Genomic DNA, 283,102 nt, shown 5'->3' on the forward strand with positions numbered 1-283,102 from the left:
ATGATGAAGAAAGTCGTTTTGAACATATTCTTGGGTATTTCAGAGTTTGTATTTTCCTGGAAAATGATTAAAACAGTTGACAGCTCATCCTACACATGGGGGAATAGACTAATTTTGCATCCAATTAAGTGCTTTCTTGCTCATCATGCAGCTGGAGCGGGTAAAGACAATACATCCTCGCTGTACAACAGCACAACTTTCTAACTTTATTAGCTTACTTGTTGCTAAAGTAGCTAACCGTAACTATTAGCTGCTGTTAGCCAGCAACAGAACCGGGTTCAGCGAACGGGCCCAGTGAACATAACTGATGTTATGATTTTCAGGTCATCTGTGCAGCACTGGTTTCTCACACATTTTTTTTTTCCTTTTTCAGAAAACTGCAATCTAGTTCTGGTTCTGAGATTTGGATGTTGCACTTGGCCATACTGCAGGTTTATTGCAGTTGGGATTAATTGTGCAGCCCTAGCTGTGACTCAGCCCTGTGCTGCCGGTAGCCAAACCCGGCAATAAAACCAGCCCAGTTCTGTAGCCTGTCAAACTGCTGCTACGTTGGTCTCAGAGGCTGTTTCGGTCCTGGTTCAGTCGTGTTCACTGGGAGCTCTTTATGCTCCCTCCTACCACATGGGCTGATTTAGCTGGATGACGTACAGCGCTATTGGCTACTGAAAACACACGATAACCCCCTCTCTAACTGCTCGTTTTAAACACATAAGCAAAATGCTCTCTGCCAGTCCTTCATGGGAACTTTAACTTCCTCATCGTCTCAGAGAAGAGTTTATTTATCCGATAACTTGAGGAGATTTTGAATCTTCTTCTGAAAACTGTACCCTTCCAATGTGTAAGTATTGCTTTGTGAACTTCAGAGCATCTTTGATAAAAAGCTGGACGGTGCACTGATTGAAGTCTTCAGTCAGCTTCTCCCGGATGAACTCAGCATACCTGTCCTGCACCATCTCCTTCCAACACTGCTGAAAAGTGAGTCTTACTTGATCCTGGACGGCGTCAGATTCTTGTGAACTGCAGGTGTAATCCAATGCAAATGCTCGTCCTTTTTCTAAACATTCCTCAAAACTTCCGCTTGTCTCTGAAAGCAGAGTTTGCGCAGCTTCGATCACGGTGTTGACCTCCTCGTCTTCTGGTAAAATACTCTGCATGCTTTTGAAGTAACTCTTCCAGTCCTGGCCGTGCACAATGTTTATCGAAGGGAAACTCTGAGATATGAGGAGGTGTTTAACAGCAGAAAACAGGTTTTCACATAAAGGATTCAGGTCAGGGCTCTTTTCAGCTGCTTTAACGTAGCTCTCATGGTCCTCAGTTTGACTTATACACTCCACTTGGCTGTAGTTAACATCCCTGAACAGATTTTCTTTAGTTCCTTTGAAGCCCCAACATTTCACGTAACCAATATGAGTCTTTACTCCGTACACACTCCACCACTCCTGAGCTTTCTGCACCAGGTTCAGCATGCACGGAGAGGAGTTTCTAGCCAAACACGGGCTGTTCATGGTGAAAACATAGACCTTCCAGTCCTCTGAGACGCCCTCCGACTCCAGAAGCTCCTGGGTTTGTTTAATGATGTTGTCCTCGCTGTGTTCTCCGTTGTTGTAATTAGGATAATAAGGTCCGTACATGACGATCTCCTCCTGGTTCTCAATAACCGCCCATGAATGCTGCTTATCCTCCGCGCCACATTCCTCAGTGATGTCACGATGAAACTGCAGAAATTTCTTGTTGATCGTGTCGTTGAGGAAAACGTCATCGTCGGCTCGTCTGAACCTGAGATGCTGCAGTACTTTGGTCACAGAGTTTTGAGTGTCAGACCAGGACGATATCTGCTCAGGGAGGCTCCGAGTGTCGCTCAGGTGTTTAGCTCCTCCGTTCACGCAGGCTTCAGGTGAGCGGGAGTGACCACGGCTAGTCCTGGAACACAAACATATTTCACCGTAAACCACCAAAGTTTGGATGAATAAAAAAACTGTCTTGTGTTCACAAAAATAAAATTAATGAATATTTCTGACACCTCTAAGACAAACTTAGCAATTTTTTTATCCTAAAGTTACTTACTTAAGTTTTCACAGTTAGCAGGGTACGTATTGTTAACAGCATTTGTTTCGTATGTAGTGTTTTGGAGAATTTTGATAATCACCTCAGTGTCTTAGATCGGTGTTTCCCAAACTTTTATTCTGGGGACCCACTTTTTAAAAATGACCAACCATTGTGACCCAAGTTACAGTAAGTAATGAACTTTTTTGACCATTTTTAGTGCAATTTCTTTTTTATTAACTTTTTTAGTTTCTATTTCTTTTTTGTCTCCCTTAACTATTTCATATTTGTGCATTTACTTTAGTTATAAGGAGTATGTTCCTCGTGTTTTCTTGTATTATGTTTGTTTGTATTGAAATGAGGCATGGAAATAAATTATTTTAGGACGAGTTAACAGGTCATCCCATTGCTGTTATTTCCCCTTATCAGGAAAAGAACATAGGACATTTTAGCCTACTTCATAAAAAAGACAAAATAAGTCCATTTAGGGGGAATTAACAGTCCCTTGTTTTTTCCTCTCATCTGTACAACAATAGACACATGTGAGTCATGACCCGGTCTTTGGGAATGCCTGTCTTTGATAACAGTTAGCTAGCTAGCATCGTCATCTTCGTTCTAACTCTATAAAACAAGGTAATATAAAACTCCAAAATCGTCTTGGTTTGTCTTTCTTGGTTGTCCCATTTCTCAATAATATAAATCACATAAAGCACTTAAAATAACACACAGTAATACAATTAACCTGAGATGGTTGCGACATGAGGAAATGAATCTGTGATACCTGAAATACCCTCTGACCTGAAACAACCTGCTGGCACTTGAATAAACCTATTATTTTCCTATTGCAACACATGAGTTTCACAGCCTTTATGAAAATAAAGCTGCAGTTCAAACATAAGTCAGTACTTACGTCAGTCCGTCTCTGTCCAACCTGTCCACCTGAGGTCTGTCCAGCAGAGTTTTCAGACTCAACAGGCACTTCTTTGTGCACAGCGGAGGCTCGTTCTCGTGTCCATTAAACAGACGACGCTTTCGACTCAACCTGAACAAAAACAGACTGATTAACATGTAGGAGCCAGAAATGCTTCAGTGGACATCTGTGGACAGCATTTTGACGATTCAGCTATTTCAACACAAACGCCAAAGACACATCTTATGACGAAATCTTTCTTTTTGCTCACATGGGAAGGTCCATCCAGACTCCTCAGCCCAGTTCAGGAAACATTCAATTAAAATGTGGCTCTTCTTTTCTTTTGTCTGGTCATTCATGCAGCGTCGCTCAGTTGATTCTAAGACGAACCAAGCGACGGCTGAGCGGTTAAACTCTCAGTGTGTTTATTTAGATATTTTATGACCGTCAACCCTGAGCTCCTCCTCTTGGCAATGCTTTCAGCCATACTGATATTACCTAACCTGCATACTGTTGAGGTACACTGTTGCCTCTAGCAGCCAACAGCACAAAGTGTGTGTCATCAACTGCCATCCTCCAGTTAGGTGAGTTCCCAGAAGCATGCAAAACAGGTGAACCAAAGTCAGCTTTTTGTCTGAAATGCAAGACGGGACAGTTCTGTCTCTCAAAGTGAAAACAGTAGACGATAAATCAAAAGTGTATGAGATGCTTGTGGTTCATTTCGTAGTTCAAAGTGATTAACAGAGTGAAAGACAGAAAGCGCGGGAGGTTGGCTTCGGTTCCCAGCTGAGTGCCCTCGAGCAAAATGTAATAAATCATAAAGACACAATTAGTCTGGGTTCACATCTTTCTATTATGCCTGAACGACAAGTGCGTGTGTAAATGATGGGAAAGCAGGCATTATGAGGGAGAGATACATTAAACTACGGCACAATGTGGTTTAACAAACCATTTTACGAGCTACACATCTGTTTACTTCCTGGTATAGTAACAACATTACCGTTGTTTACAAATTTTTTCTTACAAACTTTTCACAGTTAGCTTGTTATATATTGTTAATAGTTTTTACCATTTGTGTTGTGTTTTGAGCATTTTGATAATCACCTCAGTGTCTTAGATAACCATTAGCTGGCTAGCTAGTTAGCATCGTCGTCTTCATTTAAACTGAAAATAAATTAAATAAAACTCACCAAAAACATCTCTGTTCATCTCTCCACTGCTCCAACAATCACTAAGTCTGGTTTGGGTGAAATAACCCCTTAATTTGCTGTCTTAAATGTAAAAATATTCTGTTTTTTGATGAGTTTTATTTTGTCTCCGTGAATGAAGATGATAATGCTAACTAGCTAGTGGTTATCTAAGACACTGATGAAATTATCAAAATAAAAAACTATTAATAATATGCAACAAGCTAACAAGTAACTAACGCAAAGATGAAAAAACACTCACGTTTTTGAGACATTACAGGAAGATGTGACCGTCCAGACTCATGAAACGCTGAGTATCAGGAAATACATAAAATGTTAAGTAAAAGGGGATCATTAAAGTTAAATATAAAAGACCTATAATGATATAATACTAATAACATGACAACTGATAAAGCAATTGAGAGTCTATGTCTTACCTACAGTAGATGGATACAGTAGATCACATTTCTGCAAATATTTAATTATATCTTTTCATGGGACTGAATCTTTAGAGAGATACTGTATCTGGTGCAATCAGAGACAGAACATGGACGTGCAAAAACACAGATCATGGAATGGAGCAATTGTGGAATTAAAGCTCATTTGAATCATTAAAATAAAACATTACACAAAGATTTAACTTGTGAAATGCATAATCACCTGTTCACCGTGCATCATGCATACAGCTACATTTAAGAAAAGAAAAAGTACAGTAAGTTATAGGTTTGCGTATCATTAAATTATTGTTTTATTTAAAAAAATAAATTCAGAACAGGATTAGAACAGAATATTCTAATTATGACTAAATGTTGTTTGTAGCAGTACTGGTAATGTTTATAACATAAAAGTCACTACATAAACTCAATATCTTATTGCGAACAAATCTATAAAGTAAAAATAAATCATTCACAGTAAGACCAATTAATTATTTCAAGAATAATCAAATTAGGCAAAACTACACTGAGCTGACCCACATTACCTCAGACTGAATATGAGGTCGGGGTCAGCTAAAGGGGCGGCGGGAGCTAATCAAATGCTGCAGAAAATATTGTTTATTTAATTTTTCAAAGCTCACAAACTCAAACAAAAAATAGCACAACAAAAGGACATGGTGTCATGTTCATGTAACATTACCAGTGTGTCTGCTACATTGGTTAGCGAAGCTGCCAACATAGCTTGTTAGCTTGCTAATGCTAGCTGTGTAGCTAATATAGTCTGTATACACACACTGAATTTCCAAATAAATATTTAAACAAGCATTTGTTTCGTGTAAACTGCCTGAGGCATAAAACAATAAACAAGACAGTGACCATCACTTCTGTTGCAGTCTTTTGGACACAACACAGCAAACATCGATCTCCTTCGTGTTTTTCCTGTGGACTCCGAGAAATGTTGTCGAAGCTGATTGCGGTAAACATCCACAGACAGCGGTGCATTTGAACTAAGGCGTGTGAACACATGTGGGGAGACTGTTGTTATAAACAGAGGCAAATGCAGAGTAACACGTTAGACGGGATCTGGGTGTTACTCTGTTTCAACTTTCTGACAGAGTGAGTGGTTTACCTGTGAGTTAAGGTCAAATCTGTTTGAGATCTGAACAGGATGTTAACATTAATTTACATTTTTTTAAATTATTTGCTCATGGCATGTCTCGAGGGATTGCACTGTTGATCTTTTTGTCATTCCTCTTTGGATGAGACTGAAATATCTCTGTACCTTTAAGACTGATTGCAGTTAAATGTTATCATGGCTTTCATGTTTCTTGGAGGATGAATCATATCGACTTTGGTATGCAAAATATAAAAAGGGCAACAGTGTGCTGATGGTCATGATGCATTTAAGGTCTGCTTTAGATGTTTTCTTTTAGGAAAGCAGTTAAAATTGTAATTAATTGTATATTAATTGCTAATGTTAAACATCGTCTGAAAAAATACTGTTTTTTCAGTCATTTGAATCCGTTAATCAGTCTGCAATCTCCAAATCGTATTCTAAATTCAATAAATACCAACCAAATAAAGTTTAAAGCCACCAGATCTATGCCTGAATTATGTGAGATTCCTGAAAATATCTCCAAAATTCTGCAGGGGTATAATCAGCACTACAGGCAAGTAGAAAAATATATATGTTTGATTTTGGGGTGAACTGTGGCTTTAAAACATGACGCGTGTGTGTTCATTTTAGCTCAATCAATCACCATCCAGACTGTTTAGATTCTTTCACTTCTTTATTTCTTCAAATATGTTCTGTACAAATCAAGATTTCACATTACATAGCAATGTTTGTAGCTCTCCTTTGGTTCTGTTAAAGGTTACTCTGTGCTAGCCTTTCTACTCACCAAAGCTGCGTTAAGGACACTTTAGCTAGCAGTCTCAATACGGATTTCTGTCAGATATCAAATGTATCAGAAATTACATTTGTTCTCCTAATATTATTTAAACAGTTCATGTCGAAACTACCTTGGAATTGCATTGATCTTTTCTCCCCCCCCCCCATTGAAAATGACAGAGTCGAAACAGAAAGAAAACAGACATAAAAGAGTTAAAGTAAAGCTCTACTGTGAGACGATGCTGTCATCTCTTGTTCATCTACATCTACATCTGTGTAACAGTTCATTTTAATGTGTTTCTCCTTTATAAACCAGGGAAAAAATTAATTAATTTACTTTCTACCGGACATGAGGAATATCACTAATATTTGACACAAAATTAAACACAAACAAAATAAAGTTAGGTGAGCGTGTTTCTGACAATCTGAAAACGGGCAGTGTCGTGTACCTCAGACATATATGTGTAGATGCAGCGTCGACCGCTTCAGTTTGTTACTGCATTATGTCGACGTCACCGCCATTTTTGTGAGGTCAAGACTGACCTGTGATCAAACACTTTTAAAAGGAGGAGCTGTGGATAAAAAGCACTATAATGTTTATTTCTTAACCAGTCTCAATGACTGGTGTTATATTCAAGGATTTAAGATCTGTGTTGACTAAGACAAAAAAATTAAACCATTTTTTTCTTACTTCATGTAATTTTTATCCACAGCTCCCCTGTTTACATGAACAGGTCAGTCTTGACTTAATGAAAACAGGCATCAGTGTAGCTGGAATGCAGCAACAAGCTGAAGCAGTCAGTCATGTCATAAATTGCGTGCATTTCACCATTTCAGCACACTTTAAGGAGCAGTGTGTAGGATTCAGTAGCACATAATGATGTGATTTTACATCGCAACCAACTGAATTCACTCCAGTGGCTCCCCTGTGGCTTTGACAAAAAATTATATGGAAATGAACGAGCTCATTTACCAAGTGATTCTTACATTCTCCAAAATGTATCGCCTATGCATCAGGTAAAAACGTTGCTGGTGGCCGGTGTTGAGTCTCCTTAGAAGGTCCAAAGAAAACACAGAATTTAATTTAAATGGCTCCAGGCTTATTGCTATCTTTTAGCTTTTTATTATTATTATTATTATTATTATTATTATTATTATTATTATTGTTATTATTATTATTATCGTTGCAGACCCATGACCTAAATCCAACACACTGGTCCTTTGAGGGAGACAATAACTATTAATTTCTGTGTTAAAATATTCAAATGTGCTGATTAATTTCACTCAATTTAAATGATCACATTTTTTTTAAACAAATCAAACTAAACAAAAAAGAAAAAACATGAACATCAAACAACAAAATACCCTGAATTGTTTCAATGTGCCATTTATGCTGGTGAATATAACCACACAACAGCGTGTGTAAATAATTTATCCAGATGCAGGATGGACTACTAGAGATCACTACCAAACACCCTAAAGAGACCAGCCTGCTACCAGAACCCCTCCATAGTCTACACGTGAGCATGGTCCTGTGACGGCCATAAGAAAGAGGGCAAAGTGGCAAGAAGTGCTGCAGATTCCTCCGATCAGACGAAAACTGGACCTCCAGAGCGGGAAAATGGGGTTTTCAAGGAGTCTGTGGGCCCCCAGGGGAGGCGAGAGCGGGTTCACTGTCCCTGCATGTCACCGGTGCCCTGCGCCTGCGCCGCAGTGGTGCTGAGGTACTGCCAGCTGAGGGCGGCGAGCAGCATGGCGGCAGACAGGTACATGGGCGACAGGTGGTGGGTCCTGGAGGGAAGGCTGGACTGCGACAGGGCGGACTTCTCTCGGATTACAGCCAAGATGTGAAGGGTCTTGTCTCGCGATGGGTCAGTGAGGGAGACCTTCTGTAAAATCTGCACAGAGGGAGATCGCTGGTGTTAAAGTGAGCCGACATGTCGGACATATGCGAGACAGCGAACGCACAAACACACCCACCTCCTGGCTGTACTGGGTGATGATGGTCTGCACGGCTCTCATGTTGGTGGCTTCCATCATGAGCGTGACAGCCTGCCCCTTTCGGATCTTCACTACTCCCTGGAACACCATGGGGTTGTTGTAGCATGTTGATAGTGTAGCTATCGCCATCACCTGGTCGAAAGAGGATTGACACGTAGTCAAGTGGAGGAAATGAGGAAACGAATGCCTGTTTTCATCTTACATCTGCTGGTCCAATTCTGGGCCATATCACAGAAAACTTCTAATATTACAGCTTAAGTTAAGAGTGGATGAGTCTAATATAGGTTTGTTGTTGTTACTTACTTACTTACTTCATCCTGTACTTCATACTTCTCTCATCTCGATGAGCGAAACAACTTTGTAAACCTTTTCATCATCAATCATTGAAACACATAAAATGTCGCAAAAACAATGATGAGCACTTAACTTCATGACAGATGAGTTACCCCCGTCTCAACCACAAGTAACGTCGGACACGTTTTTTACTTGCATGTCTCACACGACAGAAACATTAATTTTTTTTAATCAGTGCAGCTGTCTGCAACATCTCAGCGTGTCTTGTGACCAGCGCTTTAATCGTGCCTGAAAAGCTGAACTTGTTGAGGCCTGACGCCGACAAAATTCTGTCCGAAACTGACCTCAACTCGACCCTCATTAGCATATTTCAGCCCAAACTTGATTACAGCCCGACATTTTTCTTAACAAGCTTCCATCTATGTACCAAACAGTTGGAGGTTTCAGTGACAATACATGCAGGGATATGGAATTGGAAATGACTAAATTGGGGAGAAAAATGAAAATAAATAAATAAGTAAATATAGTACAGCTTGAACCCGACTTTAGTCGGTGAAATATGTGAGGAATAAGGCCTGATGTGACTCAACCCAACCCGACCCGAACCCATCGGGCCACATCGGGTTTGGGCGCAGATCTCAAGCTCTACTTGTGTCCCGTTTATGTCTAACAGTCTGATCGGTGTAAATGTGTCTGAAAGTGTTCATTTAGACATCAAATATATATTTTCTTTGACAGTGCGCACGTCGACACGAGGCTGGTGCCCAGTAAAGAGGCACTGAAAATTTATTTTATTTGCATTTTGTAACCTGGGTGGAGCAGAGTGTTGCTCCAGAGCAAAAGAAAAGCTCAGTGTGATCCAGTTTAATCCCATCACTTTACAGAGCGGCTGGGAGGCAAGACACAGGGACTTCTTGGACTTACTCTGTAGTGTTTTCGAATGCAAACTGAACATTTACCGCCATGAGAAAACTTCTGCTCTGATCACCAACACCCTGTCGGCACCTGAATATTTACACATATTGAAGAAAAACTGCATATTTCACACTAAGTTTGGCTGCTGTATCCAGCATCCATTGTGTAAAAGCAATAAAGAGCAGCTAACACTCTTTAGCTAACTAATCTTAATGGCTTTTTCATAAGTAAGATCCTAAACCTAATTCTCAGTCCTCTTAATATTAAACTAAAATCTACTGTTCAAATATCAGGTCATGCAAATCAAATTCAGTCACTACATTGCTGTATTCAGTCTGCACCTGTGGAATGGCACAGAAATTGAAGACGCTCTGGTTGCGCAGGCGGGACAGGTAGGAGATGACATCCGGGACGTGTCGCAGAGCATCAGTGACCAGCAGGTTGAGACAGGAGAGAGCCGACTCCAGCTTCTCAGGCTGAGCCAAGTCCTCCAGACGACCCGCAAACTGACTCCAAGCCTGCACAGGGACACAGAGGACACAACACATCACATATGGTATGTTTTTTTTTAATTCAATATTTAGCTATATGAGCAATGCGTGTAAAAAGGGATCATGTTTGTTTTGCTTTTAGGCTCCCTCTGCTGCCTCCCTCATCAACAGTAACAAAATGGTACTTGCAAAAGATGCATGAATTGGACTGCAGACACAATCTGTGTTAGACTGACATCTGTGACAAAACTCTCCATGTTGCATAATATCTATAAGCAAAATCGACATATTCTGCTGATAAAATTTGAGCAAATATTTAAAGTTGTGTGGTTTCAACACTGAAGTACTCAGGAGAAATTTCTTTAACTATCATACTGTGTAGCTCAGGCTAAAACAAGCACACAGTCACACCACGATCTCACCTCTTGTGGCCAGAAGGCACGTCCCTCTTGCGTGTCCTCTAGATAGTCTCGGATGATGTTAGTCTTCTGGAGGAACAGGCCCATGGAGTTGGCCAGCTCGGTGTCCCGCCCCACCTCGGGGTCCTCCAGCTTGGACGCAGAGAACAGCTGAGACAGACCGATACCGACCAGCCCGGCCACGTAATGGCAATACTGCACACAGGATGAAACAAGGCCGTTTTCAGTTTGATTTATAGGAAGTTTTATGTGATGTGTAGTGAGACTTGAACAAATTAAGCTTCCAGAATGACTGAAAAAGTTAGGATGCTCTGTAAAACAGAATGCAATGATTTGCAAAAACTTTCTGACCTATATTCAATTGAATACAGTACAAAAACAAAACATTTAATATTCCTAACTGTTTTTTTTTTTTGTAAATATACATAATGACATAACGGTAACATTATGGCTGTCAGTTACCAGGTCCCACTCCTTCATGGATCCCACTTTCTTTTCCAGGAATTCAGCCATTCCCACTCCCATACGGTGGCAGATATCTGAGATGACGTCTCTGTACTCCTGAGCCAGGTTTCTGAACTCCAGTGATATCTGGATTGGCACACAGGAAGATTATTATTCATGATTTATAACAGCCTTTAATCTGAGTGACATTTTAGACTTTTCTAACACATAGCAATGACAGCCAACCAGACAATTACAATCTAAACTCTGTATATTGTATAGATATTGTCTGTAAATCTTTCATTTAAAAGGGACTGCATCAGTAAATTAAAAGGATAGTTTAGATTATTTTAAGTGGGATTGTTGTATTACATCAGACAACCTTATATTAAACCGCCGTTATATAAGCCGAATATCATTCTCTTTGTACCAACCAAACTCCACAGGCAAAATCAGTAATTTTGCCTCACAGAACACAGGAGTTGCTGGTGTACCGCTGCTTCAATCTGCTAGTTTGTTTGTGTTGTTGTGTGAATCCTGTGTTTTAAAAGGATAGTTCGGATTCAGCAAAGTCACAACAAACACAACAGAACAACACAAACAAACTAACCAGTCGACGCAGTGGTAGACCAGCGACTCCTGTGTTCTGCAAAGTTAAATTACTAATTTTGTCTATGGAGTTTGGTTGATTTAAAGAGAATGACATTTGACTTATATAACACTGGTTTCCTGGCAGAAAAGGCTGTCTGATGGCAAAGTAAAGTGATGAAAATATTCTAAATATAGCTTACGCTTCAATTGATATTGATTGTTTTTCCTTTTAGTAAGTGGCTAAAATAAGTTTTGCTGCTGACCCTGTCCACAGCTATGGATAAATACCTCATACAACCCCGATTAAATAATTCAAACTTTAAGTAACTCCCTCTAAGCCTGGACAGCGTACACTACCTGCCTCCTGCCCTTCCATGTACCAGCATGCAGTGCTACTGACCGTGGGGAAATCCTCCAGGACCTGCCGGTCTTTCTCCTGGCTCTCGGTGAAGCACCACTCATCCTGGTACAGGTAGGTGTGGAAGTCGTTCAGCATGGGGACCTTCTTGTCCAGGGGGATGCTCATGTCGTCCTCCACGGTGTCCAGCGCCCGCAGCACCAGGTAGAAAATACAAACCGCATGTCTGGATCATAAAGACAGGAGACAGGAGGAGGAGGACGACATGAAAAACTGCCTTGTCACTGAAGACAAAAATAGCAAGTGTGTCGAAGGGGTTGTCACAGATCAGGTTAGTCTTTATGTCCCCTTGACTGGGGATATATTAAGTCCACACACACATTCACTAAAGGTGTGTATTTACAAGCAGCTGTCATCTCTCCACTGACAGTTCTGACATGAACGCTGGTCGTAAATTTGACACTCAGTAGAAGCAGCAGCAGCAGTAACACACTTCCCTGTTTGTAACGTGAGCAGTTTGCTCCTGCAGCAGGTCATCACAGGTTAGCAGGAGAATCTGACCACATCACAGGGATAGTCTGGGTTATTTAACGCAGAGTCGTATGAGGTACTAATCAATAGTCAGTATATGAGCTACAGTAATGGCGGTCGACGGTTAGGAAAAGCAGAACGTACCACCAGCACAGAATCAATGTACTGCTGTGGATAGGATCAACAACAAAATATATTTTTGCTGCTAATCACTCATACTGTGAATTAAATATTACCTGTGCATCTCTTAAATTTGCACTGTTCAATATATTTGTACTATAATTATCCACTGCAGATCATATCATCATTACAGTTCTCGTTTATTGGTGCCTTCTTATCTTTCCAGTTCCTGTTCTACTTCTTCTTTGCTGTTGCTTAAATATTTAAATTTATTACTTTTTCAGTAGTTTTACTTTCTTTGCATTGAGTTGTCTTTGAGCAAAATGCTGCCTAAAGTAAAGAACTCAATGCAGCATCATTTCATCATCGATTAATCAGTTGATTACTTTCTCAATTAATCGCTTAGTTGTTTGGTCCATGAAATGTCAGAAAATGATGTAAAATATTGATCAAAGTCCAAGATGGCGTCCTTAAATAACGTGTTTTGTCCTTGACTTAAAAATATTCAGTTCACTGTCAGAGAGAAGTAAAGGAACCAGAAAATGCTCACATTTAAGAGGCTAAAATCAGAAAATTTGGACTTTCTTCAGTAAAAAATGATTCAAAATGATTAAGTGATTATCAGAATAGCCGCAGATTAATTTAATAGTCGATTAACAGTAGAGTCATCATTGCAGCTCAGTGTTTTATGTTCGTGGTTAGGTTTGTCCAGCTGTTCATTCATGTGTTGTGCGAAATTTATTGACTGATTTAAAAATTATATTTCCACCATGTGAAGCATTTTTTCAGTACAGGCCATAATAATGAATTGGCAACTGTGTGTGCACTGTGCATGCTAGTATATTGTTCATTTTAAAATTGTAATCTTACCAATAATCCAAGGGCTGCACAATATTGTTAAAAAAAATCACACTGTGATTATTTGACTGAATGTAACATTTGCTGGGGTCTCTAGCAAACAAACATGTTTTCTTTCACCTGAAGAACAAAATCTGTAGGTCAGGGCATCTGTGCAGCAGTACAATACTTCAATATAAAGCTGTTTCTAACACATTTTACCTTTTTAAAAAGTTCTGCAGTTGTCCTTACTGTGATTTAGTCATTTGCAATCAACTGTGCAGCCCCAATTTTCACTAAATGTATCTGTAATCTACTGTTATGGAATGTTGTTACCTTTTATTGTATCCAGATTACATAATCCTGTTACATGTAATCCGTTACTCCCCAAGCCTGACTGTTATTTGAGTTATGTGCCAGTTTCTTAAAAAATACCAATAAGTGCGCTGCATTGATTAATCAGTTGATGAGTTTCTTGATTAACTGATTAATAGTTGTTTGTCTATAAGTTTCCAAAAGCCCAAAATTACGCCCTAAAATGTTTTGTTTTGCCCCACAACCCAAAAATATTAAGTTTGCTGTTATAGAGAACTAAAAAACAAGAATATTCACATTCACACACACAACAGTTACTCAGAATGATTAACTGTTTATCAACAGTCGTTGATTAACATTTATTACAACATTTATTATTGATCTGCCAATAAATCATTGCAGCTCTAGTTCCAAATGCAAGGAAGTCTTAACAGCTGATACAGTAATTTATCTTTTGTTCTTCTCACTTTGCACACAGAAAAGTAGCGGTGAAGAAAAGGGAAGTCCCCCTGCCAACGCCCCTGCAAGTTCTGCCCTTCAGGACAGCCAACATGCCCGCAGACAGACACACCCCTCCCTCCTCTTCCTCACCTGGAGCCTTCAGCGGGGCTTCACTCACCTCAGCTCGCCGTCCAGCGCCTGAATCACGGCCGCGAAGCTCCTGCTGGTCTGGTTCAGGTACAGGTAGCAGGTCCGCAGACTCTCGCTCATGGACTCCTGGCAGGACAGACAGAGGAAGGCCGTGTGTCGGTAAAAGCCTGCGGGTCTCAGGGCGCTGGAGGGTCGGGCGGCCTCCTGCAGGCCCCGCTCCCCGAGCCTCCGGCCCGGGTGGAGGCACCGAGGAGCGGAGCCGCAGCCCCGCGGAGCCACGGACAGAGAGCGCTTGAACACGGACAGCGACACCGGACACTTGCAGCAGGCTCCGGCCATGCGAACAAGCTGAGAGCACGACCCGCCGTGCAGCTACGAGCCGAGCCTGAGCATGTCGAGAGCAGGAGCTTAAACACGCAGTCCATGTAGAGGTCGAGCGAGGTGAAAACTTTTAGGGAGGACGTGAAGGAGAGCTAAAACAAGCGCTCCTCTGATCTACAACCACTTGGAGCTGCGAGTGCGCGTGAGCGGGGCGTGTGCAGAGTGTGTGTAGATCTGCTGTTGTGATTACACCGCTCCTCCCACCTTCACCCAAAACAACACCAGCTGAACAGCACGCACTGTTTCCTAATCTGCTGCGGAGGGAAGTGTGGCAGCCCCAAGTGTTAACCAACAACATGCACTAATGTTATTGTCAGAGCAGACAGTGCAACTTTGAGCTGAAAACACAAGATTCCTGCGTGTTTTTGGTTTCCAGTCACCTGTGATTGGATGCATCATTTAAAGCTGCTGTATTTTTATTGGTTTTCAAAGAAAACGAGGAAGAAGAAATCATTTTTTTAATGCACACACATGCACAGACAGCAGGAGTGGAAGTAACTAGTTACAAATACTCAAATTACTGTAAATGAGTAGTTTTTTGGATGCTTCTGTTCTTACAGGTAGATTTTCAAGTCTGTACTTTTACTCGTGCCTAAGTATAAAACTTGGTGTTCCTCATGTTACCTTGTGTAATCTACTCAAACAAAAATAAACAGTCAGTCAGTGATGGAGACAGAAAAGTCACGTTACGCCTCTTGAATGGGTCACTGGTGAGGGACCCAGCCAGATGTGACCATGACTAATGCCTTTGGACAGACCTTTCTTTATGTCTTTGCTGTTGTTTTAAGTAATAAAATGGAGCGATATTAGGCTAACTTGGCTAGTGTTGTACAATTTACAATTTATTTTAGCAGACGCTTTTATCCAAAGTGACGTACATCTGAGGACTGATACAACACAAGCAAGGATCGAGTCAGGAGAGAAAAAAGACAAGTAGGTGCCATGAGGCAAACTTCAAGTCTGATAGGATGTAGGTGTCCCTACAGGAAGTGCAAATGATAATGCCTAAGATGCATTGGATTTCTTTTTTTCTTAAGGATATTTTATGCAGGCAAAGTGCAAAGGTGTTCAGGAAAGAGCAAATTACAAAACATTATTAATATTACAGTTACTAATCCAGGTAATTGAGTAACTTTTTGACCTCTGTCGGCTCTTAGGATGACGTGTACGTGCTGCAGTTCACGTCAGCTGCAGCCAAAACATTAAACGAAGGATGGAGGATGAAGGATGTCATTATTTTGAGTTTGTTTGGCTCCTCCAGAGAGAATCTGTGGTGATGAATCTGATTTGGAGGTCACACTCAGAGAGGACAACTCAGTTTCCATCCCAGTCGACATCTGGACATTTAAAAACAAAATATCTCTGAGTGTTCACTGGATCAGCCATTCAAATTTGGAGAGCGATAAGGCTGCCAACAAGGCACAAAATTAAGTTTCATAACAAGATTCAGGAGCAAAGACCACGTCTCAGATGGATTCATTTCTGTACTGCAAGTACTTAAGCACACCTCAAACATTTCCTCATCCTTTGACTCTGTTTCCACGTCCCTCCCTCCCCAACCCCCTCTTTTTCTTCTTCTCTCTTTGCCTGAATACAGGAACCGGTACCTGGATGGTGCCCGGTTCCATCCAACTCCACCAAACCAATCCTGCCATCCACACCCAAACCCCCCAGATTTTCAAGTCTGTACTTTTACCTGTCCTTAGGTATGCATTACAAGGTGTAATCTACTTACTTACATTTGATATCATAGTTGAGTGCTGAGAACAAGTTGAATTAATATCCAGATTTTTCGTCAGCATTTTAGTAGCCAATCAGGTGATCTGATCACAAACAAGCCAATCGAAACACCAGTACTTTTCCTTGTAACTGAGTAATATTGTAACAATATTTGTACTTGAGTACAGATTTTCAATACTCTCTCCACCACTGCTAACATGCTGATCATGTTTCTTTAGAAACTTAATTTATTGAGTTGATTAAACTGTTCAGTTCATTCACTCAACTCATCATTCCACAAATAAACTCCTGGATGATTTTTTACAGTGTTATAATAATAATAATAATAATAATAATGATAATAATAATAATAATGCTGTAATATGATTAGATTAACTTCTCAGACACAACGTATGGACTGACTTTTTGTCTTGGCCCTTTAACAGAGCTGCCAACCAAAATAAAGACCTAACAAGGACTGGCACCGTGCTGCAGTCTGCATCGGTCATCTCATCTGTCTCCGGGTCACACTGGTGTTAAAACAGTGGGATTACCCGTCAAACATGCGCACAGCATCTCTCCCCGCTGCTGAACCCTCCAAGCTCATTATGTAACGTAAATCCCGAGTCAATGGTCATATCTGCCCGCGGTGGCCTGAGCCAGCGGAGGACAGGGAGCGCAGATCTAATTAGACAAACTATCTGACTGTTTCCATCCGCTCGTTTAGCAGCAAAACTGACCACCATGTAGGTCAATCCTTTACACCGCAGGCTGTGCGCACTAAGCATGAGCAGACCTACTTAGCAACAGGCCGACAGTCTGCGGTTTTCCGTGTCTGATGCGGTGAAAAGGAGGAAATTATGCGCGTATCTGCAGACGCACGCGCGCATGCATGAAACCTTCATGAGGCTGCAGGCTTCGGATTCACATGACAGGTTTATTCTCAGGATGTATGTTCATGAAGCAGATTTACTCACATAATCCAACTTTGGCATGACGGCACTGCAGCCCCCCATTTTAAATTTAAACAGGTTGAAGATCTCCTCCGGGTGGCCCAGTGACTTCAGGATGTCCATGATGCTTCAGGTGTTCCGCTGTTACTCTGATGAACCGGTGATGTGAGAACCCGGAGAGACGTTCTCCATCAAAAGTGATGCCTCGCTTGGGTGCTGCGGCGGCGGCGGCGGAGCAACGTGAAGAGGACACGGCCGTCGTCACATCGACTGACGCCTCCCATTGGCTGGCGAGTCATGGGCTTAGCGCGCAGCGTCCAATGAGCGACCAGAGCGTCTGGCGTGACGCCCCGCCTCAGCGGACCGTCGGTGGAGCGCGGCCTCTGATTGGTCAGGTATTGTTCTAAAGGAGAAACCATACCTGTTCAACTAAAATGACAGAATCCGAATTACCTGTTTGTTAAGATCACCTCACGGACACCACGTGACACTGTGTGTCACATATCACCTCCCAAAGTATGAACACTGATTCATCTGTCTAAACTTTATCTGTTTATATTTTGACACATTCTTATTTCTATTTTTCCCTGTATATTGTTGTATAGCCTTGTAGTATGATGCATATATTTTACATTTTTTTTGCATATTATTTCTGTTCTAAAAAAAGTGAGAATTATGAGATTAAAAGTCGACATTATTATGTAAATTGCACGAGTAATTATCCTTTTTCCCCCTTATTTTTAGTATTATTATATTATCAGTTGCTGATGTTGCTGTCATTTTTGAGAATTCCTTTTGTTTTATTGATTTTTTCCTTCTGTTTTTCATTCTCTACATATGTTAAATAATATTTAATAAATGCATATGCTTATATAATTAGGATTTTATCTTATAATTTCATCTTTTTTTAAAATCTCATAATTATGACTTACCACAGGGATATTGTTTTCTTTCACTGGTGGAAATGGGCTTCCTTACTAGTCTTATAATACCTATATTCTTATATACTTACTGATTGGGAACAATTGTAACACAATCAATTTCTCCACGGGGATCAATAAAGTATTTCCAATTTTGATTTATCTGTTTATCAGTGCCACCTGCCGGATGCTCCTATGGTAGATAAAACATAATAAATCATCTTGCACATATTTCTGAAAGTTTTGTTTACATTAACAATATATTTTCAGAATACATAACAGGCAAAATGCAGAAACGGCAGTTTCTATACATTTTCACATGTAACCCCAATTCCAAAGAAGTTGTAAGGCTGTAAAACATAAAAAACAGAATGTAATGATTTGCAAAAACATTTTGTCCTGTATTCAATTCAATGCATTGAATACAAGGTATTTTATGTTTAAACTGATAAACTTTATTGTGTTTTTTCTGTATGATGCCTGCAACATGTTTCAAAAAAGTTGGTACAGCAGCATGTTTACCGCTGTGATACATCACCTTTCTTTTCACAGCACTCAGTAAGTGTTTGTGAACTGAGGACACTAATTGTTTAAGTTTTTTTTTTTTAAGTTCTTTCTCGTTCTCGCTTGATATACGACTTCAGGTACTGAACAGTCCGCGGTCTGAGGAGTGTTGTATGAAACTGTTTAGTCAGTAGATGGAGACATGACACCTTTTAGGTTACAGCCACGGTTGAGGTTTGTTGACCAGCAGCTCTCAGGACACGACTAACACCTGATCCATGCACTTATAATGGACAAAAGTTGATCTTGGCAATAAAATGCTTCTGTGTATCCCTGAATAAACGGGCCTACCTAAACAAAACATTGCTTCCATAATACTTTTTGTGGGTTCTTTATGAATTGATTGTTTGGTCGATGACAAAGTTATGTGAACATATTCAGACTAAAGCCAAACATATCTAGTTCACCATCATATAACACAAATAAAAGCAGAACTTCACATTTCAGAGGCTGGAACTCAAAATATTCCCTGAAAAATTACCTTTTTTGCTTGTGAAAATAGATTTTTTTTCCTATCAAACTATAATAACCTGATGAAGCAGCTTCAGATGCAGCTGATCAACGGGCCTTTTAACTGCACTTCAGGTGATTCATGGACAGCCTGCTGATTGTAGTGGTTAAATATAATTTTATAGATAATAAAATTATATTATTATATTTTACAGCACATGTTCAAGAGTCATATGTTGTTCTGTGTTCTGTTTTTGTGAGTTATATATCTCTGTATACATACATGCGCGTGCAGGGAGAAATCCAATTTATGAAGCAAACAATGAAAATGAAAGATAAAGGTAATAATGACGGTTAAGTTGTGTATGTTGTCTTTATTGCCAGGTCATAATTTTTAAGATCACCTGTCAACCTTTGGAAAGACATTTTGTTGGTCACATGAGGCGTCTACTGACGATGCATTCATGACCCAAACATGTGATTCCATAACTTGTAAAAAAGGACAATAAGAAGTTAAAAGAGGACTGAAGAGGACGGGTGTTTTGTTCAGTGAGAGGAAAGAAATCGTTCAGAAGAGACATCCATCAACACGACTGCAACACAGGTAAGAACTGAGACTTAGATATGGGAGATTCTTCTTTAATTTCTAATTTATCTCATTTAATTACTTTTTAAACAATATCTCTATATATTTTTGTTGCCATTTCAGTTACAAATAACAATATAGCTCAAGTTTATTTAATAGGGATGGAATCAGAAACACATACTTGCTCCTGGCCTGTAGTGCTATTTATTCTTCTAGATTCTGTTAGTGTGAGTTTCAGAGTTTTGGAGATATCTGCCTTCTATTATATAATGGGACTAAAGGACACTTTTCCTCTGAGGTGCACCTCTAGTGGCCAAAACATGATCAATTTGTCCTTCCAGATGTGAGATGAAGTGCCATGCAGGCTGCCCCCACGCGCTAATAAAATCTTTTGGCCTCTCCATGCCTTTAAATAGCTAAAGGTGGGGAATGTGATTATGGCGATTGTTTATATTGAGCAGCTGGAACTGTGTTGTGTGGCTCTTTTTGTTTCTCATTTATAGAGCCAGGCCTGTGCAGAAACAGATTATTTTCAGTGCACACAAAGAACAGGGAGTTGGAGGACTGTGTGGATATATTCACTGCATTTGACAAAAAGTGGATTAAAATGGTGCTCTGTGTGTTCTTATTCAAGAGTTGTGGTAGTTGTTGCACAATAAAACAATTTTAATCTAAAGCTGAAAATGGAACTTTTTCACTTTAAATGCATGATGATTTTTGCCGCGCTGGTGCCCTTTTTATTTTTTCGCCCCTGGCCTCTCCTTTCCTCCTTCCCTTTCCCCATATTTCTTTGTTTGTTTGTTTTTGTGTGCATGTTGCTGTGCATCTTTTGTATGTAATGCATGTATGTTTGTGTTGAAAAAACAAACAAAACTTCAAATCCTCTTACTTACTGCTGCAGTGTGAGTTTATATAAATTATACAGTCATTGCCTTGTGATACTCATGCTGTTATAAAAACTCTCCCTCCTCAGCAGTAATGCAGTAAAGGTGACTGTCATGTGTATTGCAGGATGCGTTCACTGGCCGTCCTCTGTGTCCTCGTGACAGTCTCTGTCACCTGGGCTCGTCCTCAGCTCCCCATGCTCTCCTCAGAGATGGTCAACTTTATTAACAAGGTCAACACCACCTGGACGGTTAGTTCAATCACCCAATTTGTATTTTTGTGGATTTCCTGGTAACTGTCTCTGCACTTTATGTCCACCTGAGGACACCTGCTGTCACAGATTGTGGTCATAAGTGTTGTGTTGTGGTTCCTGTAATCTACTTTTGCTTCAGGCCGGGCACAACTTCCGTAACGCTGACATCAGCTATGTGAAGGGACTGTGTGGGACTTGGCTGAATGGACCCAAACTACCAGAAGTGTAAGTTTAAAGTTTTAACTGTTTACTTGGACAAAAACAAAAAAGGGCGGTGCAGAAAAAAACATATCAAAAGTGTCCATCAAGCATCCATCACATCCAGACTAAAATAAGCAACGAGAGGAAAAGAGGCAGAGGTCAAAAACTGTATGACTCCACTCTCCTGTTGCCTGACTGACTGACTCAGCTTAACAAATATCACATAAATTACATTTTTATCCATTTTAATGAATTCCAATTACATTTTAAATGATTAACTTGTTATAGTATTGTACATATGAAGTGAAAATACTTTCGATTCCTTCTAAATCAGTTTACTTACTGTATATTACTGTTATTTTTAACCGTAAATTAATTTAAATCATTCATTACTTGAACACTCAAGTGATTTAGCAAAACTATCTTACTTAAAAAAGCATAATAACATCTACAAGAAATAATATCAGCAACAGGATTGAATGTTGACATTGATGATCTTGATCATACTTACAAGATGATCAATAACAGAAAACAGAATGATGATGCTGCGTCTCGTTGATTAATGAACTTGAATGTCCCACATCTTTAGAGGGAGGAACATGTCAGAGTAAAGGACTGACACGACTAATATTTTAACCAACACTTTATGAATTTTTGATGAGAAATGTATTTAAATATCTAAATTTGTCACACAATAATAATAATAATAATAATAATAATAATAATAATAATAATAATAATAATAATAACAATAATATAATAATAACAATAATAATAATAATAATAATAATAATAGTAAATACTACAGTGCAGTGCACTACACACCGTATATGAGTGTGTGTGTGTGTATGGGTTTATGTGTGTGTGTGTGACAGACAGGTGACAGTCAGCAGGTGAATCTTATCTGCAGTGCTCAGTGACGTCCTCTCTTCTTCAGGCTTCACAACACTGCAGACATACAGCTTCCAGACAGCTTCGACCCGCGTCAGCAGTGGTCCAACTGTCCCACAATCCAGCAGATCAGAGACCAGGGGAACTGTGGCTCCTGCTGGGTGAGACACTCCAGCACACATCAAAACAGATGCAGCAGTCAGCTGAGGGGAACCAAAACCTACCTGCCTCATTATTCTAAAACAAGTGTCCCTTTTTTTAAAAAAAAACAAAACATAGGCCTTTGGTGCAGTTGAGGCGATATCCGACAGGTTGTGTATTCAGAGCGGTGGTAAGATCTCTGTGGAGATCTCTGCTGAAGACCTGCTGTCCTGCTGTGATACATGTGGCATTGGGTGAGTATCTGTGCAAATGGATGAGGGCGCCCAAGTCTTTTAAGAGCACATTGAACAACACTTGTTTTTATTTTCCTGCGGATTCAGCTGCTTTGGTGGTTTTCCCTCGGCTGCTTGGGAGTTCTGGACAAAGCAAGGACTCGTGACAGGAGGCCTGTACGCCTCCAACGTCGGTAAGTGTGAACTGAAATGAGTTTATACAGCTGTATTGTTTTGTCATGCACTGGTCAATTTTGAGATTTTGAGCTCTTATTTCAGAATACACATTTAGGTGTTCATTATATTACACAGATTTCTTCTATACGTACACAATATAAGTATATATTTATAGATTAAAGCAGCCATTCCCAAACTTATGAGTGTCACGGCCCAAAATGAAATCCTATAATCTTCTGTGGCCCACCTAAACCTTGATTCACAACTCTGATCAACACAAGAAATTAATCATACCTACGATAAGATCTGCACTGGTGTTAATGTAACACCTGTTAAAGGGATAGTTCCCCCATAAATGAAAATTCTGTCATGATCTGCTCAGCCTCATGCCGACTGAAGGTCAGGTTTAGCTTTTGAGTTCATGAAACACTGCTGGAGTTTCACAGGAATTTCAGATTTCAGAATCTTCCAAACAACGTAAGTGAATGGCGACGAGTTTTCAAACGGAAAAAACAACTGAAGAAACAAAACAAAACATAAAATGTCTCCATACTGCTCATCTGGTGTAAAGATTCAGGCTAAAATTACGTCTATCAAGTCAACTCTGCATGCCGGGGCTTTAGGAGTTTGGGTTACACCAGACAAGCAGCATGGAGGCATTTTATGTTCTTATTCTGTTGTTCTTTTTACACTTGAGGCATTAGGGTGAGTGGGTAATGACTTAATTTTCATTATTGTGTGAACTATCCCTTTAAAGTCTGAAGTGAAACTGCTGGTGTGTTGTTTTACAGGCTGCCGTCCCTACAGCATCGCTCCCTGTGAGCATCATGTAAATGGAACTCGTCCTCCCTGTCAGGGTGAACAGGACACTCCTAAGTGTGTGCAGCAGTGCATTGATGGATACTCGCCATCCTATAAGAAGGACAAACACTTAGGTACAGACAGAACCCTAAAATTGTCTATCCCCCACCCCATGCTTTCTCTGCCATGCCTCGTCTTGTTTCTAACTTTGATGTCATTGTTCTCCTTCTTCAGGCAGACGTTCGTACAGCGTGCCGTCCAAGCAGGAGCAGATCATGACTGAGCTCTACAAGAACGGGCCTGTGGAGGCAGCGTTCTCTGTATATGCAGATTTTCTGCTGTACAAGTCGGGTGAGGCTGGTTTGACTTTGTTGCCACAGTGGCTACAACCCTGAAACTGTATATTAAAGCCATTAACTACGACACACAGGACACAACATATACTTTATTCTGCTGCTGACCTATTTACAAAGCATTTCTTTAGTTTCCAAACCATTTCACTTTATTTTTAGAGCAGAAACTTGAAATTCTTAGCTTACAATAAATATTTTAACTGTATTGCATCAACAAAGATTAATTTGATCTAATATTAGTTTTAATTAGAGTTTAGCAAAACCAGGTTTAAAGTGAGTAAATCCACATTTTAAGCAGGGATCAGTTAAAAACTAACCATTGTTTAATAAATCCAAGGCTAGTAATTTAAACCAAAACGAATCAAATCAGTCGGTCAGATTAAATAATCAACTGGGAGATTAATGCTTACTTAAATCAAAATGAATAAAAAAAAAATTGAGTGCTGTCAGGATCTATGTATGAAAGAGGGAGGAAACTATTAACTTTTTTTTATTAACATTAATTAGTAACAAAATCTTGTATTGTTTGCTAGCTAGCTAAAGATCCCAAAAGTTTATATTGTTTGCTAGGTAGCTAAAAAGCTGACAAAATGTTACCATAGATATTTTATAATAAACCATGATTTAATTGGGTTTAACATTGCATTAACATTACACTGTTTACTATCTAAAAGTTAACAAAACGTCACATTGTTTGCTAGCCAGCTAAAAACTTAACAAAACAATACCATAGGTATTTTGTACAGATATATTGAGGTTATATCATAGATATATTATGCATGGTTTATTCTTTAGAAAATCTGTATGGTTCAACTGTTTAATGTTGTTTGATGTTATTCTGCTGTAGGTGTGTACCAGCATGTGACGGGGGAGATGCTGGGCGGTCATGCCATCAAGCTCCTCGGCTGGGGAGAGGAGAACGGGACGCCCTATTGGCTGGCTGCAAACTCCTGGAACAGTGACTGGGGAGACAAAGGTACGACAAAACCAGAGTTTGGGCCCGTTTCTTGTTGACCTTAAATCATGTTTTCTTTTTGTGTGTATTCTCATTGCAGGTTTCTTCAAGATCAAGCGAGGAAATAATGAGTGTGGTATTGAGTCGGAGGTGGTTGCAGGAACTCCACTCTAGATTAAACAAGTCCTGCCGCAAATGTCAAATCAAGTCAATCAAGAAAGATTAAAATAAAGATTTAAAGTAGAGATTATATGTGAGCAACGGGGAATAAAGTTCACAACATGGTGAAACAATAACTTTTGTGTTTGCTTTGTTATTATTCTAAATAAATCATTACATTGATCTCCAAGTGTTTTTTTTCCCCCCCAGTGAACTATACAGTAGTAGTAATTATCTAAAAGGGTACAAGACTGTATGTGAAACTCCATTCAAATGTTTGTGTGAGTGTAAATTACATTTAATCACATACTTCAAGTACAATGTTATGATTAATCTCATGTAAGTGGAAAAAAACAGAAAACCTCAGTAACTTGGGTTATTAAAGAATTATTTTCTTTCTTGACTTATATTAACTTATACATATCAGCCAATACACAAAATTCATCATAATATATGAAACAATTTCTGGTGTTTTGACTAAAACAGCATGATTTTGTTATGTAGTTATTAATTTAATTGGCTGTGCCACCATAGGGATTCTCCATAGGTCTCAAAATATAAATGATTTAAGAGACAATGGTAAGTCTGTCTATGTATAGAATCTTTAGTGCAGCTATTTGTAGTATGCATAAATAATATTACTTTATCTGATCTTACTGCATTCTTCTAAATTAATTAATAAAGTTAAGGGGAAAAAAGAAAAGAAGAAGAACGGCGCATGCGTGTGTTTGAACTTTCACATTTGTATTCTGTGAAGGAAACCCCGGACCCGCGAAAGATCTCACGAGAGTGATCATTTTAGGCTAAACCACTGTGTCTCCCTAACGCTAACCAAGTGCTAAAACTCAGCAGACCTTAACCGCAGCATCGTCACGTTATAAAACATAATTAATTTGTCCAATGTGAACAAAAGAGAAACGACACCTAAAAAATCTCGCGAGACCTTCGCAAATCAAGGGTTCCCTTCAAGACAGAACCTATTAAATTTGCAGTCTATGAACGTCAGTAAAGGAACGGTAGATTTGCAAACTCTCGTGAGATTTGTATGCGTAGTTCACTTATTGTGACCCTAGGTACAAACTAACTATATTTTATCACGTGGACAACTTTTTGTTGATATATGGGTAGGTCTGAGGGCAGAAAATATTTGGTTTCAGTTAGAGAAAGATCAGGTTTGAGTAAATATGATCACTCTCGCGAGATCTTCCGCCGGTCTGGGGCTCCCTTCGAGACATCACCGTACATCGTGAATGCGGACCGTTGGGAGGACCACAGCATGAGGCGGACTTTGACATTGGACGTCCCCATTCAAACACACGATCTGATAACCAGGAAGTAGCAGCTCTGGCTGGAGAAAACACCGCTGATAAAGGACTGCAGGTGGATACCGGCTTTTCTCCTCCTCGTCGGAGCCGATGGGACGAGTCCAGAGGAGGAGTGGCTGAAAATCACCTTTGACGTTAGCCGGTGGCGATGAAGGCAGGTTGTCGTATGTCTGTCAGTTGCCTGTCCCGTTGTGTCGGTGAACGAGTCCTTTAACGTACATACCGTCAGATGACCAGGTTAGCTCTCTGCCTGTAGCTACATATCTCACAGCCATGTTTTTATTATCACATTTGGAGCTATGGAGAACATATTGGGAGTGTGTTTCCAGACCTTACACGGTGTTCGTCTGCTCCCTTGGGGCCGCAGTGTACTATCTGTGGGGCCGCAAGTGTCAGGTCAGTCACTGCGGTCAAGGCTGGCGGTAACAACGACTGCACTATATCCACGCTTTTATTATTATTTTTTTTTTTTTATTTAGTTTTTTTTTTGTGTGTGTGTGATAAACGGATCAGTATCACGTTATAACGTGACAAATTTGACGTTTAACAAGATGTTTTTCACGTTATGACCACTGGCTGCAAATAATAAATAAATAAATAATACATAAAAATAATATTTTTAATTTACAAACTTTTTTAATATACATAAAGTATACCAGTATACTATTTGTCTTTTTACAACGTGAAAAATTATTGTTATAACAAGATGTTTGTCACATTATGACAATATATTTTCATGTTGTTATGAAATACAAACTTAATACATTATAACAAGAATCTTTTTAATATACTATTTATCTTGTTATAATGCGAAGTACACTGGTAGAAACAGATGTTTGTCACATTATGGTAAGATATTTGCATGTAATTTCAACACAACCTTGTGTTATATGAAAAATGTATTGATGTTTGTCATGTTATCATAAGATATTTTCACGCTATTACAATACAAACTTATGTTATAACAAGAAATTTTCAATATACTTTTTATCTTGGTATAATATGAAACATTTATGGAAAGAATTTTTGTTACATTATGTCAAGACATTTTCATGTAACTGCAACATACAAGCTTATGACACTATAACAAGAAAGTGTTCAGTGCAATATGTATCTTGTTATAACATGTAAATTTCATTTTTATAACAAGATGTTTGTCACATTATGACAAGGCAGCTTCACATTATTACAATATACAAACTTATTGCGTTATAACAAGAAACTTCCAAGCATAACTTACTGATTTTCTTGTTAAAATGTGTAAAGTTTAACAAGATGGTTGTCATGTTATGTCCAAATTCTCTGATTTTAGCTTCTTAAAAGTGATTAATTCCTATTTTCTTTAGTCCTCTAACCCTGTAAACTGAATATCTTTGTGTTGTGAACAAAACAAGATATTTGAAGATGTCAACTTCTGCTTCTGATTTTATGTACCAAACAACTCATTCATTAATAGAGAAAATGGTTAACAGATTAGTGGATAATGGATAACGTGATAACTTTGTTGTGTTGTAATAACGTGAAAAAATCTTGTTATAACGTGATGAAAGTGAGTGAGAAAGTGGTACTGATCCGTTTTTCTTTTTGTGTTCTGGCAGCAAAATGCTTCTGTAATTTTACACTTCAAAGCACCCTTATGAAAATCTATAATAATTTTATGTAATCTGCATGGTTTGTAGAGCCCAACCGATACATGGACCTGATATTAGGCTGATATGGGCCTATCACAGATATATGGATATCGGTTTAAATGTTAACGATATGAAAACGTTTTTTAACAGAATATATCATGTAATGTTCGATACAGTGGGAAACCTTTATGAGGACAAGAGAAGCTCGCAGGCAGGTGTAAATACTGAGAAGCTGCTTCTTGTTTTATAACCTGCCCCTAACTGACTGATAGTCTTAAAATATTCACCAATTGACTGATACTGAACGGTTCTGTTTATTTTGCTTTTTATTTCTTATTTATTTTCTCAGTGTTGCTTTCACCACCTGGTTAGTATATATTAAATTATTTAACATGTTAATTAAATGTGTAATGCTTAAGAAAACAGCCTTCTGCAGCTCAAAAAAAGCACTGTATTGGCCATTGTATTGGTAATCAGTGAATTTTCATGTCTAAAAGTGGTTCTGAAAAATCCCTTATCGGTTGGGCTCTAATGGTTTGTATATCAAACTTCAGCCTCATGTTGCTGTACTTTGTTCTACAAAATTGAGAACATTTTAATATGAATTCATACATTATGTTTAGGCCTGCAACTAATGATTATTTGCTAACACTTTATTATAACCCCATTTAGCATTTATAAGCAACATATGAACAAATCATACAGTAGATGGTTTATAACACTGTGATGAAGTCATAAAGAGATTTAAGGACATTTGTAAGTGTTTACTATGTTTGTCAACAACTGTAACTATCATAAGCATCCATTACTTGTGAATAAATATCCATATGATAGTTATCACAATATTTACAAAGAAAATGACAACTTGACAAAATGTTTTTTTTAAATTAAATAATAAATCTGATGTTATAATTGTTGACATACATTAATAAACACTCAAACCTGTTTAAGTGAGGTTGAAATAAAGTGTTACTGGTTATTTTTTTTTTATTATTTATTGAGTATTTTTTCAATTTAATGATTTTTTTTGGTCAGTCAAAAAAATATGATGCCTCCAAGTAACTTCTTTTGTCTGACCAGCAGTCCTAAAACACCAAAATATATGATGATGATGCTGTAAAACAGAGAAAACCACCAAATCTTTACTTCTGAGCAGCTCGTATTTGCAAATGTTTTGGCATTGTAACGTCTTAAATAACTTTAAAATCGTCAAAAGATTAATTTTGTGTTTGTCGACTCTTCAATGTTTGTATACCCCATAATACTCATGTATGTTTTGTATATGTTATGCTGTAAAAAGGAAAGTTGAGACAACTCAAAATTTCAGGGCAGTAGTAGTTGGTAAAACATTTTTGAAACTCAGGAGTTTGAGTTGAAATTAATTTGTCTTGAAATTTTGAGTTCTCTCAACTTGTTTCATTTTTACAGTGTACAGTCTAGATGTCAGTAGGTAGTTAAGTACCATAACATTACATTTTTTCATACAAAATATTCTTAAATTGTTTTATGTTGTAGAAAATATGGATTGTGTCACGTGGTTGTTTTGTAGAACACTGTACTGATTTCCACGCCACATAAACACACACATACACACCCTGCTTTTGGCGCGTCATACCTCTCTTGCTGTCTGCGGCCCTGATCCCACCTGTCTTGTTCTGCATGCTTCTCTTGTGTGTCAGATGTTAATTTAAGGCACCTTGTGTTTTTCACACCTTGTCATTTTGTCTCTTTTCCTCTCAGACACCAGCCCTGGTTACTAGCAAGGCTTTTGGTGCGTTCCTCCACAAGCACTGTCCTGTGGTGGCCGAGTGCTTCAGTCCCACTCCGTGGTGCTGGGGAGGCCGGCTTCAAACGCTGGTCTGCGCCTTGCTCAAGTCCAGACCCCCCGTCGCTTATCGCAAGTAGGATGAACCACCTGCATGAGTTCCCTTTGTTCTGTTATGTTCCCTTTACTTGCAGACACAGTCATCTTGTTATCTTACTACAGTATCTATATATTTCTTCAAGTAGCATAGCATAAAACTTAAGCAGAGCTCTGTCCAAAATAAATACTAATCTGTTGAGTAAATCCAAGTTTATTGAAGTAAACCAAAATTAAATGGAATTTAATTAAAATGTCATGGGGGAAACTGTTAATTTTCGGTTGCTCTGCTTTCCTAAAATGTTACATTGTTTGCTAGCTAGCTAAACAGTTAACAAAGCATTACACTACTTGCTAGCGAGCTACACAGTTAAAACATTTTATTGTTTGCTAGCTAGCTAAAAAATTAAAGCGTTACATTGTTTTCCAGCTAGCTAAGCAGTTAATAAAATGTTTTATTGTTTGCTAGTGAGCTAAAAAGTTAATAAAGTGCTACACTGTTTCTTAGAGAAAAGAACTTTTATCATTTGAAGATGGTTTAAAAATTTGGTGCACCATAATTTAAAGTTAAACCATCATTTAATTGGGTTTAAAAATGAATCTTTGTTGGTGCAACCCAACCTCAGAATGGTGAATTTTGTCACGTTTGTGTTGTTAAATGTACTAGTAATCCACCCTTCATCCCTCAGTGAGCTGATCCGTACAGACGACGGCGGTCAGATCTCTCTGGACTGGGTGGACAATCACGCCAGCGCAGCCTACCCAGAATCCTCTACCCGTCCTACAGTACTGATCCTCCCAGGCCTCACAGGGAACAGCCAGCAGTCCTATGTGCTACATGCCATTACCCAGGCCACCCGTCATGGCTACAGGTCAGTCGTGCTCCTCACACCCGTCTCTCGTCTTAAATGATGAAATTCTTTATGTGTGTTCTTTATCAGAAGCTCCAGTAGCTGCTGTATCTGTTCTCATAGACATTTTCTTTTCGTAGATGTGTGGTCTTCAACAACAGAGGCGTCGGAGGGGAAGAGTTGTTGGTAAGTACTATGATCATATTACATTTATTAAGCCGATGCTTTTATCCAATGTGACTTACAGTGAGTGCATTCAACCCTGTGATTATAACCCAAAAATGCCAAGAATCATGCAAGTACATCAGCTTTATCAATGAATTATGGTCATGTCACATTTAAATCTGGATTTCGCCTTTGCCTCTGTCATTTCTCGGTTTGCAAAGTAACTTCCATCTTAGACTTTGCACCTTGATCTTTGACTGCAGGGAGCACTATTTTCAGCAGTCTTGGGTGATTATAGCTGTGACAGCCTGGCATCGGGATCTTTCAGTTCATTTTCAGTTTCCAGCAGGTGTTATCAACGGGTGCAGCTGAAGTTGGGGCAGTGCTTAGTCTGTTTTTCAAGCAGAAAAAAATGGCTGCCTGGTTTTAAACTTTCTTAAATTATAACTAAACAGTCACTATTTTTGAAAACATTTCAGGCGAGAAATAGGCAATGCAGCAACTGAATCTTGATTCATATTTAATCAGCACAGCCTGGATTGACAGTTTGAGTTTGAGTTATGCTGACTGGTACATCCTCTGTCAGTGATCATATCAAACCCGATCTATATTAAATAAACAGTTGTGATTTGCTTGACAGGAGCCAGGATGGTTTGAAATCTGTCAGAGCAAATGAAACATGAGGTCACAGATTTGTCACGGTGTTAAAGCTAAGCTAGTAAACCTGAGTGCCAGATGCAGAGAAGCAGGACGCTGAGGTTTCAATAAAAGAGGATTAATTATTGCAAGACTTGAGGAATGAGCTGGAGAAACAGGGTTAGTTGTTATGAACAGATTTACTAGAAGAAGGAACTATTATCTGCATGTGGTATGACTGAGTTTTGATTATTGGATGGTATGCAGCTGGTGAAGCTCTGCTCTGCCTCTTGGCACACCTGTCTCCACTCAAGCAATCACACACACACACACAGAGTGACCACAGACCCACAGGCAGAGGTAGGACACACTGGTCCCCAGGTTAGCAGTGTCTCATTGTAAGAGCTAAAACTGTCTTCGTTTAACAAGCTTGATTATTAAACTGATCCCCTAAGAGTTTAAGTTTCTCTGGTACAGAATCTGTAATATTAAGCTGACTTGTCCGTGGCTGGACAAGTTGAAAACCGGCATATTCCAGTCTCCGCTCAATCGGTACATCCCTCTTGTACACGGAGCAATGCAATAGCATGACAGGCTGTAAACTTTACAGACCAAGTCACGAAATTCCCATATACCACAAAGCTAACTGTGATGGAGGGGGAGAAGGGTGATAGACACGCAGTGCAGGTGATGCGCTGGCAGCCACTTCACTCCACCGCACTGCAGAGCTCACGAGGCAGGTGATGCTTGCTTGCATGTGCTTGTTTTGACAGGTTCAGATTGTTATTCTAAGTGTTATGTGATGTATACAGTAATGTAATAATAATAATAATGAGTGTGAAGCTAGGTTCTAGGAGTGGAGGAGCAGTTCAAACACAAAATGTGGCAACTGAACACTGCATGTTACACTCCTGCTCTGTCTCTCTGCTCTCTTCAGACACCTGTCACCTACTGTGGAGCCAATACCGCAGATCTTGAGCGTGTGGTGAAACATGTCAAAGGCCTTTACCCACACTCCCCTGTGCTCGGTGCTGGTGTGTCTTTCGGAGGGTGAGTTGGTGTACGGTGTGATGGATTCTAACTGCCTGCATTTTTCAGAGAAAATGTTATCAAAAAGGGTCAAATTCATCCTGGCTTTGTTTTCCTTTCCCTGCCCTCCATTTAGTTACCACCTTTTTGTCAAATTCCTCTTTTTTTCCTCTCCTCTTTCACCCTGCGCAGCATGTTATTGTTAAACTATCTGGCCCGTAAGCGCTCAGAGTCGGGGATGGTGGCGGGCTTCACCATCTCTGTCCCCTGGGACGCGCTGAAGTCGTCTGACTCGATGGAAGAACCGCTCAACTGGCTGCTCTTCAACACATACCTCACGCGCGGCCTGCGCCGAGCCGTCACCAGGTCACATGAGTTGCGGTTTCAGGAATTATTCAATTTAGTTCAACAGTTTGGAATCTGAATTGCTGAATCTGTTTGTCACAGGCACAGGAAGGTTCTGGAGAAAGTGGTGGACGTTGACCATGTCTTGAAGGTATGGCTCGATCTTTACATTTTTTTCATAGCTTCTCTTCATCCTTTCCTTTAAGCATGTTGTTGGTATTCAAGGTCAGGCCTTTAAGTGGTTTACTTCATACCACAAGGCTCCATATTAGGTCATTTTATTCTCCTCACATATGCTTCCTTTTGGGTATATTATCATGTACCATAGATAACCAGATGTACCTCCTGCTGAAGCCTAGTGATCCATGTGGTGTTAACTTCCTCTCAAATTGCATTAAGGATGTAAAGGTCTGGATGACCTTACTTACCATCCCTGTGTTTTAACTTTTAAATCTCTTTTTGTGAAGCACTTTGGGCAGCATTTGTTATTTTTAAACAACTCTATAGATTAACTTGACTTGACCCCTGACTCTTTGCTTTCCTTTTTCATTTCCTTTCATCCTTCTCCTCTAGGCGCGGACAATCCGCGAGTTTGACGAACGCTTCACCACTTTGCTGTTTGGTTATGAATCTTGCCTGGACTATTACCGCGATGCCAGCCCAGACAGAAAACTCCCCAATACAGCAGTACCTATACTGTGTCTCAACGCAGCTGATGACCCCTTCTCTCCGCAAAGTGGTGAGCAGACAACAGGAGAAGATGGACATTGTGATATGTTTACGTGAATACTTGAATGGTGTTGCCTGCAATATTTCTCACTGGGCCATATTTATGTTTTGTCCTTCATGAGACCAAACACACAAACCAGGGTGGATCTGGATGTGGATTTTGAAACTGTGTCTCAGTGAGTCTGAAATTCGATCTGAGGGTAGTCACAGATGTAAATGAACCGGGTGTATCTGGATGCAAATGTTGCTTTGTAAAGATAGGCGTAACCAAAACCTTTGTCGCTTAGTCGCAGTGTCATAATCCTAATCTTTGATGTCGTAGTAGAAAAGTTTAAAGAGTATTGTATTATCAGTCAAATTCATTTTTAACTTTATTGTTCATTTTGTCTATTTTTTGGCCAATGAATTACACTCAAAATATGAGTGTAGGGAGGTGGAGAGAGACTCAGTAACCATAACTGTATTTGCACAAAAAGTGCAGTTACATTATTTATACAATATTATAATATGTGTCTTATCAAGACAGTATCATCATTTCTTTTCTAAGATATGACCGTTATAGTCAATACTGGTGTATCTCTACACCATATAGTGAAACTCAAGCTGCTGTCAGCTGGTATAGATGTGAAAACAAGAGTTACATATCTGCAGTTGCGTGAATTCTGGATGACTGACAGATGTTCCATCTAGGCATTAAAACATCTGAAAACGGGGCATGTACAGGCTGAAACGGTGTTGTTTTCTTTTGTCTTTATGCTAAAAAAAAGATGTTTTCTCTCTGTTTTAGCTTGGTGACTGTCACTAAATCTGACTCCTTTTTCCTGCCCACACAGCCTTCCCACTGACCATCGTCCAGAGCCTACCTAACGTCGCTCTGTTGTTGACGGCGCACGGCGGACACATCGCCTTCCTGCAGGGCTTGTTCCCCCGCGGTGAGAGCTACATGGAGCGCCTGTTCGGTCAGTTTGTCCAAGCCGTCTTTGAACACCAAAAGGACATCAACAAAGCCTGTGGCATTAAAGAGGAGAAGACGAGCTGATCGTCTTTTCTACTCTGAAACTGACCTCTTATCAAACTGACTGCAAAGAATATGAAGTCACCTGCAACAGAATCACAGCAAAAATTCACGAAAATGCATGTTTAGCATGCCACAGAATCTTACCACAGAAATGTTGGATTTGCACCGTGAATGTCAAACTGTATTGTACAATCATATGACCTCACTGCGACTGAGCTGATCTACCTCCTCACTGTCTCAGGTTCTCGTTTAATGAGCAATCAAAGAAGGATTTAAAAAAAACAGTATTCAAGATATCTTGCAGCCAACTGACTAATGTTGTATCTACCCCCAAAAATAATATAAAACATAATATTTTTACATGATAATTTTTTTAATTATTTGTCAATAGAATGTAAATAGCTTTTAGTTGCAACACCAATTCCAAAAAAGTTGGATTTTGTGTAAACGGTAAATAAAAACAGAATGCAGTGATTTGCAGAAATAAGCAGGGATGTCCTTGAAAAAGACGTCGTCTATATGGCTGCATATGTTGCTTCGAAACTTTCTCAGTTGAGTATCGTATAAAGACAAGATATTTAAGGTGCAAACTGATTAACTTAATTGTTTTTTTTGTGATTCAGGAATGTTCCTGCATATTTTCAGCGCCCCAACTGTTTTTGGAATTGGGGTTGCGTATTGTTAGTGCTTCTCCCTCACGCCGTCCCAGCTTCACTGAAGAGTGCGTTGAAAACAAAACGCACAAGCAGTCCATGCTAGAAAACAAGTGCTTGGATTTTAGAATTAGAAGAATGTTTAACTAAAAATGACTTGAATGTGAACGTTCGAGCAGTAATATTGTCCTGCAGGTATTGCAATACTTGTTTTCCTTGAAGTGTAACATGCCTTACAGGATTATACTTTGTAGTGTTTCAGCCCTGCATGTATACTTTACACACAGTTTTGCAATGCGTACCAAACTCTAACGTAATCCGTCAACAACAGTTCAGTTGTTAGAGCTGTCAGTCTCAACCTGAAACCATCCAGACCGCAAGAAGATACATATCTGCCATGAAAAAAGACGTATATAATTGTAAGATAGATTTATCATCTGTTTTTGATTTGATTTGAAAGCAAAAAAAAGGAAATCCAGTTCATGGAAAAGTATTATATGCTTGTATATGCTTATGCAGTATGCTTAGTTGCAATTTTAAATTATGCACCACATCAAAGGCCACTGAGCTGACACCATCTGATGACCAGTAAATCTCACTGTGTTTACTTGAGGTATTCGCGACTGCTATCAATAATTTAATAGTGTTTCTGAATTCATGTGTGTTGTAATCTGCCTTTTGTTTGTCACTGAAACATGTGGTTGTTTTGGGAAATGTCGATAAATTGTTTGTCGTGTCTGTATTATATGGAAGCCCTGAGAGGCAAAATTCTGGTGACCCATTTTATAAGTCTGATCTAAATGGTTTTCTCTCGAGTATTTATGATCTAATTTTTTGTCAGGATAATTTCTCATTAGTGTTTGTAATTGTAATACTCATTCCAGCCAAGGAGCACGTTCAGTCTGAGAACGGCGGCACTGTTTTGCTACGTGTCCAGATTGAATTGCACGTTTCCTCAAAATGCTGTAAAACGGTATGTTTTGCAGAATGCAGAATGCGTCTTGGCATTGCTTTGCTGAAAAAAGCAAAAAAGACGCCTAGATGGCAGCATGTGTTGCTCCAAAACCTGTATGTACCTTTCAGTATTAAAGGGATGTGACACTTTCATCTCCTTCAAGTCGCTTCAGTGACGCCTCGCGATGTACATTACATACTGTAGTAACTGCAACCCCAAACAATCAAAAAAATTTACCTTTGTTTCTGTTTAAATAAATGTTTTGCTATGTTTTGTTGGTAGTGAACGTACCCCTGGAATTAACAACAGACACTTGAAAAAATATTATTCAAAAATAACTGATCATGGAAAAACTTTTTTTAATTTCTTCTTAAGTCTTAAACACTGGAGAGAAAACAGATTAAACTAAGAAAATGGCCAACTAGACTTTTTTTTCTCACTTTCACCTCAGGGCTTCTGTAATATTCTGACCACTTTGTTTGGGATGTCGTTACAGGAGGGCATTCATCTTGAATTCAATCATTGATTTTAGGTCTTGTGTGCACTGAATGTCTTATAAAACCAGTCGAGTACATGCTGAAGGTTTTATCATGTGTATCACCAATCGTTCACTGATGATACGAACACACCACTTTATTTTGCCAGTATATTCTTAATTTATGATTAAAGTTATCATTTTTACCAGAACAGTTGTTTGACTCGTTGAGAAACTTTTTCAACTGGGAGTCAACATGAAGGTATAAAGACTGTAACAGCAAATGTTGCTAAATGCTGTTTTATTCAGTTTACTACTTTCACTTGCCTTTGATTGCTGTGTATTTTTTTTTTTTGTTTTTTTCAGTTTCACCTCTGTATAAAATGTAACCACAACTTTGGGCATTATCACCAATTATCTTTTTTTGTTTTTGGTTGTTGAATTATACTTGAATTAAAGAATGACAATAATGAGAAATTTGAGTTTCAGTTGGTGGTTTTACATCATGAATAAGATGAATTCGACTTTAGATTTTAGTCACAATTCAGTTTTATTTTTAAATGCTGTTTTAAGACAACATAGTCTTTAGATGTAAAGATGAATAGATGATTAGTTTTATGGCCTGACAACTTTCCTTTTCAAATTCTTCTTCTGTGTTCATGTCAGTGTGACTAAAGAGTTTGTTTTCTCAAGAACTAAATGAATATTAATTTGACCAGAAAAGTTTGTTTTGAATCATCACAAAATTACCTCAACTTGAATTTTTAAAAATAAATTCAGCTTCAAACACTAACTGTTAACGGAGAAATCTGTAATATATTTGCTGTAATAAATCATGAAATGACCATGATGTGTCTTCAGAGATTAAGGAAACATGTTAAGTTGAAATACTCGCCTCTCTGACAACAGCCCTTTGAAATGTCTATTCTGGCCCAAAATTTGTGTTCTTGTTTGCCCATTTCATGTTATTTAGAGTTCAAATTAAAGCCGAATGTTTGCTGAATGAGTTTATGAATTTATATGAGTCATAAAAAATCATTAATAATCTTTTTAAAAGGAGTAGATGTTAATAACAGTTAAATTGAGAAAAATGTTAATGGAGTCTGGCAGGCAGTGAACTCAAACTCCAGAGTGTGTTCTTTCAGAATAACAGGCTTAACTTTACGTTGACAGACAGCTGACAGTTATAAACAGCTGATCAACTTACAGTGCAAGACTTGTCCTCATTTGTTATTGCCAGTTTATAACGTTGCACTCCTGCAGGGTTCCTGCAGCCTGCCTGAGCTTCCTCGAGTCTGGGGAGGAGGGGGCGGTTAGAAACAACTTGCTTCAACCAAAAATCGCATATTAAGTAGGACTTCAACCTATTTAATATAAAGTCTGTGGCTCCAGCTCTTACTTTTTCAGTTTCACAAAGTAGAAATAATAAAAATCAAATTTATTTATCTTATCAGTAACATAGTTAAAAAAAAAAAACAAACAGATTCTGATCATCATAAAAATGCTGAATATCAGATCCGATAATCATCCAGGCTGATAATTGGTCGACCCCTCGTCAATGGCTGCACAGCCTGTTTGTTTTGATTAACAGATATCACCATGTTGGTCCTAATGGAAAAATGTCATAACACAGGCACGACATGTCACTGAGTTCCCTGCGGTTCCACAGCTGAAACCCGAGCCGATTTATCTCCGAGCGGCCGGGGTCATTAATGTCGCTGATTAACCAGACAGAGTATCAATAATTAACAGCGAACAATAAAAGGCCCACGCCCTCTGTCACAATGCGAACCCTTCAGCCTCATTTAGATTCATGCGGTGACGCCGCGGCCTGGAAAACATCCAGCGGCGTGTGGAAAAATAGGAACCTAATGGAGTAGACACTTTATAACTCCGACCGCAGATATAATCTACTGAGTTGTCCTGGTTGCCCTCAGCCGCGATCATGTCCCTCAGATCCAGCTGTCACTTCTGTGACTCTCAGAGGAAAAACACTCGGCATGATCGCGTTACGAAGAGACCGTCTTCGAAAAGCTGGGTGTTTTTCATCGGTTTACAAAAATATCAAGGAAGAAGAAGGTGGAAGAAAGGATCTGAGAAAATAAATTCAATTTAGGTGGAAAAAATTCACTTGTATAAAAAAAGCAGTACTGTTTCAACTTCTTTACTAAATGAAAAGTGAAAAAGTACAGGCTCTGAAATGTACTCAGAGTATAAAAGCTAAGTTGTCCTCTGAAGGACATTTCTACTGACTGTTTCTCCACTAGAGTCTCCATCTCTGTCTGAATCATCGTTACATCTTTTTGTCTTGTTACGTCTTTTATGTTTTGTTTATCCTGTTATGTATTTCATGTCGTTTTCATTTTTTGCATCGTCTTGATACTCTTTTTCATCTTGTTACATCTATTATGGCATTTTTGACTTGAAAAGTCTCTGTCTTGCAACATCTTTTACATCATTAATGTCAATTTATGTCTCTCGTTTTCATCGTTACATTTTTTACGTTTTTTGTCTCTTATGTCACGTTTGTCTTGTTACATCTCGTTACGACTTTTACATACTTGTCATTTTTGTCGTTACATCTTTTACATCATGTTTGTCTTGTATATCATTTTCATTTGTTATGTCTGTCACAGCATTTTCATCTTGTCATGACTTTTATGTTATTTTTCATCTTGCTATGTCTTTCACCTCATTTTTTGTCTCGTTACGTCTCTTGTGTGTGATGTGCACTGATGAGTACTGCTGAGAATCGTCTTTTCATTGCACTGTTGTCCCATTCAGTTGAAATCAGTCTTGATGTTGGGAAAGCAGCGCCGAATGAGACAAAATAAAAATAATTATTCCCCTCAAATGCATTAAAATTAAGTAATGGGTCTGTTTTGAGAATGTAAGGAGCAGAACAGATATCTGTGTTAAAATGTAGGAGATAATAGTAAAAATAATAAATACAGATACCTGGACAAAGTATTTTACCTCCCACCGCTGTATGTAACTTCCCTTTTCTGTTATCATTTACAGTGACTTTCTCATCGTTTACCACTTTAATGTTCTCTGGTATCTGTCAGCTGGGAATCATAAATCACTGCTAAATGTCACTGAAAGCACAAATCACTGTTACAGTTATGTTTTAAAGTAAAAAATAACACTCTGCACTGGTTAATTTTGACTGAGGACAAATAAGAAGCAATGAAATCCTGCAGCTGAGCATGATTTTTACACCCCAGCTTCTGCTTTCTCTCCAGTCCATCCTCCTCTTCCTCCTCCTCCTCCTCCTCCTCCTCTTCCTCCTCCTGTCTGTATTCCTCTACCTGGTGTGATGGGAGGAGCCTCAGGTTATCGTTAATGATTCAACACCAGAGCCGCTGAGATTGACAGATAGAGAAAGAGCAGGAAAGATTGAGGGTGAGAGATAGCCGGAGAGAAGTAAAAATAGTAAAAGCTGTGGAGCAGACATGGCAGCGTAAGCCGAGAAAGTGTGCAGCGCCAGAAGAAGAAGGAGAAGGAGAAGTAATGCCAGAGAGGCTGCAGACTGCATGCTTGTATCTGCTCAGGTGTGTCCAGTCTGGAGGTCAAGCAGAAACTGAACACACGTCCAACACTTCTGGTGGATCTTAAGACTTCACAGGGTGATTATTTGGCTCCTATGATCCCTGCGGCCTCTGTGGGCTGGACAGACGTTCATCTCGTCTCCTGATCCACACGCAGCCTGCAGGTGAGTGTCCACATGTTCTAGGACGGTGTGACTGTGAGACCTGGGTGTCATGTAAGGAGAGGATTTGCTGTCCAGTCTGCGTTCTAGATGCATGTTCTATCACGTGGTTCAGTGTGTTTAAAGTGCAGATTCTTCACTTTACAGGCTCGTAAAAAGCGAAAGCTTAGAAATAAAGGTGCTAACTAGAACCATAAAGGGTTCTTTGGTTCTGGTAGAGCCTTTTATAAAGGTGTCACTAGGAACCCTTTCAGAGTTCGACCTAGAACCCAACATACATGGTTATACCTAGAACCATCTGTGATAGGTTTCACACAAATCCCCCACAGAAAGGTTCTACAGAGAACCTCCTCTATGATGTTAATGGTTCCACCCAGAACCTTCTCTGTGGGTTCTTTTCAGAACCTTTAAACCTTCTAAGAGTGCTAAAGAGAACGCTTCAATATTAGGGTGTTCTACCAAGAACATTTTTGTATTCCAATGGTTTTATCTAAAATTTTCTGACGGGTTTCAACCAAGAACCCTTTTATATTCCAGTGGTTTTATTTAGAACCCACCTGAGAGGTTCTACTGAGAACCTTTTTCTATTCCCAGGGTTTTATCTAGAATCTTTCCAGGAGGTTCTGCCTAGGAGCATTTTTGTATTCAAAAGGTTTTATCTAGAACCTTTCCAGGGGCTTCAACCTTTTATATTCAAAAGGTTTTATGTAGAACCCACCCGGGGGGTTCTACTGAGTATTCATTAAGATTTTAAGGGTTTTATCTAAACCGTACCCAGGGGTTTCTACAAAGAACTCTTTTAGATTTCACAGGTTTTATCCAGAACCCACCAAGAAAACTGTTTTAGACTGAAAGGGTTTTATCTAGAACCCACTCAGGGGTTCTACAGAGAACCCTTAAATATTCCCAGGGTTTTATCTAGAACCCACCCTGGAGATTCTTCAGAAGCAAATGGCTCTGGGAGGAACTGCTGCCATCAGGAAGAACCTTTTTGGAACCTTTATTTCTAAGAGTGTATGTCCGCAGAGACCCATCTTCCACTTGTATTTTTCATTAGTTGTCTGTGTTTGACGTCCTGAGACAATAAACAATAAGCTAAACAATTTTTCTGATGCGTTTACGAACAGTTCGGACAAATCCTACTGATCCTACCTTTAAGGAAAAAGATGACGATGTGCACCAGAAAACCCTAAAATCCAGTGAAGGAGAGGCTCCTAAACACAGCACCAGAGGAGACACATGTTGTCTCCAGGTTTCTGTTTCACAGCACCTTATGAGAATTCAGCTGTAGTTACACTTGTCCATGAATTATTGATGAGGCAGTATGGAGTGTACAGTCCGCCGCCTGTGTATCAGAGGAACAGTGATCAGTCCAGTCCTCATGTTCCTGCTGTGCAGCTGAAAACCAGACAGACAGAAACATCTCACTTTTCTGTCCTCGAGTCATTTACTGGAAGAGTCTCTGCTCATCTGAGTGTTGCTGCTGATCAATACTCATTGTGTTTATTAATATTTCAACATTTTTTGGAGGTTTATGTTACACTGTAAAAAAATATATATATGTTAATTTAGAGGAATCAATTCATCTTTTATTATTAACACAAAGCAGCTACAAGGAACTTTTGGACAAAAGCGACCGTAATAACCACAAAATAAGACGTCGACAATAAAATTATCTAAAGAAAAATGTCCTGCTTCCTTTTAATTGGCAAACATAATTCATAACTGTAGCTTGTTTCTAATGTTCATCAGTGTGACTGAAGAGTTTATGATTCAACTTAATATCTTGAACATGTTTTGAATTATTTGACTATAAAAGTTTACTTGTTTTGAATCGTTACAAAATTACCTCTCGTTGCCTTTTCAAGTCAGTCAAGTTCAGTCAACTTAAAATTATAAAGCAGCCCAGACACTAACTTTTTAAAGCTACAAAAAATAGTTTATTTTCACGATAAATTTGTAATATAGCTATACGAAAATAAATAGTGTTTTGAAGTAAAACTCCCAGTTAACAGTCAACATATAAACATCAAACAAGCCCAAAAAGTGGTGAGCACCTGAGTGTATCTTCAGTGTCAGTTGTCGTTCAGCAGGAGAAGACATTCAGTTGCATAATTATCCATCTGATCTCGGTTATAATGGTGATATTTCTCTGTTGGTACACGACCTCACTCAAAATATCACTTTTAATGAGGCAGCATATCAAGAGGCTTCTGTAAAACTCTTCTTTCTGTCTCCTATTTCTTCTACTGGAAGAAGAACATCTTTCCAGTCACTTAAACTTAAATATATAAACTGTCCCCAGACAGACAGCAGGACATGTCTCTCAATCATCGACCTGTTCGAGGTTCTTCTAAGCGAGGACAACCAAATGTCTCGCTTGTAACAGGCTCATGTATGGTTTACTTCTCTTTAAATTTGGGATACCCAGGTGAATTCCCAAAATAAAGTCCTTTTGGCTGAGTGGTAAATTTATGTAGTTTAACTGCAGTAACACAAGTGAGAGTTAATTACAAATGATTGATTATATTGTACCAGTTTATGTCTAGTATTAGCAAATTGAGTTTGAGCCTTAATCAAGTATCCTGCCACTCATCTGACGTGATTTCCACCAGTGTTGGGCAGTACTCAGGCTCGGGGAGTAACAGATTACATGTAACAGGATTATGTAATCTGGATACAGAAAAAGTTACTGATAAAAAAAATGTAATCAGATTACAGATACATTTAGTAAAAATGGGGATTATTAGCAGGATTACAATTTTAAAATAAAGAACAACATGCCAATTGCCAATTTCTTATCATGGCCTCTAGTGAAAAAATGCTTCACAGGATGGAAATTTTGCTGTTGTTTGCCTTTAATCAATCAATCAATCAATCAATCAATCAATCAATCAATCATCAATCAAGACATTTGAGGACGTCGTGTTGGGCTTTGATCAACATTTTTCACCATCTTCTGACATTTCATGGACCAAAAAACTAATTAATTGAGAAAATTATCAACAGATTAATCGATGTTGAAAATAATCATTGATTGCAGCCTTAAAAATCTTATATTAGGCCAAACCATACCATTTTATATTGAGGTAATCCAGAAAGGAAAGTTACATTACTTTAAAATTGTCATATTTGGATTATGTGACAGACAGGTACAAACAGGTAATTAGTAACTTATCAGAATACATTTTTAAAGGATCCCTCCCAACCCTGTCAGTAATAATTACTCAGTAATTTATTACTGTAATATTTTTACTTTACAAAGTGGCATGTAAAAGTAATTTAGTAATAAGTAACGTTATTACTTTTTAAAGGAGTAGTGAGTAAAAAGTAAGTTACTGCACTTCCTAAGTAACTTCCCCAAATGATCATGGCAAGGTTATGACAGTGTAATGACAGTCTTATTCACATCCTTTCAAATTAAGTCTTTCATGATTTTGTTTTTTTACTGTTCATCTAATATGATTGAAAATGTACTTGTAATATTTTTTTTTTTGTCTTTTGTAGCCAATGCATCACATAAAATTAGAAATAAATGAATAAAACAGCCAATAGACAACCAGCTACTTTTGTGATCACTGTCTGAACTCCAGTTGCCCCGAGCTGAGTTAAACTAACGATGGTTTCCCTTCATTAAATGTTGACTAGCGGGCACTAAAGGTTATCTTCTCAATCTGCCCCGGTCGCCTCTCTTTATGGCCGCAAGTTCCTAGAAAGCTTACAAATTGTGTTTGTGTGACTGGTTAATAAAACACCTTGAGGCAAATTTGACTTCCAGTTATAGTGCAACATGTAGTGACATATTTTTTTATATCACCTTTATGTTCCCTGTAAAATTTTAATGACCATCGAGTTTTGTCTTGTCATGGAGCGCGGGCTTATTAACTCCTGGCACTGCCGCTGCATCGTGTTAATGTGCCGGACTGGATTATCACACTGTCGTCTCCTTTGATCGTGAGTCAGTGGCGTGATGGAAAAAAAAAATCACATCCAATTTAGGAGAATGAGAATTGTCTTTGCCATCCTTTTTTTGTAACTTGATCATCCTCACCTTCCTTTTTATGAAACAAAACATGTCCACTCCTCCTCACTATCATGGTGCATTGTTTGTTTTAAATAGTATTATTGTGTTTACTTGTTTGTTTGTTGTTTCCTAAAAGCCTGTGGCTTCTAAACCTCTCCTGACGCATTTTTTTCTTTCATGATTGTATTTTATTGTGTGTGCAAAAAATAAAATAAAATAAAGAAATGTTATTTTTTCAAGTAACTTCTGTTCAGACGTGCATCAAAGAAACGAGCCCCTGATAGTGGAACAAAAGCTGTTTTATATCCTCTGCCCTGTCACAGTTTGTTGGTCTATTGCTCAGTGACTTTATGATTCGCTGTCCAATGTTCAGGGTGAGGCCGTGGTGACTGAGGTCACGTGACGAGCTCGGTGATCACTGGCAAACAGCTCGTCCAGCTCAGGCTTTGCTGGGGCGGATGTGTGTGTGTGTGTGTGTGTGTGTGTGTGTTTGGGCTATTGGCCGGGACACCAGTGGCCTTGCGTTTGTAATGATTGCAGTGTTTGGCCTGTCAATAGAGACATAAACGTCTTCTCATGAACAGCAAAATGAAAATGGTGGAGATGCTTCGTTATCAGGGCTTCAGTAAACAAATCACCTGGATGAACAAAGATATTGGACCTGCTGTGTGGTTAAACTATCTCACTCAGCAGCGCTAATGAATCCATGTTAGTTAATCTGTTAGCATGCAGGGCCAATTACACTTTCCACCTTAAAGGGATAGTTCTGTATTTTTTGAAGTGGAGTTGTATGAGGTATTTAACTACCTAAACTAGGTGCAGGATGCAAATTACATGAAACATGATACACAAATAGTCTCATGCAACATGGTTTTATAGTTAATTTTGCTTACATTAAATAGCTAGTTTGGTAACTTTTCAACTGCTTTTCGTGTAGACTGTATCAAGTGGAAAAGGCTGACAGCTTTCTTTCATAATGGCTGTTCTTGAGAGTAGGAAGAAAGTTGTTGGTGCATTGATGCTGATCAATATGCTGGAGAAAAAAATACACCAATGGATCATTTCATCCTCTTTTCAATGAGCTTGATCCAATAAGCTTCCAGTGAGCGCAGTCACACTTTGACTCAAGGACAATAAATAAAGAAATTGTTGCCAACTTCTGACATCAGTATGAAATTGTGGCTTGATCTATGATGCTATTTCAGAACAGTAGTTTATATTAATACTCTAACTAAGCTAGCTAAGCTAGTTAGCCAAGTGCAAACTGCAGTGTAAACAAACTTTGTTTTTACTTTCATGTTTGTTTGTTGACAGCGTTACCAACCTGACAGGAAGTCTATCATAGTTTGATGTCGTCATGTGACACATTATCAGCATTTTGATTTGTTGTTGCGTGAAACTAGTTTCACAAAGTTGAGAGTTTTGCAGCTGTTGCAGTGAGTTTCAGACAAGTTTCTTGTGTGTTGCAAAGGGCTTTACATCATGCAACTCAGGTGAAACTTTCACCATGTTAAGCCCTTGGTATTATAAAGAGCTGATATGGATTCACTTAAATTACACAATAATACTAAGTCAAGGCAGCAGTAAACCAGCAAGCCCTGTGTTTTGTGAGGTAAAATTACTGTTGCACTCAGGGCAGGTCAACTGAAGGTGAGCAAACTGTAAAATAACCAAAAAATGGCTCACACACTGCAGGGATTGAATTTCCATCTATTTAATGCGCTGAAGTTGTGATGTTTTGAGCAACACTGCTGTTCATCAGAGAAAGCCCTGCAGGATGCGAGCCGTTTTTTGTTTATTGTAAAATTACTGTCTTTGTCAAAGGTGTCTGGTGGATTTGGAGACAGCAACATCACAGCTTGTACAGTGATTTACTGGCAAAGTAGACAAAGTAAAACGGTGAAAATATTCTAAATATAGCGTTCACTTAAGTTGATTTTGATGTTTTTAGGTGAGCCTTTTTAGGTAGCTAAAATATGCTGCTGACCCCGTTCACAGCAGTACATTGCTTAGCTTTCTGCTCCAGTAATCCTGCAGCATCTATAAACTGGGGGCGTGGCAACTGACATTTACTGTAGATAATACACTGAAGTACCTCATACAACCCCCCTTAAAAAAGCAAACAAACTATCCCTTTAAACACTAAACTGTACAGCAGACATTGTTAATGTCACACATTATTGTAGGAGCACACTAGCAGAGAGAACAAAGAAATGTGCATGTTCACACAGGCTGTATTAAGGGAGCTAATAATGAAGGTTTTTGTACTATTTTGGCAGGTTTTGTGCCATTATCAGTCATGGGTGCAGTAATAGAGCTTCAGCAAAAGCTGGCAGGGTGTGACAGTATTCAGAAAGCACCCTGTTGACTGTCCATCATTAGTCTGCATTATTCAGCGGGGCTCTTGCTGTGTGCAGGCAGTGCTGTTGAGTTCAGTGCCTCGTGAAAAAGGCACCAGCATAGTTACATACAGCTGAATTATGATGTCTGGGGCTTGAAGTCTCCACACATATCAGCATGTTTAGTTCTGCATTTAATGTCTGTGTTCAGATGCATTATTTAAACTTACTCCTACCTGGTTTCCACTGATTGTTTGTCTGTTTGCTTCCTCCCATATGTCTTTATTTTTTTGGGTAGCCATGGAGAAGCAACTGGAGGAGCTGAGGCAGCAGCTAGAAAAGCAATGTCTGATCAACCAGGAGCTGCAGAGGCAAAACAAAGACCTGGGTGAGTGCAACCACAAATTTATCACCTTAAAGAGTAACTTTTCATTAAACCATGCACAACTTCACAGCTAAGTGTGGTCTATTGCTGTGCTGTGCACATAACATATATAAGTATACACAGTGTTGGGCAAGCTACATGGAAAATGTAGTGAGCTCAGCTACAAGTTATTCGACATTAAATGAAGCTTCACTACACTGGAGACACCCACCAGAGAAATGTAGCAAGCTAAGCTACAATAAAATGACAAAAGTAGCTTAACAACTAACTACATCAAAGCTATTTTTAAAGTAAAAATAAAGTATCTATGTATCTGTCTGTCTGTGTTTAGTAGTATATTTATTAGCCCCCTTCTGTACTAGGAGCCATCTACACAAATATCAAATTATTTATTTAAATCAACCACAACAATTTGGTTTTGTAGAGAAGTTTGTTAAGAAAAAAACTAAACAGCACAAGTAATATTTCTGAGTAACATAACCAAAAGTTATACGTTTCAGCTTCTCCTGTCTTCTCATTTTTCCCACCTCTTCCTGCCTAAATTCTTTTCACACACAGTTTTATTCTTTTGCTGCCAAAGGACATGTTGCTAGCTAGCGCCATGTTAGCTGTTGGTGTTTGGTGACTGAGTTGTGATGATTAGCTTAGCTAGCGATTGTTGTGTTAACTTCGTGAAATACCTGAATGTGTGTCCTTAAATTTGTGTTGGACGTCTTGGATGTTAAGCTTCCTTTTAGTGTTCCACAGTGAACACCGGAACGTGTAACTGTTCTGTGAGGACTCGATAAGTAACATGAACTTGTTAACGTTAAGATTCACGACACATACACATCTCTGCACCCTCCTCTAACACTACCTCCTGCTGCGCGCGCTCTATCTTACCCTGCTGCGACATTTCACCAATAATTAGCAGGAAGACTGCAGAATGTTTGAACAGACAGCGAAATAAATGCAGCTTTTACATCTTTTGCACATATTTGATTGGACTGTTTGTATTTATGACAACGAATTGACTGTACAGGTGTTAGCTGTAAGCTAGCTAGCAGCTCAAGAACTGACCAGAGGTGTGCCTGTGAGTGTTTGTGTTCAGCTCAACTTCTGATCATTTTTTCTGACATTTTCCTCCAGGCTGTCTAATTTTTAGTCCTGTCACTAAAGTAGATGCATAAAGCCCCAGGATGAGTGCAGCAAATGACAAACACAGTGAAAGGAGCCACCTTGCTGAGGAGCTGCAGGTGTGCAGCCTGTCGCCTGCAGCTCTTCATCTGACAGCTCACTGTGGCGGCTCCTTCTTAGTCAATTACTCTCTGACATACTTCAAACTGATTTACTGCCAAACAACACCAAAAATTACCATTGTCTTGCAAACACAAACACAAACACACTGCATTTCTTGTGAATATTGAATAATAAAAGTGAACTTGTTGCCAGTTAAATGCTTTTAAAGTGAAGCTGCAGCAGTAGGAAATGTTCAGTTCGCAACTTTTTCCCCCCCAGGAGCGTCACCACAGACACCCAGCTCGTAATACTGCAAAAATATAAATATTGAAATACTTTCATCAGTGGGTCGTAGACTCAGTCACCATTGTGCAACAGATAGGAACTGAACAGACAATTATTTAAATTAAAATCTGCAAGATTGCATAACAACATGAGTCTGCTGCTACAATGCAGACTTAAAACATTGTACTGGCTGACATTAGCTTATCCTTATTGTATCAGTGTATACTGGCTGATTAATTATGATATAGTTCAGTTTTTATCATTCTACCAGGCAGCTCTGGATATTGTCCCTTTCAATACATATCTTAGTTTTTAAATTTAGGGATCCTTACAGAAATTGAATATCTATCTGCCAATATATCATAACTCTCAAATATCAGTATTGGTATCAGCATAGAAAATCCAGTATTGGTCAGCTATATAAGTGACGTTCTTCATCCATGTGTGTCATGAAGGGAGAACATGAATCATGTATTATTGCAGAAGGTTCCTTGTGATTTTTTCCTACATTAAATGTTTCTCTGCTTCTCTCCTCACAGAACAACGACTGCAGGAGAAAGAAAAACTTCTGCAGGAGCTGCAGAGTCAATACCATGATCTGGGTGAGAGTTCAACATAGGCACTAGAGCCGGGGAGTCACACACACACACACACACACACACACACACACACACACACACACACACACACACACACACACACACATGCACGCTCAAGGTGACCTTTGATTCAGCATTTATCTGAAACATGGCAGCCATTTACAGTAGTTAACCCTCCATCTGTGTTCCTCTGTTTGCCAGAGTTTCCCTCCCAGAGCGGTAATGAGATTGACCCGGAGGTCAGGAAGAGCCGAGCGGCCGTCATTGCCCCCGAACCGATACCCGAGACCCTGGAGATTACACGCACCAGTGTCAAGAAAACTCCCAGGTTGGTAATCGGTGCCACTGACAAGAAAATATCACATTTAAATAAAACTGCACAGGATTTTTTTGCTTTGCTGCTGTGGAAAATCCAATACATGCCTCCCCTGCACCTTAATAATATATGATGGGTTTGCATGTTGCATGGGAGGTGCTTAAGATTTCAGTGACCTTATCAATATGACTTCTTTCCCCTCACGTCATCAGCGAGAAGAATCTGATCGTCAAATCCATCCAGAAGAACGACTTCCTGAGTCGCCTCGACGACGAGCAAACAGCCATGATGGTGGATCTGTTAGTGGTGTCTAACTTCAAACCAGGCGAGGACGTCATTAAAGAGGGCTCTGAGGGAGACAGCATGTACATCGTAGCAGGTGGGGATGCCTGGGTGTCCTCTGATCTGTGTCTTATTTAAGAACAAAAATCAGCATAATATATTATATGTACAAACCTTGTTTCCAAAAACGTTGGGATGTTGTATAAAACATAAATAAAATCAGAGTACAATGATTTGCAAAAACTTTCATTCATTCATTTCATTCATTTGAATACAGTTCAAAGACAAGATATTTAATGTTCAAACTGATTAACTTTATTGATTTTTGTAAATATACACTCATTCTGTATTTGATGCCTGCAACATGTTCCAAAAGTACATCACCTTTTCTTTTCAACACTCAGGAATCAAACTCAGACTGAGTGTATATCTACAAAAAAACAATAAAGTTTATCAGTTTGAATGTTAAACATCTTCTCTTTGTACTGATTTCAAGTGAATACAAGTCAAAAAGTATTTTCAAATCATTGCATTGTGTTTTTACTTATGTTTATTTATGTAGAAAATATGTTGAAAATTCTACAAATTTCTGTATAAAAGGACTTTCTTTACTCGCCACCTTTTAGCGGGTGAGCTGCGTGTCACCCAGGCAGGCCGGGACCTTCGCACCCTGACCACCGGAGATGTTTTTGGGGAGTTGGCCATCCTGTACAACTGCAAACGGACAGCGACAGTTAAAGGTCAGACACTGTAATGGTGCCGTACATACAGATATGATAATGTGATTGTTTAAATTAGGCTGTAGGTATAAATAGATAGAAAGATATAACAGCAGCGTCCCAGATGTTGCTTGTCTCATTTTCTCATCCAGACTTTTTTAGACTTCTGGTTTGGTTTTTGTTTTGTTTTTTTTACAGCAGGTTGTTGCACCACATCAAGTCTGCACTTTCTTACACTAAGCTCCTCCCTGTTGAGCTGTTATTTTAAAATCTTCAATCTCAAGTATCGTCTTTGGTTGTGGCCTTGAAGGAGTCAGTTACGGCCCTGAATGTGAGCTTGTCACTATTGTATTTGTGCGGTTTCATTTTTCTTCAGTTTGAGTCCAGAACGGTCCCTTACACTCTTTTCTACTCATAACGAAAGTGTGTAGCTAAAGTTAACAGTCTTAACCGACATTGCAGCAAAGACAGCGGTGCGTCTGTGGTGCATGGAGCGACAGACCTACAGGACGATCATCACCAACAAGTCCAAGAAGAGACGGGAGCAGCTGATGGGCTTCCTGAAGACGTGAGTGTTAAGGACCCTGTAGCTACGAAGGTGTCAGCGTGGTTCGTCAAAGTTAAAAGAAAAGTTCAACATTTTGGAAACTTTTGTTCCAAAATGTTGAACTGTTTCTCAGTCTGCTGCTCTGGTTTCTGTTTTCTGTACGCTGTCACAGGTCTCGCACTCTGAAGGACCTGAATGACGTCCAGTTGTCCAAAATCATTGACTCGATGGAGGAGGTTTGTACTTAGACGTCCCATTATGAACTTTGAGCGTTAGAAGTGACTGTTGTCGTGTGCAAACATAATAGAAATCCAGTTTTAGTGAGCAAATATACACCCCAATTCCTAAAAAGTTGGGATGTTGTGTAAAAGTGCAATGATTTGCATCCTTCAAAAAGACTGGGAAAGTTGTGAAAAATGCTCAAAAAACACCTGTTTGGAAAATTTGAGGTAAGAATATTTGAAATCTCAAAAGCCTGGAAAGACGACATTTCCTGGACGCTTTATTTTAACTTTATTTTCAAGACAACCATATATGATGCATTTTTGCCAATATATGTAAATCACGGTTGTTGTTCTAAGTGTTTTTTTTTTTCTCCCGTTCCTCAGGTGAAGTACCAGGACAAAGATGTTATAGTTCGAGAAGGAGCAGAAGCACACACGTTCTACATCATCCTCAAAGGAGAGGTAAAATCATATAGTGAGCACAAACTCCTATTTAAATTGTGTGTATAATGCATTAATCCTCTTTTCCTCTCTTTGGTGTTCGTTTCCCCCTACAGGTCCTGGTGTCTAAGAACGTGAACGGGCATCAGAAGCAGATCCGTAGGATGGGAAAAGGGGAGCACTTCGGGGAACAGGCCCTCATACGGTAACCATGGAAACGCAACACATGCCCGAGGACACTGCATTTCATCCACCGCTGTGTGCGCCGTGTCTCTCAGCTGCCGTCATCTTTGACATTATGGTTGTGCAACCTGACGATTATCCTCTAAATGTGAACAGTCATTTGTGGCTAAATTGCTCAGTGCTGTTATATGCAAATTAGCGAACACAGACAATGAAATTCAGGACATTTTGCAAATGTTTAACTCTTAAAATTGTCTGCAGCAAACTGGTTTTGAGTGTCAGTGGTACTGCTCAGAAACCAATAACACAGTCTGTAATCTGCGGTAGAATAACAGACACATTCTTTTGACTACGTCAGGGTGACATTAGCTTTTTATTAAAAATCAAATATCATCCGGCTAGTGTTCTCTGCCACTAAATTATTGAATTTAAGGCAGCAGCTTTGATGCTTTATTGGGTTTTCAGATGCAGATTTGTGCAGCACAGAGATCAGAAAATTAATAAATATATGCAACACTTCTTCACTTCTTTGGAAAAAGTTAATTTTCTGTATCCACATTATATTAATGTGTTGGAACAGCCTGTACATCAACAAATCACTCACCATAATCTGCTGTAGTTTATTCATTTACACTGACCACATAAATCTGTAGTTTTAACATTAGAAATAATTTACAATTTGAAGTGATATTTTCAGTGTAATATAAAAAAAAAAGTGTATCACATACTCAAAAATAAAAGTAAAGTAAAATTCAGTTGACTTTGCTTACAAATTTATCCAAAGTAGTTGATATAAAGACTATTTAAACTAATATATAAAAAATAACTTGATGAAGCAGGACATTATTATCAGTGCAGCCGGTGACATAAACACGTCATTGCTTACAGATACTGATGGAAAGATTTCTCAAATATCTGATAAACTCCCTGTTTCCTCTCTGAGGAGTTGAATGATGGTTATGTGCAGTAATGACACACAGTTTTGACATGTACCACGTTTTTTTTTTTCCCTCTTGCAGGGAGGTGTTGAGAACTGCCACCTGCACTGCCGACGGTCCTGTTACCTGCTTCTCCATTGACAAAGAGTGAGTCTGACATGAAGCTCTGAGTGTAAACGAAGGTGATGTTCCTGTTCTGTCAGCAGCTGTTGTTCCTGCACAGACAGAAACATCCTTAAAGGAACCTGCCCGCAGTCTTTGTTCTGTCCTCGTCTCCTTGTTTCCTCTGTGATGGTTTGTTTGTTTGGTTCTGTTTGAAGAACAGTGTTTCCTTCTCTTCAGGGTATTTGAAGAGACGATTCCCATAGAACACCTGGAGCTGTTTGACGAGTACGTACCATGATTGTTTTTCTCCAGCAGTGAGAATACTGTTAGAAATACAGGGACTAACTAGAACCATAAAGGGTTCTTTGGCTTGTCCTCAAGGGACAACCCTTTTTGGTTCCTGGTAGAGCCTTATATGCTGCCTAGAACCCGACAAGAGTTACACCATCTGTGCAAGGTTTCAGCCAGAACCCCTTATTAGAGGTTCTACAGAGAACCTTTGTGTGGTGTAATAGTTCCACCTAGAACCCTCTCTGGTAGTTCTATCCAGAACCCTGCCATCCTTTAAGGGTGCTAACAAGAACCCACCCAGGGGGTTCTACCAAGAATCCTTTTATATTTCAAGAGTTTTATCTAGAACCCACAGAGGGGGTTCTACGGAGAAAGCTTTTATATTCCAAGAGTTTTATCTAGAACCCACCCGGGGTGTCCTACTGAGAACAATTTTATATTCACAGAGCTTTTTGACTAGAACCCACCAAGGGGTCTCCACCAAGAATCCTTTATATTCAACACCTTTGTCTAGAATCCATTCAGGGTGTTCTACTAAGAACCCTTTTATGTAATGGTACAAAGAAGCCTTAATGAAATATTTCAACAATCCTTGAAGAACTTCCAAAAACGGTTCTTTGGATTAAAGGGGTTCTCAATGGAACCCTTAGTCTTACAAAGAGCCCTTGATGAAACCTTTCTTCAAAATAGAGTTCTTCACAGGCAAATGGTTCTGAGTAGAACCTCAGCCTCCTGTTGAGTTTCATTGACTCTCATTTGTTTTTTTTTGTTTTTTTTTTTCACTCTCAGCTCCAAAGTGCTGCAGGAGGCTCAAGCTCCTCCGAAGTCGAGGTGAGTGTCAGAGGTGGAGAAAATCATATGAGTCACACAGATGAGTTCCTCGACATGAAAGAACCTTGGTTAAGAGTTCTCCGTCTGTCTGTCTGTCCCCGTCAGTCCCGTCAGCTCCACTCTCAGGTTTAAGGACCTGGTTCCTATGTTGTATCAGGAGGGTCGCTTCCAGGGAGATCCCGTCACGCTCGGAGTCGGAGGGTTTGGTCGTGTTGAGCTGGTGAGACGATTTTTCTGTTTCACTACTTTGGTATTTGCTGGAATCTGAAAAAACACATTGAGGTTGCTGTCATTTATTTACCCGCACGTTTTTTTCACACAGTGGTTGACCTCACCCTCATCTGTGCTTTTGAACAACTCCAGGATGCCCCTTTAATACCCAGTCATGGGTTACCAATTTACCTGTTTACCTGTTGAAGGTTTCAAACAGGTGTTTTTGGAGCAGTACACAACTTTCCCAGTCTTTTGTTGCTGCTGTCCCAACTTTTTTGGAAACATGTTGCAGGCATCAAATTCGGAATGAGTGTATATTGTAACACACTTTAATTTGTATCATACTTTATACATGAGTCTCTGCAACATTGAGATTTCTCGACACAGTTTCAAAAAAATGTTGCCGAAAGAACCAAACCAGCTGAAATGTGCCAAATTTTCCAAAAGCAATGAACAACATATGTTTCTGTTTCTGCAATACAAACTATTGTGATCAGTGAGTTTTCATAAATGCCTGACGAATCAAATACAATACAAACATATTTGATCATTTAATCAAAAAGGCCCAACAAGCACTACAATTTAAAAAGCTAGAATTTTATGGCGATTATTCGATGTGTCAGGCTTTACAGGGTTAATTTATCCCCACAGGACAGTTGGTTTTTGCAGCCACACATGGATACAAGATGACAAAATGCAAGAATGAGCTCACTGTGTTGCCTGTATAACTTTTCCATAAAAATAGAGCTGGGTGATGTAAATATGCATGTGAGAATCCCAGTGCAGAGCAGGAATTATGGAACATATCTGCAAATCAACACTCTGCATATTTCTGTGTGATATTGTGAATTTTCTTTGCATATTAACAGTTCAGCGATGATCACTGTTTTGTCGTCATTTCTAGATGACCACAGTGAATCATGGGACGTATTACGCCATGAAGCGAGTCAGCAAGAAGCACATCGTTCTCAAGAGACAGGAGGAGCACATGCTGTTTGAGAAGAAGATCCTCAAAGCCATCCAGTGTGACTTCATCGTCAGGTGTCTGCCATCAATCACACGCGCACACACACACACACACACACACACACACACACACACACACACACACACACACACACACACGATCCTTCTTTAATTTCAACATATAAGTGCAGTTTAATGTAAAGAGAAGGTGGACGCGTTGGTGTTTAATCCTGCTTTTTAATTCTCTGTCTGCAGGCTTCATGCTGCTTTTAAAGACACACGGTACATCTACATGGTGATGGAGTTCTGTGCCGGAGGAGAGATCTGGACCAAACTCAAAGAAGTGTGAGAAAACACAGACAACACTAGTATCTCACTTCTTCGTTTAGACAAAACAGCAAAATCCGTGATGATTTTATCGGTAGGAAACTGTATGGTTTGTGTTCTTGCATGTTGAGATCACCACTGAGAGGGGGAGACTTTGTTCTTTAACTCTTTCCCTGCCAGCGTTTTTTAAAAAGTTGCCAGCCGGCACCTACAGATCAGAACAGATCTGATAGTTTCAGAAACAAAAAACATTTTGTTCGAGCACTTAACACAAATAACCACATGAACCAACACTAAATGTTTTATGTTGTACACATTTATGTGACACAAAATATTAATTTTAAAATGATTTTACTGATTAAACAATGATTTTAGTGTTGATTTTAAGTCTGTGCTCAGAACTGTGTCAATTGCAATGAACTGTTCTTCATAACAACGGTCTGTTACACAGAAATAACAGACCTTAGAATGCTGTAATTGACCAATCAGAAATGAGTATTTAACAAAGCCATGTAATACACAGTGTTTACAGTTGTTATAATCTTTTTATATCAGTGTTTTTGAGCCCAGGAAAACTAGCTGACATCATGGCAATTTGGATCCCAATAAGTGCTAAATTAATAAACCTACAGTAGCTGCCAGTATCTGATGCCCAGAAATATATCTGATACTGTTACCCACGGCGATCTATAGTGACAACAACAAAATAAACCTCAGTTGTTATGAACTGTTGGTGACCTGTGGTTTGTTGCTGCCGCAGCGACAAATCAAAGTGATGGAAGGCCACAGGTTAGTTTGAAAGAGAGCAGAGGAGAGAGGCGTTTGAACCGTTTACGTCTCTGTGATTTTCAGGGGGCGTTTTGACGAGCCCATCGCTGTGTTCTGCACCGCCTGTGTGGTGGAGGCCTACGCCTACCTCCACAAGAAGAACATCATGTACAGAGACCTGAAGCCTGAGAACCTGATGCTGGACATAAAGGGCTACGTCAAACTGGTGAGTGCTTATCTGTGCACGTGTGCCGATTTCTGCACACTATAAGGACAAACCGAATCTTCGGGTGGTTTAACAATAATATTTTATTGTTAAGTCACTTATTCAACCAGCGTGGTCAACTTATAATTTTGTTGAATTTATTCACTATGACTGTTTGCAACTTAAACTTGCTATTGAAATTATTTTAAATTATTATTTTTTTAATTACAACCTTAAGGTCCCCTGATGCATTTGTGATTGTAGACTCAGCATAGTACACTTGTATATTTGTACTACATTAGTACTACACTAGTGTATCTTTTTCAATACAGTTGATTTAACAAAAACACACACAGACACAGCTGCATCAAATCAGCAGAAAATATCATTATTTTGCTTTCAATTTAAAGTAACAAAATGGTTAATTTTATGGAAAAAACAAAAATGTTTTTTTCAGGAAATGCACTTGTCAAAGGTGTGTGAACACGTGTTTCTGTGTGTTTTTCATAAGTGACTCCACATGAAGAGGCTGCACCAAGCTGCTGGTTTGTATGTTAATCCTTCGTGGTGTGTGTGTGTGTGTGTGTGTGTGTGTGTGTGTGTGTGTGTGTTTCTCTGTGCAGGTGGATTTTGGTTTTGCCAAAGAGATGGTACGTGGTGAGAAAACCTACTCATTTGTCGGCACTCCTGAGTACATGGCCCCAGAGATAATCAAGAATCAGGGACATGACTTTGCAGTTGACTTCTGGTCCCTCGGCATCCTGATCTATGAGCTGCTGGTGGGAAGGTAACACTGAAACACCTGAACTCACCTGGAAACAAACATTCCTGCTGTCTGAGAAGGTTCAGATATGACAAACTTATGGAAGCATATTTCTGCCACTGAAAGAAAAAAATATCCTCGTAGTAAGTCATAATTCTGAGATAAAAAAGTCAAAACTATGAGAGTAAAAAGTAACTTTCATGAGATAAAAAGTCAATTATGAGATTAAAAAGTCATAATTATGAGATTAAAAGTCAAATCATGAGATAAAAAGTCAGAATTGTGGGATAAATAATCATGATTCGACTTTTTAGATATAATACTTATGACTTTTGTATCTCTTAATTCTGATTTACCATGGTGATATTTTTTTTTCAGTGGTAGAAATGGGCTTCCATACAAACTTATATTGATAAATAATTTTTTTTTTTTTTAAAGCAAAAGACTGTTTTTTATGTCACTTTAGAATCAAATAGAATTGGTGAAGTGAGACTGAATCGTGAATGAGTCCATGTGAGCCACTAGATGGCAGCAGAGAAACATGAGTGACATCTGCAGAACTCACTCAGCTTCAGAGACATTAAAACAGTCCAAAGATGAAAAACACTCTTCTCTCTGTTTTTTTTTCTCATCAGCCCTCCCTTTTCAAGTTCAGAGCCTCAGAAGATTTACGCCAAAATTCTGGACGGGGTGCTCAAGTATCCGCCTTACCTGAGCGAGGCGGCCAAGTCCATTATCAGTAAACTGTGCAGGTGAACCGACCGTCATCGTGGTTAAAATTTCATATACTGATAACGCTGCTGTATGAATTCAAAATGAGCTCGATGTGTCGCCTCAGTGACTTTCTCATGAAATAGAGTTGGGTCATGTAAATATGCATGTGAGAATCCCAGCATAGAACATGAATTATGGAACATATCTGCAAATCAGTACTCTGAATCATATAATGTCTTTTACGCTTTCTGAATGCAAATCTCTTGAAAAGTGGAATCTCATGAAACATTTGGATGGAAGGGCCTGACTGGTGTGTTTATGTGTTTTTGTTTGCAGACCTCGGCCGGGTCAGAGGTTAGGAAACACCAAGAATGGAATCAAAGATGTCCGGCATCACAGGTAACCATGGCAACATGAGACACCACATAACCCTTGGATGAAAAGGCACATGAAAAGGCTGGGCTGCACCGACAAGGATTCAGTCGTGGTTTAACTTTAATTTATGTCGCACCAAACTTTTAAACTCGAGATTAAAATTAGAGCCATTGTGAACTTTAAATTTGCACTTGAGGAGGTTTAACTTTTAAAATAGCTGCCTTTTTTGTGATGGATTAAGCAAAATAATAAGATGTAATGTTCTACTAACATTTTAGCTAGCTAAGAAACATGTAACTTTTTTAGTTACCTAGCAAACAATATAACAATTGTTTTACTTTGAAGCAAGCTAGAAAAACAATCTAACTTTTTTGTTTGTTTGGTTTTAGACTGCTAGCAAACAATATAACTAACTTGTGTCTTACAATTTCAGCAAGCTGTCAAACTATCATTTAAAAAACTTTTTGTTTGCTAGCAAATTATATAACTTGTTTTTTGTTTGCTGACAAACAATATAACTTTTTACTTTTTAGCTAGCAAACAATATAATTTTTTAAAATACTTTTTAGCTAGCAAGCAAACAATATAACTTTTCATTTGAACTTTTTAGCTAGCTGTCAAACTATGATTTTTTAAAAAAAACAAAAAACTTTAAGCTATCTAGCAAACAATGTAAATTTTTTTGTTTTTAGTTAGCTAGCAAATTCTGTAACTTTTTAGCTAGCTAGCAAACAATACAACATTTTATTTACTTTTTAGCTTGCTAGCACATTGCAACATCCTGTTAAGGAATACAGAGCAGCCAACAGTTAATGGTTTCCCTGTCTTTTATACTTACTAGGTCCTGACAACACTGACAGTTGTATTTGTTTTAATATGGGTAGAAAGCATCTCAGTTATGATTAAACTATATAAGTTTGGTTAAACTTGGATTTTCTAAATGGAGATTAGTTTTGAAATGTGCAGCAGACTTGATAACTCTGATTAGAACTAATCTTAGATTAGATTAATCTTTGTTGGTGTCACACCAGCTGACCCACTAGTCTTCTTGTCTTGACAGTTGTACAAGTTTCACTACAGCAGACTGAGCTTTCCAGCCCGTTGTGAATCATGTTAGATATTTCTCGCTCTGTTTGTGACCCGTGGTCTCCCTCTTCTCTTTCCTTCAGGTGGTTCAGCAATATGAACTGGCACAAGCTGCGTGTGGGTCAGCTCGACGCCCCCACAGTGCGGCTCATACGCAAGGTGAGTCAAAAACCACTCGCTGAGTTTGTTTACTATCATGTGAAAAGTGGCTTTTGCAAGGTTTGAGGAAAAATAGAAGATGAGTAGAAGGCAACAAGCACAACATTTGTTTGCTGTCTTTTGTGGTGCAGGGAATCATTTCAAAGAAAAAAAATCAATTCCTGCACACACAAACCACCTCTGCATTGATTTATTTAAAAATGTCAACGTTTCGGTCATAAGGACCTTTCTCAAGACATCTCAATCATTAAGGCTAGGTTGTACTAACCAGGATTAATTTTTAAACCTGATTAAACACACAGATAAACTTAACTTAGCTAGATAAATTAGCCTCACTGCCAAGCAATCACAAGTGGAATAACTTTTTTTAGTTGGCCAGCAAACAATATAGCGTTTAGTTAACTTTCTAGCTAGCTAGCAAATAATATCATGTTTAATTAACCTTTTAGCTGGCTAGCAAACAATATAACTTTAGTTCACTTTTAGCTAAACAGCAAGCAATAGAGTAGCTGACCTTTCAGCTAACTACCAAACAATATAATGTCTAATTTACTTTTTAGGTAACTAGCAAACAATATAATGCTCTGTTAACCTTTTTGATAGTTAGCAAACAATACAAAGTCTAGTTAACTTTTTGGCTAGAATGTAGTGTTTAGTTAATATTTTAGCTAACTAGCAAACGATATATCATTTAATTAACCTTTTACCTTGCTAGCAAACAATATAATGTTCAGGTAACCTTTAAGCTAGCTAGCAAACAATTAATTTACACTTACTAAGTCCAGACAGCACTCACATGTACTTTTTATTTATTTGAGGGGGCAAGAACAAATTTTTCTGATTATTCTGACGCCACATGAATACAAGAAAAACACAATGCCAGTTTATGATTGATATTTCTTTAGAAATGTATTTAGGACCACAACTTTGACAATTTGAAAAAGATATTTATATAGGCATATAACTCTTCAGATCTCGGCTAACGCGCTCCATCCATCTGTGTTAGTACGTTTTCTCTACATGTTGAATGTCAGGTAAGTTAAACTGTTCCAACTTTGGCCGAGATGTCAAAGAAACTACACTACTCATAGTAAAACACTGAATGGGTTTTCAGGTCCTTTCAGGAACCTTCTGTTTACATCATTTCCAGTTCGATGGGACTGCATATGACTGTATTAAATGTATCCACAATTTTCAATTAGCTGTTATTTTTTTCCTCCCTCAGGGCCCCTGCTACATCAACTTTGATCGTTTCCCTCTTGATCACACCAAAGCGGAGGAGGAGTTCTCTGGTTGGGACCGTGACTTTTGATATTAGAGGATCAAAGGCCGCAAGGGTCGCCCACATCACCCAGATATGGAACAAATCAGACGGAACTCGCTTTAAAGGGATAGTTAGGATTTTTTGAAGTGGGATTGTCCACAGTCAGTGTATTACCTACAGTATAGTTTGGAGAAGCGGCTGGAGAACTGGTGCAATGTCCTTCAGTGGAGCGGGTCAGCAGCAAAATGTATTTTAGTCACTTAAAAAAACAATATTAGTTCAAGTTTTATTGTGAAGAGCCCAGGACTGAAGTTAGGTGCACCTCAGTTCTAAAGAAAACACCTACTTGTAAGTTTTACGACTGGTTTAGTTTTAATAAATTGTCTCTTTTTAAATTTAAGATTTTAGGTGATTGTTCTCCTGTACAGGTAATGGTATGTGAGAGCCAATTTAGTATATTTACTATTTTTTATATATTATAGTAGATGCCCACAGGATATTGAAGCTTTATAAAAATGAAGTAAGGCCTAAAAAGAGGTGGGATTTAAGATTGGAAGCCTGACTGAGTACAACAGCAAACAGTTTCTGACCAGGATTTGATTATAAGAGAAATAAAGGAGAATATAATCAAGAAGCTATTTTCTCATTATAGGATGGCATCGATCCTTTGAACTCACATCTACAGTGATTCTCAAGCACCACAACATCTACTACAAAGCTCATTGCTCGTTTTTCGGTCATTTATAAGGAGGGTAGCTGCTGTTTTTTTGTCGGAAGCCCTAATTTGTTTGTTTGTGTAATCTGGCACGAGCATCCTCTGTCTCAGTGCTGCTTGGCAATTTTAGATAAAGGTCGGACAAGCTGCTACAATAGCTATATTTAGTTATTTTCGGTGCTTTACCTTGCTCAAACCAGTCTGGTACCCAACAACACAGAAAGATGACATTACAGCGTGGTTATGTGACCTGCTACTGTACATTTTTTCTGTTTTGCATCCAACTAACACGGTGACCAAAAATTGTACTGTTCAGAATTCCGACAAGATCACAACCGTTTCAGTCTGACGGCAAAGGGAAACGGTGAAAATATTCTTAAAATACTGTACACGTAAACGTTGATTGATTTTGTTAGGTGGCTAAAATACGGTTTGCTGCTGACCCTGTTGGCCCTGCATGTTGCTTAGCTTCCTACGCCACCTCTCCTGCTGCTTCTCCAAACTGCGGGCGTGGCGAGCCCCATCTACTGTAAGTAATACACTGACTGTTGATAAGCACCTCATACAGCCCCGCTTCAAAAAATCCGAACTATCCCTTTAAGCCAAAACACGGTCACGTGATGGTAGAAGGAGCTTCATAGTGAAAGAAAACATAACCCATATAACAAATGTGATTATTAAATCAGAGCGGAGCTGCAGGGAGTCATCACTTACAGAATATTTATTAAAGTTTCTCTGTTGCCATGGGGACAGTCGTGGTGGTGGCGAAGGGCCAAAAGTAGGAGGAGGTGTTAGGACAAGATGTTAGGACGTTCTGTTTCCACATGCAGCGCAGGGAGTTCTGGTGCCTGATGAGGAAGCGTTAATAACATCATGCTTATGACACTCCTCACTGATTAGAATAAAACACCCGTCTGAGTGCTTGTTAACGGAGAGGAAAAGTGCTGAGTCATGTTGTTCCATCTGCACAAAAGGCCAGCTCGTGACAAACCTGACAAATCAATACTCATGTCTCATCTGTTTATTGTTCTTTTGGATCTACGTTAGTCTTAGAGATGCTTAACTGCTCACAGCAAAACTATGATATTGTTGAAGTTTTTGGGTTTTTTTTTTATTATAAAATGTCACTTTTTTTCTTTGTTTGTGTGTTTTTTTTTTTTTGATAATCTGCCCTCTTTTTTTGTGTGCAGGTTGTTTTCATGCACCTTGATTCAGGTTAAAAAAAGATCATACTGTCGAACATCCTGATGAAAAATTTCTACATGGCTCGAGTTTAGTAAATAAAAGTGCTCTTATATGCTTGACTTATCTGTGTTTCTTTTCCAACCAGTTTACAATTTTGACTGTTTATCTCATAAATAAAATTTTTTAATCTCAATAATAACTTTCTATGTCATGATTTAGATTTTTTTAAATCACATAATTGTGACTTTTTTCTCAGTTTAGACTTTTTATCTCATATTTTAGTATTCTTCATCATAATTTAGACTTTTTACTATCATTTGGACTTTTTTAAAACCCTAACTTAGACTTTTTATGTCATATATAAATATTTTTTTTACGTCTTGTCTCATAATTTAGACTGTTTAAGATCTCATAATCATGACTTACTATGGGGATTTTTTAAAATTTAATTTTAATTTTACTGATGGTGCTTCTGTACACATCTGGTATGCAGTAACAAATACAAGTGTTTGGAGTTTAGATGTGAGATAGTGAACAACACACAAGGGGAAACACTGAGCTCATAAAGATGTTATCAGAGAGAAAAATGGCCCTGGACGGACCGCAGGTTTAATCTGATTGAGGCACGGCTGTCCATCATGGCAGCAGGTCGGAAGGCAGGAGGAAGGAATCCTTTTCCTTCTTCCTGTTAACGCCTCTGACTTGCCTTCTGAGACTATTTTTTCCACATCAGAGAAAAATACCTCACATGGAGGCAATCAGAGGGGAAAGCTTCACGCCCAGATGTTTCCCTCCTGCAGAAAACAGCTTGGAGTCTAGAATTTAATGCAGTGACAGCAGCGGCCCAGAGGATGTACAGTATAGGACAAAATGATCTCTCCGCAGGAGTCTTCCTGCTGTCCTGCACATACAGTCAACATTTGTATGCCGATAACGTTGTTTCACCTGCAGTCTGTGAATGCAGCATGAATGAATCAGAGTAAACATGATTATAGGATTAAGCCAATGTTATTCGCTGTCAGCAGATCCCATGAAAACAATTTGTTAAGACCTAAATCTTCAAATACGGTTTCCTTCTTCTTCTTCTTCTTCTTCTTCTTCTTCTTCTTCTTCTTCTTCTTTTTTTTTTTTTTAAAAAAAGAAAGCAAAGTAATTTGCCAAAACATCTGGGCACTGTAGTTTTTGCAAACATTATAGTGTATTTGTCTGAGACTATTTTCAGATGACTACACATTTGGTGCTTTTTGGGAGTATCTGCAGCACCAGGATGATGTGTGTTTGACTAAAAATAAACTGTTCATTTTAATGAAGGAACACGTTATCAAGTGCAATAGTGTGGCTAATATTTTTTGGACAAATACAGGCCAACATACAACCCCAATGTAGAAAACTTTGCATGCTGTGTAAAACGCAAATAATACAGTACAAAGACGAGATATTTGATGTTCAAACTTCATTGTTTTTTGTGAATTCTGAATTTGATGCCTGCTACATGTTCTAAAAGAGCTGGGACAAGAGCAACAAATGACTGAGAAAGTTGTGTAATGCTCAAAAAACACACGTCACAGGTAAACAGGGTAATTGGGAACAGGTGAGAGTATCATGATTGGGTATTAAAGGGGGATCCAACTCTTTAGGAACAACACAAAACTGCAGGAATTTAAGACTTTCACCCTCTACGATCCATAACATCATTACAAGATTCAGATAATCCAGAGAAATCTTTGCACATAAGAGGCACGTCTGAAAACCAACACTGAATGTCTTTGACTCCCTCAGGCGGCACTGCATTAAAAATCTACTTTATTGCATAAAGGATATTACATGGGTTTAGGCAAACTTTGGAAAACTTTTGTCAGTAAACGCACTTCGTCGCTGCTTCTACAAAATGCAAGTTAACACTAAAGTGGAAGTCAAATATCAACAACACCCAGAAATGCTGCAGACTTCTCTGCTCACTGCTCATCTGAGACGGACTGATGCAAAGCAGAAAAGTGTGCTGCCTTTAACTTAAGCACATAATCGCTCAGTTTTTCCCCGTGGCAGCCAGGAAGTTCTGCCTCTCAGCTCGACTTTACTGTTTGTGTACAAACTGAAAATGCGCATAGAAATTGGATGGAAACGCACCAATTACATCCTCCCACTTCTGAAACCAAACACCTGCTCTTACTGATATCAGATCACACAGTATCATACAGTATTGCACTGAATATTTCACATTTTGCATCATGGACTGTTGTACCGCATGCATCATATTAGCTGTCATCGCTTTTTTCTTTTATTAAATATAATCGTGTAAAAGCCTCCTACTGCAGATCCTTTGCACCAACCTAACAGGGAAAATGTTAAACTGGATTAACACAAGCATTTTTTCCAGAACAACAGCTCAATTGAGGGTTCGATGGCGTCTACTTTCTGTGAACATCTCTGTGGGACGTTTCTGCCGGGCTCGGAGTGAGAGGATCGACTCGGCCATGAGGGGAAGCAGATCATTTGTGTCACAGCATGACTCTGTGCAGTTTCTTCTCCTATTTATTTTATCGTTAGATGTTCTTTCTGCTTGACTTTTCTCTGCTGATCAGTCTCCTCGGGATAATCAGACTCTGTGTTTACACCTGCGTTGATTAACCATCGGTTGCACCTGCGTTCAGTCTCCTCCACCTCTGCTGTTTGCTCTCCGCTTTGTGAGTGGGAGGCTGGATAAATGATAAATGATTAGCTAACCTGCTCAACCCCCGGAGATTTTAGTGCCCACAGTCTCTGTCCTTTGTCTCATTTTTTTAATGAGCGACGACAACACTGACCAGTTGTTCAGAGTCGCCCTCGATTTCTCTGTGTCACAGTCTTCACAACACCTCCTACACCAACTCCCATTCATGTTTCCAGCAAATACCCAGCTCTGAATCACAGAGCTGGTTTGTTTCCCCCTGTGTGGACTGGCATTTTATAACCTGAAACTGCACAAGGCACATTTGTTATACATGTAAAAGCTTCATTGAGGTGTTGCTGTTATTTAAGTAAACAATGACTTTAGAGATACAATATAAAGTGGGTTAAGAAAGGAGTCACTTTCATGCTGTGTTCAGGTTTTCCCCTGAACCGGGCGTAACAAGAAGTTTTTTTTTAAAGTTTTGAGTAACTTAAAATTTTGATACGGACCTGAAGTGCGAGTGACATCACTTCCGTTTTTTGTTTTAAAAATAGTTAAAATTTAACTCAGCCGTTGGATCAAGTTTGATCAGGTCCAGAAGACCAAACTAACAGATGAAATGCAGAGTTTTCCAATGCCAGCCTTGTAAATAAACATACTTACTGAATGCTTATTCAAACAATTGCCTGCAAGGTTATCATTGCTGGCAGTGACAACTATATACACTTATTCCACCTGTCTGTAAACACTTTGCAAGCTAATGTACTGCAAAGGTGCATGTGAATGTATCAGTATATTGCTTGTGACATGTAATAAGTGTGTGTTTATATGAAGAGCACTAACATGTTCGTGCCGAGCCTAAAAGCATATGTTCTTATGTAACCACTTTAATCAGAAGTCTGAATGTGCATTCACGTTCTGTTGGACTCAAGTGTGATAAAATATATATATTTTTCTTGACAGCGATGGTTAAGTGGAAGTCTGTGGGCGCACCATGTTAGATAACTCAAATACAAACAGCTCTACAAATAATCTGCACTCTTTCGTCCCTAACGCCTCTAAAGCCCCTTTTAAAGAGCGCGTAAAATCCACTAACACCCACTGGTATCTGGCTTTTGTCTTCAGTGGGAAATGTCTGCAGTCTCACAGGTATTTATCAGCTCCAGCTCCAGTCGACAGTGATGGAAACATGACACTCAGGTAGACATGTTAATATTCGTCGCTTTTTGGCGGAGACAATGACAATGACACGTCTGTCGGTAAGTTCTGCAACTCTTTTGCTAAGCACAGCAGAGTTTACGCAATGCGCTTGTGTTTAGTTAAGCATCTGAACAGCAGATGAACATTTAATTTCCTATGAATTCTTCAAAATAAACCTTTATTGTGAAATTCAGGAAATGATGCGTTTTCATCAGCAGTAACTAAGTCAAGTCCTATCAGCTGAAAGTGAACATGAAACAGTAAAACAAAGCAGGTACCTGAAAGTAGAAACATTGACACAGGAGAGAAACTAATCTTCAGACCACAGAGATTCAGTTAGAAGCTACAGAAGTACTGAGCGCTGAACTTCACAAACACTTTTAAAAACACCTTTTTCTCTGCTCTCCTGCATACATGAGTCTACATATTCCAGTACATTTGAAAAAAACCCATAAGGCAAACAGGTCTCAACTGTTTTTTGCGTTTAGCTGTCTTTCAAAAAGTCTGCATACACACTAATTTAGGGGCAAAAGCCTAAAAATGCCACTCCTCTTTACAAGCTCACATTAAGTGCTTCTTCACAGGTACAGGAAAGATTACTCAAGAGTTTAAAAAAAAGGACTTGCAAGCTAAAATTTGATGCAATGTCTATGGATGCTATTCCTCACCTCCCTCCTGTGGTTCACCGTGATGCTCATTCCTGTTTACAGAGTTAGGACTCTCCTCTCAACTCATGTGTGAGATTTCCTTTGAGACTTCCTCCTCTCTGTTTTACTCATCAAAGGCCTCTCTCCTGGGTGTTTGAGGTGATGTGGCTGAAAGAATTGGCAGCAAACATTTCACTGACTTTTCCCCCCACCTGTTGCAGTTGGCTTTTGCTGTGATGTCAGATTTTGCATCCTGCTGAAATAGAGACAAAATAGAAAAGTTGGGACAGGAGTATGTTTACCACTGTGATACATCACATTATCTTCTCATAACACTGAGTAAGTGTTTGGTGAAATTCTTTCTTATTCTTGCTCTGCATTGTCCTATTATGGTTTTCATAATGTACCACACCTTTTGCATATGTTGCTTCAAAACCTGTATGTACCTCAGTATTAATGGTTCCTTCACAGATGTGACAGTTACCCATGATGCCGTGGGCACTAACACACCCCCATACCATCACAGATTCTGGCTTTTGAAGTTAGAGCTGGTAACAATCTGGATGGTCCTTTTCCTCTTTAATTTAGAGGACACAATGTCCATGATTTCTGAAAACAAACTAAAATGTGGCCTTGTCAGACCACAGGACCACGTCGCATCAGTCAGCATCGAATTCAGTAAACACATGCACAAAAACAATAAAGTTTATCAGTTTGAACATTAATTGTCTTGTCTTTGTTCTATATTCAACTGAATATAAGTTAAAAAGTATTTGCAAATCATTGCATTCTGTTTTTATTTACGTTTTTACAAAGCCTCCAACTTCACTGGTCTCAGGGGTTTCCTCCAAAGAGAAACACAGCATCACATCTGCTTTGCTGCCTATAATTTGCAGCGCTGCCTGTAGCTGCTTGTGTATGCACAGTATAATTTTTCTAAGCAGGGTCTCAACCCTCAGCGTGCTTTGATTTCCTGCCTGTAATCACTGTGTAACACCAGTTGCGGAACATCTTAATTGAGGAAGCCTCAATCTTGAATTAATTGCAGTCTTGAATGACGCTCTGCAGATCGTCAGTGATTCTGTTTTTTGTGTCTTTTGAATAAGTGGCTCATTAAAGCCCTTAAACACTGGTGAAAATAATAGAGTTGCTCCTCTGTGTATGTTTTCTGAATCAGTGTGTTTGCTGATTGAACTTCTATGTTTCGCTGCGGGTCCTTATCTCTGATGGAAGCTCCTCTCATACACAACAACGAGACAAGTGATGGTTAAAATGTTCCAGATGCTGAAAAATTGGATCATTATACTTTCATCTCCCATCCCTAAGTGCATATAGAAACCAGCAGCTCTGGTTTTGTTGAATCTGCGCAGGTTTAAGCCTTTGTGTTTGCTGTTCGATTATGTGCACAGCGCCAGTGTTTTGTTGTTTGCCGTTGTTTCCCAAGAGGCCGTCTGTAATTTCAAATTTCCCAACAGACCAGTGCTTCCTGCACACCAATCAAAGTTACAGGAGTTTGGTCATGCATGGGTTCTCTGTGTATGTAGATGGATCTAAAGCTGGCCTCAGTGATTGGTTTCTCTTGCGCATGAACACACTTGAATCCCTCTGGAACAGCTGCACTTATAGGAGCTTAAAATATCTCGTTTCTATTCCTCAGCACAAACAAAGTGGTTCACCAACAAAAGACAAAAGGTAGTTTATTATGTCGCAAAGGTGGCAAAAGTACACACATTCTTTACTCAAGAAGAAGTTCATAAGTAGAAGTAAAAAACAACTCTGGCAAAAGAACCCTGTTGGAAACCTTTTTTCTAACTGTGTATATTGAGCCCTGACATGAGTATATGCTGATTATTGGTGGATATCTAACTAATGAGAGAGAAACTGTGAGAGTATATCACACTAAAAATAAAATCCAAGCTAAGTTAAAAGGCACATCACTGGGCTGCTGTCATTAGTATTTAGCGAGGGCACCTTCTCTAACTATATATATATTCATGCTCCACAGGGAACATTGAGGCAGTAAAGGTCAGGATGTCATTCATCCTCTCAGCGTGAGAGGAAATCCTATCTGCAACAGCCTCGACTCGACAGGAAGATGCTGTTATATTCAGGGAAAGGTCAAAGTTTAAATCATTCCCCTCTGGATTAAAGAGTCGGTCTTTGTTGTCAGGTTCACTTTTAAACTGGGTTTTAGACTGGGTTTTGGGAACTGACTGCAAAGGTCAATCATAATAAGGGTCTTTTATATTGTTGAATACAGATTTTCATTTCTTTGAATGGAGCAGTGCTGAAAACACAATTTCCTACGACAACTGACTGGGTTTATTTTCTGGATTGTATGTTTCTTTACAGCAAACAAAAATTAAACCTTGACAGGAATTGACCCTAAGTCGTTTGAGCAGCTGTGGCACCCAGCAGGACCTTGGTTATCATTTTCCATTTGTGTTTCCTGGCCTTAGATTTGTTATGTGTTATAAAGGAAACCAGATTGTGAAGACGGTTAAAAGATGTTGCTGGGGGGCCTGTAAAAGTGACCTATAGTCCCATCTTAAGCTAACTAATGTTAGCAAAACATCTCATAAAAACATCCAAACAAAGCTAATGTTAGCAAAAGGCAACCGAACTAGCTAGCTAATATACATCAATAATTAGCCTGCTACTTAGCTAGCATTTACACTCATTAACTTCAATGTGAATATATGTCACTTTTACAGGTCCTGCAGAAACACCTTTAAACTATCTTCAAAATCATTGAAGTAGATTAACTAGCTAGCCAGCTAGCATTTTGCTAACATCAGTTGTCAGATGTTTTGTTATGCTGTGTTTATCAGATGTTTGGCTAGCATTAGCTAATGTAAATTGTTCCCAGGGTCAATAACTCAACATTTTCAGCAATTTTCTTATTTGCCTTCTTGCCAAGAGTTAGTAGCTCAATACCCCTGTCATGTCTGTGTGTTGAATGTGGAGCTGAGACTAGGAGGTGGTTAGCTTAGCTTAGCATAAACATCAGAAGCAGGGGCAAACAATTAACCTAGTTCTTCCTAAACTTAAAACAAGACTAGGTCAAAACCTAGAATGTGGCTGGAGCATGTCGCTCAATGTGCTCATGAGGTTGCGACTTGAAGACTGTTCGGGGATATAGACACAGAGATGTCATGTCACTAACACGTAGCATCACTGTTCCTCCACACCACACTTCCTCTACACGGTCAAATTCAAACAAAGCCACAGCAATCTTTATATGAAACACAGTCACATAACATCTTACAGCAAAAATACATTTTAAACAGTTTCTAAGTATTGATTACACATTCTCAGTTTGGCTACAATGTCTCATTTACAAATGACAGTCCTAATAAGATGTAGTGTCACCACTGCAATGTCCCCTTTTCTCTGTCTCTCCTGTTACTGGATTTAGTAAAATTATTGGGATTTCTTCTTGCAACCAGTAATACCCTACAAATATAGCATTAATAGAACCAAAATGTAAAGACTGCATCATATCGTATTGCATTGTGACGGCTAAGTTATATAGCAGCGTACTGTTAGGCATTTAAACATTTCTAAGATGCATTATATCATTGAACATGTATCCAGATTCAAATTGGTCTCAGTCAGTGAGCTGCACACCCCTAACAGCCAGTTAAAAATTCCTTGTAATCACTTTAATGCACACACATGAGAGCGCTATTGATCTACTACTCTAACTGTATTCAAGAAAATGTAAAGTGTCTGTCTTATAAGTCCTTAAAGGCTGTATTGTCTAGAGAAGACAGATATTGGTGATCATTGATTGAATTTTAAAGAACATTGAACGCTCTGTCTTTTCATGTATCCACAGTGACACGTCCTGTTAACTTGAGGTTGTCGATACAGTAGCTGAGTGTCACAATGAAGGCAGTTGAGCAGTGTTTCCAAAACCGATAGTCTCTAATTCATTCAGCGGTGTGTTTTGTGGTGACAGCAGCTCGCCGCAGAATTCAAAAGGTGAAAAGAAACTAAATCAAAAGAAATAAAGGAAACAAACGAAAGACATCACGAGAGCAATTATATGCTGAATAATACAGTAGAATTAGACAGTCTTCAAAGGACCTGTCACACGAAGTCATTCCACACACACACACACACTCAACCCACCCACGCACGCTCCCAGCTGCCTCTCGATGTGTGCGGTAACTGCCACTCTCGCCATGTACCTCTCCAGCCTGAGACGGCGGCGGCGGTCGGTGGCTGAGTCACCGCTTTTCTCTGATGTCGCTGCAGACAGAATCACTAATGAACACACCAATCTCCAGGCGGGCTGGCTCTGCGGTCGCCTGTCTGCAGGATTCAAAATGCGTCCTCTTTGCATCGCAGCATATATCAAGCAGCCGTTTGAGTGCTTTGAGTGACTGCATGGCTTCAGCAGTAGCCTGCAGTTATACATAGTATAGTCTGTACTCCCTGCTGTCTGTTCAGACTTATTACAGCAAAACTTTTAAGGGTTTCACAAATTCTACCCAAATCAAAGTTGGTTGCACCGTACACTAATAAGATGTAACAAGCTGTACTTTGTATTCAATTAGATGAAAACTAGATGTTCTTCCTTAGACCATAGTTAGACCCATATTAGACAGTAATTAGGGACACATTAGAACAGAACTGTACTGTAAACTAAACTATATAATTTTCAACAGTTAGACCCTCATTAGACTTTATTTGAACTGTACTATAAACTAAAGTGTGTTATTTTCTGCAGTTAGACCCTGATTAGACTTAAAATAAAGTGCATTGTTTCCCACTGTTAGACCATTATTAGACTTAATTAGAGTGTAATAAGGAACACATTGTAAGAAAACTGTACTGTAAACTAAAGTGTATTAATTCCCATTGTTAGACCCTTATTATACTTTATTAGAACTGCACTATAAATCGAAGTGTATTATTTCTCACAATTAGACTTAATGAGATGATAATTATGGATGCACTGCAAGAGAACTGTACTGTAAACTAAAGTGAAATCACACAGTTGATGTGATTACTATTTTGGCTTTTACTTGGTAGATCTGGTTCACATATTGTTTACAGTACAATTCTGTTGCAATCGGTCCCTAATTACCCTAAAATAAAGTCTAACAAGGATCTAACAGTAGGAAAATACTACACTTTAGTTTACAGTACAGTTGTACAGTGTCCTTAATTACCCTCTAATAAAGTCTAATAAGGGTCTAATAAATAAGGAACATATTATTTAATTTGATACAAAGTGGGGCTTGTTACATCTTGTAAGTGCACTGTAAAATAAAGTGCAGACCAAATTTCCAAATTCATCAAATGAGACATGTTGAAACACTCACAGTCATTTCTGTGCCAACAAAGAGCTCGAATTGTTGCCTTTTTGTGTCTATATAAAGCCAGTCCACCATCGTCTCAGCAATGAATCATACCATTTCCCATTTTAAGGGCACAGAGTCATGGGTCGTGTCCTCTTGGTGTAAATGCAGCATCTGGGGATGTGCTTATGGTCCTGTCTGTGTGGTGACAAGGCAGAGGCAGGAAGGTGACGTGCAATGTCACTCTCTATCTTTAGAGTCGTTAAGTAACCTGTCAGCTCGCATTAAGGAAAACCGTCACAGACCCACATCAGAGTGGGCTTTAGGATGCACATTTTATTTCTTTATTTTAACCGCAAGAAAGTAGTCGGCCAATGTAGAAAACTTGTCCAGTTCAGTAGAACAAAACAGATGAGGCAAATGTGTACAAATTAAGTGAAGGTGTCTGTGCAGCCACTCATGAGTGACAGCCTTCTCGCTCCACGTTGTGCTTGTGAGCCACGAAGAACAGTTTGTAGCTTGTGACTCAGATCAGTTTATCAGCCCTGCTCCATTATCAGTCAGTGTCTGTCTTTTTTTTATGTGATTATGCACTGTGTTCTTTGTTATTGAGCTGCACAGACCAGCCGGCTGCAGGTTGTTTATCTGGGACAAGTGCTGTATAATTCTTGATGAAAAATAACGGTCACGCCACAATGTAGGAATGCAATATGCCAGAACAAAACAGGTTATGAAACATATTATTCAAGTTTGTTTTCTTCAATTTAGTCCAGACTCAGTGTTCAGAATTATTAATTTGATGAGTTATGTGATGAGTGATGCACTGAAATGTCTGAAATCACATATATGCACCACATACCCAAGGTGAGTACTATTGTTCATCATACTTTTGTGTAAATGCTAGCATGTGCAGTATTTTGGATGAACTGCTCTGCACATATCCCTCTTAACCTCTCCAGCACGTAACCATGGTAACCCATTCCATCAATGAAGTGCTTTAAAAAATTTATTACACCTAGCAAAGTGAAACCTTACTCACAGGTTGGGACTTTAAAATGTAAATAAAAGCAGAATGCAATGATTCTCAAATACTTTTCAACTTATTTGCAGTTGCCTACGGTACAAGACTCTCCTCTTTTTCCTTTTCTCTTTTTCTCATTTCTTGGGGCTTGATTGGCTTTAGGATGGTGTTTATTCCATCCTTACTGCTCCAAGATATCTGCCATCAACAACACTTTATCATGGCACCGTCTGCACCTGCCTCGGGGCAATGATGTCCTGCAGCCCGACAAGATGTGCGACATGGTTCTGCTGCAGTGACTCCTCCTGCATACCTCGTCTGTGCCCTCAGCCATAAAGACATGTTAAACGGCTCGAGTCTCCATCCCACCTTGTCCGGGCTCCTCGTGTCCCCAGCTCCACAGCTCTTGCCCTCCTCTCTTCAGCCTCCAGGTTCCTCGCTTCTACCTAAATCATGGTTCTTCCCTCATTGGAGTTTGCCTTTGTCCAATGCTGGAAGTGGGACGTCCCGAGGCCTTTCCTTATAGTGCAAATTATTCTTGTGGTAAAGGTATACACTTGTATGCTATTAGTTTCATGCTAAAGTTTCAAAGATACTGGAAAACTTACCTGCTGTTTTAGCATATTAAAGCATGTTTGCATGAAATTTCAGATGCAGTCATAAGCTTTCACACTGTTAACAAACTTCAACTGACTCCTAGTAACAAGTGTGGCTTAAATATGATATAGATTATTCTTCTGCATCAAGCTATTTTAAAAACCTGCTACATGAATATACCACAGCATTGAAACTAGTAACATCTTCCTTCGTTAACATGATTGTGGCGACTGTAGTTTTGAGTTAATCTCTGATACACAATCCTGCTGTCATAAATGCACCAAATGTGTATTAATCCGCCACTGAAAATAGTCCCTAACAAATACACTATTTACTTTACTCCTGTTTAAGTAACATTTGATACAAAAAAAACAACTACAGTGCCCAGCTGTACAAAGCCCTGTTTAAAAACTGAAACTTGTGAGCCATTTTTAAAGATTTATTTCTTAAGTAGAATCCAGTGGACTCTGGGCTGAGTACCAGTTTTCAAAACCTGAAAAACAAAACAGTGAGCTTTGGTGTTTTTTTGCATATAAAATATTTTATTCTAAACCTTTTGAAAAGTTTGTCATGAGTTGAAGTGACATACCGACATATTAACATACCGGAAACACATGGTTGCCATACTGGTATTAAAATCAAAGCAAAGCCTGCGATTATAGACACACATGATCTATAAACACTGGAAGTAACATTTAAAGTAGCATGCAACACTTGTTGAAGTCATGTTGATTTTTAAAAAATGTGCATGTGTGTACATGACCCTCCCACATGTGCACTGGCAATTTTTTACAGATGGGTTAATTAGTTAATTAATTGAGTGAACAATTTAATTCATTTTGTTTGCGGGGTCTCATTTAAAAACATTTTTCATGCATAAATTTTAGGACGTTGACCAAATTAAAACCAAAGTTGGAGTTTATGTAAAATGGATCATAATGTCACTGATGCACATTTTCATTATTAATAACACTGTTATTTACTAGTATGATAATTATGACATTGATTGGTAGATAATCATGTTTTAATGTCGTTGTGTTTTTGAAATAAATGAGGGCAAGTGGCTTAGAAAAGCCTGTAGTTATTTTCACAGCATACCCACTGAGCTAATTGAACTCCTCTGCATACATAAATCACAATGTTGAATCATGTGCTTACATTCATAATGAGGCATATCTCTGCCGTCACGAATGGATAGATACATTCAACAAAGCTTGGACTGGGCTTTTGATGCAGCCACAGACTTAATTAAAAACTGTCACCCTGGGGAGAGAAGAGGATGTCATGTGAAAATGCTTGTGTGGGCAGAAATGAAATGAGTTCTCTGGAAAAAAAAAATAAAAAAAACTCACTAATGCACACGCGCAGTCGTCCATTCACGCACACAAGCACTTATTGTAAACACCTTACGCAGCCTGACACATTACATAATGCTCCTTCGACAGCGCTCCTTGACTTTCTTCAGTGCTGACAGCTCGCCTCTCACTGGCTGTCAATCACACAGCCGACTGGTAAAAAGCAATGGGACGACTCGTGGAGGGCTCAGATTGTTTCCCCCCCCGGCAAACTCAACAGTAATGTCCTTGTAGTAATCCTCCTTTCAGTGTATTGCAAGTCATCGCAAGTATTTCAATGCTATTGATTGCTTTATAGAAATAAAAGAAGAACATAATGGTATTTTTTAGAACATCAACCGTGTTTGAAAAGAGTCTCCTGTCCTTGTTTTTATCTTGTTTTCTCCATAATCTCATCATGACTCCTGTTTGACTTGATGACACACGACAGCTGATGACCTTACAGTACAGTACACGTCAGTCTCTGCACAAATCGGTGCTCATGCTTTCAAGAAAACCAGGAGATTCAGAGCAGAAAAAGAGAGCAAACTTTTTTTTAATCTACTAAAACTCTCCTTGACCGGGTTGCACCAGCTGTTTGTAAACTCATTACCAAGTTTGAGCATAAAGTTTTGCCTTATTTCATAAAAAACGCATTATTCATACTGGACTAGTACTACCGGGAGACCTCATGTGATTTATCACCACCACTATACATGATTTTCAATTGTAATATTGACATAAAGTTGTCTACTAAAGGAAAAACAACTTATTTAATAATTTACTGCCCAGTGAAAGCATGTTTTAATTTAGGTGCAAATAATTTTTGGCTTTATTGCTGAAGCACGCGACAGAAATACAACAACAATATCATCATCCATAGTGATGTTTCACTGTGGACTTCATGTGCCAATTTTGGTTTTGCCCGACCCTTTTGCGAATATGACAAACTTTGTTGCTGCTCACCTTTTCTGTCATTACTCACTTTAAAGGGGACCTATTATGCTCATTTCCAGCTCTACATTTTAATTCTTGGACTTCACAAGGGTAGCTTTGCATGACAGTTTAAAAACATCCTTATTTATCTTACACTGGCACTTTACGTAGCCCCTTAATTTCTCCGACTGCCAGGCTGTTTTAGGTCCCCCTCCCTACAGAACCCACTTTCTTCTGAAGGAACCACCCACTGTGGAGCGAGGCCTGTCTCAAGGGTCTGCAAACTTTACTCTCTCGCCCTATAACTTATTTTTCGGGGGAGGACAGGCGGGTTCTGTTCTGTACGTATGGGCATTTGCTTGGTGCAAATATTTAGTAACAACTCATCTATGAAAGTTTTTTGCTTTTACCTAATTTAATTTAGCTATCTTCAAATCTAATAATCACTTTTAACTTACAAAGAGCTGGTGCAACCACTTTCTGAGACTTAGTAAAGGAATAAAATAATACAGGATGTTCTGTAACGAAAAACAAATGCAGTCAAGTTTATAACAATCGATAACCCATAAATTATAGATATTTGGTAAAACAAACAAGTAGACTTGTGCTGTAAAGAGCAGTATCAAATGTATTGAGAAGATAACAGCATATGATGCTGGATAAAAGCACTGAATACAGTAAGACACATGATCCGAACCCTTCAACTGAGAGGCCCCAGAACCTAAAATATCATTTCACAGCGTCATCAAATATTTGCAGAAATATCCAGAATTTTTAAAATGTGAAATCAAAATGTATATTCTGTATGCAAAGTGACATATTAACTATTCCTCCAGAGCGTTCCTATTTTCATAATGTTTAATCAACATCAAATCAGCTGCAGAGAAGCATTTATTTAAATCGGTGCTTCTATTTCAGACCTCTAAAATCTTCATAATTTAGTTACTGCAATGATATACAGCAAACAAAAGTTTCTGAAGGCGTACATTCAGAGTTGGTGAGATATAAAGGATCTCATCTTTACCAGCTGAGGAAAAGCAATAAGGTAAAGATGCTGTATGCTTCACAGCTCCAGAGCTTTCATTGCAACAATACCGTACGTGCCTGGGATTTATTCTCCAATTGGGCAAAGACAAGACAGCGAGCTTTACGTTTCAGTTTCATGAAAAAAACATCACGGTGGACTCAATTTCAAGAAACCTGCCGGACAGGATTTACAAGTAACAGAAAGCATTCCTGATCCTTTGATCAGACTGGAGATGTCTCTGATTCCTCTGCCTGTTAAGGAAAACAGGGTCATTACTTTGGTATCGGGGAGAAGATCTGATCAGTGAGCCTGGCACTGTGTGGTTAATGTGACTGTCTCAGCACTTTAAGACCGCTAGTAAATGACTAATTCACACTGGCAGACAGAAATGTGACATTTTCCAAGTTGTTAATCTTGTCTCAAGAAACAGTTTCTCCACTCAGTTGCCATGCAACTGTAAAAACGAGTGAAATAAAAATATCCACGTCCTCTCCTTTCATTCACCTCGTCTTCATACTGTATGTTATCAAGATGCCTCCGACAAACCCAGTTCCAGAAAGGTGGGGACGTTGTGCAACATTAAAATAAAAACAGAATGTATCAATTTGCAGGAACTTTTTGACCTATATTTGAGTGAAAACTGCACAAAGACAAGATCTTTAATGTTCAAAGTGACTGTTTTTTTGGAAATACACACTTATTCTGAATTTGATGCCTGCAACATGTTTCAATACAATCACTGCTGATGTTTTGAAAGTGAAATTATTGTCTTCATAATGCATCACACATTTTCAATGGGAGACAGGTCTGGACTGCAGGCAGGTCAGTCTAGTACCCGAACTCTTTTACTACAAAGCCACGCTGTTGTAACACGTGCAGAATGTGTCTTGGCATTGTCTTGCTGAAATAAGCAGAGACGTCTCTGAAAAAAACTGGATCAAAGGTGGGTATTTCATGCCACGATTGGTGGGGACAATAATCATGTCCCAGCCCGCTGTCGCAGATTTTCAGAGTGACAGAGACACAGAGAGTGTCTCCATAAGAATTGTAAAAGCTATCACTGAGAGTAGAGACAGAGAAATACTGTGCTGCTGCCAGAGGAATGCTGACTAAGATTATAGCATGAAAATAAATGACAAGATAATAGAATTTTGTATATTTCTCACTTTTCTTCTGATGGTCTGAATAACTTGCTAGATTTGTCTTTAGTTGCTTAATTCGTATATTAAATATTCTGGCAGTAAAAAAAAGACTTGTGGCTTGACAAGACTTGTTATATATATATATATAATTAGGACAGATGCTTTGTCAAAATACTGAATCTCATGAATTAACACTGACTAGACAGTGGTTAGATTTTAATTTACTGATCAAAGTTATTGCTAAGGACGAATTCCATAATCCCCAGGTATTGGTAGGGATGTCCTTTCTATCCCCACTGAATTCTACACCACTGATTTGGATAATTTCTCTTCAGGCTGGAGGTCACAATGTCAGTGATTAAAAAAAAAAAAATGAAATGAGGACTCATCAGGCTTCAGCACCCATGGTTTGGGCACCAGAGACATCTGCAGTGTCTGTGGAAGCCTCAAATTCAGAATGAGGGTAAATTTACAAAACCAAAGTTAATCAGTTTGAACATTACATATATTTTCTTTGTGCTGCATTCAATTGAATACAAGTTGTGTTTTACACAATTTCTCAACCTTTTTGGAATTGAGGTTGTATATGTGTGTCTTTATTTCAACTGTGCTCATGTATAACAAGTATGAGTGGACAGACAAAGCGTTTCTTTCATGCATCACCATCCTCACATGTTCAGTGTGGTTTTCAGTAAGGCACCAGTGGATTATTCCTTAGGGTGAAAAGCTGGATGTCAGTCATGGTGGAATAAAAAAAAAATAATTCAACATTCATCTCTATAGTGAGGGCAGACTGACTGGCGAATGCAAGGCATATAAATTCATACTGGAAGAAAAGTGTAAACTGAAAGAAAAAGCCACATTCCTTTGTGTTAGCGCAGGACTGCTGCTAGGAACCAGAGTTCATAGTTGATTATGGAGGGTTTTTTTAAGCAGTGAGGATCCTCTTTATCTGATGCAGATTTCAGGGCCTCTGGAAATTCAACAAGAGATGAGCACAGATGCATCTATTGCTTTCTAAGTTTGAGATGAATGTATTTGTTTGTGGGATAAATGATGAGAACAGGATGTCCAGTGTGTTGCTACCTCAATATGGGCTTTCGTTTCCTTCCCGCTCATGAGAGAAGTTTGTTTGCAACTCACGATATCCTCTGATACAATCATTAGTTCCAGTCTGGAGCAAGCTCCCAGTTTGGCTCAATCACCAGCACAGCTGTCGATCATGTTGGCACGGACGTCATGAACAGAAGTCGAACTCCTTCGCAGAATGAATGAAATCTGTGAGCTCACACACCAAATTTTAAAGGGACACTTCATCCCCAAAATCAAAAATACGTTTCCCCTCTAACCTATGGTGCTATTTATCCATCTAGAATGTTTTTGTATGAGTTGCAGAGTTTTGGAGGTATCAGCACTAGATGTGTCTGACTGTCCTCCAATATAATCGAACTACACGACACAAAAACTCAAAAGCGATGTCTCTTTCCAGAAATCATGACCGAATCATTGCGCAGAAGGAAGCATGCAACAAATCATGGACGAGAAGCTCGTGTTTGTGCCACCACATGATGAAAACACTCATATCCTCCTCAGCTGAGCTGCGTAGGGTCAGGTAATGAAACGTGGTAAATAGTTGCCCTCTGGTGCATCACAGAACTATTAGTGAAGATTACAGCTGCACAAAATCCACATTGCTCTGGCAGCAGTTAGCCTTCCGTTGGCTAGTAGCTAGATTAAACATGGTTAAAATGCCAAAATAAACAGTCCAAAGTGTGGCCATATTTCAACCTGAAATGTGTCCAGCACCAGGCGGGATGTCCAACAGCTATTTGATTGCTTGCACAGGGGAAAAGTACTGGATATGCAGAGAGGTGCACCATACTCGACCGCTTGTGTTTGTCCAGGGTTAAGCGGAGCCCAGGGCTATTCTCGCTGCGCTTCTTCCAGCCCTGGGTTAAATGTCGGTTGGTACAGCAACTGATGTGAACATTTTCGAATGTTTCATAACTACTTCTTTGATCTTTTATCCCCATTTCACACCGGCACCTTTTAGCCTCGTGTTCAGTTAATTTTCCGGGGATGACCATGCAAACTCTGAGCTAACCCTGCTCCAGAGCAAGACCGGCAAGCCTTAGGCTAAGGTCAGGGTTAAGCCACTTTGGAACGTGACAGTGTGAAGCTGTCTTGGCCTGGGGCTAAGTGCAATGTGAAAAGCCCTTATGATGGGGAGGCGATGATGATGATGACTGCAGCTTTTCTTCAGGTTTGCAAATATGATCATATTTCTGTGCTTGAGTTTGAAGCTGTAGTTTGTAGAATACCAACTCAACATTTAATATTTTCGCTTTTATTTAGTATTAAATTATTGTATTTCAGTTTTTTTATTATGTGAATTTTCTTATGTTCATTTAAGTTTTGTATTTGAACTTTAAGTTTGCACCAGGGGCTCTCAGCCCAACCCTAACGCCCTCTTCTGATGTTAAAAACCACCTTCCAAAAACTGATCCATTTCGTGTCACTGTATCAAAGGGAAGGTTAGCTAGCTAGCAAACTTGTCATGTGTCTTGAATGGCTGTATCACTCTTGTATCACTGTCTGCAGCGCCGACTAGATGGCGCTCTGAGGCCCACTAGTGGTCAAGAATGGCTGCTGCAAATTGTTAGCAGTTAAAATATTGTTCAGTTTCAAGTCCAAATTTGCCTTAGAGATGAAAGAAGCCATTTTATAATGTCATCAGCCATCCGTTTGTGCTTCTGTTTGTTGCACGATACCCGACCCTAAAGCTGTAACATTTCATCCATGAGTAGATGCGCACTTCCTTTCACAGGTGAAGTCCAGTAGAAACCTGACGCTGGTGCTTTTTGAGAACCACAAGCTGAGTTGCATCTAGCTCCATTATCTCAAAAACTCTGCAACTCACACCAAAACAGTACAGATGGATAAACAGCACTACAGACCAGGGGAAAATATGTATTTTGGGTTTTAGGATGAATTGTACCTTTAAACACGCTCATGAATGTGCAGCTCCTGATGACTGATCTGTGTGTAAATCACTTTCAAAGTTTTCAATCAATGATTGAAGCACAATCCACTTAATGAATGCGCACTGGTACCTTATTCCAGACGCTCAGTCAATATGTCCAGATGTGTTTCTCTCTGCTCCATAAATCCCATTTTTCATGCTGCTTCTCATTTTATATTTTCTATGATGGCGATCTCCCTCCGGTCAGCGTAGTCCGGGCTGAGACCGTTCAGGTAGAGGCTGCCGTTCTTGGTCAGTGCCCCCGTAACGGGACTGAGGGACAGAGTCAAGTTGGGGTACGTCTCCTTGTCCTCGTACAGGTTGGCTGACAGCGTCCTCTTGCCAGGAGTCATTTCCTGATTGATGGACGCGTTAATACCCAGCTCAGATGACAGCTTGCGCTTGATGGACGCCGCACGCTGGAACTTATCGTAGATGTCGACGCTGAGCCGCCGGCGGGTCTCTTTGAACTCTGCCGACACGTTCGCCGTCCACTCGGCTGCATGAGCACGAAACTCCCCAACCTGGAGAGAGAGAGAGAGAGAGAGTGTGTGAGTATCATTTCCTGTAGTCTGAGCTGATCTACAGACTTTAAGGCTGGCCAAAGTAAAGTAACTGTAAAAAACTTGATTATGACGATAGGATCATCTGCTATATTGCACTTTAAATCACACTTGAATATAACAAATATAATCAATATATTGCATAGCCCTAATCTACATATAGGTGTTGATCTCGTTGTCTAAGATTGATTGTTTCTGTCTTCTGTCTGCGGTAATTTCCTCATTTGATCAAAACTTCTTGTTGAGGAAACAGCACTATTATCACGTGACTATTTCACCCCTTTTTCAGGAAACAAAATCACATAAAATCAAAAGCAAAATCACACATTTAATGGAGGTCAGTCCTGCAGACCATTTGTGGTTGCAATGTTTTTCTGTCTTTGTAGAATAAAGGAAATGGAAATGAGACGGCAGTGCTGGTATTTTTTGTCCGTTTGTAATGATTAATTAATGCCTTATCAATTATACACAAAAGCCCCGTGTCTATTATTGAATGTATTTGTTGGCATCAGACAGAGTAGGTTAATGGAAGTGACCACCTGAATGTGAACGTCTCACTAATAATGAATGGAGTTCACTCTTGTGAACATAAATGCCACGTTGATTAATCTGTTCAGACTATCAGCTCTCGCCTTCAGCGTTCTTCCTCACGTCTTTGCTCCTCAGTTAATGAACTATCATCTGTTATTTGCAGTAAATGTTCATCTGTTCATCGCGTTCTCTCATTTGTGACATAGAGGACAAAGAAAACCCAAAGAGGCTGAAGACATTCAGCATAACAACTAAATGACACAGTCATGACATACAAAGACACATCAATACAATTTAAAAAGCACAGCTAAAGTAAAAATGTTGCAGTAAAATTAATTATTTGTTCCATAATGTGGCTCCAGTGCAAAAAAACACATTGCTGGCTACATTATTCAGTCAAAGCTACTTTACATGAACGCACACTGGCCATGATACTGAGATAAAACGACCAAACTGAGGAGCATATTGCTGAAACAGATGTGATGAGGTATCAATATTTATCGGTTATCTGCCATTTAAAGTGCATTTAAAGTAAATTTTAAACTTTGATACGATACAACGTTAGAAAAAACAGATACTCCTTTAAATACTGCAAGCCAAAAATTTAAGGTAGGGCAGTAAAGGCTGAACTGAACTGATGTCTTGAATCAACATTAAATGCATATTTGCATTTAAAACTACCTTCAGTACTTCGATATTATATTTAAAGGATATATTGTTTTAAAAAAAAGTGTTGAAAAAGTGTAGATACGTCAGTACTTTTGACAACTTTACTGCCATTTAGTTTAGTTATTTAGGAATGATTATTAAAGAACTGTTATACTTTTTGTTGCTTTCTTGCTGAGAGTCAGATAAGAAGATTAACATCACTGTCGTATCTGTTAGCTTAGCTTAAAAAAAAAAGACTGGAAACAGGGGAAACACCCATTAAAACTTTGTGACTAAAGAAAGTTTATATCACGTCAACACTTTTATTCATATACATACACGCTGCTTATTTCGCACTGAGTGCTCTGCCTCTGAGTCATCACAGTCGAACAACCCAGAGGTTTTCCAGTGGTTCATACCAGGCTTGAAATCTAACCCACCACTGGATATGTGCACAGCCATTTATTTGATGATGCCCATCCAGAATCTCAGTAAAGACACAGGTGTCTATAAACCTTATCGAAAGGAAAGAAGCGGAGGGACAAACAGCGAAATCAGCTGAGGCAGTGCAGGCAACACATCAAAGCCATTGTGCGTGCAAGGAATACGATTTCTCTGAGGGACATAAAAGACCAAACTGAGAAGTCGCCACCGCCGTGCAATTCCCGCCCTGATAAGCCACGTCCAATATGCAGAGCATACGGAGAGCCACACTTTAGGTGATCATGAGAGAGGGCTTTGAGCTGCAGCTTGTTTTCTGGGGGACTCATTCTGGCCGAGCACAACCTTAATGGCAACATGCTGTCAAAATTTTATCGAAATCGCAATATGGTCTACTGCAATTTTCAAATCGCAGGATGCACAATATTTGTTAGAGGCTTAATGTGTGTCAAAGTAGCATTTTTAATTAAATATTGTGGTGCTGCAGAGGTGTCTGAGTCAACACATCATTCTCTTGACTTCAGAAAACATCTTTGTTTACTACAGATCCATGAAAAAACCCACACCATACTCATTTTAAAGAGTTTTTCAATGAAAACGAGAATAATAATGTGAAAAACATCCTTTCTACTAATATTGCAAATCATATCATCATTGCAATATCAATCAAATTAATTACAATTCGATGTTTCTTCAATCACCTTCAATTGTTCAGCCCTAACACACACACACAGAGACAGTGATTCCTTACTTTATAGTAAGATGTTTGTGTTGTGATTTCCACTTTGCTGCACACAATCATTGGCAGCTGCTGCAGTTGACAGATGTTATACGGAACAGATGTGACACGGTGTGGACATGTTCACGCTGATTTCTTCACCGCTGACAACTTGACTGCAGGAACCTGAAGCAATAACAAATAAATGTCCTTTGTGCGGGAGCAACGCGTGACCTGGTGGCCCCGGTTTCTGGTGATTATTCTGTATCTGGTCAGCACAGGTCTGTTTGTTTATGATCCTCGAGAGGCAACGAATATTTCATTAATCTCGCCGTCATGATCCATAAGGCTTCTCTCTCTCTGCAGGCCGTTTAATTTTTCATCAGGCTCTGAGGTGCGCTTGTTTTAAAGCCGACCTGTGCGCTTTGACGTTAAAATTTATGAGGTGTGTCTGTATGCGTTGGCACATTAAACACACACTAGAACACACTTGAGTACGTGCTTTCTCTTCTTTCTTCTCACTTTCACTGCCTGATCTTCCTCACCCTCCCCAGCTCCCCTAAACCTCCCACCTCCCACCACAACCTTCTCTCTCAGTAATGTATTTCTGTGTAGAGCTCACAGCCTCCACAGCTGCACTCCTAATTATGCCTGTGCAAGGATTCCTGCTGCAGACTAACATATAGTTCTCCCGCTTTCTTACGTTATATGGAATAAAGAAATAAGACGTGCATGTGGCTGCAGGAGAGTGTGTGTGTGTGTGTGTGTGTGTGGTTGTGTGGTTGTGTAGGTCTCTCCATCCTTTTTACATGCAAATAATGAACCTGCCAGAGCAGCAAGGTATCTTATTACTCAGCAGCAGCACAACAAATATTTAATCCAACTCTTGTACGAGATCGGATTTTCTCCACGGGGCGCAGCCAGGATGGAGATTCATCACTTCAGATTTATGGGTTGAAGAGAGAAGTGGAAACACTGTGAGGTATTACTCTGTCACTATGAAGGGAGACAGATGTGATTGCACCTGTGAACAGTCTTATTTGTGGCTTGTTAGGCTGCTGAAGAGGTGTGTGTAGGCTTCAACATAAAGCTGCAGCTGCAGCAGTGGCAGTGTAAAGTGGTCTAATGCAGTGAGGGTTGCACCAGCATTTGTGCTTTTTTCTTTAACGGTTCTGTGGTTCTCTGAAGGAAACAGTGGCGGAACAGAGGAGCAGAACAGAAGGCACTCAGAAGCGCACATAAACATCACATTGTTCGGTAATTTGTCCTCGTCCTTGTCGGTCCAGAGGCTGTCGTAGGCCTCTGAGAAAGCGATTAATAAATGTAAATTTCTTCAGTCTTACATATTGCCCTTGAAATAAACTTGTTATCTCTGCAGCTCAAGTTGACACATTTTCATAAACATCCATAATGCAAACTGTTGTGCTACTTTAAAGGCGTCGGTTTGCAAAAACAAAGTGCTGTCTGAGAGCGTCTGAAACCACCTATTTGTACCTTTTGAACAGATAATGCACTTTAAGCAGCAGTGTGTCAGGTATACGAAAATGTAAAGGGAAGAATCTGAACTTCTCTCAAGTGTATTTAACTTTCCTTACAGTGCAGAAAATAGGTGCAACTTGTGGCTCCCGATTTGTATAATTCACTGCATCAAGACTTCAAAAATGGGCAAAACACACAGAATTCTTGGAGATGGGGTTGGATTACAAATGTGTATTTGCCCCAAGGCAAATGACACACAGGGGCCCCAGAAGCCTCGGGCTCATGGCTCTGCATTATTACCTAATCTCGACACTGTATCTTGTAGAGAGCCAAAGTCTGTTTTTAACCCTTGAACATGCATTTTAACTGCACGGTTGACCTTTTTTGTGATTAAATTCTTGTCGTTAAAAGTCAGGAAAACCCATATTTGCATATTCTGTAACAAGATATCATTGACTAAAAGCTCAGAATAAAACGGAAGTTAACTGGTGTGAAGCTGCTCTTCAGATATGACTTCAAGTGACACTTAAAGTTTAAGTAAGAAAAAAATCTCCAGACGATGATATTTTTGTTGAATCATGACAATAATGTTTATTTCTGTTACCCAGAAAGAAGTAAATGATCAAGAAAAATAATAAAACCAACACTGAATATGTTTTGTCTTTATTTATTCTTTTCTTTGTGTTATTTTTGGGTTGTTATCCAGCGACTTGCAATCCCATGATGCCTTTGGTTGAGTCTGTGTGGGCCTGTGTGTGGCAGCTCTCACCTCAAATTCACTGTGCAATTGAATAACATGAGATTTTCTCCATTCCCCTTTATAAAAATCTGTATTATTATGGCAGCACCTCAAAATAATGAGTAGAAAAGCAGAAATGTAAGAATAAAAAAGTGTAGATTCTCCTTTTTACATTTTGATAGTTTTATAAAGTTCTGTGACTTTCAAGATTTATCAGTATTTTTATTTATTTAGTTTTGTTATTTGTTTATTTTATCACATTACCTTTATTTTATTTTATTTTTTCTTTTACATTAGTTATTTCACTTTTTACAATGAATTTATTATGTGTGTTATACTAGGACAATTTTCTTTGAAATAAATTGACTGAATATTGAATATTGTTAACATATTCTATTCTCCATAATGTTTTTTATATTAAAAAAAAACTAACTTTTGTGGCACAACTGACAAATTTGCACGGAAGACTAATACTTGTTAGGTCATACCTAGAATTACCCAAACTAGGCAAGTCAAGCGGCTCCTGATTGGATCATCTGAGATAAAGAAAAACACTGAAAAGTTGCTAAACATGAAACCAGGAACACAATGTTAAAGGGTTAACACCTTTTATTACTGTATTTTAGATAAGCTTGTGCTGACTTGGTGAATTTGTAAAACATATGTGGTGTCAAAGGAAGCCAACAGCTAAGTTTTACCCTAAAAACAATAGTTTGTTAACTGCAGTAACTCTGTTTATCTTTAGTGTTACTGCAGATGGGGCAGTGGCCACCACATGCTGGTGTGTGAGACTTTGTGATTCCTGTTGACTAACAGTGATACATTTAGTGACTCATGGTGATGTTTGGGAACAGTGATTTCAGACTGAAATATATTGGACCTTGGGGTACAATTGAGGGTTATCTGGACAGCTGGATCTTTAGAAATAAAGACAAAAACAAATTAAAAGCATGAAAATGGGCTCCAGCAAGTGAACATGAACCTTTCTGAGAGAAACGTCTGAGGTGAAATTGAGTCTTTCCTCAGAGAGACAGTTCCTTATCTCCTACTTGCGTCACCTCTAGCGTGACATAACTCACAGCAGCACATCAGCACGTACCTCCTCTTTAGTTTTCTTGGAGATGACTCGGAACCAGTCTCCGATCATGCTGAGCACAGCGGCAAAGTACGCCAGGCCCACCAGGATGTAGAACCACACCACAGGCTTGTAGTAGTCCAGGTAGTCTGGACTCTCTGACCCGTCTGCAGAAACAAAGGCACAACGAGGAGGTTACACGAGACTGCTAAATTAGCAGGGGTTACATGTGTTGTTCATCAAGCTGAATCATCTCTGGGAGGAATAATAAAAAGCAAGCAGGATTGATTTTAGTGGCCTGATGCAGTCAGTGAAGTCAGTTGAGTAAAACGGGTCTTTGACTTTCATCCTTGTATCATTTAATGAACCTCAGTCTTTCCACTTCAGACGGTTGTCACGTCTTTCTGCTGGACTCTTGCCTTTAATTGACCCTCACTCCTGAACAGGACCATTTTATGAGAATATATAAAATATTAAAAGGGGAAAGAGACTAATAAGTAGGAATAAAATTGCCTTATGTTACATAAAAAATAAAGTCTTCAGGGACTGTTAGATTTTCTTGCAATTCCATTTCTTTGTGCTCTAATATTGATTAATAATAGAGCAGAGCTGTAAAATCTTGATTTGGATCTGACCAAGTAAACATTTGCATATACTGTAAATGCATTAATACACTATATTGTTACACATATTAGAATAGATTTAGATATACTGGAGGTCTATTTAATGGATTTGCAACAGCAAACAGGGTTCTGACTGCTCATCAACAGCTGTTACTTTAGTAGAACAGTTAAATATATACTCAGAATTTCAACTAATATATGCAGCTCATTGAAATGTATTATTATTTTAATGGTATTGGAAAAAAAAACAAATATACCTCAAAGCTGAAATATGAAAATGGCTGAATATAATCAGTGTAACTGTGAAAGGATTCCTGTTTTTACAGTATTGATAGTGAATTCAGCTCATAAATAATCCTACATGAAAGTAAGCTTGTCTTAATAATAAAAAAATCTGTATCAGTATCAGCAGTTCTGGCCCTGAACTACTTGGTATCGGATCAAAAACAAATTTTGTAGGATAGCCAACACCCACTCATCAGGACTGGGACGAAACTATCAAGGGATTGTTGCAAGACGTATAAAGATATTTAGATAAGTGACTCAGGAGTAGATACAGATTTAGGTATGTAAATATATATGTATGTCTCATGTCTCTTACATCAGCTGCATGAACTCAGTCTGCTTTACCTTAAATATAAACTCTTATCCACGTGCAAACATTTGCTTCAGTGTATTTAATGCCGTTCTGTGTCTTTGCATGAGCTCTCAGTAAATCAGCTGGTGTGATGCAGCACAGTCCCCACACTGTGCAGTAAGATAACCCATTACACCCATTACAGCACCAGTTTAGCTAACCTCAGTCCAGGCCGATTAGATCACTGTAACTACGGGCGTCGGCACAGGTGCCTAATATAATCAATAATCATTAGGCCTGCTCCGGGGAAGTTTAATCTAGCTGCTAAGTGTTTGTGATTTTTCACATCTGCCTCTCCCTGTTTGTCTGTCAGGCAGGTCAAATCAAGCTAATACCACCTGCTTATACACACACACACACACACACACACACACACACACACACACACACACACACACACACGTTCACTCTCTCACCTGCTTTCTGTCTCTCACACACATATACTCTGTATTATCTATAATGTGCTGCAGACGATCAACTCTTATGTCTGTACTGCAAATGTGAATCAGCAGGTGATTAGCTTAGCTTAGCATAAAGGCTGAAAACGAGAGGAAACAGCAAGCCAGGCTCTGAAAAAGATTAGAAAATTCAGTACAAAAAAAAAAACAATATGACAAAGGCAAATTTAAATCTGTTCACTTCTGCTTTGTACAGGTTTTGCAAACATGAAATATTACATCAAAGCTACGACAACAAACTTTAATATTTTGTTGATTTTGGAAGCCCCTGTGGACAAAAGTGAACTGTTTCCACTGTAATAACCACAATATACAAAGTAAAAACTTTAATTATCTAAATAAAAATAGAAAACACAAGCTTCTTTCATTTCAGACCCACTGGCAGCCATGAAGCTTCTCACAGAAGGTCTCATTAACGTCTGTGGGTCATATAAAGGCATCAGTAATGATCTGAGATTGTTTCATACTCAGTGAAAAACTTCTTGTAGTAGCTTTAATTAGTGAACCTTAGAGGTTTCTTTCTGCTTCTAGTCTTCATGCTAAGATAACTGGCTGCTGCTTTCAGCAACATATTCACTATACAGACATGAAAATTTCTCATCTAATTGACCTTTCCTAAGTCCCGCCCCTTTTGTGCTCAATTAACAGCTGAGCAAACTTGGTACCTCGGTCAACTTACCCTTTTCCAGTAAAATATATACATGACATATAGGGTCGCATCTTAAGTTAGCTAATGTTAGCAAAATGCTTGCTAACTAACTAGCTAATGATTGATATAGATTAGCTAGCTGGTTAGCAAACTTAAGATGTCATTATGTTGCCTTTGCAGGTCCTTCAGCAAGATCTTTTATCATTCTTCCAAATTTGGTTTTCTTTTCAGCACAGACAAACCTAGCACAAAGCATATCTAAGAAAAGGAAACCAAACTGCCTCAAATACCATTGGAGCACAGATGGAAAAGGGCTGGGATGAAGGACCCTTCACTAAGCTCTGCCCTCATTAGTTACTGTTCCAGATTTAACATTAAACTTTGGAGTAATTGTTGAAACTCTAGAGATCTGATTCCTCACAGAATTAAACAAAAGCAGCCTGTCATTTCCTGCTAATGAGGATTTGCTGGTTAAAATGAGGACTGACTGCTGAAGTGTAGCTGGCTAATATAAGTTAGTGCTAATGCTTGGACTCCTTGAGTCAGCTGAGAGGTCCGTCACCAGCTGACTTTTTAATGTTTCCATCTGACACGTTTGAAAACGAGAACTGAAATAAGTAAAGTTACTTAACGCAATGCACATGATATAAGGTTACCGATAAAAGAATGAAGCTATATATACAAACGCTGGATGCATAGCAGTTATATGACGACAGAAATACACTCATTCATGTTGCAAAAAGAATCACAGGGATTTGATCAGTACAGCAGACCTTGATATGGTCACCCAGCCAAACAAGCCAGACCTTGACTGCCTCCGAGAGAGAGCTGGGATAAGATCTAAGCTGACCCAGGTAGATAAAGAGAAAGTTTAATCCATTCCTCACGCATTTGCTCTTGTGATTTATGCTTTTGAAAGACTGCAAAGAAGATGCCAACCTCCAAACACAAAGTATCACTGTTCTTAGAGGCCCATGCACACTGCTTCAGCATGTTCATGGAGGGTGAACTGTTAGCAAAAAAGGAAATAATCATATTTCTATCAGTGTCAGCTGGGAGATGGATGTGTCGAAATATTTCTACATACAGTCTCATACACCAGAACACGTTGTCTCCCTCAGAGGCTTGCATTTGACCTTTAGTTGATACACAGTCAGCAATTTAGCAACTTTCTCGAATATTCCTGCAGGAAGAACAAGTTATCTCAGAGGCATCATTGTTTCTGGTGTTTCCTCTTAGTTCGTGGCCTGTTCACATGCTACACTTTCCCTGCAATGTCTGACTAGAAACAAACCTTCCATTATTATGTACATTGCATGATCTCTTCTGTTTACATTCATAATTTCAGTCAGCGCCGATCACTAGAGTAGAGGTCACATTTGCCGGCTGTTGAACACCTTCACATAGGAAGCAAAGAAGACCCTGTGGTCTTAGCTAAAGGTCCTGTGGGGTATAAAGGGAGATTTCTGAGAGTTTCTCATCAGTGTGATGTTGTCAAGATCAGCCCTGAGTTTCCTGTTTCTGCATATCTGCATACGTTTCTGCGATCACTATGACTGTTTAATAATATGTGAGTTTTCTGGCAGTGATGATCACAGATTTTTGTTTTAACAGATGGGAGCAGGGATTCAGATGCAGAAGAGAAACTGTCAGAATTCATGTATCACAATGCGAAGCACAGAATGTAATAGCGGGACAATCAGCTGTGAATACACTGATTCTGAACTGGGCGTGAAAATGAAAGACGGCCTGCTAATATGAAGAGAAAATCAAGCGACCTTTTTCACCAGCGACAAAGTCTCCAAAGCCGATCGTGGTGAGGGTGATGACGACAAAGTAGATGGACTCCAGCGTGCTCCAGCCCTCGATGTGCTTGAAGATGACGGCCGGCAGCGCCACGAAGATGAGGCACCCGAACAGGATGAAGAGCAGCGTGGAGAAGACGCGGATCTTCGTCTGGCTGACTTTCCACTTCTGTAAGGAGACAAAAGAATTTTGAGACAAAGAATAGACGATGTCCACAAAGAGAAAACAAACTTTTTAAAGTGAAAAAATGTTTTCTTCCTATAAAACAAAATACGATGTGTACTCAGGTAGTATAAGTCAATGTGGAACATGGGAACTAAGTGTGTGAACTGTGGACTGAATTGGACGGGACGGGAGTCATTTTTCAAGGGTTGGGACGTGACTTTTGGGAATATTTTTGTGGGGGTGGGGTGGAACAGGAGTCACCTGCTCTTTCCATGTCACCCTCCAAGCTAGGACCAAGTTCAACCAATGACATCAACCTGTCCATGGTTGTAAGGTCCACGTTTTTCCCGCGGAATGAGGTTTCTATTGAAGTTTTTGGACGGGATGATTTGGGTCAACCTATTTTTCATGCAAATTACTTTAATAGTATCTATAAATATGCATCCATATTTTAAATTAAATAATTTATTCCCACCTAAATCCTACCAAACTGACTGACTGTGGAAACGTCAAACACACGGCCACATAAGACACACACACAAATCCAATGTATCTATGCTTGCTGCATGCTGGCACCGTTTTATTTGCTGTTGGGTTGGTTGTTCTGCAACCCTGCAGCCATCACTCAATCTTCAACTGAAAAAAGCAGCACAGATTCATTAGCTAGCTAGCAATATTATGGTACGTCACTGTGTATTCAGTTGTTCGCCACCTCCAGCCTTGTTCCGTTATCCCTCAGTACTGTGGTTACCAGCCTGCTGCAGATTGTGCACAAAACATTGTACGGTGGACAGCTTCAGCAGCTAGTTAACGTTAGCCACATGGAGCATAAGGTGAGCAGGGGTATAAAACCATAGTGATAGTTATTGATGATGGACATGTCATCAACAGCAATAAGACAGTAGTTTGATAAAATGTTCGATAGTTCCGAGTAAATGCATTGAGTGCAAACCTCTACGAAAGCATGAAACGCCCGTGAACAGCCTGTCATATTGTTTGCTAACGGAGCGTGCAACAAGTGACGCACGAACAGTCAAATATTTAACAGACAAGCCCCACGAGCGCTCCCTCCCCGGCTTACAACCAGCCTGTCACATCCCGAGGAGCCAAACAGAACTCTGCTCTCTGTTTCATACGGACTTCAATGACGCCAGTGGGAATGAAAGGGGAAACAATGAAATTAAACACCCAGGACAGGGGAGTTATAAAAGTGCAGAGGCTATGAATGCAAACAGCAGTGATTAGTGGTGTAATGTAGTTTGTTAATTGTCCAAGATGAACATTTATTCAGTTTAGTCTGCAGGTTTAAGAGATTTTCCCGCAGCACAGGATCTTTCCTAAAGTGGTTGTGAAGGAAATTAACGCTTGAGAACATTTTGCCTATTTCCCCACTCCCTGATTTCCCCCAGGCTTTTATTTTGTTTGCTCGCTTCACATTGTGATGAGTCACTTCCTCCGACCTCCTTCTCAGAAAACACCGACCGTTTTCTAACATGTCCGACGTCAGACCGCCAAACTCATGTGACATCACCTCATCTGTCAGACGACACACCCACCGAGCTGTGGAGAGGCGGCAAGTGCACTCTGACAAATGAAGGTTCTCAGTAGAACCACAAAAGGTTCTTCAGCTTGTACTCCTGGTAGAACTTCTCCTTATAGTAGTAGTAGTAGTAGTTATGTTTTAATAGAACATATTTGCATTCCATGGGTTTTTATCTAGAATTCACCCAGGAGGTTCTAGCAAGAACATTTTTGATATTCCAAGGGTTTTATCTCGAACTCACCCAGGGGGTTCCACCAAAAATGTCTTTATATTCCAAAGGTTTTATGTATAACCTCCCCAGCGGGTTCTCTCAAGAACATTTTTATTTTCCAAGGGCTTTCTCGAGAACCCACCCAGGAGGTTCTACCAAGAACCATTTTACATTCCACAGGTTTTTATCTAGAAGTCAGCAAGGGGGTTCTACCAAGAACCCTTTTATATTCCACAGGTTTGATCTAGAATCCACCCAGGGGGTTCCACCGAGACACCAAGAATGTTTTTATATTTCAAGGGTTTTAACTGGAACCCACCCATGGGGTTCTACCGAGAACCTTTTTATATTCCAAGGGTTTCATCTAGAACCCACCCATGGGGTTCTCTCAAGGGCGTTTTTAAATTTCAAGGGCTTTATCAAGAACCCAAGCAGGGAGTTCTCTCAAGAACATTTTTTATATTCCAAGGGCTTTATCGAGAACCCATCTAGGGGGTTCTACCAAGAACCCTTTTATATTCCAATGGTTTATCTGGAATCCACCAAGTATGGTTTTGTATTTCAAGGGTTTTATCTAGAACCTACCCAGGGGGTTCCACCAAAAATGTTTTTATTATCCAAGGGTTTTTATCTAGAACTCAAATAGGAGGTTCCACCAAGAACCTTATTATATTACAAGGGTTTTATCTCAAATACACAAAAGGTTCTACTGAGAACCTTTTAACATTACCAGGGTTTTATCTAGAATCCATCCAGGGGATTTATTTTATTTTACATCTTATTAGACAAAGAACCCTTGATGAAAGAGTTCCCCGAGGATGTCAATCTTCGAAGAACTCTTTCTTTTAAAAGGGGTTCTTTGGATGAAAAGGGTTCTTACTGGAACGTCTAGTCTTGTAAAGAACCCTCGACAAACCCGTACATCTTCAGAGGCAAATGGTTCTGAGTGAGAAACTCAGTCCTTCAGGAAGAACCCTTGTAGAACCCTTACTTCTAAGAGTGTGTCTTTCCTCACATGTAAAATGAATGACTTATCAAATATTTGTCATGCGGTCTCAGTAGCAGGTATCACAGTGGATTCATGTCAGTTACAGATGTTCTCAGCTGTAAATATGAGGGTTCTAATTTGACGTGAGAGCTGCAGTCCTTCTCTTTACATCACAGTCGCACTACATTAGAATATATTCTCCATTCTGCTGTTTTCCCTGCTGCCTTATCCACTTGACGTGACTGCTTTCAGCTGGTTCCCGGTGAATCGTGCCCTTTTCCCCTCCAGTTATGTAAGCCCAGAGCGCAGTGCCTCAGAGGGGAGGCATAAAGAGCAGGCAGACATCAGAGTCACTGGAGTCTGTGATGTCTAATGTCCTCGCTGTGCTGAACAAAGTATAGTACAATAATGTACAGTTTAAAGAGACCTTCAGTGAACTACTGTAAATCACGGACTTGTGAAGCTGAGGTGGGTTTTCTGCCTGCATCTTCACGGCACAGCAGCTACTTCAGCAGCTGCTACAGTCCATTAGTTTCCTTTGTTCGAGCCAGCTGACAACCTCTCTCCTCCTCCTCTGGGAGGGAAGCCACCGAGCCAGCAATGAATCAAAGTCATAATTAACCTGTTGCTGCACAGTATTTGGATTGTTGGAAAAAAAAAAAAAAAAGAAGAAGCTATTGTTGGTGCTTTTATGCTGAATATGGAGGCTCTGATACTGAAAGCAGAGAGTTTTAGTGGACTTTTATTACGTCCATGACTGCTCACTGAACATCCCATAAAAATCACCTGTGGTAAAAACATAAAAAGATGTGGGGATTATTTGTCACTGCTGCTGCACAGGTGAAGCGTATCTCAGGTCTACAGGTGTATGTGGATCGGGGTTTATGTAGGTGTGTGACAGAAAAAAATCAGTTTCTTATTGTCAAGGCTCCTGAATCGATTTTTTAATTGCTGAATAGATTTTTGTAACTCCAGGTTAGTCCGTCAGCTCAATGCTAATACATTATGGGAATTATCATTAATGCGCTAACAGAGATTAGCATCATGACACTGCTCAATTAACAGTCAGCAAATAATCTCTATCTGGATTCTTGAAAAAAAAAAACTATAACACTGAATATGGAGGGTCTTATGCTGAAACCCGAGACTGTCCTGGTGGACTTTTATTAGCATTATATTTTTCAGCTCCACATCCAAGAGTGCATGTGCAAATTGCAAAAGTGACACAAAACATCCTATAAAAATGAGCTCTGGCAGAACAATAAATGATTTTGGGAAAGTGAGGCACATATCAGATCTAACAGGTGTATCTAGATCAGGGTTTACATTAAACACCCTCTCAAGTATCATGATCCTTTTTTTTTTAATCATTCCTGAATCAATTTTTATAACTTTATTTTTATAACTCAGTCTCTTCACTTGATGCTAACACGTAATGGGAATTATAAACAGAAATTAGCATTGCAATTGCTAGAATATTATCTTCACATTTTACTTCACACGCTAAAACATGTGTGTTCATACTTTCAGGCAGATCTTCTGCTCTGTGGAAACAAACTAAAAGCTGCTGACTGAAAATTGTTGGCTTCAACACTCCACAGCAACCTAAAAGGGTCAAAACTCAAAACTCCCAATGGGTTTAAAAATACAGCTGCGACTTGGAGAGTCAGGAGAGTGCAGCACAGATATTTTCCATTTTATCTATTGTCCATGTAAAGACAGTATAGCACTTTCCCCTTGAGCTACTGTCGACAGAAAACCCGCGTGACCGTAAAAAGCACCTGCACGCTTTTCGAGATGGTGATGCCTGTCAGTACGAAGCGCAGCGCCCACCATCAGTCTGACCTGCTTCAAACCACCAAGGATCCACCATGGAAAAAGGATTTCACTCTCCAGTCCAATCTACCGCACGTGGCTCCGATCACGGCCCTCTGACGCCCAGACTGACAGGGAACATATTAACAGCCACTTGCCACCTAATTAAATCTTCACACTTATGTAAAGAAAGATGATGTGTAAGTGTGAGCATCTGTGCTGTTTTCTTCACCGTACAGAACACTAATATGGTGTTCTGCTGACTCTCACATCACTGTAACTGTCGCTCATTTCAGCATAAAATCCGTTATGATGCAACTATGTCATATGGTTCCCACACACTGAAATGTGCATTTCTCATATGCCTTTGAAATAAATATGCATCTTTCTCTTAGTTGTACTCAAGGATGTTATATTTTATCTTAAGTCAAACCAAAATCCACAGCAATAACTAATAAAATATAACGTCAAAAATAAAATTATCCCTAAACACAATCTCCTCCTGCGTCCTTTTAACTAGCTAACGTACTACTCACTGCAATTTTGCAAAAATGTAAACACAGGCTTCATCCAACATGGTGGCAGGCACTGAGAGCAACTAGACAGAAATAGCCGATCTTCTCACTGATGGTCTTGTTTGCTTATGAAGGTCATACAGAGGCATCAGTGTTAAACTGTGACTTTTCATAACCAGCTAAAAACTCCTCGTAGTAGCTTTACAACTCATCGTTATTATATGTGGTTCTGCTAAAGTGACAAATAAAAACCCAACAACAGATATTAAATGTTCACTGTGAAAAGATTAAATAAACTCTGCTGCGTTTATCTGTTTTAGGTGTGGAAACTCTCTGTCTCTGTCAGAATTTGTCCTTCTTGTGCACCGAGCAGCTGTCTGATTGCTCTGGTTTTCTAGTTTCCAGGAGAAACTTAATGACTCTCCATCAGCCAGACTGTCCAGTCGATTCCATTTATATTCCCTGCTTCCAACATGACTAATGGTGCATTGTAACTGGTCGAGCTCCGTGTGCATGTGTGTACTGTATATGGACGATGGAGGTAAATGTGTAACTTGCAGTGTGGTAAATAAGCCTCCCATTGTTATTTCAGAGTGATGGATCGATCTGTGTGCGCTGCTGGTTTATTCCACTTCCTCAAACAAAGAAATAAGGTGGCAACAGTCCACTGAGTTCAGCACAGAAGGCAACAAAAACACCACGGCTTCTTGCTTTGTTGAATTTTGAAAACAACTGTAGTATTTAGTGATCCGGGCTGTCAATATTTAAACAAACTGCCTGTTGACATGGCAACCAAAAATCCATCCAGTTCTCCCACACAGAACTGAGCAAAATCTTGCACTTGTTTAGTGTTTCTGGATGTTTATGTTGCAGCTTTAACCTCTCATGGAGCAGTTCTTTATGGTAACAGGTCAGGCCGTATAGTTTTACTGCCACCTTTGCGTTACCTCTATAATTAAGTGGTTAAATGTGACCGTGCTGGTGCTCTACGATAAAATAGCTCATTGCACACAGGTAAACATGCAGGGACATGCGGGTGATTCAGAGACAAAAACGAGCTCGTGCTCACCACAATCATCTTCTCTACTCTGGCGATGCCCTTCCCGAAAATGGTCCCCAACTGGTCGCCAACGCCAGCCAGTAAGAATCCAAACAAAGGGATCCCCAGCAGAGCGTAAATGATACAGAAGATCCGCCCGCCTTCGGTGTGAGGAGAGATGTTCCCAAATCCTGACAGAAAAGAGACACACAGAGATTGATTGATTCATTCAAAATGAAACGAATTGGCTGTAACATGCAGTAGTTTGGTAGTTCAGTCCCTCCAGGAAGTCGCAATGTTGCAATCACAATCATCACAATAATAATTTTGTCCAATCACCACAACTATTCATGCAAATTTGACAAATCACGTTAGCTTTTTGAGGTCTACCATCATAACAGCCCCCCAGTATTTTTTTTTTGTATTTTGTCAAAAGAAAAGAACACAAGGTTTGACATTATCATTGATATCTGAGTTTGAGCCCCAAAATGATTTTGCCTCTTTGTATAATACCCTTGATTCGTGCGCTAGGCGAAATGAAAATGATTGTGCAGAATTTTTAACATTTACATCCACTAATACAGTAATATGAAGCCTACTCAGTTGGCAGGATTTTATTGTGAAAGCCTGTGACGCAACCAAGGATGTTGAAGTCATGTTCTGTTAATTTTTCTTTTACTTATATTTGTTCATGTTTTACAAACGGTTTAACCTGATTGTGCCAGCTTTTCTTTGTTTCCATTGAAAGCTTTTTCACTCTTTACCTTCTCCATTTTTTGTATGTGTTTTTTTGTATGTGTTTTTGCGTGGTGAAGCTACAGTTTTATTTAATTTTACGCATAAATCTCTTGTAGAGGAGAAGTTTGTCAAGGCATGTGCGTGGCAGCTTGCAGCACTGCAGACTGTAACTGTTGAAAAATTATTGGCACAGAGGATTTTATAACTCTGCTCATGATGACACACAAAAGAGATCCTGTGAATGCTCAGCTTCTGTACAATTGATAGTACGTGGGTTGATGTGTTGCTATATTTTCTTGCATTATTTCTCTGAAGGGATGTGTTTTGGTTCATTTATATCGCAAGAATTTTATTGATCTTTATGAAATTCTAGCGCACATATTAAACTTTCTTCTGCTCCTTCTGTTTTGGATTTTTCTCTAGGAAGAAACAGAAAGCACTGGCGAAAGAAAGACTAAGATGTTTGTTTCTCTGCAACTGCAGGGAAGTTCTGTCAGTCAAAGGACTGAAAGAGAGTTCTGGGAAGTGTGGTTCCTGTCTCCAGTTGCACAAGCTATGACAAGCTACATGTTGTTGTATAATTTCTATTTTTTCTCATTAATGCACATCGTACTACTGCAATAAAATGCAATGATTTACAAAAACTTTTCAACCTACATTTAACTGAATTCAGCACAAAGATAAGATATTTAATATTCAGACTGATTAAGTGCATCATCTTTTCTTTAAACACTCAGTCAGTGTTTGGGAACTGAGGACACTCATTGTTCAAGTTTTGAAAGTGAAATTCTTTCAGTCTTGTACCTGAACTCTTTTACTACGAAGCCACGTGAGGAATGTGTCTTGCTGAAATAAGCGGGGACGTCTCTGAAAAAGACGTCGTCTGGATGGCAGCATATGTTGCTCCAAAGCGCTGGTACCAGTCTGGATGCTCCTTTTCCTCTTTTGCCCAGAGGACAGAACGTCCATGATTTCTGAAAACAATCTGAAACGTGGACTTGTCAGACCACAGGACACTTTTCCACTAACTTGCATTTGTAGATGCAGTGACAAACTGTGCTTACTGACAACAGTTTTCCAAAATGTTCCTGAGCCCAGGTACAGTATCCTTTATACAATTATGTGGGTTTTTAATGCAGTGCTGCCTGAAGGGTCAAAGGTCACGGGAATTCAATGTCGGTTTTCTGCCTTTGCAAGAAATTTCTCTGGACTCTCTGAATCTTTTAATTATGTTATGGATTGCAGATGGTGAAATCCATAAATTCCTGCGGTTTTGCATTGAGGAATGTTATTTCCCCACGCAGTTTTTCACCAGGTGATGAACCTCACCCCATTCATGCTTGTGAACAGCTGAGCCTTCTGCAGTTATGATACTGTCACCTGTTACCAATGAAACTGTTAACCTGTTGTAGGTGTTTGTAAGCATTTCACAACCTTCTCAGTCTTTTGCCACTTTTCTCCCAACTTTTTTGAAACATGTTGCAGAGATCAAATTCAGAATGAGCGCATATTTACGAAAAACAGCCAAGTTTATCAGTTTGAACATTAAATATCTTGTCTCTGAAGGGGTTTAAACCAAACCTGGGAAGACAAGAAAACTGCTCACGAACCCTGACTCTGCTTTAACGTCACTGCACACAGAAAACACTGAGTCAGACTAGAGTTAATAATTCACACCCATCATCCTCAAGCAACTAGGATATGAATGAAAAATGAGACAGATCCTAATCTAAGTAAACAAAAACCTCCAAGACCCGTACCTTACATGAACCTGAACGCACGCGTCCAACAACATACGACCTTTGTTATTTAATGTTTCATAAGGAGTCTGCATAATGAACTACTTCCACTTTTCTCCATTAATGGAGTCATCGGTCTCAGGATAGGACCTGCAGGGTGTCTTCTAATGACTTTCCAGCCTCACACTGGAGTAGAGTGACACTAAGTGTGAGGCTAAATTGTCAATCAAGTCTCACTAATTTCATGATTAGTTCAATGGGAGGCCGGATGCCGGATTAGTTTTTAACACCTCTGGGTGCCTCTGCTGCAGAACAAACGAGAGCAACAACAGCAGCTCTCTAATTTGAAGCGGCTGTTGTGGACTGAATTAAACCGATTAATTCTTGTTCATACTCTCAGCTCTTGAAAGCTATCGCAGTATTGGACGTGAAAAGCACGTTTCGCTTAGGAAAGAGTTAGTGTCATTGTTCCGGATTAAATAGGCGGCTTTCAGAGACAGCTGACTGTCTTTGTATTCAAACAGCCAAATTCTTTAATAAAAAAATATTAGACAGCATTAAACCCTTTATCAGACCGTTTTAGACTTTAGAGGGTAATTAGGGACACATTTCATTTTGAAATACAGCTAGGCAAAAAATTACCTTCTAAGAAAAACAGATATGGTGGAGGGTCTAATAAAGGGTCTAATAAAGATCATTTCCAGTTTTCATCTAATATAATACAAAGTACAGCCTGAAACCTCTTATTAGTGCACCACTGGGTGTAAAGTATCTAATTAGGATATAGACAAATCTGAAGATCGCTTCGTGTGATCTGCCATCTTGCAGTGCCACTCTGTTTGCTGGTCGGGTCTAGAAGGGAACCCCAAATTTGTGGGACTTTCGAGATTCTTCATGGTTTTGGTCAAAATGTTCACTCAGGCGAGATCTCACAAGTCTGGGGTTTCCTCCTAGATGCCGTGTCTGCTGTCGCCCGCTGACAGTGACACCACGGATAATTGGGTTGATGACGTTAAACAGCGGCGCTCAGTAGCTGATGAAGGTTCCTTTTAGGACGGTGTATATTTTTACTTTGAGCGTCTCTGCTGAGAGAGAACATTTTACATTAACATACGTCCCCTCTTAGTCTGTGGCTTTAAAATACAAGTTGTGTCCTTCTTGATCACAGGAACCCATTTCCATTTTATTTACAGATTTCACACTGGGTCACACTCAGATGCAGTCCCACTGGTTTAGCACCCAGTTCACATTTGGATTCAGGAAGCTTGTTTCCTCCCTTCCGATGGAATTTGCATTCTGATCTTACTGAGATTTCCTGTAAAACCTGACAAACAACGCTGCTCCAGCAGACAGGATCATGACTCCATGTTGTGAGGTTGTCTGCGCTGCGCTGCGCTGTGAATAAAGATCATCTTGAATCAGCCAAAGACTTTCAACCTGAAAGAATTTTTTTCTTCAATATTAATTCAAGTCAAATTATTGTCAGACATTGGTTGTGATAAGAAACGGATAATGGAGAAGAGGAAAAAAAAAGAAGAAAGAAAAGCAGAACACTAGAAAACTGGGATAGTTTGTAGTGAAATTTAATGAAGCACACAAGGAGTACAGGAACTCAAGCAGACGAGGAAACACAGGAAACAGTTTGTTCTTCAGGCTCGGGGCCCAGACAAAGTCTCTGGGTTTCAGGCTCGGGGACTGGGTCGAGCTGAGCCTGAACGTGGAACCGAGGGGGAGGACGTGAACCCTCAGACCCATACAGTTCTGTAACACAGTAGGCAGGAGTGACAGAGAGGGGCTTGCAGGAGACGAGGTCGACAAGGCGAGGAGTCCGGAACCAGAAGCGCAGGCCGATGATGCAGCAGAGCAGACTGGGGATGAGCAGCAGGGAAGTTGGAACCAGGTGGAGACGTAATGACAGGCGGACTCACCAAACAGCCACAGGGACAGGCAGGCAAAACAAGGAACGCAGAGAGAGATCTCACGGTCAGGAACAGAAGGCTGTGGTGAATATCCGGGAACCAGGAGAGTCAGGCGGGCAGGGTAGGCAAACAGGATAACAATCAAGGAGAAAGGGCTGGAGAGTCTTACAGGGAATACTGAAGAACAGGAGTGAGAGTGCTGGAGAGGCTTTATACTGGGCTGATTGGGGATGAGCTGCAGCTGAGCTTGCAGGTGGGTAGAGTTGGGCTGATGAGGTGGGAGTGGCTGGCAGGTAGAGTGGAGCAGAGGCAGGGAGAGTGGAAAATTACTGGGGCACAGGGGCAGGAGGGAAACTGGGAGAATGGGGAACAGGTCAAGGGAAACTGGGCCTGCAGAACTGTGACAAACAGACCACCTCTGACACATTTAAGTGATGGAGTACTGTGTAATGTATATTAAAAATTATATATGGATCCACATTCTTCATCAGGTATTCAAGATTTTCAGGAACAAATTTCTTTTCTGATAATATTTTTGATGACACGTCGTGGTCCTCTGGTCTTCCTAGACATTGTTATCAAAAGTAACGTTACATAAAAAGTAAGTTTAAAAGTCTAAAATTTTAAACTTCTTATGACGGCTTGCATCCATTCTCGCTCATACTGCAGGGAGACGCCACCGCAGCGACGGCAGCTTGTTAACTTCCGTTGTTTCGGAATCATAATCAGCATATTATTTTCAGTTTTTGTCTAATTTAATACAAAGTAAAGTCTTATCAGTGGACCGTTAAATAATGTGAGACCCATCTTTAAACACAGTTTAAACACTTTAAAATTAAAATGTTAGAAATTGAGAAGAATGTGGATTTATATCTAATTCGCATTGAAAATTAACTTCCACATTTATATGACATATATCTGATGAAAGAGACTGATTAGTTTCATACTTTACCACAACACTGTCTGCATAGATGATACATTTAGTTTCCACTTTTTAATGAGCAAGAGCTTCAAAATTGACAAACCCATTTATTAGAAGAGGCCAAAATAACTTGTTGACAAGATTATGGAATGATCGCACGAAGTAATGGGTCACAATCTGCAGCATCTCTTGGACAATAAAAGCTTAATGACTTCCTTCTAAACTCAATAATTGCTGCTGGGAGAGAAAATGGCATCACCACATTTATAACTGAGTCATTTTATTGACTTCTGCAAAGACGCAGAGTGTTGGTTTTGTTGTTTGTCACGCCGCACAGCGTCTCTGAGCGTCTCTATGCCAAATAAGTTCTGGTTCTCGAGGACGTCATCAACAGAGGCAGAATACACAGCAACCTGTAGAAGTTATGACACGCCCACTTTTCAGGTTCCGAACCAGGTAACTGTTTCACAACTTTAACCAGGTGTTAGAAAGACTTTCTGGCAGCGTCTCATACAGATGCTAAAAGGTAGCCTGTGTTTCTCCCTGTCCTCCCCTCCCCCCATCTGTCTCTCTGCGTGTCTTTGTTGTGGGCGTGGCCACTCCATCACTCTCCTGGGTTCCTGATTACATTCATTCAACTCACCTGCTCCCTGCTGCTCACCTGAGAACCGTCCAGTAATCAACCCTGCAGTATAAAACAGCGACTCTCTCTCTTGCCAGATTGCTGGGTCAACCTTTGTGGATCACTGCCCCCCTGTTTGTCCCCCTGCAATGCTCCCAGCCAGCCAAACCCCTCCAACCTTGCTTTGCCTCCCTGCCATCAGCTCACTCCCCTCAGCCTCCATCCCCTAGACTTTCCCTTACAGCCACTTTAATTATCCTTGCAACGAAACACCCTAATCCTGAGTCTGTGTTCAGCATTTGGGTCCAGCTTGTTGATTGCAACACCTTGTGCATCGGTATGAGAAGCCGAGGGGTGTTGGGATTTGACAACCTGGGTTTTCCACAGACATCGATTCAGCTCTGGTACAAACTCTGCTGCTGGATCAAAATTTGGGACAGGAGCATGTTTGCCACTGTGATACATTGCTTTTTCTTATAACAACACTCAGTGAGTGTTTGGGAACTGAGGTGAAATTCTTTCCCATCCTTGTTAAATATATGACTCTGGGAGCTCAACAGTCTGTGGCCTCTGTTGTCATATTTTGTGAGACAGGTTCTGGACCGCAGGCAGGTCAGTCCAGAACCTGAACTCTTTTACTATGAAGCCACGCTGCTGGAGCTCGTGCAGAATGCGCCTTGACATCGTCTTGCTGAAATAAGCGGGGACGTCTCTGAAAAAGATGTCATCTGGATTGCAGCATGTGTTGCTCCAAAACCTCTTTCAGCAGAACAGGGAGGCTTTTCAACACAGTTTGACACACTGCAGAGTCTTCACAGGACTGTACCTCAAATGAAATGTTAAAATAAAATAAAAGACAGGGGTGTGTTTTTGGATGCAGGACACCTGTGCTCTCCTGTAAAAAGCTTTACAGCTGAGTCCAAGGGGGTTAAAAAGAATAATGATGACTCTTTCTTTTATGTATGAGATCTGTTTTGATCTATACACTCATTATACACTGCGGGAAACAAGAATTTCAGCAAGAGTAAAACAGTCACAGAGACAAAGATGAGGAATCCCACTGGGATGAAATACTGAGATCAAAAGTTAGAGCACCTTTTTCACTCCCAGGAGAGGCGAGAAATGAGGCAACAGATATAAGACTTATTTCACTTCATTTCCTGTGTAAATGTATAAATGAAAAGCAAGTGGGAGGTAGAGATGCTGTGCCTCAATACTGCACATCCAATTAAAGATCCCTGCATCAACAAATCAATCTGTGGATATGAATTCCTCCTCAACCACCTCGAGCTAAATCATGTAAAGCCAGGAGGATATAAGAAAGCGTACGGAGCGTAATGCCTGCGACGCCTGCTGAAATGTTTTCCTCTCTGGACTTTATTGCATCTGACGAAGAATTTACACAAAGTCTGCAGAAAATAGTTTTTCTGAAACAGAATTTATTTGCATAGCAGCAATGGCCACAGAACATTTTGTCCCAATCAGACAAAATTATGATGATTGTCAGCAGAGAGCACAGCAATTATGAGCCATTTAACAAGAATCACAGGTAATTCACACAGAACACCACCTGGGATTCAGGTTTCTGCAGCAAAGTCAAAGCCGTGTGAAAACTGTATGCACAAAAATAGATTTTCTTTTCATTTCTTTTGCACCCTTTTGTAGGTGTTTGAGTTTTCATAAAAAGAAGCAAACAAAACAAATCTATGTACTCAAAACAAAATTAAAGCCGCAGAGCTCCCCTTTGTCTCTTTTCATGAGAAAAGTCAAACATCAGTAAGTCTGCCTTTTGTCAAGAGCGAGCGTGATTTCAGTAAATCACTGAGCGAAAAACAGAAAGTCAACATACTTAATCTGAGGTGAGCTGAGGGGAAAATCCACAATGCAGCTTTTTCTCTCTGCCTGTTAGCCACTGGGAGCCCAAAAACCTACAACAGCCTTCTAACAATCTAATTCAGGGGCTTGTGTACAGAATAGCATAAAAAAAAAAAGACTTAGAAATATGTTTTAATCCAAACTCAAAATATCGACTGGGTTGCACCAAAGATTAATTTAATCTAAGGTTGCCCTAAACAGAGTTTTGCAAAATAAGGTTTAAAATGCGTAAATCCAGATTTAAAATTACACAATGAAAAGCCAATCACAGGTTAGTAGATCCGTGTTTAGTTATTCAAACCAAAATTAAATCAACTTGGAAATGCTTGCATACCCAAATTAAAAACGCCCCACCAAATAAAGAGGAAAAATCCCAACAAGAATTCAACAACAAGAAGTTTTTCATAATAAGGCTTTATTGGCTGGATCTTAAATGTGATCTGCCTACACAGTCGTGAGAAATGGTCTCTAAACAGCAAACTGCTGTTTTGCCAAAAGCAAAAGGTTTTCTATTAATTATAAACATTAAGATTTTTGTGGATGCCTGATGAGACACTCAACTTTCATATCAAATATGCTTTTTTTTTCTTTACTATTTTAGGCCATTTCCAGAGGCTTTTGATCTGAAACACATCAGAAACACACATTTTCTAACTAGAAGGCAAAATTAAGTTATTGCAACGCTGACTTAGGAACGAGCTTTGATGGGATTCTGGAGAGGAAAAGTGCAGCTCAACAGCCCACCAAGCAGACAAGCTGATATGTTAAGGTCTGGTTGGCCAAGCCAGATAGGACTACCCGTGTGTGTGTGTGTGTGTGTGTGTGTGTGTGTGTGTGTGTGTGTGTGTGTGTGTTAGTTAGTTGCTGTGGCTGAATTTCTTTTTGCAGTTTTGATGCCTGGTGCAGTGCAGCAAAAATCTGGAAAACAGGGACTGGAGCGAGGTTTGGTTTAGCAAAAGGTGCAATTTAATGCTGAAATATTCATCAAAACCAAGGCCATTAATCTGAAAAAAACCTCACTATTTTACCAACTAAGGAGAGAAGAGTATTTATTTCACCTGAAGTCACGACATTTACTCATTGGAGAACGAACTATGACAGGATGCAAGAGATGTGAAATGGAGCCCAACAGCCCACTGAGCAGAAGCACCGATCTGTCAAGGTCCACTTGGAGGAGCCAGATGAGCTGTCAGACCGGCACTGCGTGTGTGTGTGTGTGTGTGTGTGTGTGTGTGTGTGTGTGTGTGTGTGTGTGTGTGTGTGTGTGTGTGTGTGTGTGTGTGTGTGTGTGTGTGAGCTGTTCCATTTTCTTGATTAGTGAGCTCTTACAGCTGGAGGTGACAGAGGGAGCTCGGTGATGTAAAAAACATTATGGAAAAGGCAGGCGTGTTACAGTCTGAGGCTGTATAAAAGTGCTACATGATGACAGCTCCTTGATTACACAGCGCAGCGGCTGAGAGCAAATGAATGCGGGCCCTTAAAAATCATATTCTTTTAATGAAGAGTCACGTCCCTTTAAGCTCTATAGGCTACAGTTCCACATCTCTGAAATGGGGGGGGGGGGGGGGAGCGGCTGTATCATTGATTCTATATGCAGTTTGTACCCAGACATCTCAGAAAGTCAAGGAGACGGAGACTCATTAATTTTCTCGCAGGTTGCTGTTAGTATTAGAGTTTACGGTGGAAGGAGGAAGCTCTGCACGGCTCTGATGGCTGATCTAACAGGTGCTCATTTGAGGGCCAGGTGAAAATACCAAAAAAAAGAACAAAATCCAGGACATGTGCACCCTGATGAAGACCTAGAGTCGATACGTTGGTCTGATTGGGCAGCAATACATTTTAACATGTGTGAAGGTGGTCTTGCTCATTGCCGTCACGCCAGTAAAATGCATGCTGGGTACCAACAATTGACCCTTTGCTGAGCCCCACCTCCAACAGCGACTGTCCAATCATAGCTTAGCAACCGTAACTAGAACTGGCAAACTTTTCATTTCCCTACATTTTGACACGGTGTGCAGGAGGCTCTGAAATGAGTGATACTTGGCATTTCATGAGTCTGGATAGTGACATCTTTTCTGTAGTCTCTCAAAAATAGAGCCCACGTGTGATGAATGGATTAAATTTCACCTGCTTGAACATAAGCTGCAAACGTTAGCATGTCCGGCTAACTAACATGAGCTTACTAGCTGCAGTAACTTTACCTCCAGCCAAACTTGTTAGATCCCACTGCGTCTGCGATTGTTCTGTGGGGGTTTGAGGAGGAGGATGTGGGCTGACGCAGAATCAAAGTGGGTCGATGATGATGCATATCTCTCTGGCTCACTGTCTCGGGTCTTAGCCAAGTTAGCTTAGCTCTTATCTGGTCAATTAAGAAACCACCTGGGAAATTTTTTTGGCCTTCTGCTTCCGACTAGATGCACCTTTGGGTTTGAGCTGCGTCAGGTACTTCTATCCTGGTACACATGCTTGCAGGTTGGGTTACTTTGTTTACATGGATTAAAGGAAGAAAACATTTTTCTCGTTTTGTTGCAAGACACATTCAGTTTTTATGTAACTTGGAACACATGCAAAGGCAAGTGCAAACTTGGGGCACAAGTGAGTGTGGGTAACTAAGTGCAGTCTCACTGCAGTGGAGCTCATTCTGTAAAAGGAGCTGATGCAGGTTTTTAGGGTTGAAACATCTATTTCCTTCTGATGCGGTGGAAAAAGAACAACACACTTATTTTCAAGTTGGGTCAGCACCCGTCATGCTGTAAAGACAATTGAGTTGAGCATGCCAGTTCTTTTCTTTGAGGTTTTTTGGGTCAGCAAGAATAATTTTTGTATGCAAGTGAAATTTCATGCCAAAATGTTCATCAATACTGCATTGCATTGTGTGAAAAATGAAGAGAAATAAATGGACTGTGCTAATAAAGCACTTTTCAATACTCAACCAAAAATGTTTCTGCATATTTCTCTCTCCTCTCTCCATTTTGTATGCATTTTTAAAAGAATCTCATACATCTAGTGTGCAGTACAGTCAGAAGCCTCAACAAGGACAAAAGAATGAGGAAACCACTTACCGATAGTGGTGATAACGGTCCCAGCAAAGAAAAAGGATGAACTGATGTCCCAAAGGCTCGTCTGATTGGATATATTTCCTGACGGGTTCACACCTGCTCGGACTGCTGAAACCACTTGCTGGAGAAGAAAGTGAGGAAAAAAAAAACAAGCAACAGTCATTTCTCATGACCAGAGACTGTGAGAATTACGGTGTCTGTTGCTTTGCTGCTTGTAAAAAGTGCCAAAAAGTGTTAGCTTCTGAGGGCCGCAAGGTAGCACGGTACCTCTAGGGTTCTCCAAGTTAAATTTAAGACTTTTAAAGACCTTGTTAATATCATTACTAATGCCAACTTCATATATCAGTAGGAGTATTAAGGTGTGGATTTTAAGCCAACATTATCATACTGATTGGAATAACCTTAAACCACGACTGCTTTTGTCTTATCAAGTCTTAGAAAATGGCCAATTTCTCTGAATGCTCGATTAATCTGATCTCACCAGTTCTTTTAAGACTCACTTTTTTTCTTTTTTTTGGACCAAGTGGCTTCTCAAGATACAGAATCATTACTGAGACAAATGGAAGAGAAAAGCTTTGAGGCCTCGGGGGAACAGCAGGCACTGCCACAGAGCCAACGTTGATGAAGAGCAGAGGACTGGACTAAAGCTTTTATTCCCAGATGTATATGTGTATTTTTCCAAATTGAAAGCAATAAAATTTCTTATCTTATCCTTGTGTGCTGCACCTTAATAAATGTAAGACTTGAACTAGTGGTGAGGTAGCTCTTTTTTTTTAACGATTTCTGCTCAATAAACCTTCGGGAACAGCGCAGTAATGGTACAATAATGATGTACGGCGCTGCTCATACTCCTCATGAAACGGCACCGTCAGCTTTTTCTGAGTCTGCACACAAACACACACACACACACACACACACACACACACACACACACACACACACACACACACACACACACTCGCACTCGCTCGCAGTTTGGGTTGGTGCAATGTCAGGGTCTTGTCTGCTGCGATTCATCATCCTTCATGAAACTGAGAGCTTTCATTAACCTACGACTGTTAAGTGTGATAAGGCAGGAAAGATCAAGTGTGTAAAAGCGGAGCTGGATGAATAATGGATTAGAAACCGAGCACTAATGAAACAACACACCATTTAACTTGATGGGTCCGACGGTGGTGCTGTATGAGGAACTGTGTGTTGTTTATCCACGCAAACCGACAAACACATCAAAGGCAACAAACAACAGCTTAATTCTCTCAACTCCCCAGTTACATTCATACTGGATGATTTTGCGCCTCTTATTTCGCCAAATTTACACACCTTTGCAGGAAATAGTAGTGTGCGCATACCTGCAACTAACCTTCACCTTTATATTTAAACATACACAATACAGACAAAAAAGTTTAGAAAATACAAAATTTCAAGGCAACTCACTTCAATAGATTTCTACGTTTTGAGCCCAACTCAACTCTTAAGTTTGGAAAATGTTTTACCGACTAATCATTTTTTGTTGATGCCGTTTCAGTGGAAGGTCACTGAAATAAAAAAGAAATGTCTTTGGAAAAAAAAGAAAAAACGACTTGCCACAGCCGACGTCCAAAATTTCAGAGTATTCCCTGTGTTTTGAGTGAAAAAGAACAAGACAGTCAAAAGGAAAGACAGATTTGGTTCCACACATGCAGAGCTCACAAATGCATTCACGAACACAATGAACATAACATGCACAAAGGTGAGCACATTGAGAATTCAGTTGTCTATTTTATCCTTAATCATTTCCAAACACAACAAAGGACAGGGTTGACAGATGAAACACTGGATCCCTACATTCACTTTGCCTCTAAAAACACCATTTATCAGCTCACACAATCAGACGGGCTTGGCTCAGACTCTCTTTGTTTCCCTGCCATAGCGGTCGTATTAATTCACTGTTTTGGCACTCAGTTGTATACACACTAACCACGGCCACGGGAAATGATAGGGCGAGATCACGTGAAGCCCACAGTGGCAGCCTTCAAGCCGAGCCAGGAGAGACCGACTCGTCTGAGCTTTTTGACATCCCTCACTTTTTTAATTACTCCCTTTGAGAGCACATCTCTCCTCAACCCTCTGCTGACTGGCCTTTGATCTGTGGGAGTCTGCAGACACGTGTGTGTTGTGTATGTGTGTACATAATTAAGTGAAAGTGAGTGGGGGTGACACCTGTATGGAAGCTGTCTATCAATAAATCATCAGAAGAGAAATGGTTGCTTGAAGGGCCTGAATGAATGGGGCTGCAGTGTGATGGATGAGGGGCAGAGCTGTTTGGTCAGACTGCTGTTAAAGCACAAAGATGTTTGAGGGTTTCTGGCAGGTGTGCTGCAAAGAAAACTGGCTCAATTAGCCTCATAGCATCGGGAAAACATTAAAGCGATGCCTCCTACAGGCAAATTGCCCAGTTTTTTCCCCAGCTTAAAATCTATGAGCCAATAATTAATAGAGTCGATTTTGCAGTTAGTTTCTGAAATCCAAGACTGTGAATTTTGGGAGTTTTTTTTTCTGAGCACAGACTGATTCAGAGGAAAGGTCAGTGACAGAAGGAGTCACACTTGCCTGCAAACAAACATTCAATGTGCTGAAAAGACATTTTTGAGGACAGAGGACCGTTTGCCCCCAACTTCTGGCTTTACTGAGACAGATGCCCGAGAGGGAGTGTGAATCAGAGCTGCCAACTTGCCTGTTTTCTCGCTAAATTCAGCGCCTTTTCAGAAACTCATTCCCAAAAAAAACAAGAGCTACAAATTTAACAACAGACCACCAGGAACAGGTGAGAAATTTATTCAAATGCAAACCCCAGTTCCAAAAGGGTTTGGATGCCATCTAAAAAATAGAAGAAATTAATTTAATGAAAACAGAATACAATGCTTTGATTTCCTAAAAAAAATCCAACTTTTTGAACACAATAATTGATTCCTCCAAGCAGACAGAGGCAATCATGACCATGTCTATTGCTGAGCACTGTTCAATCCTGGAATATATCCACATCAGCTAAGCAGGCGAAGCTGCCTTTGCAGATTATGCCGCTGCCAAGCATTTCAAAATGCATCGCACTAGAACTGTACAGAAATTATGAATGGCATGCTGGCAGAACATTTCCTCGAAGAATTAGTGGATGGTGTTGGCAACCAGAAATACAGGCTGTTCTTTGAAGAATCCACCAACATCAGAAGAGCGCAGGAGAGTATCTGCACATTTTTTAGGGCTGATTGAGTTGCAGGATGGGGTTGCCAAGTCAGCAGCCAGAGCTGTTTTGGCTTCGCTTGAGAAATGTACCCTTAAAACATCAAAATCTCCTGGGCACTGGCACAGATAATACGTCTGTAATGACAGGGGTGTAAAACGGGTTACAAAAAGTTCTGAGTGAGGAGGGTGGCCTCAAAAATCTGGTCATTATTTGCTGTGTTTGTCACTCTTTACAGGTAGCGGTGAGTTCTGCCTCACAGGACACAATCTGACGACTCTCAGTTTAATAGAAAGACTCTTTACCAGGCACCGAAGCACAGCACAATGTTTCCACTACTGTTTGACACTTTCACTGAACCTCTGACAGCTGCCATTTGACAAAACATCTGTATTACTGTTAAACGAACAAAGCATTTCACCCATAAAGTTAGTATATATGCAGATGACATCCTTCTAATACCAGACGTCTTCAGGCTTGTATCCATATTCTCAAAGAAAGATCCATAATTTTTCCACTCTGTGAGGAAGACAGGAATGCTGCATCTTAAAATCCCTCTGATTAACAACAGGTAACATTAAATAACTTGGCATTAATGTTTCCACCAAGCTGTCACCATTAGAAGAGCATTAAAAAAAACACCTTGCTCACTGGAACAACTTGCACATCTCACTAACTGTAAGCAGCATAAAGATGGCCATACTACCCAAAATAAATCATTTTTCCATGACCCCAGTCCAGTCCACATCATACTGGTTGAACACTATAGACTCTATCACACCTAAATTCTACTGGAAACATAAGAAACCAAGAATTAAATGATCCACTCTGCAGAAACTGACAGTCAGTGGAAGCTAGCTAGCAAATCATCTTCAATATTTACCCTTTTGGTTGCAAGAGACTTGACTATTGTGTAATACTTTGATACATCCTAAGCTACAACATATCCTTTGCTCCCTGATGGAGTCATTGAATCATACGTCTCCCTTTAATGTAGGGGAGACAGTGAGCCCTAACAAGAGCTTGGCAGACATGTCCAAAATGACCAGCCTTTGGGATACTGCCTTTTCTCCATCGACAAAATCATCCAACAGGATCATCCACGTGCTTAAGTGGTAAGAAAGGGCTAAAACGACGGTATTTTCGAATAAAAGGTTAAGAAGCACAGGGATACAGCTGGCTTAAACCCATCTGAGGAGTTGGCTACTGTCTCTGCCCCTCCCTCCCACACTCAATTGTTGAAGTAGAGAGGCTATTCAGTTAAATCAGTCTGGCGAAAACCAAACTGTGGAACCGTGTGTCCCTGCAGGCTCTCAGCTCTGTTCAGCTGTATATTAGATCTGGCTGGAAGCTGGCTGAGGATGACTATTCATTTAAACAGTGCCCCTCGAGCACAAGCTCTGTACCTGAACTAACCACCTCACAGGAGTGAAGCAGTGAGGATGTTGATTATTCTGTATATAATACACACACCTTCACATTCCTGTAAACACACATTGTTTCATAAGAGGCTCTGCATAAATAAATAGATATGCATAGCTTTAGATAATAAATAGTTGACTCTCTATAATATACACACACAGTGCAGAATAATTGTTTGCTTCAGCTTCTCTCTCACTCTTTCTGGATCTCAGGAGTTGTGATTTATGTAGTTCAGATATATGATGTCCCTGTAGTTGGCAAGAAAATGCCTTTTTAACCCTTTTAGATCACACCCCCAGTCATATTGTGCACCTATTTAACAATATATGCTAAATAAAATACAGCAAACCAATTGCTTTGTAATTTTATATCAAAATAATAGAAAATCTGTTCATTTTTTCTCCCTGTAAAACAAAATATGACCATTGCTTATGTAAGCTAGAACCGACCAATTTCAACCAATCATATCATGACATCCACCTCTCAATTAATCTTCAGCTTTCAGCGGTGCAGAGCACCAAAGTCAGTTCATTACTGCTAGCTAGCAACAGTATGGTACGTCGGTGTGTTTTCTGGTGCTCATCACCTCAAAACTTGCTCTGCTTCACCAAAATACTGTGGTTACAGGCAGCGGTGAACTGTGACTGTTAGAGGTGGGACTTCAGTTCAGTCAGAAGTTAGTCAGACTCACCAAAAATGCAGCACCTTGTGACATGTTTGTGTTTGATATAAGAGCTGTAATAATCTATATGAATCATTGTGAATTTCTTTTTATCATTCTTATTTATCTGTTTCAGTACCACACATGTAGCATAGATGATGCAGTTTTATTATTTCTACCAACATAGCTCTGTATATCGTGCTGTACTGTTGAAAGTAGCTTTAAAAAAGAAGATTCAAGTGTCTGAAATTACGCTTGTCCCTGAATCTGTTAGAAAACAATTTTCAGTCTCCTAAATAACACGCTCCTTTGCAGATGCTATGCTATGCTGCGATAGTCCGCCATTAAAAAGGCCATGCTATCAAGTTAGCCACCTAGCAACAGAGTCAGTCTCAACTGCCTCTACCTGATCTCTTACATGTTAAAAAAATGCATTGTCAAAAAGAAGAACATATACATGTATCTGTGGTCATAAATACCATTGCACTGCATACTTTAACAAAGGAAAAAAAATATATTACAATGAAAAGGGAAAAAAATCAAACCAAAAAAGTGCCTACGATGAATAAAATGGTATTTCACAAGCTAACGAGTCATATATCATCTAAGTCCTTGATTGTCACACTGTGGTACGTGTACCACTGATGGTACGCCAAGAAATATCAGAAATACTTTTTAAAAATTTAAATGAACTAAATTAGAGACATAAAATACTGTCAGAATACTATAAAATTTCAAATGAAAATGCATAAAAGATGAGACTCCTTGAATAAGGTGAGACTTTCCTCTGTCTTTGTTAGAGAATATTTCAAATATGAGGTTAAATGAACCACAGTGAAACACGCACAAGTGCTAGTGCCGACTTAAAAAGTGCTGGTGAAGTTTCCACAGTGCCGGCTCGCACCAAATGGAACAAAACAGTAAGGTGGTGCTTGGAGAGCTCAATATTTTATGAGGCGGTACATGCTGTAAAACTTTTGAGGAACTTCCTGCATCAGCACACACCCCGAGCCGCCGTGTCCCACAAAATTTATGAAAGGTGCCCAAAACCTTTTGTACAACTTCAATTTATCTCTGAGTGTATATGTAATTTTTTTTTCCAGTGACGTACATTGAAGCTGACGCTTCAAAACTTCAAAACATGAAACATTATTCTGGCTTCAAAACTCCTCTACAGCTGCAACTACAGCAACTTCAGAGGGTCAGAACTCAAACTCAAAATTCAGAATTTAAAGGCATTTTCTGCTGTGCCAAATATTTTATTTGATTTATTATTTTCTTATGGTACTAGAGTGATTAGCAGGAACAGAGTTTACTCCAAAAAGTTTTTTTCTTTTAACTATATATGAAGTATAGAAATGAGGCTGATCCAAAACTCAGAAGGTCGGACTGACGAGTGATTTGCATTGTTTTTGGAAATATCAGTCACGATGAACAGTGTCTAGAAGTGTATGATACAACTTTAGCACTGTCACCTTCTGAGTTTGAATCCTCCAGCCAGCTGGGGGAGTTTGCAGCTGGGGCAGGATCTTTCTGTGCAAAGTTTGCATGATCTCTTAGTGGCCAGAGCGCCCGGTTCTCTCCAGGTACTCCGGCCTCCTCCCACAGTCCAAAGACATGCAGCATAATAAGTTAATTGATAACTCTAAATTGCCCATAGGTGTGAATGTGAACGTGAGTGTTTGTCTGTATGAGTCAGTCCTGAGACGAACTGGTGACTTGTCCAGGGCGCGTCCCGCCTCTCACCCAATGCCAGCTGAGAGGCTCCAGCGCCTCCACAGCCCATCAAGGATATGCGGTCATGGACGATGGATGAATGGATGAATAAATAAATAAATAAATATTTTTTTTTTTTTATTTCGAACATGTAAAAAAGTGCACAATAAAAACAAAACAACAGTTTACATGCTCGAAAAGAAGAAGAAGTACATACTTATACTATATACTTTTATATATGTATTTATACACATTTACTTCTGTCTTATCTCATGTTCATATTTACACATGTACATATACTGTATGCACCTACATATGCCTACAAGTACAGTCTAACGCTTCAAACCTTATATATATTGAACCATTAATTAAATACATTTTCTGCAGAGTGGATGAATTTAAATATTTAAATAAATAAACAAATATTGTGATAGTATTGAATCAGGAGATCTGTGTATCATCTCAGCCCTAATAAGATGTAGGAAAAAAATGTATAAAATTTCATGGCAAAAATCCATTACTCTGCTAGAGAGGAAAAAAAAACGTGTCGCTGTAAACAAAAAGCACTTCTTTATTAATTGCCTCCAACCTAAATTACCTCCACTAAGTCAAATGTTCTCATCGCTGGCAAAAGCAACAGTAACTATGGCGACTGCGTTGCGCCAACCAATGGGCTGCAAAGGGTAAAGAAAAATGATGATAACATCGACAATGTGGAGAATAATGAGCATTATTAATGCAAGATAAATGTCACAACATACTCGGAGCATCATTTGCTCACAAGTATGAGTCTTTCTTTACAAGACGACAGCTTTGTTGTTGTCAGTGTACATGCTGTGTGTTAATGGTAACATAAATAAGAGGGGGTGGTTTGGATCATTCCCTCCTTGTTCGCAGGCTCCACATTCATTAAGTGGACTCCTGACAAGAGATCAGTATCTTGCAGTCAGTGTGGTAAATAATGATTTAATGACAGACAGCATCACCACCAGCTTTGAGCGTTCACTCAGCATGTCAAAGCAAAATAACTGCCATCTGTTACCAGCCTGTCCTAATGGAAAACAGTCTCGTTTACATACAGCAAATGGACACTGAACATTATTCAATAATAAATCCATATCAACTTCGGTCAGTATTTAATATGGAGAGTCTAGAGAGCACTGAATGCCAACGCAGAGGACTGCAAACTATCCCTGCAGTAACAAGGTAAAAAGTTGTCAATTCTACATCGCCTAGGGAAAAAATATGACTTCAGATTTAATTCATTAATATTTAATCGACAGCCTGACTGGCAAACTAAATATTGCTGTTTTATAGTCGCTAGCTCAAGTTCAGAAGATGGGAAAGTTGATTTCAAAATAATTCATGACACTTATTCCAACCCTCAGGGAATATCCAGTTAAGCTACAGTATTCACATTTTATTCTGGATGATGGTGAATATGGTGCACGAACGACACTTAAACTGCTCTCAAGTATGTCATTCACACTGCAGCCCAGAAACGCAACAAGTGAGAAAGTCATTCACACAGTATGTTATTATACCTGCAGAGTTTTATCATAATTACCAGAGCGTGTATTTGAAACAGGAACGCTTAGGTCTTTTTTTAATCATGAGGACCAAACTGGAGGCTGCTGCTCTGCCATAAGGAATAATGCAACATATTCCATGTGAATCTGGTTAGTTTTGTTGGTTATAGTTATACTAATTTTGTTTTAATTATTATGATCACTATTTTATTCTATTTTCAGTTTACTGTTAATCTTTATTACTTGTTTTTGCTCTGTTTTGTGCTGCATTGCCTGCAGTTTCCACCAGGCGTGGCGATCGAATGGGCAGGAAGTCAGACACAGAAAATTTTCCACAAGAAAACTTTCAAAATAAAAGATCTAGTGCAGACTCATGATCATAAAGACAGACAGAACAGAAACTACTGAACCACGCAGCTGGCTCATCCTTGATAGAAGCACAAAGAGCAAGGAAAGAGGCTCTGATCAACAAAATCTGAGCAAGGAAACATAATCAGGTGGCCAAAACGCTCTAATGCCTCTGAAACGCCACAGGTGGGGCTCGCAGCTGTGTGGAAGACGGATCAGAACCGTGATGCAGACGTGCCGTGCTTGGTGGAACCATCCGGTTAGGGTTGGGATGATCATTATCATCATCAGTTTGGTTGATCAAGTAAAACTGATTTGATCTATTATGAAATAAAGATCTGAAATATAAAATAAATTATTTTTATTGATTATTTTGCTCCACATGTTTTCTGATATTCGACTATATGTGTTTAATATACAGTCCTTTAAATAAAGCTTTCCTTGAGGCAACAATAACGATTATTAATAATAATCAACCAATTAATCAATTGGTAATATCACCAGTGACCGATCTACCGCCCTCGTCTAAATCATTTTCAACACTAACTTTTATCAATCGCTTGTAAAGCCCTTTTAATTGGATCTGATTTGTCTGAAAGCTGCTATATAAATTAGGTTTGATTGAATTGATTAAAGTGGATTGGAGAGAGAAGACAATCATGCAGTTACTAATGAAAACCTGCTTTTTTGTGTGTTTTTAATCCTACAGGAAGTGTTTAACAGACGCCATCTCTCTGTTCATTTCCTGTGTTTATTCAAAATGTTCACACTCAGACTTTGATAAGACGTAAATGAAGTCTTAAACTTGAGGTTTTCTCGTTTGTTATGGTGAGATTTTTCTCGCCTTGTTATGACAATAAGGAGACTTTCCATTTTAATGAGACAGTCGTGATAACGAGATGCGGCTCTCGTTATCTGAGATGCTGTTGTCGTTTTGCTCTGTTTACAGGGAAAATCCTGGTTTATCAAAGCTTAAAATTTACAGCTACAGCTTACAATGAAGGTGAATTAATGTGGAAGCAGAGGAAAAACTACATGCAAAGTTGCAAACAAGCTTTAACACAACTATTGGTGCTTTGTTGGTTCAGTATAAATTAGTGAGCTTGGAGGAGGAGGTTTTGGCATGAGGAGGAATTTGCGGCGCTGTAACAGATTCAGGAAAAACGTTCAGCACGGGGGCCAGAATTAGAAGCGGTACGTAAACCAGTGTCCCCCGGGATGTGAAGACCTTTCAGTCCTCACACATTAGAGAAGTAATCATCATCCACAAGTCCAATATGCCAGCTAGATCCCCCGAGAGGAAATGCTTTTCATCAACCCCTCACTCTGATGGTCAGATGCGGTAATCCATGAAGGAAGAGTCATGAAGTCAGAGGATGGCCTTTATTAGAAGAGTCCTCGCTCAGTGCTGATATTTGTAGTGTGTATATATGACGTATTTATAATTCAAAGTTTATGAATGACTCATTTCATTTAGTCTGCTTTATTTTTTTTTACTTAAATACAGTTTGAGATATGAATTTCTCTCCCAGGGATTACCAATGCACAGGCACAGGGACCATAAATCAGAGCTTTTGCATGAAGTGACTGTTATTAATTATTTTTCTGCAGTCCAGTTCTGTTCTATGGCTCATTATTTACGCATTTTTCTTTAACACAACTGTACAGTTCACACTTACAGTAAAAGTAAAAGAAACCTACAGTAAAAGTAAAGCAATTTAAATATGTTTCTTCTTCTATTTTCCTTTGATGGTTTCCTAAAGTATTTCATATAAAAAAAATATATAAGTATAGCTCTGCTGTGTCAGGAAGCTTTGCAAAAAACACTGGTTTTATGCTGTGGCATCACTGTGGATAAGATGTGGTCAGGTTGGTTAGATTTAGCAACGAGAACAACTTGGTTTATAATCGGTAAAAATGGCCAAAATTCATTTTTTAAGAGTACAAGGTGATGTCTTTAGTCTCTTGCTGTCTCCTGTTTTGTCCTCCTGTGTTTGGACCTTGTATCATTTTTCCTGGACTGTTTTTGTGTTTTGCCCTCTTAAGCGTAAGCCTTTGTTCCTTAGTTCACTTTATTAAATACTTTTGAAGTGGTTCTCCCTAGTGGTCTGCATTATGGGTCCTCTATCTTGTTTACTTTGACACTCATGTAACAATGTTGTAATATTGAGGGACATTTAAGAGAAACCATGTGAATGTTAAGCCTGATTTGAAGCCAACTAAATAACAATAGCCAGATACTTGTAGTCTGATCCTTGTTGCCACTGTGTGTGTTTTTGTTGCTGCTGTCTGTCACACTAATTGAATTGGTAGACATGCCTCGAAGGTAACAATGTAGGTACACGTGAAAGAGAAATGGCCGAACGATAGGAACTGATGTGCATGTGACGCTCTGTAACTTTGATTTAGGTAATCTAGACACAATGTGCATTTTTCCTCCTCAATCAATCAGTTGGTTGAAGTGTTGGTAGAATTTCAGGTAACCAAGACTTTCTTCGGTTGATTAAAGCCCTAGATTGCAGGCATGCTTACAAAAATCAGAAGGACTGTCTTTTGGAAACAGGAAAACTAACAGTGGTCTCTCATATTGAAAGATGGAGGTATAACACAGCCTCCAAGGGCCACAGAATAAATGTGCACAAACAAACTAGTTCTTCAGTGGCTCAATAGTCTGAAAAATATCCTCAGGTTAAAGCTCTGTGAGTACTCACAGACACTGTGTCCACAAGTAGCCACAATCCTCTAGACACAATGTTAAACAAAGTAAAGCTGCAGAACAGCCGTGCTTAGATCACAGTATTAATAGAATATCTGTACAGCAATATTTTGTCAGTCATCACCAGATCCTGCAGAAGAGAAAAGATTTAAATTATTGACATGACTATGATGCCTCCACCTACCTTGACCAAGTCCTCCAGCTCAGAAGAGTTGACGCAGGCGTGCATGGCCAAGAAGTCCAGTTTCTCGGCGAGAATGGCCAGCTTTTGGGAACTCTCATGAGGCTGCTCCAGCGCCCTGAACACCGTCGCCCCAATGATGAGGTAAAGCACCACCAAGAAGAAGATGGCGGACACGGTTTTCCACCTCATGACAGTGGTCCGTGTGTCGCACTCATCATCGTCCTCCGGGGTGTTCAGCACCACTGGTTTGGCCGAGAACGACAGGCGAGGTTTGGAGTTGTGGGCGGCAGACTTCGGGTCAAGAAGGTCAGGTGCGGCCACTGCGAGGACGGAAGTGAATGATGTGGATCAATTTCTTTCCATTACAAGAGACGTCCCCTGGGCATCCTCATGTTAGTCTAATCTATCTATCTATCTGGCTGCAACAAATGATTTGTTTCTTTTATAATTATTTTAACTATTTGATTATTTAGTCATTAAATGTTACAAAACAGTGAAAATTAAGTATTAAAATGTTTCATTTTGCTCAACCAACAGTCCAAAGTTGGCTGGGGGAGGAAATGGAAAATACTAAAGCTGTAATATGTCATAACCGCGTGTCCGAAAATGAGTACAGCAGTCCAAATAGTGAGTTGTTGCCACAGAATATATATTAAATAGGTTGAAATCCTACTTAATATACAGCTTGTGGTTGAAGCGAGTCAGTTCCCCCTGCATCCTCCTCCCCAGACTCAAGGAAGGTCAGGCAGGCTGCAGGAACACTGCAGGAGCGCAAGACAAGACTAACTGACAATTACAAGCAACGAAGAGTCCTGCACTGTAAGTTCATCAGCTGTTTTTAACTGTCAGTTGTCTGTCAATATAAAGTTCGGCCTGTTAACGTGAAAACAAAAACACACACTCTGGAGTTTGACTGCCTGCCAGATTCCATTAACATATTGATCAATTTAATCGTTTTAAACATCTATTCCTTCTAAAATATTACAAATGATTTCTTACGACTCAGACAGACACTTACCATTGTGGATCATCAAACAGTTGATATCATTTTGTCTGTACCTCTGCATGTTTTCTGAAAGCTTACAGAAACTGACAAAACGGAGCAGGACCTTGGGTAGTCGAGGGGGCATCGTAGCAGTGTAGCCAATAGTTCAAATGAGACACGACCACAGAACATGACAAAGAGCTTTGTAAGATTAATGCCCACACAGAAAACCACCGTCAATAACACTGCCTCCGCTTTTGCCTCTTTTAAGCAGTACATCATTACAACCTCCTCCTCCATTGCCATGTTTGTTATTGTCAGAAATTTTCTTCTTCTTCGGGGGTTAACTCTGAGTGGCGCCCTCTAGTTTATGTATTTCTTAACATTCACACCAACATAAAGGCGGCATTGGAAGTATGTGGACAGTGATGGTTATATCGCTTAAAACTTATCTATTTTTGTACATTAAGGAAGCATAAATGAGCCTTAAAGTAGCCCTTCCAGAGATAAAGTGCCCCTTGCAGTGGATAAAACATGATAAAGTGCCCTCTAGAGTGCCCTTCCAGTGGACAAAATGTGGTAAAATGCCTTGCCTACTATGCATTTCCAGTGTATAAAATCCAATGCAGCGCTATATTGGATGTCCTACACGTTAGAAAATAAGTTGGCATATATGTGCTTGTAAATAGTTAAACAGTGAATAGCTCTCCGTGTGGTTTCATCAGAGGTGTAGTCAATGAAATAAAATAGAATAAAATAAAATAGTTTTCATCTGAACTAGGGAATGGAACTGTTTTACCATAAATGCATCTTGAACTTAATGTGTCAGATATTCTGTCTCTTCATTGTGAGGCGAGTTTCTCTTGTGGTCCTCTAATTCTTTCATTTCTTCCAGGTAGAAACCAGTAGAACAGCGCCACTCCACATAATGATCTGCAGCAGGTAGAGCACTTTTCATTCAGTGCAACACACCTCCAAACACCTGCCATCCCTTAACACTTACGCTTATATCATGATTTAAACATGTGTTTATCTTAGCTTCCTCTTCTGATGGATCTAATAAGGAGACTCATGATTTCCACCCAGATACAACTCATTTAAACTTCTTCAGAATAGACAATTCAAATGTTAACTTCTTACATTCAGAGTAATAAAAAATATTTTAATATAATTTTGTAGCAGTGGAGCAGGCTTGTATCCGCCTAACAGGAGTCATAATAAAAAATACTCTGCTGGTTTTTCGTTGCTTTTAGTTCCCACAATACAAATAAAAACAACCACTGAATGGAAGCTCATTAAAAATTAAACACTCTTTGTCACAATCCTGTTTCCCAAACTGCTTGATACAGCAGATGCAATTACATAATGACCCCATGAGGTCCAGTATTTTACAGTAAACAACTTATGGTTGAGGAAACCAAGGGAAATAAACCCATTAATATTTTTTTACAGTAGAGAAAATCAACATTTACGTAATTTGTTGTCGGGTTTAATGTGGTTTCTCAGAGAAAATCAAACCCCACATACAAAACAATGAATGTCATTTGTAGTTAAAGCTAAGTTCAAATATGAATATCACTGTGATGCCAACAGGCAGAAAATGATGCCATGTTTCGGCAGAAACTCAGAAACAGAATCACCAGTATCTACATCTGGTAATTTTTCCTCATCATTCTCTGAAGGTGCACAGTTAATATAAGTCATGCGCAATATTTGTATTATTTTCATCACTGAAGTGCCAACTACAGTAGTTGTTAAAGCACTTACTTCTCTACCATCTCGTCTCTCTTTGTTTCCTCATCGACGGATCTTTTTCTCCAAGAAAGCGCAAATAATCCTTTTCCCACTAGTGTCGCAAATTCCTGCCTCCTGCGCTCCCACTGAGGGACGTGGCCGCTGTCCACATGGTTTCTGCTCCCCTCCACTTTACAATCTCAGGAGAAAATACATCCAGGACATCGCGTTCCCACCACAAGACGCGCTAAGACGGCGCGTAAAAGGAACAAATCGCTTCAATGAAATCCATGCAGGTGTGTGGACACATCGTGCCCAGTAAGGATGCAGAGGTTTGGACCGTGCGGGTCAGAGGATGCTCTTCACCGGTGTGAGACGCTGGACGCGCTGCGCTGCTTTGCTCTGGACACTGTGCGCTCCTGCTGCACACAGAGACAGAGAGAGAGCAGCTGGTTGCTGTCCAGCACTTCAGCTTCACACGCTGCAAAATCTTACACAACAATGAATGAACATAATGAAAGGGGCTCCAAACTACAGCTGGACGATATGGTTTATCAATAATATCTGGATATTTTTAGGCGATTCTGACGATATTTGATATATATCTTGATATACAATGGAATATTGTAAGGATGACTATTGGTGCTTTCACAAAATATTAACACACTATGATAATACAATGCCAATTCCACAGTACAATCCCATGCTATACAATATGATGTAATACATTACAATACTAAGATAAGATACAGTACTTGCCACATCATGATATAACTGATATAACTGATACAATAAGATGAGATAAAGATATTATATGATACAAAAGAATAAGATGATAAGATGACGTGATATGATAGGATTCAATAAGATACAATACAGTGTTATGCCATATGATACGATACGATGAGATAAGATAAGAAGTCATGCAATATGACACGATACAATAAGATAAGATATGATATGATATAATATGCCATGCTATATGGTACAATACAATACGATATGATATGAAAAGATATGATTCGATATGCCATGCGGTAAGATACGATATAATGGCATGCCAAATGATACGTATATGATACGAAATATGATACAAAATATGATACAATATATGATACGATAAGATACAACACGATATGATATGCGATATGGACAATACAATAAGATATGATACGATATGATTCAAAAAGATATGATATGATACAATGCCATGCCATACAATATGATTCAATATGATACGATACTAAGCTAAGATACTTATGCTACATCATGATATAACTATTTCCAAAATCAAAGATAATATCTAGTCAGATATTCTTAATGATATGACAAAATACACAAAAATATTTTTGGTTTGAACTCTCAATAGCTGTTGAGCTGTCTTTATACTCACCGGATATATTAATTCATAATGAAATACTGGAATATTACCATTATCACAATATGATTTTTTTTTTTCTATCATGAAAAAACATTAAAACATTTTATTGTGAACAATACAATATGGTACACATCTAGGAGACAAATACTCAATATACACATTTCCTCTAACATAACATACCATGAAGTAAAATTGTGCAAACATTTAATGATCTTACAGCCAAAATCAATTATGACAATTTTTACCAAATCCCTGGATGCCGACGTTGCAATTAGAGTTCAAAAGATTTCACGCAGATTAAAGAGACAGTACGTATATGACACTTTGCACAACAGTACAGAACTCAACAAACAGGTATGAGTAATATCCAGTGCATATCACATTTCATCCTGAGGATTTAGATCTCATTTACCAGCACACTGATTTTGGTTCAGCAACAGGACAGACTGACGTGTAAAAGATATTTCCCTTAAACTGCTGTGTTTAAATGCAGGGACTCGTCTGTTAGAAGACAGAAGTTAAGATTTTTTATGAATAATCAACAGTAAGGTGAATGTATTGACTAAGTGGGTAAAGGTAAATAATAGAACAGGGAGGACAGTCTGGAAAGTTCATACCAGAATGCCACTTTACTGTAATTCATCCTTTAAAATCTGGGAAAGACAACATTTATTTAATGTCATGGTACAACAATCTAGCTAAATCTATTTAGTCTCATAACATGACATCAATATTAAATTGATTTATTGCCCAGCCAAACTCCAAACTCCCTCACGGGGCTGAAGCTCAGTATTAGGATGACTCAGATTTGTTAAATGTGGTTATAAATTATGAAAGACCCCCTCTTCTTTCTAGCACCGTCCAAGAAACTGTCTACCCACTGCCTTCCCCTGGTGGCCTCTGAGCAGGCGTTCAGGATTTAAGTGCCCGGCTCAAGAGCACACTGACAGATGGCACTAAGTAAAGAGTGTTATGCTTCTTCTTTAGGCAATAAAACACAACTAATTTGTTAAATATGCTTTTAGTATGTCAGTAATAAAAAAAAAAAAAAAAAACTTGAAGAACGTGTTTTATTAACTTTCTGTAACAGCCCGGAGGTTGCCCACGATTGCCGTAACGATTAGCTGATTAATCGATTTAAAGAAAAATTAGTTGCCAAATATTTTGATCAGCAATTCTTCAAGCGAAAACTTCAAACATTTCCTGTTTCCAGCTTCTCAAATGTGTGCTGCCTTTTTTGTCATTTATAATAGTAAATAAGGCATCTTTGAAGGTAACACTTCATAATAATGTCATAATAAACAGTAAATTAATAGTTAATTAAACATTTAATGAAGTTTAATTAATCAATTATTAAATTGTAATTAATCAAGTCATTAATTAATTCAATTAATTAAGTTTTTGACATTTTAGAAATTAAATGATTAACGACAATGCTATTATTATTCGATTAGATACTGTTAACAACCAATAAAATATGTAATGTTTACTAATTATTGGTTTGTTTGTTTGTTTTGTTATGCATGCAACATAAATAAAAAATGGGTTACTGTGAACCAGAATGAAACTGTTCTGTCTCAGCTATGATACAAAATACTATTTTATTTTATATTACACAAACTAATGATAAACTCAATTGTATTTATAGTGATTTATAGTATTACAAATACTTAGTTAATAGTTATTTTACTGTTATCAAATATGATACGTTTTGTAAAAAGTTTTTGACATTTTATAGACTAAACGATTTTGATGTAATCGTGAAAATAGTTGGCAAATTAATCAATAACGACAATAATGCTTACCAGCAGCCCTATTGTGCTTTCTTTGTTCAGTTTCTTTCTCAAGGACATTTTCATCCCGTCTTGAAGGAGAAAAGACAGACCTTTTTTTTTCTTTGCTGGACCAATGATTTAATCTGGTGACATCCCAGTCACCAGCGCACGTCCCCCACCCAGCAGCCAGCTTATCGGTGAGTGTGAGCAGTGGCTACATGCCCTGAAGGACAACTGTCAGTGCATTAGTTCAATTCATCTGAATTAGGGGGACAGTCTGAATGGTTTATGTCCCAGATGTAACTTATTATCCACCTTGGCGTGCAGGTGTGATGAATAGAAATCCAAGGCTGGCAGGGATTCTCAGTAATTTGATTGTCAGTTGCAGTTCAGCTCTTTTGTCTGTCCTCATTAGAGTGTGTGTGTCAAAGAAGGGATGTGTGTGTCCACAATATTGATTTGCATGAGCTACTACAGTTAATTGAATTGCACAGAGACTTGTGCAGCTGTGCTGCTTGTCTTTGGTGCTCTGACACACACACACACACACACACACACACACACACACACACACACACACACACACACACACACACACACACACACACTGAAGGATCTCAGTGAAGCTACACAATCTTTGTCTAAGTGAAAATGAAAGATAATCATAAGAATAACTCCTGATCCACACTTATGCTGACATTTCAGTCTTGCTGTGGAAAGTATACTTCATCTGTGAAGGAAAATGGAAGAAAAATATATAGTACTCTGCAGTATGACAGTAATAAAACCATAAAACGATTTCACACACGCTTTCTGCTCCACCTCTTAAAAGGTTCTCAGTGGATTGTGTCCAGATTTCAGTAATTGCTTGTTCCATAATAAATGGCCAGTTGCAATAACCATTTTCTCTTTTCCTGCAATATATTTTCTCTCCCTCTTTTCCTGTTCTGCTCGTCTCTTCTGCTCTTCTACTCCAAATGAATCAGTGCAGCGTCCGACCTGCACTCACATGTTCAAAGAATGGCAGTCTGAGTCCTGCACACAGAGAAGCCATGTTTTCATCTTTGTTCGTCCTCAGCTGGTGTTGCGGGTGTTAACCGTGATGGTGCTGCTATCGTCTGTTTGAAGGTTGGAGCTCATTAGTCACAGGGTTTCCTCCATCACTCAAGAGATGGTCAGTCCTGCTTGAAATATATGATATACGTTTGGGGTTTTTGTGTCACTGTGTGATGCAATTGTTACATAACGATGAATTGATGAATGTCTGTGGTTTTAGTTTCAAGTCTTTGTTTTACTTGTTTCCAAATTCTCTTTATTCTTTTTTTTTTCTTTTGTAATACAGGGAAACACAACAACTTCCAAAAAGAAGACAATGCATGTAATCATGTCCCTGACCCACAAATTCTCTTGATTCTTATTAGAAACACAAGGAGCAGTGACGTGTGTTGAATCTTAATTTCTGAAATCCATTCCAGCTTCTCTTTCACATCCAGTCATGTCACTGTGTGCTCAAGAAGTCAAGTAGATACTTAAATTTGTCCTAGATTAACTTTAATTTCACCCAAAGAGCCAAAGACTTTGATGATTAAAGGTTTAAGTGCCTGGATTCTCTTATGTTGTCATGGTGACAGTTCTGCTATAATTGTAGCAATGGATGCTGTGGCTACATATACTGTGTTGTTTGCAGTCCTGCAAAGCCTTTGGTGTTAGATTGATTATTTTACAATCAATATATCACATCATGATGGATTCTCTGGAGGCAGCATCTAATAAGCAGGAGATAGTAACACTGCAAACCCACGATTGTTAATGTTAATTCACACTGTCGAAGGGATAGTTCAGGGGTTTTTTTTGAAGTGGGGTTGTTTGAAGTCAGTATATTTCCCACAGTACAGTTTGTAGAAGCAGCTTGAGTCTAAGCAATGAACTGTTGTGGACAGGATCATCAGCAAAACGTATTGTAGCGACTTAAAAAAAAAATCATTATCAGTTTAACGGAGAAATGCTAAGCTGAAAATCTTGCCACTCTGACGACAACAACAATACAGCCACTGTCCTCGTTTTAAATTTCTATTCCAGTTTGCAGAAATCATTAATAATCTCTTAGAAGGAGAGGATGTTTGTAACAGTTAAACTGAGCAAAATGTTAATGGAGTCTGGCAGGTAGTCACTTAACTCAAACTGTGTGTTTTTTCAGAGCAGTGAGATTTTGTTTTCAGGATAATGGACTTTACATTGACGGACAACTGACAGTTATAAACAGTCAAGCTGATCAGATTACAGTTGAGGACTCGTTGTTGCTCAAATTACAATGTTTGCGCTCGTCTTGTGCTCCTGTACAGTTTAGCTTCGTTGAGTCTGGGGTATTCTAATTATAACGTGCATTCAAAGGAGCAAATTGTAGCAATATAATATATAGTCTATGGTTGAATTGAGTTGTTTCCCTCCGCCCCAGACTCAAGGAAGCTCAGGCGGGCTGCAGGAGCACATGACGAAATGACTAAGTTGATCAGCTGTTTATAACTGTCAGTTGTCTGTCAGTTTAAAGCTAAACCTTATACTTAAAATAAAGCCCGCTGCTCTGAAAATACACACTCTGGAGTTCGAGTTCAGTGTCTGTCTCACTGGCTGCCAAACCCCATTAAAACATATTTCTTAATTTAACTGTTATAAACATCTGCTCCTTCAAAAAGATTATTGATGATTTTTTTACCACTCATGAACAGACACTTACAGAGTGAGTATTTTAACTCGGGGTGGGCGGAGCGATCCCAAAATATTGATAATTCCAATATTACATCTTGTTTTTGAAGTTCCGGCATCAATAGGACCAATCCCAAAATAGGGAGCAAAACGCGTGGTAGGAAGGATGTTCGCTATAACTTTGTTCAAACAGAACAAAACATCATGAGAAAAGAGGAGGAGGAGGGAATGCCTCAGCATCCAGACCCCCAACACAGAGAAAGACTTGATTGACAGTCTTTTTCAGAGAGGCTCAGGCAGGAACATCCTGGGACAGAGTAGTTAAATGAATTGCTGCTGATCCTGTTCACAGCAGTGCATGACTCTGCTGCTTCTCTAAACTGCTATCTACTTTAGGTAATAGACTGACTACGGATAACTCACACAACTCCGCTTCAAAAACTCTGAACTATCCCTTTAAAGGTTATTTTGCACTAGATAATTGTGTATCTTCCTTCACAGGGCAGTGTGTTATTGCAGTGGAGTGCAGTGAGCCTCAGTGCCAACAGCCAGATGGAGAGCAAGAAAAAAAATTGTCTCTGAGCATCGGATAAAAATACTGAAACCAGAAGCAGGATGTGATTTCGTACAAATCATTTCATACTGTGGTCAACAAGTGTCGTGAGCCGCTGCCGATCTGCTGAGGTTTTATTTCTGCTCCACGTCCTCTAGGTCAGTGGTCAGGTCGGCCTGAGACGAGTGGGATTCATTAGCGCTCGTGAAAGGTGGGTACTGTTCTGCTGTTGAGATAAAAAGGAATTCCCACCATCAGCGCTGTCATGTTCTGCCTGCAGAACCACAGCACTTCAGCAGAGTCTGCACCGTGGGAATCTGACAGTCTGTAAAGCTTTCTGACTTTGTCAGCGCAGCTTGAGGGCTGTTCTGTAACTTTTGCTTCAATTTTTGGCCTCACTTTATTTAACGGTTTAACAGCATTAAACTTTGATAAGACGTAACAAGCTGCACTTTATTTTAAATTAGATAAAAACTAGTAATATGTTCTTTATTAGGCCGTATATGAGACCCTTATTAGACTTTATTAGAGGGTGACATTACAACAGAACTGTACTGTAAACCAAAATTACCCTCTAAGTCTAATAAGGGTCTAACAAAGGGAAATAATAAGTTTACAGTACAGTTATGTTGTAATGTAGCCCTAAATACCCTCTCATAAAGTCTAATAAGGGTCTGCTGAAGTAGTGTTCCCCAACCCTGGTCCTCAGGGCCCACTGTCCTGCATGTTTTAGATGTTTCCCTGCTCCAACACACCTGATTCACATGATCAGCTCGTCATCAAGCCTCTGCAGAAGCCTGATCATTTGAATCAGGTGTGTTGGAGCAGGGAAACATCTAAAACATACAGGACAGTGGGCCCTGAGGACCAGGGTTGGGGAACACTGTGCTAAAGGGTCTAATAAAAAACATAAGCCTATTTCCAGTTTTTGTTAAATTAGATGCAAAATACAGCTTGTTATATCTTATTATTGTGCTGTAAAATAAGTCGCAAACTAGTTTTTTTTCCCATTTTTGTCACTATTAGTATTGGAATATCAAGGGTTTTTTTTATACTAACTGAATAAAAACGGATAAAAATGCATAAATATGAAATGTTCTCTTTGTAATTTGTACTTCTTTTATTATGATTTCATGGTTGGTCATTTACAACAGTTTCCATTTATTCTTCTTCTTCGTCTCGCTCTTCTGATCACTTTCAAGCTGTGATAGAATTTGCAGTCAGGCAACACAATTATATATCTCGTCAAAATCATAAGTGGAAAAAAAAATCAATTTAAAAGCTTCCGTTTCCATTAAAGAAGCTATTACAGCCAAAGTCGTATACGGTATATAATTACATGGGAAGCTTATCTCTAAATTGCCTGCCAGCTAAAGTTTGTTTGCTGTCTGTTACACTGTGATCACACACAACGGAGCAGAGCGAACTGTGCAAACACTTAAATGACCTGATCGTCCATTGACTTTGAAAGCATCTCATCTATGGATATGTGCAAAATTAAATTAGAGTTACTCAACCTGACCGCTCCGAAGAAATGAGGAGAAAACTTTATCTGAAGGAGTGTGCGTAAGACATGAACATGAAAGAGACTTTATGAATGTTTATGACTGTTGTCATTAAGTGCCGTGTGATCAGTTATGTCAGTTTTATTGCAAACTTGACATTGTTTGAGATGTATTTCTTACGACGACTTGACATTAAATAAGACAGTGATGTCTTTGTGTTATGAAAACTTAACATTAATCAAGTTAATAATGTCTTTGTTATGACAGCTTGACATTATCAAACAAAAAAAAACTGTTTAGCTTTATGTTTTATCATTACATTAAATTGTACTGGCACTGACACTGGCAGTCATAAGACCATCGTAAGTGTGTCATTAATATTTCCCTTGACCTCAAGTAAAGTCATACAGTTTGGAAGATGTTATTAAGTTTTATTACACTGTTAAATGCTTTTTGAACAGTGTCACAAAAAAAATTTGAACTTCAGCTAAAGTGGTACCATCTGGACTTGTCATAAAGATGCCATTAAATGTTATAAGGCCAGTTTGATGACAGAAAACAGTACCAAGGTGATTTAGCTGACAGAGTCACTCGATGAACAGATAGCGGTTAGCTTCTTTACTTGTTGTTAAAGTTTTTTCGGTTTGATCATGTCAGGTTGTCATAACAAAGACACTGACAGGGTATGCTGTCTTGGTTAATGTCAAGTTGTCATAACAAACACATTACTGGCTTGATTAATGTCAATTTCTCATAACAAACACATCTGAAACAACGTCATTTTTGCACCAAAAGTGATATAATTGAATGAATGATACTCAATGGCAACAGTCAAACATTCTTAAAGACTCATTTATATTCATGGAAGGTGTTATGACATGGTTATGACAGTGTAATGACAGCCTTATGCACAACCACTGACCAGCACCGTCTCAGAGCTTTGTTACTGATTCAGAGGACACAGTTTCACTGATGTGTCTTTAGCTCTCTGTGAAGGTTCAGGACGTGCGCTTGGATAGTTTCATGAGTTCCAGTTAGCTAATTTTGTACAGAAAGCAGCTTAACGAATGTGTTTGTCTCTTTGCCATCTCATTAATAGTCTCCTCATGAAGCATAAACTCCTGCTTCAGCATCTCTCATCCTAATTTGCTTTCCTCAAACAGGAGAGCACCTAGCAGGAACATATGGCTCTTGTTACATGACAGTAATCTTATTATCGGTGACATCGTTGCATTAATGGACCCTATTACCATAGTAATCTCCCCTAATGTCACAGCAAAATGCCAGACACTGGTGTGGTGAGCTGTTTTACAGTTCACCTGTGATCCATTGGACAAAATGTGCTTGTAAAGCGGTTTCTTACAGGAATCTGACACTAATTAGAATTAAATTTTTAAAACTCTGTCGTTTAAACTCTCTGTGAATATATTATTTCTAAATTGTTTTCAAAAACTCTCCAGTTGAAATGTTTTGCATAATATTTTGGTGGATAATTAGGAGGTGCTGTGCTCATTGTTCCATTCCCCTTTGGTGGATATTTTTCACAGCGGGCAGTGATATGAAAAAGACAAATATATGCTGGATCATTTGAACAGATTGTTGAATCTGTTTATAAATGCATTTATTCTCAATCTGGTCCCCGACATGATTATAAATGCAAACCAACACAGAAATGGTGCACCGTTCCTGGTCAAACCTTGACAGCGACAGCTGGAAAAAGCCCAGAAAACAGATTATGGGCAACATCAGCAAACAAAAAACGCTGAAAGTTTAATGAGTTTATTAATGATTCAACATATATCTTTTATATTCTTGCCTGCAAGCTTGCATTGTAAAGATTCACGGGGTTCAAGGGATGACAAATGAAATACATCTCTACAACAAATCCTGCTGAATCCACCTGAATCATTTCTACTGAAGCTGCAGTTTCCTCATCCTGCAGAGAGAATTATCAGCAGCATTTTCAGCGGCACGGGTCCTCAATGAATGTAACATGATTGCTTTTAGATTGAACTATCAGCTGCACCCAAAATGACTTATAGTATATGATTATAATGTACAACCACACACAGATATTGACTTATTATACGATCTCATTAAAGTAAAGTGAATCTGCTCTGAATAAGTGTTGAAAAAAATGCTATAGAGACAAACCTATTGAATGTTAGGACAGTGAGATATATAACATAAGAAAGCCTTTCTAAAACATCTGGAAATGAAGAAGTTTTATTTTAGAACTTTAAAGGGATAGTTCAAGAGTCGTCAGTGTATTATCTATAGTAGATAGCAGTCATTGCGCCAACATTTTGGAAAGCGTGGATAGGAGGCAAGCAAATATTGCTCTCTTGAGTCCATTTGCAAGAACAGTAATTTTACCTTGTAGAAAATGGTTATTGTTTTATTGTTAGTTTGTAATTGTGTGTAATTGTGTTTGGTGAATCTGCAGGCAGTGGTAGACCGGAAACTCCCATTTTCAGAGGTAAAATTACACTGTAAAAAATAAATAAATAAAATAAAGTTGAGAGAATTTTCAAGCAACTGCCTTCATTAGACTTTGGAGTTTTTAAACAAACTCAAACTCCTCACGGAGCAATATGTTGCAATTGCGTCTGCTTAAATTAGTATAGTAGTTCAAATGATGAGTTGGAGCCATAGATTGAATATTAAATCGGTTTAAATCATATTTAATACTCGATCTGTGGTTGAAGCTACCTGTCTCCTCCTCCCCCAGACTCTGCAGGCTGCAGGAACACTGCAGGAGCGCAAGCGAGTCCTACACTGTAAGTTAATCAGTCAAATCTGCTGGGCTGAAATTCCAGGCGAATGCCCAAAGTTTCAAGGACACTGAATTCATACTTACATCCAAAACACATCTGTGTGAAATACCGCAGCATAAAAAGCTCCATTCACTTAAGAAAGACGCCAAAATCTCCTCTAAAGCCTCACAACAAGTGAGTGAGAACTTTTTCAGAGTTTTACTTTTTAACTGTCAGTGAGGCCGATGTTTTGACCCTGAATAATCTGAACAAGAATCATCACCCTCCAGGATTTGGTGAATCCAGTTCAGTTAACCGAGTGATTCCTGTTGTCATAAAGCTCATTAACTCTGACTGAACAGAAATCACACCACCTCAAACACAGTTACTGCTCATCTGGAAACTATAACTGATGTCGAGCTCAGGTTTCTTTTCTCCCTCATTAAGCTGCAGCGTAACACGGCGTTGCACGTTCGCTGTCAGGTCTGCACGTTCCAGTGGCTCGTTCTCACAAAGAATAAGCCCGGTTCCACAGTAGACGCGAGTCTTTCATCTCTTCCTTGTCAACAAAGGCCTGTGAAGAAAATCCATCATCGTGAACGACTGAGAATACAGTGTGAGCGTGAAACACCTGCAGACACGCACACATGCGCGCCTGTTGAATTAACACACAGAATATGTGAACTCACCCCGGTGCCTACGGTTCTTTGGAGTACAAAAGGCTGGAGAGGAGGGGAGGGAAAACGGTTTGAACTCCACGAGCGGTTTGTGCCGCACCAATAATTACTCAGCAGTCTTCAATAGATATTCATCAGACAGCTGTGGGCAGCTTTTACACATGATGGACCATCAACACAGATAAGTGATTTAAAGTGGCTCAGGTCAACAGTCAGTTCACTCACTTATTAAAAAACACCGCTTTTGCCTTCACTCTCAGAAATAAGGGTTCCAAAAGGGTTCTTCCTGGAGGGCTGAGGTTCTACCCAGAACCACTTGCTTCTGAAGAACCCTGTTTTTTAAAAAAAGGTGGGGATTCTGAGTGAAACCCTTCACGGATGGTTCGAGATTTAACATGTATATCAAGTAACAACACACCCAGGGAGTTCTACTGAGAACCTTTTTATATTCCATGAGTTTTATCTGAAACACGCTCAGAAGGTTCTACAGTTTTATATTCCAAAGGTTTATCTACAACACTCAGGGGTCTTAAGAGAACCTTTTTTTATTTCCCAAGGGTTTTATCTAGAACACACTCAGGGAGTTCTATGGAGAACCTTTTCATATTCCATAGGTTTTATCTATAATACTCATGGGATTCTATGGAGAACCTTTTTTTAAATTTCAAGGGTTTTATGTAGAACACACTCAGGGAGTTCTATGGAGAACCTCTTCATATTCCATAGGTTTTATCTATAATACTCATGGGATTCTATGGAGAACCTTTTTTAAATTTCAAGGGTTTTATCTCGAACACACTCAGGGTTCTACAGAGAACATTTTTTTTCCAATCCAAGGGTTTTATCTAGAACACACTCAAAACCCTTTTATATTGTGGTACAAAGAACCCTTGACGACAGAGTTCCTCAAGGATTTCAACAATCCTTGAAGATAAAGGGTTCTTTGTAGAACCCCCTCAGTGTGCTCTAGATAAAACCCTTTGAACATTAAAAGGTTGTTGGTAGAACCCCTTGAGTGTAACCCCACTCAGGGGGTCACACTGAAAACCTTTTCATGCTTTTTATTGAGAACCAATCCAGGGGGTTCTATTATTGTACACAGAACCCTTGACGACAGAGTTCTTCGAGGATTTTAACAATCCTTGGTCCAATAATATCCAAGATTAGACTCGTTGATCACTCACAGACACACAGAGAAATGATCACATGATCCCCTGTCGGGGAGAACTGAAGGCTTTAAAGTAGAACGGCAGAGAAAAGCCGAGGAGTTTCTGCTTGAAAAGAAAACTGTAAGTGTCAGACTCGCCACATTGTGTTTCAGTGTCCAAAGTGTAACACTTTCTTTTATTTCCAGTCACTTCCACAGGATAAAATTTGAAATCCACTCCCACACACACACACAGGACTGTTGTATAACTGGTGAAAATAGTCTGAGGAGGTCAACACGCCAGCAACACTTGTAGTATCAAGAACAGCTTTGTTGTGGAAGCAGTGCATCATTGTGAAACACGGTACAAAGAACATTGTAAGGCAACTATGCCGTTTTTTTTTCCCCAATAAACATTCAGAATTACTCTCTAAATCACCACCCAGAAGTGTGTGATGGTGTCGGCAGCACAGAGCCATACAAATAAAAGGTTTAGAGATTAATGCAAGTGCAAAAAATTAGACTGATCGGTCCAGTAGTACACAAGATCAGCTGCAGGTCTGTTAGCTGTGCATGCGTCAAGATCACATGATTCCATTTAGGATTAACCCTGGTGGAGAGAAGGCCTGTGATGCAAGTCACATAATGTCATGTAACTCAGAACTTTAGATCGGTCATTCCCAAACTTAAGAGTGCCAACGCCCATCAGGAGAAAAAGTCATTGAACACATCACAGCACCTGGAGCACTTTGGAAAACTTCGCGCTGTTAAAACTGCACAAGACCAAACAACTGTCATCATCACAAACAATACATTTATTAATCAGATCATCCACAATAATCATTCAAAATCAGTGCGAGGCGGTGCATAAAAACAGCTGTTTAAGGTTTGCCGTTCGTCGTCCCGTCTCTCAGTGATGGCCCCTTCACAAGGTGTTGGCCTTGAGGGGAATTGAAAACTGAAAAACAAAACCCTCTGATCTTAAGCGAAAAAAAGCCCACCTACCTGGTGCTAGAGAGGAGAGCTGCACGGGTGTCGTAGCTGAGTCTGTAATCGCTTGAACAAGAGATTTATATTGTTTGGAACATGTTGGGAGGCTTTCTTGGCCTTGACCATCGTGTTTCCTCCTCACTCCTTTTGTTACATCAGAATTCAGGCTTTGATGTAGAGAAAAGCGCATTTTCCGTCCCCCGTTATTCTTCTTCTCCCGCTGAGATGGCAGTGTCACCTACAGTATCCCCTAACGCGCTGTCAGACAGGTGCACCTCAGCAGCGGGGGGTTAATTAAGATTAATGTGAGGGCGTCCGGGGGTCGAGCTGACACGCTCACTTTTACTGCGCAAGCTGGTGAGAGGAGATAACCGCCGGGGTGAGAGTCCATGCAGAATAAAGTGATATATCACAGTGTAATTCAGTACAGCAAAATATGGTTGTTAAGCTGTAATACTGATGTCGTTCTCGCCGCGTCTCTCAAGTGTAACAGATCAGAAGCTCTCATTTCATCTGCTGAAAAGGACGCACGAGGGCCATAAACTACAGATTTAAACATTGTATTGTTTCTGCACAACTTGTCCATCCATCATCCTCATTCCTGAGCGGTCGTTAGGAATGACTTTCAGATTGTACTTTCCTTTAGTGGTTTGATGTGTTAGCACGGCTGCGTGCCGTCAGGGTGCAATAAACACGACAAGTGTAGTTTGTTCTCCTGTTCGCAGTGGAAACTCAAAACATGACACAAACGTCCTTCTCTCAAGAGCAAGATGCAGGAACATTTTTGGATTCTTGTCCTAAACTTCTCTTACTTTTTTTTTTGTATGAAGAGCTCATGTGAACACGCCACGTCAGATTCAACAAATGCTCATAACGTCAGATAACTGTGTAAATGATCCGCCTGTGCGTATTTGAATGCATGTGCGTAAATTAGCATAATTAATGCCCCAGTAATACCAAATATGGCTGAGCATCCTGCCCCATGTGTCAGGAAGTGTTGAAAAAAGAAGAACTTTATGGGTTTGGAGTTTGACATCCTGCTTTCAGAGATTCACAAAGGAAAATCGGTAATTTTAACAGCATCAGCAGTGGAATTTAAAGACCTAAAGCAAAGAAACGGGAAAAACGAGTGCTGTAATGCCATGTGACCGGAGGGTCAGACTGTCACTGAAATAAAGAGGAAGCATCTTGATATGAAAATGACTTCAGAGATAAAAATCGAGTTGCCACAGTAAGGGGCAATCAGTGACTGCAGTGAGAGGAGAGGGTTAAGGGGAAGTTTTCATCACAGAGACAGAGGACAGAATAAGTGAGGATGTTCACCTGGACAGAGACTTCATAAACCTGAATGCGCAAGTGAACTGGGCTCTTATATTTAGCTCCCACCACATCCTTCCCCTGCAGACACCACCACTAAACAACATCAACATCGCGAAACCACAAAAAGATCTTTTGATTTTCAACAAAGATGACGCTGCTGCAGAGACAAAGCGTTCATTGAACAATACTCGTGTTTTTAGAGGTTAGGGGAAGATTTGAGTGTGTGTGACTGGGGTTTTGCACCTTGCATAACAACAATACATGCATACTCTGTGACAACGCTAATGTGATGGTTTAATACAAATAAAGTGTAAACGTGAGAGTGTTTTGTTCCTTGAAAATTATTGTTTCTTTTAATGTTTTGCAGGTAGAACCTTATAATTCCGAGCAGAAATGAATCTGCTTATGAACTGCTCCTAAAAACCCTACCTACAAATCTGGTAGGATTTCTATATCATACAGTGTCATTTTCATGTGTGAAAGAAACTTGTTCCATGTGTCAGTTTTGTTATTTGGACTGTAAAAACTTTGAAACTCAATATCTCACTTAAAAGATGCAGATAGAAACTTATACTTCCAAAGGGACAATATGTCACTTACAAAGCTGCAGAATTCACTTTTTGCGGAAAATTGCATAAATAGTATCTCTACAATAATAACCGTGTTTTTCATTTGCTGATCTATTCATGATGATAAGAGCCGGTATAGATGACTCTGCTCTTTCAGCCTTTTCTCCTTTCTGCAGGATCCAATATTATTATGCGATCGGCGTCACATCCAGTCACCAAGAAAATAAGGATCTTTTCCTCGGGGGTTGTTTGTTTGACAGGGAGGTTTGCAGAACGCAAGCATATGCGTTGGAGTTCACACACACACACACACACACACAGCCACACACACAATGATGGACCAACGCAAGAGCTGAGCTTTTTAAATTACAGCCCTGTGGGTGGTGAAAAAGTACAAACTTTTCATAAAAGTGACACAATGACGTTTTTCTCTGATACTTTCAATTCAGTTCCCCACAGCAGATTGATTCATTAATAAAGAACTTGTCTTTGGAACAGACAGGCGATGGATTTAATAATTGTTCTATTTCTTCCTGATTTGGTGGCGACTCCCCCACTGTCTGTCACTCTTTTTTTGAGGTTGGCCACGCACACACACACACACACACACACACACACACACACACACACACACACACACACACATACTTACACAAGGGATTCTTCTCTTTGCTTTTAGCGCACACCCGCCCGAGCACTTCCTCTGCCTTCACAGGCGAGTGACACGCCGCGGTCAGAGACAATGACAGACTAATCAATACACATCTGAGAGCTGAACTGAGGAAATCCATACGAGTGAATTGAGCTCTCATATTTAACTCCCACCACATCCTTCCCCTGCAGACACCACCACTAAACAACAACAACAACAACATCACAAAACCACAAAAAAGATCTTTTGATTTTCAACAAAGATGACGCTGCTGCAGAGACAAAGCGTTCATTGAACAATACTCGTGTTTTCAGAGGTAGGGGAAGATTTGAGTGTGTGTGACTGGGGTTTTGCACCTTGCATAACAACCTCTTGCCCAAAGACATTATTATGTGGTGTGCTTTGATAAGAAAGCACCCGTGGACGTCCTCCCTCTCCTCCTATCACATTGACTTTGTGGTTACCCATTTCCCCCCACAGCAGCTCCAACAGCTCATTATCTGCTGGATAACACACTCATCTTGGCGCCATATACTATACTTGGAAGGCAGCTTTTGTATGCATGTGTGTGCAGATCATACAAACCTATGATTTATAACACCTCTGCATCTTAAAGGGACAGTCCGCCTCAAAGTCAAATATACATATTTTTCCTTTTACCTGTAGTGCCATTTATCCATCTAGATTGTTTTTGTGTGACTAAAGATGTCTGCCTTCTCTCTAATATAATGGAACTAGATGCCACTCCATTTGTGGTGCACAAAGTGCCAAAAAAATACATTTGAAAAACTCATCAGCAGTGTCTCTTTCCAGAAATCATGACCCAGTTACTCAAAATAATCCACAGACCTTGTTATGAGCAGTTTCGTGAACTATTTTCTTTGTTCTACGGAACTACACCCACCAGTCGTCTCACCATGCTGGCTAGCTCAGTGGTGCTAATGTTATAGCTCAGCTGAGTGTGCAGTGTGCAAGTACGAGGACGAGCAGTAGACTGAGGATGCTTAGCTTTAAGTTGTCAATCTAACAGTAAATGTGCAGGACAGGCTACAGTGAGCCAATTAAAACGCTGCAGCTTCACTTCGGTTAGCCTCAAAGTGAGCTTAGCAGGAAAGGCTAGTGTTAAGGTAATGCTACCTTTACAGTTTTGGATCTGGTTTGATCGCATCCCTTTCAGAAACTTTGCATTCCAGCTGTGAACAGCAGCATCTTTTTGGGGACATGGTAAAATTATCCATTCCATGTCATTGATTATCCATTTTTTGTATGTTAAAATCAGTTGTTTGCATGTTTCTCAGTTGTCAGCTGCCAATCACATGATGCCTTCGGTTCAGTGTTGAGCAGTTAGAGGCTGTGTTCCTGTTTGTGTAGCTCTGAGCTCACTGCACAAACATTTCAAAATACAATTTTGCGGTTTTGACATGAAACAGCTCACATCAAGATGCTGTCTAGTTCCATCATATTCAAGAGAGGGCAGACATCTCACAGCTGATATCTCCAAAACTCTGTAACTCACACCAAAACTGTGTAGGTGGATAAATATCACTACAGGTAAGAGGGAAAATATGTATTTTTGATTTTGGCGTGAATTGTCCCCTGCAATATTACAAGAGTTGTATAACATTTTGTTTGATTTGGATTAAAGCTCAGAACTGAATTAATTCTGTTCCTACATAACCTCTAATGTGAAAATGAGCTGAGAGATTTTTACGTTCTCGTGCTGCAGCACAGACGAGACATTTTTATTGCTGCTTTTTAAACACTCTCTTCACAGACTCATTGTGCGGCACATCAGTTAGATGGATGGTGTGGGTGTCAGATCACAGCGCTCCCTGCCACGTGGTACGTCACAGCAGATATAGCTTACTGTACTCTCACACAAACACAGTGAATGCAAATAGGGAAATGGCTCAGTTCCATGTCGTCCCCTTTTGTTGTGTACTCTGTACAATCTTGCCAGAAAGCAGGCGCCATCTGTGGTAATTATAGCTACTGATAAAGAATGGGAATATAACCAGATGTTAATCCAGCTCCTTCTGTTTACCTGCAGCAGTCAGTGTATTAAATTAGTCAACAAGTATCTCTTCAACACTGTCTGTCCTGCTGCCAGCACTGCCAGCTGCTCATAACAGAAATAAAATGATAAGTCTGGAGTTACTGTATATTGTCTTATTGTAAACAAACATTGTGAAAATACCATAACCTACTAACAAGCAGGCTTGGTCTGGTCACTCTGGTCTCAGAGAAACCAGCTGATTTTACAGTCAGTGCATTACCATGTCCTCCGGGGGGGAATTTCAATTTAAAATGGTTAAAGTTAGGCACACAGACCAACCACTAATGTGGAAAGTCCTGAAAGTATTGAAAGAAAGGGGGTACAAAAATTTACTGTCTGAGAATGTTTCCAGGAATGACCTCTGACTGTACTGTAGTGTGCTAAGATTAAGTTGTGTAAATTTAAGACCCAAAAACAGAACTCGGACAAAAGCTGGGAACAGTTCAATTAATTTTTATTCGGAGGCTGGTGAGAGGACGTTTGGAGAGCTTGGCCAGCAGCAGAGATGGCTGGGCTAACCTGCTGATTCCACTTGGCACGGCATATCTGCAGCACGGTTTTGATCCACCGTCCACTTGGCCGCGTGTCCCAACAGCAGCGATTCAGGAGCATTTTGGCAGCATAGCTCAGAATTTGTTGATTTGGTTCTTTTTTCCTCACTTTATGTGATTCTATCATTTGTATGATCGCAAGTCTGCACATGGTCTTTTATTTAGAAAATTGACCGGATTCTCTGTGTTTTTTCTGTGTCTGACTTCCTGTCTGCTCGATCTCCTCTGCATTCCTGAAATAAAAAAACAATAATACTTCAGTCCACTTCCAAAAGTCTTTGGATAATTCTTCATAAAACACACAGATTGCCGTACTTCTTACCATCACCAGCCCTTTCAAAAATGATTTCTCTTTCAGCCCATCGCCATTTGCGATGTAGTTTTCATCACAATAAAAAGTGGCATCAGTATCCCCGTGTCTATTTTTTCCCCTCAAAGCTCATCGTTCTTTTCAAGTGGATCCCTTTTTGTCCTCTAAACCCTGGAAATTAATTGCAGTCTGTTCTGTCTATACATCTCCGCGCTTATATTGTGTCACAGTAATCTTTCTTGTGCCATTAAACCTCAAATTGTGGACGGTTCAAAGAGAAAACTACAGACACACAGAGATTGAAATCATTATATTCAAGTGATTGAACAGACTTGCAGTAAGAAAATGTCCCGGTGGTTTGAAAACAGAAAAAGAAAACGAGTTCTGCCGCTAAAGTTACTTAAAGGGGACGACAACTGAACCTTCGCCGAGCGCCTCCTTGTTACAGCAACTGTCCAATCATCAATTAGCAACCATAATTAGGCACCATGGGCCTGTGTCATGGAAACACAAGACCACATGTGAGGAATGGATTAAGCTTTGTCTTCATCTGCTCTTAGGATCACAATTCTCCTGCATTTCTCTTAATTTCTGGGAAAATTTCACACCTTTTTTCCTTTACATTACCATACATACCAAACAAAATGCTGTTGCAGTCTACCTAGTCTCTGAAACTCAGTTCTTTTGGTTTCGAAAGCCTCCCTGTTTTTGAAGTGTCAAGGGTGGCATGTATGCCCAGGGGTATGTGGGAGTTTGAGGAGGAGGATGTGGGCTGCAGTGGGCTGTTATATTAAGGACACAGCTGTTAAGTAACTTCACATATTTCAGACCTTTTTTACAGGGTTCTCATTTGAAAATGTGTCATATGGAAACATTAAAAAGTCAGCTGGAGACAGACTTCTCAGCTGACTCAAGGAGTTAAAACCAAAGAGGTTCTATTTAGAACAGGATAGTAGATGCAAAGATGGCATCCAGTCAGCCTGGTGCATGTGCAGAAAGGTTTCTAGTTTCCAGGTTTACTTCCATGATATACGGCCAACTGAATATGTGCAGTAATGTTTTTCCTGTTGGCTCCATTGCGATGCCGTCACACATTTTTAAATCATTTTTCTCAGCTCTAGAAAGCTTTTACAGTTACCAAACATCACAACAGAATCAAACATTCATACTAAAAAGAATCATAATAGATCTTGTTTGCAGGTCGAGGTCTCCCGTGAACAGTTTTATCAACGTCTGATATATAATGGTGGGCTGATCCTCCTGACATGCAGAAGGAAGCAGCTTTGTATGTTGTTTATTTATAAAGCTCTACTGCAAAAACTGCCTCGTTACCTCTGCTCTCTGATTTAAACACAGTATTTACCACGTCAGGTCACAGGACATTTTAACTTTAGCTGCACCACGTGTTTGTGCTCAATTTGGCAAAAGTGGGTTCAATTATGATGCTGCACACAAACGGAAAGAGCTCCAGAAAAATAAGAAGTCACTTCTTTTTATTTAATTTTAAAAGGTTGTATTTATGTGCTTGGAATCACACTTGCTGATTGCTTTTTTCTTAAATGTTAACATGTCTGTAAATGATCTGTCTGTGTTTAAACTGTATGCTTATTTTTGTACAAAAAAATTCCCATCTCAGTGAGACATCCTGAATAAAAGATTACATTTAAAAAATAGGAAAAATGCTTTTCGGGCTAAAGGGAAATTTTTCACAAAGCTGAGCAGCGGTGCTCTATCTAAGTTCTATTATGCACCTGTGGTTTAAGCATTAGCATTAGCATACATTAGCCATCTACAATTATTAAATCTGCTAACGAGAGTCATCATTTTAGCCGACAAAAGAAATGAGAAGTTTGTCTTCTACTCTGTGGAATCAAAGGCCTTGTGTTTCCGAAGGTGCTGCTAATTTTGATGTTAAATTTGTTTCATCACTGTAAACTGCATCTGTGCCTGAATGAAAAGACTGACAGACATAGCAACAGTAACTAAGGAGGGTGGGGCTTGTTGACAGTCCGTTTCAGGCCTGTTTCTCCCTGTCATTATTGACTGGCCTGCTTTTGCCATTTGTTTTTATGGTCTTTTAAATGCAATTTTCTACATGTTTGATTTTATTTCTATGCTCCTGTAAAGCTCTTTAAATTGCTCTGTGTGTGAGCGGCGCTGTATAAATAAACTCGCCTCGTCTGTAGGTGTGGTGTAGAGTTGGATCCTGATGGTATTGCAGGTACTGTGACAAAGCACTTGGCAGCGTTGCGGTCTGTAATACCATGATGCTGCGTTTGGAAGAAAAATGTGAGCTGTTGCTGTTTGGCAATGACGCGCGGTGGCTATATTTCTTTCTGAACGCACAAATAGGATTGTAAGAGGTGAAAAATCACAGCTAAGGCTGGAGTCGCACAACAAATCCCTTTTTTTCTTCGTTTTATGGGTTACATAACATTCATATGGTTTTTTTTTTCATGCGTTTTTAAAATGTGATGGTGATTTAAAGAACACGACGGGAGGTTAAGTGTTTGAACCCTGACTGACCAGTATCTGCTCCTTGATGCTCGTGACACAGCAAAGAAGAGCAAAAAGGCAGTAACTGCAGCTTGTGTTTCTGGGCAAATGAATTGCAAAGCCCCATCTCGCTTCTATCACACACACACACACACACAAACACACACACCGGTAATAGTTATTGTAGATGAGCTCTCCACAGTGCATCCGGTATGCACTTTTCAAAAGCTATTTCCTCCTCTTTGACTCTGAGTATTATCCACCTACCCAAGAAGAAGGGAAGAATATTGGCCTTGAGCCTTTTCTAAAACAAGCCCTCAGTGGAGCTGTCACACTGTTATATGGTGAGGCACAGACAGGCTGGTTAACAAAGGATCTCAAAAAAGGTGCTGGATCTGAAACTCTGTAACCGCTTAAAAACGCCAATTATTATTTTTCAGTCAGTCTGACAAATTCGAACTCCCCCTGTTCTGTCCAACTAACAGTCATTAAACCAAACATAACTCGTTTACTATCACATGGCGCATACAAATCCAGAAATTTCACATTTGAGAGGTTGGAAGAGGCTTTATTCATTGAAAAAAACAGTTTATCACTTGTCAGAATTGATTGGGTGATTGAGTGAGTGGATGAACCCGCTGTCTATCATTTCTAACACGGTCTGACTTCAACCAATCGGATCAAACTCTTGTCAAAAGCTTGATGCTTTTGCATGCATTGCTTGTTTGAGACGAGTGGCCTCAATGGACGCTTCTTGCTGTCATCACACCTAAAACCACGCTCGTTTGTATACAGCTGTGTGTTTTCTTTTGGATGTTTTGCAGATGAACACTTTGTGGTTTAGTTAGGCAGATTTTATCACCAAATTGTGGCTGACCTCACCTTCCAGACAGCCACAGCTAGTTTCTTCTCCTTTCTCTGGAGATAATTGAACTGAACTGAACTGTCTTGGTTAGCTTAGCATTTTTCCTCATGTTAGCCTACACTCAGCTGCTGGCTGCGCTTTAAACTCCTTACCAACATGATATTTTTGTACGCCACAACAGTGTGAAATTCATTCAAGGTTGTCCGAAACCTTAGTATGAAACAAATTTTCATGCGTACTATTAATAGGGAAATAATCCAGTATGCAGCACAGCGGTGGTAACGACAACAACAACATAACAGGAAGAAATTCATGTGTGCTTCCTCAGTGACAACAACAGCGTTGCCATGGTGACAGACCGACAGGCTGCAGGTTGTAGAGACAGGTTGGAGAGGGGAGAGGAAGGGATTTTATTTTGGGTGGTTGTATTTTTATTATATTCAGGTAAAACAGAGGCATCAATGCCGCATTGGTTAAAATGTGAACCATATCCAACTCTACCACTAGAGACTGACGCACGCACACACACACACACACACACACACACACACACACACACACACACACACACACACACACACACACACATTATCATTTAAATCACATATGAATATAGTTGTGCTCACTGAATCCACAAGAGCCTCAGCTTTCCAGTCAGACCAAATGTATGCAATGCCACTTCTATTTATGGGCTTCAGTATACAGAAATAGTCAAATTTATCATTTTCAGAATACAGAATGACCAGGATCTTCTTGGTGATTCAACAAGGTGCTGAAATCCAAAACGCAGTAAAAGTTTGTTAAAAAAAAAAAAGCATTTTCCACGTATGTGCAGATCAGATTTGCCTCTTGTATGTAGAAGATTTTCTTCCTGAAGCTACACTTTCTGTCTGCCTGCTGCACTTGAAAGACCAAACATATATTTTTCCGAACGAACGCTGTCTGCAGCGAAGATGGGCAGCTCGCTGTGAAACCTAAGTGTTGCGGGCTGTTCAGTCTGTTCAAGTGTAGCTTTCAACCTGAGGAGCAGCTATAGTAACCAGATGGCCACAGGCGTTTCAGGGCCAGATTAACTTAGTAACTCTCAGAAGTGTTTCTTCTTCTTCTTCTCTGTGCCTTAAGTGTTGCGAGATGAGGTGTTGGACAAGATATTTTCACGCTGTGAGACTTGGATCTTATTTACAGCTCTGCGACTAATGTAGCCGTCTCGCCCAATCGCCTGAGTCAGTTTCCAGGGAGGGCTGTGGTTTGGACGGTAATTGCAAATGTTTCTCACGCCCGACACCGTAGGTATCTCATGCTCCATTAGCCGAGCCAGGGCATGATGGGAGATCGAACAACAATGAGGAACAATGTTATCAGGGAACTATCAGGCGCCTGGCTCACTGGCAAATTGGACCATTACTTTAATTCTCACCTGCTGTTACCAACAAGCAGTCATTAAATACAAGGTATCTCCAGTCCATTCTGTGCATATGAGTCCATCATTATTTTCCAATTTATTTTTAAATAGATTTTTTTAAAATCTAGTTGGACCTGAAAGGTATTTTGATTTATTGTGTTTCACATTGCACAGACCGCACGGTGTTGAAAGATGTGACATTGCAGCTGAGCTTTTTTCCAAAGAGAGGATTCACAGATGCCAAGGTGAAGCATCTCTTCTCCGCCCACTTAAATGCTAACACCAGTGATTTTCTATATTTACCAGCTGTGAACGGTGTGTGTCTGTGGATGTGACAAGGGCTGGGAGCTGGTACTTAATACCCCCACAGCTCTGCACGCCCAGCTTCCCACGCTCTGTACCCCAGTTCTCCCAGTGCTTTTCCGTTCACCCCGCCTCTGCTCCGCTCTGCCCGCCGGCCACTCCCACCTCATCAGCCCAACTCCACTCACCTGTGCAGTCTAGCATGTAAGTGTCTCCTGCCTGGATCGTTCCTCAGTGTATCCACGCAAGACTCTCCAGCACTCGCTCTCAGACTGTTTCCCCGTCGCCCACCCTGCCTGTTTCTGACTCACCTGCCTTGTCTGTTTCCCGGAAAATCGACAGTCTTCTGTCCCTGATCACGAGATCCGCCTCAGTGTTCCTGTTTTCTGTCTGCCTGTCACCGTGGCTGTTCGGCGTTGTCTTCCAACTACGTTACAGGGTGCAGCTGAGATTAGGCTTGGGTGGTATAAAGGTATTACGATTTATCAGACTATGATTTTCATTTTGCTGCCAAAAATACAGATACTCCTCTTTCTATTGAACTGATATAGAAATGCTGTATTGAGGTGATTTGTTGTATTGCGCAGCACACGACACCAGAGGTCAGTCTCTCTACTGGTGGAAAAGGAAACGCAGCTGAGAAACATGGCATCTGGGGGTTAAAGTTACAGGACTAACTAGTAAAAAAGAAAACTGCCTGATTTCACTGCAGCTTTTCTAAAGAATTGTGATGCATGTTATGATGTTTTGGGCCTTTTTAGCATTTAAATTGCAGAAGTTACTACACTGAGGTTTTTTTTCATAATTCATTAAAACCTTAAAATCAGGCAATTTGCTCAAGGGAGAATAAAACCTTAGCAAAAAACATTAAAACGTGAACTCACCAAAAAAGCTCAGGTTTATAAAAAAAAATCTAATAAAGTCGATTTTATTTGCAAATGAAGAAGTTTGCCTTGGGGGGATTACACACAGAAACAAAATCATTTTGTAGCTCAAATTCAAAACAGCAACCACAAAATTAGAAAATATAAAAGTGCACAGAGCCTTGATAAATGTCAATAACAATGACAAACCCTGAGTTCTTTGTTCATAATAAAACGTTGATTAGGTTTATTGATACATATATCTATGACATTTGGGGAACTGCTGTCTTTGGTAGACCTCTAGGATAATTGGTCAATTATTTTTAAAACATTTTCTGATTGACAAGACAGCTGAGGATGTGACAGGCAGGAGTCAAACCCACGGCCACTGCAGAGGACTTACAATCTCCATACATGGGACGCACGCACCAACTGAGCTACCCAGCCGTCCCGATAATTGGTCAAATTTGCAGATATGTTCCAAAATTCAAGGCAGAATTCATGGGGATTGGTTTCCATGAAGCGACGAGGGAATGAAGGGACTGATTAATGAAGCAAATTGATGCACCAATGACCTGTCATCATTACCATCAACATGGCATGTAGTGTATTTTGAGTCAATCCTACGTACTTCTAAATTCTTACATGAGCACAAAGTGTTTATTTACCCGCTTCTGAAAACTGTCTCCAACACAAACGCTATTTACTCTTGTTTTAGTAACCACGGTGCCCAGCTCTTTTACAAAATTGAGAAGCTTTTGAAAAATATAATCTTTAGCGTTTTCAACACTGCAATTTGTCAGGCGCTGACAGCCTATAATCAGACAAACTGCTTTGTTAAGGAAATACATCAAAATGAGAGGACGGAGTCAAAATGTAAAATGTTGCTCAATAAAATTAAGTGCACTTTAAAAAGAGGATGTGGGAATCTGAGATTACAACACATGCTGTGGTGCATTTTCACACACGCTGTATGAAAAAAAATCATGCTGCAGCAGCAATAAAACATGCAACATTTCACTTTGTGTGTTACATAATCCTCTCCCTGTACGCACAGTGTTGTCACTACAGTCGCTGCAGTGTAGAACAAAGAAAACCATTCACACTGACAGTAAAGACAAAGATATTGATATGAAGAAGCTTCCAAAACCAGATTTAGATCTCTTATAATTCTTTTATCTGTTGCCTGGGTGTTTGTCATGCCGACAAACACGTGACGGCAGGTTTCAGTCTGCAGAGAGATGAGAGACTCGCCCTGAGTGGAGGCTCCCGTATTTGTTACCACGAATGACCCCTGAATTTGGAGAAATTAAATTACCCTTCTCATCTGGCTGAAATATAATCCTTGATTTAATTCAAGAATGCAATTTTCATTATCTTTGTCTCATGCCTGTAAGCAGTGGCACAGGTCTCGGGCTCTCAGACGAGGAGGGAGACTCGCAGTCTCATAAAATTCGGTGAGAGGGAAATGAGCACGAACTCTGAAACTGACTGACAGTACAAATTAGGTGAATCCTTGTCTCCTCAGTGACCTTCGATCTCTCACATTCTGACTGCAGGCAAGACATCCAATACTGCTGCTGGTGTGGCATCTTTATTGTCAAGTTTTTCAACATGCAACAGCAAAGCAGATTCACTATGGGCTCCACCCCCCCTCCACCCCCCAAATTATGTCTGTGTGTGTTACTGTGTGATTTCTGTTTAACGTAACTTGCCACGGATCGAGGCAGCAGTAGATCAGCAACTCTCATTTCCTGTGAGGAAAAATTACTGTTTGTCTTGGTGGCTGTGAAGAGAGCATACACGCTGGCTTCAGTTCTCCGTTAGAAAGCCGTCTGATGGCAAAGTAAAGCTGTGAAAATATTCTAAATATAGCGTACACTTAAACCAATATTGATTTCTGAGAGGTAAAATTACTGTTTGTCTCAAAGGAGTCTGAAGCGTTGTGCCGGCTTCAGTTCTCATTTCTTGATTTGGCTCATAGAGCAGCACCCATTTGGCAACTGATGTGGATTTTCTATGATTGGTTCATAGAAAATAAAGCAGAATTTTTGGATGAAATGTGCGCACAAGCACAGCCAATTCAGACCCAACACAGGAAAGTGAAGAAAATCTTAAATGGCAATCTTTCAAATTTTATTTAAAACTCATTAAACTTTGTAGATGCTTATGATTAAGTACATGAGACCCTAAATTACACAGAAGGCTGCTGTAGATTTGAGTTTCAGGAGGCTTTAAAACTTCCAGCCATTATTTACTTACATACTGTGCTATTATTTCAATTACGAGTGTATTATGAGATGAGGACAGGAGGGGAGAAATCAGACGCTATTTCATCCCCACTTCCAAAGTCACATAGGTCTTGCAGGAGCCCATGTGTGCATTCAGAGCAGAAATGCTCTGTTGTTAGGATGGTTTTCTGCTCCTGGATACGGTTCTGTGTCATGTCACATGTATGCGCCCTGTTGATGTGCACAGGGTTGAACACTAATTTAACGCCACAGAAAAGCTCCATTTCTCACCCTTCATCAGTCTTTTGTTTCTTTTTGGGTGCAGCCAGTGCAGCTTCTCCTTCCTCTGTACAGAGAGAACAAACAAAAACAGCATTCGATTTCTGATTTGGATGTTGATTGCCATGGGAACGGCAGAAGCCTCAAAGCTTTGAGGCATGGTCAACCTGAGCATCCGTAAAACGTTATGGTTTTATGCAGAAATCATTTATTTCCTTTGAAATTTCAGACCGTCAGAGGAGCACGACACTGATTCTGTCTGCCCTGTTACATGTTGACTCCTCATCGACATTTTTTGTAATTCCATAAAGCTGTGACGAGAAAAAAAAGCCATAACAAGAGAAAAACAACTTAAAAGATCAAACAAGACAAAAACAATGTATTAAAAAAATACATTGTAAGATGAAAAAGACGTCAAAAAACAAAAAGATGTAACAAAATAAAAAGACGTGTCAAGACAAAGACAATGTAATAAAAAAAAACAACTAAAATGAAAAAGATGTCACCAGACAAAACAACGCAAACAAGCTGAAAATGATGCAAGAAGCTGAAACAGACAGAAAGGGAAACAGCTGATGGAAATGTCCTTCAGAGGGACACTTTGTAGTTTTATAGTTTGAGTACATTTCAGAGCCTGTACTTTTTCACCTTTACTGCAGTAAGGAAGATTAATCAGTACTCAGCACTTTTACTCAAGTATTTGTACTTGTACTCGAGTAAAGAATGTGTGTACTATTGACACCTCTGCCATCTGTTTTATTGCAGGTCCATTTTGTTTTAGCTGTTAACTGTTAAGCAAATGTGAAGAATATATTTCTTTCTGATGCACACCCACAGTCTTTTTTTTCTGGCTATGCTGGTGGTGCAACAACAAATTCCTACTAAAGTAACAATAAAGTCATGAAAATCAACCTCCCCTTTGCACCGAGACAGGAAAAATCCTAGAGCCAACCGTGGCTGATACAACTGTATAATGTACGATGAGTCATTTATAGGATTCCCAGCTTTTAGGCAGTAATTACTCCCTTGTTGCTAGGAATGGGGATACCCAGAAAAACTGTTTAATAATAGTTAGAGGCAGCAGAATGCTCTAATTACAGATGGTGCAGAATGGCTACACACACACACACACACACACACACATACACACACACACACATTCCTCTTGTCATTGTCATTATGCAAATGTAATTGAAAGAGAAAACATGCCACTGTAATTAGCACACAAAGTGGGCAGAACAAGCCATAAGTTAAAGGCCAGAGTGGGAGGATGGAGTTATGGTTTGATGTACAGTCAGACCGATTATTAAAATTCATCACTCGCTGTCGGTCACTAAAGCAAACCTGGTTTCCATGCCTCATCTGCAGCCTGATGCAAACATCCATTCCGGGTCTCTCTGTGTTTCATGCCTTTATTTGTCTTTTAACCCCTTCTCCTCTCCGCGGATGACCATGCATTGTTGCCATGGTTACCAGGTTATGTCAGGCCAAATTTAATTTGTTGCTGGGCCTTGCATTTAAAAACCCACAGCACGTGTTGCTCACTGAAACATATCTCTATATATTTAGTAAATTTTCAGCCTGAGTGTGATTATGAATCACTTTCCTGTTTTTTGTTGATGGCTGATACTGTCTGTTTGCAGTGCATGGGTCACAAGGCGTCTTATATACAATATAATGGTAATAATAATAAAAATAAAAATAATAATATGAAGGATTTAACAGAACTAAACTGAATTGGAGTGAACAACTGGTTTATCATATGATGTTGCATTTGCAGCCTTTAGCAAAGAGGGGACAAAAATGGACAAAGCTCACACAGGTCCCATTGAAACCATTTCTGTGCATGCTGCATTACAAATACAGTGTGTCCCCAGGGATCCAGGGATTACTGAACTGTCCCTATTAATTATGCTTAAAAAATATAAGCACTTGTGTTTTTAAGTTTTGAAAGACTGCATGCTCCCCCTCATTGTGCTTCACATTGGTTTGGTCCATGGCCTAACTATAGCCATATGTCTCTTTTAACTGACAGAATATTCAATATATGAATTAGGCAGGTTATTCTGATCATTAAGACAAAGGTAAGAAATATACACAGAATTATTATATTGTGATCTTAGTCAGCATTCCTCTGGCAGCAGCACAGCCTCTGTCCATCTCCCATCATGCTATGCACCATTGTGTCTTTGTTTTTCTGACACTTTTCAACAGGCAACAGAGGAGGGAGCAGACTACACAGAAGGAAAACAAGGCTGTTTACCTACTTATTCCACAAATTTGTGACAGTTCCATCACCTTGGATTTGATGTTGCTGTGTGCCTCTTTGCAAGTGAAACAAAATTTGAGCATCTGGATTGAGATGCATCCACAGAAATCTGATCAGGATGTCACCTCAAACCAACTCCAAATATGGCTTTAGATCCAATATTCAGAAATCACATTTCATGTTGTTTTTTTTTTACTGTCCAGACCTTCTAAAACTGAGCTTGATACAACCTGCATGTGTACACCAAAACACAGATTTGGCCACAAGGCCCGAGATATACAAACCCCTATAGAGACCCACCATGTAAACCCCCAATTGCACACTGGTAAATCTCTGTCAGGTCATAAAATATGCCGCCTGGGAGATGCAGTGTTCTCACCTGAATGCAATATCATGCTAATTAGCAGGGCGCTCAGTGTAGGAGGCAGCAGTAAATCCACTCTCTGCTAATACAGCTGCTGTAATTCAGCGTGAAAAACACTGAAGCGCATTCAGTGTGTGATTAAGTGTGTGAATTTTCACAATACATACAATGACTTGACACTTGATTACATAAAACTCTTCAGGTGTGAGTCACTGTCACAGCTCAAGAACATAACAAAAAGTGGACGCAACACATCAAGTGTGGCTAAACGATTTCATTCAAGTAACCAATCAGATGCACAAAACAAGGTAAGTGAGGTCACTGTGATGTAAGAGAGAGAATGAATGAATAAATCAAAAGATCTTAATGTGGAATATTGGAGGCAGACTCAACTGTTAAACTCTAAACAGAGAATATAATGTGAATTGGCTGAATATCTCCACTCTGTCAGACTAATCCTCACTAAATAAGCTCAGCGACCACCACCTGCCCACAGAAAGGATGACAAAGACAGACGTGGCGCCCAGAGAGGAGCGTGTATGTGGTCACTGCTCAACAGGACGAACAGACACAAAGATGCATGTCCTCCTCCATTGTGAGAAATTCTCTCTGCTATGGAGAAATAACAAAGATTAAAGCCGCCTTTCAAATGTTAACCCCTGAAGAGAAACTGTCTGTTCTCCTGGGTGGAGGGACAACAGCTCCTCAGGCAGTTTAATATGTATCTGCCTGCAACAGTATGAGGGACTCGCAACCAGTATGAGCTAAACTGTAACATACTGCATTATATTGTATAATATAGAATCTGCATGCATGTAAATGACACCCGTATAATTAATATGTATAAATGTAATATGTTGTGGATTTTCTCTAAACTGCTAGAGCAAAGACATTTTTGTTCCTGCCAATAAAGTTATTTGAATCAGAGTAACAGTGAGGAACAGAGCATACAGATCAGGATGTGTTTGACAACAAATGTCTGTTTCATGATCCACAAACAAAAAGACATTTTTCAAATGGGTATGACGAGTTGTGAATAACTGGCAATCACAAATATATTTTCCAGGCCACAAACATATCCATAGCCACAACCCATCTTGAATAACCTAAAGGGGGAGCTCTGTTCTGCAACTACAGACTCCCAGTTTTGATTTTGGTGAATCTGGATTATATTTCATGGAGAAAACACTTTCTGGTCTTCCCTGTGATGTCCTCCGGCTGCTCTGCCACAACTTCCGCTGATTTACACCACAAGGTTTTCTGATTGCCAGATTAGTTTTACATGTTTTTAACAGCTACTTTAGCCATTAGTTAGCTGTTAGCTCTGAGATCGGTCTGATTATGTGAGACTACAGCACCCTGAGCACCATCTGATCATTGATAATGGTGATATGAGGCACTGAATTTGATTATTTTACTGTTCATCAGGCCACAAATGGGACAAGAATGGGACAAAGAAGGTTGGAAAAATGATATAGAGGCAACCAGAGTGTGTCTGGTGACTGATTACTGTACACAAGCACACAGTATTATAACTTTATTCACTGATTTTGGTGAAACAGAATCATATTTTACAGAGAAAATATTTTCTGGTTTTCTCTCCTTTGTCCTCCGGCTGCTCTGCCACAACTTTCTGTGATTTCAGCAACCTTCAGAAACTTACTGAGAGGTGAGCAACCACAGAGGGAAAACCAGAAACTATGAAACTCATTCACAACATAAAAAGCACTTTCTGTGAGACAAACTGAACACAAGCATAATCCTGAGCAGACCGTATAAAGTAATCTGTACGTGCCAACATCTGCTGGCATTGAAAGTACTAAAACATAACATACGTTGCATTCAAAGCAGTCTGAAACCTGAGAGTTATGCTCACAGGGATTACTTCTACATACCTTTACCTCAGTATGTGACACGTTTGTCCCCACTATTGATTACACACTGAAGTCAGGAGAAGAGCTGGTTAAAGACCACACAATGGTCTGAAGTTTAGTTTATGTAAAGTTGTAAAATATAAAAATTCAGAGCAGATTCATTAATGGATGACTTTCAGGTTGAAGTGACGCATTCAGCAGCAGATTAAATCTATTCTCTGAGTCTCCTATTCTTTCATTCTGCCCCTTTTCTTGCCTCTCTTCTTTTCCCCGCCATCAGTGAATCTGTGCGTGCGTTGCCTGGGCAGGCAGCGACAGAGTCGGTATAGATAATGCAATTGACGGAAAGCCACAGTCCCGTTTTACGTCATCAGCAGGGAGAGAGGAGGGACACAAAGAGGCTCCACATTCATAAAACATTCATTTAACACTTCATTCTTGCTGGAGAGCAGCCACATGCTGCGAATAAGGATGTCAGATACAGTATGTGTTACTGTGTGCGGGTTGGAACATTTGGAGTTTTTTGAAATAGTCGTGCAAAGCGAAACATTTTGAGTTGAGCTGAGTTCAAGCATGTGAGCATCCTTTTACAACAGGTCGCTAATGTGTTATGACTCTCCAGTTTGACCACTGCTGTTAAAGCCCAAGCGCTTACATAACCTTCATAATTACATAATTTTATTATCTGTCTTTCCGATTCAGGATGTTTTTTGAGGTCTTTTCTTGTTGCCAGGTCTGTGAGTCTGTGAGTGTCCCCATTCTACAGCTGGCCAGAGGGTATGTGGACACAAGGACGTGAACTGAGGACAAAAACAACAGTTTTTATTCAATGAGTGATCTTCACCTAATTTTAGATTAGAACTGGAAAAACAGGAGTAAAAAAAATAGCCTTTTTCAAGGAAGAAGAGGACAACTTATTCAGGTCTCATTTGTACTGTATTTTTAGCTACACCAGCGCTGTGCTAATGTCCTGAGCGTATCTGCCAACCCTCCCAGTTTTCCCAGGAGGCTCAAGTTTTTCATTGCCCTCTCCTTATTTCCTCCCAGGATCAAAATTCTCTCTTAATTATCCTGATTTCTGATCAATTGCCACAGCTTTTTTCCCTTTCATTATTATGTATCTTCACAGTCTGATACTTCAACAGTCTTATGACAAATGGTGGCTTTCTCCTCTCATCATGTTTTATTCATGGCATCATCAATTTGTATCTCGTCAGCTGTTCCATTTGCCATGATGCCATTTGCATCAACCTCACCTGCACTTTGTGTTAAGTGCAAATTAACAAAAAATAGTATTCTAAAATGCAAAAGTAAGATGGTGAAAACGGTAAACATTATACATGTAAAACATCAGCATGTCAGCTTGTTAACGTTACAGTTTGGCTCAAAGCCCCACTGAGCCTACAATCTCACAGAACTGCGTGGCTCTTAGTCTTGTTTTCTGTGAGCCGCTTTCTGTCTTTGTGTCAAATTATCTTTCTTCTCCTGTTGCTTTTGATTTGCACCTCTTCCAGAGGACTCCCAAGAAACAACAAAACAACTTATTGAGAGTATTTTTTTTTTTGTAACAGCTTCGACTGCTGAACCAAACAAGATGTGTCAGCTTCTGAAATAATGTTCTTTTGTTTTTAAAGCTCAGGTACACTGAAATGCAAAGGCTGCAAGGCTTTTTAGTGGATGAATATATCAAAAACCTGGCGTTTGGTAACTTTTATGAAGAAAATATAGATTATAGGTGAGTATTTTCTAAATTCCACACCACTGCCCTTCTGATTTTAATGACTCTCCATCTTAAACCGCCATGCAGACCTTGATTTCAGATAACAGTTTAAAAGAAACTTACTCTGGGTTTCAGAAGGTATTGGAAAATATCTAAAAACTCTGTAATAAAGTAACAGCAATTATCTAAAGGTGAATTCTATCGACAGTTTCTTTTATCAGAGGGATTTCAAGACAGTTTACCCTGAGGACGTGTTTCTTACTCCTGTTATATGTTGGACTGACCTGTCTCTCGTATAAATAGATTCATGGAGGCATTATGTCTGTACTGAATTTGACCCATTCTTCTGTACTCAGTGTCCTCCATCACTCTGTGAGTTGAAAAGAGTCTGTATTCTATAATAAGGCATCATGATAATATTAGTGTGAGTGCACCTGTACATGGACACATGACTGTGTTGACTTAAAGCCAGCGTTGTCTGTCTGCTAAGTTTGTCAAACCTGTCTTTTCTCACCTAACGTGGTCCCGCTGGTGTGAAGCACACAGACACACACACCGACACTTTATCTCCCCCTGGTTTGTCGGTTCAGAATGAGCAGAGCTGCATGTGTGAAATGCTGTTTCTGTCCTGTGAAGCGAAGGTCGAGCCGGTTTTGTCCTCTGGAGACACAAACGGCACAACTAGAGGAGATGGAGCAGGAAGGAGCTCTGCTCAGGTTTAACATGTATCTGTCTGCTTGATGTAAAATACAGCAGCTTTATGACTTTTGTAAGGTTTCTTCCAGTCGAGCAGTTGTCTTTTGCTTTTGTTTTTTGTCAGTGTATGCATTACAGTAACCGGATAAAATATTGAACCTTGCAAAAATGCAAAGGGAGAACAGTTCAAAAGTTTCAGCTCTTGTTTAGCTGCATCATTGTAAGCAGAGCAATGCAACAGTCTCTAAATCAACACAAAACTAACTGATGGAAGCAGAGAAGAGTGATAAACAGAGTTCTGTCAGCCACTTTGCCAGTGCTTTCTTTTTTGCTTGTCTTGTTTTTTTTTTTGCCAGTGACAGGCTCAGAAATTTTATTTTAAGTGTCTGGCACCATAATGGAAAGCATCGCCACAGTGAAAGAACATTTTTTTAAAGAGTGGGGTAAGTTTTATTTATGCAGAAACAGCTGGCTTGTCACTTTTAGAAGACTCCCTTTGAAAAACAACCATTTTCGCATCATCATCATCATCATCATCATAGTCAGCTTCATTCAGACTCAACAGAAACAAAGTAAAACTCACCAAAAACGTCTTGGTTTGTCTTTTCCACTTTTACAACAATCGCAGACTCTGGTTTGGTTGAAATAAATCTGTAATTCACAACGCAAAAGAGTGCAGAGGAGGCGACGCCGGACAGCGGCTGCAGCACTGCAGCAGCCCAGGGAGAGAAGCTGTGCTAATTTTATAACTAAACTACAGGAGGATGTTCCCTTTTACTTTGTCTGACTGTGTGAAAAACTGATGTTCACATCATAGAAGATGAAAAAAGACATTAAATAATCAATTAATATTATTATAATCAATCAGATGACTATGTGCAGTCTGGTAAAAGGTAAAGCTTTATCACCCAACTTTGTAGTTTCTTTGACGAGCATTTTAGTGTCTTTTAACTCATTGTTTTGGTTTTCAGGAACACAACTTCACTCTTCTGATTCACCCTCACTGTCATTGCTATTGTTTCCAGCAGCAGCAGCCTCTTATTTCACGTAATTCTCTAAAAACTGACTGTATTCTACCTGCCCAGCAACAAATGACACTCAGCAGAGACAAATGGTGGACATAGTGGAGTATTTAGCCCCTAAAGAGCTGGATATTTCCCTCAGGAGTTGGTGCAGACAGAGCAAAAAGAGAGTTAATATCGGACCAGGTAGGAAGAGTCATGACTCGAAATGAACACTAATGTGTAGAGCTGCAACACTTAGTCAGTTATTAATTCATTAAATGAATCACCAAGATTTTTCATAAGCAATTAAAAATCAGTTTGAGTAATTTTTAAGCTTCTTAAATGTGAATATTTTCTGGTTTCTTTATTTGTTTGTGACTGTAAACTGAATACCTTTAGGTTTGGGCAAAACAAGACATTTGAGGACGTCATCTTGAACTTTTGGAAACACTGACCGAACGTTTTTCACCATTTTTCTGACATTTTATAGGCCAGTTAATTGACAATGAAAATAATCATTAGATGCAGCCCTGCTAATGTTGCTCCACAGGATGTGCAATCAAGTTCGCCATATTAACTTCTTAAGGTATTTTAGAGTTTGTTAAAATTCTTACAAGAGTGGCATGTCCTCTAATAAAATAAGTTGGTCACTGATAGATTAGTCATGTAATAACTTCATATTTTTTATATTTGCATTTGTGGTATTTTCTTTACTTTTAGAAAATGTTCATGTAAAAGATTTTCAAAGTCTTTTGATCGTGATGTTTTGAAGACATATTCGGCAAAACATTGTTTTGTAGATACTTGAACTGAATGTAAAAATAACCTCTGTTAATATCAAAGACATGAGTTAACACACTCCTCCACGCTGCAGTGTGGAAGAGTAGGTTAAGTCTGCCTTCAGGCAAAGAAATGAGACAGAGGCAGCGGTGTGTTTGATGAATCTGCCAACACGCCAGTGACATGGTAAATGAGGGTAGGTGATGTTTCTGAAGTGGACTGTAATTAGTGCTTTCTGCAGAGGAAGGTGAAGCCCTCGGGTTTTTCTTATGAATCATTTAGAAAGACTTTGGAGTAGAATATGTTGAACAGGACATAATGTATTGTTATGTTTAAATTACCTCTATTATCTGTAAAATAAAAATGGCATTCAGATGGATGTTTCATTTACAGTGTAATATAATGGGATGGGATATAAATAGTGTGCCAGTTTTAAGTTGCTATAGACCCATATGGCATTTAAAAACACTAGATGTAGCACTAGAAAATGCAAATGGATGCAGTGGCCACACACCCTCTTTCATGTTCTCAGCAAAGTGTCAGCATGCAGCCCCTGAACACAGAACGTTTCACCACATTCACATGCTCACAGCCAGAACTTTGCCATGTGCACCCAGACCACATCGCAAAAGAAAAGCTAACTGCTTTTAGCTTGTTTACGTTCATGCCATTAGTGTTCAAGGGGCTAATTTGCAGTTTTCATCGTGTAGTTCTTTACCCAGGACTTTGAAAACGTAGATAGCAAACACTGTGATACTGCAGCCCATGGCAGGACTTATACTGCAGTATCCATTAGAAGTCTAGAATCTTCATCAAAACAGTGTAAATGGGTTTTAAGAGTTTTATTAAGGATGGTCGGTGAATGACATTCTTTCATTCATATGCCATTTGGAGATACTAGATTGGCATTTAATGTAGAGAATTTTAATTTCGTCTGGTTGACTAGTCTAAAAGTAAGTAAACATTCAGAAAACAGATAACACTGAACACAATTTATGAATTGCTAATGCTATTGCCTGCAAACATACTGTGTGTATTAAAAGCTGTTTGATGCTGTTAATCACAGGCTGCAATTATAAAAGTGCATTTTAAATGGCGCTGAAATGTGTGGGACTTTGTGTTGTGCATTATGAACTGTGCACACTATTAGATGAAACCTGACAGCAACTCACTAAATATGTTGTGTTTTTAGACTGAGCAAGATGACACACTCTGTGGGATATTGACAGTTAGCTGCTACACAGTGTGGCTAACATTAGCAGTGCAGCAGCCTGATTTCCTTGCAGGCTGATTAAATAGTTTAACCGACTAGTATTTCTGGTGCAGACTAGTGAAGGTGGTGACGTTCAACTGGATAGTCGACTAATCACGCACATCCATAATTTGAAGGTAGAAACAGTAGGATTTGTCCGAGATGTTCGTAAACGCACCTGAAAGATAGTTGATTGTTAAGTCTCCTCGTCCCCTTATGGGAATCCTAATAAACTAAATTAAACTTGGGTTGGTAAAGTGACCCGAGCGCAGCAAAATAATGACAGGCAGAGGGCTGCAGGGTCCCTGCAGACACAGACACCACCACATGCTTATAGTGCATCATTTTGTTTGGGAAAAAAAGGTTGCATATTGTGCCTTTAAATCAGTTATAAAAATAGGAGATCATGACTCTCTTGCCTGAAATTTTAGACTCTCAACTCTCCTGCAACCAAATAATGCCAGGAGCAAGTTAACATGTAAAATGCATCACCACAGACAGACTCATGCATTTGCTCCATGTGACCGTGTTCGGTCTCAGATGTTTCTGCCTTTTACTTACTTTAGTTCAAGTCTAACACGCCCCTGTGGTGCGTTCAGTTAATAAACCTGTCATGATATATGACACCAAGGGGATTACAGTGATGAATAGAACAGATTAAATCTCCTTAAATTGATTACAGCTGAAAAGCTCAAAGCTAAAACTTGAGATCTGAGGGTGTTTGTGTGTGTGAGTGTGCACAGTATGAAGGAGACTGAAATCTGATGGACATGATTGCATCATGATGAGTAAGTGCCTGGTGTGACGGCACGCGTGCCAGATAAATATCCGTCCTGAGAACGGTGCAAGACAGGCGATGCATACTGATTGGTATTGACTGACTGATACTCAGAGCCTCTCGTTGCTTTCAACGCATCACAAACAGATTACATGATTTATAATCTGTGTTGAAGGGGAGCTGTAGCAGAATGACCCTATTGGAAAGCAATGGGTTAAGTATACAGGTCACAGTGATGCTCTCTCTTTGAAACAATTCAACTGTAATAAGTTTTTTTTTTTTATTTCATCATTAAGCAGATATGAGGTGTCTGGCACTGAACAGAGACTAAAAGCTAATGTGTCTAACAAAATGTCACGATGTTAAGTAGTTCTGAATCACATTTGTTCCTGGTTGACTGAAGCACTTTCTGTCTGTGTTGCTAATGAGAAACTCATCATGTTGTTTTCTTTCAAGAAAATGTCAGCCTGTCACTGCTCTGAATGGCGACTTCATTTTTCACTGGCGTCAGTGTGAAGTAAACCAGCAGTTTATTTCTGGAACTGCCCCGAAGAGTTCATTAAATGAAAGAAAAGTTCATACTTATATGCTGCGAAATGTATGAGTGTCTCATCAGAAATCACTTGGAGTGATACTGATAATTTATTACGATGTCAGGTGTCATAGTTGATGCACTGTTGATGCACACGCAAACTGAACTTTATAAAAGTACACAAGACTATTTTTTTCCTCAGAACCAGTTTGCACAGTTCTGTCCAGGATTTTTTTAATCTGTGTTGAAATGAAGCACTTGTTCTCTAACATTTTGTTCTGTACACTAGCTAACTAACTAACTAATCTGCTTTGATCGTTAGCTGTCTAGTTACATTGACAAAATCAATAAAGTGCTGGCTAACTAGCTAGCTAATCTACATCAATCATTAGCTAGCTAATTGGCTAGTGTTTTGCTATCATTAGCTATCAGATTTAACTAAGTAGCTAACAATTGATGCATATTAGTTAGCTTGTTAGCTAGACATTTGTTAGCATTATTTAACTGCAGATGTGATTGTCATTGTTATAAGTGCCCAAGCAACATCGTTTAACCATTTTCAGATTTTGGTTGTTTATGGGAAATGCTATTGTTTAATGGAGCTACTTACTACTTCACTACTTGTATTTTGTTCTGTTGCAAAATGCAAGCGAACTAACTAGCTAATCTACATCAGTCATTACTGATAGCTACATCTGATAGCTTATGTTAACAAAACGCAGCTGAGCTACATTAATCAAGGTAGTAAGCTAACATCCTGCTAACATAAGCCATCAAATTTAACTAGGTAGCTAACAACTGATGTATATTAGTTAGCTAGTGATTTGCTGAAATTATATTTAACTAGGTAGCTAATGATTGAGATTAGTTGGCTTGTTACCTAGCATATTGAGGTATCAGATTTAACTAGGTAGCTAACAATAGTTGGCTAGTTAATCAGTACTTTACTAACATTAGCTATCAAATTTAACTAGATAGCTAATGATTGATGTAGATTAGTTAGTAAGGGTTTTGCTAACATGAGTTAAATTAAGATATGATTGTGTTGCTTTTACAGGTCCCCAAGCACCATCTTTTAACAATCTTTAATTTTGGTTGTTTATGAGAAAATGATATTAACTATTGTTTAATTGAACAGTGTTTTAAGGATTTTTTTTTATTTATTTATTTTTTTATCTTAGAGCCAATTTGCATAGTTATGTCCAGGAAATCTCTTGGAAAATATAATTTTGAACTTGTGTTGAAAACTTGTGTTTTGTTCTGTAGCAAAATGCTTGCTAATGCAGTGCTAGCTAATCTGCATCAATCACTAGCTAGCTAGTTAGCTTGTATTTCCTGTCCTAGGTGTTCAGTATGGTTGATATCTGGTGACAGTGGAGGCCATGACATCATTATGATTTACACGATTTTCATACTCATCATCCCTCTGTGCTCTATATGGACACATATATGGTTTCATTATATTTCTTCCCTCATTTATTTCAGTATTTCTTATTATTTTCTTCACTTCATTCAGCCAATACAAACCAAGCTGTGTCAGATGAAATGAGAAACATGCTGTGTGTGAGAGCTTAGACAGCTCACTGGGTTTGTATGATTATTCTCTCTCCTTTTGCTCTCAAATACATACATACATATAAATTAGTTTCTTTTCCAGGAACCTGTTGTATTTCTAGTCACGTCAAATTCAAGAGTCTCATAACATGGCCGTTCCATGACAGTGTCGTGCAGCGCCCACTTCACCCACAGTAACAGTTATTTCACCCTGTGTGATGGACATTTGCTTCTTAGTTACACATGATTGGTCTCTAGGTACGACACAGGCTGTCAGCCCCGACAAAAGCTCCTGTATTGTCAGTCAGAGGAAGAGAGCTGGGTAAATCAATTCAAACTTTTGTTGCCTGTGAACACACACACACACACACACACACGTCCTGTTCCCTCCCACCCTCGTCCCCGCTCCTTAAACCATCACCACCTGTCCTGCGTCCTGTCAAACTGTCACGTCATTCAGCCTCATTTTTTAGTTCGTTGACAGCCTGCTGGGAAAAGCCACTTAACATCATGGCGAATGTTTCCCTGCCTTTTTAGGAATGATGAATAATTCCGCAAGATTAATTGTTTTAAAGGCAAAGAATCCAAACACACAGTTTCATTATGTTGTGCCTGATGTGAAGTCATTTCAAAAGGTTGCATCAGAGGTGGACAATAAGGTCAAAATTATTAAATTACTTTTGCAGCAGCTGACAGATGAAACTGCTCCTTTATACTTAGGTCATTGTGTTACTTTTATAAGGATGAATAACACAATATTTCTCTTAAAGATGTTAAGTTGAATTCATGAGCATTAAAATGAACTCTTCTTCAATTCAGTTCATTCACAGGTTTTCCTGCTACAAGCTTACTTAATGTTAGCAAGCTTTATTACATAGCTTTGTTAAATAATCGATTCTGATTGGTTGATTACAGCATTCTAGGTCTGTTATTTCTGTATAACAGATCATTGTTATGAAGAACATAGACTGGAGGAATATATATCACATATGTGCCATTTTTTAAAGTATCCATGTAATAAGTGGGATAATGTACAGTGAGTGTGCCACATAGGACTTTACTTCAGTAGAAAACATCAATGGTGAGGGGGAACAAAAATTGTTCCTGTTTTAATTGTGTGTTGAATTACACATAAGATGTTTATCAATTTAAAAGAGAAAGCAGAAAGCAAAACAGCGAGTAAGACCCCTTGCTTGTGTGACCACATCCTGGCACGAAAACACACAGGCATCATAGCTTCAGCGGCTAATGTTAGCTTTTGGAAGGAGAAAGTTATGACATGCAGTTGTGGGCTGTCAGGGCCACCAGGGCCCTCTCTGCTGGCCCTGTCAAAATCAAAATCATTTATTTTTTTCATAATTACATTAATGTGTGTCTAAATGTGTCTGAATCAAATTACTTTTTCAGTAAGGTACTATAATATAACCAGAACGAATATGGTTATTTTCTTGTGAAGTAGAGCTGGGATTTCCTATATATCCGAATGATGTCTAAACGCATCACAGCTCCGTGCACCAGCACTGGTGGTATCGCTGAAATCCGAAGATGCCATTTGATTACGACTTTGACTGACCGTCTCGTCAGCCAATCAAATTTTGATGTATAGTGACAGAACGCCCCCAAGGGCCCTGCAATGTGTCGGCGCGAGCCCTCGGTGTCGTCACCAACGGAGTTTGCGCTTTTGACGGATTGGGAATAAATCTGAAGTAGGTGCTAATGGAAACATGATGGTCGCCGAATTTACACCTCCTAACGTTTATAAGTGATGGGTGAGTGTAACGTTTTACTCTGTTTAAAAGAGATAAAATTATCGTGGTGTTTTAATTTACACAGCATTGTTTATTATGGCTGTGAGTGATTGGTAGTGCTTTGTTTCGGTGTTCATGACACATGTTGACGCGGCTTGATTCCACTTAAGCTAATGTATAATTAGCTAAGCATTTTAAGTGAACTCACTCTCAACTGCACCTGGCTAATATTCTGGCTGGAATGGCTGTGGTAAAATGCCTGCCATATAGGCTTTATTGTTGTTATTGAACTGAGGACGGTGCACTGATAATACTGTGGGTGTACTTTATCGGTTGAAGTTGCGCGGTCATCTAGTGAACACAGTTACAGTAACCGTGGTAGCAAGTTTGTGTGCCACGTGGTGTGCTGTGCAATCTGGTTGTTAAGTGAACTGATGCTGATGCTGCAGTACACAGAGCTAGCGGAGCGGACACACCCCCAGCGTTTGGTAGCAGAGAAAACTGCTCTTTTTTTTCATGATTTTGGGAGTTTGTCTAATCCAATCCAACTTTATTTGTAAAGCACTTTAAAACAACCACAGTGGACCAAAGTTCTGTACAGAAATAAAATACAAAAATAGATTAAAAGACAAAACAGCAATACAATTTAAAACAATACAAATGGAACAATAAACAAACAAAAATATATTAATAAATATAAATAAAATAAACAATAAAAATATTTTAGATACTAAGCAGTTTATTTAAATCATTGAAATTTTGCTGGGCGGTTAATAACACATGTTTCTGTGGTGTGACAAACTCAGAACATACATTTATTGTTGCTTTACAAGATCTTAAAAGATGCCTAAAAACAGTGATTTGTAATTACACTCCAAACAACTCCATCAGCAGCTATTGATCGGTGAGCAGATGTCTGATGCTTTTTAATTTTATGGGTCTGAATCTGTTGCTGCAGAGAGAACACAGCCCACTATAATGGCAGTTTATCAAGCATGATGTCTATGAAATACTGTTTAGCAAAAAGATTTTTATTCCCAACTTAAAATCAGTGAATGCATTGATCAAACACCTCATGATGAATGAACGTAATATAAGGTCCAAATAATCTTTTTTCCTTGTTTTGACTGAACTGAGCTAAAATTCAGTGAGGATTCGAGGCAGGAATGAATCATTTCCCTTTCGTCCTCCAAACATAATGAACGACAACTTGAAAATATATTAATGAAGTAACTTTTGTCTCTTTAAATGCATTATATGTCTAAACAGCCTCAGTTATGGTACCAAATTACCAAAGATCCTATCAGGTTAACACTTTACTTCATTTATTGTGCTCTATCTGATACTTTAGGCCTCCTTCTCTTTTCTGGCTTCAGTGTGTTCTTTTAGAAGGCAGCAGAAAATCATTTCCCTTCTTGCCTTGTAATTCTGTTGACTTATTTACTGTTTGTTTTGTTTCTCTGGGGCACTTTAGCTTGGAAGCTCATTATTACGGTCAAGGCCAGAAGGTAATTAAGTTGTTAGATGGTGCCACCCTGTGGTCTAAAACACTCAGTTTTTCTCTCGTGCAGACAGCAGACACCATCAGGTACAACAGCAAAACAGAATTTATGAGGGATATTTTACACTCCTGAGAGTTTATATGTGGACTTCAGTTTGTATGCATGAAATTTGCTGTGCACTGTCCAAATGTGTGATGTGCAGAATCTTTTGAAAATGTCAGGCGGATGGCTGCTCTGAAGTTTTTCTCTGCAGGGCATCTTAAAGGACTAAGTACAGTGGGGGAAAGTTTCCTCAGGCAGTGCTGCAAATTGATATAGTGCAGTCACGGTATACACAGCTGGTTTAGGAAATATTTTTATCAGTGTACTGAATAGCATCATACATTATAGTTCCTAACAACACAAGGCTTTCAACAGCACATAGTGTTTTTTTCATTACAAACAAGCAGACCATGCATGCTGAGCCATAGTCGAGGGCACAAAGATGTAAAGAGCGGCTTGGTTGCTGTAATAGGATCAGCACCCCTCACACTCCCACTCACATCAGCCTTCATTACCACCAGCTCTGAGCAGGATTACTGTGCCTGTCGGTGATGCTTATTTACTGTATAGGTGCAGATGTATGTTGGCGTTTTGCTGATGCATATAATGTACATGGATTAAAGTCTCCAGCAGGTCTCTATTCCTTCTTTTCTTTCTTTAAGTTTAAACAAATGGTAACATGGAAAAAGAAATGCCTGTTGCCAATACAACCCCAAATCCAAAAAAGTTTTGACATTGTGTAAAATGTAAATAAAAACAGAATTCAATGATTTGCAAAAACTTTTCAACGTATATTCAGTTGACCACAGTACAAAGACAAGATATTTAATGTTCAAACTGATAAACTTGTTGTATTTAAAATATACATTAATTCTGAACATGATGCCTGCAACATGTTCCAAAAATGTTGGGACAGCAGCATATTTACCACTGAAATGCATCACCTTTTCTTTTAACTCAGTACGTGTTTTTGAACTGAGGACACTTATTGTTGAAGTTTTGAAAGTGAAATTCTTTGTCAGCAGTCCAAGGTCTCTGTTGTTGTATTTCTTGCTTCGTAATGCACCACATGTTTTCAGTGTGAGACAAGTCTGGACTGCAGGCAGGTCCGTCTAGTACTTGAACTCTTTTACTACGAAGCCATGCCATTGTAACACGTGCAGAATGTATCTTGGCATTGTCTTGCTGTGATAAGCAGGGATGTCTCTCAAAAAGCTGTCATCTGGATGGCAACATATCTTGCTTCAAACCCTGCATGTGCCTTTCAGCATTAATGGGAACTTTTTGGATATGACAGTTACTCATGATGCCTTTTGAAGCTTTGGTAACAATCTGGATGGTCCTTTTCCACTTAAGCCTGGAGGACACAACATCCATGATTTCTAAAAACAATCTGAAATGTGGACTTGTCAGACCACAGCACACTTTTCTGCTTTGTGTCAGTCCATCTCAGGTGAACCCAGAGAAGTCTGATGGATGCAACGAAAAGCTGTGTTTACTGACGACGGTTTTCTAGTGTTCCTGAGCCCATGTAGTATCCTTTATACAATTATGTGAGTATTCATTCAGTATTGGTTTTTACTCTTGCCCCTTATGTGCATAGATTTCTGCAGATTCTCTGAATCTTTTAATGATATCATGGATTGTAGCTGGTGAAATCTGTGAATTCCTGCAATTTTGTGTTGAGAAACTTTCTTAAACAAAGTGGTGAACCTCCCCCATCCATGCTTTTGAATGACTGAATCTTTCCAGGATGACCCTTATATTTCCAATCATGACACTATCACCTGTTACCGATTAATTTGTGTACCTGTCAAACGTTCCAACAAGGTGTTTTTTGAGTATTCCACAACTTTCTCAGTCTTGTGTTGCTCCTGTCTCTGAACTTGCAGTTGAATGTGTTGCGGGGATCAATGAGTGTATATTTACAAAAAATTAAAAAATAAAAGTTTATCAGTTTGAACAAAAGAAATTGATCTTTCTAGTAGATAAATAATGCATTTTGCAGCATTTTCCCTTTTCGCTTTGACCAATAATTTTATTATATCGCTTCCTTTTTTGTCTGCTTATCTCCATCCGTCAATCGTGGTGAATCCTCTTACAGGTGGATTATGGGACTAAGATCTCCACGATGAGAGGGAGAGAGAGGGAAAGAGAGAGAGAGAGAGAGAGAGAGAGAGAAAGAGTGACGGAGAGAGGCAGATGACGAACATGAGGCACACTGAGTGACACAGAGAGCCAGAGAGGAGGAGGAGGAGAAGAGAAGGAGGAGAAAATGGATAGAACCCCTCGGCCTGAAATGGGCCGGGAATGGGGTAGAAGGTGGTCTGTAACTGGGGTGAGTACAACACCATTTACACAAGTGCTACACATGCACAGAACACATTTTTGGTCTTTCATAGTAACTCAAAACCAATGTAATTGCTGCATTTTGTCATGTTTTGTGTGCATCTGTGTATGTGTGTTACTGAGTGACTGTTACCTTCTTCCTAATTAACTTAGCTGAAATCAAACCTCAGTTTGCCTTTAACAGCAGGTGCCACGCGTAAGCTTGTGTGTGTGTTTACTGAGTTACCTGAGGACAATTTACAGTAATGTGATAAACTGAAGGGATCACTTAGTTAATCTCACTTTCTTAAGTTTATGTCCTATTAGTTGTACTGAGACAAAGGTGTGTGTGAGAGATGGAGAGAAAGAACATTACTTTGTGTGCTAAAAGGTGACTAAAGAGGAAAGCTTATTTTTTTTTGGGATTGTATGAGGTACTTATTGGTAGTCATTGCATTACACAGTGGTCAGCCCACCCCCAGTTTAGAGAAGCAGTGGGAGTACTGGTGCAGGAAGATCAGCAATGTACAGCTGTGGACAGGGTCAGCAGCAAAACATATTTTAGCCACCTAAAAATGGTTCACCCCTAAAAAAAAAAATAGTTTAAGCGTATAATATAATTAGAATCTTGTCACAGCATTTTCAGACAGGAGACCAAGGTCAGGCTAAGCCAGATATTGCTCTCTCCAAAACTACTAGATTCATACTTACCAACATTGAAACCAAAGAATGTGAGTTTCACAGATTTTGTTTCCTGCATTTTGGTGTACTAACAAACTAAGTAGTACACTGCAACAACATTTTTATGTTGAATACCAGATTTTACAAAATGGCCTTCCCTTTCCTTAAAAACAAACACAAAGAAGAACTCTTTTCTCTAGGAATTGTGTTGTTTGTCAAGTGGAAACTATAGATTTTTGGTCTTATAGGGCTTAGACATATTGTACTGAGTCAGAGACAGGATGTGATAATGAAAAGGAAAAAAAGGTTTGAGAATATGTCATCCTGGGAGAAAATTGGAAAAGAGCACTGAAAAACTGGAGTCTGCTAGGAAAGTTGGGAGGGTCGGCAAATATCAATTCCTTTGGCAAAATTGCAAATTTTTCTTCCCAGAACACAGGAATTGATCAGTTAGTTTGTTTTGTATTATTGAGTGACTTAAAAAAAAAAAAACTTCGCATTCACTGAAGTCACACAGTAACACAAACAAGCTAACGGATCGATGCAGCAGTTGACCAACAACCCCTGTGTTCTGTGATATAAAATTGCTGTTTTTGCCAAAGGAGTCTGACAAAAAAAACAGACAAAAAAGAAATTATATACTTCTAATTTATGGTAGAAGCACAAAATGCAATGAAAGAGGACCAGATCAAAAAAATCTGAGCAAATGAACAATCAGGTGGGCAAAACGCTTTGCTTCTGAAACGCTGCTGGTGGATGATGCAGCCATGTGGAGGATTAAAATCGTGGCACAGACATGGCAAGTCCAGGGAATCAGCAGGTTAGTTACCTACACTGGTACTGCTGCCGCCTCTCCAAATGAGCTGAGGGTGTGTCGACTGCCATCTCCTGTAGGTAATACACTGACTATGGATAATTCTCTCATACAGCTCCACTTCAAAAAAAGTCAGAACGATCCCTTTAATGAATCAGACAATAGGAGCGAAATGCACTCTCTAGCGAAAACACCACTCAGTTTTTCCTGCTTTTCTTCTTGCAGGAAGCGCCCGCAGAGCCTCACATGGTGAAGCACACACTCCTGTGTCCGACCCCCGCTCTCGCTGTCAAGGCAGGAACAGACTAACCACCGGGCGGCAGCGATGTCTCTCCTGTCCTTGACCAACCCTCCAGGCTGGAGCGTGTGCTCTGCGCTCTGCATCCTCATCGTGTTGCTCCCAGAGACCAAAGCAGACAATCTGAACTCCACCAATGGAGGAGGAACCCAGTGTGGGGAGTACAGCAACCAGGTAATTATTGTACACACTGTGAGGACACACCAATCAGGCTGCTGCAGGAGAGACTGGCTTTCTATTCAAGACCACCTACCTAACTGCCAACCTTATTTCAATCAGTCCTCCCCCTGAAAAATCACACTTTGTTTCTGGTGACTTTTAATGAAGGAAAATTACAAAATAATAAGTACAAATCTTTTGGCAAACAGATGCCTGTAGATGACCTATAACTGATGCTTATTAGCTGGAAAAGACAAGGGTACGACAGCATTTAGCCTTACTTGATCCAATTTCAAACACAGAAAATTTATATTTTACATATCTCTTCCTAAGAGTATGTTAGTGAGGATTCTCATAGAAAGAAATGTGCCTCGTTGCTTTAAAACTTTCCGTAAGTATCAGAAGTGATTTTTTCCAGGATGCCTGAAACTTGCTTGATTATTTCTTTCTCTTAGTGCTCTTCCACTTCTCTGTCCGTCCCAGACTCAAAAAACATGAGTCTCCTGGGAAAATCAGGAAGTCTGGACAGTATGAACACCTAAACTGAGACCAGCTCATGACTGAGACCAAGACAGGATGGGACAGAGTTAAAAGATTTGCAAACCTGTTTGCACCTGCAAAGCTGAGATACAGAGCCAATCCTTTACTGCCAATTATCTCTAAATCAAATCCACACCCAATTGAAACCGTGATTTTAACACACACACTTGTCACTCACCTGTGGTCTCAAATGGCAGCGCCTGTGCTCTTGCAACTGTGTTTCCATAGTGACGACGTGCGTCACTTGCAGATGTCAAAAGCTAATAGTCTTTGAGTACCGCAATCCTCCCAAATGTGTGGCTCGGCCTTCGACGGTGTTCTGTCCATAATTTGGTGTCCTCCACTTGTTGCCTTTTTGTCATCTGTTTAAGCTATTCAGTAGCCTACATCGCTGTCTACCATTGTACTTTATGTTACCAAATGAAATTAGTTTTTGTTAGTGTTTGTGTTTGTTCAAACTATGGTGGTTTATGTTGGTTTTTGCTAGGGGTGTCCCGATCCGATCCAAAAAACGAGTATCGGATTTTATCGGACTGCATCTAAAATCTCTGATATAAGCGCTCCAATAAGCAGTCCATTTTCCGCTCCAGCACTTCTATCCATAGGTGGTTGCTGACTATTGTTCTCTGTTTGAGTAACATCACTTGATCAAGCCTTTTCTAACATTCCACACTACAAAATAAGTAATAAAAGTATGCATGATTCGTGCTGATATCGTATCGGATCGATATCGGTATCGGCCAGTACTCAAGGCTGCAATATCGGTATCGTATTGGAAGTGAAAAAGTTTTATCGGGACATCCCTAGTTTTTGCCATTTCCGTTCTGGTTTATACTTTTAACCATTAGTGAAGTGCCTGTTATGGCTGTATTTTACATAATTGTAGTGTTTGTCAGTTAGAGCTGCTTCCCAGCTCTCATTCTTAGCATTTAATTTGTTTGCAAAGTTTTTTGATGAACTTTACTTGAAAAACTAAATTAATATTTGAAGAGTCAGAACTGTTCTTCATTTTAGGTTGGGTTAAACTTTATTGTCCACAATATTGAAACTGTCTCTAGCTTCAACCGGGTACACATGCATAATACAAATAAGACAGTCATACAAAACAGTAAATCGGGAGAGTTTAGAGTTCAGTCATAGGCAATTCAAGTGAGAAAGGGGTGAAGTAAACAGGGTAGTCCTGTGCAATTGACTGTGTATTTAATAATTTAATATTTTAAGTGCATATTTACTATGCATTTAATAATTGAATTATGCTTGGGACAGATTATTTCTTATATATATTTGTGGTTGCTTGAGGCTGTCTAAAGCATCTTCCTGAGAGAAATGTGTGTACAGTAAAAGGGACAGATCTCGTGTTTTGCTGAATGTTTTCTTTTTGACATTCAGTACACGCCTGCAGCTTAGTTTCATCTGTGGTTTCACTGTGATTTTACTGGCTGTATTAAGCTTCCCGGCTAATTATAATGTCTGCATAGATTTTTTAGAAACATTATCTGTGTTATCTGTAAAATTAGGATGTCTGTCTGTATAAGTTCCTGTGTAATTAAAACAACAAACCTTTTCAACAGACCCTAGAATTGTTAGAGGTTTAGGAGGTTAGGTGTTGACAATAATTTTTGTCATAGTAGTGATGTCAGTTAGATCTGGTTCGGTCAGACCTGTAGAATAATAAATCATCCATCTTTGCTCACCACATCTTACCTTCTCTTACCATCAGGTGTGCTTGAGTTACATGTTATTCTTTTTAAAATACAGAAATGTGAAATAACTGGTTATCTTATTGGTCATGAAAGCAAGTCAATTATTGTTTATCATAAAAGCTGAAAAAAAAACAACTATACTGTTCACCCCTGATTTTGACAGGTCTGGAAGTTATGAGTTGTTCATAAAGTTGTTTTTCAAAAAATCTCTTCCATCTAACAGGTGATGGAAAACGGGATGTGCAGGCTGGTGGCCACGCTGCCTCAGCTGGACGAGCAGAGGTGTCCTGATATGTTTCGCTGCACAGACGAGGTTTCCTACTGGCTGCACGAGAACGAGGAGAGGAAACAGCAGATTGCGTCACTGAAGGAGACCATCTCTGAGCTGCAGGAGGAGCTGAGGAACCACCGGCATCGCATCAAAGTCCTCGAGCTGCAGGTGAGACTTAGCAGCCCAGGGTCAGCCACCAGCAACAATCCTGTCAACTGCTTTAGTCGAGCTGGAGCTTGTGACAATGTGACGGCTTCTTTTTGCAGACTAACAGAACTCACTTTTTTGCTCATTTAGAAAGTAAACTTATCCTGTTCTCTTGTGTGTGTGACATTAAATATAACTTTTCAAAGCTAGACTTTTTTGAAACTTCTTTCACTGAATGTCCTCCAACTTTTAGCTGAGAGACAGTTCAGGCGAGACATAAATATTTGATCAAATAAGTCTTGAACATTGTTTGATTTAAAATGCACTTTCACCATTCATTTGAAGAAAGGAGACAACTTTGCTAACATTGTTCTCTTTATACTCTGGCTGGCTGTTAAAACATCATCATTTGCAGCAGAGTTATTAAAATTTTGTACAACCCCTATTCCAAAAAACTGGGACATTATATAAAACAGAAATAAAAACAGAATGCATTGATTTGCAAAAACTTTTCAACCTACATTCAGTTGAATACAGTACAAAGACGAGATACTGAATGTTCAAACTGATTAACTTAATTGCTTTTTCCAAATATACACTCATTCTGAATTTGATGCCTGCAGCATGTTCCAAAATAAGCTGTAACAGCAGCATGTTTACCACTGTGATGCATCACCTTTTCTTTTAACAACACTCAGTCAGTGTTTGGAACCTGAGGGCACTAATTGTCGAAAGTGAAATTCTTTCTCATTCTTGCTTGATATACGACTTCAGGCGCTCAACACTTCAGGGTCTCTGTTGGTGTTGTTGTTGTATTTTGTGCTTCACACATTGTCAATAGGAGACAGGTCTGGACTGCAGGCAGGTCAGTCTAGTACCTGAACTATTTCACTATGAAACCACGCTGTGGTAAATACATGCAGTATATGTCTTGGCATTGTCTTGATGAAATAAGCAGGGACATCTCTGAAAGCGATGTTGTCAGGATTGCAGCATACGTTGCTCCTAAACCTGTATGTACCTCACAGCATTAATGGGGCCTTCACAGATATGACAGTTACCCATGATGCCCTGGGCACTATCATACTCCCATACCATCACAGATGCTGACTTTTGAAGTTAGCTTTGGTAACAGTCTGGATGGTCCTTGTCCTCTTTAGTCCAGAGGACATGACGTCCATGATTTCTGAAGACAATCTGAAATGTGGACTCGTCAGACCACAGCAGACTTTTCCACTTTGTGTCAGTCCATCTCAGATGAGCTGAGGTCCAGTGAAGTCGGCAACATTTCTGGATGTTGTTGATTTATTCTTCGTCTTTTCATGGTAGAGTCTGAACTTGCATTTGTTGATGCAGCGACAAACTGTGTTTTCAAAAGTGTTCCTGAACCCATGTAGTACGCTTTATATAGTTGTGTGGGTTCTTAATGCAGTGTTGCCCGAGGGGTCATAGGTCACAGACATTCAGTGTTGGTTTTCAGCCTTGCCCATGCAGAGATTTCTCTGGATAGTGGATTGCTGATGTTGAATCACAAAATTCCTGCAGTTTTGTGTTGAGAAGCGTTCTTCAACTGTCGAACTATTTTCAGTTTTTCACAAAGTGGTGAACCTCACTTCATCTATGCTTCTGAATGACTGAGCATTTTCAGCCAATCATGATACTGTCACCTGTTACCAATTCACTTATTTATCTGTCGAATGTTACAGACAGGTGTTTTTTGAGCATTAAACAACTTTCTCAGTCTTTTTCTCAGTTTTCCTGTATTTTTTTTATTTATTTACTTATTTATTTTTTAGTTTAGTTAGTACCCAATATTGTTTTTCTGCTTTTCCACACCTTATTGTAGTTTTTAGTTTAGTTTAAGTTAACTACAGTTTCAACTATGATTAAAAACACTCTCCTGTGCATGACACATGACATTAGTTGTGCAGCCTTCAGTTCTGCAGTGTAACGTGGTGCCTGGTCATCAAGCTGGCTTCCCCCCAGCATGTCCTTGACCTTAGTCACTAACAGGATTAGCCTGCTACTCTTCCACGTGTTGCTTCATGCGTCTCAAGCAGAGAGCCTACGCAGACTGCTCTCAGCTGGAGCGTTCAGCGGCCGAAGGTGGATGGTGGAAAAGGGTCGATGTGTTGTTTGTGTACATGAGAAGTGGGCAGAGGGCTGCGGGGTCTGTGGTAATGGGAGTTAGTGTTATCCTCAGTGTTCTGGCTAGGAATAGACCACACATTGACCTGTCTGGATTTATGTTTTAGAAGAGAGGGCTTGTCCTTTTTATCCTGAGAGCACTGGCAGATGTTGCATCTTAGAGAGTGTGCACAGGGAGAGATTTATCTGCAAATGTCTTTTGCTACAGTGGTCGGGAACCAAGGACAGCCTAAGGGTGCCACAAGATTTGTTAGTTTTCATTTTTTGCCGTACATTTTTAATAAAATATCAGCAGAGTGGTTATATTTTACTTGAGTAAAAGAAGCAGTACTGCAGTGTTTTTGTGCTTCAAAAACTTCAATGTAAGATAATTTTACTTTTAAACTAAAGATATACATTCATAACCAACATACATGTTTATTCCTTGTTAGTTTTAAGTTCAGTATTATTTGCTAATTTGTTCAGCAACGTTAACAAAACATATACATACATCACTACATGAACAGTGAAATATTATGGATCAATTCTCAGTTTTTGTCAATCTATTAAAGCCATTTCTCATCATATATCCATCATGTCATTCATAGCTGAAAAAAACTGCAGGTGTATGTGAGTTGTGCTGGTGGGTATGAGAAGTTACCATGAAAAATATCTCTCTATGCGTTGTTTTAAAAAGATTTGGAAACCAGTTTTACACAGTTATTTTTGCTAATGTTATTAAATGAATTGATAAGTACACTGCTTAAATATACAGGTACAATTCATGCTTTTAAATTCTTAAGAAATTGAAACTTATTCAAGATACAGCTTTATTTCAATACTTGCTTGTGTTATTGTGTATTTACATGTGTTCTCAGAGTGAAGAAAGGACCCACTTGAACATCACTTTGGAGCAGCGTTTTCATGAGCTGGAGGTCCACTACGCTGAAGCCACCACCCTGCTTCACCTACAGGGCACTCTGATCCTTGACCTCCAGGTAGCACATAGTTCTTTGCAGTGTTTTGGACATATTCAAAAAATGTGAAACTGGAACATAAACCTCCAAACCTACATATGTAGACTTCAGTTTCTCTGTATTTCCGTTTAGAATCAGCTCCATAATCTGACACTCTTGGTGGATAAAGTAAAAAGAAGCCCCGGCTGCTTGATCAACATCGTCCGTCCCAACCCACTCATGAGCGCTCAAGAGGCTCTGCACCCAGGTACACACACTCGGAAACATGCAGCGCTATAACCTACCAGCAGATGGTGCCAAACTCCCACTGCTCATTCAGTCCACCTCAACCCTGCCAAACGTTTTCCTCCCTCAGAGATTCAGCATGTGAGGAACTGTCCCATAGACTGTGCATCCATCTACTACAACGGAGTGAGGAGATCAGGTCTCTACACGGTGGTGCCTTCACTGGCTGGCATGCCTGTGGAGGTCTACTGTGACATGGACACAGATGGTGAGTCACATACATGCACACAGGGGCAGAAAGTTGGCTCAGCTGTTAATGTATTTCAACTCATCTTGCCAAGTTAAACAACTTTGTTACTGTTTTTTATCATTGAAGCATACATTGAGACATTAAAAACAAATCAACAATGGGAACTTAACGTCAACATAGATATTTAGGTAGAGAAATCCAAAGATGTTCTCTTTGGGAAATGTACAGCAATGCAAACTTGGGAGATAAAAGAGAGATGGTGGGGCTGACATAGCAGTTGCCATTCTTTCCAGTATTCATTGTATAAAAATAATGAAAAGGGGAACCATATGGATTAAACAATTTAGCTAACAAAGCCATTAGCTTGTTAGTGAAGATGACTGTCAGGGTTCCTGCACAATTTCCATCTCAAAATTCTAGACTTTTCCAGACGTCTCAGTAGATTCGGCTTGGGATCCCCAGCTAACCAGGCTTTATATTTGGGACTGTCAAGCCAGCCCTGGCATTTACCCACTGTGGCTGTTGCGTCTCACTGTTCCGTCTAGTCCTGCCCTACTGTGCTGTAATTGGCTACTGCTGTGTGCTGTGATTGGCCTGTGCTTATTGCCTCAACGGCAGGTGCTTGTAAATGACAGAACACTGTTTCTAACACTGTGAAAGGGTCTATTTTAACCATAAACCATGATCTTTTCCTAAACCTACCAAAGTATTTTTCATTCCTAAATCCTAAGTAGTTTTTGCGCCTAAACCTAAACAAACTGCAACTGACAACTGAAAATAAGTCAACTAAGTTTCAAAAACAACCCGACAATTCCAGTGCGTTCGCAGCCGTTCAGAGCACAGTTGGGTGAGACTAGGCAGAAAAGTCTTGGGAAAAGAAAAAAACAAAAACACATTAGTGAACACTACCGTTGGCTACTGTTAGCGACCACCACTGTTAGCAGACACTACTGTTAGCTAGCTTGAAGTTAGCTACTACAGGTGGAATAGTGAAAGTTAACGGTTATCCTAAAGTTATGGGAGTTTATTTCAGATTTTCGGAAGCTGTGAAATAAAATGTTCCTATTTTAATTTGGGATAGGAACATAAACTTAAGACTGTTCATCTGTAATAGCTTATTTCCCTAATTTAGGTCCTTATCCTAATTGCCATGGTTGTCAAACAAACAGGAAGTAGTTTCTTTGATACAGTCGCTGTATTCCTTGGGGGAACAAGTATAACACCTCACTAGAAAAGCCATATTCTTTCCCTTACAGTTCAGTACCTTCTTTTTCTTTGAGGTGGTGGTTGGACTGTGATCCAGCGGCGCGTGGACGGCTCCGTGAGCTTTGATCGCAGCTGGAGGGACTACCGGGAAGGTTTCGGTGACCTGCACTCAGAGTTCTGGCTCGGCAACGAACACATCCATGAGCTGAGCACCCAGGGAGACTACAGCCTCCGCATCCACCTGGAGGACTGGAGCAACAAGCACAAACACGCCCTCTACCAGAGCTTCAGGTCCCTGTCACGCATCAACAGTTGACAAACACATGCGTTGACTTGTTTGTTACTGCAAAACAAACGCAAGCAGCTGTACCTCCTGCATAATTTCCTACTCTTCCTCTGTATGTGTGTGTTCAGTGTGGAGGACGAGGAGCATCAGTACCGTCTCCATGTGTCAGGCTTCAGTGGGACAGTGCAGGACTCTTTCAGCTGGTACCACGATAAGCAGGGCTTCAGCACCCCCGACAGTGGCAACATCTGTGCAGAGATCTCCCACGGCGGTTGGTGGTACAACCAGTGCTTCTACGCCAACCTTAATGGAGTCTACTACAGGGTAAGTGTACATAGATAGCCCTGCAAGTGACCCTTTGTAAGTACCTCAGGTAGCTAATGTTAGCATAGTGCTAGCAAACAAGCTGGCTAACAATTTATGAAGATAAGGTAGCTAATTAGCTAGTGTTTTGTCAACATTATTTGTTAATAGCTAATGATTGATGAGTAGCATTTGGCAGCATTTTCTACAGAGCAAAACGCAAAGTAACTAGCTAGCTACTGATTGAAACTGACTAGCTTGCTAGTTAGTAAGCATTTTGCTAACATGTGCTAACATAAGAAGTTACAATATTTATCACTTTTAAATGTCTCCCAGCAACATCTTTCAAAAACCTTAAAAATTTGATTTTCTTTTTAACTTAGGAGCAAGTTGACTGAGGTTCCTCAGGGAACAAAGCTGTTATTGGAGCAGAGAGCAGAAAGGGGGTGGGACATAAGAAGGGTCCACTTAAACTTAGTGACCACCTTATTAGGCACATATGTGCAGTCTAATGTAAACATGTTGTGCCATAAAGGCTACTTTTATGATGCCTGTAATGTTCAGGTTTTGTTGACGCCGTCATATAGTGGAACAGATAAGCTCTTATATGGAAGGTCATTTGCACTTTATGACAAAAGCATGAAACTTTCTCCAGTGTTTCTATAAACCATGAAGTTTATTTTCAGAGGTGGTGGCAGTTCAGATTTTACCTCTAGGCACAGGGTTTGTCAAATTTATTTTTTTTATTATTTCACTTTTCCTACCGTTTTGTTTAGCTTCTATGCTGCTACTTCTCCCCTATTCTGGGGATAAAACTGTATATTAAATGCTGCTATATCACAGTTGAAAAAGTCTAGTTACTATGCTGGACTGTGACGATATTACATGGTTAATTTTTTTTTCCTTATAAAAGGACTGCTACTCACTGTTGCGTTTTTGTTTTGCAGTTGTACACACATAATTCAAACATTCATTGCCAAAGACGGTTCATGCTAATTTTTTTTTGCACATGCTTAGGTCATGGCTGGCAACATTTTTTTTTATTTGAGAAATACACAGAAGCACTTTTTACATGTTATACAGACAAAACATGCTTTGCACATCAGATTTTTTATTTATAAAGGAACATTTTTTTGATGTCATTTTTCTTTGTTTATTAATGTTGTGATAAGTATCATGAACTTTTGATTGTGGTTAGGGTTATTATACTTTGAGTTTTTGTATTGTTACATCCCTATTATATTTAGAGGTATTTCTAATATTCTGCTCTCCTCATGCAGCTAAATTAGCAGGACAAAAACATAGGGACATCTCTCAGTCAACATAGAACACACACAGAACACTATAAACTCTAAAAGTAGAATTTATGACATAGCTGAGGTATTTAATTGCATTAGATTGTACAGGTGTACCTAATAATGTGACCACTGAGTAAAGTCATAATTGTTTACTACTTCCTGATCCTGCAGGGAGGCCATTACACCCCTAAAGGCCGGGGGCCACTGGGTCCTGACGGGATCGTCTGGTACTCCTGGAAAGACTCGGACTATTACTCCCTACGAAGAGTCAGCATGATGATCCGACCACGCAACTTCCGAACCCGTTTGTCACCATGACAACGGTTAGGACATGAGAACAATACCAGCAATGGGGATCACATGGGCGCCTCACTGGGACACTATGTTGATAAGGACGTCCAGAGGTCCTTTTTTTGACAGAACTCATCAAGACGGAGGCAGAGCAACCTGGAAGTCTCGTCTTTGCAACCGGTACTCTCAATATTCTCAAAACTGTGGACTGTCGTATCCTTGAAAACACAAACTTTATACTGTAGATTTCTTTTTGGGACATGGATATTTTTCACTCAGTCAAGGGAAGTGAGTTCTTCCTTATTTTCTACATCTGTTTTGTACCTTTTAGTTTAGTTTAATGTGGATCCCAGGAAGACTAGCTTTGCTTTAGGGCACGGCTAACATGGATCCTAACGAGTAAATAATAAATACTTTGACATTTGACACTTTGGAAGCCCATTTCTGCCGATGTGGAGAAAAAAAAAAATCCCATAAATCATTCACTCAAAATAATGAGAAGCTTTCTCAAAATAATGACATAGTGTCTCAAAACCTTGAGACAGTATAGCAAAATAATTTTCTCAAGTTTCTCAAAATGACGACATAGATACTATAATTATTTTGAGAAAGTTTCAGATTATTTTGAGATGCTAAGACTGGGATGATCAGAGTTTAGCCAAAGTTGTTTTAAAAGGAGTAACTCTTGGTTATTAAAAATGTTTGGGGGTTTTTCATTATGGAGATGCTTGCTTACCCAAATTAAAATAAATAAATAGATAAATAACACATCTTAGCTCTGATGTGACAGTAAGTATTAAAAAAGTATTAAAGGGGGGGATGTTAACATTCGGCTGTTCTGTATTCCCTAACAAAATTAGCAACAAGACTAATAAAAATTAGCTAGCCAGCTAATAAGCCTAGCTAGTTAAAATGTTAAGTAAACAAAACATTATTTGCTAGCAAGCTGAAATTTTTTTAAAAAAACAAAACATATGTTTGCTTGTTAGCTAAAAAGTGAGTTAGCCTAGTTAGCCCTCATAATAGTTACCTAATAAATCCCTTCAGGGTGATTTAAGTTCTGCACCATCGTGTCAAAGTTTATTTTGCGATAATAACCCTCTAACTGAACATCATCCCTTACATACGGATTCATTATTTTGAGATACTAGTAAGTATTTTGGGAAGACCTCTTATTATTTTCAGACAGTAAGTCAGCAATAGGTCAATATTTTGAAAAGGTTTCTCATCATCATCTTTTTTTTTTTTTCATCACACTGGTGGAAATGAGCTTCCATATAATAAACTATTAGCGACCCAATCAAAACCAGGTAGGTTTGTATGAAGACAGAGTGAAGGGGCTCACAGTTTCTACTAAACACTGATGAGGCACGAGTAACTAATTGAAAGCTCAGCATACGGCATCTGCTTATTGCATATTTATGATTACTCTATTAAGAAATTTTGAATTTCAGCCATGTATAAATTGAACTGATTGTGTAAACTTTTATTGAACTAACAAGAGTTTTAATATTATTACTCAAAAGAGTCAGAGCATAAAAACAATGAATTCTATTAGATATACTAAGCCCAACCCTTTAATAAGTGCTACTGTCTCACGGTGTAGAGTCAGACAGAGAAGATGTGCTATTTGAGGCAACTGTATGGATTATACAATAAACACTATATATACACAACATGTGACGCAAAGGACAGTTTTTCATACAAAGACAGTGGTTCACGTTGTGCAGAGGCATTCAGTTGAAAACTTTTCTCTGACTAGCAGATGGAAATAATAGATAACTCTTATCAGACTGTGTACACGCTTCTGTTTATCTGTGGCATCCAGTAAGTGTTACTTACATTCAAATTACTTCACGCATGAGTCTCCACCAACCTTTAGCCTGGTTACAGGTTTGTGTCAATATAGCAGGTACGTGTTGAGCAGAGTTCACGTCTGAAGGCCAAAAGATTCATGAAAAAAAAACTGGAAAGATTTTACAGGGTTAGTTTGGGATTATTTTATGGCAAAACTGAAATGAGTGGTCGAAGCTCCAGTTAGGCCTGAAACTATAGAGCACCACAAGCATCACAGATACTGTAATAAAGCATTTCATTAATACATAACTAATTGTACTATAAAAATATAACTTTTTTTTTATATAACTTTTTATTCATCTGTAAATAAACAGACTAAATTACAAAGTAATTATGTGATATTTTAATGGACAATAAAAAGTTAATTTACAAAAACGACAAATAAGTACATCACTTAAAAAAAACACATTAAGAATGCATAAATGAATGCAGGAATTTAAAAACCTTTTTGAAAATGCAGTTTAAAAAGAGAAGTAAACAACAGGATTGACTCACTGAATTAAGAACGCAGATTTTAATCAGGCATTTAAAAAGGTTTTCTTTCCCACTTGCATTTCCCAGCTGCTTTAATTTCCCATTAGCTGTTTGCTATTAGCTTAGTCATTTCATCATCTGTCTTCTCTATTTAACCGTTCCACAACACTTTGGGTCTTGCATTGGAAAAAAACCTTCTCTGATTGGTTATAACCTGTCATATCATATGCAGAGTTATGACATGGATGAGGGAAGAGGATGGTGTCGAATTCCACAAAAAAGAGAAAGATCACAGATTAGATTTTTATTTGTATCGAATTCAGAATGAGTGTATATTTACAAAAAGCCAAAGTCAATCACTGAACATTAAATATCTTGTCTTTGAGCTTTTTAGAAAGAAAATAGGTCAAAAGTTTTTGCAAATAATTGCATTCTGGTTTTATTTACATTTTACACAACGTCCTAACTTTTTTGGAGTAAGGTTTCTTTTTAATTGAACAAATTTATTTCAAAATTGAGACTTTTTCATAACCACTGAAAAACTACTTGTTTAATGAAATGCTTTTTTTACAGTTTCCGTGACATTTGCTGTCCTCCGTACTGAACACACTCGAATACACAAACTCAAAAATAACTGACAAACACGAGAAATGAAAGTGCTATCTGGTGTATAAGATCCTCGCCTGGCTGCTTCACGCGGCCTAAACATCCAGCTGCACCTGATGGGGGCAGGAGCTGAATGTGGGGGTAAAAAGGGCTCTTTCACGTCCTTCACAAACACTCTTTGACCCTTTCGCACAGGCTGCCGACTCATTCTCATTCCTGTCCATGTCTATGCGAGAATCTGCTGAAGCGAATAAGGGCTTTACTGTGAGTAAGTCGGGGAGTGTGTGGGGTGTGTTGTACGCCACGCAGAGGACGAGACAAGGTTTCTTTCAAACAAACACACACAGAAACAAATACAACCCCAATGAGTACAAATCATTGTTTAATAAATCAAACAGAATTTCCTCTTTGAGTTACACTGTATTGCAAATACTTCTATACATAAAATAGTATCTCAATGACAAGAAGCACCTGATAGGTCAGACAGAATATATATATCTATATATATGTATATTTTTCATGTATCAAGTGATAAGAAAACAAAGAGTGAACAAGATTAGAGACTGATTGCAAACTGGGCGGTGAAAAGCGAAAGCAAAACTGCATACATGAAACAATCCATGGCTCCATCCCAAACTCTTCTTGTAGTACAGGTTCTTACGTTACGCCTTCATATAAAACACCGAAATCTGGTCAGAAAAAGGACAAATAATCTTCTGAGGGATAAATCGTGTTTGGCACCGCCTGCAGGGAGGAGTATTAATGAAAGTAGGAATCCTCGTTTTGTCTTCTCTCCTCAAATGTAAACTGCAGTGTCACGGTACACAGGCCGGAGGGCGGGGGGGGCTACTTTCCTCAAAGGGACAAGGCACGTGAGCAAGTCAGGAAGGAGGTGGAGCTTCCTGTTAGCCTTTGAGGAAGTGCCGGATGAAAAGGGGGGCTAGGGACTGCCAGCAGTGGACAACGTACAGAGGACACGCGCTCTGCCAAGTCTTCCAAGACTTGGATTCATGAAGGAATGTGCTCCCCTGAAGATGTTAGGACCCTCTCAAATGTTAATAACGATAATTAAAACAGGCCTGATGTCGGCTGAGAAGAAAAAAAAAAAAAAAAGTAAAGCTCTGGTTTGTCAATGCTGGATTGAGAAATCAACCTCCCTGCTGTCTCCTAGTGACAGAGGGGAGGACGGCTTTGGTTTACAGTGTCACTACATCCACCACATCACAGTGCAGACAGCAGTTTTGCAACATGTTTAAATCCTTTCCGTTACCTTTTTTAACATGGAAAAATGAATGAAAAACTGCAGAGTATTATATGGAAGCCCTGAGTGGCAAGTGAGGAAAAAAAAATAATAATCTGGTGATTCGTTTTCCAAGACTGATGTAATTTGTTTTCCCTGCTGGGTTTATAACTTAATAGAGAAAAAAAGGTTTTGCCAGGATAATCTAAGTTCCTTATTTATTTTAATTTGCATCTGTCCAATGTGTGTGCGGAGAGAAAATAGTAGAAAATAGATCCTGACAAGTTTTGTCAGGATCATTTTTCTAAGTTACTTTTTTTCATCTGTGAAAACAGGTGAAAATTAAGCTTTGGAATGTGTGTGTGTTTTCTTAAGAAAATATTTGAAGGAGCGATATGTAGCGAATGCACATGCAAAAATGCAATCCAGGTAGCGAGTTTGAGCCACAGATTCTATATTAAATAGGTTGAAATTTTATTTAATGTACAGTCTATGGTTGAAGATTTGCAGAAGCGCTGCAGGAGTGCAGGACATGCACAGCATCGTAAATTGACAATAACATGCGACAACAAGTCCTTTACTGTAAGCTGATCAGCTGTTTATAACTGTCAGTTGTCCATCAATGTAAAGTTAAGCCTGTTACCATGAAAACAAAAGCACACTGCTCTGAAAATACACTCTGGAGTTTGAGTTTAGTGCCTGACAGACTCCATTAACATTTAAGCTTTAGCTCAGTTTAACCGTTAGGAACATCTACGGCTTCTACAAGATTATTAACGATTTCTTTTGAATCATAAACACCAACTCATTTGGCAAAGATTCAGCATTAGTTTGAACTCTAATAAACATGAAACGGGCAAACAATAACAGTTACTCCGGAACAGAAACTTCAAAGGTGGACAGCGAGGCTGCAGCTTTGATGTCAGAGAAGTGAATATTTCAACGTAACATATTTTCTTGATCTCTGATGACATATCGTGATCATTTTCTGATATATTACAGTAAATATGTTACAGATTTCTTCTTTAAGTGTTTGTTGTAATTCTCACCTCATTTTGGCCACAAGGTAGATATACTGTGTGTTAACAAGTTATACAGGCTACAACAAACTGTCTCTTTTGTTTGCCAATTTTTGGCACCGATTTAAATACATTTCTAGCCAAAAGAAAGACTCGACACTTTTACATGACCTGCTAACGTACAATATATGTACGCTCTTTTTAGAATAGGGCTGCAACTAATGATTATCTTCATGATCAATTATTTTTCTCAGTTAATTAACTGTTCAATCCATAAAATGTCAAAAATATGGTGAAAACTGATCACTGTTTGCGAGAGCCCAACGTCACGTCTTCAAAATAATTCAGAACGATTAATGCTGCACATCAATCGCTTGTGGCAAAAAATGAGTATTACAACAACAAACATTGCAAACACTTGATACTGACAATTATTTCCAACTGGTGAAACTTATTTTTTCCCCACTTGTTTCACACATGAGCAAATTAAGGAATAAAGGAAAATTATCCTGGTTTAGCCTTTTTTTTTTCCACTTGTCTTTAAGTCATAAAAACAGGAGAGAAAACGATTTAGATGATTTTCTTGCCTCACTTGCCTCTCGGGGTAGTATTGCTTTAAAACAGGCAGTAATACGCATGCACAAGCGAGTTTGTACCCGTAGCTGAAAAAGTTTGCATCACGTTAGATAAACTCATGCAATGAAACGATTCGTGGCCACAGACTGTGAGACTGCGATGTTAACTTCCTGTGTCACGAAATGCGGACCTTGGACAGAGGAAAGGCTGTGTGTAAATAGTGCTTCTTGTTCTGCTATCATCGCTGGCACTTAAAAAAACAAAAAACAAAAAAACAAACACACTGGTGTCAAAAGCCTTTCCGGCTGTTGCACGTTTAACTGTTCACAGACGAGAGTAACACCACGAGCTGGAGCTGTTGGCACGAGCCGCGAAGGAAGAGATGAGGTAAGAGCGACAGAAAGAGAGAAGTGAAATTTAAATTAAAGGGAGGGAAAAGAAGGCAGAGTAAGCAAGAATATTTTGGATGTTGAGCTGGTTTAACTCTCCTTGTCTTGTAGTGCGAGACTGAAGGCCGCCGCTTTCACATCGTAGTGAACTGACTGTGCGCTTGTCTCAGTTTCTCAGCAATCTGTCGAGTCAGAGGAAGAAAAAAAACTCATGAATACAAAAGCAGCAGGTGGTCATGTGACGGATTTGCGACTGCTGTCCAGGTAACGGGGCAACAAAAAGGACAGACTCCAATTTACTTTGATATACGGTCGATAAAACTGCCTTTACCGTCTCGTAAAACTTGACTTGTTCCTCCAGGTACAACTGCATGACCCTGTTGTAGTCGTAGATACGGTTGCTATGGAAGTGGTTCATCTCAGCTGCGGGAGACAAAAGTGGCAGGTGAGGGCAAACCGCGTGAATCAGATATCATATTACAACAAACTCCGCTGCTTAACGTGTTTGTGAGCGAGTGTGTTACCTTGTAATGCGTAAGACATGGTGCTGACTCGCTTCGCCATGGTGACTTTGTCCTGAGGGGTAATTTTACTGGTGGCCACCAGCTTGTCGGCCTCCTTCAACTTGTCTATGGCTGCCTGCAAGAATCAAACACAGACAAGAGTCTTCAATGCATCTGCATCCAGATAAGGTGAAGAAATTTAAAAACAATCAAGTGGCATTTTGCATTAGACTTCCTCTCTTCTGGACAATGTTGCACAAACTACTTATGAATCATTTAGTGAGTTCGTGTGTTCAGGTTCTCTAAGTTCTTAGCGACTACTAGCTAGTTTATAATTTACTTCAGGAACGTCTTAGCTCAGCTTTAATGTCTAAATCAGCTTTTAAGAGCTGACCGATGAAAACCAACCAACAATGTTAACAGTAAGTCACTGTAGCATAATTAACTGTAGCATAACGTCCAAATCTAAGAGTTTTAGGGCCCAAACGATATATTAAATTTAAATGTTGGTGGCTTTTTTAAAATTTATTCATGCACATGCAGCAGCTCTGTGAGGATTCTCCGTCATCCAGCTCTTTGTATTCACTAAGGGTTATCGTAAGCTCAATTAAAAACCTAAGCTGTTAAAACATTTGTTTGGATTTACTTTGCTGAAACTTAACATCTAAAAATCATCATGCTCAAACCGCAAAACAAATATTTCACTCCCAGTGGCCCACAACATGACTGAGTTATGCAATACTACAGTTTCTTTTCAATTAAACTTCTTCACACAGAACTTTTAGCAGCAGTTTTGACTGATCAAAACATTCAAATCAGATTTAAATGAATGCCAATCAGCTGTTTTGCTTTCTTAAAATACCTCCACACAGCTGATGTGATGACAGGTCTCACTGCTGTGTTACTGTGACACATCTCTCCTAAAGACATGTCACTTAAAATTTAGTTTAGCATCCCTAATGAGTAATAAGTGTCAGGTCAGATATGTCGACCGTGTCTATTGCCTTTTTTACTTAAGAGGGGTCTAATAGTGTCAGATAGTAGTTAGCTAATATCAGCTCATCGACAGTTGCAGTTTAAGTCACAGCTTCTTTCTCTGTATGAACTAGTTTGTGTGGTGGAACCCTGTTTGATTTAGTGATGCATAAATATCCACAAAAAAAGTTTGCAAAAATGTTTGAACTTAAGAGCAGCTGGAGCGACTGGCTCCTGCTGCAGAGCCAGTTGCCCCTTGAAGAAGCAACTGCCCCAAAAGAAAGACTCCATCTGCATTTTTTCCAGGTTTTTCAAATGGAAACTCCGACTCAGCTGTTAGCAAAAAGCAGTGACGCAGGTTACAGTGCTGATGCTGGTTTATTTCAGTTATTATATGTAACGTCACCATGTAGAAACTTATGTTATTTTATTTTGACACTAAAACATGCACTTCAACCAAAATTTTAATGTTCTGATTTAACCCACCCTTTAAAAGTTTAGTGTGTATAAATGAGACATCACATTAAATTTGTTGTGTTACCTTATGGACTCCGATTGTGTCCGGGAAGCATCCGAGAAGACCTTTATATTCATTGTTGGTCTCCATGACGAAGTGGAGGTCTTTCTTGGGCTGTGACGGGAGCAAACACAGGGACAAAAAAGAGATAAATTTAACCTAAAACTGGAACAAAGATAAATCCAAAAACAGGAAAAACACACTGATATGAAAGCGATACGAAAGAATTCAAGGAAACATTACGTCACAGGACTAATTTCTAATTTTAAACAGCCTGTGTGAAACAAAAAAGGGGAGATTCAAGTTTATAAAGAAGCGGATTATCAGTAAAAGACCATGAATTCTTCAAAAGCTGAGCCTCCAGCAGAGTGAGATACTAAACAAAGAGCTGCTGTAGTGCTACACACAGTAGATACAGTAACAGAGGAGGCACTAATATTTAGCTCATATAGCCACTTATCTGGTGGAACATCTGGATTTATGTATATGAGACTCATTCTGCTCTTATCATTGAATTTATGAAGGGAAAACTGTGTGCAGCCTCCTCAGGTTAATGCAACAGATATAATTCCTGTTTTAGGCTGCTATGGTGAAACTTTCACAGGTTGCAAACCGCATGAAACATAACTTCAATGCAACTTGACAATTGAATGAATCAGTTCAAAAATGAGCCTCGTGCAACACAATATAATCATTAATTTCACTAAAATTAGCTGGCTGGTTTGGTTATTTTTAAATAAGTGTCATTGTATCTGCATTATCTGAGTTTCATTTTGTATAATCTTCTCTGGATTATACCAGTTTGGATGTGTTGTATCACATTTTCTTCTGGCTCATTAGTTTTGCTTCATAACGGCTGTCCTGGAGAACAGGAAGAGAGCTATCGCTGCATTAATGCTTATTGATCTGCTGGAGGAAAAAAAAAAAAACACAACCTGCTACTCGCTACTCCAAAGAGAGAAACCACTATTCACAGTTTGATCCAGTGAGACTCTGTTGAGTGCATTCAACCTCTGATTTACGGAAATTAAACAAATACTTTGCTCTTTGATTCCACCTTCTATCACTAATAATGTTATATTATTATTATACTATTAATATGAAATTGTAAGACTGACAAATAACAGTAAGGATCGCCCGCTTGCCCGTGGCAAGTAAAATGCCACATCAGGCTCGTAAGTCTGGCAACTCACTTGCCTGAGTGGGCAAATGTTAAAAAAGAATTAAACTACTTTGATAAATGATCAATTGTTAAGTAATTTTTTTATGCAGATGGAAGAAAATGCTGTTTTCAGCCTCTGTTCATTATCATATTAAAGTGAATATCTGAGTTTTTAGACTGACTACAATAAACATCTAAAGACATCACCTTTGATTAAAAAAAAAAAACTGGGATGGATAAGACTTTCTGACATTTTGCAGCCTTAGATTAAACACAACAATTAACTTAAGTCTTGTTGTTATTTGATAAATACTCTAATAAATAAATCCTAAAAGCATAATTTGTTTGTTGGCAGTGTCACCAACCTGACATGAAGTCTATGGCGATAATTTCCTTCTAAAAACATTCAAAACACTATCCTCTGTTTTATTATTTTGTTTATTCTGGTGCTAAGCAAGTTGAAATCAGTTCAAACTTTTTGCACTGTGAAATGTCTGATGTCATCAGCGTTTTTGATTGGCAGTTGGATGAAACTAGTTTCACAAAGTTAGGAGTTTTGCAACTGTTGATGCAGAGTTTCAAAACAAGTTTCATGTGTGTCGCAGAGGACTTCACCCCCCCACAACTCAACTGCAAATTCATTTCACCTGAGTTTCAGCCAACTAAAGCTGCGAAAGTTTCACCACGAAAAAGCCAAATCAATAACTCAAAATAACGAGAAACTTTCTCAAAATACTGACTTAGTATCTCAAAATATTGAGTTGCTATGGCAAAAATAATGACAAATCTTCTCAAAGTAATGATATTACAATTATTTTGAGAAAGCTGCTAATTATTTTGAGATACTGAATCAATATTTTGAGTCATTATTTTACTAAAGTTTGACATTATTTTGAGTTATTACACAGCCTTGTTAAAGACTCAGTCATGATCGGTCAATTATTAGCATACTAAGGTCTGTTATCAATCAAATCCTTTGCTTTTTTAAAGAAGTGGCTGTGTAATAAGCAGGATAATGTGCAGTGAGCAGGTCGTTTTTGTGAAATAAACCCATTCAGGGTAAATCCAAGTCCTGCATCACCCTGTCAGGGTTTATTTTATTTATTAATCTGAGATACTGATACTGATGTGAGACTCCTAAGATGATTCCCTGTGCAGACACTGGTTTTCACCATCGCCGTCACAGGCATCACTAAACTAACATGAACAATTCTACAGGAGCACTGAGTAAAAAAGTGTCCGGAGCAGCACGAGCTTACCAGATGACTCCTCCCTCTGGAAGCTGCTGGGACATTAAAAAAAAAGGCCCAAGTTTGATTTTATTACACACCACCACACTGATCAGGCTGCACAGAACAGCTACAATCAAACAGTCGGTCAAAACAAGCTTCAGGAAACTCTAGAAATACGTTTTCCTGCGGCCTCTTCCTCTACAGATACACACTTCATCACAGCAGGACGCTGTGTTAAAGGAGGTCATAAAACGCCACAACTAGGATGTAAACACTGACGGCAAGCAGGAAATGTTCGCAGGCGCTGTGTGAGATATTGAGATGCAAACGATGTGGTTGATAAGCAAGTCTAAAATAAACTCAAAAGACCTTTGAGGAAACGGGAGTCCTTAAAGTGCAGTATATCCTCCTACACTGCTGCCAGGACCTTTAAGACACTGATTTTACTGTAGGCGTCGAATGATTGTCGGCCTGGCAGAGTTTTTAATCTGACATTCAGCATTTTTACAATTTCTGGAATCGTTATTTTTGTAAATCCAAGTGCTGAATAACTACATTTATTTAAAAATGCATTCTGTAGCAGTGCAGTCACGGTAACAAAAGTTTGGTACCAAGTTTAGCATCACGATACTCAATACCAAAATGGTACTTGAGCCTGAAACAATACTGGTTTGATACTTGATACCCAACAGATCAGATCAGACACAGAACGTCCACAGGCAACATTAACCCTGGACATAAAGCATGCTGCTGCAAAACCACAAGACCCACAGGGTGTACAACATATATTTACAACGAGGGCTGTGCTCAGAAAACGTTTTATTTATTGGGTCAAATGTTATTATGCGTTACAGGCCTCCCCTGCAAATCTATAAACTATGATTTTACCATCTGATCATTTATACCAAAACATTACTTGAGCAAACCAAGTAAGTAAGAGAAAGAAGCTGAGAGTCTCGAGTGCTCAGCTCAGCCAGAGGCTGAACTGAACCTAAACACACGCCCTCGGTGACTGCATGTTGCAAAAATTCCCTTCAGTATCTCTGTAAACACGCCGCTATGAAACCACAACAAGTACCGAACGTTGGGAGATCAGCAGGGGTGAAATCATAAGTCCAACGATCCAGTATTTTCATTGCAAAGTGAAAATATCCATCTATAATATCATCTGTGTGATACACCTTTATTTTGAAATTCTCATGGTACGTCTCTGTCACAAATATTCGGAAGGATTGAGTCAAATCAAACTGTTGAATCATAATTTACTTGCTTTTTTGAGTCGACATAAATGTAAATGAATATTTTAAATGAACACAAGTCATTTGTCAGGCCCTGAAATTAATTAAATCGTGGCAGACTTAGTACCTAAACTTTGGTTTGACGTGTAACACCAGCCTGTAGTCACCACATTAAAGCCTTGCTAAAGTCCCGCCCACACAGCACTATCTGATTGGCTATGCATCACAAATAACAGCCTCATAATCCTGAGATCGAGAAAGGAAGGCAGCAGATATTTCCAGTGCTGCTTGAAAAATCAGTCGATGCTTTCAGTGCAGTGTGTTACAGCAGTCACATCACCTACCTGCTCCGCCACCATCTGAGCGATCTCCTCGTACGTCTTTCCTGCCGCCGTCATGGCGTCAGTCAGGGTTGACTCGCCTGCAAGCAGGAAAAGGGTTAAAATGTGTCATCAGTGTGTTTATTGCCTGTATCTGTGCGCCGATTTGTTTCAAAACAGATTTCTACATAATGAATTACTGCATAGTGAACTGCATCTACCGTCAGTATAATGACTACATGTGTTGATTACAGCAATCTCTTCAAGTCACTCGGAATAACATTGGATGTCATATTTGTGTGTCGTACCTTGGTATCCACTGCTGGTGAAGACGGAGGAGAGGTTCTGGAAGGCTTTGCCGATCCTCTGGTACTCTTTTGGCAAAGCTGAGGAGGGAAAGAAAAGAAACGTGAACACATACAGACACACTGTGTGAACGAATTCTTCTTCAGTTGACAAAACACTCAACACAATGAACCGGTCTTTGATGCAAACTGTATTTAACGCACAAAGTGAGGGTGTGGTCCGTGTGTGTTAAAACACTTATTTAGCTTCAGTGTGCTGTGTACGTACGGCCTGTGCATCTCTTCCAGTGCTCGTGGCCCACCGTGAGGATTTCTTTTACCCCGTCGTCCATGGCTTTGGTAAACCTGCTGAACTGCTCACATTTCTGTTCCCTGTCACACAATCAACCATAAACACAGTCAGTTACACCAATAATCTTGATGCTTTTTAAACCACGCTTTTCTAAGCACACAGTTGGGATTGTGTTTGCAGTGGATTAGCGTTAAGATTGATTAAACTCACACTTCCACGGGATCCAGGTCTGCAGCTTCAGGCTCTATCGTGGAGAAGATCATCACTCCAACCGTCTCGTCCTTCTCTGCTTTTCTCTTCCCCATCTTCCAGTCCTGTACCAACAAATCCCTTATTTTAATTGAGCAATGATAAAAATCCCCAAAATTTAAAGGAGCAACAAGGAACTTTCATATTGTGTTGATTTTAGAGGCCGTTGTGGATGAAAGCAGGGACGGGCATTAAAGGACTAGTGTGTAGGATTTAGTGGCATCTATCAGTGAGCTTGCAGACTACAAATGCCTTGCCTCACCCTCCCCTTCCAAACATGCAAGAAAATGGTGGCCAAAACCCAAGAAAATGTGAGGTCATAGGTCATATCTATAGCCAGTGTTTGGTTTGTCCATTCTGGGCTACTGTAGAAACATGGCAGTGGAACACCCTCTGTAGATAAAAATCACTCATTAAAAAGCTGAACTGTATTCAGTTAAATATAGCTTAAAAGGATTTGCAAAACACTGCATTCTGTTTTTATTTGTTTTACACAACATCCCAACTATTTTGGAATATGGGTTGTACATTTTTAAATTAAAAATCATCTTTACTGTATACAGCTGTTGAAGAACAAATCAGAGCTACTTTACATCAAATGGTTAATGTTAATAATAATAAAACCAGGATCTTTCAAACCTTCACTAATACAATCTTAAAACCACAGATCATTCACAAGCTCAAGGTAGAAAACACGGAGGAAGAATATCAAACCTTCTCATCCTTGTAGGTGAGGAATATCTGGAATACTTCACTGCCGGAAACAACCGGGTGCCTGCACATCCTGGTCATCCAGCCCTGCAACCGCTCCATACGCATCTTAATAAACTCTTCCTCAAATCGCCCTGGAGTAGAAGATTAAAATGTCACGTTGTTCGTGCTGTCATCTGCGATACTTAATCTTTTTTTTTCTGCGATACCACTGTCGTTCACAGAGTCGGGCGCTTACCTGTCACCTGTTTGTCTGGTAGAGACGGGATGGGGATGGCTGACCCGAATTTGTCTAGCAGCCTCTCATACAGCCAATCAAAGTGCTTGTATCTGTGATTGACCGGTCGGTTTGTGGTCTGCAAACCAGTAACAAGAAGTTATTGACACCAGAAGTCATGTAAACTGAGGGCAAACAATTTTATCATTATTTACCGGGGTTTATAATCTATACTTATATGCAATATTATATCTATTTTAAAATATTACTTGCAGTTATTTGGTGTTGGCTAGTGTTGAAACTCTAGTTTGGCTCAGTCCTAGATTAAAAAAAAAACAAAAAACTGACAGTTTGAAAATGCTACTCACGCTGGGTGTGATCTGGTACTCGATGTAGCTCTTGAGGCCATACATCTTCGAGCCTTTCTTGGGATCAGCCACCACACAGTCGAGCTGAGTTTCAGGGTAAGACCACACCGGACCAACTTCTCCAATCTGAGCATAAAACACAAGGCTTAGAAACCTGCTACTCCGCCAAAAAAAAAGAGGAAACCACGCTGTGATACAACTCAGTATACTGTAGGGAAATACAACATTCAACTGATCTACCTGGGCTCATGACTCATTCCTAGTTTCGCGTGTTATGATAAAGCATACTGTATTTTGTCTGGAGATAACCTACATAGATTGGTAGCTTCTCTTTCCCCTTAGCGAGCTGCTTGCAGAGGAGGTAAAGCTCTGGACCAGATTTGGAGAACCCGGGGAACCTGTTCAAAGAGAAAGAGAAGTTTAACAAGTGAAGCTCCCGATCACTCTCATCATGTCAACCACAACCACCTCATTATACCGTCATTATCATAATCTTTACGACATGTAATAGCGCTATGGAGCTGATTTTTTTTAATGTAAGGTGACACGCCTTCCTGCCAATGTTTTCATAGCACTCAGGCTGATCTACAGGGAGGAGCGAGGCTGTATTCAGAAGAAATCAGGCGATAATAGTGATAAGCGCAGGATTGTGCAGCGGGGTGGGTGTGTTTACTTGTATAAACGTAACCTCTGTGAAAACAAGAGCTGAAATATTGTGAAAAAAGATCTAATTGCGATTAGTTTTGCTGATGTTGTGATTGCATATGATTGCAATATTAGAGGGAACATCATCATTCTCATTTTCATTGAAAAACATATTAAAGGTCTGACTTTTGCAACGATTCACAGCAAACGATGCAGAACTGCAATGATTTCTTAATTAAACGATTAATGGATTAGTTGTCAACAATTAAATTACTTGGAAACTATTCTGAAAGAAATACAAAATTGCTTCAAATGTGAATATTTTCTGGTTTCTTTACTCCTCTTTGACAGTAAACTGAATATCTTGTGCACAAAACAAGACATTTGAGGACTTTGGGAAACACTGATCAACATTTTCTGACATTTTATGGACCAAACAAATAATAGATTAATAATAAAAATGACTGACAAATTAAACTGAAAATGAAAATAATCATTAGTTGCAGCCCTAGAAAGACATTCTCTGCAGCACAATAATTTTACATTTAAAAAAAAAAGTTTTTTTTATCAAATATTGCACCTCTTGTGATTTGAAAACTGCAGCAGACCAGTGTGATTTTGATAAAATTCAGATTAATTGTTCAGCCCTAGTGAAAATGTTTTATTTCTCTCATTTATTGGTTTTCTCACTGCCACCGCTCCCTCTCTTTATTTTCTCTCTCTCTCTCTCTCTCTCTCTCTCAGACCAAAGACAACATCTTGGTATCATTATTCTACAGCATAAACTGCAGCCAGATGCAGCTGGGTACATGAAATAAACCAATCATTGCTGAATAGCGCCCGCGTCAATGATGGCTGCGTTCCTCCAAAAGTTGACTCTGCTTCGATTTTTTGTTGCAGGCTGCTGCAGGATTTTTTTTGGCTATTTGCTGTGGTTCCAACAAGAGCTGCACGATTCTCACTTAGAAACTCGAGTTAAAAACCCCATCTGACACGGTTGCGGTCTAGACAGGGCTTTAAACAGTCTCTCTTTTCCTCTCTTACTTTAAAACATCAAAGTTATAAAGTTGCTGAACAGAAAAAAATAGAAAGGTGATGCACTGCTTAACTTTACTGAGGTTTGTGTGGTTTGGCATGGCCACCGTTTAGAAATGAGATCACACTTGCCCCATTCAAATGAAGGAGAGGACTGGTGTTTACTCTGCAATGACTGTTTCGGTCTGAATCATTCACATATAGTAAAATGGGCAACATGAGAGCTTCCCGAAAGCAAAGCCGAAACATCTCTGCACACAGCTGAACTCCAATAAAGAGATGAAGAAGACTGCTAACAAGTAAACATGAATGTAAACAACGCAGGTTTCAAACATAGAAATAGTACCTTTTGCAAATGTTCTATGAGGAAGGAAGTGCATTCAACGTGTGTTTTTACAAGTTACTCTGAATGCAAACTCACAGGGCACCTTTCACAATAAGTAATAAACTAATGTGGCAACAGGAAGAGAATGTTACAGCTGACTGAAGCAGAAAAAATAGCTGCACAACCCACCTCAGATCAGCTTAATTTAATTACTAACAATTTATAGTTTAAATCGGCAGCCCCTGGACCCCAATTTCACGAGACTTTTGCTTTCATATGGTTTGTTACAGAGATTGTACCTCTGTAATTTCATTACAGGTGTGGTTCTCTGGCCAGTAATTCTAATTTTATCTCATCTCTGATGCTGTTAAGGCCCTATGTATCCTTAAAGCTTAGGTTCTAATGTCACAAATCTTTTGGTTTGTTGTATAAATATTACTTTTAGCGCATCTTGACTACATTCAGTTTAGTTTTAGATAACATTTAATGTTTGTGTTGGTGATTTCGAATACAGAGGAAACACTTATGTATGAAACCCATGACCAAATAGTCATATGTTCTGTCAGAGTGTTACTTATGAATGAAATAACAGTGAAAATAAAATACTCCGCTCTTTGCTGGGAACCCCCTCAAGGACCCTCGAGGCTCCCTGAATCCACATTAGAGAGCAACTGTTTTAAATCACAATATTTGTGCAGTTTTCTTTTCAGACACAGAGGTGCTGCGTTGCGTCCCGTCCTTGACAAAGATTTTTAGAGCCATCAACACTGTTCTGCTGCTTTATTGTTCTATAAAACCCCACAGGTCAAAGCCTTGTGTCTTGTCGCCTTATGGAGTCTTACTTGATTTTCATTGAAGATGCATGAGCCCCTCCTCTGTTCATTGCTCCACTCTCTCCAGATTCTGACTCGGCGTAACCGCCGGTGGACTTCATGTCGTCCCACTCATCGTCCCACTCATCATCCTCTGCTCCTGAGGCACACATGGTTGTGTTATAAATCGCAGGCACAGGAAGATGTTCTGTTCTTCAACAACCCAACATGTAAATGAACGAGAAGCAAACTGAAGGAGTTGTGTGAGAATCCACAGCTGCTGGGGAAGATTAACTGCTCCATTATATTAATTAAACACCAGCAGGGATGGACATTATCAGTTCTGTTTAAACCAATTCTTAATTGTTTCAATCACAGATAGCTGTTGTGTTGGATAGAGACAACTACATGTTGCAGCATAAGGTTAACTAATATTATCTAAAGATGATAATAATGGAGGAATTACAAAATGTCCAGTGTTTAAGGTTAACAGGGATTTATTGGCAGATTAAGGCAAAAATGCAACAAAAGATTGATGAGTATGTTTTCATCAGTGTGATGCAAGGTGTTTCCAATCTGCAAGCTCGTTGCTTGATGCCACTAAAAACCTACACACTGGTCCTTTAATTTGGGTTTTGTTATTCTTATTTCAGAAGTAGAAAAAAGACAAAGCTTTATTCTGTGATCCTAAACATTAGATTCTGAAGAGATTTTTGCAGAGGCATCCTAACTGATGCAGCTGCACGAGTTTAAGGAAATAAACTACCAGCATTTCTGTAATTTACTGACATGCATCAGCAACAAATATGTAAACATACTGTATACACACCAGTGTCACCCATGCTTGAAACAAATGATTTGCAAACACTGCACTTGTTTTGATGTTAAAAAGGAATTCAAGCGTTGAAACAACATTTCCGTTCCACCGTAGCTCAAGTTTCCAGACAGCATGCACCTTGATGTAAAAAACAATGTGAAACTCTTTCTAATAAACTAATTCTCGATTTCATACCTAAATGCTCCTAAACATAAAACAGAATTTCTATATTTAAATTTTACACAGCTCACAACTTTTTTGGAATTAGGGTTGTAGTTGCTGCCCCATTATTAAACACTACAAACTACAACAGAAGTCTCCAACATGTCAAAGTTTCATATTATGATTCTGACTTAATAAGTATATTGCATGTGTTAGTTGTACACTTTAATCACGTCACACTCCAACATCACAATGAAGTGTAAATGTAGTGTTAATATCAGGATATAAACTGAGTGTCTCACACACATGCTTCTAAGAATGTAAGTCATTTCCTAAAACCTCTCCTCATGAGCACTTATTGCCAGTCCACACACACACACACACACACACACACACACACAAAAAGAGGTGATGTACAGGATACCTGTGTAATCAATAAGGTAAGGGTACGGGTAGATGTCTTTGGCAAGAGGGAAAGAAAGGAAAAGTCTGTTAATTCCTCTCCCTGCCATTCATTCTCCCAGTTCCCTTTCTAAAATAACAACTGGAGAATTTAAAAAACAGGTCAAGTAATTTGTCCTTCTGAGTCATGCGTGAGGCTAACTTTTCCACAGCCTGGCAAAAACAGAATCATGACTTGATGATTGTCCACATGTCCAAATGCTGGAGCATCTGTGCAGAGGGACTGGCCAGAAACTGAGTAGAAGCATATCTAGGAGTTAAAGGCACTCCAGATCTTTTGAAAACAATAATTACTGGATCAAACTACCAGGAGACCCAGATTAGGGGGTTTACTGCAGATTCCTAATGAATTTCACTTCAGCTATCAGGTGAAATTGAAGGACAGAAAACAGTTTTCTCTCCTGAGTATTAAAAATATTCTTTCTAAAGGTGTTTTATGATGCAAACAGCAGCTGAGATGATTTAATACGTTTTGCTGCTGACTCTGTCCACAGTATTACTTTGCTTTGCTTCCTACCCTGGTACTCCTCTCTGCTTCCCCAAAATGAGAGCATGTTGACCGCCATCTGCTGCAGCTAATACACCGACTCTGGATCAGTACTTCATACAGCTCACCTTCAAATAATCCAAACTGTCTCTTAAAGCACATTTTGAAAACCTAATATACATAAATCTTCTGTCTGATGACACTAATCGAAGTTCCAGATAATCTTACTCAAACATTCTGGATGTCTTCCATTTTTCACCCAAACAAAGACCTTTTACCACATGTCTGGAGAACCGGATTGTGGTCAAAAGGCTCACATGTTAATACAGTTGTGTACTAAAACACTGAATGTTCTGGGATGTGCAACCCCCATCCCAACAGATGCCATTATCAATGTACAACACAATTCACAAGCCATATTATCTAAACGTTTTCCTTAATTTAATCATTTGATGAACATTTCCACGGGGCTCAGTAAATCTCAGCTTTGCAGAACAACTCCATCCACAGCAGCCATACCGTGTATTCGTTCCTGTCCACACAGTTACAGCTTAAAAAGCAAACTATCTGCAAACAGTTAGCTCGACTGTTTCGCAAGATAATGATGCCAAGAGCTAAAAAACAGAGCGTGACTTTCCCAAGCCTGCAAACCACATTAAGACATCATGGTGCAGAATCTCTGTAATCTGTTTTTAGCACGACATTTTCTTGATTATGATGTCTGTTACTTCCAAAATCTGAGAGTTAAATCAACTTTAATCATCCTGTTAAACATTATACATGAAATAAACATACTAACTTGAAAGCAGAAGCACTTTGGAGTGACGCACAAGCAGCAAAGTCTTCATTTCCTAATTTAAATCATCCTGAGGCCTGAATAGCAGTACTGAGAAGTGTAAAAACTACCACAAGAATGAAACTTACAATTTAGAAACAGCACATGATCACAGGCATAGGATTTTATTGTACTCACAACTGTTATGGTTTCGACCTCACGGTTGCTAATGTTAACTGCAAAGCCCTTTCTTACCTGGGCCCTGGTAAGCCTGAGGGTGGCCCTGTGACACGGCGCTCCAGGGGTCAGAAGTACCCTTCCCAGTCTGGGTGCCCTCTGGATTGGACGCCCAGTTGTTGTTGGAGCCCCCCGAGGGGTCCGCGTTCCACACCGACCAGGGATCATTACCGTTACTAGCCTGGAGGAGACAAGACAGAGAAAATGAGAAGGAGAGAAACGACAGATCCGGTCTGGAGAGGAGGGGGAGAGTCTGTTTAATGAGCAGCCGACCGGAGTCTTAAAACAACATGCTTTTTCAAACACATGATGCAGACCTGACCTCTAACAGGGAATCTGTCAAGTCAAATCAACTTGACTGTGACAGTGCAGTTTGTAAATGCTGCTGTTTACACGCCGCCGCTTACTGCTAAACAAAAAAGTTACAAAATACTGCAAATCTGGAAAAAAACACATGCTGATAATGATGAATGTGCACAAACAAACACTATCATTCTCAAGTCCACACACAGTAGTTTACAATATACTTTAAGTAGAAGCTGAAATTGCAATTACATGCCATGCTTGCAAGGCATATCACTGTGAAAACTTGCAGAGGCATGCAATAGATGTGTATGTGTTCCTTTTGTAGGTTGCAGTTATCTTAAAGGGATAGTTTGGATTTTTTTTTAAACTATGTTGCATGAGTTGTTTATCTACAGTCAGTGAATTACCTACAGTAGATGACAGCTGACATGCCTCCGGTTTGGAGAAGCAGCAGGAGTTAGGAAGCGAAGCAATGCGCTGCTGTGAACAGTGTATGCTATATTTATAATATTTTCGCCATTTTACCTTGCCTTCAGATGGCCCTTTCTAATGAGAAACCGCCATTACGCAAGACAAATATTTCTCTCTCCAAAGCAACCAGACTCTCTTGGCAAAAACAGTAATTTTACCTCATAGAACTCAGTTGATTTGCTGTTAGTTATTCTGTTTTATTGTGTGACTTTGGTGAACCTGAACTAACCTTTTAAAACACTGTTTTTTCCAAAGGAGTCTGGTTGCTTATAATGAGCGATATAATGACTTCAGTTTCCCGTAGAACAAGGCTGGCAGGTTTCAAGGTAAAGCAGTGAAAATATTCTTACACTTACACTGATACTGATGTTTTTTAGGTGGCAAAAATATGTTTTACTGCTGACTGTATTCAGTTATACACTGACTATGGATATGTACATCATATAACCCCACTTCAAACAATCCAAACTGTCCCTTTAATGTAATCATCAACTAGTGCAGGGTTACGTGACAGACCCCTTAATGCACATATACCATATACATACAGAGAAGTTCTGTTAATAAACCAGTAGTTTCACAATAACTTGCTGCAGTGGCACAACACAGCAGTGCAGAGAGGAACAACACTCAATGTACAACCACAGCTCCAAAAACAGCTGGGACACCGAGAAAAATGTAAATAAAAATATACTGCAATGATTTGCAAAAACCTTTCAACTTACAATCAACTGAATTCAGTACAAGGACAAGATATTTCATATTCAGATTGATTAACTTTATTGTTTTATTGTAAATATACACTCATTTTGGATTTTATGCCTGAAATATGTTCCAAAAAAGTTGGGACAGGGGCAACAAAAGACTGGATTGCTCGAGAAACACCAATTTGATTTTGACAGAGAGGTGAAGTGGAGAGGAAAATTAAATGTTTTCTCTTTGTATTAAAATCAATTGAGTATAGGTTGAAAGTTATTTGCAAATCACTGAATTCTGCTTTTATTTAAATTCTACGTAATGTCCCAGCTTTTTTGGAATTGGGGTTATTCATATATAGACAACATATTACATAACAGTCTGTCAAAATATTGAAATTTATTCAAAGATTATTCTGATGATTATATGGAGGTAATGTTTGTGTTCTGCTCTGATGATTCATCGGTGTGATTGGACGATTGTACGTGAGATACGGAGATCGTTGACTCTGATCTTTAAACTTGGAAAGTTTCACTTTGGTGCTGATTCATACAATCGAGATGAAGGGTGTGGGAGTCGATCGGTGACGTGTGGGCGTGCGTGTGCGCACTGCAGTGCGAGGTGAACGGAGACGGTGAGCTCATGCTGTCTGCAGACAGTAGTAGGAGGGGGAATTTGGGGAGAGGACGGGGCTCGGGGCAGAGAAGGGGTGAGGGTGGTGGAGGGCTTCATTCACTACGCGCCCCCAACCCCCCCTCCCCCAAGTGGCGGTTACCTCATCAGGGGACGAAAGGTAGGGGGAAACTGGGGTGTCAGGGGTTTCCGGCTGGGGACTTAAGCCCCCAGCATCCACCTTGAAGGGAAAAGAAGGTGACATCATCACAAAGCGCCAGCAGTGAAGGTTAACACTCAGCAGGGGATGGGTTAAAGTGATGCTGGATATACAGTGTGTGTGTGTGTGTGTGTGTGTGTGTGTGTGTGTGTGTGTGTGTGTGTGTGTGTGTGTGTGTGTGTGTGTGTGAGAGAGAGAGAGAGAGAGAGAGAGAGAGCATGAGGGACGATGGCTGACACATTTCCTGCCCTGACTCAACCTCTTACTGTGCCCAAATTTCTACTGATCCAGCAGTACACTCACATTCAGAACTTCCTGCCTGCTAACGACAAACATTTCACTGCACTTTATTTCCTCTTGGCACTGCGTTACTCGTGTCAGTTATAAATGACACGACCACGGCGAATATCTTCCACACCAGCTGCTCTCACTTCTGCATCTGTGGGGTTCGCACCCGCCGCGCCAGCATCAGTAAAAAAAAAAACCTGTCAACTCTGTCACTTCTGCTTTCAGCTTTTTCTTCAGCAACACCCCGTCACACGTACTTCAGTGTGGGAGAATGGGAACATGGCAGGTGCACTGTGCCTGGCACAATCATGGGTATTTATTCTTACTTCCTCTGCAAAAATATACAGCCGTAAAGTCATTTCAGAGCTCAACGATAAGGACTGCCCACTTGAAATGCCATGTTGGGAAAGTAAATCTGGAAACTCACTTGTCCGACCGGGCAAGAGGTACAAAAACAAGAATTAAACTATTAAACTATTTTGACTAATGATGGATGATTTATGGTTAAAGTAATTTTAAACCCCAAAATTCTGTTTTCAGCCTCTCAAATATGGAGATTTCCAGCAAGACAAGACATTTTTCATTATTTTCTGACATTTTATAGACATTGCAGCCTGATATTAAAGATGAAGATTAACTTTAGTATTTGTTGTTATTTGATAACTGCTAATAAATAAAACGACCTGTGCAGAAGCTAGTAAAAACTGACTCTGGGCAAGTAGATTTATGACCCACCTGTCCAACCGGGCATGTGGAGCAAAAAACATTTATGTCCGACCCTGAATTTACTACAGACTGAAGGTTACTAAATAGCCAAAAAATCTGAGCATTTGAGCTGCAGGGATGTTGATAGGTTTTCCATGTAGTGCATCCCCAGGAACCACAGGGGTCATTCGAGTGGGTCCTGGGAAATTGAGTGTGTTACCAATAAAATCCGTGGTTAAAAAAAAAAAAAGAAATAGGCAGCGCTGCACAGGGTCATAAAGTATTGTTGGTCATATAAAAATAAAAACTCAGGTGTTCTTTAACGATATAGCCAGTAGCTACATATAAATAAAAATTACTGCCTAATGAAAGTCAAAGATATCGGTTGGCAGTCCAAATCTGCGGCACTCTGATTGTGAATATAAAAAAAACTCAGAGTCTTCATCATGCACTGATGAAGGCTCAGGGCAGAGAGGCACTTAATAAAGGATTTTTACATTCACAATCAGTGTGCCTCAGTTTTTTTCCACACTGTTTCCACTAGTTTTAAACTTGTGTTTGGTGTTTTATGGTTATATTCATGTTAGAGGTGAAACAGAACACAAAATTCACATGAGGATGAAACAGTTACCGGTTTCACAATCAGATCCCCGATGATAAGTATTACTGTTTCAAATTTTAATCATCATTAAAGCCACACTTTGAAGAACTTAGCATGAAATGTGGGTTTGTTTTGCATCAGTGGAAACACTGACATCAGAATGAAATGGTTTCAGTGTGTTTATCAGGACTTTTTCAGCATTATTTAGCAACACTACCACAATAATACTGATAACTGTGCTAATTTTAGCCACTATAATCATGATATGAAATTTACATACCATTTCACCTCTAAATTCATAGTTCGGTATGTAACTCGGTTTCTGTACGTTTTCTTTACAACAAGGAAAACAAAAAAATGTCGAGAACAAAATTAGTGTCACTTATTTTGGAAAAAAAATTAAAACTAACAGTTAAGGTGCTTAAATTCTGGCATATTGTTGATATTGTCAAAACAATAAATAGCACAAATAAATAATAAGTAATGCCTCATTGTGAGACTCTGACCTGCTGATAATTCCCGATCTTGTGCTCGTTTAGCAGACTGATTAACATGCACACTTGAAGGCACATTGTGTTTGAGCATATGCTTGAATCCTGCAGTCTTTAATTTAATTTAGGCTTCAGCTGTTGCTTTTGTCTGAATCTGCGGTGAGAGGCTGTCTGAACATTGTGGGGGGAATGACTCACCTTCCACCTTCTTTTCGTCACTTTATGCTAATCGACACGTTCGGGTGATGCAGGCATAAATGACGTGTTTGAAGTGTTTCCACAGACAAACCCGACATCATTTGAACAGTTTCTGTGTACAGGTAGACAGTAATCTTTGTCCATTTTCACTGCAACTAAACAGGAAACCCTAATGCTCCCATACATTGGAGCAGAGACACTACAGGCTAACTAAGCTAAGCTAACTAGGATGCTACAGGTGATACACAACAACTGGTGTGCTGCCAAAACGTTCTGGGGAAAAACCCGTGTTCTAAAAGCTTTTTTGTTTGTTTATTACCACATATTTGTTGCTCACAACGTAGCATTAACAAGGAAAGTTAGTTTCCTGATCCATTACGTCATAATGTGAGTGGATTACCTGGTTTTGTGCAGGTGCTGAGCTGGGAGCGTAGGCATCAAAGATGGACAGGTCTGCAGACCCAACATTTCCTACACTTGGAGGAGGCACTGTTGTTCCCGCCGCTGGGAACGATGGAAACTGCTTGTTTAGCTACAAATGAATTGATAAAAGACAGAAAACAGTCCCATTAGGAGAACAAATCCAGATATTCCAGCGTGATTTAATGACTTTTAAAGGTGCATTCTTCTGCGGTAATGCGATCATGTCTCCTTGGTATTCCCTGGCTTTGCAAACTCGGTTTTTAACTTTCTCCATTTATCCAAGGTGTGATAACACTGACTATTACTTAAATTTACACATTTAAATCTGCTTTAAAACCTCTTCTATATGAAGATACACCCTTAAACCTTCTGGCTATTTTTGTAGTTCGACACCTGTTTTTGCAGATCTTATTTTTACCAGTAGAGTGCACTGAAACAGAGAGTAGTTTCATGAGAAACGGGCTGCGTCCTGGTGTTTTTTATTAGATATTACGTAAGCTACAAGTGCAATTGTCATCAGTGGGTTTTTATGATTTGGAAACAAAATCAAAACAGTCTGGGGGCAGCTGGAAGGAGGTAACCTAAGGTCAGACAAACACTCACATCCACATGAGCTTGTTTGCCGAGTGAAACAGACGGAGAATATCAACCTTTCTCTTTGTCCACACAGACGCTACATTGTTAGATGTTGCAGTTAAACAGACTTCAAGGACTTTACTTTTAATCAAACTCTCTGTGTCTCTTTCTGAATGTCTTCAGAGTGAATCATATCCTCATGATGAAGTCACAGTTGCTGGATCAAACTGGACACAACACACACACACACACACACACACACACACACACACACACACACACACACACACACACACACACAAACACCCTAATCAGCAAAACCCTGAAGGAGGCACATCCTGTTGTGATTTTAGTTTCAGGCACCACAGTCTGAAGCCACTGCAGAAACATATCCTCCTCTATTACGACAGATACCTCACAGATAGATGCACTAAGAGGGTGAAACCTTAAATATTTGGTTGTACTTTGATATAGATACTAGTGCACAGATATGGTGAACCTTGTCCTCAAAGCGTGACAGCAGACGGTTTAACCCATTTCAAATCCTGTGAGATGTAACCAACACCATACGCTAAGTGAGTGTCTATCTTACCTCGATGTAGTCTTCCGGCACCAGTCCAACATCTCCTCTGGAGTTCTGCGCTTCGATCCAGCCGCCTCCGATATTCTGAGACAGAGCGAGACCCAAAACAGCATGTTAGCGTAACTGACCAGGACTGCAGAGAGTAGCTGTCTGCACCTCTCCGAAGCATTTGATTCAGTCGATCAGGGTGCAAATTCTGCTCGACTGGAACAGATGGACAGTGTATAAAATGGTTCTATGATGATCTCTCAGTAGCCTCCAACAGTTTAGGTCATTAGTTTAGTCGTAAGGAACAAATACAGAAAAACTTTTGACAGTACCGGAGCTATAACCACCGATTTCCATCCAACACCAGTCCCTTACTGTGTTTGAAATCATCATTCACTCACTCATTATTCTCTACGTACCGCTTATCATACAGTGAACTACATGGGGAATGACACTGAAATTTTCTGATCATTGTTCCAATAGATGCTCCGGATATTTGTGTGACGCAAGCAGAAGTGTCCAGCATCACGTAAACAAACCGAGCACTCAGGAGAACCACATTGAAATGCCTGGAGCCCCCAGGCTGAACCTTTATAGAGAGTTCTACCAGGAACCAAATAGGGGTCTCCTATGGGGACAAGCTGAAGAGCTCCCTATGGTTCTAGTTAGCACCCGTATTTCTAAGAGTGCAGTGATGTTCCCTTTGATCCTGTGACTCTGTTGCCAAAACAATACAAATAATGAGAACAATAAAACTGTCTGAAGTGTTTGACAGCCACATGAACTTGTGTTGTGTTACTGTAACTGTGTTTCTCTTAAATTTGTTTTTGTAATTAAGGAAACCAGGTCCCCCATTTTAAATGTCATTTAAGAATTCAGGTTAGAGCGAAAAGCTGACAGCAACCAGGTTACAAAAGTATCTGTAAACACACTGAAAGCTCCCAGGACAAATTCCTCCACAGTCAGTTTATTTAGAGAAGAAAAAAAACATTCTGTTTTCCTTATACAGTAGATCCTGGTTGGCTTAACACCGACTTGATTAGAAAAACTATGTAGGTCAGCACACAGCGAGTGACCTTTGAACTGTGGGCGACTGGCTGCAATGACATCATGTTTGCTCCCTGCCTTTTCTCCCTTTTGTCCGTCCTTCCTTCCTCCGTACGTGTCTGTCACACTCTGCAATTATAGACAACCTGAGATCATGTGAGTTTTAGCCTTTATTGGACTGTTTTCAGTGGCAACGTCAGAGGAGAGTCACATGAACGGTGAAAGTTGAGGAAACAACACACAAAGTTATAATAGTTAAAGGAGCAACATGTAATGAGCAAAATCAGTACAGCAGTCCAAATACTGAGTTGGAGCCATGTATGACTGTATATTAAATCTTATTTACAATTGAAGTGAGTTGTTTCCCCCCTTCACCCCCTCCTCCACAGACTCAAAGAAGCTCGGGCAGGCTGCAGGGATACTCCAAGACCGTAAGACTAGTGCAACATTATAATTTGACAATAACAATCGAAGGCGAGTCCTACACTGTATATTGATCAGCTGTTTATAACTGTCACTGTAAAGTTAAGCCTGTGTTCATGAAAATACATACTCTGGAGTTTGAGTTCAGTGACTGTCTGTCTTCTGCCTGCCAAACTCCATTCACATTTTGCTCAATTTAACTGTTACAAACATCTGCTCCTCCTTACGGATTATTAATGATTTCTTATGAATCAGAAACAGACACCTACTTATTCAGCGTACATTCGGCATTAATTCTAACTGTAATAAACATGAAACCGGCAGGCAATAATACGAGTTACAGGCCGTGATAGATATTTAACTGGGGGACACTGTGGCTGTAGCGTTATGGTCAGCGAAGCTATTAGTGTGACAGCATGTTTCCTTAATCTCTGATGACATATCATAGTCATTTTATGATTTATTACAGTTAATAAATTATAGATTTATCCTTTACTCAATGCTAAAATACCACCACTTAAGCGAGTTGCTTGATTTACTTGCCCTAGGCAAGCGGGCAAGCCTTATTGTTGAGTCCTGACCACAATACCGCAGCCATGAGCTCATTACTGTTATCACTGCAACTTTTATTTTGAAGGGTCAATCTCATGTTGAGAGCCGGGCATCGATATATTAATACACTCAAGTTTGAGCGCAGTCACACACACAAGTTAGGAACACTGAAAGGTTGACAAGTGTGTTTTCAACACGGAAAAATTAATAAATAACAACAGAAGACATTCAGCGTTCGATTTATCATTATGGACTTATTTTACCACGTCTCCAAAAAGACACTGCAGCTCATTCTGGATTACAAAGCTTGTGAAAGGGGCGTAATTGCACCAAAGCCTATGTCGTGAAGGTACAATGCTAGTGTTAGCATTAGCTTAACATTAGCCTTTCCTGCTCAGCTTACTTTTCCATTAGTTGGGAAACAACAGACGAGACTTTTCTTGGTCGTGAGAAGCTGCAGCGTTCATTAACTGACACACTCTGACCTGTACTGTACATTTACTGCCAGACTGACAACTTAATGCAGCGCTGTCAGCCTGCCGCTTACTCTCCCTCACTTGCTGCACACACATTACACACTGCCCTTTTTCTTAAAGAAGCTGAGATACTCTTATGACAGCATGCTTCAAGTAAGTCAAGTAAACGTAATTATTAAGATAGTCGAGGTAAACCACCATCCTGTGGAAATATGTTGCTTTGTCACCGTGGTAAAAATGCAGCAGCAGGTAGATGCATCCTGCATGCAGCGTCTGCACTGGGTAGAGGGGAGACACGGAAAAAAATGAAGGTAAAGGAGCGCTGGTATAGATTTACCTGGTTGGTGATAGTGACTGTCTCGCCTTCTTTCACTGTCAACTCGTTGTTTCCAGGCTCAGCAGTGAAGTCATATAAAACTTGTGCCTGAAGACAATCAAGAAAAAAAGGGTTATATTCATGTGCATGAACACACAGATATAGCAACACACCCAAATAGCACCTTCAGTATTCTACCTCCTGTGAAGTTAAATCAGGGCACAGTGAAACAGGCTCAACTAGTTCTTCTGGGTATATTTTGCTGACTCTTAACTAGGCACCAGTATCAACCCAAAACACTGAACCATTAACATTAGGTTGAGACAGGGGCCTGAGGTTATACTGACCCAGATTTATCAACCAGGCCCAAACAAATACCTGCAACAGTGAGAGGTGAAAACCATTCTGAATATGATTTCACCTTTCACAGTTCCCTTAATGGATGATTTTCAGGCATACCCACTCGTTTTACTCATATTTTCATTAATTTGACTATCCAGACTCAGACAAATTGCCAATTCTTATCCAAAACTAAACAGTTCAGCACGTCATGTGCTATCAGCACAGTGCCTGACTATGTAGCTAACTTGTTCATTAACCAATGAGCTGAATGGAATGCTATTTGCACTTCCCTGAAACAGAGATCTATTTTAGTGTTGGGCCGACACCTCCCAGGAGGTACAGAAGCTGGATGATGTTTTTAACAGGAACTCATCAGTGCTTCTGGCCACGGCCTCCACTCTGCGGGCTCAGTTAGTATTTTTATGTGGTGAAAGCGCTCCGTTTTTGTTTTGACGTCAGCTTCGGCCAAGGATGATCCAGACCGTCCAGGATTGACAAGAGTAGTGTCAGCTGCACAGATGAAGGGCTGCAACTAAGTTATTTTAATCTGTTGGTCATTTTCACAGTTAATTGATCAGTTGTTTGGTCCATAAAAATGTGAAAAATGTTTATCACTGTTTCCTAGAGTTCAAGTTGACATCCTCAAAAGTCTTGTTTTGTCTACAACCCAAAAATATTCAGTCTACTGTCACAGAGGAGTAAAGAATCCAGAAAATATTCAACATTTGAGAAGCTGAAATCAGAGAATTTGGACATTTTTTCTTAACAAAGGACAATGATTAGTTACTTTATCGAAATAATTGCCAATTAATTTAATGGTCGATTAACCGATTCATCGTTGCAGCTCTACACAGATTTTATTTAAATTTAAAGTCACCCTCCAACCACAAAAGGTGTTACTTATTGTTGCTTCACTTGGATGTTTGACAGTTTGTTTGACAGAATTCTCAGATTTCAGCTGCTTAAATGTGAATATTTTTTGGTTTCTTGGTTAGTCCTCCACATCAGTAAAATAAATATCTTTGGGTTGTGTGTAAAACAGTACACATGAGGATGTCATCTTTGGCTTTGGGAGACACTAACTGATATTTTTCAAAATTTTCTGACATTTTAAAACTAACAACTATTAACTGATTAATAAAAAAAAAAAAAAATCAACTGGTTAATCAACTACGAAAATAACCCTTACTTGCAGCCCTAGATATGACAGGCTAATATCAGGCTCTCCTTTTGATACACATTTTGAATTAAACAAATACTGCAACTGCAATTTGAAAAACTGCAGCATTGTGATTTTAATAAAATTTTAATCAACTGTTCAGCCCTAGCTGGAAAAAATACTCAAACAATTAATCTATAATCAAAATAGTTGGTGATTAATTGTGTTTCAATTGATTAATCAACTAATCATTGCAGCTCTAATATCTATACGCTGCTAAAACTATTGATACTGACTATAACTCAAATTCTTATACTAATAATAGGCTAATAAAACTAACAGTATTCGTGGTGATTATACACTGCAGACCATGATGAAGATTAACCACTCTCCCTCTCTCACAGACTGTGCTGAATGAGCAAAAAGCCACCCACACGTCAAAGACTACATTTCCCAGCATTCCACGGGGCTAGAAATGACCCGCACTGGAAAGGTAGTAAAATGTCACAAGACACTTTCTTAATGAGACACATTTTCCATGTTACAGCAAAAACACTCGTGTCTTCGTTTAGTGCACTCAAATCTATTGTACTCGTCCGTCACTCGCCTCTAAAGCAGAGTTTTAAACACGTTTTCGACTCTTAAATATGAAGCTTATCGAGTGAAGTGTTCACTGTAAACCTAATGCGAGAAACTGTAACTCTGTCTGAGCTTCCATAACCCGCATTATTCATAAAACTACGGCTGTCAGGCCAAACCGGTGGAAGTAAAACGACCAGGCTGACGTTAAAACGGCTTCAGAAAAGTTGTCTGACTTACCTTTACCGCCATTGTCGAAGCATTGATCAATCATTACAAAAACAGGCCCTGCGGTTTTCAGGATTTCCAAATCCTCAGCTGGACATTTCCCCCCGCTGCTTCTCAGCTAAAAAAAAAAAAAACGAAGAAAACACGGTAATTCCTCCCGGTGAAGAGCCGCCGAAACACACACTTCAACACAAAACGGTCGGTCACTTAAAAACTCAAAACGCTGGAAAATAAAGACGGTGGGAGCAGACGAGTTCCAGTACGACTCCAAGTTTGAACCGCGTATAGCTGCTGACAGTACGGAGAGGAGGGAGTGACCTGCACCGAGCAGAGCAGACAAACCGGAAAGGTAGTCCCCGTCCGATATGGACCTCCAAGACGAGCACGAATAAAAACATTAAACATTACTTTATTGTACTTACTCCATAATAACAACAGCAACAATAATAATAACAATAAAATGACATTACATCACTTATTTACTTACTGAAATAATGAGTAGATAAATAAAATAAATGACTAAATAAATAAATAACAGAAATCGTACATGTAAGGAAAATATTAGGAACACCCCCAAAAAATATAGTTTTTAAATATAACGAATGTTAAAAACACAAAACGAAACTAAACGGAATTAATGATCGTAATTCAAAAACCACTCAAAGAAATTACAGCTGTGAGAAACATTTTATTTATAAAATATCATACAATTAGAAGCCAACTCACTGAAAGTTATATGGAAGGAACAAAGACCGACAAAAGTGGCAAATGTTAATATTAAAATAACCTTTATTTATAAACCACCAAGAAATTACAGCAGCATCATTACTGTTATTACTATAGTTATTATAAAAAGAAGAAAATGAACGTTAAATTAGAGCTCAGCCCACTTAAAGTAATATTTAAGGATCAAACAAAATGTTTATAATTTTACATTAAAAGAAGACAAAAAAAGTACAGCTATAAAAACAGTTCATAGTGATTTTTAAAGTCAGTGATAGAATGGAACTGTACTTAAGTATGTAAATTCACAGTACTTGTACTTCACTTGAGTATTTCTGTTTTTTTGCATTTTTTATATTTCTACACTAGGCTACATCTCAGATGCAAATATTTTACTTTAACTCCACTACATTTGTCAGACAGCTTTAGTTACTAGTTACTTTTCAGATTACAATTTTTCATACCTTTCCTGGTCAATCAAAACCATGTAACTTCAAATGTGTTGATTTTGACTGTTTGTGATAAATTGATGTGTTCCTACCTTGACACACACGTATGTCTGTATGCAGGTATGTAGTACATGTATGTATGATTTACTTTTAACTTGAATTTTTGATACTTAAGTCCATTTACTCTCAGAAAATTACTTTTGAATAAATTTAAGATTAAATGCTTAAAGATTTACTCAAGTACTCTTTGTATGAGTGACTTTCACTTTCATTAAAGTAGTAAAATAATATTTTTGATAAAATGATGTTTGGGTACTTTTTACAACAGATTATAGTAATAGCATCAGTCAAATTGCAAATATGCCTTATAAAATAATGGCAACCATCTAAATGCTTCCTTTGAAAGATCTTAAAGCCCTACTTCTAGGATTTTTTTTTTTACATTTTATTTGAATGTCTACTTCTGTTTTCTTTATGGTTAGTATGGTGTTTTCAAAAATGCTCCAAGGTTCCAACTACATGAGGCTTAGCTGGTTTTACTCTGAGGCCAAACAATGGTCAAAGTGGTGTGTTATTATAATCTCAAGCCAGCTACTGTAGTGTGTCTACTGTTGTTGACAGCTGGCTCAACAGCTGAAGGGAGTCACCCTGAGTTTATTTATAATGCTGAGGTCGCCCTCTGCTGGCCTCAGTGTGCTATTATATTACAACTGAACTCACTTTTATTGATACAGCACCTTTCATACACACACACACACACACAGAGCCCAAAGTGCTTCACATAGCAAAATTAAAACAACACAGACAGAAAACAAATTAAAAGCAAGACAAAACAAACATTTGCAAGAATAAAAATTACAACAATTTAAAAAAAAAAGATAAATAAAAGTCAGTAGAATGAAGTAAATGAAAAACTAAGGATGAAAATAATGTTTTAAAAATGCATGATGTTTAAAAGACTGATAACAGATGTGGCCAGAGGCCTTATGTTCTTTGAATCATCAGTCATTTGAAGTCATTTGTACCAAGTTTGAAGAAATTTCTTCAAGGCGTTGTTGAGATATTGCATTTAAAAGAGAGGGATAAAAACAGTTGGAGTTGCTCCTCCCATGTTTGTTCACCTTTTTCTTTTTAGTCACGCTTCAGGGCTTCTCAGTATTTAAAGTTACAACGCTATGAACTGTGGGTAATTCCCTCTGGCAAAGTTTGCAGAAGCATGTTTTTATGTTAATTTAAACAATTTTTTTAATAATTAAAGCGCGTTACTATCCATTTATTTTGAAGGGTCTTAAGAGGAAGTTTGTTGTATCGTTACCTTTACACATGCTATAAAAAAAGTGTATAGTGTAAACGTTTTCAGTTCCGGTTCGAGGGATTCACTTCAGCAGGCTAACAGTTTAATCTTTTTAGGGCTTCACTAATTACAATAGATACTTTTTGGCTATTTACGGGCAGTTTAAAATGATTAAACGCGTTACTAATAATTTATTTTGAAGGGTCATAACAGGAAGATCGTTGTATCGTCACCTTTACACCTGCTGTAAAGTAACCGAAATGCTCTAATGTTTTCAACTCTACTTCGAGGGATTCACTTTAGTATGCTAACAGTTTAATCGTTTTAGGGGCTTCTCTAATAACAATAGTTACTTTTAGCTTAATTTAATCGCAGTTTTCTATCATTAAAACGCGTTATTAACCGTTTGTTTTGAAGGCTCATCACAGGAAGTCAGTTGTATCGCTACCTTCACACCTGCTGTAAGGAAAAAGTGACCGCTAACGTTTTCAATTCCACTCTGAGGGATTCACTTTAGTAGGTTAACGTTGCAGCTTCATTTGTTTTAAGGGCATCCATTAGTTAAAAGATGTGCTTTTGGGTTCATTTAAACGCAGTTTTCTATAATTAAAACGCTTTACTTTGAAGGGTCTTAACAGGAAGTTATTTCTGTCGTCACCTTTACACCTCCTGTAAGGAAAAAGTAACCGTTTATACTCAAACTTTTTAAAGTCCTCTTCAAGGGGTTCAGTTTAGCAGGCTAACGTTACAACTTAATGAGGGTTTTAGGGAGAATCGTCCACATTTATCGTTGGTATTTTAATTGTGACGCAAAACACGCGTGGTGACTAAGACGATGGTGATGCCCACAGTAACTGTAGCAACAGTAAACTTCCCTCAACTCAGCTGGATCCAAGACCAAAGGTAAACTAATATTTAATAATAATAAAAAAAAAAGCCAACAAAAACTTCATCTGTCTCTGCTTCTTGAGATTTTAACTTTTCTGATGGGAAACATTAACTTACATGTTTGCCATCAATTTTAAACAGTCAGTTTTCAATAAAAGTTAGTTTTATTCCTCGTCTTTGTCTGTTGTAAGTAAGTGGTTGTAGGCTTAGGCCCGTCTGAACGATTCTGATTCATAAAATGGCTGACAGTAGGATTAAATTTGTAGATTTTTGTAGATTTTTTAAATGAAGTTTAGCGTTCAGTTGAATCTGCAGTGGCCTGTTTGTAATGCTAATGTAGTAGTTAATGATCATTTTCACATTTTTTGGTTATATATATACATGTGTGTTAGCTTTTAATTAGATTTGAATACTTTTACATCTCTGGTAAAGGCTAACATTAAACTTAAACTGTGGGGTCTGTTGCTCTAAGGAAGTAAAAAAAAGCAAACAAAAAAAATCTTCCATTGTAATGGAGGTAGAACTGTCGTTTTCTATAGCTTAGTTAAATATATATACAGTACACAGACAGATTGGCTTATAAATGTCAGACAAATACTGCTTCAGGTCAGAGTGTCATTCTTCTTAGTTAAGTTAAAGCCTTTTGTTCATTCTAATTTCACTGAGGGGTTTTAATGTTTTTTTTAATAATATAGTTGTAATATATTTTGCAGTTGGTGGGATTCAGGTGAAGATAACTTCACTATAAAGGAAAGTCCACAAGCTGAGTGATAATCATCCAATGATGTCTGCTGAAATACCCACGGAGAGAACCTACCAGAGGACATGCATAGACTCAGATCAGTCAGTTCAGTCTCCCGTCTCAGCCACTTCTGGAGTCAGTGAGGCGGAGCACCACGGCGACGGACCCGACCCACTGGCTTCTCAGGATGAACCAACGACGGGCAAGACTCACCCTGACCCGTCCTCTCTCCTGAAACCTGATGATGGACCAGCTGCTGCCATCCTGGATCCTGGAGCTGTAGAGACCGTAACTCAGTCTATGCAACAAGTAAGTATTACTTTCCCGTATTACATAAAGCTCAAATACCAGGGGAGAGTCTTTCCCTTTAGTTAATGATGTGACAGAAATAAAGTAAGGACTTACTCTATACAACACTATTCCATGCATGCGCTTTTAGTTCAGTTCCTCTTCTCACCACCAGATGCCAGTAGAACATCAGATTTCTCCTGTAAAACATCCTAACACAGTCACTGGAACATGATGAGCATGTTCTGCTCCCTTTTATTGGTCAAGTTCTGAAGGTTTGTCTGTTTGCAGGTTCCAGATCATCCATATGAGGTGGTTCAGCAGCAAATTGATGAGATCCACAGGGTTCTGCAGGAGCAGAGTAGACTGCTGACTCTGCTAGGAACAGGTCAGTGTTTGATAGTATATGCTCCTGTTTAGGGCTGTGTCGGAGAAATGATTATTTGCACTAAATGTAATGTGCAGTTTCATATTCCAGGAAACAACAGTGTCTCAGGTACTTTTTTTGCTCGTTAATATATTATGTACAGTGGATGGCAGTCGACACTCCCCCAGTTAGGAGAAGCAGAGAGGAGTAACGGCTCGGAAAATAAGCAATGTGCTGCTGTGGACAAGATCAGCAGCTTGATTTACTTTAGCCGAAAAGGTCTCCTCCAAAAAAATCAGCATCAGTTTAAGTTTATGCTATATTTTGAATATTTTCACAGCTTGATCTTGCCGTCAGACAGCGTTTTAGGCCAAATATCGCTCTGTCTCAGTCAACCAGACCCCATTGACGAAACCAGTAATTTTAGAGTTACTGGTCTACCATTGCCTTTAATTTGTTTGTGTTACTGTGTGTGATTTTGTTGTATTTAAAGGAGAAATCTGTCATACATTCATTGCATCAAATCATAAAATGACCATCAGATATTGAGGAAAACCTCCTTTGTCCTCCTTTGAAATTACAGTTCTGAGTTTGCAGACTGTTTGTTTGTTTATGAGTTGTAAGAAAGTCATTAATAATCTTTTAGAAGGCACAGATGTTTGTAATGGTTAAATTGAGCAAAATGTTAATGGAGTCTGGCAGGCAGAGGACAGACAGTGACTGAATTCCAGAGTGTGTATTATCAGATCAGCGTACTTTTATTTTCAGGATAACAGGCTTAACTCTACACTGACAGTTCTAAACAGCTGATCAACGTACAGCGGAGGACTTGTCGTCACTTGTCATTATCAGATTACAATGTTGAGCTCCTGCAGTGTTCCTCAAGTCTGGGGACGAGGGGGCGAGTCCAGACAACTCACTTTAACCATAGACTGTGGATTAAATAGGATTTCAGCCTATTTAATATACAGTCTATGACTCCAACTTGTTACATGTTGCTCCTTTAATGGTTATTTCAGATTCACTGACGTCACACCGTAATGTAAACAAACTATCAACACGTACCTCATCTAACCTCACTTCAAATACTCTGAACTATCCCTTTAATCATTCTTGACATCTCATCTCCAATTAATTTGATCCTTAACTGCACGGATCAGGGCCCCGTTTCTCAGAGCCTTCGTAGCGCTACGTGCGTCGTAAGTTGTATTTTAAGGTCTCCCGGGCTGTTTCCCAGAATTGGGAAACAGTTTAGTAGATGGCGATCATGAAGATAGTGTTTGGTTTTTTTTTTTCTCTCTCTTCTTCACCTTAATTTTGGCAAATTTCCAGCTCAAGGCTCGTCATTAATGTCGTGCGCTAAATTCCTTAGAACAGCTTCAGTCTGTGGTTGAGACATGAAGTCATTAAAGGCGGCAACAATAACACTGATTCACAGTTGGTGTTTCTGTATGTTTCTGGTTTGTTGGCTGTTGTCATCCACCAGCTTTCCTGTTGCAACACCCACTCAACCTGCCCACAGCGAAGGCTGCACACCTCCAAATGTTCCAAACATTACTGAAAGATAGACTGTCCAAATGAGAGGCTAATATGTGCAGACACTGGGTTAGGACTGGGTATCATCTAAAAAAATGTCCAGAACAGTCCTAACACCAGTGGTTGTTTCAGGAACTGTTACAAAATTATCTCTAACACCTTATCTTACTTTGGGAAAAGATCATGCTTCGAGTTCAAATAAGGATATTACTTAAGTTCACACGTACCTAATGTAACATACTTAAGTTAGGTTTTTAAGGACATAAGGTATTATGATAATTTAGGGATTTTTAATGATTAATCATTAATTGAGTTAAGAATTTAACCAATTTAAAATGTATTAATTGATGACCAGCCTAATCAGAAGTCTAGAAATCGCGGTATTTATGCCCCATTTGACATTGGTTGAATAAATAAACTTGAAGTTGAACTTAAAATGAGAACAAATGGAGACAAAAACAAACAAGAAAAATGGAAATGAGAAAGAAATATGCATTTTGTCTCTGATTAATTGTTACTGATTGATTTGATTTGATCTGTCGATGGTTAGCATTTTCAATGACTGGTTAAGGAAAGTGCACAAAATCTGCAACTAAATCATCAGCTGAAACTTATAATAGCTGTCCAAATAATGTTTAAAGACGAGTTGCATACTAATTATTGACAAAGTTTTACAAATATGTCCTTCACCTCTCTATGTGATGATTTCTTGAAGGTTTACAAATCATTTGTTGACCATTAAGAAAAGCAGTATATAAAAGTATAGGATATAAAATGTTACTTCACTATGACAGACCGCCGTGATAAAGAAGGTGAGTCATAATATCAAAGCCAGCATAGAGACAGACTTGCCCACTTGACAACATCATGCTGAAGATCCATAACAGATTAAAATGTAATTCACACCTCCACACACTTCAAAAGAACAACAAACAAACAAAAAAAAAAAAAAAAAACGGTGGCAGCGCACCAAAACACAGATGAAAATATGTAGGTTAACAGGTGACAGTCTACTTTAACACAGATTAAAACTTGATTTAGAAACGACATAGAGGTATTAGTCAATAAACTGTGTGTTTGTATATGTAAAACTCATTTTGTGTTATTGTAATGTTGTAATGTATTTTGTGAATGACATAAATCATGTCAAGCATGTCCTGCTTGCTGACGTTTAATTAACTGAATGGATTTGTTAACACAATGATACGACAGACGGTGATCTTTTTAAGTGGTAGTGGCAAAATCATCTAAAGTCGGGGGCCCGCCCGTGGAAAGTAAATTATCAGATGCTTGGAGGCGTTGGGCGTGCAGCCAATGCAGCTGTATTACCTGCATATGTGATAGATCTGCCATCACTGGATCTATTACAACCCCGTACTGAGCTCATTTTACTACTCAGCCGTAAGCCACGTGCGAAAGTGCCCATTGAGAGCGAGTATTGAGAGCGAGTATTGAGAGCGGGCGGGCGGGCAGGCGGGCCATGCTCACAGGTGTGTGAATTGACCTGGATATGAAGCGTCCGTAGTTCAAAATAATATGACAGGTTCTAAAGAGATGAGGCGGCCCTCTCTGCTTCCATGTGCTTTGCTCACAAGTGTTTTTAATTGACCTGCATATGATGCGTTCATGGCACAAAATAAGATAACGTCAGTTTCTAAAGAGATGAAACTCATCCCTCTCCATCGTTAATATTGTATGAATTTGATTAACATCATGCGTGAATGTGCTGCTGCAGTTTGCGGTAATGTTAGACAGATTACAAATTATTTCATGTTCAAAGTGTGACTGGAGTTGTTGCCGGCAGAGTGCACAAACACAACCTGAACAACCTGCAGCGCCTTCCTGCTAATAAACCCCGAGGAGGCCGATCGGCGGCGCCAATGTTATACAAGAGGAATACGGAGGTGTTTGTATTTGTCTTTGTCTTTGTTTTTGTTTCGAGTTACGCTACGCCATGAGAAAAAGGAGACAAGTGGTTTCACACACGTTGACCAGGTTTCAGAATGATTGTTGCGTGTCGGTGCAGTGGTGTATCAGTGATCTCCATCTTGTCATTTTTGCTGAAAAAAAAAACAACAACAACAACATTCTTGTCTCGCAGACTCTGATCTGTATCACCTGTGTTCCTGTGTGTTTACAGCAGCAGTAAACAAAGATCTTGAGTCAGAATCTTAATCTTATATACAAATAATTCAGTTTTATTAATCGACATTACAAAATTGTATACAGCTTGAATGAGGAAAGTTTAAAACAGCCTTCCAGGTTTCTGTAGTCCACTTGAGTTTGACATTTAGTAGTGGCAGTGGTTGTTGATGAACTTCATGTTTAACCTCACTTAAACTCCAGAATGTAGACAAGCTAGTTTACTCTGATTATAAAAGAAGCATGAATAATTTAGCTGCACATCGGTTGTTGACAGGGAGCATAAATAACAACCACAGGGAGAAATTAACTCAGAAGCTTCAGGGAACAGATGTGAGATACCGACAGAGATGTGAATGTGAATGAGCTGACAATATGTTGCACTGATGTAAACCCCAATAAGAACAGGTACAACTAGTCTGAGGTACTGATGATGCACACAGAGATAGAGTTTCCTGAATGATGAATGAGAGCTATTCATACACTGTGAGGACAAACGTACAGTACATCAGATTTGAGCAAACTTCTGTACACTGTGTTGAGTTTTCTATAGGACCACTGTACTGCAGAGTACTTTGTAGTTCTTACATCATATCCAGTAAAATGCAGTCAGAAGGAAAATACTCCTTAACATCTGTTTAGAAATCATTTTAATAAATTAAAATGCCTTAATATATTCAGGTAAATAATATAAAAATATACAGCACTCATTGTAGAGAATTGGAACAAAACTTGTCTTTTTAGGTGGTTTTGATTTATACTTTTCAATTATGCTTGGAAAATATATCTTAAAAGATCAAACTCTGGGCTATTAAAGCTTGTAATGGACTTACATCCCAGTGATTTATTTGTTTTGTGTTCAATAGCATTTTTTAAATATAATTTTCTTTGACTTCTTTATGATGGAGCTGACGTCACAGAGGAGTGTGTCCAGACTTTTTAGGGTGGCCCACTGACTCATATTTCTTTCTTTCTTTATATTCAATTGACAAAAATATTAATTTCAAATGCATTATTTTATGTTTTTTTAGAGGTTCTTGTCTTGAGAATGATTTCTGAACTGAACTATTCCAACAGCAAGAGTTTTTGCCACTGGCTCAGTGGGTCAAGAATCTGTTGGCCTGAACAAAATGTCTGCTGGGCCCTTGAGTATTTCTGTTTTCTGTCACTTCTACTCCACTACATCTCAGAAGCAAATATTTTACTTTTTACTAATCACTTTTCAGATTGCAACTTTTCATTCCCTTCCTGGCACCCAAAGCAAATGTCATCTGTCACCATCTGTTATCTGTCGCTAAAAAACAGAAATGACTGATTCAATCGAGTTCCGGTATCAGGTGATGATTTGGACGTTGATTTACTTATCGGATATTAACTAAATAGTTCTACAGAAATATCCGGCAGTCTCCATTTTTTTTTTGTCTGAGTTAGATGTACAGGTGAAGCTTTGAGTTTGGACATAACATAACATGAGACAGTCTGCGACTGAGTGTGCTAGTAACAGCAGGCACAACATGTCCTTAGTTTGGAGATATTTTAGTCTCAAAACACAGAAAAAAGCAACTCAGTATCGGCAGATATCCAAATCCAGGTATCAGAATCGGATCTCCACTGAAAGCTGTCCTGACGGGTTTGTTGTGAGCGCCCAGAAAAGTCTTCCTGACAGTGTATCTGTATGAATCACATCATCCTTTTCAACCCAGTCCCAGTAATTTTTTTTCTCTGCTCTTTTGCGTATCAACTTTTGTCATTTTAGGATCAACCGCCTTTTCATCTATGAAGTAAATCAGTCATATTATACGAGAAATAAAAAAGTGTGTACTTCATTTCAACCATAATGAAATAATTTTATTTATTTTTTTTAAAAATACAACTAAACACAAAATACAATTAATTCGTGTTCTGGACTGATTTGTGCATTTAGATCTGGATCCAAACAGAGCGAGTACGGCTCCACCAGATAAACCCGTTCTGCACTTACATCTGACCAGACAATGGTTTTTCCCACAGATAACAAACTTTGTGGAGGGTGTTTGATGTCAGGTGGTATCACCGTATCTGATGTGTTCATCCTAAAATGTCATTGTACCCACATTTTCACAGAAAGACTCTGTTTTCTACTAATCTGTCAGAGAAGATGAAAACAGCTGCGTGGGTTGATCAGTGGTTACCATATCTGTGTGGCTGAGGCGTAAAGGTAAAAACAAAGCCTGTGCTTCCCTCGGAGATAGTTTTGATTGCAATTTAAGAGGAAAAAAAGAATCATTTCTCTATTATGGGCAAAGAAATGGTTCTAGCTCCAGATGTTGTTGTATTTGTTGTAAGTCCCAAGCTGCTGTCAACACTCAGCAGTCTCTGCTGAAGACACGTGGGGCAGAAGGTGGAGATGTAAGTGTCTTTAAACCCTGAGTTACAGAAGCAGTAAACCAGCGGGTCCAGCAGACAGTCCATGTAAGACAAAACCATGAGGCTGTCGTAGACCTGAACCACTACGTCCTCTGCAGCTTGCCAGTCTTGTAGCCTGACGGCCAGCAGCACGGCTCTGGCTATAGCGCACGGCAGGAAGCAGATGGAGAAGACGACGACGACAGACATGACCACACACACGGCTCTCCTCAGTTTGGTCTTCTCGCCCACCGTCTTCTTTCTCAGTCGGTTGACGATGCGCACCGAGCAGTAGACGAGGATGATGAAGGGGATGATGATTTGTGAGAAGAAGACAATCTTTAAAAAAGAGAGAGAGAGATAAAAGTGAAAGCCTGAGACTGAGAAATTTCTGACTTATTTCAAAACTTGTTGTCTGACAGGCAAATAAATAAATAATGTATGTAAATGTAAATAATTTGCCTTTTTTAATTGGATAAAATGTTTTGTTGCCGACCCCGTCCACAGCAGTACATGGCTTAGCTTCTGTGCTGGTTCTCTTGCTGCATTGTCAAACTTTGGGCATGCTGACTGTTAAACACTGACTATGAATAAGTGCCTCATATAACCTCACTTAACCAAGATGCTGTGATGCCTGGACAAGTTTGTTTATGCTGCCTGTGGCAAGCTATTAGTCAGGGCACTGGGGAAATTAGATGAACCATTAAAGCTAATAAAAGGTGATGACTGTCAACTTTATAGGAAGTCTGTGTGGATATGAGGATGTGTACATAACTGCACTTCTTGTTAAGTGTTAGAAAACATACAGAATATTGTGGAATTGTTTTTGTAATGAAAATGATTTTTGGTTTCCCTCCCATTGGTAAATATTTTGCAACTATTAAACTGATAAAAAAGCTGAATCAAAACAATGAAACCTGAAGAATACCTCTCTGAAGGTGTCCGTCACATCGTGATAGGTAGTCTCAACTTTGCGGCCGTGGCTGTTGCAGCACTCAAACGTCTTCACCATGGTGGGGATGGTGAGGGGCAACAGGAGGAGCCAGATGATGATGGAGATCTGAGGAGATTTCTTCAGGATTTTGACGAAGTTCCTCCTGCCGAGATGGACCACGTTGAAGTAGCGATCGAGGGACAGGGTGATGAGGAAGGCGATACTGGCCCCGCGGTTCAGAAACAGCATGAAGAGCATCAGCTTGCACACCACGTTGTCCTCGCTGCGCCTCAGGTTGTGCTGGTAATGGTAGGCTTTGGCAGGAAGACAAGCCACCAGCAGGAAATCAGCAACCACAATATTGAAGAGGAAGATACTTTTGTTCTTCCAGAATTTGAACCTAAAGAGGAAGCAATCAAGGAAACAGTTACTGGTTTTGCTGTTATAGCATATGTTTCACATCAAGAACATACAGAAGTGCAGAGGACAAACTAATCCTGTCATTACAGTTTATCCTTAACAGACACCAGACTAAAGCTCTCTGCTTAATGTTTAACATACAATGACTCTGACAAATTGATGCATGCATTAGAGTAGAAATATATTTATATTTTATGTTTTTGGTATCTGATAATTGTCTTTTTTTTACTGTATGTTCCAACGGTGGAAATATAGAACTGTGCCAAAGAAATCAGTGACTCTGCAGGCTGGATACAGTGTGTCTGCCAGAGGCTTTTTCAGGACCATCAGAGATACTCTGTCTCTGTCTCTGTCCACAGCACAGATCGTTGCACACTCAACATGTTTATCAGTTTATCTCAAGATAGCTCACGTACTGTAGCTCAGCTTGTTTTTTCACTACGGTTTTTGGTGCACAAGCTCTAAAGTGATGTCACTTTTTAAAGGAGTAAACTTGCTACTCCATTTTTTTTAAGTAATATCCTAAAGGTGTGATGGATTTTTGAATTACCACTTCATTTCAGACAGTTTTTTTTATTTGAAAAATGTAAAGCTAGGTGTTTATAAGTTTTTACAGAAATGCCATAGAGACCTCATTTAAAATATAGCTGAGCAAAAAAAAAAAAAAGAGTTAAAGATCCCAGACACAAGTTCAGTGTTGTTTTTCACATCATAAGTAGTGTTATTGCAAAAATGTACTGTTCATTAACAGAGTTTGTGAACTCTTGAGCAGTTTCACGTAGGAACTACTTTCTTTCTCGTACTGAGGAAATCGTTCTTGTAGATTCTAAAGTACATCTGAATGTATTTTTTGTGCTTGGAGCACCACAAGTCAAGCACCATTTAGTTCCGTTATATTGGAGAGAAGGCAGACATCTCTGCAGCTGATATCTCCAAAACTCTGCAGTTCACATAAAAAAATCCAGATGCTAAATAGCACTACAGGTCAGGGGAACATATGTATTTTTGATTTTGGGGTGAATTGTCCCTTAAAAGACAACTTCAGCATTGTTTTTCACATTAGTAGTTTAAAGTTTTTTATTGCTGAAATGCACTGCTCATAAAACTGCCTGTGACCTGTTTAACATTGGCATAATTTCAGCTTTTGTCTGAGAAATATGTATGAAATACACAAAATAATGATTTACAGTTGCATGGCTTGTGAATTCAAACATTCATCTGTCAGTGGCTGGTAGATGTTTACATTTTAAAAAGTTAATTTCTGACCCTGAGTCAGTCATCCAGGTTATAGAAAGTCCTAGCAGTAGTAGGTCAAAGGTAACAGGACCTCCTGTGCTATCATGATGTGATCTTATCAACTTGATATCAAGGTTTAAATCTCTCAGAGAGGCTAAATGTCGGGAAACTCTGACCAGCAGATGAGTATGACTATACATCACAAATTTAAAGTTGTCCCTTCTCTGAAAGCTTTGCCTGACTTCTTGCTGACCACAATAATCAGTTCTATGTTTGGAAAACAATGAAAAGGCAGTGATAGAGAGATTATTTTCCCTCATACCTGAAGATGAAGATGTAGAGGACGGAGAGGTTGAGAGGCAGACCCAGGGTGAACTGTACAATCATCAGCCAGGAGAGGATCTGGTATGTGAGTGGATTGGGTGTTTTGCAGTGGTCAACTGTCATGTTTAGTTCGCTGGACATGATAGAGTGTTGAAAGTCAAACCTGTAAAACTCTTATTGTAAGTAATATCGACCCAGCGGGAAGGATGAGGGTTAAAGGTGTTTCCAGGCAGGCATCACAAAGTTAAATCCTTCGTTTTGGAGGTGGTCGTAGCTGCCAGAATCGTCTCTCCTCTCAGGCTCCGATTCCCCTTCTCACTCTGATCCGTCAAATTCAACAGTCCCCTTCTGAGAGCCTTACAGTGATTTCTGGAGCTCCGTCAAGACTCGGCTGGCCGTGCCAAAACATGCTGAGGAAACATGCACTGTAAACACTGCATACAGTTTAAAAAAAAAAAAAAAAGGACTGAGTACAGAGAAGAAAAAACACCCCGTGTCAATGAGTCTGTTGGCCAAGTTCGTGTGAGGCTGAGAGCGATCCTTCAGAGAGGAAGAATTTATAGTCAGCTGGAGGTGTGGTTTAAAGAGAGGGGCTTATCTCACTGAGAAACACAGAATGGAAGATGTTGGTTTCCAACTTGAAATGAAGTAACAAACATCATGTCACTTTCGATTCAGCAGATACTGATGTGCTGTGATACAAGGAGGTGGTCCATCTGTCTGGTTTCTGTGTTACACAGAAAGTGGGGACCAGAGACCGGCAGTTCAAGGTGTTTTCCGGAGAATGGGGAGAAATGCCTGTGAAATTCCTCAGGTGGCTGTCCATTTGAAACCATCATGCCTGCACATGTCTAGCGTTGTGTGTGGGTATGGTGATGAAACTGACATATCCAGATTCTTTAGGTAGAAGATCAGTTATGTTACGCCTGTGGGAAGATATAAAACAGAAAGCCTCAAGAAAAAAAAAAGATTGCATGTACTCTATTAAGTATTGCATGTATATTTGTATATTCTATTTACCAGGTGTGGAGTCAGGTGTCATGACTTGACTCAACTTGACTTAATTTGCAGCTCAACTCAATTTGAGCACCAGTGACTTGTGACCTCACCTGAACCCTTCGTCTTGAAAATACTTGATATCTTCCCCGAAGCCCAAAGTTTAAAAAGTGAGTTATTTAGAAAGTGTGAACCATGAATCATTTAATTTCCCTTTGTTTCTTGAATCAGCTAGCGTGAACGGTATTCATTCTCAGCAAGTCGACAATTAAGTCCCCAGATCAGGTTTGTCTTATCCAGTCCAACAGCAGCCAGTCGAGTTGCAGGAGAGAACGAGGAAGAGCTAAGATTATGTTACTGAGCTCCAACTGGAAGAAAATGATACCAAAGATAATTTATTCTCGAACAAAAACTACGCAGTGGTCAACAAAAAAATGAACTGCAGTATGCCATGTGTGAAGTGAAAGTGAAACTTCGGCAACTTCTAATTACATTTGACATTTGAAGTTGCATGAAAAACGGTAAGAAGAAGCTAATATTAGAGCTACTGCAAGGAAAGCACAGATGTGTCTATATGACCTCCATAAGCAAACAAGATCATCAGCAAGAAGATCGACTATTTCTATAGGTCCTCCCTGAAATCAGATGTAATAAACCTTTGTTTACATTTTCATAGGCAAAGTTCCAGTGAGAAGTATGGTAGCCAGTTAAACAAAGGGAGGGTAATTTTTTATGTTGTATGTTGTGTTTATGGTAGAAAAACTTCCGCTAACACATTATGAAAGCTCATCGTAGCAGCTTTAACATTGTTAGCAACCTAATGCTCTGCTAACGTTAGCTTAACAGCTAACTGACTTTGTAAATCAATGAGGCTGGAAACTCACTGTTGAATTAGGACTTGTTTAGGACTCCAAACTCAAAGTTTAGGACTTGGGACTTAACTTGGGACTTGTCAGCCTTGACTTGAAACTTGAGTGCAAAAACTTGAGACTTGTGACTTGCATAACAATGACTTTGTCTCACCTCTGAAAAAGCATTGCGTTAGAGACTATTTTTTTCCCTTGTTTTTTTTTCGGTCACGTGTTGGATGCCGTATGTGGCAACAACAATCACAGATTCTGCCTTTTGATTACAGTTTATTTTCACTGTAATATTTAAATTATGACGTTCCTGCTGCTAACCCCGTATGGATGTGTTACATTAGATATCATTATTTTATTCCCGGGCTCAGGTTTTAAAAAAAATTGCATACAGGACACTGCTGGACAGTAGCATGGTCTTGATACTGGCATAGACTGGCATTGGAGGCATTTTGTGATGCTGATATTGGTTTTGGAACAACCTTACATGCATTAGAATTTAAAACATAATTAATACCCTATAAAATATAGGGTTGAAGTTAAGCCAGAAAACAGTGCAGCAGAAATGATGAGCCTATATTTATGTTTATGTAGAGTTATTGCTGGTTTACAGTTTGGATAAAGTTGAATCATTATCTGTGGGCATGAGCTTCAATTGAATATGACATCATGATATCGTATCTAAAAATTCTGGCGAACGGCGCAGTTTTGCCACATCCAGTTCAGTGGAAACATTCATCACCTCATGGCCATAAATTTAATGGTTAAATGACAGTTTGACTGAAGTGATCGTTCTCAGTTAAATCTTCTTTTAAACATGGTTCATCTTTGTGTGTGGGGTCTTAGGGAAGTATTTGAAGCAGAATTGCAAACAGCAGACGTGATGTCTCAACCCTCCTGGACGCGACATATTTCTCTGTTCTGACGTATAGAGTCTTTTACACCATAAACCATCCGTCCTTAAACATTAAATAAAGCCAAACAGCACTGTCTTATAAATTTCCACATTTTTGGATGAGAACATTTTCATACTTGTGTTAGTTGCGTGCAGGTGAAGCTTGTGACAAGGTTGGATCAAGTTTAAAACTTCTTGTTCCATTGAAGTCAAACATTAACTAGACTCCTCTACTTATTAATCTTTTCTGCTCTTTCACTGAAAAAACAACAACAGGCCAAAGTTACATACTAACTATTTAAAACTTTGACATGAACTCGACCTGACTTAAACCCGTGCCCTACGTGCAAGCTTCAGCTTAGCCTCATACAACTTAAGCTACCGCATTAGAGCTCATCTTTTTAAATTTAGACTTTCTGGAATTATATCCACATGTTGAAAACAAATTCAGTAGATGGAAATAAACTTCCTGTAATCTGATGCAATCTATGTTTTTTAATAACCCCTATTCCACAGAAGTTTTGTAAGACCTGATTAAAAACAGAATGCATTGTTTTGGAAAAAACTTTTGGACCTATATTTAACTGAATACAGTAGAAAGACAAGATATTTAATGTTCAAACTGAGTAACTTTATTGTTTTTTGTAAATATACACTCATTCTGAATATTATGCCTGCAGCACATTTTAAGAAAGTTAGAACAGGAGCATGTTTACCACTGTGATATGTCACCTTTTCTTTTAACAACACTCAGTAAGTGTTTGGGAGCTGACGACACTAATTGTTGAAGTTTTGAAAGTGAAATTCTTTCTCGTTCTCGCTTGATATATGACTTCAGGTGCTCCACAGTCTGGGGTCTCTGTTGTTGTATTATTGTTGCATGTTGTTTGCGCTGGTAACAATCTGGATGGTCCTTTTCCTCTTTGGCCTGGAGGACACGGCGTCCATGATTTGTGAAAGTAATTTGAAACGTGGACTCATCGACCACAGAAACACTTTTGCACTTTGTGTCAGTCCAAGTCAGATGAGCTCAGGCCCTGAGAATTGTGCAGCATTTCTGGATGTTGTTGATATGTGGCTTTCACTTTGCATGGTAGAGTGTTAACTTAGCAATAAACTCAGCTTACTGACAATGGTTTTTCATGTGTGCATGAGCCCATATATCATCCTTTATACAATTAGGTGAGTTTTTAAGTTTTTAATGCAGTAACTATCTTGTTTTTGTACCATATTCAATTGAATTATTGTTGAAAATGATATGAAAATAATTGCATTCTGTTTTTATTTACATTTTTCATGGCTTCCCAGGTTTTTTTGAATTGTTGTATATCCATAACTACAGTACTTATCTAGTGGGATGGGATTTTTAGACTCAGGTCCTCAGTACCCAATTTACAACTGTCTCTTGTTAGCATGTCAGTCTGATGTAATGAGAAAGCTTGTCACTCTTCTCTCCCAGGCATGATATTGCCCAGAAGAGCAATGTCACATTTCTTTCGAAACACTACATGTCTAAACACAGAGTGTGCATGCAAACATGCTCATGTGGTCTGTTGCACGTCCGACCACAATGATTTTAAGTTACCTCTAGTCATTGAAATATTGCTTTTCTTCGACAGTTCCTCTTTAAATTGTCAGGATGATCACAATTTACACTGATCATTCTCTGAAACACTTTTAATTTCAAATCTGCTAAATAATTAAGATAACACAAGAATAACTTCATGGAGTCCTCAAAAGGAAATTCGAGTGTCATAGCAACAAAAGAAATAACAAAAACAGATGCATAATATAGATACGTATCTGACATTTAAAGAGGTGTGCATCAATTTCCTGTACCAAAAGCTTTGAATGTAGCTTGTTGTTGTGTCAGAAACGCCCAGATCTGTAAGAAAACTAAAATACTTTATGAAACATGTCTATTAAATTGTGGGTAAATTGTTGTTTTGTGGGCGTGATGCAGTAATAACATCTTAACATCTTATAATACGTTGCAGTACTACAACAGAAAGTGAAAACGGGACTTCTCCTTCATATTGCTCCGTATATTTTTAACAATGCTGTTATTTCCTGTTGTATTATGTATTAATTTTTGTGCTCACCTTCTGTATAAATTCTGTTTCCACAGGAATACAACACAGTTATGTAGCCTTGTATTCTCAAATATATTCAGGTTAATTTTTTTGCTTGTTGGTGAAATTAAAGTTTCATAGAATGTGGACATAAAAACTAACAAAACTATATGTTTTATACATATGTTTTACCTCATTGCTTTGACATAAATTTGATTATTTCATGTGTGACTCTTGCACACATTTGCCATGTTGTCTTATGTGATCATATTGTGATCATTTCAACCACGTTGCCCATCCTTAAAGGTTCTGTATGCAACATTCGCCGCCACTAGAGGTCGCGGTGCAGCACCAGGAGGGGAGCGGCATCTGAACACACACTGCACACAAAACTCAGATCAAACTGTCAGTCTAATCAGCGCTGATCAAATATGTAGCAAGATTCTGTTACCACATCGCCTGTTTAGAGCTTCGTATTGCCTGTTAAGACATGGACACTGTTCAGCTTTAATATGAGAAAGTCTGTGACGAGGGCCACCATGTTGAAAACAGACAGAGACGGACTCACATGCAATAATATGCACTTGTGGTTTATTAAAACAGAAGAACAGAGACACGCACAGGAGTGTGACTTCATTATTTGCTCAAGACACCATTACTCCACTATATCTTTACATAACAAATACTTGTTACTGACGCCTTGTCTGTGTTTAAGAGCGGTAAACAGGGAAATGGACCCAAATGCAGACTTGCAACAGAAGTAGATGCAGTTCAAAAATGTAATGAAAACTCAAAAACACAAAAAACTTGCAGAAATAAAGAGACAAATAAAGGCAAATACATCCAAAAATGCAAACAAGGTCCAAAGTACATGAAATTACAAAAAACTGTTTCATTGGCAAATGTATTCGGTTGAACCCTCAGCAGTGCAGCATCAGAGGGAAAAATTACATGTAAGGTAAGAGATGGCATTATACATTTTATTTTACGGCACTTGCTAATATGTTTTAACTATATGAAAGTATATATTATTTTAGGTTTCCATGGTCGGGATAGATGAATTTGCCCCAACTTTGCAAGAAGAAACTCTGACTTTAAGTGGCGTTACATTGTAGTTTGTTTAGTAGCTCCGGAAATTCAGATGTCTGGAACTTAGCAGAAATACAAAGGGAAGGTAAACGAGGGTCATATATAAAAAATCTGTGATCAAAAAAGGAGGGAAAAGACTGGAAGTTAAACCGAAAAAAGATGCAAAGAGAAAGAACTTAAGAATAAAACCCCAAATCTTAACACATCTAGTTTAGTTGAATGTTCACATTATTTTCTCACACCATCAGCAATATCATTCTTTAAATGCAGTTGTTTTTTTGTTTTCTTTTACCTCATAACAGCAGTAAATAAGTAAAGTGGGCAGCCAACAACAACCTGTAACACTAGAACTGTCCTGTCCATTGATGATATATATCATATTACTTAGTTGTCATTTCAAATTCAGACCATGTAGTTAGGTGTACTTGCTCTGTATTCACACTAAGGTCCGACATTGCTCAGATCAAGGCCTTTATTTTCAGTGGAGAACGTGGCTGCGCTCTCCTGAGCAGCTGCACAGTCTATCAGAGCGTTCACTGCCTGGGTTTCACTGCCCGCAAAAGATGCACATTACACCACAGACACCCAGTCTGAGTAGATTTTTTCTTAAGGAATCTTAATTGTTTTATTTTTAGGTTTGAAGATAGATAAGTCTTCATTGTCAATAATCAAGTGATCAAACCAGGGTCATGTCTCTTCCCTTGTTGTTTTAACTTTTCAACACCTCTGTGCCTCCAGGACTCTGAGGCTGCAGTCTGTCTGCATCTAAACCTTTCGCCAGAAGAGCAGTCTCTCCCCCTCTGATCCGCAGCTGATCTTCTGATCTGAACCCTAATCTGACTATTCTCCATTTATTCCTCTGAACTTGCAGTTCTTGCTTTCATCGTTATATTTTCCTGTACTGTGTTTACTGTGATGCACCAAAGCAGATTCCTTGTATGTGAAAACATACATGGTGATAAACCCTGATTCTGATTCTGATTCTACTCCTAAATCTTGCAGGACTTGAGTAAAAAGTCCAAACGTGGCAAAAAAAAAAATAGCGGAGCATGATGTACCAGGTCATAAAATTAGTATCCGATCCTAATTCCAAAAAAGCTTGGACGTTGTGTAAAACGTGGTCTTTTGTTGTCCTCACCCCAACTTTTTTGGACCATGTTACAGGCATCAAATTCAGAATGAGTGTTTATTTACATAAAAACAATTAAATATATCAGTTTGAACATTAAATATTTTGTCTTTGTGCTACACTCAGTTGAATGTAGGTCAAAGTGGATTTGCAAATCATTACATTATTTCCGTTTTGCACAACATCTCAACATTTTTGCAATTAGGAATGTAGTTTGCATTCAAATGTTGCCCACAGCATCCTAGTTGGGTGCTCTGCGTAATGGAAAATGCTTTTCATAACGCCACTATATTACACTGAACCTTGAGCAAACTGTGTGCTTATGCAACTGGTGTGACAGACAGATGAATGTTGAAAGGAGAACTGGCAGAACTGAACTGTTATGTGGTATTAATTTCTTCTATGGTCTTAATTTATTTTATTTTATATCCCAGTTGGTTTTTACCACAGTATTTTTTATGCATCTGTCCTTGTGGCTGCAACTCTCATGGCTCACAGAACATTGTGCGTCCACCTGGAATGAAATATGGTAGATAAATAAAGTTTTGCTCGCTTGCTTGTGTGCAGGTTGCATGATGTACCTTCATAATGTGCATGCAGAGCCGTCCTATCTCTGTTCAGATAAGATGCTTATAAGGACTTATCTTTTCTTCATTTCAGGCAGCGCTCCTCCAATAAACCATGACTTCATTTCTGTCTCCGTGACTTCCTGCACACGTTTTATTTTTTTCGTGCAGGAGATTTTAGTGGCAATCCACTGACAGGTTTTGTTACAACAGGAACATCTTGCTTATTCTTGAGAGCCATTTTTAAAGCGCCAGTAATGATGAGGCTAGTATACACACTCTCAGTTGTTTACTTTGTCCGCACTCAGGGAAAGGTGCTCTCGAAGACTCGCGGAGAAATTTATTATAATCGGTATCCGTGGAAATGCCAAGGAACATTTCTGGTCAGTGGTTTGGACTCGACTTGTGTTTCCTCCCACACACACAAGCTCTCAGAAACAACAAACATCTTTTTTTCACAATCTAATCAGCTTCTCTCTCCTACTCTCTCTTTATCTCTGTGTCAGTCTCTCTAGAAGGCCTGATGTTTCCTGCCTATGTGCCCTTGTGGTGGATTGAGCCGCTGCCTTTGCTGAATGTCATGAGCTCTGAAAAGGTACTTTATGAATGTTAAAAGTTTCCTTTGAGGTTTTGATCAGGACCCGTTTAAGGCAAGTTTCATTTTACTGAAAATAGTTTGCAAAGAAAGTTAGGAATAATTTAGTAGACAACCAATTTAAGCCATAAGTTATCAACATTTGAATCAAATTTTATTGTCGTTGTGCATGTTAACTATTATGTACAGTATGTTTTAAAATATATTACACGGCTTCGTGTTCGTCAGTTACAGCATTCCAAGGCGGATTATTTCTGACTGTTGCTTGAAGAACAGACCGTTGCTATGGACGCAGTTCTGATCATAGATTCTTGATTAAATTAATCTGCTGGCAAATTAATTAAAAAGTAATATTTAAATCAATACAATCATTTTAAATTAATATTTTGTATTTTGTGGGTGTTTAGGGTGTTTCAAAACCCTACATATATATGTATATATATATATATATATATATGTATATATATATCTTAGCTTCCTACACCAGTACTCCTGCTGCTTCTCCAAGCTGGGAGCATGCCAACTGCCATTTACTGTAGTTCATACACTGACCATGGATAAACAGTAGGTGCACTGAGACGCCATTATGTGTCCCTGTATCTGTATTTGGACACACCAGAAGTGGACATGGTTAATATCAGGTGTCTTGTTAAATTGGCCAAATGTTTTTTTTCTAACCTGATATTCATTGGCAGTAAACCATCAAAATGATTTATTATTGTCATATAAATAATTATGAAATATATTTCCACATCCTCGTGCTGTACTTTTCATTTCTCTCTCTTTTTATTTTTAGCTAAAGTAATTTTTATGAGCTGTTTTTAATCCCACCACCACTTCCCCTTTACACGCGATTTACTGAAAAATCAGAGACTGAAAAAGAAAGCTTCAGAAGTGAAAAGATTCCGTTTTGGTGTTGGTGGATTTAATCAGTGACTGATTAAACGAACAGTGGGTTGCAGAGTTTTGGAGATAAGAAAGTAGTTCCGGTAGATTCTACTGCAGAAGGAAAGTAGTTCCTGTATGAAACTGAGTAAATGGGTCATGATGCTTGGAAAAAGACACTGTTGTTGAGTTTTTCAGTGTATTTGTGGGTGCTTTGAGCACCACAAGCCGAATTCCATTTAGTCCCTTTATATTGCACACATCACACACATCGCTACACTAGATATCGCCAAAACTCTGCAACTCACACCAAATAAATCTAGATGGTTAGATAGCACTACAAGTGAGGGCAAAATTATGTATTTTTGTTCAACTTCAAAAATTATCCCTTTAATCAATATTTTTATATTAACAATGAATGAATTAGATATGTAATGTGAAATCACTCTTCGTAATGGGGTTATTTTTAGCCCCATTTAGTTCAGCGATAAGGTTTTCCAGCACATTTACTCCATCTTCTGGTTCTCTGTCACCGCTCTTATCGAGCTTGTTTCCAGACGTGGCCTGGAGCTGTTTTCAACAAACAAGCTCTGATAAAAACCCGCTGTACGCTCCCCGCCCAGCACCAAGCTTAAGAGCCAGATATGTTACCAGGGAGACCAGACCAGAAGGTGATAACATGTCAGGGTTGGATGATATGTTGCCACATCCCTGCCTCCCGAACAAACCAACATGTTAAAAGGTTTCTGATCCTTCGCAGAGACCACCAGTCCTGGAAATATTAAGCGAGACACTTTGTATTCATGGATAATGGAAAAATATCTTCCGTGTGTTGAACTAGACAACATATTTTCTATTTATTGTCTGATTTATAATATCATATCATAGTCATTAGGATACAAGTCCAATCACTGACATGAGTGCAATTCATGTTGAAAACCTGCCATTTATAATTTGTTTTGCTAAATTCCTCAAGTATTGGCCTGAATATTTTTTGGCAGCTTCGATAATGTTACCAGCATCAGTTTCATAATTCTATGTCTTCAAAAACTAACTCCCTCGGCTTTGCGTCTGGCCTCCTCCCAGCTTCCAGTTATCCCACTTTCATCATCTCCCCCATCAGACGGAAGGAGGCTTGAGGATCATCCTGTCCCCACATGCTGCAGCCCAGGTAAGAAACTTATCAACGCTTCTGCTTTGTCTGCTCAGATAAAACGGGTGGTCTTATCTGACCCAGATTTCACATTAACATGTAGAGCCTTGTCAGGTGTAGGATTTAAAATGTACAGACTCTGGCAACTTCTTCCGACTTCTTCACATGCAGTTCTACATGTCAGTGCTTTAAAGCGGCAGTCGACACTGGCGTGCTTCCCGGTGTTTCAGTGTGTCAGTGTTTTCCCTGGGATGGAGTTATAGCAACGGAGGTGAAGCACGCACGGAAAGTTTGTCCTGCTGGAAGGTTTCTATGTGTCTGCTGGCACCAGAGGTCTTTAGGCCGTACAGTGGGCCTACATTTGAGCACAGTAGTGATCAGAGGAAACTTATATATGATGCATCTCAAGATTTAGGAAAAAAACACTTATTGACCATAATAAAAGCATAATTTTTAGGACAATTATTGACATTTATTGAATAAAAAAATATATCATCTTATTAACTTGGGCCAGCACACTGTTGTATTATCATTATCATTGTTAATTTGCTTAAATGTAATGACATTTTCCTCCCATCTCTCCCTCTGCCTGTCAGTGCCATTACTGCCCTGTAACAGTGTCAAACTGCCTGCTCATTGAGCCCCTCCACCACCCCAGCATCCACCTGCAGGCTCTGACACGGGCCCAAGATATTTGTTCATCTCTCCTTAATATCTCTATGTAAACATAATCTGCGAGGAGTGATGAGGTCAGAGCCTCAACGCCAAACTTTAACTATGTTCTGCTGCGGCAATTTTCATTCCTTTAGGGGATCCTACCCAAATAATTTCTAATGTTAATATCTCTGTGAGGGAATCTGTCTCTGGTCGACAGCTCTCACGCGTCACGGTGACCCTCGTGCATAGTGAGGCTGCCTCCCGGAGGAAGAAATCAAACGGTGCACATTGGATCCATGGCTCTTCCAAGTGTTGTTTATTTCACAGCATTTCCTTGTGCAACAAATGACTGCATGTGCCAAAACATTACTGTGCAATACTAATGTTGCTTGTTCTTAGAATCATTTTGCTGACATTTTCAGTATGCTTTAGTCTGCTGGCAGGTGTGTGAATTGATCTGAATGAACCAGAATGAAGCATCCATCACACAAAATAATATAATGTTAATTTCTAAAGTGATAAGACACAACCCTCTCCTTCACTCTTTCCACTTTGCGTATAAAAATGTTAAAAAATGCAACAGTAGTGGTCATTTATCATCAGTGGCATGCTGCCGCTTCTAGGTGCATATAGGGGAAACACTGCTTCATGACCAGTAGTGGATTAATTTGAGCCAAAAGGTTTTTGAGATTTTTACATTTGCATGCTGTCATGAAGATCCAGAGTGAGGCATGTCGGCAGATTACACTAAAAGATATTTGCAAAGAAATGAATACGATTCCTGTACATGATCATTTTGACACACACAGAAACCGAGAACGGCTGTTTGTTAGTAATTTTTTATTGCCATTATCGTGAGATCACAAGTTAAAGGGATAGTTCACCCAAAAATGAAAATTCAGTCTTTATCTACTCACCCTCATGCCGACTGAAGCTCAGGTTTTGTTTTTTAGTCCACAAAACGCTGCTGGAGTTTCTCAGGAAAATCGGTGTGAGTGCAGAATCTCCCAAACAACTGAAGTGAATGGTGACCAGTTGTCAACCATAAAAAAACAACTGGGAGAAAAAAGACAAATCACTGCTTTCTGTTTTTATTTACGTTTTGCACGTCGTCCCAACTTTTTTTGAACTGGGGCTGTACTAGTTGGTTTGTAATTAAATCAGCAACTAAAAATGGTTGCAACACAGTTACACGGGGCATAATCTAACTAGTTTGGACATAAAATCATAACGAAGGCAAGTAGCCAATCAACAAGTGAAGATAGAGCTCTATCGTCATGGTTACTGTGTGTGCATTTGGAACTTTAGCCCAATGTGATCTTTATTGGATTACAGAGGCAGTCAGTGAGAATAACTCTGTGATATTTTAAGATTTACACCGACCCTAGGGACGTGTGAATTACGTCGTTACTTAGAGTTTATGTTATGCATAAATCACAACTCGGTAATAAGTAATGTTTTAAGCAGCTGGTGTAATAGGCTGGAGTTTTATGACCGAAGTCAGCCACTTGTTTCTGCTTTCCCTCCGTCTATCAATGGAGACGGCTTTCAGACACAATAGAGCCAGTAATGAAAAACACACCCACTCTTTATTCCAGGACAGAAGTTTCAGGATTGCATAAATGTGTGTTGAGTCATATCTAAACTCCATGGGAATGTTTGTGTGACAGCGGTGTTGTAATTAGCTGAGGTCTGTTGTTGGGAGAACATGCTTAAAATGAGTTCAGACTGTTCAGTGGATTTACAGTAAGTCGACACATTTAAGTTTTACGCCAGCATAAACATTTTCTGACCAGAAGGGAGATAAAGGAGCAGCAGACATGTACTCAAAGATAAAAATATATTTACACATTCACAGATTACAGCAGTAGTAAAAACACACAGTAAAAACACATAAAAGACAAAGCAGGTATTTAATGCCACCATTAAAACGTCATGTCAGTCTCTGAATGTGACCCCTGCACTAATATACATTTAGTTACCAACATTATAAACATTCCTCTTGACAGCTTCACTGCATCTGAAACTTTTACTTATAACAAAATAAAAAAATATATATGAGGATCATAGTTATAGGATCACAAATGTCTTACACAGAATATATCTAATCATAAGAATTCAGAAGATGTTTGCACCCACAGTTCCTTCCATTACACATTTTATGGGATGATAAAAAAAAAAACACATCATAACGTCCAATAACATTAATAATATTGTCAGTAGTTATTTCTATTTGCAGCAACATAGCTAGAATAATACTGTGTTCAGTGTCAGGATGTTTATGTGTTTGACCCATTAAAATTTCTGCATCCCAAATAATTTTAATTAATGAGTTTAAGAATAAGCTATAAAAGAAGCCACTGTACGTTTCTCAGTTTTAGAAAAAAAAAAACCCATGTTGTACTTGAATTTAATTGTTTTAATCCTAGTCACGCTGTGTATAACCTTAGGACATGTGTTCTTCTGTTTACTCTCTAAATATTTGCAGTGCGTTCCTACACATTGTCAATTGTGCAGTTGTGACACTTGTAGAGCAAATATTGTTGCTCACATTTTCACAAATTAACTGGTTGTGTATTTATGAGGTGCGTTCACTTTAGCCTTGTTTTATATCATGTAGCCATGTTAATAAATTCATGTAAAAGTACTACAAATCTGTAGAACTGAGGATCTGTTTTGATCTACCTCTCCATCAGAAGCAGCTGCTACGTCTTAAACTCTGTTATAACCAAGGAATATCTTCCTCAGTCTTTAATTAGATTTTTTATAATGAATTCAGCTTCACTAGACAGAATCCAGATATTCCCCAGCACAAATGTCTCATTGTCTTGTTTCAGTGTTTCACCATTTCTAACAGCACTGTGACAAATACAAAGCAGTGACATATTCTGTGATACACAGTGATGCATCTTGAACACATAGATGAGTAAAACTTACATGAAATTGAACCCAGGATGACCAGAACCCAGCTGGCTGATAAATGAGTAAGCTATGTGCAGTATTTATAGCCAGACAGTGACCAACAGGCGAATCCTAACTCATTGTATTAGCACTAATGATGATGTCATCGAGGTGAGTGAGAGCATACAGGTGATTCACACAGATACTGTAAGATTTATGTGAATAAGTCTGGGTAAAGCAAAGTTTAGTCTGGTTAAAGGTATGATTCATGATTTATGTTACGAGGGGATTTTCACGGGTCATTTTGTTTTCTGGATTAATGATTGTCAGAGTGGGTCGTGGGCGCAGAGAGTCCCCTCCAGTTTCTGAAAAACACAAAGTTGTCCCCTCAATAATGTCTTTGAAAATATATATTTAATAGAAGCTGACTCCAATTTTGATATAATTTACACATAAGAACTTCTTGAACGGTTTGTTTATGTCTCCCCCCGTATCCTGCTCGGTGGTCTGAACCGTTTCTGAACAGTTTGCTATTGGACTACATTTCCCAGATTCCATTTCCTTGCCTAGTAGCTTGTGACGGCTAAGACTTCTGTGACCGATGCCTTGTAATTAACTGTATTTGAAAAACAGAGTCAAGAGCAAAATGAAAGTTTTAAAAATGTAACTAGAATGTGTTTACAGCCTCAAATGAATTAATTTGTCCCCAGTCAGATCCATATTTAGAGGTCGTGAGCGAATGTTACATGGATCGTACCCATAAGACTTTAAGACTTTTATTTTGTATTTATATTAACTTAAAAATGTGGAGACCCATTCCAGTTTCTGATAGTTAGTGATAAGTCCCCACCTCCCTACCATACGCTTATTTTTGTTATTTTTAGATTTGGACAGAAGGACTATAGGAGAGACGGTCAGTAGTATTTACCACATAGAAGTTGGTATACATAATTGGAAAGCTGGGAACTTACCTATCCACATTTTACAAGTTTAGAGCGTATAAAGTCTTTTTTTTTGACCACTAAATCACCACATTAAGACACCAAGACGTTGAGAAAGACCATAGAAAAAATCATGCTGTGATTTGATATTATATATTTCTTTTGCAAGTTTCTTTTGCAATTGGATGGTGAGCGTTTCTGTTCTGGGAATTGCTCCCTTATTGTCAATAAACCCAGGAAAGCCATCCATCCGCCGAATGTCCCAGATCTCTAGTTTGTGTTTGTGAAATTTCATGAGGCTGTGATTATCCAAGAGGTCATTGTAGGTCATTATATACAGTGGGGTCAAAACTGTCTCACTATGATGAAATGACTACTCTGGTGAGTCTCTCAGCTTTCCAGTCAGACCTGATTCATGCAATTCCAATAATGTTTAGGGACACCAGTATGCAGGAATATTCAAATTGAATAAAATAAAACTTGCCACATGCAAAAAAAACCTGCATGTTTTTTGTCGATAACTGCATGGGATTAGCGTAAAGTGGGTATGTTTGTAAAGGGGAGACTTTGGATACCCGTAGAGCACATTTTCATTCAGATTTCCTGAGGTGAGACGTCAAGGGACCCTTTTGAAAATAGCTGTGCCAGTTTTACACTCTCATAACAGCGTTATTGAGTTGACTTCCTAAAATGGTTGGAGTCAATCTTAGGTCATGTGGTTTCATACGATACTGATATCATCACTTCGGCTTTAAAACTGAGCCTTTGCAAGACAGCGATAGATCCGCAGACTGGAAGAGGTTTAGTGGATGCACAGGAGCTCCATCTCACATCAGCAGATAATTTAATATACGTCGGCCATGTGATTACTGAAAATACTCTTGAGAAAATTCCTTGTTCCTGGTCCCCTCCTAAGTTATAATAAGATCTGCGCCCTTGAAGTGGGATCTTCAAAGCTTACAGGGTTTGTGAAAGGCTCTGCAACACAACGAGGGACTGTTTACTGTAATTTTATTACAATTTAATTTGCAAAAATTTATCCCAGACAAAAAATATGTACAGTATAATTACATGTGTATCTCTCTACATGCGGTATAAAGAGTCTTATAATTCAATAATAAAGCAACATTAATGATCAGCTTCCTGTATGGGATTAGGTCTTAGGAGGAGGACTGTGCGTCTATTTTAGGGCCAGTTGAGTGCATGTTTGATAGCCCTGTTGACTGTCTATGATTTCTGCAAAACATCTGGATAATATCATTTCCCCTTTTAGTTCCCTTTGTGTGGGATTTCTCACTATCAACAGCTTCACAGAAAATGTATTTGACAAGATTTAAACACATTTTCTGAACTTTAATTGTCCTCATTAAGCACTAATGCATGTTTGCCTGTGGGAGTCGAGATAAAGGCTGTGTGAGATTTTTTTCTGACAGATAAGATTCTTGTTCTTTTCTTGGCCTCTAACACTTCAAAGGGAATTTTCATGCTCATAACTCATAACTCATTTTGCTGTCCAAGATAAACAGAAAAACAGATGTGCATATTTCTGCTGAGGGGCATTCCCCTTAAAAAAAATCTGTTTTACTGAATAAAATCCGCTGAGATGAATATATTCCATACCTTTTTAAAGTGGGGGCTACCAGGGGGAGTGTGGGGGTCATATTTTTTTTAAAATGTAATTATTAAAATGATATTATAAAAGTAAAGAAGTACAGTGGGTTCTTATTAAGACCTTACAAAAGGGGGAAGGGCAGCCATAAGCTAATACTACACTCTTAGACATAGAAATGCTAACTAGAAACAGATAGCATTTTATGGCTTGTTTCCATGGGTTCTTTTTTAGAACCTTTTGTAAAAGTTTCACTTGAAAGTACCTTTCAGATGGCCCTTTTCCACCAAATAAGCTCCAGTTCTTGAACTGGTTCCATTCAAGATCCCTGGAGTCTTGGTGCTATCTGGTGAACCAGCCTGTATTTCTCATATTAGTTTTGAGTGAAATGATTGTAATCAAGAATGTCATCCATAGAGGGCGCTGTACAATGTACAACAACCTGTAGAAAATGACACGCCTACTTTGGTTCCCAAGGAACACCCGGTGGAAATGCTCAAAGCGGTTCAAAATTAGATTTTTCAACCGGAATGTGACCCGTTCCATGTTGGTGGAAAAGGGCCCAGAGAGAGTTCTACCTAGAGACAATCATAAAGGGTTATACGAAGCACCTTCTATGAAAGGTTCCACCAGGAGTCCCTAATGAGAGGTTCTACAGAGAACCCTTCTAAGGTGTAATGGTTCCAACCAGAACCCTCTGTGGATGTTACATCCACAACCTTCGCCCCGTCTTAGGATGCTAACAACAGCCCACCCATGATGTTCTACCAAGAACCTTTTTATATTCCAAGGGTTTAATCTAAGGGTTCCAAGGGTGAGCAGTTCTCTTGTCTTCTGAGGGTTCCACAAAGAACCACATTCTACAGAAGAGGCAAAAAATAATCAAATCCTATAGACTGCTTGAAGGGACAGTTTACCCCAAAATCAAAAAGACACATTTTTCCTCTGACCTGTAGTGCTATTTAACCATCTAGATTTGTTTGGTGTGAGTTGCAAAGTTGTGTAGACATTGGCTGTATCCAATATAGTGGGCATAAATGGTACACGGCCTGTGGTGCTCAAAAAGCCAAAAAAAAAAAAAAAAAAAAAAAAAATACATTTGAAAAACTCAAAAACAGTGTCTTTTCCCAAAAATCATGTCGTTGTTAGGCTAGATAATCTACAGATCCTGTTGTAGGCGTTTTTTTAGTAGAAAATAAAGTAGTTCCAATAGATTCTAAAGTAGTTCTGGTAAATTTTACTGCAATAAGAAAGTAGATCCGACATGAAACTGCTCACAACAAGTGGATCATTCTATGTAACCGGATCACGATTTTTGGTGCTTCGAACAATTGTATTTTTGATGTTGGGGTGAACTGTCCCTTTAAATTAAGAGAACATCTTTTAACACCTCTGGTTTTAACAAACCTCGAAGAACTCTTTCTTCCAAAATGGCTTTCCTGGATGAAATGGGTTCTTAGTGGAGACTCTATTCTTACAGAAAACCCTTCGGAAGCAAATGGTTCTGGGTAGAACTAAGAAAACTTTGAGAACCGCTGTACTGGGAGACTGTTTCCCCTGTTGAGACGCTGCTACAGTACACACACAAGAACACACTGGAAGAACCGTAACAATCCGTTCTATTTACATTTGTACCTCTATACAGTATATTTCTATTCAACAAACAGAGAAAACATAAACTTAAATATTTACTGTTCGTCTTGTCTTCATAGCGGACTTTACTTTCAGAGTCCTCTTTCCTAACGTACGTACATTTTTCTGTCAGTCTCTGCTGTGTCAGCACACAGAACACTGTACAGTAGTCCTTCAGCCTCTGTTGTCCATGAAGTTCAAATGACATCATTGCGTACAGGCTGTGATGCGTTTGCTGTTGAGCTGTCTAATGGCACCTGACTGTCTTTCATCAAGAATGGGAAATAATTGGAGAGATAAAGAGATTTGAACTTTGTGCTACAGAAGCAGTAGATGAGCGGATCCAGCAGGCAGTCCATGTAGGAGAGGACCATGAGGCCGTCGAAGGCCACGGCGGCTTTATCCTGGTAGTATTCGTTTTCAATATTGACCCGGGTGATCAGCAGAATCATCCTCGCTATGGTGCAGGGGAGGAAGCACAGGGAGAAGACCACCATGACGGAGGTCACCAGAAAGACGGCTCTCTTCAGCTTGGTCCTGTCCCCGACTGTTTTCTGCTTGAGCCGTTTGACGATGTGCACTGTGCAGTAGACCAGGATGATGAAGGGGATGACGATTTGGGTAAAGAAGACCGCTTCTCGCAGACTGTCCACCACATCCTTAAATTTAAAAAAAAAGGATCCGCTTAATTGTCATATACATCAACAATTTTAATTCCTGATCGGTTAACCAAATTGTTCTCCACAAAAATATAAACACAAAACTTTTGTTTTTGCTCCCATTTTTCATGAATTGAAGTTAAACATCTAAGACTTCCTCTGTGCCCACAAAAGGTTTATTTCCCCCAAAGGTTGTTCAGAAATTGTTTTAAATTTGTATTAGTGAGCATTTCTCCTTTGCTAAAATAATCCATCCAGAGATGCTGATTAAACAGCAGGATTATTGCTCAGGTGTGCCCTGAACTGAACTGTGAACTGATCACTCTAAAATGTGCAGTTTGATCTAGAAAAATACATATATTAGGCACTGAACTATCGTTATTCCACATAGAGCTACACATTATTTCCTCTGGAAGGCAAAGTTATTACCCTCCCTGCTCTGCCTCTGAATGGCTAAAACTAACCAGTCACTCCTCATACTTAAACCTAATACTAGCCAATCAGAGGCAGAGTAGGGCAGTTCATGACTTTGCCCTCCAGGGACAAAAATGTATCTGTAGCCTGATTTGAAATAACCATAGTTAAGTGTCTAATAACAACAATTGATGATTGATAGGCTGCGTAATGCTGACAAAGAATATTCATCGTGTTGAGGAGGGAAAAAATGCATGGTTTTGTTTGGTAGAAGCAAAATTTTTAACGTTTTTCAAATAAAGATTAATCTATTGTTAATGTTATTAATGATCAGTTTAGTTGAGACAGTACAGTACAGTCAGCAGTTTACCAGCTGTTCTAAACCTCTGTGCAGGGCTGTGGTGGAGGAAGTTTTCAGATCTCTTACTTAAACCTGCAGTGCTGAACTTTTGTCTCCCCTTTCTGGCACTGAAAGTAATTACAAAAATACTGTCAGTGCATGCTTATGACATACACCTCTGCCATATTCATAGTTGCTGTCAGCAACTCTGTTGTTATCCCAATAAAAAACCCCAATACAAAACTGTAAGATACACCATTACAAATCCTACATTAAAATTCAGTATTCGCTACTCATTTTGCAGAAAAATGTCCATTACTGATACATTTGGATGGGATCAGTTAATTTGTGTTATTGTGTGACTTCAGTGAATCGAAACTAAGCCTTTAAAACACTAAAGTCACACAATAGCACAAACCGATTGAGGTATGTGAACAACTGGCGTTCTGTGAAGTAAAATCACTGCTTTTGTCAAAGGAGTCTGGTGGCTGTGGAATCCTGTTGGAAAAGGCTGTTTGACAGCAAGAAAATGCAGTGAAAATATTCCAAATATAGTGCACACTTTAACTGATACTGATTTTTTTTTAGGTGGCTAAACTACATTTTGTTGTTGACTCTCTTCACAGCAGTTCATTGTTTCCTACACTGGTACTCCTACTGCTTCATACTGGTAGTACACTGACTGGATAAATACCTCGTACAACCCCACTTCAAAAAATCTAAACTACTCCTTTAATATTTTGGTTTTACATGCACACATCTTTTTTTCAGACTGTTGCCCTGTCATGTGTGGTGCAGTTCGACACACTCCAGGTTTAACACTTCTCAGCCATAGCAATGTTGTGTGCAAAAATAGCTGTGAAAACAGGCTCCATCTGAGCGGATGAGATAAACCAAGATAAACCCCAGACAGCTCGATTGTCTCTGGATTGATGCCATGGACCCACATACTTGATTTCTCCAAAAACATGATTCAATTTGACTTTCAATGTTGATTTGATTTTTGATTTAAACATATTTGTTTTAGCACTGATGGCTATGCCACTGTTAGACTATCACGTCTTGATTTGTCGTTGGTTTAATTCACTGATGACTGTCATTTATATTTTCATTCCTCTTTAAAAAAGACAGAAAACTGCAGCTGCAAGTCACCGTTGTTTTTGAAGAGACACTCGACAGAGAGAAAAATGCTGGAAGAACTGCTGATCCCGGTTTTGATATCTTATTTCAATTTCAATTTTAAATTATGAAAGCCTCCTTAATTTCTGATTAGACTGCTTATCCTCTTAGTCCTAAACAACAACTCTTTCAAACATAATCCCTTTCAGTCATCACTTATTGGGTGTGTGGTGGCATCTGTGTCTGCAGAGAACCTGCTGTCTGTATTTTCTCATGTGTTTCTGTGCTCAGGACACTTTAGCAACACAAAATGTTTGTTTGACGTCCTGGGAATGAGACTCAGCAGTCTCTTACAAATTCTACTTATCCTACCTTTAATTACATAAATTCAGTAATTCTGTTATATTTCAAATCCTTATTCTCTCTGTTACTCAGCACAGAATCACATTGTGTGAACTGTGTGTTGCGTAAATGAGGATATTTTGATGACATCAAAACTTGCTCACTCAGCATTGTGTTTCCACATGGTCGCAACTGACAGCAATTAAACATGGAACCATTCCAGATGAATGATTTGTTGCTCAAATGCTTTGTCATTTCTTGTCATTTCGCCTCATGCACTTCCCAGATTGTTGGGACACATACTGTAAAAGTTAACCAATGACAAACTAAGAAACTAAAAGAGAGAATTCCACACTCAGCATGTAAATATTACCTTAATCACAGTATCGTCGTTGGTGTCCTTGTGGCTGTTGCAGCACTCAAAGTTCTTAAGCATGGTGGGAATTGTGAGAGGCAGAAGAAGCAGCCAGATGACGATTGAGATCTGAGGAGATTTCTTGAGGGCTTTCAGGAGATTCTTTCGACCGGGATGCACCACGTTAAAATATCGATCGATGGAAGTCACGGTCAGGAAGGCGATGCTGGCCCCTCGGTTTAAAAACAGCATGAAGAGCATGGCTTTGCACACTATTTCGTTGCCACTCCTCCTCTCTCCTTGGATGAAGTTGTACGACTTTATGGGCAAACAGAAGAGCAGGAGAATGTCGGCCAACACCAGGTTGAAAAGGAAGATATTGTTGGTGTTGGACTTCCAGAATTTCAGCTTGAATATGAAGAGGTGGATGACAGATGCATTCAGAGGCAGAGCCAAGATGAAAATAATAATCATGATAGCTGCATAGAATTTGTACAGCGACTTGTTTGTGGCATTGCAGTCCTCAATATGTTGGTAACCAGAGGTACTATTTCCAGACATTAGAGCAGCAGTCATGGGATTCATTTTCACACCAAAAGTCTCACCCTGCAAACAAAAAAAAAAAATCCCACCAAACAAGTTTCTTCTCTCAGTTGCAGTCCTCTCTTTTAGGTTTTAAATTCTCCTCTCAGTCCTTGTGTGCGGGTTTCTGGTTTCCAGAGTCATTCAGGTTTTATGTCCTGTTCTGTGAGAAGTCAGCACCAGGTCTGGAAGTAGTTCTCTCTGTGCGCTGAGCAAACCGTCGAGGCTTCTTTGAGTTTGCCCTGCACCCGAAGCTCCGCCTTATAGCCTGAGGAGGTGAGTCACCAGCTTCTTTTTCACTGTGGGACCAATGGGACTCACAAGGAGCTAGACCAGCCTGAAATGTTTAAAATACAAATAATCTGAGCTTTTTTTTCACAAAAGGAAATTAAAGTTGGTTAAACTTCAAACCAACCGCCAAGGTAAAGATATTTTTCTTGCGATGAAAGCTGTGTGAAGCCCTGACAAGCCTGTGTGAGTCAGAGCAGCCAGATACTGATAGCACAAGTTGATATGACTCTTGACAGACAGCCAGCCTTATGAGAAACATGGGAATATATCACCTTCTTGCAAAGCATACTGCTATTTCTTGGCACAAACTGTGAGAATTAGCTGTTTTTGCTATTCTGAGAGGTCAATAAATCCCAGAAGCTACTGTAGGACTTAATATTTCTCATGAATGACAGCTTTCGAGTGTCGCTGCATGTCTTATTTAGCAGATGCTAAAAAAAAAAATTCTCCTTAGAGTACGCAGATGTGGAGCGTTGGGAACTGACAATAGATTTACTGGTCGACATGAGTGCTGCTGTCAATGTTTTCTACTATGTAAGGACAAGTAAATTGAGTTGCCTGGAATGTTGCGTCCTGAGGGAGGAGGATTTCTTTAAGGGAGGAGGAGGAAAAGGGGGTTAAACCAAGGCCTCACACTCAATTCTGCATGCCTCGAACTCCTTCTCTGCTTCAGCTACAAGTCCAGACAGCTCTCGAGATTTTACTTAAGATCAGACTTTCTGCAGGGACATGTTGCAGAGAAGTGGCGAGGATGTGGTCTCTTTCCAGATGTGGGTCAAGATTTAAAAGGTGCTTTTTACACAAGACCAGATACATGACACATCAAAGCGCTCAACACAGTTACTTGTATAATAAATCTCTGTGTCTATTATGTTGATTTATTGCTTAAAAAGACTTTATTCAATAGTGAAACTGTGATTTCACCCCCAGGTGTAAGCCTTACTCCACCCACTGCGTAAGTTTAAAAAATGCCAGAAAGCAGGCAAGGCGCTTAAGGTGCGCATGTGTGAAAATATCAAGGTGAAATAAATCACAACCTGTCGACTCTGTGCCAGTATGAGCTGACTGACATGAGAAATCTGTAATATATTTACTGTAATAAATCATGGTGTTCCTGCAGTTTTCCTGCAGCCTGCTTGGGCTTCTTCGAGTCTGGGGACACAACTCGCTCCAACCACAGACTGTCTATTAAAAAGGATTTTAACCTATTTAATATACAGTTTATGGCTCCAACTCAGCAGGATTCTCAGCAGGCTTCCCTTCTCTCCTGCAGTGCCTGAAAGTCTTATTCAGATTCCTCCCCTAAGAAAAAAAAAAAAAAAAATAGCGTTATATAATTAGCAAAAATGAAAAGGACAAGCAAACAATAAAGAACATTTAAACACAAACTATCTCAAGACATACAAGCAACCACAAAGAAAAGAAACAGTAAAAAGGACCTTGAATAAACATTATTGTTCTCATATTGCAACATGATACTGGTCTGTTTTTCAACCCATGAAATGCGGATTTTCAGAAATCTATTTGATATCCGATCTGTGGTTGAAACAAGTTGTTGTCAGAGAGGCAGGTATTTCAACTTGGCATGTTTTCTTAATCTCTCACGCCATATCGTGGTGTCACGTTATCCTGCGTGCAGCAGCTTTTTAACTTTGATCTGTTTGCTTGGTTTATACTGAGATACTAGAGTTTGTTGATTTAATCTATCACGTCTGACCTTTAATGTTCATCATACCTCTTAATTTTTTAAACTGATCCTTGACCTCCCCTCCCTATCCTGCTCTCCCTCCTCAGACAATGGTTTATTTGTGTACTGAGTTACTCAGTCAGTTATGCAGGGGATCAAGGAGCAGTCTTGTTGTAATTAAAGCCTGCAGTCTGACCCTCGGTAGCTGCTGCACAGCAAAGACTTTTATGGGATTTTTTTTACGACTAGGAATTTGAAATTTAATTTAACACCCTTATCGGTTATTTTCTATAAAAAGGGTAACACACACACACACATAGTAGCCATGTTTACACTCATTTGTCTCATTGTGGTAAGTGTGGCTATTTTGCTGTGGATATTATGACTGCTGTCCTTACCACCACAGATTAAAACTAACATTTTAAAAGCGTATAGGTCGGTCCGAGTTCATCAAGTCAATGCTCCTTCTCATTTATATTCAATAAATGATCTTTTATCGCCTCTAAACGTTTTGTTATGGACTAAATGTTTTTGTCTATATCATACTGCCCTCTAGTTTTTATTCGTTCAAAATTTTAATCAGCAGAAATGACTCAAACGTGCAAAATCTTCATTCTGTCAATAAACAGCACTGTTATTGTTTTGCTACTAAAATTAATGTGCATGTCATCTAAAAAGCTTCATTAAAATATAATTTTTTAAAGGATTACATGCAAACTTATCATGTCAGACGTGGTTGGAAACACATGATTACCAACGTAGTTATTGGAATTCAGTTTGTTGACTATAATAACACAAAATGTTAGGTTTGGCTGGACTAGATTGACTGAAATCTTCAGTACAATCTGATGGCTAAAGAAGGCTAAAATGTCAACTTTAACTAGACTAAAATAGTCATGGTTTCTTCTGACTGCCCAGACTTTTATTCAGCTAAAATGCAAATAAAAAACAGATGAATTTGACCAAATATGATAAAAGTAACATGTATATTTGACGCAGGAGTAAGACTAAAGTAAAAAAAAAAAAAAAAGCTCACAAAATTAACACTAAATGAAGAGTGATTATTAACCTCATGGAACTTGTGCTCATGGCCTGTTTATTGCGAGCGTTTGAAACCAGCAGCACTCTGAGAAGTGTAGCTTTACAGCCTGTCAGACAGATTAACAATCAGACCACTGTACTCAGGCTGTCAAGCCAGCCTGTGACTGCGGTAACACTCACTGTAAAGTTGTACCTGCTGCTATAACTCACAGTGGTGAGGAGTTTCCTCACTTTCATCCATACGATCTCGCAGGAGGCTGAGATGTTTGGCACTCGGCCAGTCACATGCTTTAGGCCCCCGGCTTGCACAGAGAGAGGTTTTCCTTCACCTCCTCTACTGCAGATGCACTCCTGTCTGATCTGTCTGGATTATACAATGAAGTCTGTCTCCCGATCAGATGCATTTAAAGACACAACAGAGCAGAGAGTCGTACCTACCATCAGGGGGACTAACGAGACTGTGCACAGAGATGGAGACCAGGACCCGGTCAGCCCCTCTGGAATGAGGAACATTCTGCATGAAGACAGGTAGGGTAAGACACAGGCATACTTTAACTAACCTCTATTTGGGATTTTTCTTTTAATTATTTTCAAAATATAATTGAACTGTTCTTCTTTTTTCTGTCAGAACACCAATGCTGATCTGCAGATCTGCTGTGATGGAGAAACAGGCCCTCAGGAGGTGTGTGGAGGAGCAACTGAAAGTGAAAGACATCCCTGAGCCAAAACAGCTGCAGGTATATGACATAAGATTAGTGTTGCAGTGTCCTGTAATGTACAAGTGGCACATTAAACACCATCTACAGGACCATAGAGTACATAATAAATACCAAAACAAACAAACAAGACAAACACATTACCACAAGCTGCTCAAAATAATTATAACCTGTCAAATCAGATAAAAAAGTAGCTCGACTGCAATTAATACAAGGGTGAATTTGCAAAAGCTGCAACTACATGATCATGCATTCACACACACACACCTCACAAACACTCATCCTCGATAGAAAGTTGCGTATGTGTGTATGTGTGTGTCTGTCTGTGTATGTTTCTATAAAGTTTGGCCACACCCTTCCTAAGTCCCACCCCTTTTTGCTAGGTGCTCCAAAAACAGTTGTGCGACTCCATTTTCCTGTTTCCTATGCTTACTACTTTTGCTAACAGCAGCTATCAGTTGCAGGCTAATGATGGATGTAGATTAGCTTGCTAGTTAGCGAGCATTATGCTAACATTAGCTAAGATGTGTCTTAGGTCCTCCAGCAACATCTTTAGACCACCTTCAAAATTTGTTTTTGTTATACAAGCCCAGCACATAGCATATCTAAGTACAGGGAACAGTAAAGGAGTCCGAGGTCCCGTTGGGTATCAAGCTTGCTCAACCGTTATTGGAGCACAGAGGGTAAAGAGGCGGGACTTAGGAAGAGTCAGTTGGTATGAACAGTTAATCAGCTGTCCTTGGGCTTATGATCAACCTTTGCTCAAACTCTTGTTTGAGTTTGTGAATCCATGTGGATTTTTTGCTCCTTTTTGCAATAGGCCACCATTGCCTTCACACACACACACACACACACACACACTTGGCCTCAGTGCCAAATTTCATCTTCCCCAGGCGGAAACTGTGGCTGACCAACTGACCAATTCAGAGAGCGAGCTGCAGAGCTGCTGATTGCCGATAAGATGACGTGAAATTGTGATGTTTATTTTTCAGAGCCTTAGTGGGATGACGGCAGAGAGACGTCACGTCTTACAAGAGGGTGAGGGCATTTCCAGGATGGACAGAAATAATTTGAAGGTCACCGACCAGCAGGAGGTCCAGAGGAAGGTTTCCCTCCGCCAGCAACTGCCCAGCAGGCAGTTAACCTCTGGCATCCAGAGGCGCTCCCCTGCCCCATCTATGGACTTTAAAGACGAGGCGCCGCAGCTGGAAACCTTCCAGCCTCTGACCTCTCAGCCTGAGTGTAGCCGAAAGTTTGGAACTTTACAAGACTTTTGCTCTGGTTCATATAATCCACAGACACCCCAGAGCAGCCAGAGAAACACCCAGACACAGATTTCTCTGGTTGGCAGCCAAAAACAAATGTACTTCAACACTCCTTTCCCACCCAAACCTGAAACTGCACCTTTCCAAGTAAAACAGATTGCTGATGCAACAGACAGAGCAGAGAAAGTTAGCCAATTACAGGAGAGAGACAAGTCTAGGGAGAGATCCCATTTGGAAGAACAAGAGAACAGTGATAACCCTCGTTCAAAAGAGACAGAAAGCATGATTAATCAATCATATGCTAATCCGACAGCCTCTGTTGGCAAGTATGTCAGAGGGAAAAGGGCGAGGCACCAAGGAAAGGAAAACCAGAGTGAAACTGTTGTAAAAATTGTTGACAAAGACAAGGTGAAAGGTCAGTTTGAGTCCACAGCACCTCTTAGAAAAGTGGCTCTGAGCTCAGAGGATCGATGGGAACAACAACAGAACAACACTCATATCTGGACCCCAGAACATCCCAGCGCTGCGTATGAATTAGAGCAACATTTCAACATATCCCCCCCTGTGAGGGACAACAGAGCATCCCCTCGGGCCTGTCCAAATCAGGAAGTTATTGTTAGCTTAAAGACCTTCAACGACCACATGGGGAGAGTCTCAAGCTTGAACATGGAAACTCTATCCACAGGCCGCAATGAAACGAAAACACATTTTCATCTCAGCCAGTGCAGCGAGTCAGGACCAGGAAGCAGCACGGGTTCAAACTGGGTCGAAGGTCAGAAACAAGCTCCGACAAAAACAGCATTTTGTCTCTGTGCGTCAAGCCACACAAGTCAAGCCTCAACACCTCAGAAACGCAGCGCATTTCCCATGCATTCCACCACTAGTGCTTCTGGTGGCGGTAGCAGCGAGGATAAGGATAACCCGTCCGCGCAGTGTCACCAGTTTCCCAAGCTCCCATCCCCTCCTCCCAGCATCGGCCTCCGGGATTCCCATTTAAATCTATCAAAAGATAGTTACGGCAGTGAGGCTGGGGAGCGATGGATGTCCCCGGGCATCCTGGCACTAAAACAGGACCAGAGACTTGGATCTGGACAAGGAGCTCAGAAACAATCCTTTTCCTTCAGATCCAACAGAGACGATATAACTCATGATGGTAATTATTACGTAATTAACATTAACATAAGATATTAACTATATACAGGCCTGGTTTTCCTAAGCTTCTATTTGTTTTTATTTTAATTAATAAAAATTAATTAGTTTTTAGTGCTCCCTCTAGCATTCAGCTCTTATTACTAATTGTTAAATACTCAATTCTGATTGGTCAATTACAGCATTCTAAGGTCAGTTATTTCTGTATAGAAGACCGTTGCTATACGGTCAGGGTTTTGCCGGACCCTGATGTGAGGTGGAGGGGTCCTGAATCATCATTATTTCACAATAATGACCTGCTTCCTGTACATTATACCTTATTTATTACATGGCCCTGCTAAATACTCGATTCTGATTGGATAATTAAATAATTCTAAGGTCTGTTATTTCTGTATAGCAGACTGTTGTTATGAACATGGTTCTGATCATACATTCTAGTGGATCAATTAAGTGATTTTTAAATCATAAAAATCATTGTAAAATTAATATTTTGTGTTGCAGTTTTTTGGTAAGTAAGCATGCAATAAGCATGATAATGTACATTATCCCTTACATAGTCGGGCTGACCTGAATGCATCAAGACTTTTTCCATTACTATGCACTTAACGTCCAAATCAGTATGCCAATGCTGTGTTCTTTGGTGGTTTTTGTTTGTTCAGCTGCACCGAAAACGAGGCAAAAGAATGACTGCGAGAAATGGTGTTTATTCTCAAAAACACATAAAAACTAGGCGCCTGCACGTCATACGAACCCAAAAAAAGCATCCACAAGAATAAAACCATCCTCACAAGGGATAGATAGAGAGATAGACAGACAGATAGTAAAATTTGTACATGTAACCATGTACCTGGTGTATTGCCCATCTCTTTGTTAGAAGGTTATTTTTTTAGTTTGTCCATCTGAAACTTCTTAGCAACCTGCTGTTTATTACACCAGAACAGTGTGTAAAATTTATTAATATGTCTGAAATCAGTATTTGTGAACAACAGACTATTATCGGGAAAATATAACATTATGAAGCGCAGCATTGGTAACAACAACAGCACGATAACAGGAAATAAGGTGTTTCCTCTGTGACACAAACAGCTACATTCTCACGGTGATAGACTGACATGCTGCAGGTTGTAGAGAGAGGAGAGTGTGGTGTGTAAGATGCTTTTAAGAAATGACAAAATGTTCGAAAGAAATAACAGTGTTGCAACTGACAAGTTTGGACTCATTTTCTACAAATGAAATGACATTTTTGTTATTACAGAGAGAGTGTAATGCCAGCATCTCCTGCCTGATGACGCCAACATGGCTCTGGAACTTTGTCTTCTTAAGTTTTCTGAAGAAATTTTATGTTATGAGATCTGGAGAAATTCTTGTGGATTAGCTAGTGACTAACAGGCCACAACATTGTCCATATCTACTTTGGTTTGCTTTTTGACGCTGGTCTTTTCTTCCTCCTTGTTCTTGACATCTTCCTCTGACAGGCTCATATTAAACCTTTTATCCTATCTTATCATATCTGCAACTATAGCACCAGATCAACAAGTTGGAGAATTTTAAACGTCCGCAGGGAGCCCCCAGAGCTCAGGAAAACTTCTTTTTATGCACCTTGGGCTCGGAATGAATTGTAAAATACCATTTCTTTAGAAGCACCACCGTCTTTAAATACCTTTGAAGGTCTTTTACAAACTTCCCTGAAGGAAACATGTTGCTTCACTGTATTATCTACAGGAGATGTTGGCTGACACACTCTAGTTTGGAAAAGCAGCAGGACTGCAGGTGTATGAAGTTAAGTAATGTACTGCTGGGGACAGGGTGCCACAAAATGTATTTTAGCCGCTAAAAAAGGCCCACCTTAAAAAAAACGTCAATATTGGTTGAAGTGTATGCTATATTTAGAATATTTTCACCTCTTTACTTTGCCATCAGACAGCCTTTTCTGACAGGAAACACTGCTATATAAGCCAAATATCGCTCTCTCCAAAGTAACCAGATTCTTTTGGCAAAATCAGTCATTTTACCTCTCAGAACACAGGAGTTGCTGCTCTGTGGCTGCTTCGGTCTGTTAGTTTGTTTGTGTTATTGTGTGACTGGTGTTTCAAAGCAGTGTTTCCCAAACTTTTGTTCAGGGACCCACTTTTTAAAAATACAACTATTATGACCCAAGCCACAATACGCGTCATCATTACATCTTGGAACGAGTTAATTTATGCATAAATGAACATTACTCAACACTTTTACTGCCATTTCTGCATCGCCGTATGTGATCTCGATGTGTATAATTGAAAACATACAGTAGGCTTATGCATTTTGAGTTAACAGGCCATCTCGTAATTTTTATTTCCTCACATCAGGAAGACAACAGGACATTTTAGCTTTGGGTTCATAAATGAGACAAAATACGTGCATTTAGGCAGAATTGACATGCTCTCGGTTCTTCCTCTCATCAGTTGCTTCATAAAAGGTGTACTGAATTGCAGAATTTCATTCATGGTCTTTTATTTATTTGGGAACCCAGATAAAATCTCCTGAACTGGAGGCATGCTAACCGCCATCTACTGTAGCTAACATACTGACTATCAAAAAGTACCACTTCAAACAATCAAGACTACCCCTTTAACACAATTAATTACACCACTTTTCATGTTTATATCATGGACGTCTTTGAGGGGAGATTATCCACAAATTTGCTACAAAAGCAGTTTTCATAATTCTGCTTCTTAAAGGTCTTTTGTGTATTTTTTTCATGTCTAGGTGATCAGCAAATGTTGCAGAAACCACAAAGGAAACATGTTGATCAGGATGGCACAAAAATGGCACAGACATCCTGGGGATTTCACAGGTAACCTTTTAGCATTGTGATATCATGCAAAAAGGGGTTTTTAGTACTACTTTTTTTTACTGTGGGTTACTTGGCTGATTAGCAATCTGCCACATCTGTGCAGCACTACGCCCAGGAAATAGGTTGGTGTAATTTTTAATCAGTTAAGTGTAATGCCAGTTCAGTTTCCTTTTTGGTTTATTGGTTTCTATTTCCTCTCACAGACTGCATGCAAATGAAATCATACACATCTCAGCACTGAAATGCCACCACTTTACCTTTGGCATATTGCAGTTTGCTTAATTCAGGGGAGGATGAAGTTCAGTTGAGACTGTAATCCCTGAGACTAAGACCTTGTGGCTTTTTCAGTTTAAATATTTGGATATATACGGATGGTATCATCAGTCTGATGGTCGATGTACCATTTTACGATCTTATCCTGACGGACCTGGGAACTAGACAAATCTGTGAGCTCATGTTTCATGTTTCAATTGCTGTAGCACATATGTCTGGCAAATTTCAGAAAAATTTCCATCCGTTCTGAATCACTTCCAGTCAGTTCAGTATAGATATGATTCAGTGACTGAAAGAGGACTTCCAGTCCAGGTTTTTGAAAAATCACTCATTGTAAGTTTTGAGCACGGTGCATCAGACTCAGATCAAATTATCAAAGATGAATCAATGTTTTTCTTGTTGCAAATAAAAGTTGATGATACTTACACATCTTATTTCAGCAAGATCAATTTCACAAAGGAACACCACTTTTATGATTTTTCAATCATAAATACAATCACCAGAAGTTAAAAACTGTCTATAAACTAACTCCATCATTATCACAACTTCACATCACCACCACTAAGTGACTGGTGTTTGGCGTGATGATCTTTAATGTCGCTGCCTTTTTTAAGACACTTAAAAGCTTCAGAATTCATCAGTGAGGTTTTTACTGACCTTTATTACGAAGTAGAACAAAACTTTACATCTTAAATTTCACATTTGAGCATGTACCTGTGTGTGACAGCCACCTCGCTGAACTGCTGTGGGTCGCTCACCTGTGGTGACCAGACAGGCAGCATTTCTGCTGCTGGGCTGTTATTGCCAGCCCTGTCTTTAAGCACTGAGTTTGCAGAAGCGTTTTGAAGAGAAGAAAGGGGCTGTATTCAGAAAGCAGTGTGATTTTTTTTCACCCTTTTTCAGAGAGGAAAGGAGAGAGAAAGATAGAGAAAATACCGCCCTGCATCTGACTTTTTTTTTTGACATCTGTGATATATTCTACAGATACAGACCACCAAGGACCACATCATATGTTCAGTGTAAAAGGTAGATCATTGGATGGATTGAAGAGAGAGATGTAGGGATCGAGAAGAGGGATTAGGGGTTTGGGGGATGAAGGGTCAAGGAGACAGATGAAGGTGTTCAGGTGACAGATGAGGGGGTTGAAGTGAGGGATGAGGGGTTTTAGGGATGAAGGGGTTGAGGAAAGGGATTGAAGAAGTTGAGGGATGAACGGGGTCGGTTTGTCATCGAGCTGCGGGGCCAGGAACCTGAGGGGCGAGACTCAGGGTGGGGACATGTCTCGATGAGCTCTGGTGCTCTGTCCCCTTAGGTTCCTGGCAAGGAAGATGAGCAAACTCACCGTGGAGAGCTGAGCTGAATGATGCCTGCAGAAGAAATGAGAATGGGGTCTTGGGTAGTGAGGGGACATGAGAACTGAGACGAATGGGAGAGGGTTGGACGTCCTTATGTAGGTCTGCACAGGTGATTGGAGTAGAGAGGTGCAGGTGACTAATGAGACACAGGTGATTTTCGTTTATAGGAGGCACAGGTGGTTTAATTAGCGAGATGCAGGTGATAGTTTGGTAGAGAGTGGCGCGTTCCGGCTGCAGCCCTGCATCGCTCTAACCTGTTAATATGACTGCCGACACAAAAACCGACAGTGTCCACCACACGGGCGTTCTGCGCCCACAGCCAGTGTGACCAGGCTGGTAAGCTTGTGTTAACCACAGACCTTACCTCAGGCACCTAACCAAAACCTGTTCAAAAACCCCACTTGGAAATTCTCATTTCCTTGTTCCGCGGACTCATTTCTGCAGCACTCTGTCAAAAAAGTTGTCCAATATTTTGGTTTTTGGTTTATCACCAAAACTATATCCCATCATCATTTATTTTCATCATTTTCTCAACTTTATTTACATGCAGAGAAAGTGTGGATCGGAAAGATGAGCTGAAGAGGGGCTGTGAAGGAGAGAACGACGGAGAAGAGAGTCAGGCCACGAGAAATCAACACAGTCTGAACAAACTGGGATCCAAGGAAGTCCAGGTCAGTTTTTGGTGGGAGAAAATTTGCCTTTTTTATCGGACCAGAGGTATCAGGAGGAAATCAATGTTAGGATGTGATTCTAGCTTCAATTAAATAATAGAACCATTATAGAACCACCTCTGTGAGCTACATCAGGCTGCAACAACACTTAATAAGTTAAATTAATTGTTGCTTTGGGCCTTTTCAGGGGATTTGTTGAGGATAATATAAAGATAAAACAACTCCCGCATATCCTTTACGCCGCAGAAATGTTGGTTTGGCAGCCATCATGCTGCAGTATTGCTTAACCAACTGCTTCAGTGTTTCTCATGACATCATTGTCCTGTTTCACAACACGAACTGGCACGTCAGGCTGTGTACACTCATTCGATTGTCCCTCGTGAACGTGTCGAGTTCAAATTACAGTTTGATATTTATCTGCCTCAGAGCCTTGACAATACTTTACTACAACTATCCTGACTTTAAGTCAAAAGTTCCTTCCAGTTTTCCTTTGAGCCATGAATACCGCCCACTCCTGCAGCGTATATGTTGCAAAACTGGTATCACCAGTGCTGCATTGTCCTTTGCAGGTAGTAGATAACAAGCTCTTTAATGCCGGAACACAAACAATACATTCAGGTAACACTTCAGCCTTTAAAAGCAAACATTTAAGTGCATGTGATTTCCATACCTCTACAACAATAGGTTGGGTGCTATTGGAAAATTACATGTATTTATCTGACTAATGTGTGTGTGTTTTTTTCAGTGTTTGAACGACATTTTGATGATTCATACTCACGTGTGCTTCACATAGTTTCCTTGTGTTTTCTTCTTTGGAGCAGAGCTGGACAAGTTGCTGCCTGTTTTTTTTTTTTTTTTTCGTGTCATATCATTCATCTGCTTGTTATACTGGAAACGATTATCACAGCCGCTTTGAAACCTTGTTGTCAGGAGGCGTGGTACAAGCAGCTCCTATTTAACAGCTACAGAAACATAACATGCCGACACAGTGATGTGCAAACAGTGCTTTTATAAAGAGCAAGTGAAACAAAGCTGTAGGCATCAGTTGTTTTCCAATGACCCTCTACTGCGAAAAGAAAGCAGTTCTTATATGGAACTGCTCACACTGAGGTCTGCTTATTATCCTGAGAGACCAGGTCATTATTTCTGGAAAGAAACACTTGTGCTGATGATCTATGGCTGATATTTCCAGAAGATGGCAGCTGACACCAAAACAATGTCAATGGATGAAACACTTTTTGACACTTTTAAGAGTTTTGCAAATGTTTTTCTAAGGGGTTCTGTTCTGCTGTTATCTCCAAAACTCAGCAACTCACACCAATCTAGATGGAATAACAATAACAAAAAAATGCTAGACTAAAAATTACAACAATAAACCAATAAATGCTAAAAAAAAAAATAAATAAATAAATAGAACCCACAGAAGAAAATCAGATAAATTCCAGTGAATAAATAGTGTATAAGCAAACATTAAAACTTAAAAAGTAAGGCTATAACATGTCTTCAAATTAAAAGCCAGATTAAAAATATAGAACTTTAATTTACTTATAAAAACGCTGACAGATCTTGTCACTCTAATATCCAGAGGCAGTGATTTCTGCAGTTCAGGGGCTTGAAAATGGTGGAGAACTTGATGATCTGGCTTTAACATTTTGAGCTCGTCTCACAGGCAGGTCTTAATTAATCTGTATTAGTTAAACCAGGGCATGTGAGTAGCTTTCATGAATGTGGCTTACATTTGGCTTTGTTAGTTAAAGACTATGGGGTTCTGGAGGAAGGTGAGTAACCAGGGGTCACAAAAAAGGAGCGGAATACAAAACACAGGGACTGGTGTGATTCTGGAGACAGAACAACAGCAGAGGACAAAAAAAAATGTTCATAAAACTTTAGTGAGTATTAAAAAATACTACTAAAGGAAATTGTGTCAAACCATCCAGTTATTTAAAGTTAAAACCAGACTGGTCTGGCCTCTGCAGTGCATGCTGGTCTTCATGTAGATTATTGTTGCTCATAGTGGGGCCCCTTTGCTGCATGTCGTCTCCTTTGTCTCTCCAACCTTTCCTGATTATCTACCAGTCCTGTCCAATAAAGGCAAAAGCTTTATAAATAAATAAGCTACATTAATTATTTTTCATAATCTAGGTAGATGGATGAAGTGACACTTTGCACAGGAAGTCAGTCAATTAAGGAAACTTAGGCTCATAGTTCCATTTTGCATCTTAACTATACTATATGATACAATACATCGAGTTTCAGCTTTGGCCCTCTGAGGGAAAAAGTTTGGGGATCCTGATTAAAATATTCTAAACAGTCCATGCTGCCTCACAATCAGCATCAGAAGTTAATTCTGGCACTTTGAAGGATCAATTTAATCTTCAATTTAATCCCAGTTTAGCTGTAATCTCCCTTTTGCAGTTCAGAACAGGTTCATCAACAACTATTTTAAGATAAATCAGTGCAAGCCACTTTGACTTAAGACTTAATCTTAAACAGGCATTTTAGTCTGAGACTAGTCGTAGGATTTCTGATGTAGGAAGGTCATTTAAAGCTTCATAAACAAGTGGAAGAAGTTTAAAATCAGTTCTTAAAGGAATGCTGGCAGCAGATCGTCATTAAAATCATGGGGTCCTGGGAAAAGACAAAGAGTTGGCTTTTATTCCTCTGAATGATTCCACATTTCTTGTTCCCTGAAAAACGGACCAACAACATAACCATCCGCTCTCTGTTACCAGTTTATTAGGCACACCTAGCTAAGACTAATGCAGTCTAATACAGCAGTCCTCCGGTGTATCTGTCCTTCATGAAGGTCAAGTTAAAGTTCAGTTTTTGTTGAAACTGTTTCAGAGAGGTGTTTATTCAACCGTTTGATCATTTTGGAGGCTGCAGTTTGTGCTGGTGTTGATCTGATCTTGTATTTTACCGACAGGTGTGTCTGTTTTTATGTCAACCTCTTTTACATCAATGAGGGTAGGCCGAATAATAAAAAACGCCTGTCTGTATAATGCAAAACAATTCAACAGTACCACAAACTGCTTCCTCCAAAATGATCAAACAGGTGAACAAAGTTAAAACTTTACTTATAACATTAAAGGTCCAGTGTGGAGATCTACAGGCAGAATATGGGAGAAATGGAATATAAAATTTATTAATTATTTATTAGGTTCCTTAAGTTTGTTTGTAGCACTGCAACAAGTTAAACTGTCGTCCAACATTTTGAGGATATCTCTTTTCTAAAACAGCGGTTTCACTGTATTCTCCTCATCCTGATTCATTTTTGTCATTAGACAATAATGAGATTAGGCCTAATTTCAGCACAGCATTCAGAATATGGTCATATGAGGTCAATTAAGAGAAGCGCCTTGATTGCATTGATATGAACAGTGTTATTTATACATTTCTCTCTATCAAGGTTCAGCTGAAAAAATTGAAAAATCAATTATTTGCCATGTGAATGATATATCGTTCCATCATGTTGCATTTTGACCCCAAAATCAGTGGCAAAGAAAGACCAGTGTTGCACTGTAACATACTCAAATGTGCTCAAACATTTCATGAAATTTGTATTATGAATTGATAAATAATAACATAACGTACAGTGATAGTGAGCATAACGTTAACTAAACAAAACACAACAAAAACAAAACTAATGGCAACTTCCAGCTCACAAATAAAATAATGAATAAAAAAATAAAAATAATAAATATGAAGAAATATCTAAATAAATGTTACATTGAAAAGCGGTTCATGATACAGTTAAATCTTTTAAATTTAATCAAATGATATGTAAAATCAATATGAAACAACTGCCCATCCAAAAATGACACCAGCAGACCAAGTAAGGAGTTGGAGCCACAGACTGTATATTAAGTAAACTGAATCCCTATTTAATATACAATCTATGGTTGGAGTGAGGTTTTTCGCCCTCCACCTGCTCCTCCTGCGGGGTTATGGGAGCTCAGGCAGGATGCAGGGATGTTGAATATTGCTCAATTTAACCGTTATGGACATCTGCTTCTCCTAAAAGATTTATGACGCATCATCTGGAAACATTTGGCAACAGATTTGAACTCTAATTATTGTGAAACAGGCAAACAGTTATTGGGCAGAATAGAAATATCACCATGCTGGCTGTAGTACTGTTGTCAGGTTAGCAAGAATTTCAACTTAATTTCTTATGACGTATAAAGTTCATTTTATGATAAGTCACGTATTTCAAGATAATTTCCTCTTTAAAACCGTACGTCCATGCAGATGAGAGATTTTATGCAGGGCTCCAATGCCACGCCAGAATTTATTTTCATTTATTTAATTATGTTATTTGCTGCTGTTAGGCCAGGTTGTTAGATACATATTTGATATCATGATATATTTAGCAAAGAAGGTTCATTTAGGAGAAATACAGTGGGGATAAAGGGCATTTCACAATTCAAATGTTTGTCTGTTCTGTAAAAATAGGACTGTGTATCTTAACTTTAAAAAAGTTAGTGTCTGGGCTGCAAATAAACTTTTCTAGTCACATAAGTTTTATTTGAGAAAACATGTTCAATAAGATCAAGATATTAAGCTGAACCAACAACTCTTCAGTCACACTGACGAACATTACAAACAAACCTGATCTCTCAGTTTGAAAAGTCAGTTCTTCAAAAAGTTTGGCGACCCTGATTTAGATATTCCAAACAGTCCGTGCTAAATCCGGGTTACTGGCACTTTGAAGGATTAATTTAATCTTCAATTTATGTGCGTTAAAGAGTCAACAAGTCAATCTGCACACAAAGTTCACTGTGATATTCTAATAAATGAAAACGGTTAAATTTCATAGTTCATTAGACTCCAGTTAATCAGTACCTGGACAGTTCCAGGTAAGACGCCCTCAGTTTCATTTTGACAAATTAGCTCGAAGGTATTTCCCGTGTTCTGATCGATATTCATGTCATCAGGTGCAACGCAGTGAAACACACTATGGCGTAAATCTGTGCAAACATTTACTACTCCCACATGTTAAAGTCAGCATTTACGTCAGATAGAGAGCAGCTACGTGCTTCTGTGTTTTGACCCTGTGTGTGTGTGTGTGTGTGTGTGTATGTGTGTGTGTGTGTGTGTGTGTGTGTGTGCAGGCCCTCAGGCAGCAGGTGGGGGCTCTTCAGCAGCACTTCAAACAGAGAGAGAGTGACTTGTCTAGAGTTCGATGGCAGCTGCGTGAGCTGGTCAGACAAAACGCTGAGCTGAGGGAGAAAGTCACGGTTACGCCACAGTGCCGTCCAGTGGGCGACAGATGCACTGCAGAAACACACACTGTCCACCAAGAGGGACAGACAGAGGTAAGATACACCGTATGGTCCTCTTCTGTTCAGGTCACTAATCAGATAAATCCTATCAACATGAAATCTCAGTTCACTTCAGTATAATGAGTTTCAGTGTAGTTTAATAAAAGAAGACTTCACAGTATCCTTAAAGGGATAGTTTGGATTATTTGAAGTGGTTTTACATGAGGTACTTGTCCATTGTTATCCTGCAGTAGATGACAGTCTACACGCCCTCAATTTGTAGAAGCAGCACGAGTACTGGTGCATTAAGCTAAGTAATGTACTGCTGTGGATAGGGTCTGCAGTAAAACATGTTTTAGCCACCTAAAAACATCTTAAGTTTAAGTGTGTGTGTGTGTGTATTTAGAAGGTTTTCACTGGTTTTCTTTGCATCAGACAGCCTTTTCTGACAGGGAGCCACTATTATATAAACCAAAGATTGTGTTCTTTTGCTCAACCAGACTCCATAGGCGAAATCAGTGATTTTACCTTGCAAAACACAGATGTTGCTGGTCTAATCCTGCCTTCATTTGATTGTTTGTTTGTGTAATTGTGTAACTTTGGTGAATCCAAACTAACCTGTTAAAACACGGATGTTACACAATAACACAATCTAACTAACGGATCGAGGCAGCAGTAGACCAGCAGCTCCTGTGTTCTGCAAAGTAAAATCACCGTCTTTGCTAATGGAGTCTGGTTGGTTGGAGAGCGAGATATATAACAGTGGTTTCCCATCAGAAAAGGCTGTGAGACGGCAAGGTAAAACAGTGAAAATATTCAACAAACCCCAATTCAAACGTTTTTAGAAATCACAGACACTGTGTCTTCTGGACTAAAGAGGAAATCCATCCAGATTGTTGCCAGCATTAACCGTCACATCTGTGAAGGCCCCGTTAATGCTGAAAGGTACAGACAGGTTTTCAACCAACGTATGCTGCCATCCAGACAACGTCTTTTTCAGAGACGTCCCTGCAAGACACATTCTGCCGTGGTAATGCAGTGTGGCTTTGTAGTGAAAGAGTTCAGGTACTAGACTGACCTGCCTGCAGCCAAGACCCGTCTCCCATTGAAAATGTGTGGCATAAAACACGACTGCAGAGACCCCGGAACTGTTGAGCGCCCAAAGCAAGAATGAGAAAGAATTTTCTGACTGTTGTTAAAAGAAAACGTGATGTAAAACAGCGGTAAAGAACTCAAACTTTTTTGAAATGTGTCGCAGGCATCAAGTTCAGTGTATAGTTACAAAAAAAACCAACCACTAAATAAGTTTGAACATTAAATATCTTGTCTTTGTACTGTATTCAGTTGAATACAGGTTGAAAAAGGATTTGCGTTCTGTTTTTAATTACGTTTTACACACCGTCCCAACTTTTTTGCAATTGGGGTTTGTGAATATAGCATACACTTAAACTGGTGTTGTGCTGCTGATCCTATCTACAGCACTTCATTGCTTAGTTCTCGTGCTGCCTTCCTCAAACTGTGGGTGTATCGCAACTGCTGTGTTGTAGATATGGATACGTGTCTCATACAACCCCACTTCAAATAAAACTATTCCTTTGACGCTTCTGTTGATATCGTATATCTAAAGAAGCGATGACATTCTGATAGTGACCCAAACACTAAAGCTAGATTAGTCCGATTAATCAGTGTGATTGATCTGCTCCCACAGTTCTTAATTTGCAGATGAAACTGAGCAGATATTTTGGGTAGAAGTGATTAAGGTCTTTACCTCACAGCTTCTGTCTGTTTGCCTGGGGCACTTTATACACATAGAGCTAAACTCCACTCTGTATGTTTTGTAGTTTACCTCTGGTGAACAACAGGAGGCCTGACTGTGCTTCACTCTTTGCTCACTCTGTTCCAGTGTACTTACAGAGAGAGGATGGAGGAGCTATGTGACATATTTCCATTGAATTGAAAACAGATTCCAAAAACTGCTGAGAGCGTAGAAACCAATTTCCTGGACAGGCTGCAGAGTTAAAGCTTGTGTGCGGGAGCCTCACGCAAGAACATGTTCATATTCTGATCCTTCACTTCTTTTTACTTTTTTTTTTTTTTCTGTCGGGTTTGCTCCTGTTTCTAGTCACATTCATCAAGCTTTCTGAACCGGACAAGCCTGTTGTAAATTGCTCAATAATGCTTGATGAGTCTCACCTGTTTATGAGGAAGTGCACGTTCATCAGATTTGGTCATTAGCATAATCTGTGCCCCAAAAAATCACCATATAAGGCCGCCTGTTCTGCTCTGGCTGTGGCCAAGCTTTAGTCATAAAAATGTTACCAAAAAAAAAAGAAAGACTTGTGGAGGTTTAAGTCCTGTTTTGGAAATCAGCAGAAAAAAACATGACAAGTTCAGCAGAGTCAGTATTATTAGAGCGCTGTCTGCCAACGGAGGGGTACCAACCCCTTGATATAAAAAAGTCTCACAGGACTGTGAAGACCTGAACTCAAGCTATTTGAAGCGGTCCACAACTAATATGAAAGGAGGTCAGAGGGCTGTTACAGTCATGGAAATATTAGATGAGAGAATATTATAGTGTTTAGCAGGTGATGTTACACTGTTGGGAGCGTGACAGTGTGGCAGTGACGTACACAAAAAGCCAGAGTCAGCTGTCAGAGCAAGAATTTATCCCAGTAAGCCACTGACATGTAGATGTTGCTGTGCCACAATAAAAATCATAAAATCTAGAAAACTTTAACATAAACTGGCATGTCATGATGGTCATTGAATTTTGATTTTGCATTAAGTTTGTCTTAGTTATATGCTGTATTTAATTCACTCCAATGTGCTGCCGAAGAACAAATCTGTTTGTCAAAGTGCTTCTTGAATTAGATTGTTGTCTAAAACTTTTTATCAGCGACAAAGAAAACCCAACAAATCAATATTTGTTGGCCTAAAACTTGAAAAACACAGTTCAGTCAACAAGCTAACAGTAATGTCAGTCAGTGCAGCGGCCGCTCAGAACGAGCTGACTTCTTCAGAACCACTCGTTCAAACTCTTCACACTCCACACTGACTGTGTAGGGTTATTAAAATTATCAATAATTTACTAACATTAAAACTCTTTTTTTTGTGATTAATCTAGCGACTAATTTATTGATTATTCTAGAGATGATTTTTTATTACTTGATCACTAAAGGCTAACAATTAATTAATATTTTAGTCAGTCATCAAATTATCATCATCTAATTTCTACGTCACTGCTGTTATAATATTAGTAATAATAATAATAAACCCTATATGTCCGATTCCTGATTAGAAAAATACTGGACCTGAAACTCCAGAGTTGCTGTGACACATAAACTAATTATTATTATTGTTATTATTATTATTGATTATGTCAGTAAGTCCCATCCCCCACTGCACTAACTGCACTAAATTCGACACCACACAATCGTGAGTCTCCAGAAATACACCTGGGAAGTCTGAAGTAGATTGGATGAAAGGTTCTCAAGATAGGCGAGTTACACACAGACAGAGATTTGCTGCTTTATTAGATGCTGTGCTGCATGAGGATGTGGATGTGCACCAGTCAGTCTGCTCTCAATCAGCTGTTCTGCACTATTGATAAAATATCATTGCACAATCTCTGCACTGTGGTTACGTAGTGAAATAGAGAGGCAAAGGCAGAGATGGGCTCAGTTTGAATGCTGTTCTTCAGTAGCTGGTGGAAATAAATGAAGCTTTGCTGCCCTCCACTGGCGCCAAGTTCACTTCCTCTGATGAGAGAATTACTGCAGAGAGCACTCAGTAAAGCACGAGAGAAATATAAGATGTTAGTTCACTTTGCTAACATGCTTAGACTGACTTATATCAGACACTTGCTCGATTTCTTGATAAGCATTCATTATTTTGTTGTTAGAAACCCTCTGACCTGCAGTAGAAAGAGTCCCTAAAACACCATAAAACAGAAGATTTAATAAAATTAGCTGCACTCATAGTGATAAATTCTGTGTATACCAAATTGCATCATATTTTTTCCACTTCACAATACTTGACGCTTGCTTTTATCATACAGATAAACCTTCATTCAAGTATATAATACGCTGTTAAGTGCTCTTTAAGCACCCCGGCAATAATTCATGAGGACGGACAAAAGATGGTGTCAAAGCACTGACCGACCTCATTACATGTTCATGCAGTGCAAGTCGATATGCTGCCTGTGCCAGTTCTGTCACTGCCCGAACTTGATTTTACCTTCACAGCTTATTCCAACGTATCAATACAGCACATAAACGCAAAACAACCATGTTAAGCTTAATTTCCATATTAAAGATGCAGGAGTGACTTGTTGAAATGACATATTGTTGATAATTTTGTGCTGATGAGGATTTCTTTATCTCCTAAGATGGAGCAACTTGTCTGTGCCGCCTGCGGCCTGGCGCCTCTCGGTAACAGGACGAGGGAGGTGGTTCCTGCAGACCAGAAGACAAAAACAGTCACCTTCTTCAACGGAGACGTCAAACTCGTTTTGGATGATGGGAAAGTGGTGAGCTCTGTGATCATCTGATGTATGTTTAACAAACTTAATATTAGGGCTTCATATGCAGGTGAGTGTTGAGGCTTGTGTTTTTGCAGGACAGTGATTGGATCATTAAGATCATGTGTGTGTGTGTTACAGGTGTATCACTATGCTGCTTCACAGATAACACATACCACCTACCCAACTGGTCTGGAGGTCCTTCACTTCCCCAACAAGCAGATTGGTAAACAGATGCTGTCAAAGGATTGTTATAATTTGAGCTTTATGTTACATTTATTTTAGATTTTATACTCCTCATATTTAAAGCAGCTATAATAACAGTGTACGAACATATATATAAAGTTATCCCCTTGGTTTTACGGAGCAAAACCACAGAGAGAAAGTTTATAGTCCACAGCTCATAGTGTAGTCTGTGTGTTTGTCATACGTCTCCTTCTGTAACAGAGAAGCGACACCCCGGGGGGAAGAGGGAGATCTTATTTCCAGACCAGACCATCAAGTACTTGGATCCCGACGGCGGCGAGAGGACGATCTTCCCCGATGGCACCATCGTTCTCCTCTCACCGTAAGACTGAGGTCACCTAGTCGTCAGGTTGTCCGCAGGGTCAGAGAGCCAGTGGAAACGTAGCTGTCATTAAGGTGGACACTAACAGATATCCTCATAAATAAATAAATAAATCATTTGAGTTCATCATGAGGTGACCAGTAAGAGGGACAGACACTGACACAACTAAAGTTTGATATTAAACCCTTAACAAAATGATCATATTCCCTCTCTGTCTGAGAGTATCATACTCTGTATCCTGTGGGCTATATTGATGTTTTAACCAAAATTAATCCTCCAGCATTTGATATGTTTGGAAACTTTGGGCTCTCCAGAAGAATTTTAAGGTGCAGCGGTGGGCAAGTGCATATAAATGTTTTGAAAAATTAATTAGTTGCTATTTTCTAATGTGTCCAGGCGAAAGTGGCACAATTTCCTGATTCTTTTCCACAATATGACCTTTAGTTTTCAATTTACACTCTGTATCTCTGGACTCACATTGCCCATTTAGGGTATAACTTTAATATTTTACCCTATTTTAATAGTTAATGTACCAACTTTTAACTTTTAGCTTTTATAACATAACTACTTTCTTCAATGTTTTGCGTACAGAGTTTTAAAAAAGTGTTTTTGTATGACCACCTCCCCTGTGGTTTCCCTACGCTAACTAAATCTTATCAGGCAGCAAAACTACAGACTACACTCTGTCTGACGTGAACTGGACACACTGCTGAAAACATGTTTACACTGGTGAATTAATCATTAATACACATTTAAGAGTAAATTCAAGAGAGTTTTTGAGTACAAGGTAAAAAAAAAAAGTAAATCATTGTTGAAAAGTGCATGCACAAGTCTTATAAAGTCTTAAAATGTGATTTTCTTGAACCTAAAGAAGTCCTGTGTTCACTGCGCTCTGTGGATCATCGGTTCTTCCAGGTCGGGGGAGAAGATGGTCGATTTCCCCAGCGGTCAGAGAGAGATCCACACCTCCCAGTACAAGAGGAGGGAAGATCCCGATGGGACGGTCAAGACCATCTACTCCAACGGACGACAGGAGACCAAGTACGCATCAGGCAGAGTACGAATCAAGGAAAAGGACAAAGTTACGTCTGACAGCTTAAATTAATGTGTGTGTTCATATGTGTAAGTGTGACAGTGTTCTGCGTGTGTGTGTTTTAGTGATGGGAATAAATATCTTTACATTGTGTCTCAAATAGAGATCAGTACACCAGTGATCAGAGATGAGAGATAAGAATTACTTTCACATTGTAGATACAACTTTGTTTTAATAATTTATTACTGACTATTTATTTACAAATTATTTTAGCACAGAGCAGATTTGATCTTTAAAACTGGAATATGTCCTTTCGATTAAATGTCTTTTAAATGTCTTAAATTACAGGAATCCAAACTTAATTAGAGTAATACTCACTTTAATAAAAAATAATGAAAAAGCATTATCACACAACAGTGAGTGAATATAATTACACTGTAAAAAAAAGCAAAAGTTGAGAAAACTCAAAATTTCAAGGCAGCTTATTTCAGAAGACTTTTGAGTTTTGAATCCACCTCAGACTCTTAGGTTTTGAAAAAGTTTTACCAATAATGTTTTGTTGAGATTATTTGCTTTTGTTGTTTAGATAAAAGATGAATCTTTGAGTTTTAGAAACCTCTCAAAGGTGTATTTCAGGATTTGAGTAAACTCATACAGAGATACAAATTTTGGGGGGATTTCAAGTTTATCTAAAGAAGAAAAGTAAATCATCTCTACAAAAGATAGTCTGGGAAAACTTAAGTTTATTTACAGCTTGAGGTTTGAGTTTTTTCCAGGTAAAACAGGTGCCTTGAAATTATGAGTTATTAGTTTTGTTTTGTTTTTGCGGCGTTTGACCCCTTTTCAGTATTCTGTTGTAAACAGTGTTCGGAAGATTTCTCAACGGAAATCTTGTGGCGTACAGAAGTGATGCACCTTACATTTTATCTTTTTTTTTTTTTTTGATATAATGAATGTAACAGAAACTGAAGGAAAACAAGTCAGAGCTTAGAAACAAATCCAGAAATAAAAGGACACCACTCTAAGTGGGTCTGAAGCATCGACTGAGCGGCGGAGGATCCTTCGGCCCCCACAAGAGTGAATCAAAGTCCTCTCCACCGCATGTGTTCTCCTCATTTTCCCTCCCCAACCTCTCGTCTGTTGTGGCCAACTGAGCCGTCAGCTTGTGGAGCTCCTGTATGATCGTCTTGACGTCCAGGTGATGCTTTGAGGCCTTCAGAGTGGCTGCATTAAATGGGAATGTCCGTATGAAGCCTCCAACTCTGAGAGGAGGATTATGTTGTCCGTTCAGCTCTGTGGTTCTGTCCAGAGGAATCCTTACCGGTCTGTGATTCCCACTGTGAAAAAATCACAACATTTATTTGTTATGCTACAGTATTTGGCTGGACCTTTTCTTTGTCTTTTTGCCGATATAGAGAGGTGAAGTCTTGCCCCTTCCTGTGGACCACCATGGGACCTTTTCTGCAGAAAAAAATATGAGCAGTGTTCAACTGCGAGAGACAAATTCTTTTTTTAACCTGTTTGAATTGTGCCTCGAATTACACATATGATATTTGTCAATTTAAAAGATCTTAAATGTCAAAAGAGTGGCCATTTGTCTTAAAACTCTTGATGACTTGTGGTTAGAATTTGTTACTGTCTGTGTCACTTCTGCTAAAAGTCGAAGGACCCTGCACGTCAGTCTGTCTGACAAGCTCCAGGTTATAATACAGTTGTTTCAAGAACAAATATAAATGTTCTAGTTATTCCAAAACCCCTTTTCCATAAACATGTGCTGGCTTGGTTTGATGCTGCACACAGCTGTAAAACAGTATATACTCACATTTCAGTACCCTGTTATTTTAGTGTTTAAAAGCTATTAATATGAAGCAGCAACATCAGAAAATGTTTGGCTTTTGGTGGCCAGGTAGTTCAGTTGGTAAGAGCTGTGAGTCCTCAGGAGCAGCTGTTGGTTCAACTCTGGCCAACACTCTCTTTCCCCCCTTTCCAATCATATCTTAAGCTATCCTGTCTAAATAAAGGGATAAAAATGCCCAATAAAATATTAAGAAAAAGAAGAAAATGTTGGGTTTTCATCAGCAGTAAATGGTCACTACTTTTATCCAGCTGAAACAGTAATATAATGCAGATATCTGAGTGTACAAACAGCGACGCAGGAGGGAAAGTAAACCTCAAACCACAACCTGCACGGACATTAGCAAGACGTCACTGCGACATGCTTGGAGGTGGGTTGGATGCACTTCAGGACACACTAACTGTGATCAGTTTCACCCAGATTATAAATTTCCTATGAAGACAGTGCTTTGTATACATTCTTGTAGAAAACACAGCAGTACTGTATCTACCTGTAAATGTCTGGGAGCTTCCAGGACACAGCAGAGCGTCTGAGTCGCTGCCCCCTCGGTGGGATATCATGTATCGAAGAGGAAACGTCTGTCTCTCCAAAGGGCTCCATCACAGCTTCTGTTTCAGTGTCGTCACGGTTTGTAACCTCAGACACGTGAAGACTCCTGCTGTCCATCAGCCACGGTGCGAGAGCTGGACACGTCTGTCTGTTTACCGCTGACACGTCTGTCCTTGAATGTATCAGGTTTAGGGCCTTGTCTGTGCGGGTTTTTGTGGCCACTGTGTTAATCATTGTGCCCCTGGCTGTGTAATTCTTGTTTAAGTCAACGGGTGGCAGGTGTCTTTGGTAGTCGGGTACAAAAGCATGTTGCCTGGACTGTCTTTGGTTCATCTTTTCAGGCTGGCGAAGAGTTTTTAGCACAGGGAGTGTCTGATTTTGGCTACCAGTCCGTCGCTTGTGAAATTTGGTTTCTTTACTCTTTGAGAGCCCTGGTATTACATATGAGGATTGATTAGCATGGAAACAGTTCTGCTTGTACCCTTGTCTCTGATAAGCCTTCTCTCTCAAGCTGTCGATCAGTGTATAGTTCATCAGATCAATCAGATCGCTGATCAGCTCTTTCTTCACTGTGATATCAGCTTGGCAGTCCAGAGTCAACGCAGGGCTGTAGTTGACCTCCAGCAGCCAAGGCTTGAACTTGACGTCGATGAGGATATCGAAGCCAAACAGCTCCACGCAGTTCGGACAGGAGGGGACGGAGGGAGCGATGGCGAGGAGGGTCAGAGTGACGATGTTGTTGATCCTCTGCCAAAAGAGACGCTCATTGACGTCTTGGCTGTGGAGAAAATGCCTGAACTTGCTCATGGTCCACTTGCATCCTTGGCCCACTCTCTCTTTTTCAGTTTTGTAGAAGGGACCGAACTTATTGATGCTGGTGTTGGTGAGATGAGCAAACAGGTTCTGCAGAGATGACAGGTTGTACTTCTCCGTGGCGAAGCGCACCAGGCCTTCCTGATGAATGTAAACGGTCAGCGGACGGAAGCTCTTCACGCACACGTAGATCCTCAGGTCGAACTTGTAGCCGGAGATCAGCAGAGGGTTACTGATGTACCTCTGTACGATCACAGAGCAGTCGTAGACCAAGTCCTTAATGTCCTCGAAGATGAAGATCCCTCTGCCTCTGGAGAGATCCGCAGGCTTACAGATCCAGTAGACAGACGGTCTCCTGGTCAGACGCAGTTTGTTGTATTCAGCCAGGAAGCGGGTGTAATCGTTGGGGAGGATGAAGGCGGTGGGACTGAAGTCATAGTGAGCTGAACCGAAAGTGGCTCTCATCCTCCTCAGGTTACGTGCCAAGCAGTCCTTCCAAAGAATAAGAGATCATTCTGTTAGAGTCTGATCATTTTGACTCAGAAGAACCAACTTTTTTGGTTTGATATATTGTTTTCACATGTCATTTGATACACTATGAATTCTAGCCTCTTAAAGTAGATCTAGAGCAAAGTTTTGTTGTATATGCATTTATATCTAATGTGGACTACCGTACAGCACAACATGTCAGACCATCACCTTGCGTGTAATGCCGACCGTCTTCGGATGGTGGTTGAGGCGCTGCCATGGCAGCAGGTTGTGATATTCTGAGTTGCGAAATGCAGAGCCCCGCCAGTAGAGGTTCCAGTCCTCCTCCTCTCGCTCCTCTTCGTCGTATTCCTCCCATCCCCGCTCCAGAAGCACCTCCCTCACCACCTCTGGACCTCTGTCATGTAGTCTGAACACCAGGGCTGCAGCCATGAAGCATCGTCAGCTGGAGATGGAGACATCAGAGATCAGAGCTTTCCGTCTTTAACTAGGAGGCATTTTCTTGATCAACTTAGTCAAAATATATGACTATTGTTTTTCTTTACCGCTTTGTAGTCAGTCATATTGCTATGGGTACATTGCAAACAAGAACTGCTAATAGCTAATTTGATATACTTAAAATGGTGCCACATTGCCAGAACAAGCAAAACAGAGACAAATACAATACTGTAGCTGACTTTACAGCAGCCCATTGAAAGACTTTTTATGGGATTTTGTGCTCCTGATGGATTTAGTCTTTTCCGTCATCATTTTGGTTCCCAAACTGGCCAAAATCAGATCAGCAAAACCTTTATTTTTGTCAAATTTGTCAAAAAAAACTCTGTGATTATCATTCACATATGCACTCTGGATAAGATTATTCAAATATGGTCATGTTAAAATCACCCCATCTTCCTTAGAGACCTAAATTCAGTACAAATGGGGCTAAAGGCAGTAAAATGTTGATTCCACTTTTACAAATATACAGTTGAACAGCTCACCTCTGGCTGCTCTCAGCTCTCACCCTGTTTTGTGTGCGAGCTAAAGCGGTTACGCCGTAAATCCGAGAAGCCCAAACAAACCTGACACTCTGTCCGACTACCCATCAGCACAGACAGAGGGATCAGACTCCAGCTTCAATGTGCCAGCTTAAGGGTGGAAGTAACTAATTACAACTACTCAAATTACTGTAAGTAAGTCTTTTTGAGGTGGGTGTACTTGTGCATTTATTAGTTTTTTAAGTCTGTAATTTTACTTGTACTTAAGTATATATTTCACTGTGTAATCTACTTATTTACTTTTAAACATAATTACATAAATTACATACACAATTGAGTACGAACTGCAATTTGAAATAATATGCAAATCTTACATGTGCATCTTTGTAGCCATTAGGTTGTCTGATTGCAAATGAGCCAATGAAAACCATGACATTCTGACAAAAACAAACAAACAAACAAACAAAACAAAGTGCAGCTGGTACAGGTTTGGAAAGGCGAGCGTAACCAGACTGAAGATTTGAAGAAACTGAAACCCTTGACTGAATGTCTGCTGTTGATAATGCATCAAACATCAACGGTTAAAAAAGTAACTAGCACTCCACATAGTTTTTGTAGTTACACTTAAGTATTTTTTTTTTAATGCCAGTAGTTTTACTTGTAATTTTGTAATATTTCAGTAATGTACTTGTACTTGATAAAGATAAATATACACACTGAAACATTTTAATCACTTCTTAGCATGCAGAAAATACACACCGATATCTCCTCCAGATGTTTGTAACAAAACTTCCAAATGTAATTAAAGCAATAAATGATGTATATTAATATGCATATTTCACAAACGATACAAAAAAATATTTCAGAGGCTTTTTCACACTGAAAAGGAGATGTTCATGGAAAAGAAACACTAAACATGTACAATACTAGATGTAAACCAGGAACTTTGCATTTCTCAAATAAATATCAATAATACACAAATAAAATATTTAGAGTGTTTGAAAAGCAAGTTATTTGTCTTACCTTTAAATGCTGAATGCACATTAACTAATGTTCCTGCTCTCTGAAGTAAATGACGGGTCGATGGTGAGAGTCACTATGTTCAGTTCTTCCTCAGTGCACAGTCTGTTCTTTTAGCTCCTCCTACAGACAAAACCAGACTCTGACACAGAGCGGCTCAAACTGAAGGTGGTCTGTCAGACAGGTTTGCGCACAGGAGGCGTCTGTCATGCAGAACAATGGTTGTCAGATGAATGAATAGCTGTTGTTAGATGTGTATTGTTGTTGTACACCTGCTGTTATGATAGAGACAAAGAACTGCAGGCATTAGGAATGTTACACACTGCTGTCATAATGACAAAGATGATAAAAAATTATATGGTCCAAATTATAGTTTCCAAACATAAGTTTCAAACACTGAAGTTTAATTACATATAAATATTCAAAGTATATGTACAGTTTTCTATTTGATGTAATGAATCAGATTATTCCATTTGTAAAATGTGTTCAGTACTCAGTTTCTATCAGATTAATAGTGTATAAATGACCTCAACCTCACTTTTCAGTTTTCACAGCACACATTGTTCTACAAGCCTTTAGATTTTACAGGAGACATTTTGAATAATGTTTTTAAAATACTTGCATGTAAAGATAAATGAACAAATAACACAAGATGCAGTTTTATCATTTCAGTGTCAACCTCTGATCAGAGTAGGACATTTCTACCGTTGGGTGTTTCAGACCTTTCAGCTGAAGGGTTCAAGCTCACAAAAAAAGAAGAAAAACAAAGCAGGATCTTTATAATTTTATTAAATCTCTCAGCATACGCAGGTTAACCAGCAGCGAGCCCACTCAGTATCTGTTCATCTGCTCACCTGAAAGAAGAAATATCTTATTTACAGAACACTGCCTGGATGCTCCACTGTAGTTTCAACATATTTACAGACATCTGAAGGTGAATTTAATTATTCGTCTGTTAAACTGGTTATGTGAAACATGCAGATGATAAACTGTAGTGCAGTGAGGAGGTTTTTGTTACCACAGTGGTAGAGTATGTTCAGTTTCTGGATGTCCAGCGGGCTGAGATGAGTCCTCTGTCCCATCTGCACTCCACCGTACCTCGACAACACAGTCGCACTTCCATCTACACTGAAAAAATACCTGCAACAAAAAGAACAGAATTATATTTTCTAAGGTTTTGTTTCAAATATTTTTTCTGAGGACTTGGTGAGGTGGATTATTTATCACTTGTTTACAGAATAAATAGTCAAAACAAGAAATTTGCTAAATTTGTGTGTAATGAATCACATATAGCAAACCAGCTAATACTGCAAAAACCCCTCTTCTAAGTAGGGCTGCAACTGACGACTAACAATTAGCCGTTTCCTTGACAAAATATTTAAAAAGTGAAAACTTCTCATTGCTGTCACAATCCAAAGACTTAATTTATTATCATAAATTGCAAAAAAGCAGAAAACCCTTAAATTTAAGAAGCTGGAACCAGCAAATGTTGACTTTTTTGCATGAAAAATGACTGAAACGATTACCTGTTTTTAGTGACTAATTTTCTTTCAATCAACTAATCCATTAATCGATTATCGTCGCAGCTCTATTTCCATGTCATTATCTTGTTCACCCTGGTTCGGTGTGCAATATTATTTCATTAAGCAGTTAAAAATGAAGGCATCCGGGATTAGTGATTAAAGAGTATCAATATAATTACATTTTAATACAAACAAACGTATAAATGACTGTACTATAGATGGTTACAGTGACCTCCTGGATCAATGATAATGTGTTTGTCCAGAGAAACGAGGATGTCAGGACTTACTCTCCGTAGTGCATGATGGAGTTGAGGTCATACGGCAGGTTCATTGTGTTCCCACGTTTCAGCTTGAAGTTCTTTTTGCTCCCTTTAATCAGAAATGTTCAAAATAAGTCATTTCCGTCTTTTAAAAGCCGTGCAGATGAGTTCAAAATGCAGTAGCTGTGTCCAAATGTTGCATAATAGATACCAATATTCAAAATCTAAAGCATTTTTTAAGTTGGGTCTGAATTTTGATCTCAAATAAGTAAAGTGTCACTGGACTGATTGTGATGACCACTACCAAGTACCCAAAAAGATGCAGTTTAAAAGTCACAGCTAGTGTTTTTCATACATGGAATCAAAACTTAAAAAACAAGACTGACTGTTGGCCGACTTGTTTACCTGGTCTGATATTCTGCCACTGCACAGTGATGTATTGATCCCGGTCCGTGCGCGTGTGTTCATGATGCAGTCCCAGAGCGTGAATGAGCTCGTGGCAAAGGTTCCCCACGCTACACGACTGAGAGTAATACACCGTCTGGCCTCCTCCTCGACAGCCAACAAAGGACGCACAGCTGGACACACAAACGGAAACCAGCACGACAAAGTCAACCACACCACAATAAGGCTTTTTACCTCAAACCATGCAGTCACTTTTTCACTAAATATGTCCCTGCTTCATGGGTAATCCACATAAAAGTTGACGGTTATCAAAAGTATTTGTACTTTGAACTCTTCTTTCAGCTGACAAATTGATCCTTATAAAAACTTTTAAGTGAGATTCCAGAGCAACAAGGACACTGCTTTTGTGTCATTTTTCTTAACACATGTGCATTTTTAATGCTATTAACATTCAACAAAATTAAATTTACCTTGAACATATTGGAAAGGACTAGTTCAGGAGAGTAACTGATATTCAGCCCTCAAACTGTCCCTCAGTATGTTTTAGAACCGATTTTAATTTTCTGTTAATTACCATTAAGGCTCTTTGTGGCTTCGCTCTTTGCTATACATGTCTGACTCCTTTGTTCCACACTAGCCTGTACTTGGACATCATCTCATCTGTATGTAGAGGTGCGACTTAAAGCCTGGGGACTGCTGCAGGGAATCAGGATGGCTCTGAGCGGCCTGGAAAATTTTAATAGAATTAGTAAAATCCTAAAAAGTTTTCGGAAAAGTCTTGGAATTTTGTCATGCTAATGAAAAATTTATGTAGGAATCTTCCATGTAATAACTGAATTATTTTCTGTAGCCGTTGACGTAACATAGCTTTAACATGCATTGATACATGACGGCATTTACTATCACATATGTTTTCTCTTTTTCCTCAGTGTTAATCTCTCCGTCCATAAAGGCCAGCTAGCTGACATGATGCCCGAATAGAGTTTGAATAATGCTGCACACTAATAAGATAAAACACCTGCACACACAGAGTAATGTTAGCTGATAGATTAATCTTTGTATCTTCAGGGAAATGCAGAGATCAGGGAACAATTGTCTTTGTTTTCTTACATTTCTGGAGTTAATTTATTGTAAAATCTAATAGTTTTAAAAACTAATCTAGGTTTGAAAAATGCTCTATGAATAAAGATGCCAATATCAAGATTCATTATTATTGGTCACATCCAAGCAAAGGATAGCTAGGATCCACTAGAGATGAGGGAATATTCATGTAAAAAAAATAATGCACACTACTGTTACAAATACTTCAACATTTGGGTGAATTGGCCCTTTAACAGAAGTAAATATTTCTCACCCATTTCCACTCTTGAACCTCAGGTAGTTATACTCTGTGGTGTGCGGTACGAAGCGAATGCAGGTGAAATCTGATATCATCCTGAAGGCAGTGAGGATGTTTGCCTCTTGATAAGCTGTCGGAGAGAAAACGTACAAACTTATCATCTGAATTCTGGTGATCAAATGTCGGGGGGGTCAGAACCACAATAACAACCCACCCAGTTCAGGACTGATGGTGTACGGTACGATAGCGTCCAACCACAGGGACTCCACAGCATTCCTGTCCTCCTGCGGGTTCAGAAAATAAAAAACATTTTAGTTGTTTTGAATCCTGCAGTTGAAACCTGGTAGTCTGATAAATTCTGCAGCTGTTTCAACACTCCATGTCATTCAGTGTTAGAGGAGCTTCCTGGCAAATATTTCATAAATCTTTCACCCTAAAATCCCTCAGTGAAACGACAACTTTCTTGCAGCCATTTGAAAAACAAGTTTTCCATCTTACCGGCATCAAAATATCTCCCTCTTGGACAATCATGTCGTCGTTAAGCTCTATGACAAAATGCAGGATAAAAAAAAAAAAAAGGTCACAGTGCATTGTAGTTATATATACACACACACATTAAAAAAAAAAAATAATAATAATAATTTTTTATATATTTAACATAAGATACTTAAAGTTTACCTTCTAAGGTTTCTGCACTGGCCAGTTGTGGTGAATCCAGCTGTGAAGAAACTGTACCTGAAGAAATTTGATAATTTAAAGCACATTATTTTAGACAAAAGACATTCAAAGTCTCAGAAACCAACCTGGTGCAGGATTTGTGGCGTTGTGGATGTCATTTAGTGGGATGTCACCAACTGGAAAAGAGAAATCCAGTGAAATTTAGGTCGTAAGGAGTCATTTCATATTTATGCATCTTCAAAGAAAAAGAAACTGCATGCGGACACTGAAATGTACATCATCATGACTTAAATTGCTGCATTTATAAAGCAGCTTTAACCAAAAGTGTTTTAACATGTGAGCTGTTCATGAGACAGCGAAATAATTAACCCAGTATCAAGAGAAAGCGAACCTTGTAATCTCAAGATAATGAAGTAATTAACCAGTTATCACAAGAAAATGAGCCATGATCAGGATAATAAAATAGTTTGTCACAAAAAAAGAGGGCTTTGTCATCTCAAGATAATGAAAATCAACCAGTTATCATGAGATAACTGGCTGATGATCTTGACATGAAGTATTGAAAAATATCTGCTGCCATTCTGTTTCCACACTCCAGCCACAGAATGAATAATACTATTCAGAGATACTTTAGTTTTTTATTCAGTTCAGTTAGTTTCTGTTCGTGTGGTTGCTTATTTTATTTTAATTTTTACAGAAGCAGAATTTTGTATTCAAAAGAACTTAAAAATCTTAAAAACCAATGAGCACCAACCTGTGGCAGGACTAGTTACATTCTGGGTGTTATTTAATGGGAGGTCTCCAACTGAAAAAGAGAAGTCCAGTGAAATTTAATTAAGAGCGATTTATTTTTTCATGTTCAGCATGTTTAAAGTATACTAGACAATCCTCTCTTTTAAAGTTTGTGTCGTGTCTGTGTTTGTGTAGAAGTCACAGTAACGTTACCTACGAAAGTCAGGCAATTTCTCAAAAAATTATTCTTGAAATTGTTGCAAATGTACAAAGCGCAACCAAGTCCAGTGACCACCAACCTGGGACAGGGCCAGTCACATTCTGGGTGTCATTTAATGGGACGCCGCCGGCTGAAAAAGAGGAATTTAAGTGGTGAGAGTCATTTATGTTTGCATGTTCAATAAAAAGTTTCTGTGGTGTCTGGCTGCACAAGTGACAAGTGACAGTAACATTATCTAATCAGGCAATTCTTCATACGTTATTGCAACACTTGCAAAAAGTGTCACCTGAGACATGACCTGTATCCTCCTGGGTTCGATTTAAGGGGACACCACCAGCTACATAAAAGGAAAAAAAAAAGCAAACAGTCACCAGTATTTAGCAGAGTATATATGTAGTGTGAACGCTTCAGTCTGTACCTGTTATGATGCAGATGAAGACCAGAAGCCACATCGGGCAGCAGAACGCAATCTCAAAAAGAAAAAGAAACCGTGAACGCAAAGCTTCTGCTGGCTGTATGACAGAGATCTGACCACCCAGGTAAATCAGGAAGCTCAGCAGGTGTCATCACTTCACACTAATTATGACTTAAGTTTATAAGTCATGCCACCTCTTTCTCCTGCCATTTCCTGTAATCACTCACTACCAAATAAAGGCAAAAAGAAAAAAAAAAAAAAAGAAAAAAAAAAAAGAGGATACTTTTAAAGGGGTTTTGAGGAGCTTTGCATTATGGCTGTTAAAAATATTGAATATCAGTAAGGGTGTTGGGAGACATGCCCAGATTCCTGAGTAAATAAAGGATAAAGACTTGCAACTGAGAGTATAACTGGGCAAAATACCTCAAAATGCATTATAAATAAATATAAATGAATAGCAGTTTTCTTTTCCCTCCAAGTGAGGATTTCAGTGGCCACTAGAGGGAGCAATATGACACCTAAACAACTGAAGGTGCTCAAGAAAATGGTTTTTGCCCTGAGTCGTACCTTTCAGGAACAACTGCAACTTCCTCCCAGACTGAGGACTGAATTTTAATAAAATTTACTGATTAAATGATGATGTTATAGGTGGTCATGGTTATGTGGCTGAAGGGACAGGGTTTCATGAGCCAGGATTAGAACGGTATTGGTCTGTAAGGTAAAACTCTGGGCTAAAACTGTTCATTTACTAAGGGCCTGGCTGCATGCCACAAGGAAGCCTGCATTCAGGGACTACAGAACAAACAGTAGACACATAATGACAAAAGCTGCATACCTGTTCTTTTAGTTAAACACCTGTCGACTTAATACCACTGGGAGGTTGGTGAATGACAGTAATGCTGCATTCAGGTGTCCTATAAAAAACAGATATACAGAATATTTACTTGTAGACAATGTTGTACAGTTAATTTTTAGGAGGTATACTTATTACTTCTTGTTATTCATACTCAATGTGCATGGAGGACCACAGATGTAATTGAAATACTGATTAAGCATTCAATTAATTAATAACTCATTTCACAGTTGAAAAGGCATTAACAAATGTGTTTACACATTCATGTATTAATCTATAAAGAAATATACTAGGGTACAAAGTAATTAATTACTTAATACTTGAATTGACAATATAAAGA

At 39.3% G+C, this 283,102-nt stretch overlaps 12 protein-coding genes and 1 pseudogene across 17 annotated transcripts; 5 read left to right on the forward strand and 8 right to left on the reverse strand.

Annotated features, from left to right (window-relative positions):
- Positions 1–755: 755 nt before the first annotated feature.
- Positions 756–3,933, reverse strand: LOC146314614 (uncharacterized; annotated as a pseudogene). Its single transcript, XR_014771905.1, has 3 exons — positions 3,225–3,933; positions 2,954–3,085; positions 756–1,920 (listed from the first exon to the last, which is right to left on the reverse strand). The product of XR_014771905.1 is annotated as an uncharacterized LOC146314614 (transcript).
- A 3,189-nt stretch (positions 3,934–7,122) lies between these two features.
- Positions 7,123–17,650, reverse strand: fdft1 (farnesyl-diphosphate farnesyltransferase 1). Of its 2 annotated transcripts, XM_084737719.1 has the most exons (8): positions 17,450–17,650; positions 14,401–14,498; positions 12,021–12,204; positions 11,048–11,176; positions 10,589–10,780; positions 10,017–10,193; positions 8,446–8,598; positions 7,123–8,363 (listed from the first exon to the last, which is right to left on the reverse strand). In XM_084737719.1, exons 1-8 carry the CDS (start codon positions 17,546–17,548, stop codon positions 8,136–8,138), a joined length of 1,260 nt encoding a protein of 419 aa, XP_084593845.1. In that variant the 5' UTR covers positions 17,549–17,650; the 3' UTR covers positions 7,123–8,135. The 2 variants fall into 2 exon arrangements, with proteins under 2 accessions (XP_084593845.1, XP_084593844.1); XM_084737718.1 differs by lacking the exon at positions 17,450–17,650 and having other exon boundaries at positions 14,401–15,072.
- A 2,094-nt stretch (positions 17,651–19,744) lies between these two features.
- ctsbb (cathepsin Bb) lies at positions 19,745–25,148 on the forward strand. Its single transcript, XM_084738204.1, has 10 exons — positions 19,745–19,963; positions 20,957–21,080; positions 21,223–21,308; positions 22,222–22,336; positions 22,455–22,570; positions 22,658–22,743; positions 23,518–23,661; positions 23,762–23,878; positions 24,728–24,856; positions 24,936–25,148. The coding sequence occupies exons 2-10, from the start codon at positions 20,958–20,960 to the stop codon at positions 25,007–25,009; spliced, it is 990 nt and encodes a 329-aa protein (XP_084594330.1). The 5' UTR covers positions 19,745–19,963; position 20,957; the 3' UTR covers positions 25,010–25,148.
- Positions 25,149–26,229: 1,081 nt separating this feature from the next.
- On the forward strand, positions 26,230–34,709 carry LOC146314617 (phospholipase ABHD3-like). Of its 2 annotated transcripts, none has more exons than XM_084738200.1 (9): positions 26,230–26,715; positions 29,691–29,851; positions 30,501–30,683; positions 30,803–30,848; positions 32,401–32,513; positions 32,685–32,858; positions 32,940–32,988; positions 33,411–33,576; positions 34,400–34,709. In XM_084738200.1, exons 1-9 carry the CDS (start codon positions 26,593–26,595, stop codon positions 34,603–34,605), a joined length of 1,221 nt encoding a protein of 406 aa, XP_084594326.1. In that variant the 5' UTR covers positions 26,230–26,592; the 3' UTR covers positions 34,606–34,709. The 2 variants fall into 2 exon arrangements, with proteins under 2 accessions (XP_084594326.1, XP_084594327.1); XM_084738201.1 differs by having other exon boundaries at positions 26,232–26,473.
- Positions 34,710–40,273: 5,564 nt separating this feature from the next.
- Positions 40,274–61,199, forward strand: prkg3 (protein kinase cGMP-dependent 3). Its single transcript, XM_084738203.1, has 22 exons — positions 40,274–40,382; positions 47,041–47,130; positions 49,170–49,232; positions 49,431–49,557; positions 49,758–49,924; positions 50,454–50,567; positions 51,009–51,114; positions 51,266–51,329; positions 51,702–51,779; positions 51,875–51,963; positions 52,961–53,026; positions 53,222–53,269; positions 54,065–54,106; positions 54,212–54,326; positions 55,224–55,360; positions 55,541–55,630; positions 56,465–56,606; positions 57,209–57,372; positions 57,984–58,100; positions 58,399–58,461; positions 59,607–59,682; positions 60,908–61,199. The coding sequence occupies exons 2-22, from the start codon at positions 47,043–47,045 to the stop codon at positions 60,992–60,994; spliced, it is 2,043 nt and encodes a 680-aa protein (XP_084594329.1). The 5' UTR covers positions 40,274–40,382; positions 47,041–47,042; the 3' UTR covers positions 60,995–61,199.
- Positions 61,200–81,677: 20,478 nt separating this feature from the next.
- Positions 81,678–124,141, reverse strand: LOC146314619 (potassium channel subfamily K member 2-like). The gene is made up of 7 exons (XM_084737277.1): positions 123,797–124,141; positions 121,045–121,364; positions 109,255–109,372; positions 98,408–98,568; positions 92,083–92,269; positions 87,953–88,095; positions 81,678–82,258 (listed from the first exon to the last, which is right to left on the reverse strand). Coding segments are annotated over exons 1-7 (1,287 nt in total). The 5' UTR covers positions 123,798–124,141; the 3' UTR covers positions 81,678–81,901.
- A 45,122-nt stretch (positions 124,142–169,263) lies between these two features.
- On the forward strand, positions 169,264–181,846 carry LOC146314620 (angiopoietin-related protein 1). Its single transcript, XM_084737611.1, has 9 exons — positions 169,264–169,600; positions 171,311–171,557; positions 174,009–174,224; positions 177,209–177,328; positions 177,440–177,554; positions 177,663–177,800; positions 179,063–179,279; positions 179,403–179,598; positions 181,047–181,846. Exons 2-9 carry the CDS (start codon positions 171,411–171,413, stop codon positions 181,191–181,193), a joined length of 1,296 nt encoding a protein of 431 aa, XP_084593737.1. The 5' UTR covers positions 169,264–169,600; positions 171,311–171,410; the 3' UTR covers positions 181,194–181,846.
- A 4,851-nt stretch (positions 181,847–186,697) lies between these two features.
- On the reverse strand, positions 186,698–212,594 carry snx9b (sorting nexin 9b). Its single transcript, XM_084736842.1, has 20 exons — positions 212,463–212,594; positions 210,164–210,250; positions 207,350–207,424; positions 206,159–206,290; positions 203,419–203,496; positions 201,192–201,354; positions 199,637–199,672; positions 198,264–198,393; positions 195,730–195,814; positions 195,417–195,542; positions 195,070–195,187; positions 194,835–194,965; positions 194,082–194,185; positions 193,848–193,951; positions 193,583–193,660; positions 193,299–193,375; positions 189,347–189,436; positions 187,852–187,966; positions 187,659–187,750; positions 186,698–187,509 (listed from the first exon to the last, which is right to left on the reverse strand). Exons 1-20 carry the CDS (start codon positions 212,472–212,474, stop codon positions 187,462–187,464), a joined length of 1,881 nt encoding a protein of 626 aa, XP_084592968.1. The 5' UTR covers positions 212,475–212,594; the 3' UTR covers positions 186,698–187,461.
- Positions 212,595–215,537: 2,943 nt separating this feature from the next.
- On the forward strand, positions 215,538–270,748 carry LOC146314622 (uncharacterized). Of its 3 annotated transcripts, none has more exons than XM_084737162.1 (15): positions 215,538–215,819; positions 216,518–216,855; positions 217,126–217,222; positions 234,292–234,380; positions 236,352–236,436; positions 251,387–251,516; positions 251,617–251,725; positions 252,697–254,122; positions 256,864–256,951; positions 259,130–259,250; positions 264,365–264,568; positions 268,902–269,042; positions 269,175–269,259; positions 269,481–269,601; positions 270,517–270,748. In XM_084737162.1, the coding sequence occupies exons 2-15, from the start codon at positions 216,586–216,588 to the stop codon at positions 270,704–270,706; spliced, it is 3,156 nt and encodes a 1,051-aa protein (XP_084593288.1). In that variant the 5' UTR covers positions 215,538–215,819; positions 216,518–216,585; the 3' UTR covers positions 270,707–270,748. The 3 variants fall into 3 exon arrangements, with proteins under 3 accessions (XP_084593288.1, XP_084593289.1, XP_084593290.1); XM_084737163.1 differs by having other exon boundaries at positions 269,199–269,259; XM_084737164.1 differs by lacking the exon at positions 270,517–270,748 and having other exon boundaries at positions 269,481–269,605.
- LOC146314623 (hydroxycarboxylic acid receptor 2-like) lies at positions 222,210–226,451 on the reverse strand. Its single transcript, XM_084737166.1, has 3 exons — positions 226,177–226,451; positions 224,193–224,598; positions 222,210–223,603 (listed from the first exon to the last, which is right to left on the reverse strand). Exons 1-3 carry the CDS (start codon positions 226,317–226,319, stop codon positions 223,142–223,144), a joined length of 1,011 nt encoding a protein of 336 aa, XP_084593292.1. The 5' UTR covers positions 226,320–226,451; the 3' UTR covers positions 222,210–223,141.
- LOC146314624 (hydroxycarboxylic acid receptor 2-like) lies at positions 244,129–248,200 on the reverse strand. The gene is made up of 2 exons (XM_084737165.1): positions 247,406–248,200; positions 244,129–244,817 (listed from the first exon to the last, which is right to left on the reverse strand). Exons 1-2 carry the CDS (start codon positions 247,970–247,972, stop codon positions 244,356–244,358), a joined length of 1,029 nt encoding a protein of 342 aa, XP_084593291.1. The 5' UTR covers positions 247,973–248,200; the 3' UTR covers positions 244,129–244,355.
- A 907-nt stretch (positions 270,749–271,655) lies between the features above and the next one.
- On the reverse strand, positions 271,656–275,103 carry ttll2 (tubulin tyrosine ligase-like family, member 2). The gene is made up of 3 exons (XM_084737628.1): positions 274,551–275,103; positions 272,980–274,343; positions 271,656–271,971 (listed from the first exon to the last, which is right to left on the reverse strand). Exons 1-3 carry the CDS (start codon positions 274,770–274,772, stop codon positions 271,656–271,658), a joined length of 1,902 nt encoding a protein of 633 aa, XP_084593754.1. The 5' UTR covers positions 274,773–275,103.
- A 1,824-nt stretch (positions 275,104–276,927) lies between these two features.
- On the reverse strand, positions 276,928–281,977 carry LOC146314626 (hatching enzyme 1.2-like). Its single transcript, XM_084738000.1, has 12 exons — positions 281,913–281,977; positions 281,781–281,831; positions 281,574–281,624; positions 281,297–281,347; positions 280,543–280,599; positions 280,363–280,409; positions 280,079–280,148; positions 279,880–279,994; positions 278,526–278,698; positions 278,148–278,229; positions 277,356–277,477; positions 276,928–277,191 (listed from the first exon to the last, which is right to left on the reverse strand). The coding sequence occupies exons 1-12, from the start codon at positions 281,944–281,946 to the stop codon at positions 277,169–277,171; spliced, it is 876 nt and encodes a 291-aa protein (XP_084594126.1). The 5' UTR covers positions 281,947–281,977; the 3' UTR covers positions 276,928–277,168.
- Positions 281,978–283,102: the final 1,125 nt, after the last annotated feature.

The sequence above is a fragment of the Lutjanus erythropterus genome, chromosome 15 (genome assembly GCF_056507025.1).
Source record: "Lutjanus erythropterus isolate fLutEry1 chromosome 15, fLutEry1.hap2, whole genome shotgun sequence".
NCBI classification, from domain to species: domain Eukaryota; kingdom Metazoa; phylum Chordata; class Actinopteri; order Lutjaniformes; family Lutjanidae; genus Lutjanus; species Lutjanus erythropterus.

Bases quoted from the DNA above. Each gene is read 5' to 3' on its own strand.
- prkg3 (XM_084738203.1), top strand. From the start codon at position 47,043: ATGGAGAAGCAACTGGAGGAGCTGAGGCAGCAGCTAGAAAAGCAATGT. The intron at 51,964-52,960 runs GTAACCATGGAA...TCCCTCTTGCAG, and splicing joins GGGGAACAGGCCCTCATACG to GGAGGTGTTGAGAACTGCCA. The intron at 53,270-54,064 runs GTACGTACCATG...TTTCACTCTCAG, and splicing joins CACCTGGAGCTGTTTGACGA to CTCCAAAGTGCTGCAGGAGG.
- LOC146314623 (XM_084737166.1), bottom strand. From the start codon at position 226,319: ATGTCCAGCGAACTAAACATGACAGTTGACCACTGCAAAACACCCAAT. The intron at 224,599-226,176 runs GTATGAGGGAAA...CTTCCTCTTTAG, and splicing joins CTCTACATCTTCATCTTCAG to GTTCAAATTCTGGAAGAACA. The intron at 223,604-224,192 runs GTATTCTTCAGG...TCTTTTTTAAAG, and splicing joins TGACGGACACCTTCAGAGAG to ATTGTCTTCTTCTCACAAAT.
- LOC146314617 (XM_084738200.1), top strand. From the start codon at position 26,593: ATGTTTTTATTATCACATTTGGAGCTATGGAGAACATATTGGGAGTGT. The intron at 29,852-30,500 runs GTAGGATGAACC...TTCATCCCTCAG, and splicing joins CCCCCCGTCGCTTATCGCAA to TGAGCTGATCCGTACAGACG. The intron at 32,514-32,684 runs GTGAGTTGGTGT...CACCCTGCGCAG, and splicing joins GCTGGTGTGTCTTTCGGAGG to CATGTTATTGTTAAACTATC.
- LOC146314626 (XM_084738000.1), bottom strand. From the start codon at position 281,946: ATGTGGCTTCTGGTCTTCATCTGCATCATAACAG. The intron at 281,625-281,780 runs GTGACACTTTTT...CCTCTTTTTCAG, and splicing joins GGATACAGGTCATGTCTCAG to CCGGCGGCGTCCCATTAAAT. The intron at 278,230-278,525 runs GTAAACAAGTCG...TTCTGATTAAAG, and splicing joins GTGGCAGAATATCAGACCAG to GGAGCAAAAAGAACTTCAAG.
- LOC146314622 (XM_084737162.1), top strand. From the start codon at position 216,586: ATGATGTCTGCTGAAATACCCACGGAGAGAACCTACCAGAGGACATGC. The intron at 264,569-268,901 runs GTAAGATACACC...TTATCTCCTAAG, and splicing joins ACCAAGAGGGACAGACAGAG to ATGGAGCAACTTGTCTGTGC. The intron at 269,260-269,480 runs GTAAACAGATGC...CTTCTGTAACAG, and splicing joins CTTCCCCAACAAGCAGATTG to AGAAGCGACACCCCGGGGGG.
- ctsbb (XM_084738204.1), top strand. From the start codon at position 20,958: ATGCGTTCACTGGCCGTCCTCTGTGTCCTCGTGACAGTCTCTGTCACC. The intron at 22,337-22,454 runs GTGAGACACTCC...AACAAAACATAG, and splicing joins GGAACTGTGGCTCCTGCTGG to GCCTTTGGTGCAGTTGAGGC. The intron at 23,662-23,761 runs GTACAGACAGAA...CTCCTTCTTCAG, and splicing joins TAAGAAGGACAAACACTTAG to GCAGACGTTCGTACAGCGTG.
- fdft1 (XM_084737718.1), bottom strand. From the start codon at position 14,711: ATGGCCGGAGCCTGCTGCAAGTGTCCGGTGTCGCTGTCCGTGTTCAAG. The intron at 10,194-10,588 runs GTGAGATCGTGG...GTCCCTGTGCAG, and splicing joins GTGCCTTCTGGCCACAAGAG to GCTTGGAGTCAGTTTGCGGG. The intron at 8,364-8,445 runs GTGGGTGTGTTT...CCCTCTGTGCAG, and splicing joins TCACCCAGTACAGCCAGGAG to ATTTTACAGAAGGTCTCCCT.
- LOC146314624 (XM_084737165.1), bottom strand. From the start codon at position 247,972: ATGAATCCCATGACTGCTGCTCTAATGTCTGGAAATAGTACCTCTGGT. The intron at 244,818-247,405 runs GTAATATTTACA...TTTAAATTTAAG, and splicing joins ACGACGATACTGTGATTAAG to GATGTGGTGGACAGTCTGCG.
- ttll2 (XM_084737628.1), bottom strand. From the start codon at position 274,772: ATGGCTGCAGCCCTGGTGTTCAGACTACATGACAGAGGTCCAGAGGTG. The intron at 274,344-274,550 runs GTGATGGTCTGA...ATTCTTTGGAAG, and splicing joins CGGTCGGCATTACACGCAAG to GACTGCTTGGCACGTAACCT. The intron at 271,972-272,979 runs GTAGATACAGTA...ATTTTTTCACAG, and splicing joins AAGCTCCCAGACATTTACAG to TGGGAATCACAGACCGGTAA.
- LOC146314619 (XM_084737277.1), bottom strand. The intron at 109,373-121,044 runs GTAGGTGGAGGC...TTTCTTCTCCAG, and splicing joins AGCTGGAGGACTTGGTCAAG to CAAGTGGTTTCAGCAGTCCG. The intron at 92,270-98,407 runs GTGAGCACGAGC...GTCTCCTTACAG, and splicing joins GAGTAGAGAAGATGATTGTG to AAGTGGAAAGTCAGCCAGAC.
- LOC146314620 (XM_084737611.1), top strand. From the start codon at position 171,411: ATGTCTCTCCTGTCCTTGACCAACCCTCCAGGCTGGAGCGTGTGCTCT. The intron at 171,558-174,008 runs GTAATTATTGTA...TCCATCTAACAG, and splicing joins GTGGGGAGTACAGCAACCAG to GTGATGGAAAACGGGATGTG. The intron at 179,280-179,402 runs GTCCCTGTCACG...GTGTGTGTTCAG, and splicing joins GCCCTCTACCAGAGCTTCAG to TGTGGAGGACGAGGAGCATC.
- snx9b (XM_084736842.1), bottom strand. The intron at 201,355-203,418 runs GTAACCGCCACT...TGTCTCCTCCAG, and splicing joins ACCTTTCGTCCCCTGATGAG to GCTAGTAACGGTAATGATCC. The intron at 189,437-193,298 runs GTAGGTGATGTG...CTCCCGTCACAG, and splicing joins CTCAGATGGTGGCGGAGCAG to CCCAAGAAAGACCTCCACTT.